The 288358-nt window shown below is 45.9% G+C and overlaps 1 protein-coding gene across 2 annotated transcripts; it reads left to right on the forward strand.

The window, feature by feature from the left end:
- The first annotated feature begins 75048 nt into the window (after window positions 1-75048).
- SDHC (succinate dehydrogenase complex subunit C) lies at window positions 75049-200344 on the forward strand. Of its 2 annotated transcripts, none has more exons than XM_078670912.1 (6): window positions 75049-75173; window positions 117214-117270; window positions 120684-120785; window positions 142638-142699; window positions 154796-154959; window positions 199641-200344. In XM_078670912.1, exons 3-6 carry the CDS (start codon window positions 120694-120696, stop codon window positions 199743-199745), a joined length of 423 nt encoding a protein of 140 aa, XP_078527038.1. In that variant the 5' UTR covers window positions 75049-75173; window positions 117214-117270; window positions 120684-120693; the 3' UTR covers window positions 199746-200344. The 2 variants fall into 2 exon arrangements, with proteins under 2 accessions (XP_078527038.1, XP_078527037.1); XM_078670911.1 differs by lacking the exon at window positions 75049-75173 and adding an exon at window positions 75423-75498.
- The last annotated feature ends 88014 nt before the right edge of the window (window positions 200345-288358 follow it).

A 288358-nucleotide genomic window follows, 5' to 3' on the forward strand; every position in this document is an offset into this window, starting at 1 on the left:
GATCGAGTGCAATGCCTTTTAATTTTCACACTCTTAATTGGCTTGGTTTTGGTCCCAAAAATATTATTATTATATTGAAAAGAACACATAGTCTAGCAAATCCAGCGGACCACGTCGGTACGGGCCCAACACAAATGTCGACAGACTCAGTCACTGTACCTTTCATTTGGGGCGGCCGGCACGGATGTGCGAGCCAGTTCCGGTGTTCGTCGTGGTGCAGAAAGGAAGCATTGCAGGACGCCTTGTCACTCGATGCAGTGCAGGCAGCGGCCAATTGACAGAGTCGGTGGATCCAAGGCTTGCGTTGCAGGGCAAGACGGTGCTTCGTTGCTGTGCTTGCAGCTTGCGGTGCGGCGAACGAGCCAGAGTTCGGGAGCTGGCGTCGATCAGTCCATACAGCGGTGCAAGTCGGGCAGTGCGTCGCAAAGCGTGCGAGGCGGTGCCCAACTTCGGTGCGGTCACAGGCCTCGAAGTCAGCAGCAGTGACCATGTCGGTCAGACCAGTTCGATTTGGTGTAGCGAGGCGTTACACGTCGCGGTGTCCTTCCAGTCGCGGTGCAGGCTGCGGCTCGGTAACGGCGTCAGGACGGAGTCGGTGAGCACAGAGCTTGCGTTGTTCAAGGCAGACGTTGATTGATGCGGTGCCTACAGGACACCGGGCCGGTCGTGAGAGTCGGTCACAGCTCCCTGCCTCAGTAGCCACTGAAACAGCATTTCCAGCAGCAATTCACAAAGGCTGGTGAAGTCCACTGGCCCTGGGACTTCGATCAGGGGGCAAGCTCTCTTCCAAGCCCTTGAAGATCTTTGCACAAGTTGAAAGTAAAGTCCACAAAGTCCCTTCTACTCTCTTTGGCAGTCAGGCAACCACTGCAGGCCAATCCCCCAAGCAGCACTTCAGCTTGGGAATAGTCTCTTCTCAGTTTCTTCAGGTTCCTTCTCCTCAGCAGAGGTTTCGTCTTGTAAGTCCAGAAGTGATCTAATTTCATGGGATCAGGGTCCCAATACTTATACCGCAAAATCCTTTGTTCCCTGAGGGGAGAGGGGCCTGTGCCCAGTCCAAACCAGTGCGGAAGCACTCTGTTTACCAGACTTCTCCTTTTCTTTCACAGTGCACGGCAGGAACATCAGATGCCCCCCAGGAGGTGGAGCCAGCATTGTGGAAGGCAAGTACAGCCCTGGAGCACTTTGTTGACAGTCTTCCTTCTCTTCTTTCAGTGTGCAGGGTAGAGACATCAGATGCAACACAGGGGGTGGAGCCAGCACCGTGGGGGGTGGGCACAGTCCTATTCAGGTCCCAGGTGCAACTCCTCCCTCCCATCTAGATGCAGATCTCTCTATTCACCACTGGGCTGACTCCTCCTGTCTCTTGGAATCCCCCAGCCCTGCCACTCACAAACCCAGACAAAGGAATACACAACCTAGCAGAGGCAGGCGTGAAAGGTTAGGCAAGCAAATACCTACTTTCTAAAAGTGGTATTTGCAAACACAGAATATTAAAATAAACTTCACCAAAAGATGTATTTTATTATTCTGAGTCCAGGCATACTAAACTCGAATTTCTACCATGTTCTCAGAGTCGGTTAGGATTATAAAATGTAATAATTCTAACAACCCATTCTGGCCTATGGAGAAGAGGTTGCCTTGCAATAGTGAAAAACGAAAATGGCTGTAATTCACTATTAGGACATGCCACACACATCAGGGCTTGTCCTACCTTATACTTACAATGCACCCTGCCCTTGGGCCTACCATAGGGGTGACTAATATGAAGAAAAGGGAAGGTTTAGGGACTGGCAAGTGGGTGCACTTGCCCAGTCAGCATGACAGTACCAGACTGCACGCAGGCTATGCAATGGCAGACCTTAGACACATTTTACAAGGCCGCTTTTGTGGGTGGCACAACCAGTGCTGCAAGCCCACTAGCAGCATTTGGATGTACACACCCTGGGCACATCCAGTGCACTGTACTATGGTCTGACAAGTAAACCAAATATCCAATCATGGAACCACTAATCAATACATCAATTTTACAGTTGGGAGAGCATATGCACTTTAGCACTGATCAGCAGTGATAAAGTGCCCAGAGTCATAAAATAGTCAACAACAGGTCAGAAAAATATAGGAGGGAGGCAAAAAGTTCAGGGATGACCCTGCAAAAAGGGCCAAGTCCAACAATGCTGACTTATGCTTTCATGTCTGGTTATAAATTAAATAATGCCAAATGAGAGATATGACCTCTAAAACAATTCACCCTTAAGCATGATTTTTTATCCTCCAACTTTATTTGGAATTCAAAACAAAACAAATATTTTGGCCTATGATTCACCCAATCTATTAAGACTACCATAACCTTAAACAAAGGGAATTGTGTACACAAGGTTACATCATTAATCAGTCGATTACACCGTTTACACCTGCTGTTGTAGAGTGGTCTAGATAATATTAAGATGATTTTAGTACCTATTATTCTTTATACTATTTCTAACATCCCATTAACCATGCCTCTCATATTTAAAAAAAGCTATACTCTCTTAGTTCCTTTGGAATAATAAAAACTAAAGTGCCATGAATCTGAGGGTGGTTTTAAGTACACAGACTGCTCAAAATATTACAAGGATTTTGTGTTGAAACAATCTGCACATTGGGTTTCGGAGTCCCCAAGGTATCACCCATTCTGCGCCAATTTAGAAAAAAGTTCTTTATCTTCCTTCCAAGAATATTTTACTTTCTCACAAAGACCTCAAACTCTTTCCACTCCCATTCCTAAATTCTCTTGCAAACTACTTGACCCTTTTCTACCGTGCTCTACCACAGATATTCATACTTTTGTTAACTCTCCTAACAGGCACAATACTTTTGTACAAGTTAATAACAAACCTATTTACTGGAAAACATGGGGAGCAAAGGGCTTAAAATAGGTCAGACAACTTTTCTATCACAACTTTCTTATATCTTTTACGCACGCCCATGTTTATTTGGTCTTCCATATTTTTGGGGCAAAACATTTCAAATCCTATAGGACTCCATATCAACCTAACATACTCACTTCCATTCAAACATTCAGACTATTTTCCCATCCAGTAAATGCTTACTCTCAATTCCAAAAACCTCTGCTCTATCTTCATTTACATTTTATTCCCACTGATAGAACCAAAACGGAAACAGGGTTATCTTGGGACACTGATTTAGGAACGACATGGCCTTTTTTATTGTGGAGGAAAATATGGACAAAACTTAGAAAATCCTCTTGGACAGCAAACATTATGCAAACACTTTTTTATATATACAATAGACTCTTACTCCCTCCCTTAATTTTACACAGAATCTACTCCCACCTTCCCCATAGTTGCTGGTCATGTTCCTCACACCGCACAAATCTCAAACGCTTATTCTTTAGAAGCCCTCTCAATTAAACCTTTTGGTTAAAGGTATGAAATCAAATGAACTTAATTTTTCAATTTAAGATACCTTTCTCCATCACTAACATTTTCTTAGATAGCTTATCTGCTGACTGGATGAATATTTCAATAGATATGCAAATATTGGATGTGCTGTTGGTAGTAGCATTTCAACAAATAAGGAAAAAATGGTGGTATGCTGTATATCACAATCATGATGCCTAAATGCAGCATATTGCATTGGTTTTAATACCTTCCATGCTCATGAGAGCTGAGCTCGTCATGAGGCACGGTGCTCCGGTGCTCATGACGAGCTCAGCTCGTCATGAGCCCTGGAATGCTCACACGCGGGGATAATTCCCCTGCTGTGCTAAGTGTTCCACGGGAACGGGTGCAGCTGTGACGAGCTCAGCTCGTCATGAGCACAGGAGCGCTGTGGCTCATGACGAGCTGAGCTCGTCATGAGTATGGGGGCGCTGTGCGCGCCCCCGAGCACAGCGGGGGAATTACCCCCTGCAGCGAAGGGGTTAAACCGTATCGCCTTTTGGTCATTACTTTTTTGGTTAACTCTACATAGTTTTCTTTTGCCTGTCAACCTCATGAAGTAGAAGTTCTACAACCTTATTGACTCCCCCCCCTTGATGGCAGTATCAATTCTTTTTTCAATGATTCACTCATAATTTTTACACTTACTTATGTAATTATTACAATACTTTTTGTCATTAACCATGTATATACTCAAACCTATTTTTCAGGTGCCATATATTCCATTCTACTTGTATTTCTATTCTGGATTATAATATACTCTCTAACTGTATACTGTTCAAATTTAATAAACTTATTTTCAAAACTTAACAAATACCATGTCCTCTGGTGAAGGCAAGGGGAAGTAGTTCTTTATCACGTTTGAGTGGGGTGAGACTCAGGGGATGAGTGAGGATGGTTGTATGTGGAGAACTGACAAACACAACAGTCAGGAGGGATGTGGCTTTGAATAAACAAATGGAGGGAGTTCAGGTTGACTGGAGGCAGGTCAGTTCTTTGTGATGGTCAGCCTGGGGCTCCTGGAGGGACGCCAACCCTCACCTAACACCCCAGAGCCTTTCTTTGCTCAGCAAGGGCCCCTCAGAGCTACTGCAACCCAGCCAAGATATGTATCCAGACAGCCATAGCTATCTTTCAGACCTGCATGGGTTGAGCTTGTCCAGGAGGTACACATACCGGAGCTCAAGAGTGCCATGTTCTCAGCAGCTTTTCTTCTGTGACAGGCACTGCTCTTGGGAAGAGGAGTGACAGAAGAGATCACAGCAGGATGAGGGGATGTCTTGCCTACGTTCGGCAAGGCCATCTGTTGTTCCTTACCAGGGGCTCTCCCTCCTCAAGTTTTCCTTGATGTCGGGGACCACCACCTCCCCTTCGAGCCCTCTTCCTGGAATTGTCTGGTAGAGGATCTGGTTGCCCTTTGGGAAACACAAGATTATCTTCTGTTTCGTATATCTCTTCCTATGTGGTTGTTGTAGATGCCTACAGAAAAGGTCCTATCTTGCTGGGCTCTGTCTGCTAGAATTCCCTTGCCTAGTTGCTGACTGCTATATGTAAACAAATAGAAAGATCCATCAATTGAGTTGTGAGGGACAATATGTGATGCAACAAAATCAAAATCTACAGCAACAAAAATCATGTACAACACAACATGTACATATGTAAAACAGATTACACCTCAAAGATGCTATACATAGCCTGCTGTCACAGGGGTGTGTTATTGTCCTTCTGACAACACCACAAGAAATTATATCAGGTGCAGCCTGTATCCACCGTCGGCAGAAAGATCTTACCAAATCTCTGAAGAAATACATATGTGTACTAGTTTATTCTGATAACACCAAAGACTCCAATGCTGCTGTTACTATATTCTGATCCTGACACCTGCCAGCAAGCATCAGTTAGAATCATAATCACGAAGTAGGTGATGACCCCAAGAGGCAATACGAGCATATAAGACCATACATGAATAAAGCATGTGCCATGTAAAGACAAAAAAATACAGTTACAATGTGTAAAAGCGATTTAATATTAATAATAATAATAATGATACTATTAATATGCAAACCTAAAAATGTAAATTAGGGATTATGCTATTGTGTCTGCAGTATCTCCATCTCTTAGCAAGTTGAAAGGTTGTACGTGTACATCTGGAAAGAAGGACATGAGCCAAGTGATTGCTGCACTTAACCAAGCAATGTGTAACAACAATGAAGCATTTGCACATATACATTTATGTAAGGCCTACAGTAAACAAGTGATTTCTGAAGACAGCTAGGTGCATACCTTAATTGGTTCATTTTCCCCCAAAGGGGTAACATGGTTGTTTCTATCAAACCACTTGTAATGATGAAAATGTATGTATAATAATGGTATTTTTAGCATTACATGATTACTGGATGTACAGACCCACATAGTGTCGAGTTTAAAGCTGACATGTTTTTTTGAAAGGACATTGTAGAACGTCTCATGAGAAGAAATGCTAAAGCGAGTCTATCTGTGGACACATTCAGGTACATGCATCATTGAATGGCTTTGCGATTCCTTATTAGCGATTTTTAAGGAATCGCAAATAAGGAATCGCAAAACGGAATGCATGATAAAATTAGCGATATTTTACGGAATCGGTAAAAATTGCAGAAAAAATTGCGATATCCTTTTTTTGCAAACTCGCAAATTGCGAGGTCGCGCATTGATGCATGTTGATGACATCACAACCAGGAAATGTGCTGTCCAAGCCTTATTTTCATTTCTGAGGCTCAGGGGGAGGAGGGAGCTGGCTCTGGGAGCAGAGGAGAGTGAGAGGGAGAGAGACTGTGTACACCTGGAAAGAACAGCAAAACGGAAGCTGACAATCAAGCACGGGACAGCCAAAGTGCAAGGAAGAGAAAACTTAAATTCTCTGAAAAAGAATTAGAGACTCTAATTGAGGGTGTAGTGCACAGCAATGACAAGCTGTTTGGGAAAGCCTCACTGAAGGTTCCTGAGCAGGAAAAACGAAAAATATGGATCCGGATTCAGAACCAAGTAAATGCCATTGGGGTCACTTACCATTCATCAGAGGAACTTAAAAAGAGATGGTACGATTTACGCAGTCGTGCCAAGGCACGCATTGCAGACCGTATGAAGGAGGCACACAAGACAGGAGGGGGCACGCCACCAGACACAGGAAACACTCCCATGGAGGAATTGGTGGAGTCAACCATCCAGCCTGAAGCAGTTGTTGGAGTCACGCAGCTGGACTCCTCTGGAGCTGCACACACGTCTGAAGGTAAGAGAAATGCATGTTTAAATTGCCCCAAGTACATAAGTCAGGATGTCAGCAGAGCACAGCATGAGCACACACTGTAAAGCCTGTATACTATTACATTACTGAGGGAAGTGTATCATGGGAGTTGTAGTCAGGCTAAGTACTGACAATGACACATAGACAGATAGGCAAAAAACTGTTTGAAATAGTGTAGCAGATGTCCAAAAGAAAATGAAATGTATTAATTGTGAACTGTGACATGACCTCACAAGCATGCATTGATGCAGTTTTGCACTGTTTAACCTCACAGATGCAGAACTTAATGAGGCCGAGGACAGTGATGGTCTGGAAATGCACCACAGCAGCGCATCAGAACATGAGGACACACCAGCTCTGCCAACTACCCAGTCACGTGTGCCTCATTCCCGTAGGTCACCTGTCCCAACACTGCGTCCCATGGCTTCCAATGATGAGGCCAATGCTGCACCTGCAGTCAGTGTATGGCAAACAGTCATCGCAACACCCACACCAACACAGATCCAGAGAGGCAATTGTAGATCGCAAAGGAGAAGACGCAGAGCACGCAGACCACAGCAGGTGGAGGCGACAAATCCAGTCTGGGGTGGCTTGGAGGGACAGATTCTCCGTTCACATCGCCTGCAGAGCAAGAACACTCGGTTAGTGAAGGAGGACATTGCTAAGATGTCAGGCAACATTGCAGTACTGGCCAGTAGTGTCCAGGAACTCACAAAGGTCATGCAGGAGGGGCATGCATCACGCAACAGACAGCACCGCCAACTGATGCAGCAACTCAAACACCAAGGAAAGACCAACAATAGGCTGGCCACAGCCACGACACTGCTGGCGCGTAGATCAGTGACTATGCAGACGGAAATGTGTCACTGGAGTGGAGATGTTGCCAAAGCACTACATCAAGTGACAAATGCAGTAGACATGATGAATGCATCCGGTAGTCAAGTGCACATGACTGCACAGGATGACAGTAGTGAGTGTGCCTCAAGCATGAGCAGTACAACAGTGCCTGTTGCAAGTGCAGTGAGACGCACTACTCGCAGCGCTACCCCATCCACTACCAACGAAAGGCAAGAAGATGCTGCGGCAGACAGACGTCTGGGTGTTCGAGGGAAAAAACGCTAGTCTCCCATCCAGGCATTTTGTTTCAAATGGTGATTTAACCATTGACACGCTGTGACCTAATCCGATGTATGACGTTACAACGCAGGCTATTACAACGCCTGTCTTTACAACTCGGTTTTTACATCGCATACCATTACAACGCATAGTGCTTTTAGGCGCTGGATAGTGATTTATTTAATTTACTATTCCAACTCCAGTCCCCGTGGATGGTAGGGAAGTTGTTGGATAGTAAATTAAATATATTCCCTATCCTAGAGCGCCCCCCAGCGCAATGCGTTGTAATGGTTTGCGTTGTAATGACCGTGTTGTAATGGTAGTGCGTTGTAAAAGTTTCGTTGTAAAGGTTGTTCACCATCTTATCACTGACTCTCAAGTACATTTGATTTAACTTTTGATTTTATTTTTTTTATTCCAATGAGTATTGTGACATTAGTCACTTTGGCTGTTTGATTCTGTTCCCTGGTCACAATACATTTACATAAAGTATACTTTGCATTCCATTTAATGTGTTTGTGTCTTCATTTCTCACCTCAGAAGTAATTCTGTGTAATCTCCAATCTGCCCCTGCGGCCTTCTGCTGCGCCTGTGCCTTGTTGGGCAGGGTGGTGTGGCACTTGTTGGTTTCCATCCTCCGAGTCACTGTCAGACAGCTCCAGTTCCAAACCTCCCTTTGTCACTATGTTGTGCAGCATGGCACATGCTGCCACTATCTTGCAGCATTTGACGGGACTGTATTTCATTGCGCCTCCGGTCTTATGAAGGCGTCTGAATCGGCTCTTGAGTAGGCCAAATGTGCGCTCAATAACGTTCCTTGTAGAGATATGTGCTGCATTGTATCTCCTTTGTGTGGCTGTGGCTGGATTTAGATATGGTGTCAGCAGGTAATTTCGCAAGGCGTATGCGCTGTCACCTACATGTGAGGGAAGAAAGGCTGTCAGTGGTTGTTTGAGTTTTACATTTGTACAAGGAATGGAAAGATGTATTGCACATAATTACCTAGCAAATGTCCCTCTCCAAGCTCTCCCCTTGCTAGACGGGTCTGAATGCCACTTTGCCTGAAGATATACGAATCATGTGCACTGCCAGGGAATTGTGACACAACGTCCGTTATAATGTTCTTTGCGTTACACTCCACCTGAATATTCAGGGAATGATAACTTTTCCTATTGCGATACATATATTCATGAGCTGCAGGGGGACATATCGCCACATGGGTGCAATCAATACAACCCAGTACTTGGGGGAAGCCAGCAATTTGATAAAACTCCTGCTTGGTCCTAGCCATTTCATGGGCTGTGGTAGGAAAACTTATGTGGTTGTGTATCCGGACCATCATAGCATCAAGGAAATCTGCCAATATTCGTGACATTGCACTTTGAGACACACCTCCTGCTACTGCTATGACTTCCTGAAAAGTGCCTGACGCTAGTAGATGTAGGCAACATAATACCTGAACATGCGTTGAGATTGCATTGGTCCTATGAGTCTGTCGTTGCAGGATAAGGTCCAATTCATGGATTAAATCATGTATCATTTGGCCATTCAGCCTATACTTATCATATATTTCATCATCCTCCTGACCAAGCAAAGTTATGCGGATTCTGAAGATGCGCTCATTAATTTGCCTCCCTCTCTGTTGAGCAGCTTGCAGCCTCATCCTCCTTGCCATCAGGTACAGACCAGCCATTTTGGAAACTGGGACCTCATTGTGGGTGTGTTTATATAAGTTTCTGTTGGTCTTCAGCTGTTTGTGATTTGCTCTCATTTTTACCACCTGGTTGTGTCCCTTCTTAAATTGCGATTGCAATTTAGCGATTTTTCTGACAATCGCTAATAGCGATTTTTCATGCATTTGGATAGCGATTCCTTATTTGCGATTCTTTGTTTGTGAATCGCAAACGTGAAATCGCAAAGGTTTTCGCAGAATTTGTTTGCGATTCCTTAATTTTGCGAAAATTTACAAATGTTCGCAAAATTAAGGTTCATGCATTTCTACATCTCATATTGCGATCGCAAATGCGATATTTTTGCGATTCGCAATTTTACCGACTTCCTAAACGCTTGATGCATGTGCCTGATTGTCTTGACAGCGTGTGACAAAAAATCAACAACAACCTTATGCTACATTACTTAGATGCAATACTAGCAGCCCGTCCCGACGTTGTCCCGGTATGAATTGCTGCCGGCCAGTAGTATATTGTTTTGTAGGATTTCGTTTTGATAGCATTTCTTATCTGTGACAGGCCTGTGAAACACTCCGATTCACAGTGCACTGCTGATGCACTTAAGAGTGCACATTCAGTAGTGTGTGTTTCCCTACTTTATTTTTCCTTGCAATATTATATAGCGCGAACTCGACAAAATGGCATGAGCACAATTTACATTACAGAAGTACACATTCATTTGTGGTAGGCACGGGGTGACAAAGCGATTTGCCTGGAATCACAGGATGTTGAGCTGATGCCGAGATTCGAACGTAGCTCCCCAGCTCTAAAGTTCGCAATTCTAGAACTTGTGGCGGGAGGTGTGTCTAAAAGTGTATGTCGGTGCTGGCCATCAATGAGAGAGACCTGTGCATTTTATCAAATGGGTGGTGAAAAAATATGAGTATGTTGCTGGAGATGTGGGCCGGCGTGCCACCAATGTACTTACCGGGGGAGGGTAAACACCCATTATTCCGCAACTTTCTTTCCGCATACCATCACTCCGCATACTTTCATTACGAAAGTACCATGACTCCGCAATGCCATTATAACGCATGGCATTACATTTTATATGCTTTTACCAAGCATACATTTACAACGAAATTTGTTGTAAATGCATGAATGGTAAAAGCATGTTTTTTCAAATGTTTGGATAAGGTAAGTATGGGTATAGGGGTATATGTTTTGAGGTACTGAGGTATATGTTTTGGGGTGTTTGGGTATTTTAAGGGGTCAGATATAGTTTGGGGTTATGGGGTACAGGGGTAGTTTTAGGGTTTAGGGATAGGTATGGGTTTTGGGGGTACAGGGGTATTTTTAGGGTTCAGGGCTAGGTTTGGGTTTTGGGGTGTAGGGGTATTTTTAGGGTTCAGGGCTAGGTTTGGGTTTTGGGGTGTAGGGGTATTTTTAGGGTTCAGGGGTAGGTTTGGGTTTTGGGGTACAGAGTTATTTTTAGGGTTCAGGGGTAGGTTTGGGTTTTGGGGTACAGGGGTATTTTTAGGGTTCAGGGGTAGGTTTTGGTTTTGGGGTACAGGGGTATTTTAAGGGTTCAGGGCTAGGTTTGAGTTTTGGGGTACAGGGGTATGTTGGGGTTCATGGGTGGTTTTGGGGTACAGTGGTATTTTTAGGGTTCAGGGCTAGGTTTGGGTTTTGGGGTACAGGGGTATTTTTAGGGTTCAGGGGTAGGTTTGGGTTTTGAGGTACAGGGGTATTTATAGGGTTCAGTGCTAGGTTTGGGTTTTGGGGTACAGGGGTATTTTTATGGTTTAGGGATAGGTTTGAGTTTTGGGGTACAGGGTATATTATAGGGTTAAGATGGGTTAGTGTTTAAGGGTGTTGGGGTATTTTAAGGAGTACGGGTGGGTTATGATTATGGGGTGCAGGGGTATTAAAGGGAGCAGGGTGGGATTAGCACACAATATGAGACATGGCATGAAGGGTGGAACGTACCACACGCCCCCAGCGTTTGTCACGCCCCCAGCACACGCCCACAGCACAACGCAGACACGCCCACAAGGGCCTTTTTTGCTGCCACGGTTCTTTTACCTTTTAAATGTATATGGTGGGTGTCTGCATAGCCTATGTCCTTCTGCTGCAACTGCCCTTTCCAACGCTGTATTGGGTGTTGTGATTGGTGCTGTGGTTCCTAAGATTACCCGCCTCAAAGGTTTGGGATCTCTCTTTATTATATTAGTATAGATAGCAATCAGCTTTCCATAAGACATAATAATATTCAACACATAAACTACCTGTGTATTACAGAAAGTTTTGTGAAAACAGCATGAGTTTGTTCTTTGAATCGTAATCCTGCAGTTGACTTTTAGGTCTGGTCGGGTCATCACCAGGACAGCCCACTGCAGGATAGTAGGCCTTGATAGGGTCTTCCCAATCAGTCAGGAGATCTCCCAAAAATGCCTATTACGTTCACTTTGGCCCAGCACCAGGGATCCTTAAAGCACTTATGTACACATCAACCCTTTTGCTGTTAATTTCCAGGTGCTAGATTTCCTGGAGATTACCTGCCGGATAGCCACAGCGGCTTTCTGAAGATTCTTTTGGAGCAGGTCTTCACCCACATCTCCACTTCCTTTGTGGTGACATAGTCCTTCTCTGTCATCTTCTCAGCCATTCTGGGGGCCAAAGTAAACCACTGTGAAGGGGATATAGATAAATGGTGTCCTGACTCTCCAGGATGGCTCAGGATTGGTCACTTTACACTGGTATAGTCCAAAAAGGGGGGAATGAGAAGTGACCTAGAGTTTACTCTCCTTTCCAGACATCTAATCATTCACTAACAACAAGAGAGAACCCCTACCTTATTTAACCTATCACTCTGTACCTGCCCAAGGGCTCACCCTATGGTGTTAAAAAGGCTCTCACCCACTGGGATTCCCAGTGGCATGCTTCATCATAGAGAACTCGTTCAGATACTTTGCGTATCTGGACAGATTCAACTTTGGGAAACAAGGAAGCTCTTTGGTGATTGGGTGGAATTCTAGATTTTAAAATAGTCTAAGGTGTCCTGAGGGGTAATTGTATTTTCAGGGCACCCTGACAAGTGTAAAAACAAATGTGTACACACTAAGAAAATTAGTGTCCTCCGTATCCCTGGATTAACATGTTTCAACTATCACACCAGTGCCTCATGGGGCTAGCTGGCTTTCGGCAGGACCTCATAAGGATCGCATTAGTATACTATTTGGGTGCATTCAGTTGTGAAAAATGTCCAATCACCATATACGCGTACATGCCATATATACCAACCAATTTGGTCTCTAAGTTCACATTCCTCTGTTGGTATGAGAGATAGAGATAATTAATCAAGCACAACCTCATTACATATCTCTGTATGTGTCCTTATACAAATCTTCAAGTGATTGCTGTGCTCAGCTCAAATAAAGCAGGACCACTGTGTAAGAAATGCAAAGTGTGAGTCTCCTTCACAGGTATTTTAAATTGTGCACATATTCTGCAATTTTCCACTACCTCATTGTTCACTTACAGTTATGTATGGATAACAAGATACCCTTGTACACTGAGAAATTATACCTCACATTTGTTCTAAAAAAACAGCTAAAATATTTTATACAAGGGAGGGAATGGTACATTGACGTGAGTCATGATTCAAGAGTTCAGTTTGCTTATGGTTTCACATGCAAACATTTGAAACCTATGAAGGCTACGATGATAATGCATTCAGAATATTACTCCATGTAGATCAAAATGTATGTGCTTTATGAGGAATATTCCTTTCTCTCAAAATGCTGGAAATGTATCTATCATACAGCTACATACCTGAGTTAAACAATATTGTGGCCAAGTATGATCAATATATATGTGTAGTCGGAACACATGGAAAAGTTACATTACCATGCCTTGACAATGCATTATGGAATACGGAAAATGGTGTCTCAGTGTGGTATGATGCACTGATGTATGTTCCACATTTCATTATTGATTCAACACTGCTCGCTCAGCATCATTCAACCACAGACATTTTGTCCAGGTGTAGTACAAGGCGTGAGTTGGTTGTAAACATGCAAATGACCTCTGTGGAAAGGATCTGGTTGTGGAAAAAGACTGGGTCCTTCTCTGCAGCAGGACCAGAGGGGTACAGAATGTTCTTTTCCAATGAAGTATTTAGGCAATGTATTGTCAACATCAATATTGTAAGGTGGCAGGCGCTGATCTGCATTTGAGTCATCATCCGCTGTACCACCATACTTCTTATCCTCCCTAGCAAAAGCATCCAAATCTAAACTGAAAATCTCTTGGAATCTAGCAATCATTTGGGCCTTGGGAAGGAGTTGACAATATGATTCATCATTAAAATGTGCCTTGATCTTCTCCTTCGTCACATGGCTGATTCTCTCCCCTATTGACCCCTTGACTGGTGTCAGAGTTGGCCGCATGAGTGGCATAATTTTCAACTTTGAAAAAGAAGCTAAAGAAGGGCTAAAATGAATAGAGGCAATGCCCTAACCATTTTTGGCTTTGCCTTAGAAAAAGGCGCCTAGGGAAATGTGGTGTTTGAAGACATCAAGGTCAGAGCCATTGGACTCATTAAGCCTGCAGGAATGTCTCCCCCACTTTAGGGAGTAGCCCAATGGGTTGCTAAGTAGTCCTAAACATATCCATCAGTACTTGTTGGAAGGCATTGCTATAGCTGGGTTGGTAGATGTACTGGGACATTCAGGGCCCGACTTCTTAGTTGCAAGGTGTTCAACCGATATTAAGGAAGGGTCTGGCATGGGGGAACATCAAGACTCTGAACTGACCCTAGAACAGGACCGCATTTTAAGGAAGAGAACTTTCTTGTGCTTTTTGTGCTTCTTATGAGAAGATCTCTTAAGCATGCATTCCCTGGAAGGTGACTTAACTTTGGGAGAGGTAGGCCACTTGCAATCTACCTGTGGACCTATGCCAATAAAGGCTTGTCCTCTTGCTTCCTGAAGACCTTCAGGAGCATGGAGGTGGATGATGCAGATGCACCATGACCCGACCGAAGACACCAGATACAGTAGGCAAGGGGGTCCAAACAAATATTTCTTGTCCACCATCTGCAAGGCTTAGTGCCTGAAGTCCTTTGACAAGGCACTTGATATAGTTGCTGTCAAAAAGCTGAGGAACATTTTACTGAAACACCAAGAGCAGTTCCCAACCTCATCGCTGAGGTTGGGAAACAAATGGAACAAACGCAAGCACAAAGGATGAAGCCTAATGTACCGCACTAGGATGATGTCCGAAGGCAGAATCACCTTGAGATACCTGGAAGCCAACAAATGGTGCTGGAGAGCCAATGCTGGTAAAAACGTTTTCCGGACAAATCTGAAGCCTGCAAAGAGTGTTCATAAGGCAAAGAATCTGCTGGAATGCATATTCATCACAAGTCAACAGCAAAAGGCTTTTGTAATGATCTCTGTTAATCCCAATTACATGCTTTGATGGACTGCCTCATCGGTCTGAGAAGAGGAAAACTAGGAAAATCATCATTTAGTGAGTTGTAAATATTATGGATAAAGATCTTGCTAGAATTACATTTTGACTGAATGTGGCTCAGAGCTATGGTAGAGGTGACATCAGAAGTTACTGTTGGATATGTGTGTGAGTTGAGTCTTTTGCTCAGAAGAATCTATTGAGGGAGGACAGAGAGCCTATTGTCGCGGATCCAACAATTCCACGGGAGCGAAGGTGAACAATCCACACCCTTCTAGAAAATAATACTTGGAGGACCAATACTAAGAAGTGCTCGCAAGTAATTATTCCACAAAAGTGTGGGGAAAAACCAAAGAGTGACCACCACTCTTCCCGAGATGATGTTCTTGAGGGTTTTCAGAAATGAACGGGTCAGGAAGGTCTTGTACTGTAGGGAAAAAAGGGGTACCATAACATGTATTACATCCACTATATATAGACTTCTAAGCACACTGATAGCAATCAAAATAGGGTCTCACTCACCTCAACCCTCCTCACAGCGTCCTCTAAATTGAACCTTCTCCTGTAGCACCCCCCAACACGCAGGGGATCCAACCATGAGCGAAGGCAAAGGGATATATATATATATATATATAGCGAGTCAGAGTTCATTCAGAACGTGAAGGTTGGAAAAATGAATTTAGGGAATGAAGACAGACAACAACACATAAGGTATTCAGGAGCGTAAGTTATGAGGTAGGAGTGTTCTACGCTCGGGGAATTAACGATGTGACCCCAATAGTGTGCAGGAAAGCATAAGGAAGTAATAATTCTGTCCGGCTCCGAGGGCTAGAGAGCGGAACAGTGGAGACGTGTTGTCCGGCATCCAGGCTCTAGCGGAACAACCACGTACTCCTCAGGGCAAAAATAAACAATGAGACTGTCCGGCTTTGGGGGGCGAGAAAGCGGAACAATGGAGACGTGTTGTCCGGCTCCCATGCTTGAGCGGAACAACCACGCACTCCTCAGGGCGAAAATAAACAATGGGACTGTCCGGCTTTGGGGGGCGAGAAAGCGGAACAGTGGAGACATGTTGTCCGGCTCCCAGGCTCGAGCGGAACAACCACGTACTCCTCAGGGCAAAAAATAACCAGGCTCTCGGGCAGTAACGGGCTGACCAGGGGCGTACCTGCCAAGAGCGAACCAAAACAAATGCCGCGAACGCGGCATGTCACCCCGCAGCCAGGCGGAGCAACCACACGAAGAGCACGTACCGGGATACGGGAGCAGCACCGGAAAAAAGGAATATGGGCTCGATAGAACAAGGCAGGACACCCGCAACGCCAGAACAGAAACAGGAAATGTTTTTAGGAAGGGGGCGTGGTCTTCACCGAGGGATCAGTAAACCAAGCAAAGGCGTCATGGTGTAGGCGGGTATTTCAAGGATTCTCAGGGAGCGTCTCCAAATTACTACAAGGAAAGGTCTAATGGTCATAAGGCAATGTCTCAGAATTACGGGTTCAATGAAGAGGAGGAGACGCTATTTTGCAATATCAGGGCTGGTCTCTATGACACTAAATCCGTGTCCTAACACCTATTACATGTCTGTAGTGCATGGACAAGAATATGACTGGTGTCTCAAATTTAACAAGCATTAGGTAAATATCGTATCCCTGTGAAGGAGGCCGGTGGGGAGGATTTTTTCTGGATTAAACTTTCTGTACACCTTTTGTCCATGCTAAGAATCAATATGTAGCCTCTCCTGCATCTGACCCAGACACCCCCCTTGCAAAATGAAGCCATGGGAAAATTCTTAGGGGTGGGGGCAATGTATGATTAGCAGAAGCAGAAATCAACAGGATGCTCATACAGCAAACAAGGCTCTACTGGTGCACAGGGATAGGGAGATGTAAGGGGTTTAGAGTGCAGGAGGAAGCCACAAGGAGATTACAATGTCAGCTAGACTATGGAAATGTTCACAGTGCAGAAGGGAGATGTAGGGTGATTGGTGCAGGAAGGAGAAAGAGGATACAGGAGGTACTTGCATGCTGCACAAAAGTAAACTACTGTGCTTTGTAAACCTACAAGAGGTTGGGGATGCAGGAGGTAGCTGCGTGGAACAAATCGGAGCCACAGGATGCTGCAAGTGCAGCTGTGAGACCCATCATGTGCAATGAGTTGGATTCACAACATGATCAGCTAAACAATTTGATGTTTGAGGTCACATTTAGGAGTGAAATGGGTTCTTGAATGATCAGACAAACATTTTGGCTTTCAACAATATCGGGGATGTTGAGGCTACAAGGAAAGACCAAAATTGAATGTATGATTTGCTGCACATGTGGATCTTAAGAGCAACTCAGTCATCCCTTAAGATTCTAAGTTATCCATTTCTCCTAACAACTAGAATATTTGTGAAAAGATTTTGGTGGACTTGACCAAGAATATGATTTCCTCAGGAAAGGCAGGATTATATCTTGGTTTGCAGTATGATATTGTGAGAAAGAAAGAAGAGAGAGGGCCTGCAAAAGGGTGGGTTGTTAGGGCGTGCTATTAAATGCTGGAAGGAGGTCTGTCTTGAACCAAAAATCTACAAACTAGTTAAGAATTCATGATAGTTGAGTTTGACGCTTCTGCCTCAGCCTATAGATCTGTTCATCAGTAGGATTTTTGAGTTAGGGATGAGAAGGCTGTTCAGGAGGGTTGAAGCACCAGAAATAAACCTGGCTAGGATAATCCACTACTGAGTCTTCAATTTCCAGTGCATGTTTGGATATAGAATGATGGGTGGGAGAGAGAGCACATGCCCAAGGTGCTTTTCGTAAAGTATGTTATCTAGTTAAGGTAACTGGTTGAAGATTATGGATCCAATGGACCGGGATTTGTGAGTGGCGTGGAGAGCTCAAAGTTACATGGTGCAATATGAAGTACAGTCTATTGAGGGTTCAGAACTTCCGACCCTTGTCAGGAAGGCTTGGGCCTCCTTTGCATTGCTTTATAATTTCGGATTCTCATTAGTTGGAGGAAAGAGTTATCTCGTGTCGTAAACATCCTTACAATGCATTGCCACAGGTAAAACTTCGCACAAACAAACTCAACTACAAAAAGTCCAAGACAGTGGTGAAGCAAGGGTATAAGCCATCATGCAAGGAGGAAATTGAGTCCCTGTATCATAGATTTGTATAAAAAGCATTAACTAAAATTAAATGGGGGTTAAGTGGGCCCGGTGCCACTGCTCCTGCTGCACTTTTGATTTCTATGCTCCTGGTAAAAGGCAGTAAAGTTTATATGTGGGATGCTTACATGCAGGAATGTGCGTGCCAATCTATCCTGTTATATATTAAGTATAGATAATAAATTGAATGCACTGTGTGGAACAGAGTGTGTGAACTGTGAAAGGCAAGGAGCCATGTTGCAAAAAATCGAGGAAAAGTGCAGCTGTGAGTAGAGTGTGTGTGTGTGTGGGGCAGGGAATATATTGGCCACACGCACATTGTAGAGCGAAGACTCCTTATCAAGGCCAATCTCTTGCTGGTAGCCGTTCACATTGAAACACACACACGTTTCACACAGCACGGATATTTCCCCTTTCCTTTGTCTGCGCTGTACTGTGCAGTCTGCGTTATTCTGTAAACACATGCACTGGCTTTACAAGCTCCCACACACTCGTTCCACACAGACACTTCATTGTGAAGCAAAACTGCAATCGCTCTGAGTTTTGTAGATTTTTATAATTGTGCGCTCCTACGCTCGGGCATACCGACCGACACAGTGCAGTCTAGAGATGGGACCCTGCCCAAGGGCAAAGCGTAGGATCGCCTTGAAAAATGGAGGCAAACATGGTATGATCGAGTCGGGCGTCTTATCCAGAAAACTGACAAATGTCTGGATAAAAAGTTTCTTTTTAAATACAAAAGACATACAGACTTTCTGTTAGAGGTCTACTGCATCCTGCGGTGTGACAATCATGGCATAGCATGAAAAGGGAAGATGCAATGTAACAATTGATACTGTTCCACCTCAAAAACCATAAAGCGTGGAGTCAACCTGATAGCCTTATACAGGATATAAAGTATAGCTCTCGATTTCTGCCCCTGGTTTTCACCTAGGGAGCATATTTCCAAGCAGCCTGCGCTACCTCTGCATCACTTTTTTTGAAGCAGCGGCAGTACAGTGTGCAGTTACTTATATACAATGCCACGCAAAGCCACTTTACGTGGCTTTACATGGCCTCGTAGATATGGACTAAGGTAAAGCAGGACAAGTCCCGCGTTGCCTTACTCTGCGTCAAAGAGGCGTTCAATGGGAATTTCAGTAGGTGTTCCCACGCAACACCCATAGATTTTGACGCATTTCCAGATCTACAAGGGCTTGTAAACATGGGAATGCGTCAAAAGCCTAGGACTCCCCGGGGAAGGCATAGCGAGGAGATTTATCCTTTTTTTTCCCTCGTTTTTTCCTCAATCCATGTATGCTGCATGCACACATAGCAGGAGGAAAACGCCTCCATTTATTGTTTTTGTGCAGGAGGGTGTTCCTTCTTGCACAAAAACACTAATTCCTACAACGCAGAAGCTCATACACCATGATGCAAGGGTGTCTGCATTGGCGCTAGGCAGTCAATGGTGCTCCAGCGCAAAGGAAAGGACAGGGATACATTGTACTGCTGTGCGCAGCAATCTGGCTTGCGCTGCTGCGTTGCATCTGTTTGTTGTAAATGTGCCCCAAGATCTTTAGTGGCGCCTCAAAATCTGTGGAAACCGAGAACGGGATAGATGTGTGCGACACATTCTGAACACCACACAAAGATCAGGAGCACATACTAAGTAATCCTGAGGCACCAATGATGACTTAAGTATTTATATTGATTCTTGTCCTTTACAGACAACATTGACTTACATAAAGCCTCATTATGTCACAATGAAGTCAATCCACTCCGGGGCCACCATGGACCCCTACCCCACCACTTCTTAAACAGAGCCGCCGACACCATTGCACCCATGCTCCGCCACACCATCAACCCCCTCCTGAAGAAGCCCTCGGCGGACCCCACCGACCTCAAGAACTACAGACCCATCTCCCTGCTCCCGTTTCCAGCAAAAGTCATTAAGAAAGCCATCAACAGCCAACTCGCCATCTTCACCGAAGAGCACAACATCTTCGACTCCTCCCAATCCGGCTTTGGAAAAAACCACAGCACAGAAACCTCCCTCCTCGCCTCAACCGACGACATCCGTTCTCTACTGGACAGAGGAGAAACAGTAGCCCTCATCCTCCTCGACCACTCATCAGCGTTCCACACAGTTTCTCACTGCATCTTAATACGCAGACTCCACGATGCAGGAATCCGGGACAAGGCCCTCAACTGGATCCACTCCTTCCTCTCCAGCAGAATGCAAAGGGTCAGACTCCCCCCATTTCTCTCAGACCCCACACCAACCACCTGTGGAGTCCCCCAGGGGTCCTCCCTCAGCCCCACGCTCTTCAACGTCTACATGGCTCCGCTCGCCCCCATCATCAGACTCTACGGACTCAACATTGTGTCATAGGCAGACGACACCCAACTCATCCTCTCCTTATCCAATGAACCCAACACTGCCAGACACAATTTTCAAGAAGGCAAGGAAGCCATTGCTAAATGGATGAAGAGCAGCTGCCTACAACTCAACACTGACAAAACAGAAGTACATGGGCCCAAACCCCAACGCCTGCAACGACACCTGGTGGACCCCGCCCGCGGAAGCCCACCCATCCCCACGGACCACGCACGCAACCTTGGAATCATCCTGGACTCCGAGCTCAAAATGGACCACCAGATCAACTCCTTTGCATCCACCTGCTTTCACATCCTCCATCTCCTACGTAAGACTTTCAAATGGATCTCCCTTGAACACAGAAAGACTCTCACTCACGCCCTCATCACCAGCAGACTCTACTACGGCAACGCACTCTACGCCAGAATAAACAAAAACCTCCCCATGCAAGCTAGAAAACATCCAGAACGCCACCGCAAGACTGGTCCTCAACCTGCCAAGACACTGCCACATCTCCCAGCACCTGCGCACACTCCACTGGCTCCCCATCGAGGCTAGAATTACCTTCAGGATTCTCACCCACGCCCACAAGGCCCTACACGACACCGGGCCAGCATAGCTGAACAGCCGACTCAAGTTCCACGCACCCCAAAGGACCCTACGATAAGCCCAGCTCTCCTACGCCGTGGTCCCTGCGCCAAAAAGACGAGATCGGGAGGCTGCTCCTTCTCCTTCCTTGCGGCCAGAGCCTGGAAAGCTCTTCTGCTCCACCTCAGGCAGACAACATCGCTCTCCATCTTCGCAAAAAATCTCAAGACCTGACTCTTCGACAGACCTCCTCTTTGATGGACTGGAACTTTCACTCCCCCTAGCGCCTTGAGACCCTTACGGGTGAGTAGCCGCGCTTATCAAACACCTGATTGATTGATGAAGATGTGTCCCAGTGAATGCCGGAGCCCCAACAGAGCTCGTTTGAATGCAGAAATATGTCAAAACCCACTGTGGAAGGGGGGACTCTAATAAAAAAAAGTTCTCACTCACCCTCTAGCAATTTTAGGTTTATATGTAATAAAGTTTGTGGTTTGTGGGGCCTGGAATAAGTCTTTACAAACAATGGCATGGTTTGAGAACAAACAACAGTGAATATGCCAGAACAGCTGCGACTGGTTAGACTTACTAGCTTTCTGCTGACTATCAACTTCTCAGACACACACACACAAACACACACCACAACTCTGAGTGAAAGGGGTTTCCCAAACAAGAGCAGACTCAGTTCCACTAACTAGTGGCCGAGGGGATTGACATTATTTTAAATAAAGGCTTTTACTCTCCTCGGCCAGGATATTCACAATATTCAGGAAGGGTTAAGAGGTTGCCCCCTACATTAAGTTTTTTTTTCTTACATCATATCTTTATTAAGTTTCGACATCGTGACCCCTACATTAGGGTTTGTGAGAGGTGACAGCATTAGTTGATTGTTGTACTAATATAATCAGAGACGTACAGAATCCCTCTTTAAATATTCCCCCCTTAGGTAGTAAAAGGGCGATATATAGACCAGCAGGCTACATCTAGCAAATATGACTGAAGAAGAAGACTGTGGGTTCAGTTCACAAATGCGGACATCCACCTATAATTTGTAAAGGTTTTATTTATTGCATTCATGTAGAACTTCAAAATTCCCGGATTTACTCCCTACAGATGATTTTCACTAGCTATACTCCTGCAGTCATGTGAAATATGCAATTCATTCTCCACATGACAAACATTTTCTGTATGGTTTCATTCTTTCCTATGCACTTCCTGACAATATAGGGATGCTTGAGGCACTTTCAACACACAGAATGTACACTTACTCCAATGTTCTCTTTGTCCATTCATGATAGGAAATTCAATTGGGAATGTGTGTGGAGATCCACAAAGTTTTCAATTGTGAGTGCCCCATCATTCCAAAGGCCAGTCCTGAACATTGCCTTGGAATTTGTCCTTTCCATCCCTTCTCTATAGTTAAGAACGTGGAAAATGCAACAATCGGATCTGGCATAATATCCACACTTTTAATAGCAACATGCACCTATATATATCCAAAAGCACTGATTTTGGGGACACAATATCATTTAAATTCCAATTCCACAAGCCTCCGCTCATCTATTCTTACGTTGCAATAAATGATTCAATCACACACATTTTCAAATCTTCTCCTCCATCTAGGGAGGCATCAGTGTGTTATGTATTTAACCTTCCTGTTTTGAACTTTTAACCCGTGTTTATAGTGGCTCTTCATAATAGCAAGACTCCACTAAACATTCTTGTTTCTCTGAATTGTCTTCAATACATAAGGTTGTACTCAGGTCGCACACTGATACGAAACCAGGAATCTGTGAGTAGGCACATGGTAGTCTGTGCATGCTTGAGTGGCACTTAATGTGTGCCTGTGGCCTCCACTACAGCTGAATAATTGCCTGGTTTATGAAGGTCTGACCATTCAAAATTGTCCAGCACAGAAGTAGTGTCAAATGCAAGACAGCTGGCATCCCCTTAGACAAGTATTTAATGAAAAAAGCATGAATTGGATGAGGCACTTACTCAGACAGGTAAAAGGTTCGTACCCCCTCCAGGGTGATAACTTATCTACCACCGTAATGCAGAGGAAACACACATGGATAGAAAGACCGGCAGAAGTCACCCACAGTCTGAATGAAGATCCAGAATGCGTAATTATATAAAATGGTTGGTCACATAGACGGTTTAATCCTGCTGGGCACAATCTGAGTCACTGGTTTGGGGTCCTTACCTTAACTCCCACAACAGCATCTCAGACTTTGCCAGAGTGTTGCATAGTAGTGATTAGATGTTTTTCATGCTCGTCCACATTAGATTCAATTCACTCTAAATCTACTTTATGAAGATTAGAATATGACATCGGAGATTCAGCAATTATTGAATCCACTTCAGGAGCTGAATCCCCCCTCCAAAACAAAAAATAATAGTTAATTCTTATATAGATGCTCATAAACTAATTCATGTTGTCCTGATGACGACCTCGGATTCATTACCTAAATGTCAAAACACCAAGTGGCACAATAATCTACAGCATATCTACTGTCCCAGAGTACCCCGAAATGACCCATTTGTCTGCTCATTACCCTTATCTATTGTATGTCAGTCTATTTTAGCACATTATGTTCTTCATTATATTTTAGCACCACTTGCACTTTTGACCACTACTACAAACTCATTCTTCTTTCCAATTTCTGATTAAACCTTCTACTGAATTGACAAGATCACAATAAACTTTCAAAGTACCACCTCACTCTAATTTTTTCCTTTTCTGCTTAATTCATGCCAACATATCCTTTTGGACTGTGTTGTAAAACAATGAAAATGTTCCTCATGCGGGAATAAGGCATGCCTACTGTTGAGATGTATGATTTCAAAATTGAAATATTCTTCATTTGAATCAGTTTTACTTGCTTAAACTACACACCCCAAGACCAGTGCATTTATAGATCAATTGTACATTGACCTCAAGGAATCTTTAACATAACCACCTATTCTATCGGGGAAACAGTCTTGTCACATAATGCCTTGACCACAGGTAAGCATCATGCAGGCATGTATTTGTACCTTTACCATCCTGTACTGTGCCATGCAGGTAAGTATTTCTTTCAAATAACATATCTTTAGGTATCCTATCGTGAGCATAAAGACAAGTATATCCGAGGGAATTGCCCTTTGTCACTAAAGAGCTGATCAAGAATACAATGACTCAGTATGTGGATCAGTAAAAAATTACCCAATAAACAAAGTAATTAAACCTTCCGGGTGTAGTGACATTTTGCTATCTCAGGTGATAGCCCATCATCCTAATTCATTTGTATCGCCATCTTTGAATATTAAATCTTGGGCCATATGTATGAAGCATTTTTCCGGTTGCAAATGGGCTGATTCATAGAATTGACCCTTCGGAGACCAGAAAAATCCTTTTTGGGATGTACAAAACCCAAATTGTGATTCAGTTACTTGGAATTTGGAAGAGGTGTGTTTAAGGCGTACCTTCCAAATACCAAATCATATTGGTATGTATGAATGTTTTGTGACCGAAATGCTGTCGCAATATATTCGCACTGTACCAACACAAAGTTGGTGGTAATGCATTTGAAAATTGGAAGGGGTTCCCTCACAAAGGGGACTCCTTCCCCTTTGTGAATGTTGGGAAAACATTTTTCAAGTGCAGGCAGCAGTCCCACAGACCACTACCCACTCTTAAAAAATGAGAACCGCGCATTTCAATTTTTATTGTTGAAATGCATCTCGTTTTCCTTAATGGAAAATGGGCTGCATTTCAACAACAACAAAAAAATCTTTATTCAAAGGCAATCACAGACATGGTGGTCTGCTGACCTCAGTAGGCCAACATCCTTGTGATGGTTGAGATTCCTAATGGGTCGCAAACTGCGACCTACGTCATTAATATTCTTGAGGTAGGCCGATTTGCGACCCACTAGGAATCGCAAGTATGAAATAAAAAGTTTCATACATAAGGAATAGTAATTTCAGATAAAATCGCTATTTAGAAATCGCTATTCCTATTCTTCGTAAGGTGGCCCATACTCTCTGATCCATTTGTGCCATTCCTCATGCAAGAACATCCAGGCATCATATCGGGTCCTGTTCGCAACATCTGGGTTAACGGTGTAGAGTAAATCAATTTCTGTATATATCCATTTCCTAATATCCCACAGCCAGTATCATGGTTATGCAGTGCTTCACCAGGACCATAGCAAGATATAAAAAAAAAACACGTCTTTAGTATTTTTTCGTACAGGTTGACAAGCCCAGCAAATACAGTGTGGGCTCCTAAGATACCAACCTGCCCGAGATGTCAGTCAGGTTTTGCAACACCAGATCTCAGTATCTGGACACCCCTGTACATCGCCAAACCATGTGGAGGAAGTCTGTGTCTATATCAAAACAGAGTGGGCGTTCAGAAGATGCTTCCTGATACTTATGCCCCATGCGCAATGACATCAAATACGTGTGATGTAGATAATTACACTGAGTATATTTCAGTCTCATATTTTTGAACATATAGTTAATGCCACTAAGACATTTCAACAATTTATCATCCTTCAACTCCAGGTACAGGAGGTCTACCCACCACCATTTCAGGTGAGACATTGCTATGTCGTTTCTCATTCAATACGTTTATTTTGGGATCCAAAGATCCAATACAACATGCATAATCACAAAAACAGTGCATACTATATCAGGTAAGATCAGTAGCATACATTTAAAAGAAACAGAATATTGTGCGATATACATTTTCTCTTTTAGCATATCATAGATAAAAAGTTGAAAAATTGCAGAAGACAGAGTGCAGCATGCAATAGCAAGTCAAATGAGTGCCAGAGGAAACTACTAAAAAGATACAAATTGAAAAATGTGATCAATTAAAAAGTAACAATCTACATAAGTGGGAGACGTGCCTAATTTCACAGTCATAGCAGCAATGTAACTAATACATGTCACAGAGATCACCCAAATATATCTGTTCCCAATTGAGATAATCTAAGAAATGTCTAAAAAGAAATTAGTTCCAAAGAACTTCCTAGTCTTTTTCTTATCAACCAGACTGCATAAAGGTACCTTCTCAGGATGTACCTTGTTACAACGCATGCTTTTACTACGCATGCCTTTACAATGCAGGTTTTTCAACGCAAGTCGTTATAACGACTTGCGTTGGGGGGTGCTGGATGGTGAATAGTTTAATTTACTATTCCAACTCCAGTCCCCGTGGATAGTAGGGAAGGTGTTGGATAGTAAATTAAACTATTACCTATCCTAGAGCGTCCCCCAGCGCAATTCGTTGTAATGACTTGCGTTGAAAAACCTGCATTGTAAAGGCACTGCGTGGTAAAAGTTGCGTCGTAAAGGATGTTTCCCACCTTCTCACAACAAATACTATATGAGGGTCTTTATTCGACCTTAATACCCTGGAAGCAACTGAGTAATATCTAAATCCTAAATTAAGGCAAAGTGATAACAGCCACTTTTTTCAATTTTTTCTCTGGCTCCACAAGAACAATAAGGGCCTGATTATGATTTTTGGCTGTGTGGGGGCAGGGCGAAGGGGGCAGGCGGCATGCCACTGCCACGAACCCCCCCCCGCACCGCCAAGAGTCACAGCTGCCCGCCAGATCACAACTTAAAAGTGGTCTGGCAGGCAGACGGCCCCCACTGCGGTGCCTCTTTCAAAGGCAGTGATGAGTTTAAAAAAGTTACAGCAATGGAAACACAACACAAGGGTACTGCATGGCATGGACTCAGAAGTTCATGCCGTGCAGGAACTGGTGTGCATGCACACGTGGGGGACATGTTATGCACCCAGTGTGCATACACATGTGGAGGAGGCACAGGGGGCCCTGGAGGAGCCCCTTTGTTTCTTCTCCGCCACGGTTGACATGGATCAGGAACTGCCTTGTCACCGCTGGCAGAGAGAAAACTCGTAATAATGCATCCTCATGACCGCCGAACCACCTCCAGAGAACGGCTGTTCCCTGGCAATGGCGGCGGTCCCAGGACAGTCCCACCCCCTAATGCTTAATGATGCGCATTCATGAGTCTGGCAGTCCTCGGACAACTGGACTTGTAATCAGTCCTTAAGTGTTCCACATCTTCTCTAATAGCCCCACAGAAGACACAAAAGGAATGAGCTACTGTTTTTCCCCAGTTACATATATATTGCTCATTCTGAAGAATACCCAACATAAACTTAATGTATAAAATTTGGCTAAAAATGGAGTTATGTAATCGAGATAAGGTTCAAAGGCCAAATATCATTTAAACGAAAAGAAGTTTGTCATAAGACAGCCAGATCTACTATTACATTGATATATCTCTCGTCTGCAGCTGGATGTCATATAATAAAGTTATGGCTTTCTTGATTGCACCAGCGCGTAATCAGGACCCCCAACCCCATGGAAGCTGCAGGTACTTTTTATACGGTATCCCATATCATATTTAGTTGGCCCTGTAGTACGCCGTGTAGCAGGAATGAGCCAGGCCCATTTCAAACCTTTCCCTCAGTTCCTCAAAGGAAGTCAATGCCCTGTCGCTAATCAGGTTCCCCCTATTTGTGGATCCCCGTCTCCCACCAGGGCCGAGGGTTGTTTTGTCGTATGAGCTGGTAACAATCAGGGAGGGCCAACAGCAGCCGTTCTGGTGTGTAACGGGTTGTCCTGGTTCTCGGTTGAACATATGTATCGCAACACCATTTTACTACTATCATCAGTATGTTTCCTGAGGGTGGTCTTCCTCCCCCAGTCATACGCTTCTGTAATAGGTTGGAGCTACTTCTTTGTGTGCAGTTGTCATCTTAGTCCAGACCATAAGCTGTATTCGCGTAGTCTTTATGAGCTAAAGTAATTTATTATGCAGATAACACCTAGATTCTATGGCAGGACCAGAGGCTTCAGATTAGGCTGCATCTTGCTCCATTTATTAAGCTCCAGCAAATTTATAAAAAACCGCAATCCACATTAAAACTACATTTCCCATGAACACAGGGAAAATGGAAACAGAGAAAAAAGTCCAACTGAGGCAGCTAATCCCGTGCGAAGACGTCTCATAACATCCCCCACGGACGCTCTATCTTCCTCTTTCTTTGCTGCTCCAGCAGCATCAAGATGAGTGACTTCTGTTTTTCCTCATACTGATGGTTACATTTGTATACTTTGCCTGTATTGCCTACATGGGGTTGCAGTAAATTGTGGGGTTATTGCCTCATATATTTTTCTTAGCGTGTTAATGCCGTTCTTTTTCCAGGATCAGCCGGGGGAGCGTTGTTCGTTCCTTCGCGGCCGCAGGTGTTTCCTCAGGCTCTCTTCACAGTGTGGCCTCCTGCCACTAGGAGACCGCGAGCCCTCTTGCTCCGCACACTTCCAATGTGTTTACCCCCGCGCAGCAACGAGTCGTCTAGTTCCGCTTTTCAAATCAGCGCGGTTCAGATGGTCTCGCTGTATTCGCGGGGGAAGATTCCTATTGGGCTGATTGTTCAAATAGAGAACCCCTGCCTGGAGCCTGAACACCCGCATCGCAGGTAAGACCATTGATTGTTAAAAAGTGACTAGCCCAGGCAGGTTTTACTACCCTCAGAATAAGGAGGGTGATTTGGGTCCTAGGGCTGCGCCCACTCTGTAGGTTCACGTTCTGTGCTTTATTGCTTAGGGGTTTTTCCCTATATTGATCTCCTTTTCTGTCCTTGAGCTTGGGTGGGAGTGCCACACCATTATGGAATATGAGGACTATGATGAGGAGGAGGAGGAGGAGATCATGTACCTACCCGTAGATGACCATTTCTGTCAGGTCATGAAATCCTCCATCCTCAAGGCGTTGTCCCAAGTGGTTGCGCCATTGGAGAAAAGAAATGTACCTATTACAAGCGCAATGTCAACAACCCCTTGACCAGAGGGAAGATTTATTGGGGCCTAACTCCCCTACCTCCAGGCCAATCCTCCACTAGCGCGGTGGAACCCAAAAGTAAGTGTTCAGAAGACACAGGAGTGGCCACGGACACCTTTGCGTGCCTCAAAAAGGCATTCATGGATGCCAAGAACTCCTCACCAACCAGCAAACCAGAGGAGGCTCTGACGGGACCCTCTGGTATTCCTGATGATGTGGCTGCAGTGGACCCAGATGGGTCAGAGCGGCCATGGCGCCCATCTAACCTAGACCAGTCAGCGTCCCTAGACCTAGGCACAGACATGCTTAATCCCGATGTCTTATTACACCCACGATCATCGGAGTGGGTCCCTGCCCCCAAGGTGGCAGTCTACCTGGCGGCCAGACTGCGCAAACCCTTAGATCAAGAGGTAAGGAGTTGCCTTCGCGCAGAGTGCCCGAGACCTACCCTAGAGGGTAAGGTCGTAATTACACCTGAAGTGGACCCTAAGATGTCCACCTTTTTGGCAAAATCCATCCGCGATCCCAAGAAAGGTATCAACCGCTCGTGGAGAGTGTGCCAAGATAAGCTCTTGGACACGGCAGGTACCTTGGGAAAATTCTGGATATGGCCGAAGACGCCGAGGCTTCGGGCACCCTGATCTCCCCGGACACCCCCGCTAGTTGGGCGCAGAGGGCGATCATTTCCTTAGAGAACGCCAATGTGGCAATATCGACCGAACGTCGCAGGTCCCTTCTCATAAAAATAGATCCTAAACTAGGGGAGTTGGCTACCTCAGAAGCAGGTCCAGTTGTGGAGGGCAATCTCTTCGGAGACCCCTTCGTGAAGGAATTGGGAACATTTGTTAATATGTTTAACTCTCTGGACAAAGCCCAAACGTCGATTAAACAAATCTTCACTCAGTCATTGCAGGGGGCGCTCGGCCGGGTGCCCCTACAAAAGAGCCTCCTACAAGTAGGGCGAGTCTCATAGAGGACAGTATCAGGACCCGGAAAAATTCGGGAACTTCTACCCGACCAGGAATTTCCCCCGCCGCAGGGGTGGTAGAGGGCGAGGAGACGGTGCCTATAACAACCAACGAGGTAAGAGCCCAGAGTTTGCGGGAGGTGAAGTTGGGAGGCAGACTACAGTTTTTTCTTCACAATTGGTCTTTGCTCACCTCTGACGCTTGGGTTTTACAAACTGTCAAAGGGTTTCAAATAGAGTATTTCAACCTACCTACTCAGCACCTTCGCCCCAGATCCATAGTTTTCATGCGGGAGCAGAGGGAACTAATAGACAGAGAGATCTCAGAGTTATTGCGGAAAGGAGCAATCGGGGGGTTCCTCAGCAACATCTTCTTGGTGGAGAAACAGGACAGGAGCTACCATCCAGTAATAAACCTCAGTGAGTTCAACGGGTGGCTCATTTACCACAATTTCAAAATGGAGGGCATTCACCTCCTGAGGGATCTGCTGCAGGAACGGGACTGGATGGTCCGCCTGGACCTCAAGGACACTTACTTTGCAATCCCGGTTTTCCCTCCTCAGACGTTTTCTGCAGTTCCAGTGGGGTTCTCATATTTTCGAGTTCGCCTCCCTTCCTTTCAGGCTGTCTTCCGCTCCGTGGTGTTCCACCAAGGTGATGAAGCCTGTGGTGGAGCGTCTTAGATTGGAGGGCGCCCGGCTGATCATTTATCTGGATGACATTATCATTATGAGTCAGTGTCACCAACGTCTGGTGGCCCAGCTGCAACAAGCAGTGTCCCTCCTGGAGTCTTTGGGATTTGTAATCAATGAGACCAAGTCGGACCTGACGCCTTCCCGGAAGATGCAGTTTCTGGGCTTCATGATAGACTCAGTAGCGGCTACCTTGTCCCTGACCTCTCGGAAGTTATCCAAGAACAGATACAAACTGAAGCGTACTTTAGCAAGGCCCACAATATCACTACGCCACTTAGCCAGAGTGGTGGGCCTTCTATCGTCCTCGATCCAAGCTATTTTTCCGGGTCCCCTGCACTACAAGGCCCTTCAGCGCCTCAAAGCTCATCACTTGCGCAAAGGCCTCACCTACTGTCAGATCGTGCCCCTCACAGAGGAGGCCAAGACGGAACTGCAATGGTTGGTCGAACATATGGAGGCCTGGAATGGCCGGGCGATTTTGGGTTCACAACCTGATCTGGTAATAGAATCGGATGTCTGTGGTTTCGGTTGGGGTGCCCGTTGCAGAGAAGTGTCTACCGGCAGAAGATGGTCCTCTTCCAAACAGGCCCTTCACATCAATTGCCTGGAGTTGATGGCAGGCTCGTTTGTGGTAAAGTGTTGGACAAAGGACAAGATCCAAAGCTGTGTCTTGCTCAAGATGGACAATGTGGCAGCGGTTCGCTACATCAACTATCTCGGAGGGACACAGTCCAAGGCATTGTCAAATCTAGCCCACGATCTCTGGGAATATTGCCTATCCAACCAGATATCCTTGTCAGTGGAACATCTGCCGGGTTCATCCAACCAAGTGGCGGACTGTTGCTCTCATCACTGGAAGGACACCAGCTTATGGCAACTACACCCCAGTGTTTTCAGGGAAATCTAGTCTCGCTGGGGCCCTTTCTTGCTGGACCTCTTTGCCTCCCGTCTGGACGCCCAGCTGGAACGTCACCACAGTTGGCACCCCGATTCCGAGGCGTTGGCAGTGGATGCCTACCTGCAGGATTGGAGCAAGGAACAGAGCTAAGAGTTTCCCCCCTTCGTTATGATCATGAGGTTATCAACTCAGGTGAGGATACAACAGGTGGGCCTAGTGTCAATCACTCCGATATGGAGATCACAATCTGGTTTCCGGTTCGGATGGAACTTTCCTGGGATTTTCCAATCCCTCTACCCCTCGCTCAAGATCTCCGCAAAGATCCTCAGCGAAATCCCCATCACCTTCTGACCACAGGAGGCCTGCGCTTGTTGGCCTGGCGTGTTACAGGCAACACTGTAAAGTCCCAGGCCCTACGGAGGAGGCTGCCATGTTGCTCACTAAGTCCTGGGCTGAGAGCACCAATAAGAGATACTGACCGCATGGTCACAGTGGGGGAGTTGGTGTCTGCGGCAATAGGTGGATCCGATGGGGGCGGACATTGTCTACGTCCTTAACTTCTTCGCCTCGTGAGCAAAGGAGGGACTGGCTTGTAGGTCAATCAACTACGTTAGGAGTTACTTTTCACATTTCCAGATGAACTAAGTGTAATTCACGGTCTGTGTCCTATACTGCTTTCCCTGATGTCCCTAAATTGTGTGTGGTCAGAGCGCTCAAAGCCTATGAAGTGGCGACAGTAGATATACGCCCACAGGGCATCAAACAATTGTTTATTGCTCTTACCAAACAGGGCGGTTTTGTCCCCTACGATTGTGAGATGGGACCGCTGGATGATGCAGGAAGCAGGTATAGATACCAGAGGCTGGCAATTAACCAGTTAAAATGCAACCCAGATAAGACCGAGATTATGAACTTTGGTTCATCTTCACCAGACTTATGTAAATCCTTCTGGCCAAAGGACGCTCCACTCCTAAGCCCTAAACAAATAGTGCCCGTTCCTTTCCCCTCTGACAGATTCTTGCCTCGGGATGCTTCAGATGTTGAAAACATTCCAGCCCCTTATATCAGAGTGTTCCAAGAGAATGGTAATCCAAGCACTAATAACTTATAAATTAGATTATGGGAATGCTCTCTGTATAGGTCTTCTAGAGTACATCCTAGGCAGACTTCAGATGGTACAGAACTCATCCGCCTGGTTGCATCTTAATCTTCTCCTGAGAACACATATGTCCTCTCATCTGGAGGCCCTCCACTGCTTCCCATAAAAAAGGTTTCTGTTTAAATCCATGGTCCTGGTACATACAGCTCTGCATGGCTCAGGTGACGGCTATTTTAGGTAGAGGATCCATGACTACATTCCTTCCAGAACTTTACGTTTTTCTTCTGAACACTTGGCTAGAGTTGCTATAATCTTCCATCTTAGAACATCCAGTAGATCCTTCTCCTATCTGGGGCCAGTTATATGGAACAAACTCCCTTTGGAGATACGCTCTAAGCTTGATCTATTCATCTTCAAAAAAATTAAAGTCTTGGCTTTACGGGTGCCATTATGTCTGTTTAGCGCCGAGACACTCTTTGAGTAGCTGCGGGCTGAATAAATCTCAATAGTATAACAACAAAGACCAATGGTGAAATCGGGCACCCCATCTGGCCCCCCTTTCAACTGGAAAGCAATTTCAAATACTTCAATCAACCAACTTTATTCGGTCCTAAGACCATAAAAGTGCAATGTACAATTTAGTCATACGTTTCAGGATCAGGAATTGGATAAAAAATAAAAATGCATGACAAGTTCAGGAAAATACATTATTCAGTTAATTACGTCCAAAAAGTTCAAAAGTTAAAATTTCAAATACCTTGCCAGCACGTACCCATGCCTGTGGCTTCATATACAACAGATGTACCCAGCCCAAAAACACCGGGCCTAACCCCATTCTGCACAGAACCCCCATTAGGTAAGGCTAGCCTAATGTATTGAAGGTTTTTCAATATCTAACGAGGATACCCGGTGGTAAACTCCTTCGTTTCATGATCATGAAGAGCTTCAGGAAGATGAGAAACGTGTTTTGCCACAGTATAAAGTCGTCTGGTCATCTTCTACCACTAAGTGCATATCGGGCATCAGTCGATTTGCCAGGATTTTCCCCAGCACCTTGCAGTCAAGGTTAGTGTTTAGCTCCCCACTATTGGAATCAACTCCCGTTTTATCTTCGTAAATGCTCAGAATATCTTTCTTTTAGAAAACTTCTTAAGACTGAGCTCTTCTGAGTTGCCCTATCTGGTCTGCAGTGACAGCTATATCTCCTACAGCATGGAGATACCCCTATGGGGATTATTCGAGCTGTTGACTTTATCCGCCACGACCTGCTCACCGGTTTTTAATTGTCATGTTGTAGACATTTGGAAAAGGTGTGATACCCCGCCTTCTCTCATTTCTTGGTAATACTATTTTGCAGGTATAAGCCTACTACACCACATTCTTTTAAGGGCATCGAGAGATGAATTAAAGGATCGGATATTCTTCTTGAAGTTGCAAAAATCTTTTAGTTATTACATGCGAGAATTATGCCTAGAGAGCTTGAGTAGTTTGGAATCTTTAAAAACGCTGGTAGGTGAACTCCATATTCAACCAGCATTTGCTGTAGATCATAGGAGTTAGAGGAGTGGCTTTCAACAGCTGCGCAATTCAGTCAATCTGAAAAGGAGGCTTGGTGATATTTTCACATACAGGGAAGAAACAGCCCACCATCTTCCACAGATAGCTATAGCATTGTCAAAAGCCTTCCCTTGCAACTAACATGCGTATTGGTGTTTCTACCTTGTTATTACAATAATAGTCTTTAGCCTGCAAAGGCAAGTTTGTCTTATCTGATAGGGTTCTGCCCGGTAAAACACGATTTTGTTCGCCATGCGCCACTGAGGATGCAGCGAGCCTTAATATAACAATTTTAGAGAGAATTGTGTAGTCAGAATTTAAAAGACTTATGTGTCGATATGAACTTAGCTGTTTTGAGGGCTTATCTTTCTTAAGAAAGCTAACAATTTCCGCCTCTGTAAACTCATTTGGAACTTTGTTACCATTTAAAAACATATTGTATAGTGCAACCAAAAATTCTACAAGCTGCGTGGCAAATGTTTTGTAAAACTCAGATGGTAATCCATCACTACCACATTCTTTGGCACTGGGGAGAAGTTTTATGGCTTCAATATTGTATCCCCCGTTATGGGAGCTTTAATCTTCAGCGTAGGTCTTCTTCTACGACACGGAGTTTAATCAAGTGTAGAAAAGTCTCAATTTCTCTACATGAGGGGCTTCTGCCGGAAGTGTATAGACTAGTATAATGTTCTAAAAATGTCTTTGATTGTTTCCTAATTACTCTTTTTTCTTTAATGACCATGCTAGAAGGTGTCCCAAAGGCTCATTCTTCTCATGAAAGTTTTGAAAGCACGTCTTCTGATTTATAACATCTCTTGAAATAAAATAGTCTCTAAGGTGCTGGCCTGCTGCTGCCACATTGCTATTGCACTCTTCTGTGTCTGGGATTAAATCTACTCTTTTAGCTTGCTCTAATTCGTGTTGCAAAATAGAGATTTCCCCACAACTAGCTTGAATTATTTGAGCAGTGTAGGAAATAGCCTGCCCCTGTACAAAAGATTTGCATGCCCCTCCAAGACAGAGTGGTAACGGAATGGAATGGTAACGTTTATTGTTTGTACATGGTTAATTAAAACCTTTACAAAATTGTTAACACCAATATATACATTTTAAAAGACGTGTGTACTTAGGCGTGTCAGGTTAAATTAGATTAAAAATGAAGAGTTAATTGAGATCAGTTCATGCTTGTCCTCGGAGCTGTTGTAGTGTAGCTCCTATTTTCCCAATAGGCTCTGCGCATTGGAATAATACCTACAGCAGTAAAGGCCTAGACCAGACGTTAACTAGGTCTACTACTGTCGATACTAGACTTAATTTTTGGGTTTGCCAGCGTAGCTCAGAGTTCGCTAGAAACTTTCTCGAATGTTCAAGGAGGAATTAACTTCCCTGATTAGACAAGAAGGGATTTAGTTTCTGACAACCATAGAACATGACAACTTTGCTCTCCCCTAATCAAGAGTCAATCTCGAGAGTCGTGTGAGCACAAGGCAATTATTTTACTCAGTCAGTACGTGCATTCCGGCCACGTTGCTCCTGGTCTTCCTAAAGGACCGGGCCTTGTAATGTGATTGTTATGTATTAGGGCGCCATCAAATAAGAGCAAATGCTCTTGGAATTTGAGTGGTACTTCCACCTCCTCGAAAGGAGTGTACGTTTCAGGAGGTTCCTCTACTTTGTAATAGTGGAAGTACTTTGTTACAGCATTTGCTGCTGGAAAATGTATCCATGAATAGTATACCTCTGTCTGCCGATATTCGTGTGCCTCGATTACGAATATGACTGTGCCACCTCTAGGTGTCAGTCCATTTTCTATAAGTTTTAAGGTTATAGATCTCCTTTTAATGACCGGAATGAGTGTTATATTCGGGTCTGCTGCTTGCATGGTAGCATCAGCATCTGCGAGTTCAGTTGCTAATCTAACTGCCTCTCTTTCATCATCACTCTCTGCCATTTTACAGACAGGATGGTATTATGTTTGTTTGCAGATCAGGTTTCTTTATGGAAACAGAGATTAGATGCACAATATTTTGGGAATGTTTTTATCCTTCAACGTTGACTATACCAAGAACCATACATAGGAGTTCCCTCCTGCGAGGTTTTGGAGGATATTACCTTTCACCCACTCCAGACGTCTTTGGAGTATAATGGAAAAAGGGGTCTGAGTGAGAAAGCACGACTGAGTTACTCTAAATGTCTTACGTTAGTTTTATCGCCCTTTCCAAACGCGTTGGGCGCCATGTAGTGTAGCTCCTATTTTCCCAATAGGCTCTGCGCATTGGAATAATACCTACAGCAGTAAAGGCCTAGACCAGACGTTAACTAGGTCTACTACTGTCGATACTAGACTTAATTTTTGGGTTTGCCAGCGTAGCTCAGAGTTCGCTAGAAACTTTCTCGAATGTTCAAGGAGGAATTAACTTCCCTGATTAGACAAGAAGGGATTTAGTTTCTGACAACCATAGAACATGACAACTTTGCTCTCCCCTAATCAAGAGTCAATCTCGAGAGTTGTGTGAGCACAAGGCAATTATTTTACTCAGTCAGTACGTGCATTCTTAGTCTCATCAGATTGTAGAGAAAAGGAAGAGACGGGCGTGTTCAATAAAAAGATGTTATTTATTGATCAGTCTCTTTTCTCATACATGAGAAATGGATCGATATTATTGCAATACTTATAGTTAAGTAAAGTGCATACATTAAAAGCAATAGTATAAAATAATACTGTAAAAACATTGATATGGTTTCTGAGCCATATGATGTTTAAAATGATTAAAATATATTTACATACACATATACATTTGACTAAACGTACTCAACTGGTGTTTCTAAATACGCCTACCCCGTGTACCTGACCTAGGTCTAATGCGTGGGCGGGAATAGAAAGTTACAGTTTAAGTTAAGTTTGTTTTTGCCAAGTGAATAACTAAAGAATTCTCTGTGAGGGGTTATTCAGTTCTGTACCTGGAAGTTAGGATGAATGAGGAATGGTATCTCTTTCTCTGCTCTCGATATTCCAGGCTGCCTGCGAGGGCTGCCCAGAAACGCCGGTGCTGGGTCTCTCGGCTTGAGATAGCAGCGCGTCTCTCAGCGCGTCAGGAAGGCGGGGCTGCTGCCAGCGGGGTCTGCTTCTGCTCTCGGCTTCGGCAAGTATGGCTGCTCCGTCTTGTCACCACGCGTGTGTTTGCATAGGGCAAGATCGGCAATATTTATACCTTAAAGGTGCCGAGATTGACGTAAGGATGGACATAGATACGTCAATAAAGATGTCATACGACTTGCTCGTTAGCACATTCTTTACTAAAGTTCTCTGTGAAATCAAAACAATGGCCGCACGGATTTTCCAGGTTGTCATAGGTTTGATTTGTTATGAGAACGTCATATGCCTTATCAGGGGCTGGAGGAATGTCGCTTGTCTAATTAGATCTCAAGCGTTATGACCTAATCAGATAACACGTTCCTGTGCCGTAGTGTGACTGCGTCAGATAACGGTATCTGCATCATGGGGGCTGTTCTTGCCTCATGGGCTGACTGTTAGTTAACTTGATAGTTAGTTTAACCAGAATAGGGTCAGGAATAGGGGGATCGATTCAGAACCTATAGGAATACATGACACCCACTCCACGCTAACTATGGACATATTTACTAATCTATGCATAGTATAACATAGTACAACATACTATAGAGTATAGTGTATACCTTACCACCCCAAAATACATAAATGCATTTTGAAATTTTCAAATATACTGAAAAATTGCAGTCATATATATTGTATGCACTTAAGCTATGAATTAAATGCAAAAGTAAACACGCATTTGTATGCATTTGTATGCATTATTGCTAATTTGGTATTTGAAAAATACACATGAAATGGCTCTTAATATAGCTATACAGAAAGGAAGTTCGAGACCATCTCATCACATAATAAAATATTTGTGAACATCCCAGCAGGCAACTAAAGTTTATAAAGTATCTAAAAATAGAAATCTTAGTTCTCTAGGAATAGTTTCTTACTTTAAGCAGAAGATAAGTGTCCCGAAAAATTTGTGAAAAATAATTTGGGGCTGCTAAAAAATTGTTGTCCGTGAACTGGTGGGAAGAATTGTTCATGTGACTTTATTTTTAAAGTTGAAGGCCGAATTCAGGGAACGCCGTGTGCGAGCTTGCTCAAAAGTCTCTATTTCTGTTCTGGAGAGAACATCATATCATTCAGGCTTTCGAAAAAACTGTCAACAGCTTCATGGGAAAGTTCCACTAAGTCGGAAATAGGGGTAACCATGCATTCATGCGCATGATTGTCTGCATTGACATTCTGATTCGCATTGCTGACAGAAGGTCGTACCTGTTCGATGCTGCTTTCATCTTGAACTTCACTACTCTTCAATCGCAGTGGTGAAGATTCCAGGAATGCCGTCATCAGGATTGGCAGCCTTTGAGGGCAGCACAAAGCGTGAACCTTGGTAGGAACCAACAGTGTATCTGCATCCACTGGCGCATCCGATTGTAGCGTCAGACAGGTGTCTAACACGCATTCTTCTCCGCATAGCAGACACCTTAGTACAGGTAAAACACACCTTTGCCACATTGGTCGAAATGATAGAAACCAAGTCATGTTTAGGTCTCTAAGCCGGGAGAGTCCCAGGATTTTTGATATCCGGTCCCGGTATCCAATGGCTAGGATCGTATCTTCCATTGTCGCGAGAGTTTGATCTGTGACATGGGTTGCCATAACGAAAAATAAGGACTAAGAATAGGATTCCTGCAATTAGTCCCAGGATCAGGGGAAGTCCGCCAAAAATCGAATGGACGAAATCTGGAAAAATACCCAGTATGGCTTTGAATGGTGTTAATGCCATCGAAAATACTGTCTTAAATACCCCTGAGATCCCATTGGTATCAGAAATATTTAAGATTTCGCTCAGGATTTCCGCGAAATGTACGGGGGAATTAGTTGATAATAATGTATGTATCTCTGCAGTCGTCCTTGCGACTTGTAGATCATACGTTTCTTTTGATGACGTGAGCCTTGTAGGCGTCTGAAGAAGCACTGTTTTCATTCTGCTTAAAGTATCTATTCGAATAGAAGTAATTTTCAAACTGGGCCATGCCCTTGCCTCCCTGTCTGGAAAGGAGCTGGGGAATAAAGAACGTCCACAGCACTTGACCTTCGCCGTCGTAGTGACTAGATAAGGAGTCCCGGGCATAAGACTACAACATCTGCGGTCTACAATAAGAATGTAACTCCCATTATAGAGTCTTTGAAAGAATGGTTCTATTTCAGTTGCAGGTGCGCCTTGCTGGTGACATGAAAGGTTGTATGAATTCCCTTCACAGGCTCCGTGCAAACTAATACCGTTACACAGAAGCGTGCCGCTTAGTGACATAGCACAATTGTTGCCACTAAGAAACACTTTCTGTCCTTTATTACTGACACATGCATGTGAATAGGGCAGGTTCCAAGTTGTTTTAAGGTACCCCTTTCCCAATTTCTCGTACATGCCAGCCTGTATATATTTTTGGCAGTATTGAAACCTGAAGGTTGAGATTGGAATATTTATGATTCCGTGTATTATCCATTCACTGACAGGTCGTTCTGACATTGTCATTGGTAATCTTTCTAGTTTTTCAATGCTCAAGATTGTATAATCAGCACCCTTTTGCGCCATACCGATTTGTCTATCAGTAAGGTTAAAGATTTGGAATAGTGACGTTGTGTTGATTAAACGCCACGGCACATAGCCTGAACGCAGATTTTGTAACGTCCAGCCAAGCTGTACAATAGAACGCAATTGTGACTGACCATGTTGTAATAACAGTAAGTCTTGCGATAATATATCGATTGCTGAAGACACAATGCTGTCCAATGAAAAAATTCTGGAGGACAGAGTCATTAACCCATTGTCCACTACAGATAGTGATTTTTCCAAATTAATACGGTCAATTTCCCGTATTCTTTCTGCTGTCTCAATTTGAGTAACCTTCCAGGCCTCATTGTATGCTGCATATACAGAGGCTGCTATGAAACGCTTTTGACGCTGTTTGCGTGGTCCCATTATGAAATCACGCAAGTCAGCACCATCAGTAAGTAAAGTTAGGTGTTGCTTAATTTCAGGCAGTGTGGAAGTTTGTAGCCATTGAAGGCATAATTTGCCCACACTGTAGGTTGTTATTATCCCTGGGTGATGTCTTTGGGGATATCTAGGGTCTGGCCTGGTCATTTTGAAACCCTGTGTTTTATTCAGGAATCTATCTTGACAGTTATTTGTATCTGTGGGCCAGATCAACCATTGTTTCCAATCAGGATGTGTTCTGTTTTGGTGTAGTATATGGTTTACGTCTATCTCTTCATCTGTATCAGAGCTATTGCTAAACATTGTTGGCTTTGGAATAGACGGTTTAATTAAATCTTTGATTTTGGCTAAGCCAAGACAGGTGGTTTGTTGAACAGTGTCATTTAAAAATATCATTTGTTCTGGGATCATGCAGGCTCTAAACAAAGCTTCTATACCCTGTACTTGCCATTCTTTTGTACCCCAAACACTTTTCAAATCAACATTTTTGTCCCAATAATCAAATCCAAATGTATTCATTTTTTCAAAGAATGAATCTGAATATATCAATTTTGTGTTGGTTATCATGGTTTTCATCCCTGTCTTGTTTGACAAATTAAAATAAAATATTTCAGCATTACTTATGTTAAAACCTGAAAAATATGAATATTTGTCATATACGGTTCTAGAGCTTCCTTTTGGAGGTGTAGCACAATGTTCCCATTGATTATAATTTAAAACATTTCTAGGTTGTGCAGATTTTATGTAAAAAATGGTTACCATAATGGTTATAGCAATACATACTATCATAATTTGTAGAACCTTGCAAATAATCATGTTTTGTAAATTTAGCAGACATTACTAAGTCAGACATCATGTTGTTAATACTTTCGAAGTCCCAATCATCAGCAAATGAGTTTGGTTTTGCAAAGTCACTCAAGGAGATCTTGATTTGGTGTGGATATTTCAGGATCTCGACCGGACCATAAATTTCATAGTCAGTGTTGTCCCAGGCTACCCCACCAGGTATAGGATTGGCTGTGAAGTTGGCTGAAGAAAGTTCTCTTTTCTCGACGTGTGAAGATGTGTGTGGTTTGAGGACCAAGTTGATGTTCTGACTTGCTGTGTCCATTTTAGCATATTTTCCCTCAATGAAGCGTCCCAAAGTAAATACCATGATGAGCCAAAGTATGAGGATAAATGCACCAAAACCCACCCAAAATTCAATCCATGGAGAAACCAGATATGTTTCTTTCAGATGTTTCAAAAGTTCCTTAGCTTTGTCTTTAAAGGATTTTGATGATGGCTGTGTCTTTGATTCACTGAAGCCGTCAGAGGAATCATCGAAGTTGATGAAGTAACCGGATGCAGTTCTGTCAATTGTTCCAATTGGTTCAGGATTTCTGTTTTTTGCATTTTCACTTGGTACTTCAGTATAGATTGGTGTGTCTCTGCTAAATGTCTTTATTTGGGTTTTAAGAGGTCTGAGTTCTATTGCATTGTTGCATAGTCCTTCTTGTTCTTCTTTAGGCGTTTCGAATGTGATGAGCCTTTTTGTTAGGACCTCTGTGCTGGTAGCAAACCTTGGTGTTCTGCTACTTATTGGGAGTCCACTTGGCCTACTGTTTGTTATCGGCCACATGTTGTGGTTTTACCAGGTCGATGGATACAACTCGGTTCTCCTTTTTACCAGCAAGTGGCAGTAGTACAACTGATCTTGTCCCGTTGACAGACAAGACAGGAACTGCTTTTCTGTAGGAAGGCCCAAATTCCTTCTTTACCGCGATCTTTTCCCTGACTAGATCCCCGACTTTTGGAATCCAGACAGGTCTTGCTGGGACAGGTGGTGATTCTTCAGTGGTCGTTGGCTGTTGTTTCAACTGTATGTTGCTCAGGTCTTTTCTTGTTTTGTTTAAGTCCTGCAAAATAGCCAAACGGTCTTTGACATCAAAGCTTTTTTCTTTAACCACTGAAGTCTGACTATCAAGGTCAGAGATCAACATCCTAGTTCCAAATAATAATTCGTACGGACTGAATCCCTTCAGAGAATTTCTTGGCAAGTTATTTAGACTACGTTGGACACTTATTAGATGTTTGACCCACCCAGCTCCCGAACCTAATATCCTTTCCATTATAGATTGCTTTCTGCCTTGGTTTTTTCTTTACACCATCCAGTACCCTCAGGAAGGAAGTGAGAAGATTCCCGCTGGGCTGTGCTCATTTGGCCATGTTTCCCCCCAGGCTGGTGTGCCAGAGTGAAAACAATGGTCGAACGTAACATGCTCTTAGCGTATATGCCATTTAGACTCGCAAATCTTGTATAAATAGTCCGGACGTCAGCCGAGTGCTGGTGATCTACATTATAAGTGGAAACTAGCCTGTATATGTTAATCGCAAGCCATTCTTTTTGCTGGTAATATTATCTGCCTTGATACGACGAGGTATTAAACTGTTTCTCTCCCCACTGCGATCTCTGTTGCAGTTTGGGCAGTTTTTTACAAACATGGTGTAGTGCAGGCTCATGCCTGGCCACCAGTACCGTGATTGTAATTCTTCCAGAGAATCTTTTAATTTAAGGTGTCTGAGACCCTCGCCCATGTGTGCGTCTGCGATTAACAAGTTTCTCCTGTCCATGTTTGGCATTACTCTATCCCCCACTCCAGGGATTCGAGCAAAAGGGACGGAGTTCGCATCGATTATGTATGTATAATTGAGTGGATAGTTGATCGGTAACGCTGAGCAGTCGCCTTTTGATGACGTTTTCACCGCCAGCATTGTTTCACCGTCAATGTATTTTAATGTACGCTTTTTTCGATCTCCGGGAGCCGGTTTAGTGGCTGCCGCTGCGGCTGCTTCAGCCAATGAATTCCCCACAACGTGAACGCCATCACGCTGATGACTCAGTGAGTGTGTCACGTGAGTCTTTGGTAGTTCTTTTTGTAAAAGAGCTACTTGTTCCCAGAGCAGTTTCTGCTTTATTGGTGCATCTGTGTCATCTTTGTAACCGTTCTGAATCCATGTCTGCAAATCCTTGTTATATGCTTTGACGCAGTAATATGAATCTGACACTATAAGTGTCGGGAATTCGCGATCCGCATTATATAGCGCCATTTTCAAAGCTATTATTTCAGTTTGTAGTTCTGAATTAGTTTCTACTGAGTGTGATTTTGTTAATATAGGTCTTAGTTTACCTCCCCGCCACACTTCTTTTGTAATCTCACATGTGGGGTTGTATGCTTGTTCTCCCCAAACGGAGGGTTGAGCATGTCCGTCTGTATAGATTACACAGGCGTAATGTCGTAGAGGCAGAATGTCGATTGGCAGAGGATACGTCTTTTCATATTTTAGATTTTTTAATTCTTCTAGTTCTTAGAAAATTGTCAACCAGGCTATACTTGATAATTCATATCCTACGTACAAGACTGTCAGATGGGCAATTCTGGATTTTTTAAAGTTGAATTTGTAACCCTCTGCAGCGAACCCAAGTATTATGGTGTTCACCCTTTTCAAGTGAGTCTCCAAGTCATCATCTGTTAAGTAAATGTCATCGACATAAGATAATGCTTCATCATCATATAGTTGTAGTAATTCTGTTACTCTCGCTGAGAATACCCCCGGGCTGTTCTTGTACCCCTGGGCTAACCGACAGAATTGCTTTTGAGTGCCATTTACTGAGAATGCAGTTAAAGATCTGCTCTCTGGTGCTATGTTTTGACAAAAGAATCCATTGGAGATGTCCAAGGTTGTTTTGTATTTTTTGCGCACTATGTTATTCATTAGTGCAGCACTGTGTGAGTTGTTGCACTGCAAAGGTTTTGCAACATGTGTTAAGGTGTCGGTAATCCAAAACTAGACGATATGAATTGTCTGGTTTGGAGACCGGAAACAAAGGATTGTTCATTTGTGAGGTGCAAGTTTCAATCACCCCCTGGTATTCTAGCTGATCTAGTATTTCATTTACCTGTTTTTTAGCTTCTTGCTTAATTGGGTACTGCCTTTGTGCAGTAGGTTGTGATTTTAACTGGATTTTGTGAGGAGGGGAGTCCTCATCCCATCCTACATGATTTTTATATAAAGCAGGTGCTAAGGCCACTGCCCACTTTCTAGCAAGTGTGTATTTTTTATGAATCGGGATTTGATTCGAGAAGGCAGGCATAATTACTTCTTCGCCATGAGGGCAATCCCTGACAAACTCTGGTGGCCAGTCTTTTTCAGCTAGAAGGATGTCATAACCCTTTGAGAGGTTATCCCAAAATAGTCCCCTTATTTTCCTAGTCTTATCTCCCTCTATACGTAATGTTATCTCGTATATCTTGTGGGGCTTGCTAACTCTGGTGTCTGCAGTTTCCACTTGAAGGTATTCATTCGTGTCCACTGTCTCCAGATGATTCATAAGGACTTTGCGAGCTATGCTCACCTCTGCTGCGCTGTCTAGCATTGTCTGAGCCCATTCTCCGTTTTTCAGTTGTGTCCTCAGTATTCTCGGCATTTTTAACTACCTTGATACTGGCTACCTTCTTTTTTGGAAATTGTAATTTCTTTTTTAGCTGAGCAGGTTCCTTGTCTTTGGACTTGGCGTGCTCTTCTGATCGTCCTCTTCTTTCCGATTTCTGCGAGGAAGTCTGAAAAGATTGAGAGGGACGTGTATCAATGTCTTGATATCTATCAGGTTTTTTAATATTATCCCTATTTCTAAGGTTATATCTATTCCCAGAGGGGTCACTCTGGGGTGACCTGTGTCTCTGGTTCGGAGATTTCTCCCTTCGCCTAGGAGACCTTCCTCGGGACTGGAATTTCTTTTCTTTAGGATTGGATTGTTTGTTTCCATCCCAGTTCTTTTTTGGTGAATTATTATTAAAAAATATTTTTTCTGGACTTGTAGTCAGTTGCGGTTTTACTGGTATTCCACCTAGACTATCTCTGCCTAGTTCTTCATAGGATTTTTCTATGATTCTGGCAATTTCAGCTGGTTGGTCTGCTATATCTGTCTCTTTTAACCTCTGGCGGATCGCCACGTTTGCTGCCTCACCTTTTATGTTGGCTAATAATATAGCCGAGACCTGCTTGAAGTCTTTTAGTAATTTCATACCAAGGGTTAAAGCAGGTTCTGGACCGTATTCATCTTGAATTTGTTTTAGCACATCTGGTATTACCGAAATGGATGGAACACCGTGCGTTTTTGTGTAGATGGAAGCAAAGACTGTACCCCAAGTGTCACAGTCCTCAATGTGTGGTGCGATTCCCATTGGGAGACATATAGTCAGAATCCTGTGTTTTTCTAATGGGGTGGTGTCAGGAAACACCGCCTCTATTTGGGTAATTTTCTGTGCCAACCAGAATGGTATCTGTTCCCGTTTAGCTGGAACTTTACCTAGGCAGGATTGGATGTTCTGTGGTGTAATTTTATTTGTGTTCCCCTGGTGAGGGGTCAGCTGTGGAAGTTTAATCGCTGGCTGAATTGTTGAAGTCCGCATTACATACTGAACTAATTGTCTATGAATTTTTAGTAGTTGTTTTAGCTGTATTAACAGCTCTGCTGCAGGCATTCTTTCGATGTCTGGATGTGGTGTGTATCCGGCTAAGACCGGCCACGTTGCTCCTGGTCTTCCTAAAGGACCGGGCCTTGTAATGTGATTGTTATGTATTAGGGCGCCATCAAATAAGAGCAAATGCTCTTGGAATTTGAGTGGTACTTCCACCTCCTCGAAAGGAGTGTACGTTTCAGGAGGTTCCTCTACTTTGTAATAGTGGAAGTACTTTGTTACAGCATTTGCTGCTGGAAAATGTATCCATGAATAGTATACCTCTGTCTGCCGATATTCGTGTGCCTCGATTACGAATATGACTGTGCCACCTCTAGGTGTCAGTCCATTTTCTATAAGTTTTAAGGTTATAGATCTCCTTTTAATGACCGGAATGAGTGTTATATTCGGGTCTGCTGCTTGCATGGTAGCATCAGCATCTGCGAGTTCAGTTGCTAATCTAACTGCCTCTCTTTCATCATCACTCTCTGCCATTTTACAGACAGGATGGTATTATGTTTGTTTGCAGATCAGGTTTCTTTATGGAAACAGAGAATAGATGCACAATATTTTGGGAATGTTTTTATCCTTCAACGTTGACTATACCAAGAACCATACATAGGAGTTCCCTCCTGCGAGGTTTTGGAGGATATTACCTTTCACCCACTCCAGACGTCTTTGGAGTATAATGGAAAAAGGGGTCTGAGTGAGAAAGCACGACTGAGTTACTCTAAATGTCTTACGTTAGTTTAATCGCCCTTTCCAAACGCGTTGGGCGCCATGTAGTGTAGCTCCTATTTTCCCAATAGGCTCTGCGCATTGGAATAATACCTACAGCAGTAAAGGCCTAGACCAGACGTTAACTAGGTCTACTACTGTCGATACTAGACTTAATTTTTGGGTTTGCCAGCGTAGCTCAGAGTTCGCTAGAAACTTTCTCGAATGTTCAAGGAGGAATTAACTTCCCTGATTAGACAAGAAGGGATTTAGTTTCTGACAACCATAGAACATGACAACTTTGCTCTCCCCTAATCAAGAGTCAATCTCGAGAGTCGTGTGAGCACAAGGCAATTATTTTACTCAGTCAGTACGTGCATTCTTAGTCTCATCAGATTGTAGAGAAAAGGAAGAGACGGGCGTGTTCAATAAAAAGATGTTATTTATTGATCAGTCTCTTTTCTCATACATGAGAAATGGATCGATATTATTGCGATACTTATAGTTAAGTAAAGTGCATACATTAAAAGCAATAGTATAAAATAATACTGTAAAAACATTGATATGGTTTCTGAGCCATATGATGTTTAAAATGATTAAAATATATTTACATACACATATACATTTGACTAAACGTACTCAACTGGTGTTTCTAAATACGCCTACCCCGTGTACCTGACCTAGGTCTAATGCGTGGGCGGGAATAGAAAGTTACAGTTTAAGTTAAGTTTGTTTTTGCCAAGTGAATAACTAAAGAATTCTCTGTGAGGGGTTATTCAGTTCTGTACCTGGAAGTTAGGATGAATGAGGAATGGTATCTCTTTCTCTGCTCTCGATATTCCAGGCTGCCTGCGAGGGCTGCCCAGAAACGCCGGTGCTGGGTCTCTCGGCTTGAGATAGCAGCGCGTCTCTCAGCGCGTCAGGAAGGCGGGGCTGCTGCCAGCGGGGTCTGCTTCTGCTCTCGGCTTCGGCAAGTATGGCTGCTCCGTCTTGTCACCACGCGTGTGTTTGCATAGGGCAAGATCGGCAATATTTATACCTTAAAGGTGCCGAGATTGACGTAAGGATGGACATAGATACGTCAATAAAGATGTCATACGACTTGCTCGTTAGCACATTCTTTACTAAAGTTCTCTGTGAAATCAAAACAATGGCCGCACGGATTTTCCAGGTTGTCATAGGTTTGATTTGTTATGAGAACGTCGTATGCCTTATCAGGGGCTGGAGGAATGTCGCTTGTCTAATTAGATCTCAAGCGTTATGACCTAATCAGATAACACGTTCCTGTGCCGTAGTGTGACTGCGTCAGATAACGGTATCTGCATCATGGGGGCTGTTCTTGCCTCATGGGCTGACTGTTAGTTAACTTGATAGTTAGTTTAACCAGAATAGGGTCAGGAATAGGGGGATCGATTCAGAACCTATAGGAATACATGACACTGTGTAATGTTCGTCAAGCACTGTTTAGTCTTTTCTTTGTCGAATCAAAGAACCTCACGACCTGGCAGTTCAATTTAGTGTTGTTGGTGTTAAAACACAGTTTGACTGCCTGCCTGCAAGACCGAACGGCATGTAGTTTAAAGAATGGTTGTAAAAAGTTATGCCTCAGGTCCTTTAGTCTAGGACAGATGCAGATCACATGAACGATGTCCTCCTTGGCGGTTTTACACAGGCGACACTGCTGTGAAGAGTTATTTCTTTCCCAGGGTGGGAGGTGGGGGAGTATGGGCATCACGCCTAGGCGTAGTTTTAGCAGCTTTTCTTTGAGTTCCCTTTTCATACCGATGTTAAGTATTTTCCCATAGTCACCCAACGTTATCCAGCCGTGCGCCCTGTTTGCTAGATCCTGCTTGTCTTCGATCACTGAGACAATGAGCGCCGATTTTTGGCCGATTTTTTTTACGGACAAAAGGCCTATTGATGTTTCTCAGATGTCGGTCAGGCCAAGAACTTGGAGTGATTCAAATAGACAGAGTGATATGCAGCCATGCCAACATTGCGCTGAAAAAACTCAGAGCAGCGTGCATGATTGTGTCCTAGCCCTCTTGCATAAGTAAGGATTTGTCTAGAGACCAATGTAGCCTTTCCTTCATGGGGCCATCGGTATAAGGTAAATATATGGCACTGAGTGATCAGAGAACGAATTTGAGAGTATACTTGAGCCAGCTTTCTTCCAGCTACGTGATATTAAAAAACAATCAATATATGATGCTGAATTGACGCGCTTAGAGAGACAAGTAAACTTGCACTCCCTAGGCTCTTCAATTCTCCAAGGATCAATCAAAGCGAAGTCCTATACAAGATTTGCCAAGGTGCAGTTTTTGGTTTATTCTGTTGTTTGTTTACACAAGAGCAATCGCACCCTACTTGCTGAATAGGATTAAAATTTCCCCTAATAAGTTCATGACTGTAAGAGAAGTTAAAAAACTATAAGCTCTTCAACTGCGGTCGCCTCTACTTTTGTAGGCCCATAGAAGCTAATTATATGCATAACATGTTTAGAGGTCTTTAGACTCACCAAAATCCACCTTGCACCATGGTCGCGCGTCACCTGAATCACCTCCCCGTCAAACTAATTATGAAATAGTATAATGACCCCTCTAACAGTTGCATTTGCTGGTGCAAAAAAGCCTCTAATATGAATTTGAGCATTTTCAGTGGTTTAGCTGATGATTTTAGATGTGTCTCTTGGAGCAAGAGTACCTGGGCTCTAGACGCCTTGTGCCAAGATAGAATAGATGTAAATTGATTTTGATCATTGATGCCATTGGTACTAAATGAGGCAATTCTATAATCTTCCAATAGAAGATCTGGACATAGTAATGGGGGCCCTCCCCTTGACTTCCTTCTCATACAAAGTTCTCAGAGCAATAATAATGGTGACCCCGAAGCTAACCCCGGAGCTTCTGGAACACACCCACAGATATACACAATATACTTCCTCGATATTTCCAATCCTGATCATCTTTTTTTAGATCACCGTAGGACTCATTGATACATACTCTGATACATCCATGGACACACTTGATGCATTCACTAACACCTTCAGAAACTCGCTCAACACACCTTGAGACACCGTAGGATTGACTGACACATACACTGATACAGCATGGATATTCTGATGCATTCACAAACATAATTACCCACTTACACACACAGTGAGACACTCTGGGACTCCCTGATACATATACTGAGACATCAATGTACACACTGATGCAGTCACTAACACATCCACCCACTCACTGTTAAACACATTGCAACAGTCTAGTATTTGCTAATACATATACTGACACACCCATGGACTCGACAATGTATTCACGACCACATTTATATACTCTCCATTACACACACTGACACAGCATGGATATACTGATTCATTCAATTACATATTTACCCACTTACTTGTACACACAGTGAGACAGTCACACTCTGTGACTCACTGATACATAGTGAGACATCCATGCACACACTGATGCAGACACTAACACATTCACCCACTCACTGATGCACACACTGCAACAGTCTGGGATTCTGTAATACATAATACACACCCATGCACACACCAATTCATTCACTAACACATTTGTACACTCACTGAAACAGACACTGACACACTGTATGACTTACTAATACATACACTGATACATCCATGGACACACTTGATGCATCCAGTAACACATTCAGACAATCACTCAACAAACCCTGAGACACCCTAGGACTGACTGACACATACACCGATACAGCATTGATTTTCTGATGCATTCACTAACATATTTACCCACTTACTCACAAACACAGTGAGACACTCTGGGACTCCCCGATACATATACTGAGACATCAATGTACACACTGATGCAGCCACTAACACATTCACCCACTCACAGATAAACACATTGCAACAGTCCAGGATTTGCTAATACAAATACTGACACACCCATGGACTCAACAGTTCATTCACTGCCACATTTATATACTCTCTAATACACACACTGAAACACTCTAGGACTCAATGATACATCAATGGACACACTGTGCATTCACTAACACATTCAGAAACTGACTCAACACACCCTGAGATACCCTAGGATTGCTGATACATACTCTGACACAGCAGTGATATACTGATGCAGCCACTAACATATTTACCCACTTACTCTCACACACAATGAAACACTCTGGGACTCACTGATACATATAGTGAGACATCCATGCATGCACTGATGCAGCCACTAACACATTCACCCACTCACTGATACACACGCTGTGTCAGTCTGGGATTCTCTAACACATACACTGACACACCCATAGACACACCAATTCCTACACTAACACATTCATACACTCACAGATACAAACAGTGAAACACCCTATGACTCACTGATACATCCACTGACACACATATTCATTCACTAAAATACTCACACATTCACTAATACATACTCACGAACATCCTAGGAATTACTTATACATAGACTAACAGACTTATAGATACACTCATCTTTTCACTAAAATAGTCACTCATTGACTGATACACCAACTAAGACACTCTGGGCTCACTTACACAAATACTAACACAGCCATGGGCACACCAATTCATTTAGTAACACACTCACACACCTACATATACATATCTTAACACACCAAAGGAGTCTGTGATAGGTACAGTTATACACCAATGGACACTCTAGAAACAAAGATCCAACGGCGGACTCCAAGTGCCGCACAAGCCTCAGTGTATTCACCCAAAGTATAGTCTAAGTAGTAGGATTATGACTGTATCATCTCAGATTTCATGTTTCTAAGTCCTAGGGGGAGTACCACTGTACCACCATAGAGTTAATGTGCCGTTATCCGCTTTCAATCCAAGTTGGTTATTATCTACGCTCTTTAGAAATCAAGATGAAGTACACATATACTGCATGTAGTTAAAGGAAACGCTGTGGCTCACCCCATTCTACCAGGTACATTGTACAAGTCCTAAGATAGCTATATATGTTTAGATATGTTGCCTTATTGCACAGATTTAATCAGCACCTGGGATCGTTACGCTCCCCGCTGGTGACTGTTAGGATTTTATTTATTGTTGTTTATGTGTGTTTAATGGAATGTTACGTATGTGTGGTCCTGATCCCACTTTGTAAATAGTACCCTTTTGGTTGTATGTGCCCTTTGTCATTTATTGTCAGTATTGCAATATGGTCTTTCACTGTAAACTTTGCATAACACGTATGTATGTTATTTATGTTCTTTTTCCAGCCTTGACGAAGTTCACCTCTAGAACGAAACACGTTGGCTGATGTTTGTTTGCATTTGGATATATTTAAATAAAGACCGTACCTATGAAGGAACTGATTATGCTTCATTATTAAGTGCTACCATACCCGCGTAGTGCATCGCTCCATTGCTTTACCAAAAGACACTCTGATGCATTCAGTGATACAAATATATACTCACTCAGAAATACAATCATGCACCCTGGGAATCACTGATACATATACTAACACACCAAAGACACTTATCAAGATACACGAAAAGTAGTCAAAAAATGAAACATGCTCTTCTAAGTTTTAGAGAGTTACAAATTGACTTTTAGACTCATATGCTCGCTTATATATGCAGTGTCATACCCATACTGAAACTGATATAGCTAATAATAAAATGGAATAGTGACTGTCACAGACACTGAGGGGCATATATACAAGGGTATTGCACCTCTGGAACGTCACTTTTTTCGATGTTTCAGTGGCACATTGCCCTGCACCATATTTCAAAACCGGTGTTGAGCCACTTTGCATGGCTTAACGCCGCTTTGTAAACATGGTACCCTTTCACACAATTGTCTGAGTGAAAGGGGACTGCAATGGGTGTTGCTGTGGGCGTTTCAAACGCAACGCCCATTGCTTTTTAACGCTGCCCCAGATTTACAAGAATCTGACATTTGAGGCAGCGCTAAAAACTAAAATACTATTATTTTTCCTCGATTTTGCTCTTTTTTGTGTGCTGTATTCTGCAGCACACATAGAAAGAGAAAATTGCCTTTAACGAGTGTTTATGTGTAGGACCATTTTCCTTCCTGCACATAAACAATAATTCCCGGCAACACAGACACCCTTGCAAGAAAGTGCAAGGGTGCCTGCGTTGCAGGTATCATTCCCAGCAACACAGACACCCTTGCACAATGGTGCAAGGGTGCCTGCCCTGCAAAGCAGACACTCTTGAACTATGGCACTATGAAAGTTTTTTTAGTACCAGCACATGGGAAAACACAGGGGTGCACCATATTCTTGTAAATACGGTGCATCCCTGAGTTTTTTTAATGGTGCAGCGCTGAAAAACTCCTCACAGCACTGCACTGTGCCATTTCCTAGTAAATATACCCCTGAGACACTAACAGGGCCTCTTGTATATTCTTGTACATAGCTAGACTGCATTTATGTTTTCAGCAGTATTGGATGCAGTTCCACACATAGGGCCCTATTAGGATGGCGGACGGACCTGCGTCCATCCGCCACCCCAGAGGTGGAGGGAACGTCCGCAGGGGCTGAGGCGTTCCCTCCATGCAGATTAGGATGTGACCGCCACCCTGGCGGTCACATACCCTATGTTTAACATTGCGGCGGGTGCTGCTTGAAGCAGCGCCCGCCGCAAGGTTAAAAGTATATGCTTTGCATATGCATGCACAAAGCGGCAGGCACCGCGCGGTGCCTGCCGCTTTGTGCATGCATATGCAGGGGGTACCATAGTTACCCCCCATGTGCACCCCCAACACCCTGGGGGCTCGCTACGAGCCCCCAAAAATGACAGACCGCATGCCTTTCCACGGCGGAAAAGCCGCCGCGGAAATGCATGTCTTCTGCCCCATCCTAATATGGCTGGCGGTGTCTGATAGACACCGCCACCATATCAGAGCTTTTCCGCCGCGGTCGGAATGCGACCGCGGCGGAAAAGCGGCAGTCGGTCTTCCTGACCCACCAGCCATCCTAATCTGGCGGTGGGTCTTTGGAGCCTCCGCAGCGGGTAATCCGCATCCTCCGGGCCGGCGGTGGCTTCCGCCGGCCCGGAGGATGCGGATTAACCACGATCATAATCGGCCACATAGTTCCATACTTCACTACTTACCATATTTACATAAATATGCAGTGGAACGCTGATACAGGTAGTGATACAATTAGTCAGATATATAGTCAAATATTAACACAACCTACTCACCTATGCATAAATGTACAAGTTTAAATAGTGATCAGGGCTACTACTACAGAGTATTAGTATGTAGTTTTACTGCTAGCTCAACCTCTCTTTCAAACTGTGTTTGCCAAATGTTAATCTCTACTTTAAGTAAAAATAAGTCAGCTGCTACCCAGACAGTTATTGACACAGGTAGTGAACACACTCAAACACCTAATTCTTTGTACAATGTAATTTAATAGTATTTTCTGTAGAGCTAAATCTATTTTGTATTTGATTTTTAGATATCTGCTTGTATTCAGAAAAAAAATCAGAATGCCTGATAAGAAAATAAAGAAACAGAGGAACCAACACTACCTAATTCAATCTGAAAGTAAAAACACAGATAAGGTGGAGGATGGGGACAAGAAAAAACAGAACAGATGATAAGACCACTAAGAACTTTTTGAAAAAAGTATGTCTAAAATTGCAAACGTGAAGGACATTTGTTCAGTAAAAAGAGGAGTTTAAAATCAAATGATAATCAGGAAATGCTTCTAAAAGTGGAAAGTGTAATAAGGAAAGACAGAGTTCAACTTGGAAACAGAAATTAGGAGATAAGAGTAAAAATGTTTCGAAGTTGAGTAATACAAAATTTTAAAAACTGGATGAAGAAGTATAAGAGGATAAGTGCTATAGTTAAATAAAAGCAACCTATTGGGAATATAGTGGACAAAGCATTTACTCTGAAGAGAAAAGTTGTTATCTTAATATTGAACAGAATGAAGGCACTAGAGAAAACAGTACTATGCATGAAGCAAAATAAATTAAGGAAAATGCTTCTAAACAAAAGCAATTTTTGTAATGTTTTTAGAGGTGAATGGATGCACACATCTAGAATATAACTGTTTTTTTAACAAAGAGAGCTACTTGCAAGAGAACACATTAGTGCATGCAGTTGACACAAGGGGTTGTTAGGAAGTAAAATATGGTACTCCAATAGAAAAAGAACAGATAGTTCCTAGGAATGTAGAATAAGTGATAGCTGAAGAAGTACAAGGAAGGTGTAAACAGGCTCTTGTGTACAAGTGGAAGTGCAGCAGTATTTGTACTGGCCATCAGGAATCAATTGATAAATTGAAAACTTTCCTCAGAGAATTGTCATGGAGAAGTCTGAAACTGAAAAATTAAAATGCTGCAAGGATTAGGTCCATGCAAAGTTAGGAAATACACTAACCTACAAGGCCATTCACTGGCAAGAAAGTGTGTAACATGCTTTTCATCACTATAGAATGTTGGCTGTGCATCATTCAAAAATGTGAAATTTAGTAGGGAGACTTAATTACGTGAAAACTTCAGCCTTTGGTTTAGAAGATATGAATGGAGCTCTATTACATGGTACTGTGGCAGAGGTTGAGAAAGTTTGTGAAGAAATTCAGTTCAGTTTCTTTGGTCTTGAAGAAAAGTATAGGTAAACTGAGGATGTAGTGACTAGAGGTGTAGAGCAACAGGACACAGAGATTAGTATTGAAACATTTATAAAATAGATAGTCATGTTCAATGCACTATCTTCTGAAAAACATTAGTATGTTTGTATTTGTTGTTGCCGCACTCACTACAAGAACCAAACTGGTAATGCAGTAGTAGTGTCAAAATCTGAGCAAGACAACACAGATGAGTGGCAGAAATTTGGTACATATGCATTTGTAGAAACATGGTTTGATTTGGCCACAAAGCAAACAATATGGAAGTATTCTTATGATAAATTTGAGGATAAGAAAATGCCAGCTGGAGTAATTCATAATAGATTAGAGCTGGTGCCAATCCCACAAGTACGTGAGCAATTAAATGTGTATGAATCAATTCAAAAACAAACTGTCCATCCATTTCAAGGAATAATTTGAATTGAACCTAAAGCAGAGAGACTACACCAACCAAACTACAGAACTATAGTAAGGACCTAAAGGAAGAGTTATCTATTTACCTGTAGATTTGAGAAAAATAATGTTGACACTGTGGGTATTGATAGAGACATAGATAAACCACTGATTTTTCTTGTAAACTAAGTGCCCAGGTAAAGTTAAAAAATCTGGCAGGAGTTAGTGGAGGTGAATAAAGTTAAAAAAGCCACTTTATACTGGAAAGAAAATAGGGCCATATGTATCATGCATTTTACCGGTCGCAAACAGCCTGATGTGGAGAATCGGGCCGTTTGCGACCACTAAAATGCATTTTGTTATGTATGAATTCCAATTATTTGCATTTTGGTAGCATGTTACAGAAGCGCAATTTGGAATTGCAAATATATACCGTTTCGGTATTAGGAATGGGCGTGTTTAGGGGAACCCTTCCTAATACCGAATGGCAGCGGTATAAAAGACTGTTTTGTGACTGAAATGTGGTTGCAAAACATTTGCATTTTACCACCTTCTTCAAGTAGGCAGTAACCCATTCACAAATGAGAAGGGGTCCCCAAGTGACCCCTTCCCCTTTGGGAATGGTAGCGAAAACCATTTTTCAGCACAGGCAGATAACTTTTCATTTTTCTTTTTTAAATGCAACCCATTGTCCTTTAAGGAAAACGAGCTGCATTAAAAAAAAATCTTTATTTAAAAGCAATCACAGACATGGTGGTCTGCTGACCAAAGGAGGCCACAATCCCCATGATTTTAGCAATTTCTAATGGGTCAGAAAATTGCAACCTATTTCTATAAATTCGTGAGGTAGGTTGATTTGCGACCCACTAGAAATCAATAAATGAAACTCATGGATTTTTATACATAAGGAATACAGATTACATAAACGCGATTCACAAAGAATCGCAATTAGGTAATCACTATTTTTAATAATGATACATATGGTCCATAATGTTTTTTTACAGAAATATTGATATTATCGAAGATGTAAGTTGCAGTGATAATGAACCACTACAATCAAGTGGACAAATAGAAAAAGTGGATAAGGAAAAGTCTGAAGAAATATATGAGCACTAGAGTATCCATCCACTTCATTCAAAAGAACTTAGTTGCCTGTATTGTTTAAAACAATTAAATTGCCATTTTTTAAATTCATGTAGTTTAAAATTGTTAGGAATGTCAGAAATCCTACCTGCAGATGTCTTCTTTATTCAATGTTTGGTAATGTTTTAATTCATCCTGTCGCCAAAAGTCTTCTGTACTCCATTAATCCACAGGGTTTAACCATATATCATGAATTTCCAAATTTCTCGATCAAAAAATTGAAACACAGAGTGGAGTAAACACCAGTACCAACAACATATTAGTTGCTTTGAAAATCTGTGTTCTAATTTAAAAAAGCAAACCCTAAAACACAATATGTAAAACCTGAAAAACAAAACATTTTCCCAAAAAAGTAAACAGCAAATCTAATCCATAATTCCGATCCACATTCCATATTCCATATTGAATAAAAAATTGACCAAATCCATACTTATTCATCTAGTTCCAAAACTCACTAATCCATAAAAGAATCTGTTCCAAAATAAACCTTCTTCACCCTTTTGAAAGTCTAGCATCCAAACCCACAAATTGTTTTCCTTCTTTTAAACATGTGGTGTGTAATGCGGAAAAGCCCCGAACAGTACTAAAGAAAAGATGGAGCAAAAAAAAAAAAGTGCTATTATTTCAAATAAGTTTTAAAAAACAATTGATGTACAGAATGCTGAACACTGTCCAGTATAGAGATCTGGGCCATATTCCATCGTTTTTTTGCTTCCCATGGCAGTCCAGTTTAGACCCAGCCATATGCAAATCACTCTTGACCCTGTTCCCCAGAGATCAGTCCAGCCCGACCTGCCAAGCCTTGTCCTACCTGGAGTGGAAACAAGCATCCTACGACTGGCTTCGGGGTTTCACCCCTCATCAGCAAGGGTAGATTGACTCCAGTAGTATCGAGAGCCACGGCACCCACGTCTGGGCATACCCCCTTCTTTATTTGCTGTGATTAATAGATTCCCTTCTGTACTTGGTGGAATTCTAATTCCCTCTTTGGTGACCCTTAAGATGGAACTGGTTGTGGGCCTGAAATTGTTATTATCCCCCTTCGCTTAGCACAAGTCTTCATTTGATTCAGTCAGTCAATAACTTTATTTCGGCCATATAAGTGTCACATACATACAATACAATACAATCATAGCAAACAATCAATTATAAAAACAGACCATGATAGCAAAGGCTTTTCCTCTTGGGGTCCAGATTTCCAAAGACACCAGGCAGGAAGGTGTCACAAAAATGCATGTGCATAGGGTATATAGATTTATGACCAACTTGCCGAGGGCGAACCTATGATTAGTGAAGTCAGACCATCCCCCAATAGGAACCTTGAAAGTGCCAGTGCCTACATTGAATAGGGGGTTCAGTGCAAAATTTCAAGAGCTAGTACGGTTCAATTATCTAGTACAATAATAAGTAAAAAAAGGAAAAGGATAAAACCAAATAAAATCAGAACCAGGAGATATAACTGCAAAAGTCTATGCCGCAAGAGATGGTGGCATGACCCGCCATGCAGTGCAATTCCATGATTAATACAATACTTATTTAATAAATAAATACATAATTAAGATCAGTTAAGAAATGGTAAAAGACAAGAGAATTACATCTGATGGATGGTCAAAGCATACCTTCCACTAATCCACATTTTCCCTAGGAATTGTGCAACTGCACATACAATTAACATGCAGGAGTCAGATTTTAGAATACGTACTGCGTCACTATGACGAGTACCTACCTTTTTGCAGATGAGTGCTAACCTCCTGGATCTCAAATTGTGGTACCAAGGACAAGCAAAGAGTATGTGACTGATGCACTAGGCTGCAAGTGAGCAGCCGGGGCAAGTCACGGATACAGAGGGGTGCTTGGACCAGGAGGCAACAAAAGTGTTAAGAGGTAGGGAACCAAATCTAAATTGCATGAAAAGTTTCCTATCCTGGGCATTTGTGACAACCTCCAAATATTGTTCAAAAGCGGCTTCCAGTTTGAACTCCATAAAATCGAGAGTCAATCAGCCCTGATTGGATGGGAGATAAGGGAGTGCGCCGCCTAGTCCCCGTACCGTTTCTTAAGTTGGGCCTTAGTTGGTAAAGATTCTGGGGTGTGGTTATCCCAAATGCCTTTCATCCCTAGATTCGACAAAAATTATTTCACCCTGTTTATCCAGCCAATTGTCTTGTGGCGATCTAGCATATTGACTTTGTCCAGAGCAGCAGCATATTGATATCGCTCGGGGATGGTTTTTATACGTAGCAAAAAGAGCAGGGGACGTAGCTGAGCTTTTTGCACAATCGTAAACCTGCACAAATGAAATCTCAGTGGGTGCAAAGGGGTGCTCTGCGGGAGGGAGCAGAGTGATCTCAGGAATTTATTTTCAGTCACTAAAAGTGCATCCAATTTTTCAATCCCCCAGAGCTCCATCCCATATAGAGCTGCTCCCAAGGCTTTGTGGGCATAAATACAGACGGGAAAGCTATTGGCTTGCTTATGGAGATTTTGTGCTCCTTGATCAGAGCCCCCGAGATACGCCCTAGCTGAAGATTCTGCCGCTTTACATGAGATCTTCAGGAGAGGTAATCAGAGAGAGTGATATGCAAGTAATCAAAGGTATTCACTCTCTCTATCAGTTGCCCCTCTAAGAAGAGCTTACCCTTTAAAGATCGGTGAGGGTTGATCATTAGGAGCTTCCTCTATGTAGTGTTTATCTCAATCCCACTCAGTGTGCAAAATGACTTGAAGCGTTTCAGAAGGATTCTATGCCACTCGGTGTCTTTGAGACTAACAAGGTGTTGTCTGAAAAAAGGTAGGTTGTCACTTGAACTCCCCCCTCCCCCCCCCAAGGGTCGGTGCATCAGCTGGGCTTTCACTGAGGAACTGGAAAACTCCATTAATGAAGAGAGAGAAAAGAGTAGGGGCCATCACGCACCTTTGGCGGACCCCTCTGTCTACTCTGATTGGGTCTGATAATTGACTCATGAGTACCCTAGCGTACCCTTGCATACTTGTTCTCAGGCAGGCGAATGGTCAGTGATAAAATTTCAGGTGGGTTGCCCATTTCCTACAGGGCACACCAAAGTGTATGTCTAGGGATAAGGTCAAAAAGCAGACTGTAAATCAATGAAAGCTACATATAGGCTTCCCTTGGAGATTATCACTGTCTTCCATGTTAGTAGTAAAAAGCTAAAAACCTTATCAACAGTGCTAACTTTCTGTCTGAACCCGGCTTGAAAAGGGGTCAGAATGTTATCTTCTATCCATGTTTGTAATTTCATCAAAAGTGCTCGGGCAAAGTCTTTTTAGGCATTGTTGATCAGGCTGATAGGCCTATTGTTCAAGGACACTGAACGATCACCCTTCTTAAACACTGAAAATACCTCAGCCCGTTTCCATGAGGATGGAATTGCTGAGCCGGCGGCTATTCCATTTGCCAGTACCAGAATATACTGGGACCAATTCTCGATGTTACCAAGGAATAGGTCGCCCGGAATAGAGTCCGGCCCAGGGGCTTTGGAGCTGATGATTGCATTAATACTAGATTGTATTTCCGCTATACTGAAGAACCCGTCAGTCTCAAAGCTGTCATAAGCAGCTGCTAGGTCTGCATTACCGTCAACAGGATCTCTGGTGTACAGAGACAAAAAATGTGAGTACCATTCTTCGACAGCAATGTTAATATCAGGTATCTGGGACCTATTTTCCTCTCCCCTGGTTACTAGGAGCCAGAACCGTTGTGTGTCTTTCTTTGCGCAAGTATCGCTGATCAGTGCCATCGCTCCTCTTCCCAGTCCTTTTTGGCCTTAAGAGTCGTTTTTTATATGCCTTCCTAATTTCCCTCACGAGATTAACATTATTTGAACAAATTGTAGAGGTCCGCTGGGTTTTAAGGACCCGGACTCAGGCATAAACCAGGCAAACTGTGATTTAGAGCATTTTTCCCTTTTTCCGTTGGGTTTTATAATAAGTAGCTAACAAGCTAAAAAAGTTAGTATGGCAGTCAGCAATCCTGCCAAGATCACCTAAGGGTTCCATAAGCTATGCATCAGTTTAGTACTGACTTCCAAGTTAGTGTTAATGAGAGCTAGCTTCCCTGGGTCCATTGCAACACATACCCATTTGAGGCGCGTGTTATTATTGGTGGAATGGACCACCCTGGTAGCGAGGGTAGCATCACAGGAGTTGGGGCGTCTGGCCCAAGGAGAAATTAAGGTTAGCTCGAAAGGGTTGTGGTCGCTATCCGTGGTAGACCCTACAATCATGTCAACAACTTTTGGCCACAGTCTTAAATCTAATAAAAAATAGTCATTTCGACTCAAATTAGTGGTCTGATTAAAAGTGTTTGCTTCTTCCTTGTCGGAATTATTATGTCCATTTGCAGCCTTCAAACCAAATTCAAGTGTTAAAGCATTTAGCTGTAGTGCGGTTTGAGACCACTTTTTGATGGGAGTATGATCCAAGGGGGAAATGTGGCATAGCTCCTCCTCTTCTTTACCTCCACACAAATCCTCCAGCCCCAAAGGTTCGAAGGTGACATTAAAGTCTCCTGCGACTATTACTGGTAATAAGGTATCTCTAGCGTCTAAAAGATGCTCAAACTTGTGGAGTGTAGAAGATGTACTACCCGCTTTCGTCCCTCTGGCATACACGTTAAAAAGATCCATCCCCAGCCTGTCTTCTGCCCTTATCTGGATCGCTAGTATGTCCGGGCTGTTGGTTGAGAGTTCTTTAACAGAGCAGTGGAGATCAATTTGAATTTGAATTAGTAAACCACCACTTGGGCGCACAGATTTACTAGTGGTGGTGTTACGATGAAATGAGAGATACCCAGGGATAAAGATGGGAAAAGGGCACCATGTTTCTTGTATAATACAGATATCATACTTTTCTACGTATTGGATCCAGTGGGGAAGCGCGGATTTCGGTCTCACCCCAGCAACATTCCATGAAAGTAATGAAAGTTTGGACACACAGTCTGTGTTGCCTAAGAATACAGGAATATCGCCCTCTCTCATATCTCCTTCCTGTGATCCCAGCCCAAGTTCCTTGGGGCTACCCCCCTCTATATGGCAACTGGTTTCAGTAAAAAAAAACATCACCAGTTGGAGCAACTAGGGCCTTTGTTGAGTGTGGCGTAGGACCATCTTCTGGGCTAATTAGCACATGCTTGGATGGAGCTGGGGGGGAAAGGGAGTGATATAGAACCTGATGGTGGAGTTAAGTCAGTAGGGTAGATTGGCACAGGAATGAGTGGGATTGAAACGAGAGGGGGCAACATAGGACCTGATGGGATGGTTGAATGTTCAGGTCAATCATTGGCATCCAGACTTGAACTATGGGTCAGCTGATGAGCTAAACCATGAGTGTTTGATAGTAATGGATGCATTACAGGGCGATATTTAATCTGTATCCCCGTACAAGTTGATTGATTAAACCTAGCTTTTAGTGCAATTAGATCATGTGCAAAGTTATCATTGCCAAGAAGCAGTTGTATACAATCTGTCACGGAGTTAGGTCCATTGACCCTTTTGGCCCCACATATGTCCTCCCTCATTATTGAAAGGCAACCCCTCACATGGCGTATCCAATGTATACTTTTATTAATGAGGGAGTCTTTGTTTTCATGTCTTGTGGTCAGCGGCAACTTAGGGACATTGATTAAAAAGATACTCTTCGGGGGTCCTTGTGATAAGGCTCTCCTACTAAGCAAATCTCGACAAAAGTGAGTATCATTGGGGGAAGAATTGGTGGGGCACTAGATGGTGACTGGGCTGAGATTCGACTAATATCTGGTTTAATATAGGGCGCTGTACGCCTAGCCATGAGGTCAGAGGGCTTCTTGGAAATTGTGTTAGCAACAACAACTGGGGATGAAACAGTGGGACTATTAAGGGTAGTTGTGCGGATAAGGGTTTTCTTAGGGAGCTGCTTGGACAGTTGAGCCTCAGGGTCGCCTTTTTTTTTATTACCAATATAATTTGGTCCGTTAGCTCTTGAACTGCCTTTTTCAAACTATCTACCTCTGTTCTCAATTCAGTTATGGTCTTAAATGGATCCTGGCCCCTACCAACCTGGTGGATAATAGCAGTCTCATCTATTGCCCAAGTCGGAGTATCTCTGGTCCCTTGGTCTGCTCTTGATTCCTGATTCCCATCATCTGGGCTATGATAATCGTCTGTCCCCAATGCCACTGTCACTGGGGGCTCATGGGTAGCCTGTAGCGGGAGAAACCTATTGGAGAGGGTGAGGTTGGTGGCTACATTATTAATAGGGCTCCCGGTTTTCCGTTTAAACTGATTTTTACTTATAAATACAGACGGAAAACAGGTTTTCCTTTGTTTGTATTTATATTTAAAAACGGGTAAATACTAGCACATTTTGCGGCGCTGCCGTGCTCCAGCAGAGTTTTGCAATACAGGATGGTATGGTGATTGCTCACAGAGTAATTCTTCCAGCCATAGGCAGAGTGGAGATGCAGGGGCTCTAAGAAGGGGTGAAAAACAACAAAGGCTCGTTAACAAGTGAATGGTCTTTTAAATACCTGTGAAGTACTCGGGTGTGGCTGGCAGCACAAAAACTGTCAGTGTGTGTGCCTGGGGAATCTGTCTCAGCCCGGCTCACACACACGACGTGGGGGGGGCGTCTGAAATATCAGATAAAATACATCCATGGATTAAGGAAATGCTACAGAAGTTTCCGTATAACTTTAAGGTCACACACTTGAATCCTTGTAGGGCCAACTCAGCCTTCCTTCCTTCCTTCCGATGTTGATGAAATGATATAATTGAAACAGGCATGGTTTAGAGTCCAAAACACTGTCTGTTCCGTTGGTATGTTCCATTCATTGTATTAAATCAAATGCAGATATATTTCTACGGTGCTCCACGCGTGCCTCTCATCTGGAGCAGCAAGGGTTAATAGATTGTATTGTATTGATATAGCGCTTACTACCCCTGAAGAGGCATCAAAGCGCTTTTTCGGCGAGTAGCACGCTACTCCGGGACCCATAGAGGATTAGTTCTGAATTAGTATAGTGAAACATGCAAGTACATTTTAAGTGGTGGATAGGTTAGTCAGTTATTTGGATTTGGAATGATAGCAGAAGGATAGAGGAGGACAACGTTTTTTATTTATATAGTGCTTGTTGACGCAGGCTATTCAGGAAGCCTACAAAGGATTATGGTGAAATATGAAGTAATTTCACAGGTGGATATTAGTCAGTTACTTGGAGTGAGAAGGATAGCGAAGGGATAAAAGGGGAAGAAAGATTTGCATTCATATAGCACTTGTTACCCCTGATGGGTGTTGAATCGCTTTTTTGGCGAGTAGCACGCCACTCCGGAACCCATAAAGGATTACTGTTGAAAATTAGTATAGTAAAAAAAAAAATTAAGTCATTTGAGTAGTGGATATGTTATTCAGTTATTTTGGTAGTATATTAGTATAGTTTAATACGGAATTTGAGAAGTGAACATGTTAGTCTGTTAATTTCGATTGAAAAGGATAGTGGAAGGATAATGTTTTTTTTGTGTGTTTTGCGTTAGTGTTATTATGGTAGAAGGGAGAGGAGGGTGTTTGTTGGACAACTGATGGAAGGATGATTATATGTTTGTTAGTGATAAAAGGTGGTCTGTTAGGTGTAATTACAGCAGGGAGAGTGTGTCTGAATGGGATGTAGTTATGTATGGTGTTGATTGGCGTTATGTTAGTGATGAGTGTATTGGTTAGTGGTATAGGATAGAGTTGTGTACTGTTTGTAGGTGATGGTGGATATGTGTGGTAGTTGGGATAGTAGGGTGTGTAGATGTGGTTTGGTTGGGTTTGTAGTGCAGGCTGGTACATTAATCTGTGCATAGTGTTGTGCATGGTGTACATTTGGTGAGTGTGTTGCTCTGTTTGTGGATGTGGATGGTGTTGGCTGGGTATTGCTAAATGAGAAAAAGGGCAGCATTTCTGGCCCTAGTCCCGACCAGTCTCGAACAGGCTCAAACAGGAAACTGCCCTTGTCCTCTCTGCCCTTAACAGGCTCAAGCAGGCAACTGCCCTTGTCCTCTCTGCCCATAACAGGCTCAAACAGGCAACTGCCCTTGTCCTCGACGCCCAAGCTGAGACGCCCTAAGCCTGGCCTTTTTTATAGCCTTGTAATCAGGTGACCCCTTCCGCCAATGGGAACATTAGCCCTAACACTATCCAATCACAACACTAGCCCTAAAATCTAGAACCAATAGGAGACCAGGACCTTACAGCTAATCTTAGCCCTAGTCCAAGCACCCAATCAGTTCAAAAACCCTGATCTCTACGTCCAATAAAGGCCCTAGCCCTACCAGTAGTCCCAAAACAACTCCATGCAAGCAATGGCACAGGTAGCCCTAGTCCCTACTTCCAATAGAAAGCCTGTCCCTACTCTAAGTCCCACACCTAGTCCAGCAACCAAACACACCAGAAGCCCTAATCGCTACTTCCAATTAAAGGTCTAACCCTAGCCCTAGTCCCACTCTACTCCCAACAACCAATAACATAGGAAGCCCTAGTCCCTACTTCCAATAGAAATCCTAACCCTAGTCCCAACCCTACAATGATTGAATCACAGGCCCACAAACCAATCAGAACCCTCAAATACCCAAACAATGAGGACATTAACCCTAATCCAATAGAAACACCAGATACAACCACTAATCAGTGTAGACATGTACCAACCACTAGCAGACCATATAAGGTCCCAGCGACCTCAGACAAGGTTTGCTGGCCAGGGAATCGGAAGCTGCTTCTCCTGTTCAGAATCTCCTAGGAGACAGACAGGCTCAATCCACACTTTGGACTTCAGCAGGTAAGGGCCTCACTAACTTGAAATTTAACAATACTGTTTGAATATACTCCCCCCGCTGGCCAAAAAACGAAGTGCACAGGCCCTAGTGAAACAGCTCAAAGAAGCACCTTCTGGTGTAGAAAAATCCCTGTTGCTGGGGGGGGAGGCAGGGGGTTGGTTTCACTGGCTTGTGAACACAAAATGGTAGCTGGGAGTGCACTGTTTTAACATACAGGTCTTAGCACAGAGCATTGTCACCAAGGAATGAGAGGGACAAACTACAGAGGTTGGACTGCAAATCCCACAATTCAACACACTAAATGGAGGCAATCATGGGCAGGGAAAACCACACATTTAAAACACAACACAGGTGAAAAAATATGCAATTACAGGCAGTATTCTGTTATTAACAGGTCTTTATCTGTCCAAGGGATCTTGTATCGAGGAATAAATGGTAGCAGGAAGCAGATTCTTGTATTTAAAAGAAGAGACTTTATTAAGTCTTAAAAAGTATAAGCAAGTAACGGACCCAGGGCAGAGCGGCTGTTAGATGTCAGAAGCAGAGAGAAAGAATGAATCCAGCTTGGAGCTCGCGCTAGGAGACGATCTTAACACAGGTGATTTAAAGTTAAAGTTGAAGCGCTGAAAGTCAAACGCGCTATTGAGCGGACAAATAAGCCGCCAATAAGTAAAATAAAACAGACCTGCTGTGACAGGAAGAATCGGGATCTTTTGAACGCCGTGGGTCTGTTGCAACAAAGTATCACGTTGTACCTGCTTGCCAGAAAAGCAATGAAGCGTCCTTTAGAGCGCGTCCAAAGAGACGAAGCTTTCCGACGTCAGCAGGGCAATAAATCATAAAAATGAAATTCCTCTGAGATCTGAAAGTGGGACCGGGAAGAGGAAAGGTTTCTCCTCTTGCCCCACTCCTGGTACCAAAATATGTACCGAGGAATAAATGGTAGCAGGAAGCAGACTCTTGTATTTAAAGGAAGAGACTTTATTAAGTCTTAAATAGTATAAGCAAGTAACGGACCCAGGGCAGAGCGGCTGTTAGATGTCAGAAGCAGAGAGAAAGAATGAATCCAGCTTGGATTCTAGAATGAAAGGCAGAGTGAAGACAAAAATAGAAATAGAAGAAAGATGAAGACATTACAGATCTCTGCACTTTTGGAGCACCCCGGGTCACCGCCTGCTTAAAGTGAGCAAATTCAACAATGGTGTGCAGAGGAGGGCTAAGTTTGTGGGGATAAGAGAGCACCCAGAGACTAAACCACCATCAAAACCATCTTAGGCGTATTGCCTGACTCACAGCCACAACCAGAATATTTATAAGACATGTAATAACCATAAAAAAAAGATCAATATTCGGACAAAAACTTTCTAAAACTGACAAACACCAGAAGCCAGTCTGCAATAAAATCCGTGAAAGCAGAGGTCTAAAATCAAATGATAGCAGAAAATGGTAGAATGTGTGCCATGTAGATAAAACATAACATATAAGTTATATTTGGGACATTCTGCGAATGGCAAAGTTTTCAGATTAATGTATTGACCAATAACAAACAAGTGTATCTGTGCATTGTCAATTTAAATAAATGTGGAAAAATACTACCTGCAGCGACGTCTTTTACTTGTGGGAAAAATAAATATGGATAAATACAGATAAAATGTCCCAAAAATAAATATTGAGGTGGCCAAGATGGTGACGGAGTGAGACGTCTTTCAGAGTCCCTCCGGCGCCAAACTCAGCTTAGCATTGTTAAGCCCCTGGAGCAGCGAGCTATCGGCGCCCCCACTGCCTGCTGTGACCCCCGAGGCGGAGGGGCTGGGTCCGGTGCCACAAATTCGTCCAGAGGAGGCCCGGAGGTGGACTCAGGCACAGCGGCGGTCTGCGGCCCTGCGATCCCCGGCCTCGAGTGGCGTCTGAGGCCGGACATCCTACGCCACGTAAGAGAGGAGCAGACGCGGGCGGCGGCCCGCGCACAGGAGTAACTTCGGCCTACTCGGCTTTCGGCTTGCCGCCTATCGGGGGTGCGACGCCAGGCTCCGGAGGGATGCGCCCTCATCGAGAGACTCCGCTACAGACGGTAGGAGGGTGCCGAAGGTGGCGGCCGGCAGGGGACGGCGAACGCCGCGGCTGCTCTGCCTCGCCCCCCCGTCCCTGATCTGTCCTGGTGGCTGGGGCTGCCTTGCCTGGGCGAATCTCCCCGGGACACTGACCATATGAGGAGAACGCCCTGAAGTGCCACCACACCACCTTGTCTGTGCCTCGCCTGGGGAGCTGCGTTGCTGCGGCGGTGAGCCGCCATTGAAAAACCTGGCCTGCGTGCGTCTGTAACATTGAAGGTGCGGAGAGAGACTCTGCCTGGCGTTGCGCAGCGGCGGCGACCCCCCGCGGCACTGGACAGACCCCTTGGGACCTGGCTTGCGGGTGGACCTGATTGGCGCATGCCTAAGGGACGACGGCCGCGGAGGTACTGCCGTTGCCTGCTGAAGCACGAGTCCTGGTAGCGGATGATTGCAGTGGGAGGTGAGCCCGAATCTTTGGAGATCTGGTTAGCAGGGAGCCCTGCTTTGAACACTACCATTCGTACTAGCGGCGCCTGTGCGGAAGGGACCTGCACAGGCACCCGGGCTGAGTGTGTGGTGGCAAGCGGCCTACGCCACGTGGTGCTAGGCGGACCGCAAGGCGCTTGAGTCCGGTATCGGCACCTGAGGCTGCTTTGGACAAACGCAGTGTTCACTTCTTGGAGAAGGGCCTGGGAGTCCCGGAGCTGAAGTGGTGGTTCGACTGGTCCCTGGGCTGGAGCCGGCTGTTCTTGCGAAGGGCTGACGCTATCTACAGTGGGACTTGCGATGTGTCCTCACAGCGGACCGGAGCCACGATGTCCGCGTCACAGCGTAAAGGGAAACCTGGTAAGGACGCACCACAGAAGGGGTCCCAACAGCCGGCATCTCCTGGACCCAGCGCGTCTCCCAAGCAGAACGACGATGAGGCTCCTGCCACCAAGGCCTTTATGATGGAGCTTTTCGCCGCCATAAAGGAAGACATCTCGGAGTTCCGCTCTCAACTAGCCTCGGACCTTCGCGAAGTGCGGAGAGATGTGGACGGCATTGGGGAACGAGTGGCCACCCTGGAGGATCATGACCTCAGTGTAGCGAACGATGTGCATCAGCTACAACAAGATGTTCTCCGACTCACAGAACAGAACCTGGATCTCCAGGCGCATGCGGAGGACTTGGAGAACTGTTCCCGCCGGAACAACATCCGCATCCGGGCGGTGCCATGGGACGGAGAAGCTGGTGACTTGCGGGGATATGTGGAAGCGCTCTTCCTACAGGTTCTTGATGACGAGGAGGTGACTGCTGTCGGGTTGGACAGGGTGCACAGGGTCGGCTTGCCCAGACGCGGAGGGGGGCCTCCCCCCGATATTTTAGTTTGCGTCCACGACTTCCAACTGAAGGAGAGCATTCTCCGAAAGGCTCGGGACACCCCATCCTTGCAATTCCGAGACCATCGCCCCCAACTGTTCCAGGACTTGGCGGCTTCGACACTCCAGAAGAGACGGGAGTTTCGTCCTATAACCTCCTACCTCAGGGAACAATCTATTTCCTACACCTGGGGCCAACCCTTTCGTCTCATCTTCAGGTGGCAGAACAGACTGGTGCAGGTCCGGTCTCTTCAGGCGGCCAGGGACATCTTAGGCCTTGCTGATGCATCCCCTGCTTCCGATGACGGGGGCTCCCCTTCGAGGCAGAGACGCCGGTCGCCATCTTGGCAGAGAGTGGGCCGTGAAAGGAACCGGAGACGGCCTGATCGCATGACCAGCTTGCAGGAACGGGGGGCAGCGGTTGCCTCCGTTGCATCTGTGACGGTGCCATCGTCACAGGCTAGCTCTGGGGCGGCTTGAGCCTTGCAGCGAAGACCTATGGCGCCGGAGGGGCCCTTCGTCTTCAGGTACTGTGGGTAACGTGTACTTTTGGGAAGACACCACAGTCCGGCCCTCGGAGGGCACACACACTGGTGCCCCTTCCCCCACCACAAGGGGGCGACTACACTTGCCCTTGCATGGGAGCTGTTGTTACCCGTTTTGTATCCTTCCTTTGTTCTGCTGGGTTTTGGGTGGGAGGGATCCGGGATGGTGTGTTGAGGGAGTAGGGAGGGGGAGTTGTAGGAGAGTTGGTGGGGTTGCACAGGGGGGTGGTGGTGACCGGAATGTGTGGTTGGGTATGACTGTTGCTTTTGGTTTGGTACTACTTCTGGGGTTTGTTGGCGCGAGCCTTGACTATTGTGCCAATTATACTCCTTGTTTAGATGCTGTCGAGCTGGTGCAGACAATGGCAGGACCTTTGGTACAGCTTGGGGATTGGCTCTGGGGGTTGCTTAGGGAGGGGGAGTGGCAGCCTAGCGAGAGGGGAGGTGAGGATGGAGTGCAGAGGGGGTACAGACGTGGGAGGTATGTCGTGGTTCTTCGACAAGGTGATAGCTGTGCGGCTGGATTTAATGTTTTACGATGCCAGTTAGTATTGGTACTTGGAATGTGAAAGGTCTGAACTCTCCGCAGAAACGCCAGAAAATTTGGAAATACTTAAATGATCACCAGCTGGATGTGGTGGGCCTCCAGGAGACTCATTTAGCGCGCAGAGATGAGCTACGCCTTAAGCACAGGCATTTCCCCCTCATTTACAGATCCTCCGCCTCCACTAAACATAGGGGGGTGGCCCTTTTATTTTGCGCGTCCCTCCACTTCCAGCCACTGGGGGTGAACTGTGATAGGGAGGGCCGCTGGCTGATGGTCAAGGGGCTATTGCATGGTAGGCTCTGCACTTTTGTGGTAGTATATGTCCCCAAAGCAGGTCAAAATAGCTTTATCCAAGATCTGCTGTGTAGGGTGGGGGACTTTGTAGAGGGGCACTTGTTTCTGCTCGGTGACTTTAATATGGTTTGGGACAGGGACCTAGATAGCTCTGGCACTCAGAGGTCTGACGCTGGCCTGTTTTCTACTGAAACGCAGCGACTGGTGGGTGAATTGGGCCTGATTGACGGCTGGCGCTCCCTGCATCTCCAGTCCCGAGATTACACCTTCTTTTCGCATGTCCACCATTCCTATTCCCGCCTAGACCATATCTTTTTGAGCCAAGCGCTGAGGGGAGATGTCCGCGACTCCAGCATTTTTCCACTATCTGTGTCTGATCATAGCTTGCTGGTCCTTGGGATACACTGGGCGGCGAAGGGTGACAACCTTCGCAAGTGGTACTTTCCGGCCACGCTGATACGGGACGACACCTCATGCAGGGAACTACGAAAGGCCATTCGGGACTTCCTGTCCCTTAATCCCGTCTCGGACACGTCTGTATTCACCACTTGGGATGCTTGCAAGGCCTCGCTGCGGGGCACTTGCCTGGCCCTCAATGCTCAACTTAACAAACTGAGGAGGGAAGAGCGGGAAGGGCTGGAGGCGGAACTCGCTGCCTGGGAACAAGCGCACAAACTCTGCCCGTCTCGACTGACCCTTCGCCCCTTGACAGCGGTTAGGGGGAAATTAAAGGCCCATTACAATAATCGGGCGGAATTCACCCTCCTACGGCTCCGGCACCTCTCGTACACTCAGGGGAACAAGGTGGGACGACACTTGGCCCGCCAACTTTGGGATAAGAGGGAGAGGGAATACATTGGAGGTCTCCGGGACTCGTCAGGTGACCTGCACCACCGAGACGAGGACAAGGCGGCCCTTTTTGGCCGCTTTTATGCAGATCTCTACGCGGGGGATGTCCTCGATTCTGAGGAGCAGACGAGTTATCTGGCAGAGCTCCCTATACCCCAGGTTTCTGCGGAACGGAATGACTTCTTGACTGCCCCATCTCAAGAACAGAGGTGCTGGACGCCATCAGGGCTTTGAAACTCCACAAGGCGCCGGGTCCCGATGGCTACACCGCCCTTTTCTAACAGACGTTCCCATCGGAGGTGTGTGACTACCTAGTCTCCCTCTTTAACGAAATGGCGTAGACTGGGAGAACTTCGGGATCTATGGCTGAGGCGGTGATCTCCGTTATCCCTAAGATGGGGAAAGACCCGTCCAAATGCTCTTCATATCGCCCGATAGCCCTCCTCAATATTGACGCTAAGTTATACTCTTCTATCCTTGCACGTAGGCTCCAGGACTTAATGCCGGTCCTCGTCCACCCGGACCAGTCCGGATTCATCAAGGGCCGACAGACCCATGATAATATGAGGCGAGTGGTCCACCTGATAGAAAAAGCCAATAGGTTTCATATCCCAGCCGTGCTGGTGGGCCTTGACGCCGAGAAGGCCTTCGACCGCGTGGACTGGGGGTTTCTATTCCGCACCCTGGCCGCCTTTGGCTTTTCGGATAAGTTTATAACCATGATACGGGATAACTACAGCGATCCCCGCTCTAGAGTGATGGTCAATGGACACCTGTCCACCTTCTTTTCACACTCCCGTGGTACCCGACAGGGCTGTCCCCTCTCCCCCCTGCTCTTCGCGCTGAGCATTGAGCCGTTGGCGCTAGCAGTGAGGGAGCATGAGGGAATCCAAGGTCTCCCCTTTACCGGTGAGCAACACAAAATCTCCCTGTTTGCGGATGATGTTTTGTTGTCCGTGGGGGACCCAACGCACTCACTCCCACACGTCCACACAGTCCTCCGTCGCTTCGAGGGGGTGGCCGGTTTCAAGGTCAATTTTGATAAATCGTATATCCTCAATCTCACACTGCCTCCTACAGAGATGGAGCGAGTGCGGCTATTGACCCCTCTGTCTTGGGCGACCACCTCCCTACTGTACCTGGGAGTTCATCTGACGCCTACCATAGGGAAGTTGTTCTCGGCGAACTACCCACCGCTGCTGGCTTCGGTGCGAGCAGACTTAGATCGTTGGAAACCGAAGTACATCTCGTGGCTGGGTAGAATCCACGCTCTAAAGATGGTCCTCCTCCCCAAATTTCTGTACCTCTTCCAGGCCCTTCCCATTCCGATGGATCTGGACTTCTTCCGGCGCCTTAAGACCTTTATGCTGCGCTTCACCTGGCAGGGGGGCCGAGCGCGTTTCTCCTTCGCTACTCTGCGGCGACCGCGGAAGGAGGGGGGGGTGGGTTTCCCCGATATGCACCTCTATTACAAGGCTGCGCAATTGCGAGTGCTGGTGGAATGGTCTCAACAACTCTCAGAAAAACACTGGCTGCACATGGACAGGAGTGTCGCAGGGAGGTCCATCTGGGACCTGGCTTGGAAGCCTAAGGTGGACAGGCCCAGGAACGCTTACATCAGTACGCCCACGAGCACGGTACTGAAAGTATGGGACACAGTCTCTGGTGATGACCGCTGGACTACGTTTCCCTCCCCCTTTACACCGATCCACTTCAATCGGCTTTCCCGCCGGCATTGCAAGAGGGCCTCTTTCAACTGTGGAGGGAGGGGGGCTGTAGGGCTCTTACACACCTGTTCCACGGATCTGCCCCACTCACCTTTGCTAATTGCATGAGGGACTATGGCGTCCCGGCCTCGGAGCGGTATCAACACCTCCAGCTTCTCCACTGGGCTACCTCCTCGGGGATAGGCGACGCAGCCACTAGACCCCTGTCCCCATTCGAGGCCTTTTTTCTCCGAACCAACACTATGAGAGGCGCTATCTCCTTCTTTATAATCTGCTGCTTACCACTGCTGTGGCACCCCGTCCCCGCTATATGGGGCACTGGGAGGAACTTCTTGGGAGAGATATTACGGATGAGAAATGGTCGGGTCTTTGGCGCGACATTACGACGCACAACCACTCCGTAGACCTACGTGAAGCCCATCTCAAGACCCTTATGGATTGGTACTTGTACCCGTCCAAGTTACATCGCATATTTCCGGCCTCCTCAGACCGGTGTTGGAGGGGCTGTGGTCTCTTAGGTGACTTCCGCCACATCTGGTGGGACTGCCCGATCATCCGCCCATATTGGGAAGAGATTCTGTCCCACATCAAAGACATTCTCGGATATCCGGTGGCTGATTCCATAGCCCACGTCCTGCTGGGTCTCCGGGACCCAGCTCTCGAACATCAAACCAGACCTGACAAACAAATCTTGTGGCTTTGCCTTGGCGCTGCCAAACTCACCCTGGCGGCAGCCTGGAAGAAGCCAGAGGCCCCGGCGATATCCTTGTGGCACGCGAGACTGTGGAGACTATTGAGTGTGGAACGAGTAGCGGACATCTTCCTAGGAGCCTTCAAAAACTTCATGTTTCGATGGGGTCCCCTGGTCCGCTTTCTCTCACGGGGGCTATTATCAGCAGTTTGGCCGTCCTCACTACGCACACTCCACCTCTTCCAGATATAACCATGGCCGTATGAATGAAGGGATGCATGTGTACAAGAGTCACCACCACCTGGGGGGTAGGTAGGGAGGGGGGTGGGGAGGGGTATGGTAGTTCTGTTCACTGTTGCGACGCCCTCAAGGCATCTGGAGGCTTCAAACTTCTTCTGCACTGTATCAATCGCCTTGCTTCGGTACCCCTACTTGGCAGAACCCCTACCCCTCCGGGCTTCGGAGGAGGGATGGACTTTGATTGACATCAGAGACTGATCTTTCCAATTGCACTGTGGTACCTTATTTATGCATTTTTTATGCATTTTTATATAGCGCGGACTTTACCCGAAGGCGTCAGAGCGCTTCACAATAGGAACAGAAATGAAACATAATGAGAAACATTACACATTAAAAGATTGCAAACGTTATGTTACATAAGGTAAAGTGACAATTGTGAGCAAACAAAATACATGAGGTAGTAAAAATTATGAGCAACCAAAAATACATGAGGTAGTGAAAAGTGCACAAGAGGAAAAAGTGACAAGTGTGCGGTTACAAGAGAAAACAAAGTATCATTTGAGGTATAATACTGCAAAAGGTGCTAGACACTCATGCACAAAAAGCGTTACGTAGGCAGAGGTGGCACTTGTGCAGGTAACAAAGGTAGAACATGTGAGAGGTAGCAAACCGTGTGTTACCAGGGCAAAGTGGTGTGTGCATGTTACAAAAGGGCACCAAACACAAGTACATGGAGAACACTACAAAGAGGCAGCCACACCTGATATGATGATTACAATGTGCTGTTTGCCTCTTCTTTACTCCCTGTGTGAGGAACACTACGGGGCTGTCGCTTGTATTATTTTCTATGTTCTTCAAAACAAACACAAATAAGAATTTTACAAAAAAAAATATATATATATTGATAAATACAGACGGAAATGGCAAAAAAAAATACCATAAAACCGGGAGCCCTAACTATTAACTACTGAAACGTTGTCTAAGATCCTGCCTGAAAGCTCAGTGGTTGGCGCCCCCTCTGCTGCAACTGCCTCTTCTACGTCAATGTTAGAATACTGGCTACGAGTGGTCCAGAGAATAGTGCTTTGTGCTGCGGGGTTAAATGTTTGATTTTCAGCAAGCAGCAGAGTTGAGTAAACATTTGATTTTTCGAAATCCGGTAGTGGTTAAATTCATCCTCATGGGAAACGACGTGACTTCTTTTGGATTATTTCAATCAACATGTTAGCATTCTAGCTGTTAGACAATATTCCTTTTCAAACACTTCCGACCCTGTCTTCAGACCCTGTCCAAAATGGCCGTCCTTTACTGGTACACACGCAGCTGCCTTGTCAGCTATATACCGTATAAGTGGAATAGTCGCTGCTGACGTGAAATGGCAATGCTCATTGTCTTTCCAGTTATAGAAGGTAGCGCAGCAAAAATATACTCTATTTTCATCCACGGGGGTATTTGTGAAAGATATAGCTTGATTGAGAAGTATACTAAAATAATATACGTAGTTAAATTATATTTCGCTTTTTATATAGCAGCACTTAAATAGTACATTTATTTCAAAACAAAAATATTGTACTTCGCTGTAAGAATTAATGTTGTTCTAAGATGAACGCCTGAAAACGTACGAGTGGCGCATTAAAATTGCGTCACGTCATACAATCCTCTGGCTATAGGTCAAAAGTCTGGCTGACATCACTTCCTGTCTTTGAGTTGGAAGATGGCGGCTTTATTATTGAGGTGACTTTAGTAGTATTTGAGAGAGTATGCGTAATTTGAAGTAACAACGACGGGGAGGAGCAGGGCATTAATGCGATTATTTTCAGAGGGTTACGGGAGAGATCACAGGGGTACTATGCGACGTTGTCATAGTCTGCACTGCCTGAACCATATGGTCTTAGATTAATCACGCAAGCTATGCAATAAAGTTTACTGTGTGATCGACCGAGTTTAGGTTGTTTATTCAACATGGGGATGATAGAAGTGGTATGGGAGAGTCTGTTGTGGACCGTGAAACCTCCTGATGTCCAGGCGATGCGCAGTGCAATAGTACTTATTAGTCATATAGTGGTGCACCAGATCATAAAAGTCATGTCGTGTGTCAGTCATCTCTGTTTCTTAGCATTTTAGTAATTGCGGTTCTGCTTTCTCGTTAAAAATATACAACTTCTAGTACCGTATTGCACAGACACATGCTAGAAATTAACTGGTATGATACAACTTGACCTTACGAAGGTCATTGTCGTAGTTGCAACTTTAGGTAGGGCTTTAGTCCAATGACGGGCAGCGCATTTGGGTAATACGCCACTACGTGGAAATGCCATGGATGGACCTCCCGTGCTGGAAATTAAAGGGGATCCAGCAGCTGTCCTTGAAAATGATCGGCCGGTCCATTGAAATCATCTGACATGTCTTGATGACAACACCAGGGCGTATTCAGCATTGAGGCACTTTGTGTACTTTACATCCCTCAAATCTACCTGCATTTCAGTTCCAGCTGAGCCCAACATTACTCAGTTTAAAGGGTCATCAGCACTTCTTTTATTTGAGTTTCGCCCAGGCTATGGGCTAGCTGGAGCTTTAACAAGAATCGCAGTCAACTTGATACTTAAGCACTCAAGATAAGCTGAATTTGAGGGAGGGTTTTGATTTTTCTATGTTTTTTATGGTAGGTATACATATCCTGTAAGTGACAGCCATTTATAAAGTACTTACTAACAAGTAGTTTTAACAGCCCAAAGCAACCTTTTAAGCAATGTTGGAATATCAAAACGTTGTTTTGTTATAGGTCATTGATGCCAGCTCATAAATCGATAATCCTATATTAAAAGGATTGTAATTTGTGCCAGAACGAATTTCTACAAAAGAGGAAGTAACCCACTGAGCTGTCTGCATAACATAGAAATCTGTGATTTGCATGCTATGCTTTGCAGTAGGCATATAAATTCACTCTTTGATTTTATTATCTCAAAGCTGCTGCTAGACTGCCAACTAATCTCACCGGCAATTGCATTTAACCCCAGAGTTATCTCGCCCCTCTTGACCACACAACTCTATGGACACCCACAGATCTCTGTAGCAGATGCCTTAACCCTGCGTGCTGTTTTAAAATGCAGTGCGTTTGCAGGAGATACCTTACCCCACATGCTATTTTAAAATGCAGTGCTGCGTTTGTGAATATTAAGTAAGCGAACAGAGTTGCTGTTACATTTGTCCTTGTTGCCAGTTTCTGTGTGGCGGACCTTTTAAGATACCAACCCTGGAGTGTCCTCCAGTCTCTTATGATAGCCTTTAGCCTCTAGTTTTTGGGTGCCTGCAGTAGATTTGTTTCGTGTTCCAGCCCTGTGAACTAGTATATGTCATATAATCTATATGTGTAGTGTATGGCTGTTGTTTGTGAGGACCAGAATCATACTTTTATTGTGTTATGTTGCTTTGCTAGACCCTGAATTTGAAGCTAGAAGAACTCAAACCTCAAGATATCTACTCGCCATGGCGAGCGGGATTTTAGCATTCCAGCTATATTTAGGCTCCACTCGCCTATTCTGGCGATCTGACAAAAACAGGTATTCTGATCACTCAGAAAGTGATGGAGCTTTAAAGATTACTTTGAATCTTGTTTTTATCTCATCACATCTGCTCTGTCTCTGAGACAGAGGTCAGAAGTCAGTTTACATCTTCTTACAATTACTTTTCTTTCTCAGAATGCAAACTTTCAGGATTTTTTAAAGTGAACTGTCTGAAGTGATGCCCAGAGTGGGAAATGAAAGGCTGTAGGGTGTTGTCCTTTTTGTTTCATAACTACACAACAATTAACTGCCTAGTAAGTGAAGTATACCAGCATTTCAAAATATATTTCGGTAGGTATGAAAGCCCATTTTGGGGGGTTCTGTGTGCTGAACAAATATTTTAATGGAATGAAAATAAATCTGAACACTTTACTTGATGTGCAAATGATAAATACGTTTGCTGAAACCCAATTTTCACAGATTATTTTTATACACTATATCATTTTATCTCTAAAACCATGTTAATTGGGAAGTTTTTGGACATTTCAATGGTCAATTTATTGTCTGTAAATAACAGAAGCGCTACCACATCATGATTTATTAATACATTTATTAAAAGTGAGTTTTTGAACATGAACTGAGAAACACTTTTGCCCTGATGGCAGTGCTGTTAGGGAACTAAGAGGCAAGTCAGGGATCATTTGTACCCTATATGTTGGCTAGATTCTTATTACACATGTAGCAAACGTAATGTCTATTTAATCAATCAAGACTTTTTTATATACAGTAGAAATGCTGAGCCCACATATTTTGAAGGTGCTGTCAAACGTAATAGTGAAGAAAAAGGTGGCTCTGTAAAATAAAATTTTTGCCTAGAATCACACAATTTGAGACCAGTTTACAGGTCAGGTACATTATAGTTAGGTCGAGTAGATTATTCATGTTACTAGACCTGTAGGTCTAGTAAAAATTGTATGACTTCGATGCCTAGAAGTGAGTGAAGGAACGCTTAAGCATTAGAAAGAATATAGCTTTTGAATTAATAGAATTGTGTGAGTGCGCTGTGGCCTTTGTGGGAATTTTTTTGTTATTAATGTATACACAGGCTGTTAATCTAGTGTTTCAGCAAGCCTGTAGCTGCATCTTTGCATGGGTGTAGAAGAAAGTGTGAGAAAAGACTGTTTAACATGCAGATATCCATTATCATTGGAATAGTTTCCATCATTTTGTTAAACCACATTAAATATGTGGCAAAGCCAAGCAGCTCACCTGAACTTCTTGCCGACGGGCATTGCCGTGAGGGAAACGGCGGGACGACAACACGCCGGGAGGCGGAGGGAGGCGTCCAGTGCTACCGGACTTCACTCCCCAGCACTCCCTGTGCCTGCAGCGCGCCCGTGACGCGCAAAGAGCGCCCGGAGGCGCCAGATAAAGCCTGACCCCCCGGGAGCTTAGTGGGGGAACACCAAGCAGCTCACCTGAACTTCTTGCCGACGGGCATTGCCGTGAGGGAAACGGCGGGACGACAACACGCCGGGAGGCGTCCAGTGCTACCGGACTTCACTCCCCAGCACTCCCTGTGCCTGCAGCGCGCCCGTGACGCGCAAAGAGCGCCCGGAGGCGCCAGATAAAGCCTGACCCCCCGGGAGCCTAGTGGGGGAACACCAAGCAGCTCACCTGAACTTCTTGCCGACGGGCATTGCCGTGAGGGAAACGGCGGGATGACAACACGCCGGGAGGCGGAGGGAGGCGTCCAGTGCTACCGGACTTCACTCCCCAGCACTCCCTGTGCCTGCAGCGCGCCCGTGACGCGCAAAGAGCGCCCGGAGGCGCCAGATAAAGCCTGACCCCCCGGGAGCCTAGTGGGGGAACACCAAGCAGCTCACCTGAACTTCTTGCCGACGGGCATTGCCGTGAGGGAAACGGCGGGATGACAACACGCTGGGAGGCGGAGGGAGGCGTCCAGTGCTACCGGACTTCACTCCCCAGCACTCCCTGTGCCTGCAGCGCGCCCGTGACGCGCAAAGAGCGCCCGGAGGCGCCAGATAAAGCCTGACCCCCCCGGGAGCCTAGTGGGGGAACACCAAGCAGCTCACCTGAACTTCTTGCCGACGGGCATTGCCGTGAGGGAAACGGCAGGACGACAACACGCCGGGAGGCGGAGGGAGGCGTCCAGTGCTACCGGACTTCACTCCCCAGCACTCCCTGTGCCTGCAGCGCGCCCGTGACGCGCAAAGAGCGCCCGGAGGCGCCAGATAAAGCCTGACCCCCCGGGAGCCTAGTGGGGGAACACCAAGCAGCTCACCTGAACTTCTTGCCGACGGGCATTGCCGTGAGGGAAACGGCGGGACGACAACACGCCGGGAGGCGGAGGGAGGCGTCCAGTGCTACCGGACTTCACTCCCCAGCACTCCCTGTGCCTGCAGCGCGCCCGTGACGCGCAAAGAGCGCCCGGAGGCGCCAGATAAAGCCTGACACCCCCTATCGACCCCGCGAGTCGCGCGCGGGAGCGTCCGGGAGAAGCCCGGGACAAGGGCGGGGCCGTCTGTGGCCGGAGGAGGCCGGGCAGGGCCACCCCCCTTGGCTCCAACAGTGAGTACAATTGACCTACACATCGTGGAAACTTCATTTGGTCCCCCTGTTTTTAAGTAATATTTATTAAGACTTCAGACCAAGCCCTGAAAATGTCAGTCCAAAGTACATTACCGGATAATTACCTATTGAAAGTGGTCTCCAGAATTAACTGTGATAGAAGGAAATCACTGGGAAAAAGTACTATTGCAGACCATCCATCGAACTCATCTGTAGATGTAACCAACTATATCAACTCAGACAATTTTGTTAATGAGATGAATGTCCCAGCAGAGTTTGATAATAGTACTAATGTTGATCTAACTATGGTTCCAGATACGTCGATAAGGGGGGAAGATGACTCATGTGATAATGCTAGGGGAACCCCTCAGCAATCTGGTAGGGCTTCCAAATTTATGCGAGCCTGTAGAAAAACGGCCCCTAAGCGAGGTAGTCTTATCACAAGAAAGAAAAAAGACACCAAACATTTGGAGTATACTGAGGACATAGGAACTCCGAGCCAAGATAAATATGTTTCCATCAAGCCTGACCAAATTGATTTACTAATGAGTGATATTCTAAGTAAACTTAATATGGTGGTAGAGCCCCTGTTAAATAAAATAGGAGATCTTCAGGAGGAAATAGCTAGGCTAAGGGGTGTGGTAGATAAGCATGCTGATAACCTAGAAAAGTCTTTAGCCGATATTAAAAAGACAACTTGCTCAGCCACTGCCCCCACAAGAGATAAGGAGCAGCCTAAAGCTTCAACTAGTGCGCCCTCTATTACTACCAGGAAATACCCCTCCAAAGTACCACTGCAGCCAATATCCACATCGACTCAGGAGGCAGATAGAACATTAAAACAATCTAATACTGGGGTATCAAGTACATTGTCGGGTGCCATACTATCAGCCCCCATGCAAGTGTCGGCACCAGTGGTGTCAGCCCCACCCAATACGACAAGGGGACCTAATGGGGTACCTACTAGGATATGCAGACGCCCAGTTGATCTCCCACCCGACTGTGTACCTTACGTTGTGGTATTAACTAATGTCCCAATCCTTTCCCAGCCCTCAAATGATCATGAGACTGCTGATTCTTTGAGGAATAAAACTATTTCTTGGTTAAACCTACATTGTGGTTATCCAGTTGGCTATTCCGATCAAATCATCTCTATCAGAAGAGTCAACTGGATAGGTAATACCAAAACAGTCTGTGAGGGGGATTGTGTGATAATTAATTTTAAATATCCGCAACATGTTGCGACCGTCTTGCTTAGAGCGGCCGCAATTACACAGTCGGAGACAGAAGTAGTTGCTAGACCACTGGGCTACTTTTACAACCATCTAAGTAGGCAACCCCATGTTAATTGTAAGGAGAGGGTATCGAGTAATGTTACCTATTCATCTATGGCAAATAGACCAATGATGCCTAACTCTTCCTTTGGTCCACAAAATAGTCTATCTACCCCTTCGATGCATATGGGGAATCCTATGTTAGGGGGAAATGTTCCTTCTTTAATGCATACCCCCAACTCATTTGCACCTCCTGGTCTATTTACCCATCCAATGCACAAGGGGAATCCTATGTTAGGGGGGAATGTTCCATCTTTAATGCATACCCCCAACTTATTTGCACCACCAGGTAGTTCCCCTTTGTTCGATAATGGAATGGTTTACCAGGTCCCAACCCAGAATAGGTTTCAGAGCCTGAGTTTTCTAGATCAGAACGATTGACATGAGATCGACCTACTAAGGGATGTAGGAAATAGTACCCTTAATGAAAATGTAATTTTGTCTATAGATATAACGGGCAATGATGTGCGTTTGAACTGTATGCTGACAGGGGGTGACGTCTCAAATTTTATATCTAACATAGAGCCTTTTATTATGGAGAACAACATGTCCATATCTAGCGTTGAACTGCCAAATGTTAGCCAAGAGAGAGGGAAGTTACCTTGTTACATTGCTAGCTGGAATATTGCCGGAATTGCAGCCAAGGAGGTTGCGTTAGGATGGAAGGATTTTGTGCATTTATATACCATTCTGTGCCTACAGGAAACATGGTGCAAAAATTTCAAAGGCATTGATGGGTATGTGTCCTATGAGCTTCCAGCATTGCCCTCAACCCATGGTAGAGCTAAAGGAGGGTTGATGGTGCTAATTTCAGTTAAACTACCCATCTCAGTGAAAAAGTTTGTCAATGTGGGGGCGCATTCACAAATTCTATGGCTTACACAAGAAGCCGGCAGAAATATTCTACTGATTAATTTTTATAACAATATTTTCGACAGCACTAGACATATTGCAATTAACGAATTAGATGCGGCATTGAACAATTTCATGAAGAATTTTAATGGTGTATTTGAATTTATTTTTGTGGGGGATTTTAACGTTTGTGTGTGCCCATTATCCGCCCAGAAGGTTTGCGGTGTGTATAACCGACTGGGGGAAGCTGAAGTCCATTTTCCCCATCACACCTATGGGGAAACCTTGAACAATTTTCTGATTCAATATGACATGGAAATTATGGACAATGCTAAAAACGACATGGGCGAAAATATACCTACTTTTAAAGGAAGGGGCGCTAATACCAGTATTGATTTTATGTGTATGTCTTCAACCATTGCTCCGCTATGTCCAATGCCCAAGGTGATCGATATTATGTTGAGTGATCATAATTGTTTGTCCACTGAATTAACCTTCTGGAAAGATGATTATGTCTGTGAACAGGGTATCATTGCCAATATCGAACCTCATAGACAGAATGGATATAGACTGAGGTGGAAGGGGGAAAAAGCGGACATAACATCAGATTCCATTATTTCTAGTTGTCTAACAGAGATTGTGGCAATTTTAGAACAGGATGATATCTCGCCCGACAGTATCGACCACTTTAATAGGATCATTTTAAGCATCAATAAGAAATTTCACAAAGAGGCAGGGTTTAAGGCCAGGTGTAAAAGGGGCTGGTTTGATCATGCTTGCTCTACTGCCCGGAATGATCTTAAAGAGGCTCTTGCAGCGAAACCAAGAGATAAGAGTTTGGTGGGCCAACTTAGACAGGGATATAATATGACCCTGAAAAATAGAAAAGCTGAATTACAGCAGGAAGCCTGGGATAACCTTACCCAAGCTGCGGACACGAATAATTGTACCCTGTTCTGGTCCACGGTGAATAGCCCATTCCTAAAAGACGACAAGGTCCCTGAACTCACATCCAATGTGAGTATGGAACTGTGGATCCAGCATTTTTCTAACATCTTCGACTCAAGTAACCAAATAGTTCCCCATGGAGAAGGCTGGCCCATCTTAGCCTTAGATATTACTATTGCAGAAACCATGGCTAGCATAAGAACCAGTAAGGGAGGCAAGGCCCAGGGGCCGGATGGCGTCCCCATAGACGTGTATAAAACTGCACCAGAGATTTGGGGTCCATTGCTTACCAAAATCTTTAACACAGCTATTTGTTGTAAAATACCGTCTACCTGGGAAGAGTCAATAATCGTCCCCATTTATAAAAAAGGTGACCGAGGGGACGCTAAAAATTATCGACCTATATCCTTACTGGACTCATCGGTAAAAATCATGAGTAGGGTCCTCCTTGTAAGACTAGAGGAGTGGGCAGAAACCAACGATATCTTAAGTAACTGTCAGTTTGGCTTTAGGAAAGGCCGCGGTACTATTGAACAGTGCCTGAACTTAGAGCTACTGGTAGGGAAATATACCAAGGCAAAAAAAGGGTCTCTTTATTTATGTTTCGCTGACCTTAGTAGCGCTTTTGATTTGGTAGATCATACAATATTATGGGCCAAATTATTGGAAATGGGAGCTCCTGAGGGTATTATATATTTCTTAGCCCGCCTGTACGAAAAGCTCCGCACCAGTGTCCGTTATGGACCCAATGGGGAATGTACGACCAAGTTCGGGATTGGAAGAGGTATTAGACAGGGGTGCGTTTTAGCACCCCTACTCTTTACTCTCTTTATTAATGAGGTCGAATCCGTCCTGCAGGCAGTTGCTGCGGATGTCCCTAGAGTTAATAATCTTAATATACCTGTATTACTCTATGCGGACGACGCAGTGTTACTGTCCAGGACACCCTTGGGTCTCCAACGTTTGATGGACTGTTTTTCATCTTTTATTAAGAGTAGGAAACTGGTGATTAACAAGTCTAAGACATATGTAATGGAGTGCAGGTCGGGAAAAGCAAAAATTAAAGGCAATACCCATTATTTAATTGATGGTGACCCGGTTAAAAAAGTCGAACATTTTTGCTATTTGGGAATTACCTTCTCCAATAATGGAAGCTGGGCCACTGAACATAAAGTAGTCAGAACTAAGATGATTAGGAGTTCCAACGGGGTCTTTTTGTTCGCCAAGAAGCTGGGGAATAGACGTATTAAAGACATGTTAAAAATATATCAAGCTAAATGTCTTTCTGCGGCCCTATATGGGGCAGGCGTTTGGGGTGTTTCATCTGCTAAGAGCCTTCAGGTAGAGGAGAATCTCTTCCTGAAAAAGCTCTTGTGTTTACCTAAGTCTACCTCCAACTCCTTGGTTCATAAGGAAACAGGGATTCAAGCCCTAAGTGATTTGATTATGTTAAGGCCCCTATTACTGTGGCGCTCTATCTGGCTCAGTGATGGTACCTCCTTGAATAGAGCTATTATCAAGGACTGTCTTTTATTGGACCAGCACCTGAAGATCCCCAGGCTCAAATATGTTATTGAATGTTCACAAAAATTATTTGGGATTAATGTGCTGATGGACCCTCACAGTCTCTCGGACATCCCCAAATCTAATGTGAAAACAATCTTTTTAAATCACTGCAATGAAAGGCACATCCTAGAGGATTCTAAGTTAACCACATGTGTACTGTACAATAGCATGAATGAATTTATTGGTTTTAGCCCATATTTGTCACATGTAACCAGAGGCTCGCACCAGTATGTACTAACTAGAATGAGGATGGGTGTTGTACATTATCTGGTTGCGTGCCCTAACATCAAAAAGCGCCCTATCGGCCCATGTGTATGTGATAATAAAACCGAACAAAGTACCAAGCATTTTTTATTGACATGCGAATTGTATAGGGAGTTACGGAAATTCTACCTGAAGCCTTTGTTAAATAGATTTGGAGTGAGAAATATCGCGGATGCTATGAGTTTGCTTTTTAACCTGAATCACCCGGACATCTGCTTTTTTACTGCTTCTTTCTTGCTCAAAGCCATTAGCGCCAGGAAAAGCATGTGTTTTTAAATATTTGTACACTGTACATTTTACATATTTATTCCTTCCCCCTCTGGATATATTGTATTATGTGTTTCTTTTTATGGAGATATGTATTGTATAATGAATTGTTCGTAATTAATAACTGTCTATTTTTATATTATGTGTTTTCATTAATGAAATATGTATGAATTGTCTGTATCTGTAACTATATGTGCTTTCATGGACATGTTTTTTAAATGCTCCGAATAAAGCTTTATGAAATTGAATTGATGTGGCAAAGCAAGTTCTCAGAGTTGAAGGATGCTTAAATTTGGAAGTGCAGTCTTGCTATAGTTGAGCAACCAGCCATGGTATGTCATCTGATGGGACCGTGTTGGAACAACTGCATAGGCTGCCTTCCCTCAGCAAAATTATTAGAAGCAATCAGGATTAAGCATAGCATCTCTGTGGCAGTTGGTGAGATCTTGATAACCACAAAGAAGTGTTAAAGCAATTACAGGGTAAAGTGTGTTTGTCAAGGAGCTTGAGCGCTGCTGAAATGCTAGCGTGGTACTGGACAAAAAGCCTTGCTTTTTCATGTATTTGAAAAGATTGTGAGAATGTAAAGGCATGGCCTTTGTGCTTTCAAAATATAAATGTGTGAAGTACTAGTGCACCTTTCTAGATTTCATTATGCATGCCCAACTTAATTCCTGTTTTTAGATTAGCACATTCATCTATATCCCAACATGTCATGCACCACAATTATGCTATTGGGAAATCAAAAAAGCCTTCTATGTCTAGCACTGGCATTGCTTGGCAGCCAACATTATATACCTATTGAGTCACCCAAAAAACTCTTGCAGCGCACTTCCAATTTTCGCTTTCAGATGCAGTTATTCCAGCACAAAGACTTGAACAGTGCCCTCACACTGAAATTCTGTCCTGACTCTATTTTGGTCATTCCAATTACAAAACATCAGTCAGTCCCTCAGAATACATATCCACTCTGGTAACCAAAAATGCACTTGCATCACAGCACATGTATCTTGATTTTCAGTATTGACCAGTTCCAAAATGAGGAGGTATAGCCAGAGCTCCTGAACCACCCATAGCTCATACAATGGACATCTATACTGACAAACACAACATACAGAGGGAGGAGGGTCATAGGGAAACAGAGTTTAAAGACCTACTACTGGTTCACTTCCCCAGCTACACAATATGAACAACAAAAATAACCTAGGAGGTCTATAGGCCAAATCTTTTGGGCCGACTGACTTGTAATTATACTATGTCAGCTGGTGCCTCAGTCACCATGGGCTATATTCTAAAGGACAGGGAAAAAGGAGCAAAAGTGTAGTAAACTGGGAATACAAAACAAGGGGCTGATTAGGAAACTGGTCAACATGATCCAGATCATCTCATCATAGATTACCATCAAAAAGACCAGGTGATCAGTCATATCATTTGGCAGTCCAAACGGTGACCTGGCAAGTCCCTTGATCATCGAGACCTTCTGCCACACAGTAGGTTGCTGATACTGGATCAGGTACCCAGTAGGCTATGAGCCACCAATTCTTAACCAGTTAATGATGGTAGACACAGATAGTGAAAACACAGTGCAACTGACCGAAAGTGGTGAAGTAAAATAGGGTGATATGACTAACCACTAACTTTAATGAAAAACTAGGCACATCCCCTAATTAAAAAACGAGAACAGCGCAAAAGACAGTGTCAAACAAATAACTGTCGCTATATGGGCCAACATGTTTCTGCCTATCGGGTGATGCTTTTCCATCCAATGAAAATGAAAGATCCATCTTCTGATTCGCACTCGTATTATCACACCTGTTTAATCATCTGCTTTGGGAAAACTTCACATTCATTTGCCATCCACTCATCTGTCTAAAGCACAGCTTTGCGACACGGTAATGTGAGTGCGCGAGGCCGAACCACCTCAGGTGGGGTTCGGGGGGTTCCTCCCCAAGAAAATTCTATTAAAATAGTGGGCAAAAGGTGCATTTTCAAGCAAATTTGAGAAAGCAGGAAGGTTAATAAAGCAATTGTGAATCTGTTCTAACACAGACAGTGACTGGCAAAACTGGGTGTAAGGTTAGGTTTGTGCCTGAAACAAGAGTATAATCATGCACACATTGACACATGCCCCAGTGATTTACGGCACAAAAAGGGCGGGTGCACGCACTGCCAACCCTTTCAGCCATGCACAAAGTCTGCCTGCTGCCTTGCTGAATACGAGTTTTTCCAGTGAGCGGTAACATGAATAGCGAGATTTTCCATAACTTTTCATCTATTTGAGCTAGGAAATGTTTTTTGTTAAGAAAGCATGCCTCTATTTTATAAAAACGTCGCCAAAGTAGTGTTTTGCGGAAAGGCAATATGCAAATGAGGGCCACTTTTTTAGCGTGCCCGGGCCAATTTTTAATCCCACTCCAACCCTGGGCATACGAGAGAAACGCAGACCTCCAGTCTCACACATTAAGAGTGAGACTCAAGTATTTGGAGTGTGTGTTCAGCTCTCAATATCGTTGAGGAACTTTGTGCAGCAAATTGCTAATGACTTATCAATAGTTCACAGGGAGGATTTTATACAAGTTCTAAATGAGAGAACAATGGTATTCAAGTCATGAGTGCAGCTGCAGACTCATCCATACTGGCTGCACATGGATATTGCAACAGAAAAAGATGATGGACTGAATGCTGAACATTGTCAAACATTCACCACCAGTCACATATCTGAGTTTTTAATTTAAAGACATTTAGTATTGTTTACTGTTGAGCAAAACAGCAACACAAGTGAAAATGATACAAGACTCACAGCCATCCCACAACATTTGACATGTAGTAATAAGTTATTGTAGATCAAACCCAATAGAAATAAATCATCTACATTGTCTCAATACACCACAGCACCTGTAACAGGAGCAACCTAACTGTGTCCTCAGAAGAAAAGTCTTGTTTCCCCCATGCTACAAATTTAGTCACAGCACCCCCCAAACCTGCAGATCATCTTCCACTTTATCATCATGTCTACATTTTATGGCGGCGTACTTGCTCCGCCACTCTACTCACACACATCCCTCTCCCAAATGTCGAGACTAGGCCAACCCTGCTCCCTCCAGGTAAATGTGACTCTCTTCTTTGCCAACAACGATAGCAAATGCATACATTTTAATTCCATCCTTCTGCCTTTATGCTTTTTAATAGCGCCCAACAGGCAAGCAACCGGGTACAGCTCCATCTCAGCACCAATGATCGTGGCCATCTACCTCACTACAGATTCCCAGGCAAGGTGCAGGAACGACGTCACCTGTGCCTGACACCGGTAACAACTTTTAGGCCTACTGGGGTCAATCTGTGAGGCAGCACCGGAGTGATATACGTATGGTGTAAGAAATTAAAACAGATCAACTTAACACACTATGGAAGCAATCCCACACGGGGGATGAGGGAACCCTCCCTCAGGCCTCTTCATTCATGCCCTTTTAGATTCCTCGTAGTGCTGCTCCACTGCTTTTGGAAGCTAAACGTTTACTTTACTTTATTGAAGCTTATGTCATTTTATTTTAATTTGCTATCTTTCTCTGATGTTTTTCCATGTTTCTTATTTCCGTGCGCATTTATTTATGTGCTTCACCATACTAAAGGATTATCGCGTCATTTGCCAATCTCGGTGGTGCTGCCAAGGGAGGTTACAAAATGAGCCCTACAGGTTCATACAACATCTTAAGCGCTGCCCAGGATCGACCTAAAAAGGTGAAAATTAAAGGTTTGAGAACATGAGTGTTAGCATCCATGCAGTTGCTTAAAAAGGGTCTACTCTACATCTGGCCTTTTTGCTGTCACTCCCATGACGATTTTACACTTAAGGTAAAGTTGTTTTTAGATGTTTACTGATTTGATGTAACAGGCTTCTGTTCAAGTTGAAGGGCTGAGGGGTTCCAAAGTCCCAGCCCCTTGGGCCCAAAATATCTTTCATCATACAGTGGTCTCATAAAGTAAGTTCATGGGGTTAGATGAGACCGGGAGGGTCTCTGGTTCATGGGTAGAAATAGTGGCCTGCTGGAATTTATAACCCAGCGTGTTTTGTGCAGAATGCACAACCGGGAGTCAGTTATGAACTGATGGCCAGCCCACACGCAATGTCCAGAGAGGCATTATTTGAACCCGCACCAGTCACACTGGTCACTCTTACAAAAAATAGCACTTTCTATTCCTACGTTTCTCGGCGCTGTAAAGGTCCGCTTTTTTCTCTTAACCAACTCAGTGGTGCTGTTTTTCTCGACATTGTATGTACGACAGAGACAAGTTGTTAATCTGCTGAAAATCAAACCTGTGCACCTTCTGTCAACAAACTGATCACTTCAGCAGGTGTATTTGCTCACTAACATTCACCGGTTGATACCCGGAGCCGGGGAGTGACACGACGATGCTGAATAAGTTGAATTCTTAAAGCGCACCCTCAGCCCTCCTAGACTGGGAACAACATCATATTCCAACAGGGCAAAGGTCGTGCATCTGGTAGGAGGGGTAACGGCCTTGGAGGGCAGAACTCTCAACATAGCCGGCTCTGTTCTGCAGACTTTATGTATGTAATTAAAACAAGACATCGGGCAGAAAGGCGCACACTATGCCCTACCTCAGAACTTGAACACCCGCTGTTTCACACTCCTGCCAAGAAAGGCTCTGCAGGCCAAACTGCGCATGTGCAGCGCACGCATGCTCGCCTAACGATCTCCTCCTTTCTCCACGTACGTCTGGTGTACGATTGCAGTACCTGCGTCATCCCAGGACACACCCACCATTTGCAGGCGACACAGTACCGTGTCGCGACACAGAGTTTGGAAAGCTCTAGTCTAAACACTAAACCCTGTTTAATGTAAAAATGTCTCTTTTATTTCTTTTAACGAATACTCAAAACCTAAAAATATACTGTATTCAGTAATTTCTTTATATAATTCAATATTGTATCATTAAGGAAAGTTTATAAAAACATTCAAAATGTATGCAACATTACATCACTAAAATCTCACTAACACAGTAATCTGTTATTTTATTTTAAAAAAACGATTTCAATTGGTCTCAGCCGTCACAAAGCTAAAAGATACCATAATATACAAAGACAAACGGATTTCATCACAAGTTGTCACCATACGGTGCAGAGAAAAACAAATGACATCCCTAGTTGTCGACGCTATGTTGCGGTGGTATACCGTTGGTTCACCCCACCTTTTCAGGACAAAGCATTAAAAAAATAAAATAGCTGTGGGATAAAATAGGCGTTTACTTCGTTTTCATATGTAGTTTGATTCTCGCCAATTAAGTCTATTAGAAAAATGGTCTTTTTAATTAGTTTTATTTTGGGGGGAGTAAACTTATGAATGATCTGGACGGAGAGTCACATCCTATTCTTTACCTGCCCACTTTTCATCAAACCAATTTTCTCAAATGTCTCTGATTAAATTAATGAGAGGCAAGTTCCATCTATGTTGCCCTTGGTGCTCCTAGCCTCACTCCAAATTTCGAACTTTCCACTTTGTACTGTACTTGCTTCCGCCTTCGTATTCTTATGTATATAGTGCTCCTGTCTCCTCGATCGGGTCTTCCTGACCCTGTCTCTTTTGTTAGAAGGGTATCTATCCCATACTTGTTGCTTTTCCATCCAAGACATTTGCCGTGCTGTTACCTGGGCAGTCCCTTCAACCTTTGTAAATCATTACTGCCTGGATCTAATGATTCCAAACCTTTTGGACTTCAGAGATAAAGTCCTGAAGGCTGCTCTGTAATTTTATCTCCTTGTAATGCCTTTTCATTTTTGAATTACATTTGGCGTGCTGCTATTAACATTAGAGTGTAAAGTCTTATTTCAGGTCTTGATGTGTTGTATATGTATATTCATATTCAAGTAAGGACAGGGACGAGGTAGGGTTGATGAGGTTATGTGCCAGTTACTTGCCAGGAATCGTTATTACTCCTATTAACCCTTTCTCATCTCCGTACCAACAGATCACGCTCCAGCCTGTTATACATCTATTCTTTTGGCTTTATAATTGCAGGAAGTTGTGAGTTTACGCCCTTTTTAACTCTAGGATTCCCACCTCCTTAAGTAAGTATTGGGATGATGAAGGATAGTCTGAGCAATTAGGATTACCTGTAAGTAAACAGCACATCTGCTAAAGTAATCCTAGAGGAATGGGGGCCATACAAAACATGAGGGAATCTGCTCTGGAAATATATTGTAATTTGAGAAGTAAAAGGTGACTTAACTATACAGTGGCACTAATGAATCATGTTAAATGCCTTTATCTAGTATTAAAGTTGCTTTTGGAAGCCAAAGATGACTTGAGAATTTGAACAATGTTGCAGCAGTGATACTGATTGAGGTCAGGACTGTACTGTGAGAACATTAGCAGCTTGGGCAACGTATCATTTGTGCTAAGTTTTGAAACATATACTTCAACACGGGCAATTCTGTGTCTTGGTGATTTAGCTCAAAAAAAGATTTTGTGTATATATATATATATATATATATATATATATATATATATATATATATATGTGTATATATGCAAAAAAGAAGGAGAGAACTCTGGGTAGGTCTCAGTTTAGGTGGAAAGCAGCTCCTGTTAGAGCACTCTCAACACCAGCGACACTCTAGATCTGCTCACCTCAAATGTCTGTTTTTCTATCAAAGTTTTTAAGCATAGGATTAGCAAAGTGCTATCCACGCCGAGATAGAAAATGACAAAGTCTTTTGCCATTTAAACAGCAAAATCTTTAAGCATAGGACTAGTACAGTGCAGTCCTTGCCGAGCTGTAAAATAACAAAAGCCATTTATCACTCCAGGCACAATATTACAACTTTGAATTGGTAAAATACCAACTCAAGCCAACCTGAAATGAGTAAAAGCTTTTACTCATTTCAGGTTGGCTTGAGTTAGTATTTTATCAATTCAAAGCTGTAATATTGTGCCTGGAGTGATAAATGGCTTTTGTTATTTTACAGCTTGGCAAGGACTGCACTGTACTAGTCCTATGCTGAAAGATTTTGCTGTTTAAATGGCAAAAGACTTTGTCATTTTCTATCTCGGCGTGGATAGCACTTTGCTAATCCTATGCTTAAAAACTTTGATAGAAAAACAGACATTTGAGGTGAGCAGATCTAGAGTGTCGCTGGTGTTGAGAGTGCTCTAACAGGAGCTGCTTTCCACCTAAACTGAGACCTACCCAGAGTTCTCTCCTTTTTTTTTTTTGCATAATTTATGTGTCACTCTATGCCTGAAAGGGTTTTGTTTTGATATATATACATTTTTAATTATTTTTATTGAACATAAAAACAAGCTTCAGATCATCATCAATTACATGTTAGTAGTACAGGATAAACATTACTACAGGCGTCCCAAAACATGGCAAATAACATTTACACTTACTCGCTGATATAATTCGTGCAATCTATGTACATAGAAACATCTCAGCTCTTGACAATTGCAAGCGCACCCCCTATGGCACTGTCCACTGGCCTTTATATTTCGCCCACGCCCCCCCATATCTTTTCACCTTTACGTGGGTAGTCCGACTGATATATCACCCGCTCTGCACCATGACACCAAACCAGATCTTTTTTCCAGGCTGCCAGTGTCGGGGTCGTTGACCCCCACCCACGCCTGAGCAATATTTCTCTTGGCCACCCCACCCCCCTGCCAAGGCCCACCAAGTCTTAGCCCATTGTGGCCAGGTCGTATCTCCTGTGACTCCTAGGATATGCCACCTCGGTTCAAGCGGGACAACCTCTCCTACCATCTCTGTCATCACTCGAGTAATAGCCTCCCAGTATCTTTGGATTTTGGGGCAGGCCCACAACATATGAAAGAAGGACCCAGATTCGCCACAGCCCCTTACACATTAATCTGTTGTACATTTACCCATGTGTATGTAAACCATGCGTGAGGCATGTGATCTGTGCAGAATACGGAGCTGGACAAGCCTAAAGCGTGCCCGAAAGGCTATTTCTCTGGGGCTCTGTGAAGCTTCGGCCCTGTCATCGTCCTCGAGCAGGCCCACGTCCGACCCACGTCCGACTCCCAGGCCTCATGTAGGGGGCCCAAGCAGTCTGGGGAGTTGTACACAAGCTTCTTATATTTGAGAGATATGGCCTTGTCAATCATGGGATCTAAAAGGAGGCGGTCCTCCAGGGGCGAATACTCCAGTATCAGAGTGCCCTCCTTCAAATGATGGTGAAGTGCGATTCTAAGCTGTCGGTATCGGAGGAACTCCTCCCCCCCACCCCTAATTTGGAACTCCTCCCTCAATGTGTCACAATCTGGCATTTTGCCTTTCTTCCAGACATCGCCCAATAAATCAATCCCAATAAGGCTCCATTTCCAAAAGCCCTTTAGTTGCCGCAGCTCGCCCCAGCAGTCTCCATTCCATAGACAGACCCTCCAGGATTTCGCAATTTGCAAAAAATCACGAAATCGGCAGTTTTGAAAAAAGTCAGCGATTTTTACTAAACTGCCCACGAAATTTGGAAAACTCAATCCTTTTTTTTTAACAAGGCATTCCAGCTCATTATTTCTGTGCCCTCTATACAAACATCTGTACTCCTTTCATCAAGACAAGGTTCAAGTATTAGAACTCGCACCGACCTCTGAACTTAACTAACAAAAAGTTGGAAAGTTGTATTATTTCCATCTGACAAATGTTAATTAAACACAGCCGTTGCGCGCTGGCCTGGGGTTCAGACTTACACCAGCGTGTGCTGCTGATGTTGTGACCATTCAGCCTGGATGTGTTTGCATTGTGACCTTTCTGACCTCCTTGCATTACTTTACAATCAGTGGTCATTTTTTGAGGGACGGTCCATGGTGGCTGTCTAAGCCCCCTGAAACAAACGCGAATAGAAAGAGTTTTCCAGTAGGAACTCCCGTTCTTTGCTAAGGGGCAAATCCCCATTCGGGCGCAAACGGTTGTTTCAGGTCCAGATTCTGAGTCCAGCAGTTGAGGCAATCGTGCCCCCGGAGGGAAGTTGCCCTTGTGGTTGGTGCCAGATAAAACCCGATGCACCCTCTCCAATATTCTGCACCTGGGAGCGGGGCAGCGAGAGGCATTAACGCCTTATCTCTATTCTAATTCGAATTTTGGAATAGTGTTTAATTGCGCACCTGGTTCTTTTGGCTCTCCGAGGTATCTTTAGTTACTGGTGCCAGTTACCATCGGGATTGCTCGCGCCCTGGACGAGGATCAATGCGCTCTGACCTTTAGAAATAGAGGCTTGCACATTACCTATCAATATGTGCTCAAACTTCTGTTTAGGTCGAGCTGACCTAGCTTTCAATGCAGCATTGAAAGCTGTCAGCAAGACAACTAATGTCGCCCGTATTTGGGAATGTGGACAAGAAATATGCACGAGCGCAGATTGCACCTCGTGGGCGCGCACGGCGCCGTGCCTATCTCCTGCCTCGAAGCTCCACCACCACACACGCATGCGCATACACAGAGACACACAAGCGCCCATGCACGCACCCATACATACAGAGAACCTATCCCCGCCGTCGCATACACACACACACTGCATACACAGCCGCATACACAGAGACACACACACACAAGCGCCCATGCACGCATGCACCCATACATACATACAGAGAACCCACCCCCGCCGTCGCATACACACACATGCGTGCGCGCGCACACACACACAGCACACACACACAAGCGCACCAAGACCCCCGCCGCCCCACCAGACCCGCCCCACTCACCATGTTCTTCGTTCGTGTCCCTCGGCAGCCATCCGGTCATTCTGAGCAACAGGCGGGTGCCGCGCTGAGATGTAGTCACGCAAATCTTCCGGCGGGCACAGGAGCGCGGGGTAGACTCCCGTCTGCTTCCTGTATTTGTCTGGCCCCGCCCCCGTCCCAATAAAGGTTGCCTGGCTTCCTGTTGAAGCCGGGCTGCGGGGTTTCATTATTTTTTATGTGGGACAGCATGTTTTTATATTTGTAGGCACTTTGTTAACAAAATGTTTTAACGTTTAATGTAGAATTTTAACTTGTTTTTGCTGCGTGCGGTTTTCGGCATGTCTGGTGAATAACCACTACACGCATTCGTACATCTAATGGCAGGCGCATGTATGGCTCTTAGCACGTATGCCTCTTACACTACTGGGCCCACACAAACAAACATGTACACATTTTACGGGTGTGTTGTGCGCACTAGCATTGAATGCCCTCCACTGACGAGCGGGGACGGGGGCGGCCGGGCCTGGGGGTAGGGAGCGGACACGACACGCAGAGCCCCCTCTGCAGACGCGCATGCATATGAACCTGCCTGTAACAAAGTTAGCGCGGAAAGGTCTAGTGCTCACATGACCGGGGTCCCGCGGCAGGCACCCGGACTGGTGTGCAGCAGCAGGCAGCGCCCGCAGGCAGCAGAGGCTAACTTGGGAGGCTGTGATGAAAGGCGCGAGCCTGCCTCTGACACAGGTGTGGTGTCTGCACATTAAGGCTGCCTGCACGTAGAGGCCTCTGATTGAATTATGGGATCGGTGCTTGATACCCAAAAGCCGCGGATTCAGCAGCCAGCGAGGGGAGCTGCTGGGGGGCCTCCCTCCCCTCTGCTTATAGCTGCATTATTTTACCTCGTTAATTGTCAACGTTGCCTTTCGCAGGTCTTGGACAGACTCTTTGTTTTGCAGATGTGTGTATACCTCTCACTGTTTCACTCTTGCTGGTAGCGAGTGTGCCTAGCGCAGCACATCATATATTCATAGCAGGTCCGATTCTTTATCATTATTTGATAGTGCTCGTGGTCCGGCGCGCAGAAAGAGCAGCTGCAGTGGACATGATATTGAGAAACCCTTTCTTAAGTAGCACTCACCAGTTTCCGTGTGATTATTCAGAAGTGGGTTTCGCATTTTCCTCGAATTACGTTAAAATTAAATTTGTGCTCCCAAATTTGTTTCTAGAGATGGCAGCCATTTGGTCTATTAACATTCAACATACTGTGGTAACAAGGGCCAAGAGCCGAACATTGCATTTTTATAAAGATGCATAAATACCACAACATGTGTCAAAAGTCATATGTGTAGCCTTTGATATCTGGCTTTGTGGAGTCGGGCAGTGCAGTAACATGGAGGAAGGATTCACCTGCAGAAGGTAATGTCTCTCTAGCAAAGTGAGCAGGACGCCCCTTTTGATGCTCATGTATCTACCTGTCCACGTTAAAGATGGAGAGAACAATCCTTTTGCTTCGTGGGCTCTCGGTTGTGCATTGAGTGGGCACCGCAGATCCTTCTGAAAACCGTGAGCCAGGTGCCAGGGGAGCTAGCTGCTGGTGTTCTCTCGTTGTGAGCCAAGCTAGCCTTTGTCTTGCAGGCACATCTATACTTGCATGTCACAGGTCTGATGATAGGATGCCACAGTGGACTGATCCGTAAGGGATGCCTTGGTGGCGTTGAGTGCATGTGGACCGGCTTGGGTCTTAGTCGTGTTATCCATGTTTTAGGGAGGCAGCAGAAGGGCTGTGATGATGATGACGAGTCGCTAGTGCGCTAGTAGTGATGGTATTGAGTTCTTGATATCATTTCTTTGCAGGGTCACTGCTGAGGTGTCAGTTTTGCTTTAGTATTAGACCAGCATCACTGGAAGAAGGTTGTTAAACGAACCTGGTCTGCTGCAGTAGTTACATACTACAGTATGTAGCTATAGGTGTTTATTTCCCCTGAAAGACTAAAGAGCATTCTATCTTTTCTTTCCTTCTTGTTTTTTTTTCCTTTTTCATTTCTTTCTTTTAATTTGACATTTGTAAACACTCAAAACGTACTTTGTATGCAAAGTTACAAAAACAGAACTTGTAGATTAGTCAAGTCAAGTCAAAACCACTTTATTCGATTTTGTTAAAAATCATAAAAGCATACTACAGACAGTTAAAAACCATTCCAAAATTCATATAAAAATATTCATACAATACAATTTCAGTAAAAAATTATTAAAAATTACAAGATTAAAAATCATCATGTACAAATAGGTAAGGCAAAACAACAATCATCACAAACCCCAATATTACACTTGTAAATTCCTCTTCCTAATTCTAACAGCAGCGACAAGATAATTTCCTCGGCTGAACATCACCAAGGGGGATTCAAGCATTTGTAAATACAGGAGTGCTGGTTTTGCCTGTAAAAAAGCTTTCTCTTTCAGTAAGGGTACCAAATACTTCTGTCTTGGAACATTATAAAAAGGACAGAACAGCATTAAGTGCATGTTGTTTTGCAGGGAAAAGTCATCACATTTACATACAGGTGCATCCTCGGGCTTAAACCAACCTTCACTAACACAAAGTACCGTATAAATCTGGTTAAATCGAAATTTAACCAGAAGCCACCTGTGAAATGGGATATTAACTAAAGTGAGGTACGGTTGAATAGCTATACATGTTATTGTCATAAAATGAGCTCTAACAGTGGGTTTTATTAATTGATGTTCCTCTCTCTCCAGGGTCTTAAGTTTGAGGAAATTGAGCTTAACCCAATCTAGGTCTGCTTTTATCAAGCTAAACGGGGCGTAAAATATCTCGGGCGGCCTAGTTCCACTGAACACTTATAAATGTAAGACAGCCAAGCAATATCTTTATACTTATCAAGTTTTAAACAATCCATCAGTATTTTGTGATTAAGACCCAAGTTGTTATTGGTCCAAACCCTAATCCATAGTAGGATAGGTGCCATAGCGAGGATGTCAGTAATATAATCTGCTCCAAGCTCCTGATGGACTGAGAAAGTGGCTGTCGACGGAGGGAGCCCTAACATCGAACGAAGAAACTTGTTAACCTCCTTTTGTATAGTTTCAGTTTTCACATAACCCCACAGACCTGCTCCATACCGTGCAATAGCCAATGTTTTTGCCCTGTACAAAGCTAATAATGCACCACTTGGTTTCCCCCCAAGTCTCCTTGAGAAGCTCAGGATCGCATTTACAGAGCTCCTCACTGCTTTAGTTTTAGCTGTTATTTGTGGGGTCCAGTTGCCCTTGGAGTCAAAAACTACACCTAGGTAAGTGAAAACTTTAACATTAGTAATCACTTCCCCTTTACAGTAAAAGGATTTAATATTATTTTTAGCAGTCCCAAAAACCATTACGTGTGATTTAGCATTATTCACCACTAGGTCAAGAGAGGACATGAAATCACTAAATGTATTTAAAAGTCTCTGTAAACCTAAATGTGTCCTAGTATCAATGCGGCATCATCCGCGTACAGAAGCACCGGAATATGAGTGTCTCCTGCACGCGGTGTATCCGCAGAGACTGCCAGGAGGTTATTTTCCAGAGCATTTATGTATAAAGTGAACAGCATGGGGGCAAGGATGCAGCCTTGCCGCACACCCCTGCCTGATTTGAACCATGCTGTACGATGTCCTACCTGATCCATTCTAATGGAAGCCTTTAAATCTTTGTGGAGTTCAGCTAAAAAATGGACCAGAGGAGGGTCCAATCCCAAACTTAACAACAAGGCCCACAGCTTTGCTCTATTGACTAGATCAAAGGCTGTTGATAAATCCATGTAAGCGACAAAGATTGCCCCCTTTTTAGCCTTTGTATATTTTGAGATGATCATATGGAGATTTAAGCATTGGTCCTCTGTCCCTCTTCCTGAGCGAAATCCATATTGGGCATTGGACAAAATGTCATTTTCTAATGTCCACTTATTAATTTTAGCCAACAGAACTTTTCCCAGGATCTTCATAGAAGAGTCCAACAAGGATATAGGGCGATAGCATTTAGGATCACTTCTTTGCCCTTTTTTAAAAATTGGGACTATGATTGAACATGCCCATGTTTTTGGAAAACCCCCTATGAGTACATGGTTAAAAACATTCACTAATAACGTTGCCCACATCTCAGGATTTGATTTATATAAATCCAGGGGAACCCCATCAGGTCCTGGAGCTTTATTCTTCGCGGAACCAATTATTGCAACCTTAACTTCAGTTTCACTAAAATTTAGATTTTGCTGGGTAGCAGAATAACAAGGGATTTGAAATGTTTCATAGGAATCATTACTCCCATAAATTGCAGAAAAATGATTTAGCCACTCTGCTTCTGGAATATTTGTAGATTACGACAGAATGTATCCAAATACATAAGTACAGTAATTACAACCTCGTTAACATTGTGCCAAAAGCTCACCGTCGCAAACCATACTTAATTATTACTTGCTTTATTCTGGCTTTTTTTTTACTACATTTGTTTTCAGTTTACAGTGCATCAAAACAGTCACCACGGACCTCAAAACCTCTATACTCACCTTAGTGAGCACAATATGTTCAATTGATACAGTCCCAGTCCACAAACTCTACAAACCCAGTCTTCTGTGAGAGCCGGATACAAACACTCTCTATGGTAACATAACCACCTGTATTTGTAAAGAGTATGCGCACCCGGGGATTCTTGGCACTATATGTTATTGTTACCCAACTCATTTTAGAGACCTCAGTAGAATGGTTTTATTTAGTTGGCTTAATTGTAACTATCCTACGTGACCTGGAATTAAACAGGAGTCATTGCTTTCCAGTACAGTAGCCCTGACTGAACCCATCTTCTAGGGTGAGCCTTGAGCAGCTCATTTAGCAACACCTGGTTTTTTAGGTCGAGCCTGGAATTAGCATCCGAAGGATGCGTAGACGTGGAGACTTATACCTGGCTGACTCGGGGGAATAAAGGACAAGAAAGTGCCACGCGCTTCTCTTTTGCTGGATTTCACTGCGTGCACGCACACCCACACACGCATGCGCACATACACAGCCACACGCATACACAGCCACACTCATACACAGGCACACCCCCCCCCCCGTCGCCGCTGCACCTACACACACACTAGCGCACCTACACGCACACACAGAGACCCCCCACACACACACCAGCGCACCTACACACACGCACGCACACATACAAAGACCCCCCTCCCCCCGCCGCCGCGGCCATTGCACACATACACACACACAAGCGCACCCCCCTCCCCCCTAGAACTAAGCGCCCCCTTACCGCCATTCGGGACTTCGGTAGCCGGGGCTCTCCCTCGGGCATGGGAGCCCCGCTCTCAGGCACTCCGTGGCGCGTGCGCAAAGGAACTGGCTCAAACGCGCATGCGCAGTGACCAGACGCTCCAGCCAAAGCAGCTCTGCGCCTCCTCGCACCTGGCCCATACGAAACTTGTTATGGCTGTATTTGCGAGTCTTTGATAACAACAAAGCAAACGCTGAATATCTCAGAGATATATGCTAAAAAGATAGAGTGATTTTGCGAATCGTCTTTCCTGGAAATGTGCCTCGCGAGCTCCTGTAGCCGCGGCTCACGCCCGCCCCCCCCCCCCCCCCCCCCCCCCTTGCTCTGCCTGCCTTTTGATTCACAAGAGTTCGGCAGAGCAGGGACTCGCCAGCTCCCGGGAGCGCTCTGCACGGGCGATCCGACCGTTCATTCAGGGACCAGCATGAAGTGAGCACGTCGCCCTCTAATGTCACCTCCAGCGCAGCTCCTCGTCGTCTTTCCCTGCATCTTTCAGCCGCCTCCTGCACCGGAGGGATTATCACCATGGTGACGACCACCACCGGGTCCACGCTCCTGCAGCTCATCAGCAACGCCGTGCAGCTGCCCATAGACCAGGTAAAGACCCCCTCATTGTGGGGCTACGAGGCTCAGCCTAAGTCGATTGTTCTGCAGGTCTCTCGGATAGGGTGCGGGCTAGGGGCAGACAGCGAAGGGCGACCGACCTAAGCGAAGGAGGGAGTTGGCTCTATGGAATGTCATCAGGGAATGTGACTGGGACATGAGTGTACATACATCAGGCGGTATGCATACCTCGAAGCTTCTCTTCCCGAACATTATTAGTATGCAGGGGCATATGTGGGCCGAGCCATTCAAATCTCTGCAGATCTGTTGTCAGTCACTAATAATCTATACTCTGATTCGTGCTGTGGGATGAGTGTGTTACAAATCACATGCGAACATAACAATAACGGGTGCATTTGAAAACAAACAAGGACATCAGCACACACCCTTTTGCATTATTCAGCTGCATGCGCTTTCTAGTCTTGAGTGTGTTACTGCTGCCTATAAGGGCATCCGAGTTGCTTCTAAGCTTATGAATTGTTCGGCCATTGCACAGTCTCTTTTACCAGTCAAGTAAATAGTTTGACTACCTGTAGCATTTGTGTTCACAGTGCAAGGATTGAATAACTTATTATTGTAAACAAACAGGAGTTACCACGGAAACGCATATATATCCCACAACCCAGAAAATGGCTTTCACATTCTCTTGTCATTTTTTTGGCATTCTGTGTGGCAGTTGCGACTTCCTCACTAATCCCTTTGTTCGTTTCCGAGTAGTAAGTGAAAGGGCGAGTTGTGTGGGCCCGCAGCGTGGCCTCCAAACCTTCAAATCGACCAGTCAATCCATCCCTTACAGCCACGTGCTGATTTGGCCATTATTAATTTTTTATTTTAAGTGACAGTGCCTGGAGAGAGCGCGAACATGCCCCCCCTGGGAGCCCTATTGGAGCACTGCAAACCCGAGACATACGGGTTTGTGTCACCAAAACACAAACAAAGACATTTCACATTCTTGGCGATGCTTTTCCTGTCACAATACTGTGGAATGGAAAGCAAGAAACTGCACAGGAATTTGATCTAATTCTGGCATTAAGGGTTAGAGGGGCAAGTTACTTCTTATATTTTTGTAATTTAGGAGCTTTAAGTATGCTCAGGAATATGTCCTGCGCTATCAGTACTAATAAAATGGAGGTGCACTTCACTGACATTGTGAGAGGATAGGTGATGGGGCTACGTGATATGAGGCAGTTTGACAGGTACAGTTAAGTTTAAGAAGCTATCTTAGCACAGCCATCTTGCAGTCGGCTCGTTTCAAGAAGCCTGGTATACTTTTGATTAACAGTACTAACATTTCTTAACAAGAACGCAGTACTTTTAATGGTACAGTGCCATTTCTCATCATTTGGCAGATTTAGGCCATTATATTTTAAAGTGATTCCCTAGCAAATAAGTAACCATGACGATTAGTCATCAATTGAAATGATTTTAAAGATTGAGTGGTATTAAGTCCCTCCTCCTGTAGAACCAATGACGTGTCAGAAGGACAATGACACCAAAGGATGAAAGGCAGAGGCTGCCCAGCAGAGATGTGAACCTATAATCTGCAGAGAAAAACACACACACACACACACACACAAATACATAAATAAATACACACACACACATACAAACACACCCACACACAAACACACACGCACACATACATACATACAAACACACACAAACAAACCCAAACACATAAACACGCACGCACACATACATACACACGCATGCACACAAAGTCACTGAAAAAAAGGACCACTTAACACTAGGTATCCATTACATTAAACAATGTACCATGTGTAGCGCTTAACATAAAAGCCCTTTATAACTGACACCTATTACATTTTTTAGGAGCAGAAAAGAATGTTCTTTATCCTCTAAAAGGCAACAAATGAATAGCCCCTGACAACTATCCAACACTGCCTGAACATTCTAGCCATCCTAGCTGCAGAATCGGCTCTTCCCTGTATACCCGACCATATTGTATAATGCTATTAAAACAGAGACTTTTAACCACTACGACGCTAATGACAAAGCCAGCTCTTCATGGGCATTACCTGCGCTACACGGATGACGAGCTGGCTTTGTCATGAAGAGTGGGATCTCAATATTTCAGCACCGGAGGGGGAAAATCCCTAGCACCCAAGGTGTTAAGGTCGTTCCTGAGCAGCGCATGTGCTGCTCTTCGAAGCACGATGTATTCAGGTATGGACTTGTTAAAATAAGCTTGCAGTTTTGTCCTATAGCTGAAGGTTGGTAGGTTGGGGAAGTAGTGTCTGGGGTGTCCTTTAAACAAGCATTTGCAATGCAATAGGTCTCATTTTTGCGAGAGTTTAACCTTTTCCATGCTCATGACGAGCTGAGCTCGTCATGAGGCACGGTGCTCCGGTGCTCATGACGAGCTCAGCTCGTCATGGGCCATGGAACGCTCAGGTGCAGGGAGAATTCCCCTGCTGTGCTGAGCGTTCCACGGGAACCAATGCACCTGTGACGAGCTGAACTCGTCATGAGCACAGGAGCACTGTAGCTCATGACGAGCTCAGCTCGTCATGAGCATGGGAGCGCTGTGCGCGCCCCCCTCTCCCCCAGCACAGCGGGGGAATTACCCCTGCAGCGAAGGGGCTAAGCTATTAGCATTGTCAATGTTTAAAAACAAAAACATAAATAAAAGGCATTGCCATTTACAATGCCATTAGCTCTAACTTTAATAATGCGAGACCTATTGCATTGCAAATGCTTGTTGTTTATTGACGGTATGCCAAGCCCTGGGACAGTTAAGAGCGTTCACTGGGCAGTGCCAGGGGTTGCAGATTATTTCAGGGCATCTGCTAAACTAGTCGAGCTCAAAGGCATGCAGTTGCCACCCTTGATGAAAAAGTCCCTGTCTTCAGAAGGACAAACTGCCGAGAAATGCGCCACAATATTAATTTGCTCCTCACACGCTAGTAACCAGTGTTGTTACTCAGCCCTAGTGCAGTTTTTGCTGCCAGCTTCTGAAATGAATCAGTTTTCCTCGATAAGCTAGGAACCCACTGAGCTGGCTCGGCAGAAATCACATGGGGATTTTTTCACCTGAATTTAATATTGAAGAATCTGCAGCAGCTGTCTCTCGGCAGATCATAAGTTACACAACAAGGCTGCTGCCCGCTTCTGTGAAAGCCTAAGCTGGTAGATGCGCACATACACTGTAAGGGTTTATTAAACTTACACTTGTGTGAGACTCCTAAACGCCAAATACTTTTGAAATGACTCAAATTACATTCAAAACCTGAAAGGGGGAAGGCTCAGACCCTTGATTACAGTGACTGTAATCAAGGGAAACCATTGCTTGCATACTTCGCAGCTCGTGGTGAGTGAGCCAAGGTGACAGGATGTGGCATACTGCTGACTCTGGAACTGGAGAACTCGGTTCGAGTCTCAACGTTGGTTCTTCGTCCTGTGATTCTGCGCAAATCACTTAAACACTAAAAACATGAATATGTCCTTGTGTAAAGTAACTGGCACTCAGGTAAAGCTCCAATCAATACCTTCGGTTGAGTTTGCGTTATAGATATAAATATGAAAAGGTGAAGAGTCCAAAAAGACCACTACTAACCTACCCCAGATACTCTGTGGAAACTCTGAAGAGCTTATGATGTGAGAGGGTAAGTCTGAGGTGACTAGCAGGGTGAGAGGCGTAGGTTTAGCCCACGAGGAAGAAGATTTCTAGTTTGAAGTCGTAACACATGTTCTATGAATAGTCAATTTCTACATTTTGCATAGAAATCTAGTTGAACTTACATGCCTGTAACAGATAAAATACAGAAGGTAGGCTGAAGACAAATTCACATATGATGGACCCCTTTTTTGCGGCAAACGTGTGACTCTTGGGGAACAACCCATGCAAGGTAGGATTCCTTACATTTTTTTAATCCCATCACAACATGCATGGCAGAATTCCTTACATTTTTTACTCCCATCACAACACTCCTCCTGATGAGTTAATGATTATGTCTTCACCTTCAAAGGGGGATCTGAAACCAGCTTGCTTTGCAGCTCACGTTTCTACAGATCTTTCAATTCGCTCCTCTAGTCAGACCCCCCAGGATATTGCGGCATGGATTAGCACGTTTAGCGGCACAAGGAATAGTACCAGGGTGTTAGGTGCATGCTCAAGTCGACTTATGAGGACTGAGCCAGGTAAGCAGGTGGTGACCTCCCTATGCAGTCTGTCTAACTTATTTGGATCAGCCACTACGATTCTGCGCCCTAGAGTACCTGAGGAAGAGGTGTCCTGCCTCACGGATCCAGGAGGCAGCGGTGCCCCGGCAGAGGTGCACACATTGGCACTAGAACATCCTAGGGAGAAATACAGCTCCCTCCCATGAGGTTAGGACTTGAGCTGTGCTTCCGTAGAGCTGCAGACACTTTAAACATGCCTATGCAAAGTAGAATACTCTGCTAAAACAGTTTCCATTGGTTTCAGGCTAAAAAGAAAGGATTATGAGTAAAATAAAGTGCCGCAAAAATGCTGCTAAATTTCCATATTTGTACCACTAAATTTCCATATTTGTGCAGCTAAATTTCCATATTTGTGCCGCTAAATTTGCTAAACCATGCCGCAATATCCTGGGGGTCTGCATAGAGGGGTCTGTTCCGTGAGCTTAGCCTCCCACCCGGTCATTTTATTCGCCTTATGCCATACTTCAATAAATGTATGAGTGTGTACCGGAAGAAGTGGGTTACTTCTACGTATCCGATACCGTTCCGCCCAATAGTTATCATTGGCCATTGCTAGCCGGTCCACTCTGTACACCGGCTCCTCAAGCGGCGAGAAGGCCCAACCATTAATATTAATGAGTTGGGAGGCCCAGTAATAGTGTTTAATATTAGGAACGGCGAAGCCTCCATCATATATCCCTCGCTGGAGTTTCTTGAGCGCAGTCCTGGGGCTGCCACCCCCCCCCCAGCAATGTGCGTTGTTCGGAATCAACAGTGTGAAAGAATGTCTCCGGTATCCAAAATACACCATTTCGAACTACATACAATAGTCGGGGAGGGACATCGTTTTAAAGAGAACCGCTCAGCCCACCAGGGAAACGGGCAGTTCTCTCCAGTGAGTCTCGTTATCCCGAAGACGATCTAGTTGTGCCTGGATATTTAGACGCAGGAACTCGGTCTCCAAGTTTGTTATCCATATGCCCAAGTATTTGAACGTCTCTTTCGGCACCAGTTCGGAGCATACAGATGTCAAGGGAGGGAGCTTTCCCGCTAACGTAAACACTAGGGATTTGTCCCAATAACACAGTATCCAGAGTATTTTCCGAACGATTGTATGATTATGGATAAGCCGATGAATGTTTGGCGCGGTCTGTGGGCATATAGTACGATATCATCGGCGTATAATGATATATGCTCCTCCCAGCCTCCCCGAGGTCCATTCCTCTGACCAATGGATCTCTCCGTATCCATACCGCTAACGGTTCCAATGCTAACGCGAATTGCATCGGTGACAGTGGGCAGCCCTGCGCCGTGCCCCGATGCAGCCAGAATGCTTGGGAAATAGTCCGATTTACTCAAACTCGCGCCATTGGGGTGGTGTATAGGAAGCGTATCCACTGTTGCAGCTTTGGACCCATACCGATTTTATCCAGGACAGTGAATAAGTATGTCCATTCTAACTGTCGAGTGCCATTGTGGCATTGAGTGACAGGAGGGCAGCAGTCCTATCTCTATTGCCTTGAGTCATCTGCATAACACCATAGAGACGTCTTACATTAAACCTGGTATTCCTGTGTGGCATAAAGCCGGATTGGCCTGGGTGAATATGGGATTGAATAACCGAGCTCAAACGAGTCTCAACGATGTTGGCTAGCACTTTGGCTTCAAAGTTGAGAAGAGAGTTAAGTCTGTAGTAACTACAGAGGTGAGGAGGTTTACCTTTTTTCAGGATGATCACAATGGTCGTCATCCTCAGGTCCTCTGGGAGCAGCCCTTCGTGTCTTGCGCCAAGAAACATATTAAACATATGTGGAAGCAATTTACTCGCCACGCATTTGTACAGTTCCGTGGGGAGTCCATTTGGGCTTGCTGCTTTCCCGGACTGTAAGTCGCGTATGGCGTTTTCTACTTCCTCTACGGTAAAGTCTGAGTCAAGTGCCTCTCTGTCCTCGTACTTGTGCGTTTGCAGAGCCATGTCTTTGAGTAACTCATTTGATTCTGCCTCCCCTGCGCGGACTGTGATTGATATATGTTCTCGTAATAGCCTGCAAAGACTTACGACAATTCTGCAGCTGTACCTCCCTGTAAGCCGTGCTCAGTTCTTATTGCGGATACCCAGTTGCGACTCGTATCCTTCTTTTCAAGCCAGGCAATTAGTTTGTTCGTTTTATCTCCCATGTCATAGGTCTTTCTCTGTGTGGCTAGCGCATGCGTGCACGCAGCGTTTTCCTCTAGATCTTTAAGTTTGTCCCAGTTTTCCCCTCCTGATGCAGAGCTCAGTGCCAGCTCAAGAGCCCATATCTCACGCTCCAAGGCATCAAATTGATCGCAGTTTTTTTTTGCGCTTGGTGCCACTCGTCGCTTGCACAAAGTCCCTGGTTACCACCTTATATGCCTCCCAGAGAGTAAAATTGGAACGCACCGTGCCTACTTTCTCGGTAAAATATTGATCAGTGCGCGCCGCAAACAAATCATGGGTCTAGCCTCGTGGGAGAGACCAATCCCGCCCGGTTCCACACAGCTGAACCTCTACTGGCGAATGATCTGATATTCCGTGTGCCTTGTGCACCTGCCCCCCAAAAGTCCCACTGGTATTGTGTGTGTGAAAATATAGTCGAGGCGTGATCCGCAGCCATGGGCTGAGGAGATATGCTATAAGTGTCTCAGGGTGGTGTTGTGGCTCCTCCAAATATCCGTCAGTCCCATAGCTCTTGCAAATGTATGCAATGTCGGGATTCTCGAATCCCCCCCCCCCCCCCCCCCAAATAAAATAAATCAGGGTCCTCTGCGGTAGATCGAGCAAAAGCTTACAAAGGTCAGGGAGTGTAATCTCATGTAGGCGTGGGGGGGATGTAGACCGAGCAGATATTCATCACTTGACCCTCTCATTTCCCACTCCAGGTGTGATGTACAACAAAGGGTACTGTGTTGGCTGTGCCCCTGGAGGATGTTTAAAGCCGGCATGTGCCAGAAGTGTGTATCCAAAACGATTGAGTGCTAAGTAATCGTGCCCCAGAGATGCGTCTCTTGTAGGAGTACTATGTCCGGGGAGTGCCTACACAGGTTTTGTTGAACCATAGTGTGTTTTATCTTGGCTCCCAGACCATTCACATTCCATGAGAGAACTGACAATTTAACAGTCAGATGTGCCGTCATTTGGAAACCATAGGCATTACCTCCCGCCCGACCCCCAGCAGGGCCCTTCCTCTTTCGGATAACATGTAAAATGTAAGAACGCAGGTTGCAGCCCGCTATTGACAGAGCATTGTGTCTGAAGCATAAACAGTCAAACAACAACAAAAGACCCCAAACAAAGCACCCCCCACCCTGCTATGGAGGCCGAAAACTACCCACATCCCCAACAGCAGAGCGGCTGTCGCCCTAAAGAACAAGAAAGTGTCAGAAGGCTGCCTGGCACCACCGCCCAAGAGTGCCAACCCACAGGCCAGCAAGCCCACCTCAACACAGTTCGGACAGCTGGCATACAGGCAGCCCCAACCCTACCAGCCGTGTACTGGTGCATCAATGCAGTTGAGTATCAACAGCAGCCTTCCCCCACGACTGTAAAGGAGATATCTATACTTGAAGTCCAGTTCTACCCATGTAACAAACCATGGACTGGAGTTCGGTCCATCATTCTCCTGGGTATTTCGCTTCACTCATGGGACTCCCAAACCGGGAGCTCCTGTATCTGGAGTCCGACCTCGCCCCTTTGCGTCGGTCTGGGGATTCAAGATTGCGGTAGCGACTCCCACGCCAATTCGTCTCCTCCCTCAGTCGATGGGCCATGGGAGGACCCCCGTTCAGCCACTGTTGGACCTCTACAGGCGATGTGAAGAGCCAAGATTTATCACCCTCTATGACCTTGAGCTTTGCTGGGAAGAACATCATATATTTGATCACTTTCTCCCTGAGGGGCCATTCGACCCCATCGAACGTGCGCCTCTCCTGTTGTACTTTTAGGCTGAGGTCCGAGAAGAACCGCACTGTTGCGTTTTCGTATGGGAGGTCGCCTCTCACTCTGGCAGTTTGCAAAATTGTGTCCTGATCATGAAAGTTCAGTATGCGCACAATGATCGTGCGTGGGGCCCTCGGTTTCGGGATTGGAGCTCTGTGTGCCCTTTGAGATGGAAAATAGAGGGCACAACCTCTTCGGCTTGAGGTGATTTATGATAAGATCTTCAATGAAGAGGTTCATACTAGACCCCTCCGCTCCCTCAAGCACTCTCACCACACGGATGTTATTGTGGCGGGCCCTCCCTTCTTGTTCATCCAGATGTAGAGCCATCAGTTTAGGTTGGTGTGTCAATTTCTGCACTCGTTCCTCCTGTTCACTCACTGCAGATTGAAGCTCCCCTATGCTCTCCTCAGTCGCTGTAACCCTCTCAGAGGTTTTTCGCATGTCCGCCCTCATGAGGTTCATTTCTATTATGACCTTATCGATTTTAGTTTCCAATTTCGTACCCACAGATTGGATTGCTGCCATAATTGAGCTAAGTGAGGGTTAATCTCTGAGCCGGTGGGTCAACGGGAGCCCCCTCCTCGGAGTGTTGGTGCTGCGGGGCATTGTATTTGTCAATTTCTTTTGGTTTGTGACGTAGCCGGGATCCCTTTCGGTTTCGTCATGACGTCCTCCACTTCGGATGGGGATGCTGCCCAGTCTTCCAAACGTCACCACTTCTGCTTGGCGTTATCTTCCAGGGACCCCGGGCCTATCTGACTGAGGATATGGGCCCTCACCCGGCGTATTGCCCCCCGCAATCTGTCTGCAGTGCCCCCAGTCTGGATGTTGCAGCGGGCGCACCAACGGAGTCCAACCACTCCGAACTATCACTCTGATGAGCAATTGCGGCTGTCTGGCCTATACTGGATCTAAAGCGTCCCCAGCAGGCAGTATCCCGGCTAATCTCTGTCGAGGCTGCAGCTGGCTAGGGGAACCACAGGGTTGCCGGCATTTCTCCGTTGTCCAGGCATGTAGGGTGTCCCCCCCCCCCGGCTGCTACGCGATAGTCCACCCTGGCAGCAGTGTGTTGCTGATATCCCGGTGCACACGCTACGCATTTCCAGACAACAGCGTCCCAGGCCGGGAGCCCGATGCCAATTCCAGGCCACTCTCAATAGTCCGGGGCCCCCGCAGATCAAGGCCAATATCGCATGCATCGGCTCAGCTGTATTGAGTAAGGAGGGGTGCCTGCAATCTATGCTCCCCAGCACCGTACTGCACCGGCGTCTCCGACACTGGTCCACCGGCGCCGCTCAGCAATTATTTGCCGCAGGGAAATACACTGTTTTCAGGCCACGGAGGCACACCGAAAACAGGATTTGGGCAGCGCCACACTCTGGGGGGGGGGGGCTCCACAGCGCCGTCGTCCTGCTAAGGCCGCAGGCATAGGCCTCAGACGCGGGAGCTCGATTTGCACGGCACCCGGGCACCGCGTCCTGCATGCAGGGTGGCAAACAACGTGATTCCGCCCCCTGTCGGGCCAGGGTACCTCGCAAGGATCGAGGATGGTCCTTCTTCCTCGCAGTCAGGATTCCGCACCAACGCAGGCTCAAGACACCCCCTCGGACTCCAGATTGCCCCGGGAAGGCAGCAATAGCCGGATAGCACAGGCTTTATCGTAGGCCCAGGTGGAGCAGCAGAGTTACGCCACCATCACGGCCGATGCCAAGACACGCGGCCCAAAAAAGATTTTTAGTCCAGATAGTAGGATTTCTTATGCCACCAATTAATTACTTCATTACTTTTACAAACATAATTTTGCTTAACACGGTTACTCCAATATATTAATTCCCCCATATATTTTTTGAGTGTTAGAGATGAAGTAGGGAAATGGAAACAGCATTTGCGATTTTCTTGCCCCTTCCTACACCTCTCTTCTTGATTATTACTGTGCATAACCCTCGGCTTCTCAGTTGAACTTAAATTAGCAGAGTATCACTGCTCCCGTATTTAAGCATTCAACAGTATCACTTCTCTTTAAAAAGCATCTAAGACCCAACTTAGATCACATGCACCATGCTAGTCTACAAAGCAGCTGACAATAAAGAAATCTTCCTGGCAGGAGCTGGAAAGAAGATGGCGTGAGACAAAAAAAACAAGAAGACAAAGACTCGTACAAATACCCCCTTTCCAGGTCATGCAAAAAATAAATTAGCTCGGAAAACCCATATTTTCACACTAATTAATAAAGCGGGTAATTCAACCAAATAATTATTAAAATCCCTCAATGAATATGTTAAGCCTCAGACCTGCTCCCATGACATCCCGACATCTCTAGAACTATGCAACTCCCTTGCGAACTTCTTTGACGAAAAACTAAAATTAATAAATCTGAATTTCCTGGTATATTTCTATCTAGTCTGAAGATTTATCAAACTACGCCCGCCCCCCTGTTTAAAAAATTGTTTCTGCAGTCTGGAAAATGTTGAACCTTTTACTACTGAGCAAATCTGGGGCACACTGGAGAAAGATAAAACAGACTCTCTCCTTCAGACCCCTGCCCTTCCAGGAGTTATATAACCTTTCTAACCTGATTGCACCCACCAATTTGTCACCGTTAAATCTGTCTGCAGACACCGGGAAAACCCTCAAGCATGGAAAGCTCCTCATTACAAAAGAAAGCTAAAGTTAACTCTAAGAATGTATCCAACTAACGTCCCATTTCGTTACTTTCACTTCTGAGCAAGATGCTGGAAGGCCTCATTAATCAACAACTCTCAGCTTATTTAGAGGAACATAAGATCCTGGACCCTTGGCAATCGGGTTTCATTGCCTTTCACAGCAGAGACCACCTTGGTTGAGGTCACAGACTCCATTAGACTTTCACTGGATGCGGGTACCCCATCCATGCTGGTGCCGCTTGACCTGTCAGGTTTTCACACATTGTCCCATACCAGGCTGATTCAGATGCTTTGATATAGGCCTCTTTGGGAAAGCTCTACAAAGGTTCAGGAACTTCATGAAAAATCAGACACAAACTATTTCTCTTAAGTCACGCACTATGCTGATTGACAAGGGTGTTCCGCAGGGCTTTCGTTTAAGCCCTACTTTATTTAACATCTTTGTGGGCCCCTTTGCAAAACATATGGATTTGAAATATTATCATACGCCGATGACACCAAGCGTGTCATCTCATTTGGTAAAGTTCTGGATGAAGTAAAAACTTGCTTTTCAAAATGCATGCAAGAGATTGCGGCCTGGATGACGAACTGTTTACAATTAAAGTGGCTAAACTGAGATTATGCTGTTCGGTATGGCCCAATAGCTGTGGTCTCCTGAATGGTGGCCCCCTGAACTAGATCAAGCATTCATTCAGGCAAGCGGGCACCCTGGCACGAAAACTTTTCACAGCACAAGAGACTCAATTGATGGAACTTCAGCTAATACCGATCTAAATTAGCCATCCCAGGACTGCTATCTTTTTCCAAAACAAAATCATACATTTTGGAATGCAGGCACAAGTGAAGCTGGGGAATGCGCAACCCCTGCCCAGGACTCCAAGGCCCCCCTGGGGATTTTGCCCCACAGATTGTAGACCTCTGGCGTAGAGTGCAGTGGTTTAGTCGCAAGTAGTTTAGAGGACAGTGGCACAGATTTCAGTGTTGCAGAGTAGAGTGCCATAGAGTGCGTTGGCGTGGTGTGCAGTGGCTTAGAGAGCAGCGGCATAGATTACAATGGTGCAGAGGAGAATAGAGTGGCGTAGAGTGCAGTGATGTGGAGTACATTGGTGTAAAGTGAATTGGTGCATAGTAGAGTGGCCTAGAGTGTTGGCGTGGAATGCAGTGGCATAGAGCACAATGCTGCAGAGTAGAATAGTGGTGCAGAGTGCAGTGGCATAGAGTGCTGTGGTGCATAGTAGAGTGGTGCAGAGTGCGTTGACATGGAGTGCAGTAGCGTAGAGTGATGCAAAGTAGAGTGGCATAGAGTGCAAGGATGTAGAGTGCAGTGCCATAAAGTGTAGTGGAGTTTAGTTGCGAAGAGTGCAGTGGTGCATAGTACAGTGGAATAAAGGGTGTTGGCTTGGCGTGCGGTGGCATGGAGCACAATGGTGCTGAGTAGAAAAAACTGGCTCAGAGTGCAGTGTCATAAGGTATTGTAGAGTATAGTGGCGTAGATTGCTGTGATGCATAGTAGAGTGCAGTGGCGTAGAGTGATGCAAAGTAGTGTGGTGTAGATGGCAGTGGTATAGAGTACAGTGGTGCAGACCAAAATAGAGTGACGTAGAGGGCAGTGATGTAGAGTGCAATGGTGTAGAGTGCAGTGGCATAAAGTGTAGTAGAGGTTAGTGACTTATAGTGCAGTGGTGCGGAGTGGATTGGGGTAGAGTGCATTGGCGTAGAGTGTAGTGGCGCAAAGTAGATTGTTTCACAGTAGAGTGGCAAAGAGTGCAGAGTAGATTAGAGGGGCATAAAGTGGAGTGGTACAGAGTAGAGTGCATTGGCGCAGAGTGGAGTACAGTGACGTAGTGTGGTATGGCATAGAGAGGAATATGCATGGTGTGGTATCAAACTGCCATTGCAGACAACACATCTTCAATTGAAATGATCATTACATTTGCACTGACATACAGTTTTACTGATAAGTGTACAGTGCACATACAATAATGTTTGAAACTGTCATCATCTAGTATATTGATTTGTTTTGATCATTAAAACATTTATTTGCACTACACTTCAGAATTACCCAAAATGTGCTTCATTTGTGCTTTTATAATTCTGATGTATTCTGAAATATCTACTCCGTTCAGTTACAGACATTTAAAATTTGTTGTGTGCTAGAAAAAACCTAACATTGTACAGCCTTCCTCAAGCACTCCCACAGTAGCCAGCATGCTTGTCACATAAATCCTCTCACTTAGGGTCAGAGGAAGAAAAGTAAACACCAAGCTCCCTGGAAGACTGAGCCTGCCATTTGACCTCCGTCTTTGAATTCACAGCAAATGTGACAAGATAACAAGATGTAAAGGCTTGTTTACAGAAATCTAGTACTGGTGGAAGACTACAGTAAATAGGGTTTGTGATGAACTCAAGCTGGACAGCCTTAAACAAATAGGCAAGCAAATAGAAAGCAAACAAATGTCAGTTACATACCACAAAGCCAATGTTAAGCAATGTGTGGAATGCATTCTCAGGGAAGCTTTTCGATTGTCCCCAAAACGTCGTTAGCAAGCCATAGCTTCTTCTGTCTGGTAGGCTTTGACCATGTGACAGGCCATACCTTACCATACTCTACAGTGACAGGTCGTACATTATCATGCTATTCAAAATTGAGCCACCCTCGCCTCACTTTACCTCTACCCACCCCTGAAGTCACACTCACCTCCTTTTAACTCTACACACTTCTCAGCCCCCACCCCTGAGCCATCAAGTCAGTATAACCTCCCTTTACCTCTGAAACATCTGGCTATTTCTTTTGACAAATTGCTGCTTATTCAGAAACCATTTTTTTTTTATTTCTCCGACTGGAATTGAGAGGACCTTGTAAAAATGATCCAGCTGGCAATCTTGCTGGGGTACAGAAGTGAAAGGAAAGGCCGACAGTTGTTTTTTTTTGTTGTTTTTTTTACAACACACAACAGAATTTAAGTACCTGAATACACATTTCAAAATTTAATCTATTAGGAAATCACAAATAAAGCAATTTCTTTGCACCTCTGAAGTATGATAGAAACAAAAATGTTGATGGCATCAAAACAAATCAAGACACTTTACTTGGTGATGCGCAAAAGATAAATATTGCCTGAAATCAGATTTCAACCGGTTATTTCTTGATCACTATATCGATTTACCAGTAAAACTGCAAGTCTATGCAAATTTAGCGCCAATTCAGCGGAAAACGTGCTGCCTGCAAATGACAGTGAGCTTCCTCACCAGTGCTCCTAAATGCATCATTGGCTACTACATACCACACCTTTACCACTCTCCTGCTGATTGTGCGTGGATCATTTACTAAACATGTTCTTTGTGTGACCTGGATTTTACACAAACCCTATGACTTCAGTGCATGCATATCACTTGACAGTCACAAGTACTATTATTAGCCCTGCAGAAAAGTCTTTTTTTTTTTGTGCACACATAAACTACATTTCTATCTGGCCTTTTCCTATCTTGGGCAGATCATTGTTATACTGTTAAATGGAACGCTGTGCATCGAGTTTCTCAACAATACAGTCATCAACTTAGCATTGTAATTACTTTTTGCTTCTATCCATTTTGTGTAATCAACTAAGTGCTGGCGTAGTAAAAACAAGCATTGTCAAGGTCAATAGGTCTAGCGATATTTGCCATATTTTGTTGTTTTTTTGCTTTGTCCGTGCTTGTTTTTTTATGGTTTTTGCAAAATGTTATTGTAGGAGAAGCTTCCAGGCCTCATCAATCTAAAAAACAAATTAACTAAAAACAAAGATGGTTCTTTGTTCTCAAAAAACACAATATTGCCATAGCAGCCCCTGGCATTTAAAAGAACTACTTAATGTGTGGATGGGCTCCTTGTGAAAGGGTAGAATGACTTCATGAACAGTGGAGTTAGCCAGTGGCTTAAGTAGGCTGGCGTATTGCACTAATGGTGAATGCTTTAGTGGGCAGGCGAAAAATGTTAGTGAGACAATACCAAACTAATGGATGAAGAGATCTGGCTGAAAGCCCTTTTATTTAAGTATATTTTTTATTTAAGTATATATATAAGTATATATAAAGGGACTTCCCAGGCCCTTGTGCTTCTGGATCTGTCGGCTGCTTTCGACACGGTGGACCATGACATCCTTCTCCACCGTGTCGGACAGGCCGGCATCCAGGGTCCTGCCCTCGAGTGGATTGAGTCTTTCCTCGTCGGCAGAGCACAAGCCGTGCGTTTGGGCCCTTATACGGCAGCCAAGACACCTACGACTTGTGGAGTCCCTCAGGGCTCATCCCTCTCTCCCCTCCTGTTCAACCTGTACCTCCGGCCACTGATTCATTCGCTCAAGAGGTGGGATATCACAGTGTTTAATTATGCTGATGATTTGCAGATCATCTTCCCTCTCGACTCTCCTGACGCTAATAGCTTCCAAACGGTCATGATCCACATCCAGCAGTGGATGAACCACAACCAATTGAAATTAAATCCCGGAAAAACTGAGCTTATTCTTCCTGGGAACAGCCCAGTATACTGGGGCCCTCAGTTCTGGCCCAAGGAGCTGGGCTCCCCCGCCCCTGCAAGCTCGGTGAAGAGCCTAGGGGTGGTCATTGACGCGGAGCTCTCTCTTAAGGCTCAAGTAGGGGCTGTGATCTCCGCCTGCATGTTCCAGCTTCGTAAAATAGTCCATCTACTACCGCATGCGGCACTGGTCCAGGTTGTCATCTCCCTGGTACTATCCCGCCTCAATTTCTCTAACTCTTTATACCATGGACTCCCACAAATAACTGCTTCGCCGTCTTCAAATTGTGCAGAACCAGGCGGCCAGACTTATCCACAACGCCAAAGTGGCAGTCTGCGAAACCCCTGCTGCGCAAACTGCATTGGCTACCAGTTGAACAAAGGGAGGACTTTAAGATCGGCTGCCTGACTTTCAAGTCTCTTCACTGCACCTGCCCCGACTTCCTCAAAACACTGATCATGCAGCACCGACCGGCGCGCAATCTCCGGTCGGCTCATCTGCACTTGCTGGTCGCCCCCAAAGTTAAAACTAAAAAGTTCGGCGGCCGCAGATTTGCCCACCTGGCCCCCAAACTATGGAATCCCCTTCCCCTGTCAGTTAAGTCCAGCTGTTCCCTACTTAATTTTAGGAAGCTTCTGAAAACCCGTCTTTTCACCCAAACCGGTTAGCCTGTCTCCTCACAATCCCTGCACTCTTTCTTCTAGCGCCAGGAAACTTATGGTGTCAGTGCGCTTTATAAATGTCACATAAGATAAGATATTCTACATGAAATTTAGTAAAATCAAAAGGTCATGGCTAACACCAGGTCCAAAAAAGGCAAATTTTTCAACTATGTAAAATTTACATGGTTTGACAATAAGCCTCGCTTTGAACTGTTTAACATTAAACAGGAAGTGCTTTTTGTATCAACTGTACCCTGCAGTATTTTTTGGAGACCTCCCTAGACATCTTTAGTGTTTGATGAGAAGTCGATCTTCTGCCCCAGGGCATTCATCGGGAACCTGCTTGGCTGTTGGGATAGTAATCTGGTTGTCAACCTGAGCGGACTGGTTTTTGCAGCTAGCTTACAAATTGTGTCTTCAGCTAATTTGTGAAGTCTTTTTTTGTGTGCTTTCATTGCTATATGATATTCTTAATTTCTTTTGCTTTCCTTTTTCAGATACGCTGGACGGCAGGGCTTACGATCTCAATTTTCCCCAGTTTTCTCACTCAGAAAGTAAGTTTTTGAGTTTAAATACTTTCCTTTACCTGTTGAAAATGCATGTAATTGGATTTATGCAGTACATACTCAACTAGGGCCCATTGTACATACCACTTGGGAAGTAGGAGGCCCAGGGATTAAGTCGGATCCATATTTATCTGCATTGAGGACGTTTGAGGAATTTTGGTCTGTGGGATAGAGGAGCTAGATGTCCTTAAAGGGGTCAACATGGTAGGTTTCAAATCCTTTCTGATATTCACTTGTGACGGGGCAAGACAGAATGCAAGGGGCATTTTGTTCTGGATCTTTAGCACGTAGAGAAAAAAACTGATTGGTGGGGTTATGGTGGCCCAGCACTGTGAGCCTAAGATGTTATTTTGAAAGATGACATTCATTGCTTGCCATCACTTCAGTGCCCACATATTTTGAGGAATGTTGTATGTTGTACCTGCAGGTTAACTGCATGGCAATACGTTTACTTCATGCTCTCGCTGATGCAAGTTTTTTATTTGGTCTTCCCAGAATTTCATATTTGCTACTTTCCTTTTTTTTGGTTTGCTGCCCTCATCAAAGTAAACCACCAAGCTATGTTATTGAAACTCCCCAACCCCCCACACACGCAAACATATCTGGCTCGGCTGTCAGCATTAAAAAGGTCCCCAAAGTCTCTGTCCAACCCCTCGTTCTCCAGTTGATGGTACTCTTCACTCTCATCACAAAACGGGCATACAGTTTTGATCTCAACACTCTTCTAGCAATGTTTCATTTCTTGAACCCTTCCTGTTGTCCATCTTGATCACCATTGACATGATCTCCTCTTGCGGTTTCTCAGACAGTCTGTATGTTGGCATGCCCAAGTTCATGACCCAACTCGAAACCAAGATTCCCTTAGACCTTGGATATCCTTTGCCTCCCTGCTTTATCAACTCTCATTATTTTCCTCTCACCTGCTACTTTATCACAGTGCACCTAACAAAGCACATTAAAGTCCATTTGTATTTTCTTTGTTTTTTTCCTTTATTCTGACAGTAATGTATGATCATAGAAAACAGCCAACGCATTTCGCTCCTCGAAGTTCCAAAGGCTTGTACTTTAAACAAGGCTTCATGGTCAAAATACAAATCATTTGTTCTTAATCCTATGTCTGAGAATTAATAACTCTTAGTGACGAAGTAGCGATCCCAATATGTCAGACAAACTCCCACTTTACAATCGGTGCGTACATGTGAACCGTCTTGGTTGGGATCATAGGGGGGATGTACTTCCAGTGGTGGATATGTATTTAATTAAATAGCGAGATGTACCACCGTGATATGTGGCTTTATGTCCTCTGCACCCTCTCCCTCAAAAATCCCCCCTATGATCCCAACCAAGAGGGTTCACATGTACGCACCAATTATAAGGTGGGAGATTGTTTGAAATATTGGGATCGCTACTTCATCACTAAAGAGTTATTACTTCTCAGACATAGGATTAAAAACAAACGATTTGTATTTTGACCTGAAGTCCTGATGAAGTTCCAAAGGCTTGTACTTGAGAGGAACAAAACTGTTGGCTGTTTTCTATGATCATATATTGCTGTCAGAATAAAATAAGAAAATAAAGATAATACAAATGGACTTTTATGTGCTTTGTTTGGGGCACCTCCTTTTGTGAAAGCTGTTGAAAGAATCTGGAACCAGGGGCATCAAAGGGTGACAGGTGCCAAAGTTTTGTGTACAACAACTATCTTGACTATACCAGCAGTGAGAGAGTAAGGTGCTAGCTAGCAGGTCCGTCACCCCACATTTTTGAATTTAGAGTTTTCGGAACTAAGAATAGAGTTTTGTCCCTCAGGTTACATATGGTACCCTTCATGCCATGTTCCACTATTGGTAACCGTTTTATGATGCTCAACATAGAAAAGCCCTCAAGGACGTCCTCTTCCAGGCTCCTAGTTTCCTGATGACCGCCCTAGTCTTGAGTAGGTCGGACTGTTTTAACAGTCCGCAAGTGGCACTTTTCCTACCTTGCCGCTGCAATGCACTAAGTATTCTCTTCTTGTGACAAGATCACAAACCTTGACATGTTCATTCTATATGACATGCCCATACACAGTCCTACCTCATTTCCCTGTACCAATATCTATCTATTAAGTGCAGTGTCCGTTGCAGATTACCCTAGTGATCAAGACTGTTCACTAGTCTGGATGATGCACCTGCGCCCAGCGAGTGGTACTGAGACCTGAGAAGACTTTGGGCAGCATCTCCAGCACCCCCAAAAAAGTGTTGCTCTCTACTGAAGAAGGACAATTATTCTGAAACACGTGTCTAGAGATACACAGCACTGGCTGCACCACCAAGGGTGAAAAACTAAAGCCTGACACCGAAGAAAGTGTTATCATGCACTGCATTTATTATGATGCATCTGGGCAAACTGAGTGCTGGAGTGAGGCAGTGTGTGCCCACCCCCCTCCTAACGTCTCAGACACACTCTGAGGCTGATCTAAAACTATTAAGTTGCAATGCACATTAAAGATGCCTTACCTAGGTTTGCAAAATGTGTCCCACTATGCTGCAAGATTGTAGACCAACTCCAACATTTTGAAACAAAATTAGTTCATTTAAAATAATTTGCAAAATTGTTGTATTTCAAGCACAAACCTCCAACCATTTAAGACTGTTCAAATAACTTAAATATTCAGTATACTTTTGCTTTCAGCTTATGCTCCATGTTTTTCCAGTGACTATTCTAAACATGAATCATTCTGTATTAAATGTGCACTATTATTTATTTAAAAAAATAAGAATATTTATCTTTACTCTAATTTTCCTTCATGGTTTTAATCAAAAATATATTTTACACTGTGTTGCACATTAAGCATGGAATGTCACACATAAGCGCTAAGGCAATGTCCCACATAAGCAACCTGAAACTTGGCAGCTATGTCACACGCTTGGTACTCTTTTCCGAAACGGTCTATCTTTTACAGATTTTTGAAGAAACAACAAATACTCTTCTTCCATATGTATCAGCTGATATCTTCGAGTCTTTCTCTCACTAGCCCTTGGAGTTTTAAGTGATGTAACTGTGCTTAGTTGAGGGCACTGTCTGTTTAAATTTTTTTTATATATTGTGGGGAAAGTGGTCTTGAAATATACTTCATGGAGAAATCGTCTCAAATCTAAAGAAGGTACCCTGTTTAGACAACTATTGTTAGAGGGAATGGAGTTTTCTATCTTCATCAGCATACTGATTCCTTTCTCATTGGAATACAGTCAGTATTTTCTGGCACTCTAGGTGCTTATTTCTTGTCATGCATTGTTCCTTTGTAAGCCAGCCCTCATGGCTTTCACAATCAGTAACCTAAATTCTGGCTCCTTGTTTCTTTGCATTCGCATGTAGATTGTATTTTCCATAAATGTGTTTTCTCTTAACATTTCACGCAGTGCTGTCCCCATGACGACGGCAACAAACCAGCGACTGGAGCAATTTGAGGAGAAAAACACACGACTGAACCGTCCCATGTCTCCCCACATAACAGTATACAGGTTTGGAATGCTTACCGTTTCTATTAAAGTGAACTTATTAAAGATTTCATCTCGTTTCCAAGCCCCATTCACCACTTTTGCATGTTGTGCCATCTTGTATCATACCTCATTCACCACTTTTGCATGTTGTGTCATTTGTATCGTACCTCATCATTTTCAGTCACTGTTCTGCACAGTTGCATTGCCACATTATATGTGAAAGTGTCACTGTACATTGCAGCTATTCTTTTTTCCTTGATCATTGGCTCCATTTACTTTATAGGCATCTCATTTTTTGACTATATAAAGCCTCATAATGGACCCCTGGCCGTCACTTAACTGTAAACCTAGTTTGTATTGCTTTCACAGTAACATCTGTGTCAGTGATTAAGTAAAAAGTGGTAAACAAATTTGTCCATGGTCACTGGGTGAAACGAAGAGGGATATTATCTGCTGCAGAAGTCTGGCCCAATGTGGAATATGATATGGGCGATTCTGTGCAAGCCACCCATTTTCTGAAACTCTCTCCTCATCCCACTGAACACAACTAACGTCTCTAAACACCTTCTTAAACAGCCCCTCGTGAAGGAGTTTGGAAACACTTTCATAGTAACCATACTCGTCATCTGTGAGCTGTAATCTGCGAAAAGGCTTTGGCAAATAAGATGTTCTGCATGAGTATTCAGTCAGATGCTAAAAAGAGAGAGAACGGACAGACTCGATTATTACATGTGTGTCTGTTCTCATAATGAAAGTGCCTGTCAGCGATCTATTTTTAGTCGGAATTTTTTTTTTTTTTAAATGATGGACGGAATGCTTGAATTATTCTCCGGAACTGGTAATCACTGTTGAACGCATCCTAGTCCATCGTTATTTTGCACACTGTCACCTCAATTTGGACACAGCCATAAGCAAATCCGCCTTGACCCTACTCTAGTAGGAACTGTCCAGCCCGGGCTGCCATGTTAGGTCGTCCATTAACCACAAAACATGCTACCCACGACAGGTTTTACCCTGGTTGGGGCTCCTCAGTCTGGTATAGCTTGGGTCTAGTGGCACAGTGAGCACTGGAACCCACCTCAAGGTGTATCTATTACAGAATAATGCACTGAGGTAAACAAACAATTCTAGTTTCAGGCTTGCAATACTAGTGATTTTTTCTGTTGCATATTGTATGATCCACTGATGCATTTTGAGAAGACTGGCTTCTGTCACAGTTGTCTACCACATTTTTTTACCACTGACTATCAACACCATCAAGTCCTCTGCTAAGAAAAATATGGCACATCCTTAAAGTGCACACCTAACAAGACTGGGAAATGGCCCATTGTATCCACCGAGCAGCAAGATGACTCTGTTTGACACCATAGTTACAGAGATCAAAGCCATAAAACATTTCAGGGCCATCCCTTGCTTAATGTATCGAAATGTCAAATTTTCCTAACCTTTTGTACTAAAGTAGCCTAACACCACGACTAGAAAGATTGGAACAAATCCAACTTAAGGGGTGAAATACTAAAATTCATGGTCCAGAAGGCTATCAAGACTCGGAACACAAAAATTGATACAATAATCTAAAAGCTTACAAGAGGGATACTAGAAAGAAGACCTGCAATTTCACAAAGAGATGTCTTCCAAAACCTCTTGACCTAGAAGCAGATTTCCTTGTTATATAGAGAACATACAGATTGTCCCCACAAGTGGGACACTGGGCCAGTGCAGATTCTAGAGGGATTTGCCTGTATTTCCTAAGGCACTCTCTATTTAGTTCTCTGCACAACCAGGGTGACAGAGAAAGTCCTAAAGAACTGACACCAAGTATACATCTAAATTGCTTCGCAAGGTAATTGCAACTCGCGCAGCAGGAAATTCCTAGAACTGAGACCAGCATTTAAAACATGCAAGCATTAGATGTGACATTCTTCTTATTAGGAAATGCAAGGTAACTTGCTATGACAAAACATGTTTTTTGCTGAACCCGATCGTCTGCTAATTTCCTTTGAAGATAAAGAAGTGTTCAGACCAAAAGTATCACTTCACCTAATCACTTATTGCTGGACAATCACCTCTATGATATGATCATCTCTTACCACCTTCGTTTTCGCATTAGGGATTGTAACTCGGGCATAATGTGATCCTGTTGTAAACACTTTTATTTGTGTTTCCTGGGCTAGAAAACCTCTCTTGAAACTCTTCTCTCAGCCTGATAGCCTTTTCTCTGTATGTTCCTCAATTACAGCAATGCAGGCTAGCTTTTTTATAGCATTTCTTGCAGTTTCTGCCACCCTGCAATTATAAAAGGCTGCAATTTTTGTTATTTTGCCATTACTCTGGGTTGAAAGAAGAGAAGAATATGCATATCGCCCACACCTGTCCTACCTACAATGCCTTCAGCCTTTTCAAATGTTCCACTAGACAGAGGAATCGTCTTAAAAATTGTATAGGGAAAAATGTTTCCAGAAGAAACAAGTTGTATATCGTTTCTAAAAATGTGTGTCTTTAAATGTAAGAAGCAGAACATTCTCACTAGTGTCAAGATGCTATGGCTTTAATCCGTCAGACTTATCTGGATGTTAGATAAGTAAGCAAAGGACAAAATGGGGTTGGGGAGGATTTGTGGGTGGCAGCAAGCAGTAAAACGTACGGTGGTATGATCTTGAAATATACTGTTCTTTCCATGTAAGGTGATGGCCCTGAAAGGTGTCTGTGGGTGACCGTTTGGTTTAAAGATCAGAACATCACCTTTCCTGAACATTGTACGTCCTGACCCAAAGTGACCCTGCCTTTTGGATTTTGATTGGTTGTGACCAAATTGCCACGAGAAAAGCTAATACTGGATGGTTATTGCAGTACTTAATGCGATTCCACAGTGGAAAGGATGCCTTAGTCCCGTTTTGTTAAGGACGTCATGCAGAGATACTTTATATGAACAAAACTATATTTGATTGACCTTTTAATAATCCTGACCGCTCGGAGTGTTCATTTTGTTAATATCTGCATCAATAACACTCAAAAGTTGATTCTTTCACTTTGTAAATGTATAAATTAACAATATGTTTGTAAAGGTCTAAATCGACCATGTAAGGCATTGTGGTGCTGGATATACAAGACCTGCAAGAGAAGAAGGCTTATACTCAGATGTGTGATGGAAGTAGTTGCAGCATCCTAAAATAGAGCAGAGAAGAGAACCATGATTCCTTTGATTTGAGAAATATGTAGACACAGGATTTCCTTAAATAGCCTTTAACATCTACAATACTCGTTTTGGAAAAGAACAGAAGTTTTACATTTGCCATTGGTAAGAGGCATACCAGCCAACGAAGGAGATTAATTTTTGGGAAATGGTCTAGCTTTAGCCACCCTAAAATGGTTGTATAGCTTTTTTTTTTATTAAGCCAGCTATATTGTTTCTGACAAATATACTTACATGCTCATCTTTTTTTTTTGTTTGTTTCCATATTAAGACTTTCATTGACCTAAGGCGAAATGTTTACTTCCTGGCTACTCCTGTAAGTTAGAAGTCTCTATGTTGCAGTTGCACAAGTCTTATCCAAAGAGATGGTAGAAAGGACACTGAATAGCCAGTTTCAGACGTGACCTGAGCTAAACAGTATGTATTTAGAACAGTCCGATGATCGTGCTTGTTGTTTGAGTCTTTCTGCACTTTAGAGACCAAATGAAGAAAATGAGAAACCAATTAAAGTAATTAATGTTTTCAGCCAGTGCAAAAAAGTGTGGATTGGTTGGAAATAATAAAGTCTAAAACTTCCCCACCCTATGACTGGGTCTCACGATCAACTTTAATATTATTGATGGACGAGTATGAGATGAGCTGCTGATGACTTAACAGTCAAAAGGGATACAGTAGAGACCATCCTAAACGTAGAAGAGGAATAATTCCTAGGAAAGAAAAAACACAGCACTTGTAAGACTGCTATTGGGGAACCAGACCAGCCAGCAGACATGGGGACCATGCAGAATGGAGTACTTACCATCACAGAGGAGGGTGATTCATCCAGTTCGCTAGATGCCTCTAATGATCATAAAGTCACAAGGGACACTAATGCCTGCCAGCTCATGTAATCTCCTGTGACTGGCTTAAATAACAAAAGAAAAGATTGACTGGTTATTATATTTAAGATCATTTGCCATAATATGCTTCCAAGAGACTTGGGGAAATAGAAGGTTCTTTTTTCTTGGAAGGGTATAAATCATATTCCAACCCCTGCCATGCCATCGTTAAGGGGACATCCAAGGAGAGGAATGTTGATTCTGGTCTCTCTTTCCCTGAACTGTAGAATCAAGGAACTGGTAAGTGCCCCAAACATACAGGCAGTATGTATTAGCTCCCTTGCACTTGGCAACGTTGTTTTGATAAACTTTTATAACGCCACCTCAGATTACACATTTTGTGACACACTTTCCACTCTTGGCAATCAAGTCTCGTATTGAAACCTGTAACCACACAGGAGCCAGATTTATTTTAGGTCGGGATTTTAACATGCATCTGTGCCCAAGTGGCCCGCAATCTCTTAACTTACGTGATCATGTGAGCCTGATTGTATACACATGGAACATACCCAAGCTGGCTCCTTTCTAAATCATCTTCTTTCTGAATTTAACGTGGAGTGTGTCATGACTAGACCCTCTCAATGCCCTGATGGAAGTTTCCCTCCCAGATTCACTGGCAGAGGGCAATTCTCAACAATATTCCTGCTGAACCTTTTGAAATACTTTAAGTTAAATGTCTCTGGTTACAGTGCCCATAACTGCATGAGCATTAATATTGCAGACCTCTTTGCACGGACCCCGGATCGGTGTAGGTCGTTTCATTCTTGTGGTGCGGTGACCGATTAGGGTAGAAGATTAAGGTTGACATGGGTAATACCAGAGGACTTTTTAAGATCCCTCATGATTATCAAATGGGCAGATTTTGAAACCTGTTTCGGGGCTCCTGCACAGACACCACTTTCTTGAATGAATGTTTAAAGATAGGGAAGGAAATGAAGTTAAAATTATTGCTTTCTCCTGAACCAACAAAGATTAGTGCACCATAATGGTTTAATAAGGATTGTTCAAGATCCCACAAATTGTTAGTGAATGCCTTCAAAGCAACGCCTAAAGATTGCTGCTAAATTGCTAGCAGACAAATTGCATTATAAGAAGGCGCTAGATATGAGAAAAAGGGAACTTAGGAAGCTTGGGAGGAGCTGATTGAGGGATCAGCTGTAAATTTTGGGAGATGGTTAATCGTCTTCTATTTAATGACCTAGGCAATTGTACTATTTTATCACATATTCTCCCTGAGAAATGGATAGAATATTTCAAGGGTGTTTCTAACGCCCCACTAATCGCTAATGTAACTTAACTTTTACTGTTAGGGAGATACAACTAGCCATAGGTCAATTGACAACACACAAGGCCCCTGGTCTCGACGGGATCCCTGCAGATTTATTTAAGGCAATTAATTTCCACGTGAGGCTGTTATTTTGCCTCACGACTAGCTGAACTGAACAGTAAGTCGACGGACAGTGTTTTAGTCCTGAATAAATCAATTACTTTAATTCTTATTTCAATAGAACATTTTAAGAAGATTCACATAATTAGAAACATTGCTTACTTCACTCCACACTAACTCATACCCAAAATGTTTTAGCATACATTACTAACACTCATTCAAACATCCATACCAAACAATACATACAATAGAAATTTACATCAGATAATACAAATCATTATTTACAACAAACATTTCAGAAAAACAGCATTGGGAAACATTTAAATTTCAAGCCGTTTATAGTTGAACAATAGAACTCCTAACGCTGTAAGAAACACATTGTTTCTTACAGCGTTAGGAGTTCTATTGAGTACGTACAATTATTATACTTCAAGTTCAGTCAACTACCCTTGATGCACGGACAACCTTTGAAGAAAGTGAAAAGCATGTACCCTCACCCTCACCCTCACTCACCCTCAACCCCTCACCCTCACTCACCCTCAACCCCTCACCCTCACTCACCCTCACCCTCACTCACCCTCAACCCCTCACCCTCAACCCCTCGCCCTCCCTCTCACTCACCCTCAACCCCTCACCCTCACTCACCCTCAACCCCTCACCCACCCTCACCCTCACTCACCCTCACTCACCCTCACTCACCCTCACCCACCCTCACCCTCACTCACCCTCACTCACCCCCAACCCCTCACCCTCACTCACCCTCACCCACCCTCACTCACCCTCAACCCCTCACCCTCACCCTCACTCACCCTCAACCCCTCACCCTCACTCACCCTCAACCCCTCACCCTCAACCCCTCACTCACCCTCACTCACCCTCAACCCCTCACCCTCACTCACCCTCACTCACCCTCAACCCCTCACCCTCACTCACCCTCAACCCCTCACCCTCACTCACCCTCAACCCCTCACCCTCACTCACCCTCAACCCCTCACCCTCACTCACCCTCACTCACCCTCACCCTCACTCACCCTCACTCACCCTCACTCACCCTCCCTCACCCTCCCTCACCCTCCCTCACCCTCCCTCACCCTCCCTCACCCTCCCTCACCCTCCCTCACCCTCCCTCACCCTCCCTCCCTCACCCTCCCTCACCCTCCCTCACCCTCCCTCACCCTCCCTCACCCTCCCTCACCCTCCCTCACCCTCACTCACCCTCCCTCACCCTCCCTCACCCTCAACCCCTCACCCTCACTCACCCTCACTCACCCTCAACCCCTCCCCCTCACTCACCCTCAACCGCTCCCCCTCACTCACCCTCAACCCCTCACCCTCACTCACCCTCAACCCCTCACCCTTACTCACCCTCAACCCCTCACCCTCACTCACCCTCTACCCCTCACCCTCACTCACCCTCTACCCCTCACCCTCAACCCCTCACTCACCCTCACTCTCACTCACCCTCTACCCCTCACCCTCAACCCCTCACTCACCCTCACTCTCACTCACCCTCACTCACCCTCAACCCCTCACCCTCACTCACCCTCACTCACCCTCAACCCCTCACTCACCCTCACCCTCACTCACCCTCAACCCCTCACCCTCACTCACCCTCAACCCCTCACCCTCACTCACCCTCAACCCCTCACCCTCACCCTCACTCACCCTCACCCACCCTCACTCACCCTCAACCCCTCACCCTCACTCACCCTCAACCCCTCACCCTCACTCACCCTCAACCCCTCACCCTCACTCACCCTCAACCCCTCACCCTCACTCACCCTCAACCCCTCACTCACCCTCACCCTCACTCACCCTCACCCTCACTCACCCTCACCCTCACTCACCCTCAACCCCTCACCCTCACTCACCCTCAACCCCTCACCCTCACTCACCCTCAACCCCTCACCCTCACTCACCCTCAACCCCTCACCCTCACTCACCCTCAACCCCTCACCCTCACTCACCCTCAACCCCTCACCCTCACTCACCCTCACTCACCCTCACTCACCCTCAACCCCTCACCCTCACTCACCCTCACTCACCCTCACTCACCCTCACTCACCCTCAACCCCTCACTCACCCTCACTCACCCTCACTCACCCTCACTCACCCTCAACCCCTCACCCGCACTCACCCTCAACCCCTCACCCTCACTCACCCTCAACCCCTCACTCACCCTCACTCACCCTCAACCCCTCACCCGCACTCACCCTCAACCCCTCACCCTCACTCACCCTCAACCCCTCACTCACCCTCACTCACCCTCACCCACCCTCAACCCCTCACCCTCAACCCCTCACCCTCACTCACCCTCAACCCCTCACCCTCAACCCCTCACCCTCACCCTCACTCACCCTCAACCCCTCACCCTCACTCACCCTCAACCCCTCACCCTCACCCCCCCTCACCCTCACTCACCCTCAACCCCTCACCCTCACTCCCTCACCCTCACTCACCCTCAACCCCTCACTCACCCTCAACCCCTCACTCACCCTCACCCACCCTCACCCTCTCTCACCCTCTCTCACCCTCACTCACCCTCTCTCACCCTCTCTCACCCTCTCTCACCCTCTCTCACCCTCTCTCACCCTCTCTCACCCTCTCTCACCCTCTCTCACCCTCTCTCACCCTCTCTCACCCTCTCTCACCCTCTCTCACCCTCTCTCACCCTCACTCACCCTCACTCACCCTCACTCACCCTCACTCACCCTCACTCACCCTCACTCACCCTCACTCACCCTCAACCCCTCACCCTCAACCCCTCACTCACCCACCCTCACTCACCCTCAACCCCTCACCCTCACTCACCCTCAACCCCTCACCCCCAACCCCTCACCCTCAACCCCTCACCCTCAACCCCTCACCCTCAACCCCTCACCCTCACTCACCCTCAACCCCTCACCCCCAACCCCTCACCCTCAACCCCTCACCCTCAACCCCTCACCCTCAACCCCTCACCCCCAACCCCTCACCCCCAACCCCTCACCCCCAACCCCTCACCCCCAACCCCTCACCCTCAACCCCTCACCCTCACTCACCCTCAACCCCTCACCCCCAACCCCTCACCCTCAACCCCTCACCCTCAACCCCTCACCCTCAACCCCTCACCCTCAACCCCTCACCCCCTCACCCTCAACCCCTCACCCTCAACCCCTCACCCTCAACCCCTCACCCTCAACCCCTCACCCTCAACCCCTCACCCTCAACCCCTCACCCTCACTCACCCTCACTCACCCTCACCCTCACTCACTAACCCTCAACCACTCACTCACCCTCACCCTCACTCACTAACCCTCAACCACTCACTCACCCTCACCCTCACCCTCACTCACCCTCAACCCCTCACCCTCAACCCCTCACCCTCACCCACCCTCAACCCCGCACCCTCAACCCCTCGCTCACCCTCAAGCTCTCTCACCCTCAACCCCTCAGCCTCACCCTCAACCCCTCACCCACCCTCAACCCCTCACCCTCACTCACCCTCAACCCCTCACCCTCACTCACCCTCAACCCCTCACCCTCACTCAGCCTCACCCTCACTCACCCTCAACCCCTCACCCTCACTCACCCTCAACCCCTCACCCTCACCCTCACCCTCACCCTCAACCCCTCACCCTCACTCACCCTCACCCTCACTCACCCTCAACCCCTCACCCTCAACCCCTCACCCACCCTCAACCCCTCACCCTCACTCACCCTCACCCTCAACCCCTCACCCTCACAACACATATTGTGTTACAATAGGTGTCACATTTGCGAAAGATAAAAATATTGGCATTGTAAATAACAAAGCTATTAATTCGCTATTTTCAAAACAAGCACATAAATAAAAAATGTGTCCTTTACAATACCAATAGCTCAAACTTTCCTAATGAGAGACCTATTGCATTGCTGTGCTTCTCTCCCCTGCTGCACTCTCCTGCTCTCTAGAGATGTGGCCTAACGACCAGAGCTGCCATCTAAGTCACGTAAATACAAAACATGTTGCATTCCAAATGCTATAGGTGTCACATTCGCGAAAGTTATAACTATTGGCATTGTAAATGACAAAGCCATCAATTTAGCAATTTTAAAAACCAACAAATAAATAAAATGTCATTTACAAGACCAATAACTCCAACTTTTCTAATGCGAGACCTATTGCATTTCCAATGCTTGTTTATTAAAGATGTTATTTTGTTGCATTTTAACATACAGTACATTTCAAATTCTGTACTATGAATTTAAAGTAAGAACACCACCATCCCTCCACAAGTTATATAACCATAGGAATTCCGTACAAAGGAATCAATAAGGACAAGAAAGAACATTACTTTAATAAGTACCGTCCAAGCTATCTCTCCCCGACTAAGCATCCCATCACCCACGGGTAAAAAAAATTATTTTGTTGTCAAGCGACAGTCCTGTGAGTGGTCTTCGTGGTCTTTCCTCAAACCATGCCAGGCCTAAAACCCAAGTTTGCAAGTCATCTATCACATTTTCATCCCGTTTACACTGACTAAGACTGATTTCCTCTGCCGCCCCCATTCTTTACCATCCTTTGTCCATCCCTGTTCAATAGGACCTAAAAGACCCATCCACAAGATGGCAAATTGTAGTTTTGCCAGTAGCAGGGCCGATTGAATACATTTCCACTCCATTTTCCTGCTCTTGTGTTACTTAATGTTTCCCAAAAGACATTTGGTTGGTTCCTTATCAGTTACCAGAGCCTCAATATATCCCAATCCTGGGACGACTAGGTTCCAGAAATTATGTATGTGGGGATAGTGCCATGCCAAGTAGAGGAAGGTAGCTGGGCTACCCTGACATCTGGGACATCCATCCATCTTTGTAGGGTCTATTCTGTGTAACAGGACCTGAGAAATATATGTACGATGGTACATTTCAAATACATACAACTTAAACTGCGCGTTACAGGCCCCTTCTTTAATCAGCGCAAATACTCTTTCATTGTGCTTCCTCTAGTGGAGTACCAACTTCATCCTCCCAGGCCTGTTTAGCCCGAAATGCATTCCTCGGCCTATCAGCAATCATGACCCTGTACAAGTGGGATATCCAAATGTCTGCCCCCACCAAACTCCAGTAGTGTCCTAAACATGTTGGAGGAGATGGTGACTTCCGGATACGTAGGCCAGATATCCTGGACTATATCCACAATGCTTCAGTATAATAAGAACTGGCCCTGACCGACCTCAAAGGCTTTCTGAACTGCTTCAAAAGTAATGAATGTTTCATTGGGGTACAAATATCTCATCGTGATAACTGACCTAGAACCCTTTGACTGAGTCACTCATGCTCTCTTGTTCTCATAGAAACATACAGATAATACACAATGGGACGTTTTCGATATATATTTTTTAAACCAACATTATTCTTGTATAGAATATATGTTCTGCGATAATCAGTAGACAGGAGCAAATTACAGTGATTACAAGCACCAAAATAGTAAATAACAGGTATAGTTCCACCATGGTGCTAAAACAGTGTATATATGCAGGCATGTGATACAAGGTAATAATCAGGCGTACTCCTACAATGCAATCACTACTCTGTGTGCCTAGAATGTATTTTGGTGTATTGCCAAGAATCTCCCCCCACGGGATGATTCAACCCCATTACCTGGCGAGAAAGAATGTAGAACCCCGTCCTGTTCACAAACTAGACACCCCTCACTAAGATAGCAGGCAGATGTTTGGTGAAGCCTCCGTATGCAGGGACCTTCGATGTCAGCAGAAGTGTCTCCTCTGGCTAACCCCCCGAAAATGCTTATTTATTTATAATAAAAAGGATCCTGCGATCTATATGCAGATAAGCATTGTTATGGAAATGCTGATAAGAATTGATTGAAGAGCTTAGTATTTTATCCCCACTGCAAGTAGGGTTCCGGGCTTTTACAAGGACCATTGACCAGGTGTTTTGGTTCGTTTTGCTTTATTGGAAAACGGTGACTTTGGCCAAGCGCAGCTTATATGCTGCTCTTATTGACCTCAAGTCAGCGTTTGATCCTGTACCTCGTGCCAAACTATGGGTGATATTGCAAGAAATGGGGATGCCATCTGAACTATTGACTCTTATCACCAGATTTCTCAAGAACAATAATGCTAAAATTCAATGGGGCTTGCAGGGCGATGTCACTAACCCTTTCTCAGTTGAAAGATATGTGCGCCAAGGCTGCGTGATGGAACCAACGCTATTTTCTTTATATATTAATAATGGAATTGTGGGGGGGCGTGGCCAGGCGCCAGCGACGATGGCCGCTTAGCCCCGTAGCTCCCCGGAGCCGCAGCCCTTCATCCCGGCGATATCCGTTAATTGATGTTGCTGCCGCACTCCCCGCACACCGCCACTTTGCTGAAAGGGAGCGGAGGGCAGCGATCCTGGTCCGGTCCCGCTGCGAGTCTGTGGAGCGGCGCTACGACCGTGGGACCTTCTGCCGAGAGCCTGTCTGCGCCTACGGCCGCCTCCATGCGGCCGCAAAATCACTAGAGTGCCCGGCTTTGGGGCCTAGTCGGAGCCCATCGTCCGGGAGGAACCTGCGGCACCTCACTTGATCGGCCGCCCCGGGACTTGTATTTACTGGTCGGGGGCCTTCCTCCTGACTCTCGGAGGCCCCCCCGGTGCTTTCCGTGCTGTAGGGTGGCTTCCCGACGGCCGGCGCTGCGGGGAGCACCCTAATTGGATGGAGGCCCGAGCCGCCATTTTACATCGGGCCGCGGTGGCCTTGGCTATAAGAGGGCCCGTGTGAGGGCGCCCCACCGCTCACCATTTCGCCCTGCCTGCTTCTTCCTGGGTGGCCTTTGTAGGGGCCTGAGTGGAGTTTACTGCGCGTGGCACTCCCTGGAGACCTCCCCACGCCTGGTATGGCCTGCTCTTTCATTATGGACCTGCTAGGTGACCCACCCTGTGCCTGGAGCGGTGTGGGATTGTACTGCACCCCACTGTATGTTTAGGGGCCCATTCCTTGTGCCTGAGGAACTACGGCGGTGGCGGCACTGACGCTACCTGAGACTCCACCTTCTCTATCATTGGGGGCCCTCCTGGCTGACGCCTATGGCCCCGAGACCTTGACCCGGACGGGTGCTATTGCTGGAACTGACGGGAGACGCTTGGAGGTGGTTTGGTGGCCCTTGGGTTCGACTGGTGCTACGCAGTGCCTGCGGGGCGCTTTACTTGGCCAAAGTAACCGGACTCTCCCAGTCCAACAAGCTGGACAAATATACGGTCCAGAAGACAACGCCGCGGCCCGAGGGTGTGACTGGGGGGACTCCCTCCAAGGGGGAACCCTCTCTGGCGTCCATTATGGCTGCCATTCAGACACTTGGCGCCACCCTTGAAACCAAGATCGACAAGGTCTCCATAGAGGTCAACCTCCTCCGGACAGATCTTAACAAAACCTCAGAGAAGGCTAAATCTAATGAAGTTGGGATCCGTGAACTCCAAACCTCGACGAATGACCTGGTCCATCAACATCACCAAATGTCCCTGCGGCTGTACGATCAGGAAGGGAGGGCCCGCAGAAACAACATTCGCGTGGTGGGTGTTCCGGAGGACCTTGAGGGGCCCAGTGTTGAACTATTCTTGGAAGAGCTGATCCTCACCCACCTCAAACTTAAACGGCTGTCCAATTTTTTTCCCCATCGAACGCGCCCATCGGGCACCAATCCCTAAACCTAAGCCAGGGGTGCCGCCCCGGACAATAATTGCGAAAATCTTAAACTTCAGGGACAGGGACGCAATCCTGCAGACGGCGAGACAGGCTGGGGACCTACAATATGAGAATGCCATTATCAGGTTTTTTCCGGACTTCACTCTTCAGGTACAAAGGGAGCGGCGCTCATTCACGGGAGTCAAGGCAACGTTGCGAGAACGTGGGGTCAAGTACATGATGTTCTTCCCGGCCAAGTTGAAGGTCATCTTTGGTGGCAAGTCTTTGTTCTTCACTTCCCCAGCGGATGTACAAGACTGGATTGATCGGGAGTTTTCACGTGCTCGAGATCGAGCGGGTGGTGAGAACTGGAGAGACACTCAGGCCGGGTCCCCGGCGTCCATGGTCGAGAGGCCGGAAGTCGATGCACAGAGCCAGCGCTTCTGGAGGTCGAGATCTGCTAGTCCTTGATGGGGGACATCGCGAGAGACGGCGGAGCACTGAACAGTATCGGTCGTATGATGAGGACTTCCTTGAACCGTAAAGTACTTTGCGCGGTGGGGCCTGGGGATTGGATGCGTATGTTTTCTTTTTACAGCCTATACTGGGGAGGAGGAGGGCATCTGCTCCCTGATTATTTGAGGAGCGTCATTGGTGGGCTTGCAGCTGGTGGTATAGTCTCCTCCTCCCGTTGCTGATCCTTTGCCGCACGGCTCCTTGAGGGCTACTACTGGAGACTCCTGTCGCTAAACTGCCCCTTTGCCGCAAGGCCCCTTGAGGGCTACTACTGGAGACTCCTGTCGCTAAACTGCCCCTTGTCTAATATCATTATTACAATGAGGAGTGGCGGGGTGGTGCTATTATACTGTGCCATTCTTTTTGCACTTTGTAGGGATGGGGGTGAGGGGGGCGGCGGCTTGAGTTGGAGCTGGTTCAAGCACCCTACAGGGAAGGTACTGATAGAAGGGAGTGCAGGGGTTGTTCTCTGCTAGTTTAGTTTCTCCTTTCTAGTTGGGTCGAAAGGCACCTTGCTAATTGGGGATGTGGGTCGTTCTGAGCCTACAGAGCAGGGCAGCAGGGAGGGGGGTAGGGGGGGACGGTTGCGTAAGTGGGGAGTGCGGAGACTGGGAGTTGAGGGGAGGGAGCGGGTGGGAGTACCTGGGGGATGTTTGGTTTGGGTGGTTGGGATCGGGGGGAGGGAGGAGGGGGTAGGGGTTGTTTGGTGTTGTCACAGCTGATTGAAATGATTATTTTACAGTGTGGTGCCAGGAGCATCGGGGCTTTGAGCGCAGTTCGAAATGTCTACCACTATGAAGTGGGATAAAAGCCTTAGGATTCTGAGTTGGAACATCAACGGGCTGGGGGACAAACTTAAGAGAACTATAGTGTTGCAATTCCTTAAAAGACGCATGCCAGACGTTGTACTCCTACAGGAGACCCATCTCCTTGGCAACACCTGTCATGCGCTTAGCAGATTTGGTTATTCCCTTGTTATTCATGCAGGCTTTACTTCTGGCTCCCGTGGGGTTGGTATTATGATACGTCGGGCCTTCCTTTCGTCATAGATCACACCTCTACAGATCCATTGGGTCGACATGCCGCCTCTGCTAGATGGGAGGGTCGTAGGATAAACCTCGTGACCAGCTACATCCCGCCTGGGCTTCAGACCCAGTCTTTTCAGGCCTTGGGGAAATTGCTCCTCTCCCTACCGGAGGGTCCGCTCTATGTGGGGGGCGACTTTAATGCTGTAGTCTCAGGACACTGTGATAGATATCCTCCAAGAGACATACCCTCCAGCCAGACGTGGTTCCAGATTTCATTGACACATTCGGCCTCACCGACCTTTGGCGCTTCAAACATCCTACCGACAGGCAATACACCTTCTTTTCAGGTCCACAGCGCTCTTTCTCCCGTTTAGATTATATCTTTATGCCTTTACATTATGACATGGTTGTTCAAGAGGCTACTCACTTGGCGCGGGGTATATCAGACCATTCCCCTCTATTAATCCACCTTACTATCAGAGACAAGCGAGAGGGCAGTATAGCTCCGATTTGCGCCTGGTATCTCCATAACCCAGACACGGGTAAGGCCCTCACGGTAGCGATTGACCGTTACTTTGAGGACAACGTTGGTACAGTGGACTCCTCAGTGGTATTGTGGGAGGCGTTCAAAACGGTGCTGAGAGGGGAGGCCCTGTCAGTAATAGCGGGCCGTCGCAAGGAGCGAGAGGCGCAGATGCTCAAAGTGGAAGGAGATTTGCATGACTTAGAGGCAGCTGTGCTTGCTGGGGGAGATCCGGAGGGAACCCACCAGCTGCACCTCAAACTGGCTGAGTATAAGGCGTTGGCCACTGATGCAGCCAAGACTACCCTTAGGGATAGGGAAGGCAGGCTGTACGACCAGGGAGATAAGGCAGGCAAGCTCATTGCATGGCTGGATAAGAAGCAGTAGACACAGAAGGTGGTAGCGGAACTTCTGACCGAGACGGGTACAGTCATCACCGAACCCCGTGAAGTGGTTCAGGAGTTTGAGCGCCACTACCGGAAGGTGTATAGTAGAGGGTCGGACCGGCCTGAAGAGGACTCGGTTGACTTGTTGGCCGGCATCCGCATGCCTGCCCTCACTGAAGCGGAGAGGGAAACTCTGGAGGCCCCGCTTTCTATAGAGGGGCCATTTGTGATCACCGTTCTGGAAAGGCCATGGGACCCAATGGGCTCCCGGTCGAACTTTATAAGCTCAATCTGACGGCATCAGCCCATATCTTAAGCGGATGTTTGAGGAAAGCAAGGAGCAGGGATTGTTACCTAGAGATCAGCGGATAGCCACCATCGTTGCCATCCCAAAATAAGGCAAAGCCCAAACTCGTGTGCCTCCTATAGGCCTATCTCTCTGCTTAATGCAGAACCCAAGATCCTGGCTAAGGTTCTTGCTAACAGGCTCCGGCCGGTCCTATCGACGCTGGTTCATCCGGACCAGTCGGGCTTTATGCCACATCGTAACACTGCTCTTAATCTCCGACGGGTCCATGGCGTGTTGGGGCGCTGTCACACCATTCGGGAGGACGCTGTGCTGGTGTCACTAGACGCCGCCATGGAGTTTGATACTCTAGAATGGCCATATATGGTAGCGGTCCTCTGGAAAATGGGTTTTGGCCCCGAATTCATAGGCTGGGTTTGCCTCCTTTATTTTGAGCCACTGGCCCAGGTTATTGTCAACAACAAGCTTTCCGAGGTCTTTGCTCTGGAGAGAGGGACGCGACAAGGGTGTCCCCTCTCGCCGTTGCTTTTTGCTTTGTCCTTGGAGCCATTAGCTGCCTGAATCCGACAAGACTTCTCTATAAAAGGGCTCCGCTGGGCAGACGGTTGGGAGGACAGGATTTCGCTTTACGTGGACGACATCCTTCTATACCTCACTAACCCCAGCAAATCACTTATGGAAGCCATGGACATTTTCACTAGTTTCGGAAGAAACTCCAGCTACAGTATAAATTGGGGCAAGTCCATATTATATGTACTTCACGGCGGCCCCCCGGTGGTGCCCCGTGATTGCACGATCAAGATAGCTACGGAGGGGTTTAAGTACCTAGGGGTTTATATATCCAAGACTGCGAGCGTTCGGTATGAGAGGAATCTCCTGCCGCCTTTGCAGCAGTTTAAGAAGGACTCGTGGTGGAAACTCCAGCTGTCCCTGTTGGGCAGGGCGTCGCTCTTTACAATGATGGCACTGCCAAGATTCATTTATGCTTTACAGAACCACCCTGACTTGGTGCCCCAGTCATACTTTGCCTCACTTGAAGCCTCACTCAGGGAGCTTCTATGGGACGGGGCGCACCGTATCTCCCTTCAGAAGCTGCCGCTTGGCTGGTTTGATGGGGGCATTACTCTTCCCGATATCCGCAAATATTATTGGGCTGCTCACCTCGCGGGCATCAACCAGGGCATGTACTGTGATGGTAACGACCCAGGGTACGGCATGGACCGTTGGCTTTTGCCGGGGGGGGGGACTACAAGGCTGCGCTATATTCCAGGCCTGGCAGGTTCCCGCTGACCGGGCCCACCAAACACTCAGTGCAAATCTGGCACATGGTCCAAAGGAAACTTGGTTGGGCTGACACTCTCACCATGGCCACCCCGCTTTGGGCTTCCGAACGACTGGGTAATTTAAATCACACCAAGGGGTTCCATAACTGGGACCTAATTGGGATCTCTCGCATTCAAGATCTCTGGGGCCCTGAGGGGGTGGCGCCTTTCGCCTCCCTCCAGCGGACGTATGAGCTTGCCCAAACAGAATATTACCGCTATTTACAGGTCCGTCACTCCCTCCAATCTAACATCCCCCCAGGAACCCTCCCCCCCCAGCTTCCTCCCCCTTGGACGGCAGATTACTGGATGGCCACCTTCCCGACCACGCCATTTCTCTCACATACAAAAAAATTATTAACAATTCCCCTGATTTATTGCATACCCTGAAAGGGGAAATGGGAGTGGGACGGGTTAGAAATAGACGAGGAAGAGGGGAACAGTGCGCTGGCGTCCCCTAAGGAGGTGGCCATATCAGCCAGATTTCGTCTGATTCAATTGAAAATACTCCATCGAGTCTATATTTCGGGGACAAGATTGCAACTCATGGGACGTAGTTCTGACGGGCTTTGTCGTAGGGGCTGTGGTGAGGTAGGGACATTTTTTTCACATTTTATGGGAATGTCCACTGTTACAGGTCTACTGGCAACGAATACACCAGTGCATGCGGGGGGGGTGGGAGGTGGAGCTACGGGTGGAGGCGAAAAGATGTCTGTTGAATATATGGGAGCCTACTGATTAGTCGGCTCGGGGTAGAACCTGGGCCACGCTTGGGTTTGTCATTGCAAAACGGAATATTGCTAGAATGTGGGGGGCGGTGGGGCCTCCAAAGATTGATTCATGGAAAACAGACATGGACTAGTGCATGCTCCAGGAAAAGACAGTTTACGTGGCATGGGGCTGCCCACAGAAATTGGTTGGTATTTGGTCTAGTTGGAATGAATATAGGGGTCACATCTGCGAACCCCCCACGACTGCCAGGGTTGACAAACCACTCGCAATGTTGAATGTATGATGTTATCTTGTATTTCGTAAGGCTTAAGATCTGCAACTTTCTGTGCTTTGCCTCGGCTCCCTTCTGGTACAACTGTAAATCCTGTACTGTATGCTTGTGATGTACACCACGGTTTTCTTGCAAAGTTAATAAAACATTTTTTTTTTTTAATAATGGAATTGTGAATTGCATTTGGTCTGTTCCTACGGATGCCCCAGCATTAGCAGCTGAAAAAATCCCCATATTAATGTTCGCAGATGACACATTGATAATTTCCAAGTCCCTAAGTGGTCTCCAGAGAGCCCTGACAATCTTTGAGGAGTTCTGCTTGAATCGGGGCTTGGAGGTTAATGTGTTGAAAACGAAACTCATGGTCTTTAACCCGCACACGGCTTTTAAGGGGGGTTATTCAAATTAATGATCATCTGCTAGAGCAAGTTAAATAGTTTACTTATTTAGGGGGTTAACATCCAGGACGACCTGAAATGGAACAACCAAATTGATTTGGCATCCTTAAAACACCGGCAATTGTCGGGAGTGTTGCTCACGGAATTTAATAACTCATTCTCAAAGCCAATCAGTCCGGTACTTGAGATTTATAATATGAAAGTTATCAGCTCAGCCCTCTATGGATCAGGGCTTTGGGGTTGTGAGAACTTATCCAAGCTCATTTTATCAGAAAATAGTTTTTTGAGAAAAAATACTAGTTTACCACAGAGTACCACAACGTTTGTTTTATTGTATGATCTAGGGAGAAAATCAATTGCAGATATAGCTAAACTGCGTCCTCTTTTATACTGGCAGAGACTCTGGACTACTCCAGAACTGGCAGTATATGCGGCTGGTTTCCAAGATATAATAAGGGCAGATACTTTTCATCATATAACATGGCTACGGGAGTTTAAAGATACTATATCAAGTATTGGCATGAAATCACTGTGGGAGGATCCAATAAGCGCCACCTTTCCCACTAAAAAGATTTTGAAAGATAAATATTGGGAAATGGTACAGTACAATATGCTTAGAAATAGTGAGTCGTCCTCTCGAACTGGAGCTTTCCTGGAAAGTAAATTGATCCCCAGATTGGAATTATATTGGGACCTAATCACAAAACCGCATGCCTGGAAGCTATATTTTCAGTTTAGGGTGGGCTCACTGCCATAAAGAGTATTTACTACTAGATGGGCTAAACCCAGTGATAATTTGTGCCCGGTATGTCAGTTTAGTAATGAATTGCTGACCCACTTATTGTTTGTTTGTTTTGGTTATGCTGTCCCATGCCTGGTCTGGTTGGCATCAATCTGCAAGCTCTTAGGAACAAGAAGGTCTAGCAAAGCAGAAAGAATTCTACGAACTGACACATCAACACTGATGGCAAAATATCTGGGGTGGTCATGGGCAATAAGATCACGTTCCCTCCATCCAGTATAAGGTTAAAAAAGGCAGTATATATAACAGCAGCCAAACTAGCTAACGTAGTAGATATTTGATTGATTTGAGTCCCTGTCCTAATCAACTGTGCTCTGTCAACTGTAAACTGTATTCTTCTTTTTTTTAAATGTTTTTATTATATGAGCTTCATACTGGTTTTTAAATGTGTTATTTAACAATTTTAAGATCTTATTTATACTCCAGTTCAGGCTTTGTATCACAATCAAGTTGGTGTTTTATGATTTTTTTATATGCGTTTGTATGTGCTTTTATGACTACATATAGCTTGTTTGGATTGAATTGGAAATGCTGATAGCCCTCTTTCCCTGTGGATAAAGCTAGGAAGACACAGCCTTGTACTTAGTGTCCGGGGCATCATTATAATGTTGCGCAAAGCCAGTTTTGTAAGCAAAGCAGTTTCAGAGAAACTAATCCGACATTGTCACGCATGCTAAAATGTGCGAAAGGTTATAGTAAAATGTTATTGTGCAGAAATAGGACAATTTAAGAAAAATGTGCAACATTGCTACATCGGCCAAACTCGAGCACATAACAATCCCTCAAGTGTTACTGTGTGATAACGGTTGTCTCTGAAATTGTGAACATGAACTTAAAACTCGGAAAATATGTTTTATTTTAGTTCTATTAGTGCATACCTGTAGAAGACAGAATTTAGTTTCAACCTTTATGCAGTCAATATTTTTGAGTCCAAACACTGTATAAAGGATGTCTCTACATAAAGGCAAGTAACTTATTTGATGTGGATATACTATTTATTGGTAAAATTACAACTCTAGATTCATGTCTCCTTCATTGTAGGATATATAAAGGCACGCTAGTGTTCCTTGCATTCTCTTAATAATATGGGTTCCTGAAGCCATAGTAGCGGAAAGATTTTGTTAAAGAGCTAGATTACAACAGATTGCTCTATTGAATTAGGTGGGATAGAGTGAAGGGAAAGAAAACTTTTATAGTTGGAATGTTCCTAATTTAGCAAAACTTTATTTCTAATAGATCCTTCTAATCTCATGTTCCTTACCTTTTGAATGTTCCCTAGGTGTCACACTGTATACAGAAAAATCTCCAGCAGTACCCAGACCACCAACAGGCTGCGTCGTGAGGTTCTGTACCGACCTTGTACCGGTCTGGAAGTGACATGTGTAGACGCATGTAAGAGCCACCCATGCGTGCTGACTTCAGTTGCTTTCGATGCTGTCTGCACCCCAGGCACAGATCCCAATAACAGATTGGTTTGAACCAGTTTGCAGGTCTCTGGACATGGGACCTTTTTAGGTGGAAAAGAGTCCAGTTCACAGAACAGGGAGAAAAGAGTATTACCAGGAAGAGTGTTACAGAAGATAACTAACTTGTTCTTCTGATTGATACTTGTACCACAGATTCCTCACCTTTTGAATAGGTACCCTAGCAGTACCTTACAGTTGGTGGGTCTGGGATCCTGCTCAAACCAAATTGTCCAGCAGGACAGAGCAAGAAAAATGGCATTGTGATGGACCTGCCTGTTCAGACAATAGTGCTTTGTGATCGTATGGAGTGACTCATGCAGCAGCCTGGATAATATCAAAAACAGGTTCTCCACATGCCAAAGGACAGTGGTAGCAATCTGGCTCTTGTGGGATGAACCTGCAAACCTTTCAGGGTTTGTTTCTTGGGCAATCTGTAGCAGATTTTAATGCAGAGCCCGATCCACTGAGAAATGGTCCTCTTCTGCACTGCTTTGCCTTCTTTGCGCCTGCGAATACCACAAAGAGCTGATCACCTACACCATGTTCTCTGGTAGAAACAACGTAAAGCTAAGCGCTCTTTTAGGATCCAACTATTGGAGTCTACTCTGCTCCTGACCTAAGATTGGTGAGGTGGAGCAAAACATAATGGTAGAGTGAATGGAAAATATTAAAAAAGGGAGAAATCTGCAGTTAGAGTACCTATCAGAAAGAGCGTTACCCAAGGTAAGTAACTTGTTGTTCTGAAACTATGCTTTTCCCAAACTAGCAGTTTCATGTTGTTCACGTTTTTGTCAACTATCCTCTGCTTTCGTCATTTGCTCTGTATTTCTTTTTAGCACAGGTTTAGATTCTTGGCAGTTGTCACTGTTTGTTTTGTGTTGCTTCTTTTCCCAATTGTTTTGTGTGGTCTATTTTGCATTTACATAGAAAAACTGTGACTATAAAACGCTATATAGTTCTGAAGTGAAAGGAAAAGGGGACAGGTTACTAATTGATAATGATGCCCTTTCTTTCAGATGGTCTCTTCCTATGATGATGTCCATCTCGCACCGTGGAACTGGTATTGCAATGAGTGCAGGTCTGTAATGACTCCATTTCACATCATATGCATTCTAAGAAATTTTGCAATTTGCCCAGTCAGTTTTTGCATGTTTGGTCTCTATGGCATTCAGGGCCAGATGTCGGTAATTTCTATTTACCGATTCCTAAATACTTAATTTAACCGATTCGGTAATATTCGTTATTACCGATTCGGTATTTACCGAATCGGTAATAAGGAATACCTTCCCATTCATTCCTATGGGCCTGGAAGCCCATAGGAATGAATGAGAAGCCATTCACTATTACTGATTTGGTAAATACCGAATCAGTAATAGGGGGAGCATATTCAATGGTGGCAGAGTGTCACATTGACACCCTGTTGTACCCCTGAATCGTGCATGTGTGTACATGTGGCGCACATACATGCCCTAAGGGCATGTATGTCTGCCACATGGCATTTTTAAAAGAGCACAAAATTGCTTTCATAAAGGTATTCTGTATTTAACACCAACTTGTAGTTGGTGGTAAATAACGAATCTTTAAACCAAAAATGCACTCACTTGAGTGCTCCCTACATAGGATTTAAGGATTCTGTAATTTACCGATTCCTTACATTAAGGAATCAGTATTTTACCGATTCCTTAAAATAACGATTCGGTAAATTACCGAATCCTTAAATCAGACTTCTGCATCGCAAAGGGTTAAATACCGGTCGGTAATGGAAAATTTACAGATTTTCGTCCGTTACCGACCGATATTAGCCCACCTACATATGGCCCTCAGTACGCTTGTTATTGTTTGCAATGAGCTAGAAATTAAGGGGTTATGCTTGCTGTAGTTTTCCAGTTTTATTTAGGTAGAAATCAACCCCACCAGGCATTGATTTGGTAACCTACTGCAGGATTTTGGTTTAGCACAGCAAACTGCTTGTGTTTTTTGGGAACCTGATCAAATGCATTACTGATTGAAAAGGATGAAGGCAATGGAGAAATGGTTAGTGAGGGAGCTTGATCCCTACCTCAGTGGTATGATCTGTCAGGAGGTAGTTAGCAGTTCTCTTCCAGGGGATCCTCATCAGTAGTCATAAGCACATGAATATTCCCGCCCACGCACGGGCGTACCCCGGAATTTTTTTATATATATAGTGCCAGTTTTTATGTGTATATTATATTTATATATATATATATATTTTCCCAAAAAAATTGCTCTGCAATTGAGAACACCCACACAACTTTCGCTTTAACCTTCTTTATTCTCGGAGCCGCTGCAGACTCAGAAAGGAACCCACAGCGTAGTATGACACCATCTGCCTACACGTTTCGAGAAAACTCCCTTCTTCATGGCATGGCGTTAGTGGGGAAAACAGCAGCGTGCACAGTGTTTCTCTCAAGTGAAATATTAAGTTCAAGTCCCGCCCTAATTGGTGGATCTCTCGCAAAGCACCCTGGTTCAGGTAGTCCAGGGCAATATATAAAATCCATAGTGGGTGCAGCTTACGTTGTTCCTCATAGTAATTGCCCGTTGGGTCGCTGGCGATCCCCCTTCTGGATCTGTTGCGTGACTTGCGCTCCGTAGAACAGGTAAGTTGTCCCGTATCCTGTGTCCCATGCATGAGACACCCGGGTCTGCAGGCGCAGAGGGGTTGTTCTTGTGACCCTAGCTGGCCACTATATAATCCAAAAATAATTGCTCCGCCATTGAGAACACCCACACAACTTTCGCTTTCACCTTCTTTATTCTCGGAGCCGGGTGTTCTCAATTGCGGAGCAATTATTTTTGGAATATATATATATATATTACACATAAAAACTGGCTATATATATATATATATTTTATGTGTATTTCTAAGGGTTAGCTTTTATACACTAAGTTTTCTACAATACAGCCTGTGAGCTGGCATTGCTTTCATTCCTCTTTGCAGGATTATGGTTTCTACTGTGCATTAAAGCAGTTTCAAATGTGCTTTGTTTTTCTCTTCTTTTTTGGTTCATGTATATGTGCAAAGAGAATTCTTACAGCATTACTCCGCTTTTAACAAAAGCATCCATCCATAAACTAAGAGCTGAGTAATGCTATAAGAACAGAAATTTACCTAGCATAGTAACGGTAAGTTCCAATTCTATTAAGGCCACGGAGGCGAGGATTATGCCATATTCTTGCTTTGCTTTATTCTTACATAAAAAACACAGCAGCCAGAAAAAACATATCAACTTGATCTTTTCCAAACAACCAGAAAAAACGATAATTTGTGCCAAACAACGAACACAAGTCCACGGTATGCAACTTCAAGTCCCATCAGGCCATACAGGGTTGCCACAGTGTCCATGCCGTGTAGATAGAACCTCCATCTTGTCTGACCCTCCTCTTTCTTCGCGCGAGTCATGCCAAAGTTACTGATCCTGTTTTGAACCGCCATTTCCTGAAAGATAAAGATACGGGTAATACCACACAGTAAAGTGAGTAATCCGAAACAGAAGCCATCACGTATGACAGGGCAATACTGCATTTACATTGCTTAATCTACCAAGAAAAACATGTACATAATTTAATTACTTAAACCATTACGGGAGGGTTCGCACTAACGTGCAACAGGAGGGATAATCCTCGCCTCCGTGTCCTTAATAGAATTGAAACTTACCATTACTATGCTAGGCAAATTTCGATTTTATGTTCAGACCGGAGGCTCAGATTATGCTAGTTCAAAGCTTACTTGCCACTAACTGAGCCATGTCCACTACCGGTTTGTAATAAAACCGCTTAAAAGTGGAATCCGATGACCAATCTGCCGCACGCATGAGATCCTCTAAACAGGCCCCCGGGAAAAAGGCTTTGGAAGCCATCGCACCCCTGGCTGAATGAGCTCCGAACTGTTTCGTATCAATCCCCGCTTCTTGCATGGTCCACCACACCCACCTGGCTATGGTGGAGGAGGATACCGCTTTTTGGGGTTTCCTTAAAGCAATTAACAGTTGCTGCGTGCCCGGGGGGCGCAATTCAAGTGTCATATCCTCGTATACCTTTAAGCACTTCACCACATACAGTTTTTGCATGTCAGTAAAAGCTGGGTAAGAGATTGTTCTTGACAATGACTTAGTACGACGACCTATAGTAAAGGTAACCCCTTCCGGGGGGAAAAACCCTGGCAGAAATGTCCAGTGCCTGAACATCCGACACTCTGCAGCAGGAGACAAGGCAAAGTAACATTGCTAGCTTGGCAGAAATTTCCTTCAAAGACAGGTACTTATTGGGTTGCCAAGACAGGAAGTGATTTAACTCTTGATTGACGTCCCACAATACTGAATACCGCGGCTCCGGAGGTAACGACAGACAAATACCCCTAAGGAGCCTGCAAACGAAAGGGTGCTCCCCGATCGGGGTGCCTTAAATGGGACAGTGGTTCGCTGAAATCTCAGATCGTATTGCATTAATAGACCGGTATGCTAGGCCCTCAGTTGCCAATTCCGCAAAAAAATTTAAAAATGGTACGACTCCTGCGACCATGGGATCCAAATCCTGTTGAAGACACCAACGCATCCATTTAGACCAGGCTAACCGGTAGCGCTTTGAGGTACTGTCTACCCAGGATTTTGAGAGGTGCATCTCAGCCGATCCTGAAAGGCCTGGGAGCGACCAGCGACGCCTGAAAGCCGCCATGCCATGAGGCGGAAAGACCCCTCGGTAATGAGATGGTGACATTCTCCGTTCGGATTCAGGAGGAGGTGAGGAAACGGGGGAGTAGGATTGGAAAATCCCAGGAAAGTTGCAGAAGAACTGGAAACCACACTTGAGACCGCCAAAACGGGGTAACCACCTCCGCCCTCTGTTGGCGGATCTGGGCCGCTGTCCGCACCACCATGGAGAATGGGGGGAAACGTGTAACCCGTTTGCTGACTCCAGTCCTGCAGGAAAGCATCTGTTGCCTCCGCTAGAGGGTCCGGCCTCCAACTGAAAAAACGCAGGAGTTGGTCGTCCAGCGCAAGCGAACAGATCCACCGTGAACTGGCCCCAAAGACCGTGCAACCACTGGAAGGTTTGCGTGTCCAACTTCCACAGACTGGAATACCTCAGATGTTTGGAGTGCCAGTCTGCCACTTGGTTGGCTTGGCCCAGCAGGTACCCCGCCGAAACGGACACATGATGACTCGGACAGTAGTCACAAAACTTCTTCACCAAGTTCGCTAGGGCCCGGGAGCTAGGGCCTCCCAGATGATTCACATAGCGAACTGCCGAGACATTGTCCATTTTTAAAAGGACGCAAGAGGTCACTCTGTTTCTGGTTCAGCATCGTACTGCGAACGATCCTGCCAGAAGTTCTAAGCAGTTGATGTGTAACTGCTGCTCTTCTGATGACCAGACGCCTCCGGTGGTGGAGAAATCTCCACAACGGGCGCCCCATCCGATCTTTCTGGCGTCTGACTCGATGACCAGGTCCGGAACCGATCCAAAGATCGCTCGGCCGTTCCACGCCTCCATAGGAGTGAGCCACCAAGACATCTCCTCCTTCACTTCCATCAAGAGGGGCACCGATTGATCGTACGATAAACCTCTCCTGAGGTGGTGCGCCTTTAAGCGTTGCAGCGCCCAATAATGCAGGGGCCCGGGGAAGATTGCCTGGATAGAGGAGGCGAGAAGGCCCATTACCCGGGCAATCTGCCGGAGCGAGGTGTGTGTCTTTGTGATGGTCTGCCTCAGCATATGTCGTATCTTGGCCACCTTCCGGGGTGGGAGACTCAAAGAGGAGCGGACAGAATCCACCACGAACCCGAGAAACACTATACTCTGTGTTGGGGAGAGAACTGACTTGTCCCCGTTAATGACAAACCAGAGTCCCTGCAGAAGGGAGACCATCTGCCGTAGTTGCCGTGTTAGCTCTGTGGGGCATTGCGCCATCAGCAAGATGTTGTCCAGATAGACGATCATCCGAATACCCTGGCTCCTGAGGAGTTCCACTGCAGGATGAAGCACCTTGGTGAAGCACCAAGGCGCTGATGAAAGACCGAACGGAAGGGCGGTAAACTCGTACACCTGGCCCTGCCAGCAAAACTGGAGGAACCGCTGATGTGGAGGATGAATGGGAATTACCAAATAGGCATCCTAGAGTAGATGGATCCCCTCCGTCTTGAAGTGTTGATATACGAGCCACCCGTTGAATTCTTTGAGGTTTATCACCGGTCGTTTCCCCCCATTGTTTTTGTCCACTAGAAAAATATTGCTGAGGAAATCGTTGGGGTGCAAAACCGTCCGACAAATGGGCCCCTTGCGCAACAACGCGGCCACCTCGTCGTCGACCAGCTGCGCATCTGCTTCTGAAAAGGCGATGGGGCGTGGGTAACTGGTTTGACGGGGAAAATCGTAAAACGTGATGTGGAAACCCCGCACCGTTCTCAAAACCGAAGCATCTGATGTGATCTGAGCCCACGCACCCTGAAAACGCCCCTGGCGGCCCCCAACAGACACCTGTTCTGCAGGTATAACACTTACCGGTGGTTCCGTTGCCGCCTGCATTGTGCTTGAAGCCTCCGCATCCTCTCACACACTGACCTCTGGTAGGATAAAAGTTGTTATAGTTTGCGGTGGTATGATATTGCCCCCGCTCTGAGCCTTGTCCCTTGCCAGGGTTCTGGTGACCACTGCGTCCGGTCGCGCGGCCCCTATTGCGTCCGGTCGCGCGGCCCCTATTGCGACCGGTCGCGCGGCCCCTATTGCGACCAGCCCCTTGGGAGAAACGTGACTGAAAAACCCTTTTAATGCTAGACTGGGCCTTATCTAGAGAGGTGAAGGTTGCCACAAACTTCCCCAACTCCTTGACGAATGGATCGCCAAAGAGGCCCCCTTGCGCCACTGCTCCCGCCTCCGAAGAGGCCAAGTCGCCCAATTTCGGGTCGAGCTTAATTAACAGGGAGCGCCAACGCTCTGTGGATAGGACACAATTGGCATTCCCCAAAAATGTGACAGCCTGTTGTGCCCAATTCGACAGAATTTCAGGGGATATGGTGGAGCCTGTCCCTTTTGCCTCCTCCGCCATATCTAGGATCTTTGTCAGTGGCCCTATCATGTCAAGGAGCTTATCCTGACAGGAGCACCAGGAACGATCGATACCCTTGCGGAGGTATTTCATGTACTTGGCCAAGAAAGTGGCCATCTTGGAGTCTAGTTCTGGAGTCAGTCCTACTTTTCCCTCAAGCATGGGGCGTGGGCACTCTGCTCTCAAGCATCCCCTGGCCTCCTTTTCCAAGGGCTTGCGGTGGTGACCTGCCACTACCTTGGCCACCTTGTCCCCAGGCGCCCAGGCTGCCGACCGTGGATGAATGATCTCATCTGGGTCTAGCATGCCCGTGCTGCCCTGCGGCAACGTGGTTGGAGAGGTGGACGGGCGACAAGACTGCACAGACCTGTCTTCCTCATCCGTGTCCGCTGGCGTATCCCCATCAGGAGATGGCGGGGGCAACGGAGGAGATGCCACGGACTCCGAGGCCGGAAGGGGAGCAGGAACAGGCGTGACTGTTTTCCCCAAAAAATCGCTTTTTAGTCGCTCAAATGCGTCCTTGTCCACCCCCTGTGCCCCTTCCAGACCCCCTCCATGCAGGGCTTCTTCGGGCCTGGGAGTTCTCCCCAGGCGATGGGGCAACAGTAGAGGCTGGGGTCCCTAGGTGTCCCTGCGCAAGCTTGGCACAATCTGCAATAATGCGATTGGAAAGACGCTCTTCCATAGGGCCAACAACCTCATTCACACACCTGTAAATGGTGTCGTCCACAGCGTCGAAAAAAGTATCATCTAAAGGTAGGTACTGTTGAACCTCCTCCTCCTCATAATATTCCCCCCCGATCCATGACAGACACTAACAAAGAAGGAATCAGGGCAACTAAGATACAGGTGGGTAACCTACAGTTATAACCTGTCTGCTGTGACAGAGCAAAGTATGGGCAGGCCAGAGGTCTGCAGGCTTTTCAGGCGATTCCAAGAAGCGCTAATTGAGGTGGCACTAACCTCCTGTGAACGTAGTCCCTCTAAATAGACCGGGACTCGTCTCGCCACCCAGCACGGACTCAAAGAAAAAACAGCCATAAAGGCCTGTCAGCAGAAACTGTGCCCAACATGCCCGCAGGCGATTAGAGCGGCAGAGCCGCGATACGGACCCCCAGCGGGGCGTACAAATTGCAGGTAATAGGCCAATACTGCCCCGTAGGGCGTCGAGGTGTGGCGGCAAAGGGAACAAGGCTTGTGGTCCAACTGTGTCTCACAGTGCAACGCCTCAACTGAGGAGACCGCGCCGCAAGACGCGCGAGCTCCCTCTAGCGGCGAAACGCTGCATCAAATTTGGGAAACCGCAGCGGAAGGAGCAAAAACTCTCCTGCGGCCAAAGGGAATCTGTTGGAAAAAAGTAATGCCAATCAAAGATAACAAACAATAACCCGGAGCGTAGAAAACCGCTCCGGTCCCCTAACATGCATAAAAATACAATCTTTGAAGAGAAACAAAGAGAGTCACTTAACTGGCTGCGAAGCAGCGAAGAAAGAGGGGGGTCAGACAAGATGGAGGGACTATCTACACGGCATGGACACTGCTGTAGGACTAAGGATGTGGCAACCCTCTATGGCCTGATGGAACTTGAAGTTGCATAACGTGGACTTGTGTTCATTCTTTGGCACAAATGATCGTTTTTCCTGGTTGTTTGGAAAAGATCAAGTTGATATGTTTTTTCTGGCTGCTGTGTTTTTTATGTAAGAATAAAGCAAAGCAAGAATAGGGCATAATCGGAGCCTCCGGTCCGTACACAGAATTCTCTTTGCACATATACATAAACCAAAAAAGCAGGGAAAAACAAAGTACATTTGAAACTGCTTAAATGGACATCATCCCCTTCCTTTTCCTCATGCAGGCCCATAGGAATGTTGCTACAGAGTAGCAAACCAAAGGGTCGGGCAATGTTTTTAGAAAGAATAGTGCTACCCGACACTGCTGAAAGCCCATTTTCTTTAAAATTGGTTTCAGATGGGCTTTCCTTTCCCTCTCATAGAGCCCGCAGAATAAAACCAAGTGCAGTTCAGTTTGGGGTGATAGGTTATCACACGGGCACATGCTTAGATTGGAGTGGTTCTGTCTTTTCAGGATAACCAAGCATTAGAGTAATCCAATTAGTGCGGAATGTTAACGATATAAATCTATGTTGCGCACTGTTTATGTTGGCTAGGTAGGAGAAATCTCCCTCCATTAGTGGTGGGTTAAGGTAATAAACATGTGCTGCGTGTTTCTCTTTATAATGTTCCCTACGCTTGTGTTCAGCCATCAACATAAACATGGAAATAACTTTCTGCTTTGACACATTCTTACAAACCAGAGGATCTTTAAACAGTTCGTGGAGGCCTATCTCTTTTAAAACTGTCTCCACGTAACTTAGCCACTTAGATCTTTTCCAATTATCCATCTCTAGGCAGCTCTTAATTACCATTTGGGTCAGTAGTACTGTCTCTCTCTTCCAAATAGAATGCCATAGGAGGAGTGGGGCTAGTTGTATATGATCTGATATGTAAGAAAGGGCCAATTCCGTGTGTAAGATCCCATTCGTGAAGGACAAAGGGAGGCCCACTACAGATTTAAAAAATGTGTTTTCGATAATTTGTAGTGGAGTAGATGCGATCGTGCCCCAGACCCTGGCTCCATAGGTCACAGCTGCTTTTACTCTAGCCTGGTATATGTTTTTTATTGGCAATAGGGGTTTGGCACCCGATTTCTTTACAAAAGATTTTACGGCAGTGATAACCCTCTCCATCACCAGCCTCCTTCCTTCCATCGGTTTTGCCCATGACAGATCTTTGTCAAAAAGAATACCTAAATAGGGGAAAGAGTCTACGACCTCAATTTTTCCTGCGTCCGCGCTAAAATATGGGACTTTGTCTCTTTTAGTACCCCCAGCTATAATTATAAAAGACTTCGATTGATTTACTTTTAGCTATAATGAGTCCATAAAAGAGACATACGCTGTTAATAGCCTTTTTAGCCCGATCCGCGTCATCTGCGTAGGACAGTATCAGTAGCATTTGGTTTTCGTAGAGGAGAACATCCCTAGTAGCCACTGTGAGCGCCTTCTCCACTCCATTTGTATATAGGGAGAAGAGAAATGGGGCTAGTACACAGCCCTGTCTTACTCCTTTGGAAATTTTAAAAGGACGTGTACAATCTCCCGATTTAGTGTAACGCACTGAAGCCGTTGCATTTACGTACTATTGCCTAATAACATTTTAAATAGCGAGTTCAACCCCCATTATGGACCACGCTGTCGAACGCCACGCTCAGGTCCATGAACGCCCTGTATAATTTGCCATCTTTCATGCTGGTGTATTTGTCAATGGTCAATGCTAAATGCAAGCATTAGTCCACAGTACCCCTCCCCTGCTGGAAGCCATACTGAGCCAGAATCAAGATCCTATTTCCTGTGCCCCAGCTCTCTAATCTAGAGAGGAGGAGGCGGCCCATAAGCTACAGACTCGACGCAGGTAGTCGAGCAAAGAGCAAACCTATCATATAAACATGTTAGAACTGCGGGCAGCTCATCTAGCTCTCAAGGCATTCCATCCATCGATTCAGTTCGAGTGTATACTGATACAAACAGACAACACAGCCACCTTGTATTACTTCAACAAACCAGGTGGAACACGTTCTCACCCACTGTCACTGGAATCCCAAGTGGTTTGGCACTGGCTCCTGGCCAGGAATCTCTCGATCACAGCGGTGCATCTGCCAGGAGAACAGAACGTGCAGGCAGACGCTCTCAGTCGACACTTCGAAGAACAAGAAGACTGGGTGCTCAACGACGAGGTGGTGGCAGACCTTTTATCAATGGGGTCGTCCATCCATCGACGTCTTTGCAGACGATCTAAACAGAAAATGCCACGCCTTCGCGTCCAGATTTTACCAGCCAGGAACGAGAGGAATCCTCTTTTGATAGACCGGTCCGGGACATTTGCATACGTTTTTCCGCCCCTTCCGCTCATCCCGAAGTTGGTGACTAAGCTCATCCGATCCAGTATGAAGATGATCCTAATAGCACCGGACTTGCCTTGCTAATGGTGGTATATGGACCTATTCCAGCTCTCGATCTGTCCGCACAGGAAGCTTCCGTGCAGACCGGACCTTCTGACCAAAGTGGGTGGGAAGATTCTGCACCCCAGGCTTCCGTCACTGAGCTAGGCAGCATGGCTCCTGAAGTCCTGCAACACTGACACTTGAATCTCCGCCAGGACTGTATGAACGTTTTGAGGGAGTCAAAGAGACCGTCCAAGAGACCAAGGAGTTCTTACTCTTTTAAATGGAAGAGGTTTTACTTGTGGTATATGCGTAATGATTTTAATCCTACTAGCGGGCAAGAGGAGAGAATCTTGCTGTATCTTCTTTATTTAGCCAAATCAGGTTTGAAGTACACCTCTATAAAAGTTAATTTGGTGGCCATTACAGCCTACAGAAAGTCACCTAACGAACCTTCTGTCTTTCAGCTTCAGGTGGTCAAGGATTTCCTTCAGGTGTTGCAGAAGGTTTTTCCCCCCTGTCCGACCTCCTCCTCCTCCTTGGGAGTTGAATCTATTCTTATCCAAATTAAAGGGTCCTCCTTTCGAACTCATTAATAAGGCCACATTACAGCACCTAACATGGAAAGTTGCCTTTCTAGTGGCTATTACATCAGCACGCAGAGTAAGTGAAATCCAGGCACTCTGATCTAAGGAATCCTACATGGTTTTCCATCACAACAGGGTGGTTTTGAGGAGGACTCCTTCTTTCCTACCAAAAGTGGTATCTGACGAGCGTGTCAACTAGACAATTTCTCTTCCCTCTTTTTTTCCCAATCCAGCTACACCAACAGAAAGGTCTCTTCACTCACTAGACCTTAAGAGGGTTCTTAAATTCTATTTGGAAGGAACAAAATACATTAGAAAGTCTGACCAATTGTTTATAAACTATGGTGCAGTTAGGGCAGGTTTTCCAGCCTCCAAACGATCCATTTCGAAGTGGATAGTGTCCTGCATTAAACTGGCTTATCAATTGGCGAACAAGCCTCTATTGGTTTCCCCTTAAGCTCACTCCACTAGGGGAACAGCGGCTACAATAACCTTCTTACATAATATACCAATGGCCGCGATTTGCAAGACAGCAACTTGGAAGTCGGGATACACGTTTACTAGACACTACTATCTTAATTCTGAATCCAGAGCAGATACCCAAGGAGGCCAAGCCTCTTTGAGGAATTTGTTCCAATGCTAGCTTGATTGGAGTTATGGTGTTTTTTCAATGTCTGCTTGATTTTATGTTTATCGTTGGCCTGCAGGAATAGGGGATGGGCTTGCTACTCGATTCATGTGCTTATGACTATTGATGAGGATCCCCTGGAAGAGAAGGATGAATTACTTACCTGTAATCCTAGCCCTCTTCCAGGGGTATCCTCATCAGTCATAAGCAGGCCTCTTGCCTCCCCGGGCAAATGATCAAGGTAAATGTCATCTTTTTGTGCCCTGGCCTTCGGGTCTCAGCAAAGAACAACTGACCTAACTGTCACCCCTGAGGCATGATGGGAAGCTAGGAGTCATGGCTGCCTTAAAGGTACAGTGCCAGTTTTTCTGTGTATTTCTATGGGTTAGCTTTTCAGCTTTTCTACACTAAGTTTTCTACAATGCAGCCTGAGAGCTGGCAATGCTTTCATTCCTCTTTGCAGGATTAAGTTTTCTACTGTGCATTAAAGCAGTTTCAAATGTACTTTGTTTTTCCCTGCTTTTTTGGTTTATGTATATGTGCAAAGTGAATTCTTATAGCATTACTCAGCTCTTAATTTATGGAAGGCTGCATTTGTTTTTTGTTTTGTTATAGTATATATATGTAACTTCATATTATAGTATATATATGTAACTTCATATACGTGTATTTTTTTACGGGGTCCCTGCGCATGGGCGGGAATATTCATGTGCTTATGACTTTGATGAGGATACCCCTGGAAGAGAACTAGGATTGCAGGTAAGTAATTTATCCTTATAAATCAATGCGGTTTTCTCAGCGGTATCCTACATTTTAAGGGTTGGGGAGAGGAGTACTGCAATGGTGAATTGATTTGTAAATGTTTGTGTTTAACTTACTTTATTTTCTTCACAGGAGTATCCCTCTTTGGTGTAGCTGCCTTGCTGTTACCAGGAGACTTTGCCTCTCATTTGGATCTAGTTAAGTCCCTTAGCCTGGGTCCAGCTCTCATCTATTCTGCAAAATTTGCCTTGGCTTTCCCCCTAATGTACCATTCATGGAATGGAGTACGACATTTGGTAAGTCAAAGGCGGTATATTTTCGGTTCTCTATAAAGAATATCCCTCCCCCCCTCCCCCCCCCCCACTCAACGTTTGGTTGTATGTCTTTAATACCTGTTCGTCCTCCACACTTAGATCGTTTGTTTGTGTGTGTGTTAGGTTTTGCGGCTTAAGACTTGAAATCTCTCTGTACACTGAGTCTGTGTCTTCTTTGTACAATTCAGCTAAGGATTTCCTATCCAAATGTTTGGAAAGAGGCATTTTTTAGGCATGTGTCAAATGCAGCTTGTTTTCATAGTAGGCATGCCATTAAACATTTGTATGACATCTTATTTCCTCCTGCAAGATTCAATGCAAAGCTGTATATTGATTCTAATCGGTTTGCTTAAAACCGTGTTAACTTGTTAAATAAAGGATTCCTGCTCTATATTATGCTTGCCATACACTTTTTTTTTTTTACTTGTAGAACCAAGTAGTGAAAACCAGACAATACCCAGTGAATTTCAGTTTTTAACAAAAATCTCCCTTTATATGCATAACTGTATTTTCAGATCTCGTTTGAATAAAGTTGGATCATTGTTATTGGCAGGTGCTGAGAATAGTCAAAAGGTGTAATCCTTTATTAACCACATTCCTAGACTGTAAGCAGTAGATGATGAACATGATAATTATGTTCAACTGTCTGTTTTTTGTTTAGCGCTGCTTTCACCTTGGCTCTCTTGTACGCCCCGGTTTCACATCTAATCTGTGGGGTTTGCCCATTGAAGCAGAATTTAGAGACCTGAATCCTACTCCAGCATCTCCTGTCGACAAATTTAGATATGTGTGTGGTCATTTGTGTGTTTTGGGTGGTCCCACTAGTCGATGCTCCGAAAAATGGGTGGTTTGTCTTGTGAACGTAAGTTGAACCTGTGGATACTGTGGTTGCATTTTACAGTTGATCTGCATGTTAATAACCTGTGTGATGTGGTTTATGCTTCTATATGTTTTTGAGAAGTGTCCATTGTTTTGCTCCGAGATTCGGATGCAAGACGCCATGAGACTTTCCTCCAAATTTAAAGTCTGTGATAGGTGCCTTGAAGTTGTGGTATAACTGACACGAACTGGTTTGAAAGAAGGACTTTAAGTAACATGGGAACTAAAGGTATCCTATGGAGTAAGGTCTATTATTTTCAGCACCCGTAACTTGCTGCACTGCCATAATGCTAAATAATGTTGTTTATAAGGTTCTAGAGGGTCTATAAGGTTTGGGGACATGCAATGTTGCAGTAAACAAGCCTAGATTGTAGTAAAACTCCCAGCAAAACTGTAATACCTGTCCATCAATGTTGTAAATGTTTAAGCTTTCTTGATTACTAGTGTTACTGCTTGGTTGTCGTACCATATAAGGTGTATGAGCACTTCCTGATTCTGAATGACCTAGCAAGCAGTGTCTCTTTATTGTCCTTTGTCTTTGCTTGTGGTTTGCCTTTTGTGAAGGAGGGTGGTCCCCCTTGATTTTTTTGATTGTGAGACATGGAGGAAAGAGTTTTATGTCCTGTGTGGATGGCACTTTCTAATTGTACTTGATGATGTGTTCCTGTGCTCATAGGCTTCATTGTCTCCATTAATTCTCTATTTTGTTTGTTGCATTGATGATCCAGGCCCATTAGTGAATAAGATGTAAAAAGCATCTGGTCGGGTGTAATCCTCCAAATCCTTTTTTAAGTCAAGCGTTTAGTATATAATTATTTGTAGGCTTACAGAATCGCACACTGAATTTCATTTATTTGTTTGTGTCCTTTAAAAATCCTTGCTTGCAAATAATCAATCCTTCCTCTTTGTCCCTCTGTTTCTTCAGTTTTTCACTCCCACAGAGCAGTGCCTCAGTACTTGTATCCTTCCATTTGTCCCATTGTAGCATCTGTTTAGGGATTCGATTCATTTTCACTTTCCTTAACGGCATTTGACCAGAGCACTCAATGTTTTAAGTGTTCCAATGTCATTTTCTGTAAGCAGGGCTGTCGGGGCTGTAAATCATATTCTTATCTCATTACTTTTGCTGATCTTTGAAAGACCAAGGTCAAACTTAAAGGCTGTTTTCATAGGCCCCCGCTACTGCTGCTTTCAAGTACTCAAGCTGCCCCTGTTATGTGCCGTACGCACTGCCTGCTGGGACATGCAGTTTCTCGTGACATGCGGGAGACTGCTACTCGCAAGTGCAAACTTGCAGCGTAGAAGTCAACAGTAAATGTGTGAGGCGATGTGCGCATGCGCAGAGCAGATGGCTTGACGTTTTTGCGTATGTTTGGACAAGATTGGGGAACTGGAGCACACGCATATTGAGAATTGCTGCAGGGTCGATGCGCCAGTCTCTTCATACACAGAGCCTGTTTCCTGACACGTATGCGGTTCGCCTCTCCTTTCTCGGTCTCCCCATGCGCACTGCGCCTGCTCTTCACGCACAAATCTGTCCTACTTTGCCCCCTAACAAAGCTGGTCTTTTCACACGCGGACCTGTCACCCTCTCCTTCACATGCTGAACCTATTTCTTTGTGCACCGACCTGTTTTCTGCTCTTCTTCCTCGCGCATTGAGCCTGTTTCTTCACAGACCTGTCTTCAGCTCATTACCACCGAGAGCCTGTCGCTTCCACCCTCACCCATCGCGTTTGTCCCCCCACATGAACACGCCTCGTGTCTCCAACACTCTGCACCTGCTTTTCGCTCACACACACAGCCAGCCCCACTCCCCTCTCTGGCACCCCAAGAAGTGCCGTCTGATCTCCCTGCGTTAGTTAACATCTACCCTTTAACATTACTTTGTGCCAAGTAGGAGGCGGGAGGAAGCGCTTGGAAGAATGAGTTCTTCCACTAGGGCAGAGGTGTTCAAACTTTTTGATGCCGAGACCCCCTTGTAAAACCTTTTTAGGCGTAAGGACCCCCTTCCGACAAACGTTTCTAGAAACTGGTACTCCTCATCATCAGCAACTATCGACAACCATAAATGCGCCTGTTAGACCTCATCACATCCATCATTCGTCCACCCACACTTTCACACATCCATCCATCCACCCTTTCATCCTTCCATCCATACATCCATCCTTCATCCCTCCACCCTTTCTTCCTTCCATTCATCTATCCTTTACCCATTCACCCTTTCATCCTTCCATCCATACATCAATCCTTCATCCATCCACCCTTTCATCCATCCACTCATCATTCATCCACCCACCTTTTCACACATCCATCCTTCATACATGCAACCTTTTATCCACCCTTTCATCCATCCTTCATCCATCCACCCTTTCATCCATCCTTCATCCATCTACCCTTTCATCCATCCATCCACTCATCATTCATCCACCCACCTTTTCACACATCCATCCTTCATCATCCACCCTTACATCATCCATCCTTCATCCGTCCACCCTTTCATTCTTCCATCCATCTGGCCAGCCATCCACCCTTTCATCCATCCATTTATCCTTCATCCATCCACCCTTTCATCCATCCACCCTTTCATCCATCCACTCATCATTCATCCACCCATCATTCATCCACCCACCTTTTCACACATCCATCCTTCATACATGCAACCTTTTATCCACCCTTTCATCCATCCTTCATCCATCCACCCTTTCATCCATCCTTCATCCATCTAACCTTTCATCCATCCATCCACTCATCATTCATCCACCCACCTTTTCACACATCCATCCTTCATCATCCACCCTTACATCATCCATCCTTCATCCGTCCACCCTTTCATTCTTCCATCCATCTGTCCAGCCATCCACCCTTTCATCCATCCATTTATCCTTCATCCATCCACCCTTTCATCCATCCACCCTTTCATCCATCCATCATTCATTCACCCACCTTTTCTGTGCCTCTCTCATGGGGGGTGGGGGGGGTCAGTATCTCTGTGTCTTCTTACTACTTCTTCCTCTCTCATGGGAGGGCATCTCTGTGCCTCCCTGCTGGGGGCGGGGGGTGAGGGGGTGGCAGACAGGCTGTAACATCTCACCATGAAGAACAGACTCTCACGCACATTTCTCCCGCACAGGCACCAGGTATGAGGGCTCGTGGCACTTGAACCAATGAGGACCTTTCACGTGCTTTACTGGCGGGACCCACAGCTCCAGGCGCGCAACGCCCATTGAACTCAAAGGGCTACAGCCTCCTTCCCCAGCCACCCCACCCCTCCCCTCCCCTCGTGTATGTGAGCCCGGCTGAAACAGCTTCACTGGACACACACAAAGCCACACCTGAGTACTTCGCAGGTCTTTAAAAGACCTTTTACTTGTTAATGAGGCTTTGATGTTTTTCACCCCTTGGTGTGAATTAGGCCTCCGCCATGAGCACCCTCAATCAGCCCAACGCCACTAAGGCAAACTGACAAAATCTGTTCTGCGACCCCATTCCCAGGACTCCACGACCCCCCTGGGGGTCGCGCCCCACAGATTGAAGACCTCTGCCCTAGGGTGACAGGAGAGGAGAGCTGGCAGTAGGACCTGATCTGGTCCTGTCCAGAACCTGCCGTCTTGTCCCCGGTCGGAACATTGCTCCAGCACTCCTTCCTTGGACCTCCACACGCCCAAAACCTATCAAGGACCTACACTCTGCAAAGGAACTACCCACAGCTGTGACTCTGCTCCCAATGCCCAAGCTGTCCCTGTTGCACACTCTACCCCAAACCTACTCAAGATCTGCACCCTACCGAAGATGTGCATTTGCCTAGTACCGGCGGTCTGCTGCCGACACAGCCTACACTCCACCCCTGCACCACAATCCTGCGCCTTGCAATTAGTCTTGTCCCATCCATGCGCTCTGTCCCATCCTCCACCAGCTCCAGTCCTGCAATATGCCATATGCCGTTCGTTCACTCCCAGTCAAGTTCTATTCTGTGCTAGTACCCAACTGTTCCAATCATTCACTGTCACTGCCCTGGCTAGTACCGCCACAGCCTCCTTCCCAGAACTGCACTCTATCCTAGTCTTTCCTGCTCAGCATCCCATCCTGCCTGGGATCTGCCACACTTTCCCGCACTGCCCTCAGTGTCTTGCCCGTGCCCTAGCCCTGGACGCTGTCGCCAGCCATAGCTTCTGCCCTAACCCTGCTCTGTGCTCCTACTCATTGACTCTGCCTTCATTCATCGTTCTCCAGTCTTTTAGTCTGCCCACAGTGCTGCCCCAGCCTGGCACTTTGACATCAGTCTTTTATTCTGCCCCCAAGCCGCCCCGCCCTTTACCCTCTACCGTGGGCACAGTGGGAAGTGAAAATAATAAAGCCACCTCGCCGTCTTTGGGTTGCTGCTCTCATGCCGCCTCTCCCTTTACCCCTTCATTCGCCCTTGGCCAGCCCTTCATTGCGCCCACAGTCCTGGACAGCAATTCACACTTCCCCGAACATGTCCCTCCCTGCCTTTACACCTTCACTTTCCCTTTCCCAGCGCTTAACTCTGACCACAGTCCTACCCTGCGTTACTCGGCCCCCAACCCGCTCCTCTCAATTCCCCATCTTCATTCACCCATGTCCGTGATTTCCTCAGCCAACAGTCCAGCCACAGCCCAGTGCTGTAACCAAAGGTCTCTGGAAAAAGAAGGCTGGAGTATTTAAAGGCAGTACTGACCAGTTGTTTATTTTCACACTACAGTTGTCAGTCTTACTGCTAAATATTTTGGAGCAGGGCCAACGCTGGGTAAAACGTGTGCTGAATTCTTGGGCGTAATTTAGCAACTGGTTTTTGCAGTAAGTGGGATATACAGCTTTCGCAAGCTGGGCATATACTGGAAGTGCTCCCAGGTTGACCGCCCACTGCTTCCCCTGCCCCCTTCACCCACAAACAGGTTGCAGTTTTCCCGATAAAGACTATGCTCTCATCGTCTTTAGATATTCATTGTTAAATTCACGAAGAAGGCTTGATGAGTGACGCTCTGTTGGCAAGCAGGAAGGAGGGACTGTAAGTCCCAGTATGTACAGGGCTCCAGGAGGCGGCCCCTTGAACCTGTATCATCTGTATTGGGCGCTACAAAGTGCGTTCACAACACCTGTGCAAGATGTGCCCGGGCCAAGGTCGCACCGGTCAGAGCCCATCGGAGGCTGATCTGGGCCACCCCCATTTAATTTAGTCTCATGTGGATTAATGCAGTAAGATTTGCCATAAAGGATCACTACATCAGAATTGTACCCTTTGAAACCTGTATCTTTATTATATTTGTGTTTGACAGGACAAAGGGGAAAATGAAAATGCAGTATCCCGTTATCGCAAAGATCGCTCCACTGGCTTCAACAAAATCTCTATTGGTTACAAATTATCCGCCCACAGTTAAGGGGGCTCTCAATTTGGAAATTGGCCGGGTGAGGGATAAAATTGATGCAGTAAGGTGGCATTCATCACTGGCAGCTACCAGTGCAGGCATAGTGCAACAGTTCAAACTCTCCGGTTACCGAGCCTCCCGTCTGTAGCTCAAAGAAAGACATGGTCTCAAGTGAGAATATACACCCAATTATTGGAGCACATGCGGATTCACAAGAATACGCAGGAGAACAATTGCCTTTTGGCCAGCAGGGGAAGACATGTGAAGGGCTCTCTATTAATCTAGACCCCCTCAATAGCCAGTATAGACATTACCTCTCTTTTTAACTCGCCTCTGTAAAAGCATCCAGCATCAATCTATTTCAACAGAAGGGCCTGATGGTTTCTCACCAGTAAAGACGTAACAAAAAGAAAGTACCACCTCTTGTATAGTGGCTCAATTAGATGCTTAGTTAAAAGCTCATAATGATATTTTACTTAATTGTTAGAATCCCTGGTGAGATCTTTAAGAGAGGATTTAATGGCAAAAATTAAAGCAGGGTAGAAGGAGGCGGTAACTTCCTGTGGCCAGTATATGCAGCATAATCTGGAAAAGGCGCACTTGACAAACAACCAGCTGGCCGCAGGCTCCCAAATAACTTTTATGCTTGGTGCCTCATCCACCCACCTTCCTCCTAGTCTGCCCCAGAATCTATTTGCTCCATTGAAAGCCATCCACTTACCGCTAGCAAATGAAAGTAATCCCACTAACAATATGGGGAGACAAATCTTCATTTGCCCAGCAAGAGAAGCTCTCTCTGATGGGTCAGGAGAGTTAATTAACCCTACTAATGATAGATCTATGCAAAATCTTCCCCATCTGCCAAGTCTTTGTTTGCCACCTGAATCAACATCGCAATGGTTTTAGGTACGGGGAAGAAGGAAATGGAGTAAGACTTAAACTAAAACTATGCACTGAATTTAATGCTCACTGGGTGAACGATCTCTGTTACGAGATATTAACAGTCAGAAGGGTCACTGGAGTAGGCAATCACCCTCAATCTCCGTCTGGGGAGTGTGTAGTTATAAATTTCAGATCCCCTTGAGTGGTGAGAAATTTACTAGTAGCATTAAACCACCTGGTGAACTACCCCTCCGGAAGTAAAGCTTCACCCGTAGATTAATTTTATAGACATTCATGGGTTTTGAACAGGGGTCAACCTGTAAATTTTATGGGACCGGGTCATTTTGGTGGCCTGGACAGAGCTGCCTACATTAACACTCGCCAATCGTTTCTCGTTATTAAATCGCCTACAAGAGCATGGTTGACGTCCACAGGAGAATAGTCAGCTTGACCCTATATCGCAACATCAAGACCTGGCTGTTCGAGCAGTAGCGGACCCCCCTCCCCTAGCGCCTTGAGACCCTCTGGGTGAGTAGTGCGCTATATAAATGCATTGATTGATTGATTGATTGATTGATTGAACATATAACTATTATGCTCCTTAGGGTTGGGGAAGGGGATCAAGGTCAAAACGTAATTATCCCTTCTTGTCAAATTGACGCAGATTTTAACTTCTCTGTTATCCTGGAATATCCCTGGGATTCACTCGAAATTAACAAGTGAGGATTAGCTGAGCTTTATCCCAAAGTTTGAGCTGATTTGTTTGCAAGAGACATGGGCACTGGAATACTGTTTTGTAAATGGTTTTCTTTTGTATTTTGTCCCTGCTGTTTCTGCGGTCTCGGGGAGGAAGAGATGCGGAATAACTATTTTCATTTAGGTGAAATGTAACAAGGCCAAAGTGAAGTTACTAGATTCCAACCCTTGGTATCACATGATATTGCTTTCCGGATTGGAAGTGATGATTGTGCACTTCTATCACAACATTTTTGACCATCAAAACACAAGTGTTTTAACTATGCTAAATGAGTTGATTCTGAAGGCAAGTGATGCCATTCACCCGTTAAGCATTTTATGGGTAGGCGACTAAGTGCCCAGCGTGTTGATTAACGATTAGAGAGTGTGTGGTATAGAAAATAGCAGGTTGGGGTGGGGTCAAGCATTATCGCACTTCAAACTCTCCAAGTATGGGGACGCAGTGAATAATAATTTGATTACAAATTAGTTCGTTTTTTAACCGTCTGTATGAAGGCTACCGGTAATTGCCACTTGAGTTTTGCAGGAGGAAATAATACTAGTACCATCGATTTTATGTTAATTGCTATTGATTATCCTTGTTAATAACTGATATTAAGGTTATTCCACATCCTGACAGTGACCATAACCCTTTATAGCTTTAAAAAATATGATCATATTACAGCTGACCCTAAGACAATTACCGCCCCCATTGCTTTTAATGCAAATAAAGGGTTCAGAATACAATTTGGAGGAAAAAATTGTGTCTGAAAATTATGAGATAATTAACAGGTGTTTATCGGATGAGGCCTCCTCGGTGTGATTAGTCGGGATTTTGAGAGCTTATGTTCTGCCATTTCCCAAGCCTTAACGACTTCATACCCCACATCCAGTTCCCCCATCCCTCGGTGGTTTAATAGTGCCTGCTCAAAAGAACATAGGCAGCTAAAATTGTTCCTCAAGGCTGCCCCAAAAGATAGGGAAGCAATTATGACTGCCCGGGAGGTCTATAAGGACACAATCGCAGCAAGAAGGGTTGAGCTCTGAAGTGAAGTTTGGGAGGATTTGTTGGTTGCAAGACGTTCAAGGAATAAGAAAAAATGTTGAGAGGTTATAAACGCCCGATGTTCAGCCCCCCCCCCTTGCTACATAGAATGTTTAATCTCTGAAACGTCTTGAGTCACTTTTTTTCTTCTGCATTTTAAACCCTTTTAATAAAATGTTAGCTGCTCTGGAAGATGAACCAAATATGGGGAAAGGAAGAGAATTAGCCTTTCACCTAACCTAATATATTTAAATAAAGGAAGTTCAGGTAACAATTAGGCAAGGTAAATGTAGAAAAGCTCCAGGACCTGATGGATTTGTTCAAAGAAGATCCTGACTTACGGGCTCCATTACTTGCCAATATTTTTATAGCTGTCATTATTGGTGCACTCCCTACATTTTGGAAAGGAGCCACGGTTTCCCCATCTTTAAAAAAGGTGATAGAGCTGACCCCTCGTGCTACAGGCCGATTTCCCTGATAGATTCTACAGCAAAGATCTTGGGGAGGTTTTGTTTGTGCCCCCAGAGGGGTGGGCTATTTCAAATAATTTATTCTCGAAGCCCAATCTTGCTTTAGACGGGGAATAGGCATGTCTTAACTTATCGCTCATTGTTGGCAAATACACCAAAACCATAAAGGAATCTTTACAACTAGCATTCAGGGATTTGTTGTGTGCTTTCAACACTGTCAACCGTGCCAAGTGTGGGGCATGCTGGTTAATATGGGGGTGGTTTAACCTCTGGTCACTCTCCTTCGAAGATTGCATTGGAATACCATGGTCAATATTCGTTACTTCCCAGGTGGAGAATGTACGCGTTCTGTAGTTTCAACTGAGGGCATTCGCCAGGGATGTATTCTGGTCCCATTTTTATTTATCATTTAAATAAATGGACTAGAAGCCCATCTTCTCCAAAAGAAGTAAAATTTTCTGAGAGTGGGTACTCCCTCTATTACTATGACCCTAATTTATGCAGATCATGCTGCCGTTCTAGCAAGGACATCAAACAGCCTGCAAAAAGCCTGTGATGCCTTTGTTGTATTAATATCTTCTTTGGATCTTAAGATTAATCCTCGGATGTCCTTTATAACGGTATGCAGGTCAAAAAGGACTAAATCTAAACCTTTTTGGCCATGGTAACGTGGTAGAGAAGGTACCCAACTTTTGTTATTTAGAGCTCCTTTTTAATTCACAATTATCCTGGGACCCATTGTTGGTCCTAAAGTCCCAATAGAAAAGCAGAGCTGTAAAAGCAATTTTCCGTTTTGGAGTTAAATTGGGCTATAGACCCATGAAAGAATTGACAGCCCTTTTTAATGCTAAGTGCTTTTCAGTTGCTACTTATGGGGTTGGAGTCTGGAGGTACCAAAGTTGTACCAGACTCCAAACTATAGAAAATGTTTTTCTATCTAGACTTTTGATGGTCCCCCAGGCAGCCTCAACAAATGTTTTACCATGCCAAGGTGAGTCTGACATTTTTAGAGGATTGTGTGGGTTTGGCCTCCAAGATGTTGTGGCTAAAAATCAGGCTAATGCCGGAACTGGAATTCTTTAAACAGATCATCCACGACTGCCTGGCCCCCTAGACAATGCTGAGTATCAATTGGCTTGGTTACATACATCGCAATTTTAGAGAGCTGGGTGTTGTAATGTATTTTTTACGCATCCAGCCAAAATAATTCAAACAGCTAAAGCTTCAGTTAAGACCACCTATAATGAACAGGCTCAGTTTAAGCATGGGTGCAATTCCTGCAGACTACCTCAGTGACAAATTTGGAAGTTAAAATATTCAACCAGAAGACCAAATCTTATCTTTCTCTTATAGAAAACTCACAATATATAGACACTGTACATTTTCTAATGGCATTTCCTGTTCAAGGAGGATGGTCTGTTAACTTGCCACCGTGTCCATATGATAGTATTTGTAGGCAAGGTACATTTTCTCCTATTTTGTGCACTTTCTAAAATAGCAAGAGTGATGTTTATAGCTTCTTTCCAGCGCAGTTTTAATTCATATCAAGAAGGTTTTCGTTTTTTAATTCTTCTTGAAACCCCTGAAAACTGTTATGCTGTTATAAGTTTTATTAGAAAAACATGTTATATTAGAAAATGTTAAGGCTAAGCATTCCCTCTATGCTGCTCGGGCCTGGGGTTATTTTAACATGATGAATTATGACACTGTATTAACTGGAGAATTGCATGTTATGTACTGTAAATCATTTTAGTTTTTGATCTTGTATGGCTTTGTAAGCCGAATAAATATTTTGAATGAGTGTTTTTTTGTTGTTTTTTTTTAAACACATGAGCATGTTGGCATTGTCCCGTCAGTAGTCCTCTCTGGGGCTGGCTTACATTCCTAATGTGGCTCGGCACTAACTAATAGCTCGGATGCGTCTCCCTCTATTCCAGTACTGAGGGTGAACCAGTCCCACCATAATCCGAATTTTTGACTAGCAGGTACCTCACTGGTAACTGCAACAGGCGCATTAACCCTGGAGCTAAGTTACCTGCTCAGTCAGTCTCTGCAGTGCCTTGCATCGGTCATGATTTCGCAGAATTCTGGACGAGGATTCTTTGTGATGTAGTCTGAAGCCTCCGGGCACCTTACTCTTAGCTGTCCTGAAAAGGATGCATGGAGGAAGAGTGACGGGTGCCTGCCGCTTCCACGGTCATCGCTGGACAATGCTCTCAGGCGCACCAGCGCTGCAGGGACTGCATGCACCATCGTGCCAAGGAATGACTTGCTTCTGTGCTGATGTCACTAGCTGACTGCACTGGGGTCTGTTTTCTTCAGCACAGTGCTTTCACTTGGGGATGTCTGAGCTCAGGTTGACACTGGCATCGCGACAGGTCTGTCTTTTGTCAGATAAGTAAGGGTGCAAAGAGCAAAGCCGATCCTTTCTCAGCAGTTTTTCATACCCACACGAGTTTTACATTAGTCACAACTCGAGCGGGATGTCTCACTTAATTTTTACACCCCCCAGTGGTGAATCCTAAGGTCAAGAAATATCCAGTTTGTTTGGTAAAATTACAATTATAGTAGCCCAACTCATCCTGACCATTTCATTGAAATCACCAGGGCTTTAAAGCTTGTGTGCTCCAGCCTGGGGAAGTCAGTCAAGCAGGTTTACACCTTCTTTTTAAGAAGTCGGGGGTGCTGTTGCAGAGTTACTCACATCAAGCTTGTGCCTTTGGAAAGCTAGTTGGACTGGGAGAGTCACATGTCGAACAATGCCTATGGAAAAGTAGGGGGGAGTTCATCACATGTCCGGCTTAGAGCCCCCAAAAGACTGGGAGGGCTGGGGCAGATATTTCAGTTGCTAGCCTTTGGAAAGCCGGTAGGGCTAGGGAAGGCCAGTAGTATTCCACTTTCCCACCACATAAAGGCTATTAGGGCTCTGATAAAGTAGACTACCAGTCAGGCTTTTATCTTAGAAAGTCAATAGTTTGAGGGCATTTCCAGTCACATGGCAGTCTAATGCCAAATTATGTGACTGATTCAGTACCCATCCCTTGGCTTTTTGAAGCACTAGTATCTTAGGAAACCGCACACATGCCCCTGTCCGCTATTACAGTCCAGCTTGATTTGATGTTCTAATGCAAATTTGTCTGTCCTCTTGGCATTTTACTGTGATCTTTCGTCCCTCACTGCACCTGCCCACCATCACACTAGCACATGCCCTCCTTCTCGGAGAGGAAAGCCGCTTTCCAGCATCAGTGCTCTCTGTGGTTCCTTAGAGTGGATGTTTGGTTTCTGCCCCCAACCCAGAGTACCAAAGCCTTTAATCTCTTCGAATTACTATGGACTGCAGTTTAACCATTTCCTCAAAGCAGGCAGCTGCTTAGTTCCTTTGCGCAGCTGCAAAACACAGTCTAGCCCTTTATGGCCCAAAGACCCTTGCTCGACAAAGGTTGGGGTTCCCAGCTGCTGTACACACTGTCCATAAGTTGTTTGTTTGGGTCAGTGGCAAGCAGGAGAGCTGGAACCATGAGCATTGGGGTGTTCCAGCACCCAGTACACAACAGTACTTGAAAGTTGTGAATACAGGCCTATGTTGTGGTTTGAAGCCACCACTGTAAGGACATTTGATTGAAAAACCACCTATATAGCTGACTTTACTCTTTCTTGTGCATTTTGAATAGGTTTTTGAGGCGTTTGATTTGCTGATAATTTTTTGTAAGGGCATACTCAATGTGATCGTTTAGTTTTTAATGCTTTAGGGTCTTGGGTATTTAACATGGCGTGGTTTAACGTGCCTCGGTTATATCTTATTTCTCTAAAACTCTTTTTTCCCCCCATTCATTATTGCATTTAAAAAGCACTTCCAAAATATATGTTGAGACTACGAGTTGTACAAAAAACACTTTAATAAGTGAACTTCTCAATGCAGTGCTCTAATGTGCCTATTTGTGTCAAAGCTTCTTTGTTAAAGAAATACACTTTTCTAATTTTGAAGAGACTTTATCATATTTTTCTTAAATAGCACAGAAGCCCATCCTTGGCTGTGTGTGGCTGTTCACCAGTGGCACATAAAATAACAGTAGATGTTGTAGCACCCAGGATAATATGCTGCATGGTTAAATACTCATAAGGTCCCAAAAAGCGATATGCCAATGCTTGTTCATATCTTGTGGACAGATGCCTGTATATTTGTCTTGCATTTCCCTGCTTCTGTATAAATGACACATTCTTCGCCTGGAGTATAACCTACAGCTACTCAAACAAGTATTGCCTGACGCAGATACAACCTTTAGTGTGTACTAGCAGGTGACAGTCTATGAAAAGTACATGTATGAATGTGTTCCCCCTTCATGTGAGCAAACGTCCATGCAAGCATAGGGATACTTTAAAAGCAGGCATGGGAAGATGCCAGTGTGCTCCATATTCTAGCACATTGCGTGCAAAGAGCATTTCACTCCTGTGTCATTTAAATAGTAAAATGAGTGACTGATATTTAGGGGTACCCACTGTGCTGTCACCTATATTAAATTATATCGCTGAGTGATTTATTGAAGTTAGATTGAGTATCAGATTAAAAAAGTCAAGTAATTTAGGAATATATTTGTTTATTTTAAAATGCATTAATCCACATTTATTTGGATAAGAGGGTGTTCTTAAAGAGTTAAAATTCTGCTCTATTTTTGCAATCCTGTGTTACACACACTTCTTTCTAGGGAAGGGATGGAGAGGCTAATGTACAAATATCAATTAACCTCTCTAAGATCTTAATGAATGAAATTTTAACCCAGACATGCCCATAATAATTATTCTGGTTAACTCAAGAATTTCTCGTAGAGAGATTGACTCATTTGCAAATGCAGTGGGGGGTACCTCCACTTGTCTCAGACAGCCAGTTGGCTGTACGTTTTGAAATAACCAAGCCAGTAAATGAAGCTCCTAGCAGGAAGTAAATACCTGAGACAACTTTGAAATGAGAGACAATTTAAAATGTGACTGGCTTCAGAATGCTCCACTGTATTAAAAGGTGGGTAGGCCAAGCTGTAGGGAAGCCTAGAATCAGTGGTTTACTTATACTGATAGGCGTAGGGATATCGCTTATAAAATGGTACTCTGCACCCTTCATCCTTGTTAATTCTGATTCTTAAGGCTTCCCAACACTCGCGATGTAGAAGCAGAGCTGTTCTCACCTAATCAAAGTCCTCAAACTTCTGTACTTGGGTGCCAGTGCTTCGAAAGCCATCTCTCTTTTTGAACCCTAGGAATATTGGGTTAGTTGGCCTTCTCCTGATGCCAAACGTACCTCCTTTAAGAACTCTGGGTACTGAAAAGGCTCAGTCTGATAGTAAGTTGCATAGCTCTTAATGCAAGCTATGAAACGTGTGTTTAATTGGCGCAAGTATGTTTACATACTTTTCCAAAAAAGTGTTGAATTTTTTTAAGTGTGTTGACATGGATTTCAAGCATTAGGTTCTCTAGGGAAAAGCCTTTGAACAATATGAAGGTTTTTTTCCGTTGACTTTGGTTTATTGATAGGATATTGAGCAGGGAAATAAAGATGGCAAAGTAGTAGGTCCAGTCCAGGGGTATGGGTGGTTTTCTTTGGATTGTGGGTGGTGTTGGGAAGACAAGATCAAGTATGTGGCCTTCGTAGTGTGTGTGTGACATTCTGTACTACATTGAGTGTATCCATGATGTTGTGGACAGTGTCTCCTATTTTCTTTGAACTTTCGTTTCTCGGAAGTTGAAGTCACCCAAGAGAGTGGAGTTGACATAACTCATGGGGAGAAGGTAAGGATGTCTGAAAATTCATCGGTTGAGTCCTGGTTCTGCCCGGGAAGCCTGTAGATGAAATGAAAGGTGGCGGTTTGAGTTGCGGACGGATAATATTATGAAAATCCTGTGTTTTTTGGCCTCCTTCCAAAAAGAAGACTACATTGCTCAAGGTGCTGCTGGGACACAGCAGCTGCTGGGGATGTGTTGCAAAATTAGACGCACTCTCCTGCAGTGCAGGCTAATGTTCTGGTTTTTGTCCACATTCTGAAAGGAAGACTACCTCTCCCAAGGTGCTGCAGGACCACAGTAGTTCCTGGGAGACGCTACAAAAGGAAATGCGCTCTCCCGTAGAGCTTGATAATCTTCTAGATTTTGGCCACATTCTGTAGGGAGGACTACATTGCCCAAGGTGCTACAGAGCCACAATATCTGCTGGGAGGCAGCGTGGGACGTGTCCAGACGAAGACTGGGTGTGAGAACGTGCCTTCTTTCTTGCATTGGCATGCCCCTACTTTTTGCTGAATTACTGATGTGCTTTGACTGAGTGTGCCCTGGGCTCCTGCCAACCAGGTGCCCAGGGCCTGTGTTCCTTCCCTAAAACTGTGTTGAAACTAAAACCCAATTGGCATCTCTGGCCACCTGTCAGCCCCTAGTAAATGGTACCCTAGGTACCCAGGGCATGGTGACCAGAGAAGACCCCTAAGGACTGCAGCACTTATTGTGCCACCCTTAGGGGCCCTGTACCCTGACACCCACACACTGCCTTCTCAGTGTCTAAGTACAGAACTAAACAGAGTCGACATGGCACACACACCTGTGTGCCATGCCCACAAGCTCACTGCCCTGGCATCCATCAGTCACCCCTCTAGTTTAGTGCCCTATGCCAGTGGTGTGGGCACAGGTGCATGAGCCATGTGCCCCTACAGTACCCAGGGCCATTCCTGGGCACTGTAGGTGCAGTGCTGAGAGGTCGTCATTACGAACTCCACAGCACCATGATGGCTTCACTGAAGACTAAGAAGCTTGATATCAAACTTCTCAGCACATTAAACCCGCACTGATGCCAGTGTGGGATTTAATGTAGAATGCACGACAGAGGGCATCTTAGAGATGCCCCCTGAAACCTAACCAACTCCCAGTGTCCTGATTGTGTGGCTACTGAAGCTGCCACTACCAGACATGTCTCTGGACCCCTGGTGCTCTCGGTAGCCTGAAACAAAGCACATCCTGGGACGAGGTACCACGCCTCTTCCCCCTGGATGGGCAGGGGAAGATTCAAAGGCCTTTGTGAGCTTCTCCAGGCCACTTGATGTACTCAGCAATGGGCCCCCACCGGTTCTGACCCAGACTCTGGCGGGAAGAACGGTGGGAAACCCTAAGTGAGGAAAGGGGGTGTGCCAGCCTATGCCACCCCACTCCTCAGGTGGGAGAGGCGAGTTAAAGCACGACTCCGGCCATCTTGGAGATGGGGAGCCCTGCCCAATCACAGCTAAGCTCCTGCCCCCCTACCACAGGAGAGGTGCAGGCTAGGGCGTGTACCCACCCCAGGACAGGGTCCCTGCCCTTGCCCTACCTGTAACACCCCTAAAATTTGTATTATGGGGCACCCTGAACCTTCCTTCTTCAGATCCCGATTGCAACAAGAAGAAGAACAAGAAGACCTGCTGTGCAGCTGCTAACAAAAGGACGACGCCCACTGACTTTGTCCCAGAACCCTACAGGCCTGTTGATCCTTGAACCTGCTCCTGCTAAACTCCGGCGTCTCCTGCGGACAGCAACCTCGAAAACCCCAGAGGACCTGCCTGCCTTGAACCTTCCAAAAGACTGGGATTCCCACGAGCAGTGGCTCTGCTCAAACAGCAATGCCCCTGGTGCCAGCCAGGAACCGCAAATCCAGCCCACTCTGCGCCCGCCAAGCCCGGCCTGTGCCTGAGGACGTCCCCCCGGCGACTGAGACCCGAAGTCCAGTGCCCAAAGACCCTCCTCGACGAACCAGACGATGCCTGATGCCTGCAGCCTCAGAACCAGGGACCCCTCCAACCGCGACCAGCTGAGGGTAAGATTTCCCGACACCAAAAGACACCCCTGCAATCGGAGCCCTGCGGCCCCCTGTGCCTTTCTTTGAGGTACCTACCTCTTCTCCAAGATCCCAACTTACCTCTCGAAGTGGTGGTCGCACCTGAAGAATCTCCGTGCCGAGACTGCAGCCTTTGTCCACTTTTTAACGTACCCATTGGATAACATTGAGCGCCCGGCGGCTCAAAAGCAACCTGCACCCAGCAGCCCGAGTGCCGCTGGAAGAGCAACTACTACTCTACTCTACTTCCCCACTTGCCCTGAGTAAGTGACCAGGAGCTCAGCTCCCACAGCCGCATGGCCTGCTTGCTTGCAGCCACCAACCAACGGCCCCCTACCCTCAATTGGATTGCAATGGGCCTACTCTCTCTGCACCCGGCTGCCCCTGGGCCGCTGAGGGTGTAACAACTGTACCTTTCCGACCCTGGGAGACCCATGAGTCTATGCCCAGAACCGTACTGAACCTAGGAGTCCAGTACTGGATTATAAAAGTAACGAGAACCTACTTTACCTGTGACTTGAATTTCCTCCCGAAGGATAACATTGCTTGGTTTTCACTGAAAAGTTTTGAAGTAGCAACTTTGAAAATACATTTCTATTCTTTCAAAATCACTACTGTAACCAAAACACTTTTACTTAACTGTTTACAGTACATGTCCCGGGACTGAATCTAGGATCCAGTCCTGGGGTTCGAAAAGTAATCCATAAGGTAATCAATTGCATTTATCTAGCAAAACCCATTGAGCTCAATGTTAAATTGTGTTTGAAATTGTGTTGCCTATTGCAACCACTGTAGCTATTGTACTTACAAAGTCTATTGCCTTTTTGCAAAGTAATTTCCTAAAGTCACTCCTATTGAGAAAAGTGTATTTTGATACCTGTTGGTTCGAAAATAAAACAACTATATATCTTGATATAAAACAATTGGCCTACAGTTCAGTTCTTGAGTGTGTGAAACCTTTTGCTGACTAAGTGTGTACAACAAATGCTTTACACTGTCCTCTGATACTGCCTTACTGCTCGACCAAGCTACCACTTTAGAGAGTCAGGTCATATCGGACTTTAATCTCTGTCATACCTCTGGAGACTGGGGACTCTATACACACTGTACCTTACTTTGGTCCAGTATATATAGAGCCACTTTCTTACACCGGGCCAAGATGGGCTCATCTGTTCCTGTTCGAGGCTGGGCTGAGCCACCCCCTAGAAAACAGTTTGGGGGATGTGAATTTATTCTCATCTTGCAAACTCTCCTCATCTTGCTAACTCTCTAGTTTAATCAAGCCTCTCTAACTCACATTGCCACCTACATGAGAAACAGTGGGGAAAAGGAAAACACATTGATGTAATGGTAAGGTGAGAGTTTCCTCCAGTTTTATTATAAAGTATCTTCCAGAGGTCATTTGCTTGATTATTGAAGAGATTGTTAATTTGGAGGTAAGACTAGAAGAGGTACAACGAAGTTCACTGAGGTACTGACTGCGATGGGGGGGGGGGGGGGGGGCCAAGGCGGGCACATGTGAGCGCCCACTTTGGAAATGCCTACCCTACCCGCAAACATAACCTGTGTATTTCAAGCACCTCCTTGTCTCCCATTACAAACTCTTCCCCACCTATTGCCCTTCCTCCACCAGCCAAAAAGAAAAGGGCACAGGCTAAACAGCTGTGCAAATGACGAAAGTAAAACCAGTAGTGGATATTGGATCCCATATACAAAGTTTGGGCTCTCAGTTGAGTGATTTGAAGAACCTCGTGAAGTCTGTTTCGGAGGGATAAATAGTAAACAAGTGAAGCTTGAAGCAGCTGCAACAAATGTACTGGAGCTTTTAAATAAACTCATCAATAGTCCAAGTATAAATAGCATGCAGAGTCCAGATATTACTAACAACGGAAATACACAAAAGGACATGTCCAACTCTCCTAAGGGATAAATCTGAGCGACCAGAGCCGAGTCCCACTATGCCAAATAACCTGTCTGGCTGATTACCACCAGCCTACAGGAGGGAAGACCTCTAGGTAAATGATGGCTCACTCCTCTTCTTAAAAGGATGAATTGCAAGGAAGTGAACTACAGGGAAGGGTTCTTAACCAGGCCTGACTGGGAACACAAAGTAGGCCTGGCAATTTGTCGGACCGGCCCCGCAGGGGGTGGGTGCTAGTATGAAGCACTGCTGCTTCATTAACCCGGCCCCAGCACTTCCAGCTGCTTTTGTTAGTGGGGACTGATATTGCAGCACTGCTGCAAAACCGGCCCACCGTAACAAAAAATGTCCAGTACTGCTCCAAAACTGGCCCCACCATTCCAGCCCACCGGGAAAACACTCTATGCCCGCTATGGCCAGTCCAGCCCTGGTTCTTAATAAATGGTGTGATGTATTCATGGAGTATAACTGCTTCCCACACCCTAACCTGCAACTTCTACCGGAAACGCTATATATGTGCTGATTTTGAAGGGGGTCCCTGTCTTGACCCCACATTAAGTGAGTCTTGGTGGGATCTCAAAATAAAACAGTTCATTGGTTATCATAAAGGGTTTGACCAACTGTATCATGAAATTATGACTGCAAGAAGAGTTAAGTAGATAGGTAGCACCAGGAAATCCAATGAGGGGTGTAGGAAGTGCTCCTTTTTGGCATGGTTACCCTCCACTTTTTTCCAGACTCTGCAACTTTGACTGAATGTGCATTGGGTCCCTGACAATCGGGTTTCCAATGCCTGCATTATATCCCAGAATTGTACCTTTGTTTCCACTGTTGACGCACCTCTGCCCCATATGTACACCCCTTGTAAAAAAAGAGGGTCTCTAAGGCCTGCAGCATGTATTATGCCACTCTTAGAGACCCCTCACCAAACACATGCACACTGCCACTGCAACCTGCGTGTTTTGGTGCAACAAAAAGTGAAGAGTCAACCTCGCAAACATCCCTGTGTGCTAGGCCTGCCAGCACAGCCGGAGGCATAGGCAAGTCACCCCTACAGCAGGTCTTAAAGCCCTAAAGGCAGGATACACTATACCTCTGGTGAGGGCATAACTGCATGAGCGGATCTTCCCTTATAGTGTCTAAGTCTGTTCTTAGACATTATAAGTTCATGGTAAAGCCATACTGAATACACAAGTTCTACAGCTCCATGATGGCTTCACCGAATCCCAAGACGCATGGTACCCAACATCTCAGATCAATGAGCCCACACTGATGCCAGTGAAATTGACTCCAAGGGCGCCTGAGAGGTGCACCTTGAAAACCTATCCAACCGCTAGTGTGAAGCGTACTGGTCTGCACCAGCCTGCTACTTCCAGATGGTCTGACTCCCTAAGGCTGTGCTCTTGTGGTTGAGAAACAAAGCCTGCTACGGGTGGAGGTGCTTCACACCTACCCCCAAGCAGGAACAGCATTTAAGGAAGGTGAGCCTAAAAAACGCTTTCTTCCCTTTGTTATTCTAGCCTGGGCCTCTCCAGCTAGTGAAGATACATGCCCCCTGACCAAGCCGCACTTTTGGTGGAAAGGTCGGTTGGAAAATTAGTAAGTAGGAGAGGTGTGTCTCCTCTCAGCCAGGACCACACCTAAGGTGTCCTAAGCTTACGTGACCCACCTCCTTTGAATATCCTCCAAATTGGTTGTGAGAATTTTAGCCAATAGGATCATGGGTTTGCCCCCTCCCCAAAGGGAGGGGACATACAAAGGGTGTGGTCACCCTAAAAGTAAGTAGTCTATTGATTGCTACCTCTAGTCCCTGAAATTCCTCTAAATTGAGTATATAGGGGAACACCTGATCCTTGATCCTTAGATTCCTGACGACCTAAACAAGGAGGAGGACTGAAGAGCCGTATAGTAGTGAAGACTCCGGATGACACTGACTTTGCCTCAGCCCTACCAGCCTATCTGCAGTCCTCGAAGGAACCTGCTTCAAAAAGCGACTCGTCCTGGAGGCCCTGTGAGCTCTGCAACCCTGGGAGGACTGCCTGCCTTCCCTAAAGACCAAGAACTCCTGAGGAAAGTGGCCCATAATTCTATTTCGAAGCACAAACATATCACCCCTTAAGGGTTTCAGAGCGCTGGAGCCGTTTGGGAGATTAAGTGAGCTATTGCCCAGTGTCATTTGATGCTGAGCTGCCGCAAATCATCAAACCGTGAGCCCAGCGCGCCATAGTAAGCCGCTCTGTCCACTGTGCCACACCTTTCCCTCCCTGTCCACAGAGAAATCAACAAGAAGAGTTGAACCACAGAACCAACCCCCGGACTCTCCTCTCCACCAGATGCCTTCGGCCATAGTCCAGGTAGCCCTGCTGTCATGCACACAAGTCCATCCTAGAGTGACCCCCCCTGGACTCCAGAATGACTCCTGCAACCTCAGCACAAAGAGATCCCCAACCGCAACCAGCAAGATTTCTCTGACTTCCAAAGACACCACTGTGCGCGCAACCCCCAACCTTGGAGAGCTCGACCGACGGTGTCTCCCGAGTTCCTCAGCACCCTAACTTACTGCCAGAGCCACCGGTTTCCTTCATCCAGCCTGCTGGTCTGAGCCTGAAGCCTTTGTTCAAGATCTTCAGTTTCTATTGCTATGTTTTGGGCGCCCGTCGCTGTGTTGGCACTCTGCATCCGGCCGCCTCTGTGCCGCTGAGGGTGTGTCTTTGGTGCTGCCTCATGGCCCCCTAGTGCTGGTCATAACCCCCGGATATTGACCCCCGACTCCGATTTTACCTACCTACAACTGGCACCACTTTGCGTGCCTCCAGTTTCCATTGACTAACATTGGGCTCAGTGACCGAATTTGACCTTATTACACAACATACTAATCCAGTGTTCGGGTTTTAGGGCCAACACTGGGCAAGGGCCAGGTAAGTGTAAAGACTGCACCATCAGCTGCACTGGAGCGGCCAGGTGCAGAGGTCATATTCGGTCGCTGGGCCCAGTTGCATGTTTGCTTTCCGACCCTAGGATAACATTGAACTGCTCGAAAAATGCACTGGGTTACCTTTTTATGCTTGAAAATTGTGATAGTGCAAAACTTATTTTACTGCAACCTAGTATCTTTGGTTCTACTTAATAAACATGTAAAAAGTAATATTTTACAAACAATTGGTCTCGGATTAAGTCACTGAGTGTGTGTAATCATTTCTTGCCTGAATGTGTACAAGAAATGCTTAACACAGCCCTCTGATAAGCCTAGCTGCTGGACCACGCTACTACAAAAGAGCATTTACTATTATTTACTTTAGCCTCTGTGAAGCCTCTGACTATACACTGGAATCTGTGCACACTATACCTTACTTTGTTATAGTATATACAGAGCAGGTTCCCTACAAGAGGGGCTTCTGTTTTGATTTTTCAATACACTCAAATGGTTAAATACGTACTATTGACTCCATCGAACATGCAATTTAGTGGTGTCTGCTCAGGAGGCAATCTTGAAGTCGTACAGCTTTTTTTTGTTGTTTTTGTTATAAACCCGAACAATTTTTTTATGCGGAATACACACCCTAATTATAAGAGAAGAGCTATGAGCTCAAAGGTACAATGTGGACTTCGACAATAGGTTTGCCACCCTTGAGTCAGTAAAGGAAACAGACCAAGTCATTCTAAATAGGGGAATACTTAACTCCCCAAAGAAGGAAGAAATATCCCCAGGTTCAACATTGTGTAACGTTGCTCAATGGTATTCAGCTACAGATAAGCTGCTAATTGCTAATCCCCGGGTACTTTTGAATGTACAGCAATATCTTGGCATGTTGCAAGCTTGGCAAACAAGTTTTCCTCCAAGAACTGGCATAATTGTACTAAGCTATCTCAGATTTCTTTTTTTACAAGAGACATTGCAAGTAGAGAAGATTGTCTTTGATTGATTTTTTATCTTTTTCTAGGACTACATCCCTGTCTGACGCTGGGAGCTCGAGGGGGAGGGGGGGGGGGTGGACTTGTTCTAGTATTGACTATGTCACTATTGAAATATTGATAATTTTATAATAATACATTTTATGTTTTTCGATTTGGTGTAGTCGTCGCACTGAATAAATAATTTGGATACCTTTCTCCAGAGCAGTTCAAATGATATCTTCCTAAACTGATCTGGGGACTTAAACATCATCAGATACCCTCTTCTTCTAAAGAGGTGTGTGGTTTAACTAACACGCAGAACGAGAGATTAAAGCTCTTTCATCACATGCAGAGCAAGAGGTTAAAGCTCTTTCATCATTGCCCTCATGGCTAAGCTTTGAGTACAACTTAATTACTCCAGTATTGGAACTTTCATAGATGCACTTGTTTGAATTATTCCCCATCATGATAGGAGTCCCTGGTATTTAAAATAGTAGTAGTAGTAGACTTAGTATAAGTAATAATACACTGATAGGTATAGACAAGAAAGGCCTAGGCCTCTCAGTTTATTAACCTATCATGGCCATTATTAAAAAAGAAACAAAGTTCTGCTTCGACCAATCCGCATCAGTCACCCTCTAGAACCCTCCAGAGAGAAGGTCAGCACCTCAGATTATCTACTCCCCGTTGTGCTAAGGGAGTCTCCTCCTGAGCTCTGCTTAGTTTTCTCTTCTAAAGGACATTGTAACCTTGGAGGTGTACAAGGAGGGAAGGAGCCACTTGTGATGTTTCTTAACTCAGTTTTATTTAAGGTTTAAACAACAATTATGGTTCCAGGACGTTCTGGGTGGTTTCCGTTTTGGGGACGTCGGAGGTCTTCCTTGTTCTGCTCTCTCCGTCGAGCCCGGGTCCACAATAAAAAAAAAAAGAAAAGGTGGCAATTACTTCACTGCCGGGTTTTTTAACGATCTACAGGGGAGGGAGTGAGGGTAACTTATAGTGAGGAGGGGAACACAGAGATTCCGTCACCAGCACTTGCACGAGCAATTAAGAAGACCACTGTGAATGTGAGGTGCTCAAAAGTAAAGGTGCCCCGGTCCCTCCCGCTCCTTCAGCTACCCTGTCCCCCCCCCCCCTTATTAAAGCGTAGCAGGTTATGTAGACGACCCCGTACCTGCCTGAGCCACGCTTCTTCCTTCGCGTGGCTGGGCGAAGCGTGGGTTCGGTGGCCTCCTGGCTTCTCCCTCGGCGGGGCTTCCGAATTCCCTTCTCGCTTCGGTGTTCCGTTTTCGGGTGGCTTGGTCTCGAGTCCGCGAAGTCTCCAGTCTGCTTCGGCGTCCTCCGTCGCTCCTGCTCCACGTCTGCTTCTCGTCCAGGTATCCAACTCTCCACGGCACAACAGCTACTCAGCGTCTTCCGGGTCCTCTTTTTCTCTGACGCCGGGCTCAAGGGATAGGTTGGCGTCCTCTGACGTCAGTGGGTTGTCCTCCGAACCAGGGAAATCCAGGCTTCCCTTAAAGGGACAGGACCAGTCCTGCAGGGGAGACGGCAAGTCAGTCACGGGGGACGATAGTGGTGTATTCGTGACCCGGTGACAGACATTTTCCTGATTTCCTGTCAGGAAAGTACTTTAACTTCATTATATTGACATTAATGGAGTGGATTTACTTATTTGTTGGTGGATTGCTAAATCTGTCTGAACTATGGCTGATAAGACTAAGAAGGCTCTATTTAGAGAATGTGCCACTAGTTTGAAGAGAAGGCTATGTAGAGGACCCTCATAAAAACTACACCTATTTTTTTATACCCTTCTCATAAGGCTACAGACTGCAGAATTTGTCGTACATTCTCAATCAAAACCCTGGGGGATCTTTTAATTTGGCTTCAAAAATTAAAAACTAGGTCTGATCCTGGTTCAGATTCAGAAAGTGAGCAGTCAACCTCCTCTAAAACTTCTAAAGTCCCTTGAAAAAGAGCCAGGGATCCTTCACAGTCCGATAAGGAACCTGTCAAAAAATGTGCCAAGCAGTCCTCTCACGAATCTTCCTCTGAGTGCCGTAAAGGCTCTCACAAAAAAGAGCAGGTACCTAAGACTGTTTCTGAGCCAGATACACCTCCAGCTCAACTTAAATTGACATTCAAAAAACCCTCTTCTGACAAGCAATCAGAGAGTTCTCATGTGAAGGAGAGTGTTTCAACCATTTCGTCGACGAGAGGCTGCACTGAAGGCACGTCGACAACTTGTTCTATGGCTTTCATTGTCAACGACATCGTTGACACAGGGTCCAATTTCGTTGACCGACCCTCTGATACCTAAGGAGAAAGCATTGTCTACGGAGCACTCGTCATCGACGACAAAACCGATGTTGGCACCGTCATCATTGAGGATTGACGAAGATGTCGACGAAACTACAGCGGTCGACGAGGCAGTCATCGTCGTCAAGCATGCCACCGTCGACGATATCCTCGTTGAAGAAGCCATCCACGAAGGAGCAATCACCGGCGTCGACGAGATCTCTACCGTCGACGAAACCGCAACTGTCGACGTAGTCACAACAGTCTACAAAGTCATCATCGTCGACGACCGAGGCAAAATCTTTGGAACTGAAGACCTCGTAGTCGACACAGTCATCGGCGATAGTTGTGTCTATGAAGAAAAATCACTGGAAAAGACACAGGATGTGGAAATTACACAATAGCACACTTCACCCAGTAGAATTACACCTCTATTACCACCTCCTCTACTGGAAGGGGATGATGAAGATTTCGAGCCAGATAGTGGTCTGTTTGGAGACGCTTATAGTCCATCAGAATTACACGTTAAGTGTCAGCCATGTGATGATGAGGAGGATGATCAACAATGCTATGCTCAAGCCTATTTTATGCAGCCTGCACAAGGACATCAGCAGTCTCATGAAGAAATAGTTCCTATGCCCTCTGCATTATCTGATTTACAGTTCATGCTACAAGATTACAGGCAACGCTCCACCGCCCGGCCAGCCAATAGACCTCCGCCATCCCAGGTCACATCACCTATACGACTAAATACTCCTGCTGTGTTATCGGTCCCTAGTACTCCACAAGCTGTTCCTCTCCAGGAACCAGCCTATTCAAATGAGGAATGGGAATTGCATGAATTGCATGACACAGCCTCAGATTGGGTTGTACAGAATGTCATCGCCTGTCTCTCCACCATAAGACATTGGGGGATTTCACAACTTGTTGGAGCGTGCAGCGAAAAGATTTGCTATACCTATGCCATCCAAACAAGCTGACTGCTTTTTATACTATTTTAAAGAGCCTTTTCGAAAGTCAGTCCGTGCTAGTCCCATAATAGTTTATATTTGGGATAAAGGTATTGGGATCATGAAGAACCCAGCCCGTGCCAGCGGTATTGCCATGTCTTGATAATAATAATAATAATAAGGAAGCTTATAAAGCGCCTGGTTATGCCCATCGGCGTGTACCCGCGATGTAGTCAGTGAGATCCTAGAGCCCCATGCCCAGATTAAGACGTCCAGGCCTATCAATGAAGGAACAAGTATGTTTTAAGCTCCCTTCTAAACCTGGTCTCAGAGGGTTCCAACCGAAGCTCGAGAGGGAGTTTATTCCAGCTCCTGGCCGCCAAGAGCCGGCAGGATCTACCACCCATCCTAGCCCTCTTGACTAGGGACAACCAACAGGCCAGTCCCAGTAGATCTAAGGGACCGTACGGGCCTGTAGACAATGATGAGATTCTGCAAGTACCTAGGACCAATGCCTTGGGTGATGCGGTGGCAAGTACAAAGGGCCATAAACACAATTCTCTTTCTGACAGGGAGCCAGTGAAGAGCATCCAAGGCCCTTTTGGAAGCAGCCCTTCTCGGTAGCCTAAGGACCAGCGGAGCCGCCGCATTTTGCATCACCTGAAGCCGGTTAAGACTTTTGACCGTGGCACCCAGATACAGTATATTGTCATAATCTAACAAGTGCATGCACTAGCGTCAGGACACCAAAGCAAGTCCCCACCACACGTCTGATATGAGGTTCAAATGTCAGATCAGAGTCCACCCATACGCCCAGGTTCTTAGCTTGGGCGCACGGCATAGGGGCTGGACCTAAGCTGGATTGCCACCATGCCGATGACCACACAGACGCCCCCCCCCCACCACCACGAGCACCTCTGTCTTGCTACCGTTCAACTTCAGGCAGTTGTTGGACATCCAGGAGGCAAGCTCCTGCATGCACACTCTGAAGTTGGAAGCCGCCAGACCCGGTGCCCGCGATAGCGAGATAACCAGCTGCGTGTCATCGGCATATGACACAATCCTGATTCCAAAACCCTCCACTATACTCGCCACTGGAGATACATATAGGTTAAATAGGGTGGGGCTCAGGGCAGAGCCCTGAGGCACACCCTGATCCAGTTTCATAGCTTTGGAGTAGTTGGAGCCCTGCCTGATCTGAAAGCTCCGTTCCGTTGGAAATGATTGTATCCATTTTAGCGCCGCGCCTGAGACACCGCCCTTGTTCAGACACTGCAGCAAGGTGTAGTGTGCTACAGTGTCAAAAGCGGCACTCCGGTCCAGAAGGATGAGAGCCATTATTTGCCCCTCATCTGCTCCCTGCCTAATGGCCTCCGTGGCCATTAGTAGAGCTGACTCCGTAGAGTGAAGTGACCGAAATCCAAATTGCGTGGGGTGGAGAAGATTAGCTTCTTCCACATGGGCCATGAGCTTTAGATTTACAGCCTTCTCTGCCACTTTCGCCAGATACGGTAACAGCGAGATAGGGCGGAGATTATCCAATTTCGCAGCGCTAATATTGGGTTTCTTCTGAAGTGGAAGAACCACAGCCATTTTCCAGTTATCGGGCACCATGTGCATACTAAATGATACATCTAAAAGATGCCTGATATAAGGCTCAAGAATGGCAATACTCTCCCCAAGCAATTGTGGTGAGGCAGGATCCCTGGGTGAGCCAGACTTTATAGAACTGCAGATTATGCAGAGCGACTCAGGGGGAGGGCTGATAAAACTATCCAGCCTCTGATTTTCCCCAACACCTCCGATTGGTTCCACAAATTCTGCACCCGTTTTTTTTGGCTCCCGGAAAGGAAGAGTATATTTTCTCCACTTTCTCTGAGAAGAAAACTGCGATACGTTTGCAAGATTACACTGAGCCTTCCGTGGGAATAGCAGACGCTGTTAGTGAGGAAATCTCCTTAAATATCTTGAATAATTCCTTAGTGGAGTTTCCTGCTGCACCAATTCTCTCTGCATAGTAAGCGGCCTTGGCCCGTCTGATAAGCCCATGGTACTTTCTCCGCTTTTTGGGGATATTCCAACTTGGCTTGACTAAGAAAGCCTTATCATCCATTATCTCTCCAGATGTTTACACTCTGTCCTAGCCAGGCGCAAATCGTCATTGTACCAAGGTGCAGATTTCTGTGGTCTATTCAACTTTTTATTCTGACGTAGCGGTGCTACACTGTCTAGGGCTTCTCTTATGCATCTTTCTAGACTGAAGTAGACCTTTTCGACGTCGGTACCCCCCGGAGACCCTCCTCGGACCAGGGCTTCATTAAACTTCATCTGTGAGAAGCCTGCCCATTTGCGACACGGGTGGTTTAGCACAGGTTGCTCGGGGGCTCTAGGTTCTGGGATCTTTACCACAAATGGAACAAAGAAGTGGTCGGACCAGGGGATAGGGATGGGACCACAGATGACGCCTCAGTGTGCCTCACAGGTCACCCAAAACCAGACTCTGTGGTAATGCAGGCCGCCCAACGACGCTCCAAAAATCCTGTGGCGCCTTTATCTGCACCCCCAGTCAGAGAAGGCAGACGTCTGGATTTAATTGGCAAAAGGTTCTCTGCAATGTCTCCACTAATGGTTAAGCCTGCAAATTCCCTGGCGATTCTAGGGCCCTATGATCGCCAAATGTGGTCGGACATTGCCTCATATATCGACCAGCTGCCGGAAGATGTGAAGGAAGAAGCAAAAAAGATTCAACATGAAGGAGAGAGGGCTTCCAATGAGATAATTGATTCAGCTATGGATGTTGCTGTGACTGGATTCAGGCAACTGGCTGGATCTGCAGTTTTGCGCAGACAGGGATGGCTCAAAGCCTCCTCTGTTCGTCCAGAGGTACAAAACTAGATATGACGGGGAAGATCTTTTCGGTAGGCATGAAAACCATCAAGGCAAGTCATTGGGGACGCTGCAATTCAGAAAAGTTTTTTCGAGGTTCTAGAGGATGAGGACAGCCATCCTACAGAGGAGGTATCAGCAATACCGCTACCCAGCATACTCTTCGACATCTCAGAAATACCCGCCTCAGTACCAACACGGGCAGCCACCTCAATAATCCTACATCAGACCAAATAGGGGGAAAACACCACGAGCTGGCAAGGATACTAGCCGTTGGCAATGATACACCACAGGCTTCGGCTCCATCTTTTCCTTCCTCACATTTATGTCTAACTCCTCATACCTGCCTAGGAGGCAAAATCTCTCACTACCTCAACCAATGGCAGTCCATTAGTACGGACCAGTGGAGCTTTCGTCTAGTACAATTCGGGGACACACAGGAGTTTATCCAGAAACCAGCTACACACTTCCTCAAATCTCCGCCCACAGTCATCTCAAAGCACTTCAGCAGGAGGTCAGAAACATGCTTCAAAAAGGAGCAATAAAAAAGGTCCCATTATCCAGCAGGGGCACAGGTTTCTTCTCCCATTTCTTCTTGGTCAGAAAGAAGTTAAAGCAGTGGAGACCGATTTTGGACCTTTCGAAACCTAAATCTATTTTTGAAGAATCAATTGTTCCGAATGATGGCATTGCAAGAGGTGCTGAAGCTCCTACATCAGCAAGATTTTGAGACAACCTTAGACCTCCAGGATGCCTACTTTCACATCTCTATTTATCCAAAACACAGAAAATACCTGAGATTTGTGGTAGCCGGATGCCACTACCAATTCAGAGTACTTCCTTTTGGTCTGAAGTCGGCTTCCAGGATTTTTACCAAGTGCCTGGCTCCAGTCTCCGCATTCCTCAGACAATAGCAACATCAAGTCTTTCCATATTTGGACAACTGGCTGATCAAGGCTCCGTCCCTAGGAGCAGCAATAAAGTCCACAAACGTTTGCACACTCTCTTCAAGAGATTGGGTCTTACCATCAACCTACAAAAATCCAATCCAAATCCGTCCCAAATATCGTCTTCCGAGGAGCTCATTTAGACATAGTCTCCTTCAAGGCGAGTACTGTGGACGAACGTCAACAGCGACTTCTCAATCTGGCAAATTCCATCAGAATATAAGTCTCTTTCGGCCTGATTTTACAAATCCCTTTTGGGAATGATGCCGTCTCAAGATGCGCCCAATTCAAGAAGAACTGGACAAGCAGTGGGTCCAATCAAGAGGATCCTTTGACGACAACATCCACGTAACCCCACGCCTGGTGAAAGGCCTAGGGTAGTTGATAGACAAAAATCATCTGTCCATGGGGCTTTTCTTGCAACAAGTACCTGCTCTGCTAGTGGTGACAACAAATGCGTCCTTGGAGGGATGGGAGGCTTATCTCCAGAAACTTTAAGTAAGTGGCAAGTGTAATCAAACTCAATCCCACATAAATGTGCTAGAACTGAAAGCGGTGCATCTAGGCTTACAGGCATTTCATCCCAGAGTTCACAACTCATCTGTGTTACTCCGGACGGCCAATACCACTACGATGCAAGGCGGCACAAAGTCTCGCCAACTCTCCGGAGAGGCTCAGTTCTTATGGGAATGGACCCTAGCTCATGGAATCCGCTTCTGAGCAGAGCAACATCCCGGGACGTCAGAACACGATTGCAGACACTCTACGCAGGTTGACAACATTGTGTCACGAATAGGAGATCCACTAACAAACGCTACAGGACATATTTCGTATCTGGGGCAGGCCAGAATTGGACCTGTTTGCAACTCACCAGAACCGCAAATGCCGGTACTATGCAAGTTGGCATCCTCAACAGGGGTCATGGGGGAATGCCTTTTCAATTGCATGGTCTGGCATCTTTGCCTATGCCTTTTCTCCCATTCCTCTTCTCCCAAGAATTCTGAGGAAGATGAGAACCTAACCATGCAAGTTGATACTCCTCCCTCCGGCGTGGTCACATCGGCACTGGTATACAGAACTGCTTCTTTTATTGCAGGTTCCACACCTTCGACTTCCAGATTTCCCCAATCTTCTGACCATGAACCAGGGCCAGATCCTTCACCCAGATCTCAAGAACTTGCATTTGTCCGCATGGCTCCTGAATACAATGAGTTCCAACACCTGAACATTTCTAGTGAGTGTGGAGATGTACTAGCCAAGGCGCGGGCGTAGAGTACCAACAAGACTTACCGCCTCAAATGGAAGTGCTTCTGAATCCGGTGTCATCAAGAGAACATACACCCACTGTCCTCCTCTTAGGAACACGTCTTACCATACCTCTTATAACTAGCAACGTCAGGCTTGTCTCACAATTCGATAAAGGTTCATTTAGCGGCCATTTCCCGATATAGAAGATCACCACCTTCTCCACCTCTGTGGTCCTCTAGAGTTATAAGAGAACTTCTCACAGGACTGTTTCGAATGTTTCCTCCGGTAAGACCTCCAATGTGGCAATTGAACACTGCCCTCTCGTAGTTAATGAAACCCCCGTTCAAACCAATTCACACAGCGTATATAAAGTTCCTGACTTGGAAATTGGCTTTGCTCCTTGCCTTGACATCTGCCAGAAGGGTCAATGAGATTCAGGCCTTTGTAATAGAGGAACCCTTTTTGCAATTTAAAATATATGGAGTTCTGCTATGCACAAATCCGAAGTTCATTCCCAAGGCCCCTCTGATTTCCACCTAAACAAACTGGTGGTACTTAAAACTTTCTTCTCGAATCCAACGACATGCAGAGTGGGCTCGATATTTACTGGATGTCAGGCGTTGCTTACAATGTTATCTACATAACACTCGGCCTTTCCGCGAAAGATCTCAATTGTTTGTCGCATTCCGTGCACCAAGAAAAGGTTTCCCGTTCTCCAAACAGAGTATATTTAGATGGATTACAAGTGGCATAACATTTTGTCCTCACAAAGCAGGAAGACATCTATCTGCAAAAGGCCGAGCCCATTCCACGAGGGAGGTGTCGACATCTGCAGCTTAATTTGCGGTAGTGCGCTTCCAGACATCTGCAGGGCTGCAACGTGAAAGAATAGACACCTATTCACCCGGCACTACTACCTGGACTCAGCAATACTAAATGGTACGGCAGTGGGTCAAGCAGTACTTTGCCATATGTTACACTAAGGTGAGCCACCCCTGTATGCCCTCCTACCGCTTCTCTGTATCACATTTCCACATGATTAACCGTTTACCAGGCTGCAGTTTACAGGACTTTTTGTATTAATGAGTTCTATTATTGTCATCTCGTATATTATTTGATGACTGCTTGCAAGTCTTACAGATACATATTTCAGTTAAGCTCTAAGATTATGGTAAATGTGCTACCATCTGCTTGCTATTCTGATTCAAGCATGTGAATCTATGAAAGTTCCAATACTGGAGTAAGAAACAAGTTACTTACCTGGAACTATAGTTCTCCCGTATTGGAAGCTTTCATAGATTCACATGCAACCCATATTCCTCCCCGGGGGCGTTGCACCACATTTTGTGGGCATAATTGTGTTAGCTCTTGTGCTTGAAAATCTGAGGTGCTGACCTTCTCTCTGGAGGGTTCTAGAGGGTGACTGATGCTGATTGTTTGAAGCAGAACTTTGGTTCTTTTTTAATAATGACCATGATAGGTTAATGAACTGAGAGGCCTGTGCCTTTCTAGTCTATACCCATCAGTGTACTATTATTTATACTAAGTCTACTACCACTATTTTAAATACCGGGGACTCCCATCATGACGATGGGGAATGATTCAAGCACATGACTCCATGAAAGCTGCCAGTACTGGAGAACTATAGTTACAGGTAAGTAACCTGTTTCTTATGGCCGATGTTTATTGTATAGCAGCGATATGCTGCTACCCACTTCTATTGGACAAGGTGCTAAGAGTACTATTGATCATATATTAGTCTCAGTTAAACCTAAGACTCTCCCTATTTACTTTAGTGTTGAGGAAAACTGTGTAAGCAACCATAACCCAGTAGTGTTTACTGTATCAATGCACTTACAACACCAGTTGGAGCTACCTAGGATATTAAATATCGTAGCAGATAGGCAGAACGGGGATCCATCTAGCTTTATAACATCCCAAATTGTTAACGGATATCATTTTATGACCTGCTTAGACCTGGAAGTGGATCGTGATCGTATTAAGTCTCATGAAGGTATCTTAAACGCAATAAATGTACTCTTAACAAGGAGTAAAGGGTACCGGATCTTCAAGCAAGGGATTGTTTGATTTAAAGAGTGCACTAGTGCAAAAATTCACTTGCACCCTAGGGACAGACTCTTCATTCAGGCTTGTAGAGACAGATACAAAAAGGTCTTACTCATTAGGAAAAGTGTGCTACAGGGAAAGGCATAGGCAAACTGGAAACAGACATGTCCCACTTTTGGAAATCTAGAAATATGCCTTTTCTTAAGGACAATCTGGCCCCTAAAATAGACTGCTCTAATCCGGCTAACGTATGGGTTTATCACTTCACATCTACCCTCAACCTCCCAAGAATCAGTGGTTCTGGACCCAATGTAAATCAAATCTAGCAGCTAGATCCCATTTGTATCAGACTTGAAGCGGTAATTAGAGCTCCAGATAAAAGTTCAAAGAACAAGGCCCGGGCCTGATAGTGTTCTTCCGGACATATGCAAATACTTATCTCTGTGGGCTTCTTTGCTCACCATGGTCTTAAATGCGGCAGGTGCTGGGCACATCTCTCCTTTTTGGTCAGACACAACTATTGTTCCCATTTTTAAGAAGAGATCTAAAAGTGACCTGAAATGTTATCGACCTGTAGCTCTCCTAGACTCACCGTAAAACTGCTTGGAAGGGTTATTCTGGAGAGATTGGAACAATGGGCAGAAGGAAAACGCAATTCTGACCAAAGTTTATTTTGAATTTAGGAAAGAGTTGGGCACAGTGGAGCAGTGCCTCAATCTGAATCATTTGGTGGCGAAGTATACAAGGGCGAAGGAGAGGAGTCTACACGTGGGCTTCATGGATCTGAGCAGTGCTTTTGATCCAGTAAATCATCATAAATTATGGCACTTTATGCACTTGCTTGGCGCACAAAAGGACGTAATTTCCCTACTGGCTCACATATACAACTTACCTGCCAGGATGCATTTTAGACCATCTGGGTAACTAACACTGCCCTTCAAATTAAGGGTTTTGTGTTTGTCCCCTTCCGCTTTCTCTATACATAAATGGTGTAGACATGAAGCTCCAATCCGTAGGTACAGATGCTCCGAGAGTTTACCCACGCACTGTTTCCATATTGTATGCGGACATTGCAGTAATACTATTGTAAACCCCAGGTGCTCTGCAACATCTCTTACATTCCTTAGGATGTTTTTATCTTTTATCCTTCCAAAATGTGAATATTGCAATATCATGTTGTAATATCCTGTATAATTTGTATGCCTTTTTAGGTTTTGCCTGGCGATCCGCTGCGCAGCAGCGTTCGCGCAGGCGAAAACTTTTGTTTACCAGTATGGGGCTTTGTCCCGCCCCTCTGTTACATTGGCTAGCTCCATAAATGGAGGCTAGCCATTGGAACAGAGATATGTCCGTCATTGTCAGAGGCGATTCGTGGGCGTTCCGTAGAATTTTTCTCTTTTTGCCCACGTCATGCGGCGGTGGGCGGGGGTTTTTTTTTTTTTACTTCGGCATCCTTCGTCACACCAGCCGGACGGCTCTCCCTGTGAGGACGCAGACCCGACCCGCTCCCTAGTCCGAGCCGACTCCCGGAGGTAAGTTTTTTAATTTTCCTACACGTTACGTACCGGCCCCACTTGTAAATGCTTGTTTAATGATACTGTGCAACGTTCACGCCCCTTTTGGGAATACCGCCACTGTCTAAAGATAGCGCCACTTTAAAGTGACTTTGCCCCTCACACACACCGTCATCTGTGAAAGACATCAAACAATCACAGACGCTTATCTCGGGCCATCTGCAGAGCCCGCGTCCTCGGAATGCAGCTCCTGTGTGGCATCCGTGAACTTCCTGCTTTTTTGCTCGCACTGCAGCAGCTTTCCGAAGCTGCCTTCACTCGCTGCTAGTTGGTCCAAACAGTTGGCAGACGTGGCTTTTGTCTTAATATTTGCACAAGTTCCTCAGAAGCATGTTTGCGTCTCCGTCGCTGCCGCAGCCGATTACCCTGATCCAGGCGAGCTGTTAACTGAAGCTGGGATCTCTCTCCGTGCATAAATGTGTATAACTTGTGACTCGACTCGCCTCGCCTAAACTGTAGCTCCGCCGCAGCGTCACTCGCCACAGTGCGCAGGCAAAAAGTGCACCCTGGTGCTGAATGTGTCCGAAGGCTGCGAAATGTTGCAGTAGCTCGACGATGAACAGAAAAAAAACAGCTATCGTCCTTAGTACACGTGAAGGCTCACGACTCCGCTTTAAAGCCAGAGTAGGAGCACTGTTAGTGATATAATCACCCATTGTGCTATGAGAACATGACCCAAATCACGCGCTCACGCGCCCCAAGTTCTTTTCCACACTTTTTTCTTTTCTATTTTTATGGAAGCGGGCTTCTCCCACCTAAGCAGAATATGCCTCCGCACCCACCCCCCCTGGCAATTAGCATGTTAATTCATTTCACCAAATTGCCTTTAGACTGCTATTAGGTGTGGGCTGGTTGCCAGATTTCTTTTGTAATCCCTCACTCTTATGCATTCCTGATACATCAAACACACAGTCCTGAATGACATTTAAAGAACTGTCTGTCTTCCCTCTCTTTGTGCTGATAGTTAAAACAAAGCCGCCGTCTGTCCTCTCGATGGGATTGATAGCAGCGCGCGGCTCTAACAGCGTGCAAGCGTATTCTCTCGTATGTAGCGCTGACTTACAAAAAGGACAACACAAATGCAGAGAACTACACCATTTTGCCAAAAAACACGCACACTGAACATCAGCCTATTTTGCCTCGACATCTCAAGCAAAAAGCCTGTGCCCATTAAATGAATACACGGTTGAGACAAAATATTTTAAACGGGTTTGTAGCGCTGTAGTTTAGTTTGCCCTTGATTTAACACGTTAACTATTGCCAGACACTTATGGCCCTGCTCGTGAGGCTGAATAAGCGTGTGTTGATGGCCACGGAAGGCTGATGCATCAGCGTTTCAGGGGGCAGAGGGGCCATTGTTTGGTACTTCCTGCCCCAGGGCTTGGGGCTGGTCATGCTTCCTGCCCCAGGGTAGGAGGCTGCATCCGTGGATTGTCTCTGTCACAGACCCTCCCACCTCGTGACGCAGGAGCTAATGTGATGTCTGCAGAACAGCACGAGCCATGAATTCCAACCATTTATATAGTACAGCCAACAGCACATTCATTCACTATCCAGGGGTAGGCGTGGTTAGGTTACATAGAGTGGCTCAGAGGCTTAGCCAGTGTGTAATGGGCCCTCTGTTGAATACAGCAATAATAAGGGATCAGTGGGCCTCTCAGCCCTTTGGGCTCCGGTGCCGCTGCACCTGCCGCACCAATGGAAGCTACGCCACTGGGCTCGCTCCTTTCATGTCTTTACATTTTAACTAAATGGCAATAGATGTCCAGCACGGAAAGGGGAGAAGGCTAAGCCCGGTAGTTACATGTGCATAGCGCCAAACCGCAGTAGGAATGGAAGCTTAGCGCATTATGTAGCTGGTCGCCTTCCGGACCATGCGCACCTGTGAAGCTGCCAATCGAATTGGTTTGAACACTTAGTATGTTTTGGAAAATTGTATTAAGTGCATATGTCAAAATAACAGGGAAGACAGACATTTTGTTTGGCTTTAATTTGTAAATCTTTGTTAATTTGCTTTCGGGTGTGCTCCTCGCCTGCATGTTCCCTGCTTCCAGTTACTGTTGTCTTTCAGGACCTCCTAGTGCCAGTCCTGTGTTGGGCCGAGTCATGGCACTTTGCCTCAGCGAAGGATCCTCCTGTGTAAATGTTTGACCTTCCACTGAAGGATGCGTGCCAGGCCTTGCTAGGGTTCTGAGCTAGAACCGTTCTAGGTCTTGCTTTGACTGTTCCACCGATCTCAGAGTCTCTGGGGTCGCAGGATTGGGGTGTTCTGGTGTGTGAATGGGTCATGTGTATGGGGGGGCGCAAAGATGCCAGCGGGCCAATCATGTGCGACACCTTCAGGAGTGCTTAGATTCTTGTATTAGCGGAGGAAGCGAAACTACAACTCCCAGAATGCAGTTTGAGTTCAGTGAAAGGAAGCACTTCCTGACGGTGTCACGCCAAATGTAGGCATTTGGAAGGCGTGTACGTGAACTTCGCATGCTCAAGTGGCCAGTTCTCTTTAATGCATTTCACATTATTTTCTAGAATTAATGTTGGGGGGGATGAGGAGGCGCGGTTCGCCTATGTCCTTCTGCTCAGTATATGTAATTGTGAACATTCCTGACTAGTGTATTTTAAACTTAAACTGTGGTATGTAAGTATCTGTAAGCGAGCAGATGAGCAGACATAGCAAGGTGCGTGTGATTTCGAAGCACGCGTGCAGCAGTCTGGGGTACATAATGCTAAGTGGAGATTTGTGGTCCAAAAGTTCCATTAGAGCTGCAGATGGCCCGAGATTCTTCTTTCCAGATGTGCCTCGCACTTGAGCATCAGGCGGAGGCGCTGACGTCAAGGCCCGTCCATTGTGGGATTAATGCTGGATATTGTTGCCAGGCTCCTCCGGCTCCTAATCTCAGGCCACGGGTCCCGGCAGGAGTCATTACAGTAATGGATGTTTATTGCCGTTTTTAATTTGTGGAAAGTGTGGGATTGACTCTCTTTTGGATAACAGTCAAATTCCAGCACAACGAAAACATCTAACAAAGAGAGTCTGATGGGCTGTATTTTAATGTTCTGTCCGGTACAATAGGTCTCACATTTGCGAGAGATTAAGCTATTGGCAATGTAAATGACAATGCCATTTATTTATCTGTTTTCAAAACCAACACATAAATAAAAATGTTGTCATTTACAATGCCAATAGCTCTAACTTTTCCAAAGGCGAAACCGTTGTTGTAATTACAATGGTTTTTACCAATATGCATCAATAAACGTACTTGCCTAAGGATATTCTTTTATGGTTTATTAAGCACATAAACCCAATAAAGATTCGATGATGAGTTGCAGAGAGTGGGAAGTGGCATGTCTGCAACTGCATTTGAGTATTACTTCCTTGCCTAGGGTACAGGACAAGGAGGATTTATGGTCCTCCTGATGCACAATATGAATGCTGCAGCCTGTTGCTTGAAGGACATCTAGTATGTGGGGGTGAACCATGTTTCTGTGAAGAAGAGCATCATGCTTGTGGTAGGTGACAAGGTCTTTGATGTCTGGTGTGTGCAGTACAGTAGATCGAATGTTAATAAGCACGAGCTGGAGGTCAGTTCTGTTTGGTGGTGTATGGTAGTTGGTGGCATGTACATGAAACTGGGTTGGTGTGCGAGTGCTATGTGAGAGTCTCTTTTGTCTAGATCTGGGAGTGATTGGGGGGATTGGTAGTGTGCGGTGCTGGGTGAGACTCATGATTTATGTAATAAAGTAGACTGACATAGTTGGGTTGCAGTGGGCAGACACTCCCCTTGGCCTTGATATCACTGCACCTGCTGAGCAAATAGCTACATTCCTGTCTGGTACCTATGGAATCGATGATGAGAGAGGACCTACTGATCCCAGCAGAAGTAACTCCTTGGAGCAAATAGCATGCCTGCTGTAAGCTCTGTACCAGCATGTTCACTAGAGGTTTGAGAGAAACCCTTGCACACAGTTGACCAGTAATGAGCCAGACCTGGTCATAAAAATCCTTTCTGATTTGCAGGAGCCCACGTCTGAACTCGGACTGTATTTCGACAAGTGGTGCACAGTACTACCACCGGTAGAGCTCTACCAATCAAGAACGAACTCTTTCTGAAAACCAGGGCAAAGCGCCATTGTGGAAATGATTCCTTTCCCCCGCATTCATTAACACAGCCAGCTCTCTAAGCTAGTTAATATCTACTAACTGCTGCAAGCATAGCCGCGTTTTACTCTTCAGCTCTGACCTGCAACCTTCTAGAGAATGAAAATATTTAGGACATTTACAAAAGAAGAACCTACCAATGGAAGCTACCTTCCACATTAAGCAAACCTTTCCTGCATAGAGCTTTTCTATATATTGTTTGGTCTCTTTAGCAGCCTACATGAACGTGTGGAGCCCTCTTTGGGTTTAGCTTTTGAACACCCACTGCTGTAGGGAAATGAAGTTTATCAAAATAGTCTAGCCTTACTTACCAGCACTAACTTTCAAGTACTAGTCGACCCCATGAACAATGGCAAGTTCACCTGATATTTATTTGCCAGTTTCCTACTTTGAAAACAACCGTCCCAACACACAGAGCGCTATCCAACACTTTTACCGTTTCCCTGTTCAAATTGGTTTTCATAGTTTTCCAAAACTATTTTGTATGGATGTGTAGTTAATTTTGCTTGAACATTTTAGTGGTAATTGCTAATGTGCGTTTTTGTGAACTTGATTAGAAGTATGCGCTTTTTATATGCCTTTTGATTTGTCCATTCTTACACCTTTCTAAAAGTAAGTCTGAATCTTGTCCAGCCCTTCCACATGCGCCGCTGATGTTCTAGATACTTCTGCCCTCTTCTACTGCTTCAGACTATTATCTTGTTTGGAATCTTTATTTAGTACCCTTGCGTTTTTAGGTCTCGCCTGTCGATGCGCATGCGCATCGAGCAAGGCGAGAGTATTGGGACTTATCCGCTCTTTATCCACACTGCAAGGAATCGTGGCGATTCCTTGCAGTGCCCGTGACTTTTAAGCTCAATGCGCATGCGCATTGAGCTTAAAAGCGCGTGCACGTCCGTCTTTGTTTACCCGCTCCGCCCCCTCCCCGCCGTCTCGCATTTCCCCCTGCCGCATCAAAGGCTTTCACGGCCGGCCGGCCATGCTTTCAGTTTCACGACCGGCCGGCCGTGTCAATTACATTCCAAAGCCCGCTCTCCCTGCTCCGCCCCCTGCTCCGGCCGAGACGCATTTCTCCTCCCTCCTCCCCCCTCCTGGGTCAGTTTCACTTGCCACCCCTACAGCCTGTCCTTTACACATTGACATTTCTTTATAAACACTTTCCTTTAAAAGACTAACTCAAATTATGCCTGAAGAAACATCTCATTGTAACACATTGAAATACTTTATAACACAGTCATAAAAGCAAAAACCTGCTTTTACTTTAGCTTATGAACAAACTCCTACTCTTCCATTAACAATGCCTTTCACACAGGCACACGCACATGGCATATTAGGTGGCAGAGAAGCAGAGATTTCGAGGGTGTACTTTAGGCCGATTTTGTTTTTATGTTGCCATCTCTCTGTATTTTGGGAAGTTGGGAAATGTGTGAAATGTTTACGGCAAACACTTGGATGGCACAGAGGCCCATATTTAAAAACAAGAGATCTCTGAAGGTCCACCCACAAAATCAGTGCCCCTAGTTTAACCTCACATACATTCTCTCTCATTCGCCCCCTCCCTCCTCTTGCACGCGGGGTCTCTACTTCTGCTCGGCTTGATTGTAAATCTTTTTCTGCGGACTGCGCGCCGCCCGCAGGTACTCAATGATGTCTCGCTTCACCACGGACACGGGTGCCAGCGTCTGACGGGCTTCCCATCCGGGTCAACCAGAAACTTCTCGAAGTTCCACTTGATGTCATTCACCTTGAGGTTATCCCAGAAGAGACGATTGGTGGGATTCCCGAAGCTGTAGCCAACAGGCGGGCAGGCGTTCTGCAAGGAAGACAACGTAGGAATGTTTATGAATATATTCATTGTGGGCCGACCAGAAATAGTGTTTCCTTCTGGTTAAACCATTGCAGTGTTGCATTTACTGATGGCTTTGCTGGGTCAAAGTGTGACCAGGAACGCTGCTGCTCCATGTTGTACACTGCATATTTTAGTAAGTACAACCTTGTTTTTAAACCTAGCAAAAGGAAGCAGTGTTTTGTGAGGAGATTCTTGTATTTGTGGGCATGGATGCTAGCTTCCTTTCAATGCCTTTCTGCGCCTCCTTGGAGGAAAAGATTCAGCTACCTGCATATTACATTCGTTCTGCTGCTGAGGCTAATTGCTGTCTCATAATCTCTCTGCATTGATGTGTTTTAGCAGGAAATGTATATATGCCGGACCAAACTGTACATTATGTAAGCATGCTGCTCCACCTGGCCATTTTCTAGCATCAGCCGGGGTTCATTTAAATGACAATAGACTTTTGATAGTTTTGCTTGGCTACCTGCTATTTTGTATTACACGCTCGTTGGGCTTGGACCTCCTTATGTGTTGTGTTCGATTTTTAACATCATTATTCTCCTTTTAAAATACACCTTTCCTTGCATTGGTTCTGTTTTAAACCTAATGGCTGTTAATTATATATATTTTTTTCTACTTATTTGATTTTAAAATTAAATCGCACTTTCCTTTGGCTTTGACGTTTTTAAACATGAGCATTTGCACTATTTTTATGATAGAACACGTAGCCATGAACCGGCCCACTATGGCATTGTTGAACACCCGATTGCGCTTGTACAAGAGAACATGGCATGCCGGTATCTCACTCACGTTTTCACAGGTCACACGTAATTTTAATATGAGACATCCCATACCGTAGCCATCCTCACTCACCCTCACCCTCACTCACCCTCACCCCCTCACCCTCAACCCCTCACCCTCAACCCCTCACTCTCACTCATCCTCACTCACCCTCAACCACTCACCCTCAACCCCTCCCCCCTCACCCTCACCCTCACCCCCTCACCCTCCACCCTCACTCACTTTCAACCCCTCACCCACCCTCAACCTCAACCTCAACCCCTCACCCTCACTCACCCTCACCATCACTCACCCTCACCCTCACCATCACTCACCCTCACTCACCCTCACCCTCACTCACCCTCACTCACCCTCACTCACCCTCACTCACTCACCCTCAACCCCTCACCCTCACTCACCCTCACTCACTCACCCTCAACCCCTCACCCTCACTCACCCTCACTCACCCTCAACCCCTCACCCTCACTCACCCTCACTCACCCTAACTCACTCACCCTCAACTCCTCACCCTCACTCACCCTCACTCACCCTCAACCCCTCACCCTCACTCACCCTCACTCACCCTCACTCACTCACCCTCAACCCCTCACCCTCACTCACCCTCACTCACTCACCCTCAACCCCTCACCCTCACTCACCCTCACTCACCCTCAACCCCTCACCCACCCTCACTCACCCTCACCGTCACTCACCCTCACCGTCACTCACCCTCACCCTCACTCACCCTCACCATCACTCACCCTCACTCACCCTCACTCACCCTCACTCACCCTCACTCACCCTCACTCACTCACCCTCAACCCCTCACCCTCACTCACCCTCACTCACTCACCCTCAACCCCTCACCCTCACTCACCCTCACTCACCCTCAACCCCTCACCCTCACTCACCCTCACTCACTCACCCTCAACCCCTCACCCTCACTCACCCTCACTCACCCTCAACCCCTCACCCTCACTCACCCTCACTCACCCTCACTCACTCACTCACCCTCAACCCCTCACCCTCACTCACCCTCAACCCCTCACCCTCACTCACCCTCAACCCCTCACCCTCACTCACCCTCAATCCCTCACCCTCACTCACCCTCAACCCCTCACCCTCACTCACCCTCAATCCCTCACCCTCACTCACCCTCAACCCCTCACCCTCACTCACCCTCAACCCCTCAGCATCACCCTCACTCACCCTCAACCCCTCACCTACCCTCACCCTCAACCCCTCACCCTCACCCTCACTCACCCTCAACACCTCACTCGCCCTCACCCTCACTCACCCTCAACCCCTCACCCTCACTTACCCTCACCCACCCTCACTCTCACTCACCCTCACTCTCACTCACCCTCAACCCCTCACCCTCACTCACCCTCACTCACCCTCAACCCCTCACCCTCACCCACCCTCAACCCCTCACCCTAACTCACACTCACCCTCACTCACCCTCACTCACCCTCACTCACCCTCACCCTCACTCACCCTCACTCACCCTCACTCACCCTCACTCTCACTCACCCTCACTCTCACTCACCCTCACTCTCCCTCAACCCCTCACTCACCCTCACTCACCCTCACTCACTCACCCTCACTCACCCTCACCCACCTTCACCCTCACTCACCCTCACTCTCACTCACCCTCACTCACCCTCACCCTCACTCACCCTCACCCTCACTCACCCTCAACCCCTCACCCTCACACAGTGCAATAGGTCTCGGAGCATTTGAGTTAGAGCTTTTAGATTTGTTTATGGCTTTTTTTATTTGTAATTCTTTAGCATTGGCTACAGGAAACAAAAATGCTAAAGATTTACAAAAAAAACCCATAAACAATTCTAAAAGCACTAACTCTAATGCTGCGAGACCTATTGCATTTCCAATGCTTGTTTTTAAATGGGTTTGGTATGAATTATTGTGTATGTGTGTGTGTGTGTGTCTGTCTGATACTTTGTGTGTGTACAGGATTTAACACCTAGCCTTTTTTGCTGGCCAGAATTTGTAACATTGCATGTTTAATGCTTTTGCTCTTTCCGGTTTGGTGTTCCCCTTTGGGCAAGTATCTTTTGGCTTGTGTTCCCGAGAGTGAGAGTTCAACAATGAGCAGGTTTAGAGGTGCCAGTCTTTATGTGCTTCCTTTTTTTTATTTTTTTATTCTGGTTTTTATTTTCATTAACAACTTCGGCAAAAAAGTCAGGTTGTATACAATGACATCTTACAGTTAGCATACATAACCACAACAACAAATCACATTTGGCGCCTGTATAAATTTGGCTGATTGCGGTCATTACATCGGACAATCTCTTTAAACCAATCCCTGTACATACATTATTATTCATCTTCAGAGCTGTCTTCATCACAGTCTGGTGGTGGCTCACATACATTCCCCCGGTATTTATTCCACGCTCCCCATATTTTGATCCATTTCTGGGGGCATCTCCGGCTTCTGCATTTTCTGAGAAATCTTAGTGAGCAATTTTGGCCGCCAATTTGCTTTGAAATATTGATAAAAGATTGTATTTATTGACTTTTTTAATGCTGCAATATGCAAATTTCATATATATTAAATTTAAGTGGGCACAATTTATACAACTCTCCAATACTATCTATGCTTCTGTGGTCACAGTATTGTTCAAAGGAATGCATATATCATTGAATATCCACATTACAGAATAATGTGCATCGGGCTAGGGGTGATACTTTGAACACCAAATCTTGACATATATTACATAATAGGAACTAGAATGTACTGGCGGCTTGTGTTAAGGTTTTACGATTTTAGAGCAATACAGATTCATGTGCGATAGTGTTTATATTTTCCACCCTGTATTAATTTTCTTCCATTTTCTTGTGTTTTCCCCAGGCATGGGATCTTGGAAAGGGTTTCAAGATACCCCAGGTGTACCAGTCGGGAATCATTGTCTTGGCTCTCACCCTCCTGTCAACTGCTGGCCTTGCCTCGTTATAATGAGGCGAATTCCTCAAAAGCAGCACCTTGCATATCAGAGAGCAGAACCCTTTAAGAATGAGTCCACTTGAAAGGAAATACAGCGATAAAGAGTTTTCATTGAATTTGAATGAGTAATTTATCTTATTTTAATCTGCGACCTGGCTTTCCGTCCCAGCTATAGGTAAACGCTTGTGATTGTTAGGAAGTTGAAAATGAGAGATTCAGGGATGGCCTACAGCAGTCCGAATGCCTAGGCCAACCACCGTCAAACAGTTTAGTGATGGTGCTTAGCCGTAAAATAGTGGGAAATTTATATAACATAGCATGTGCTGTCACATAACTGTTCTAAAGCCTAATTCATGGTTAAGCCATTGCTTTCAAACTTATTAGGATCTGTGTACATCCTTGTCCCACTGGGCTTGGGTTTTGCTCTACTAGTATCTAAACTCTGTTGGGCATAGGGGGGTACAAACTTGTTATAGATCTTACTCTTTTTACAGTTTACATCATCATTTTTCTAAGGACTCCACCTGCTGTGACATAGTGCACTTGTACATACACACTAGAACACTGCTGTCTTATGTAAATGCTCCAAGAGATTAAAATGACAAAATAGATTTAATGCAGTTGCTGGTTTTTACTATTTATAGTTTGCTAAAAGTGGCTATGGATTTTGTTTCTTTAATGATTTCAGAGCAAATGGTTTACAATGATAATCGCATGTAACCTGCTGAATTTCACTACTATATGGGAGTGCCACTGGGTCTCACCTTCAGGCTTCCTTTACTGTGTAGCCACAAGGTGCTAAATATTTGATTCTCTTCCTTCAGGTGGTTCATACCATGGTTTGCTGGACTGGGTGAAGATGTCCCGCTCATCGAATATGCCTAGTTAGAGTTGGCTTGTAGAATGTAATGGCCAGTAGATTCTGTTGTTAACAGAAAGAAATGCACTCTTTTTTTTCTTTGCCCTTGAGGTTACTGTTTCTTTACCCCATAGATCGAAAACGTTGGACCTCGGGTTTTGTTGTCGCTTCAGTGCATATGTGACAATTTGTATTGCATTGTATACCAGGTGATTATTACTAATAGAAACACTTAAGGATACTTTGTTTGCAGCACACAATAGAAACATTGTCACATGCATCACTTCAGAAACATAAAAATATTGTTGCATTTAGCATCCAAGTCCTCCAATAAATATCTTTCTACTTTGCTTCCCGTTCACTGTTTGCATGGAAGTCTGTCTGATAATCAAGGTGATGCAATGGAACATTAATTGACTGTGACTAGTACTAGTGACTGTAGGATACACCCAGGTCTCCCTCAGTTTATGCCTGATTAACATCATCATACGGACAGAAAGGTTTCACAGAACGTTCATTGTCTGCTTAGAACTGCACCATTGAACTGGTGATTGTACTTCAGGCACCGATAGAAACAATGGGTACACTGTTGGCTCTACTTCCTGGGTGTTGGAGGATTTAGGAATGTCCTCAGATCACTGTATGTGTGGGCATATTCGGAGGACAAATTAACTCTAGTAAGTTTGGTGCAGAAGTTGCAGAAGCACCAGTGCTCGGAGTGATGTGTACTTCACAGAATTAGTTGGTGGCACTAGTTAAGTTACAAGAGTTCTGTTTCCTGTGCCGATCCCCACGTTTTTTGATCTAGTCAAAGTCTCTTGAGAGCAAGACAGTTGTTTTTCTAATTCTGCTGATTGAAAGGTCCTTCTGGACTAATAAATCATTTACTACAACTCATTTTTTTTTTTTTTTTTTTTTTTTTTTTTTTTTAGTTCAAGAAAATTTTATTTGATAATAACAAGAGAGAAAACCAGGTGTCAAAACAAAGTACAATGTGATATCAAGGCAAAGATTCTGAGCAGAATAATACGATCATACAAATGTAAGCATTATAATAAAAGAAATCTGGGTAAAAAAGAAAACACGGTAAGCAGAAAATATGAAAGGCATAAAAACATTGGAAAGAATTAAAACAAAATGGTACAATGAAGGATAAGTGGAATGCATCGAGCGACTAAGGAGGTTTAGGAACTTCCTGTTGTGGAGGCAGAGGGTGAAACAAACGTTTACTACATGAATCCAGATAAAGTGTGACGGGAGTCCATAAGTCCATGCGTTTAGTAGCCATACATAACGGGAAAACATGAGCAGTATCAAGTCTATGGTTATGGCATACATTAAACCACCATGCCTTGAAGGAAATTTTGGAGAAGTCTTTCCAGTTGACCGTTATTTGTTGGAAGGCAGCGGCAAGTAATAGATCAACAATCTGAGGCTTCAGATCAATGTCATCCCAGCAGGGGGAAAGGCTACCCATAAAAACATGTGTGTGGGAAAAAGGGATAGTAGTATGGAAAATTAAATTAATTTGGGCCCAAACCTGTAGCCAAAAATTACGAACATGAATGCATAAAAATAACATATGAAATAAATCAGCTTGTGGTGACGAACAAGACCAGCACGTGTGGGGAGTGTTAGGAAAGCGTTTGTGAAGGTCAGAGGGTGTGAAGAGAAGTCTATTGTAAATAAAAAACAAAGTTTGAATGAGGGTTGCTGCTCTGGAGGATTTGAAAAGTTTGGTCCATATCTTGTCCCAGAAGGAAACCGACCAAGAGATAGATAAGTCATGCTCCCAGGACTCTTCCACTTTAGATTTGGGTCTTGGAATCGCACCAGCGTGAAGGTACTTGTAAATAGCAGCAGCCTTTGGTGTAGTGCGTAAGAAGGAATGAAGTGTGGAAGTGGGAGTAGATGATGAAGGAGGAGGAGGGCAAGGCAGAGAGAGGTCATTGTATTTCGTTAGGACTGTGTCTTTAAGCAATTGGTATTTGCGTGCAAAGGAAGTGGGTAGGTCATAGAGGGAGCGAAGGGTGTCAAAAGATAAGAAACAGGAGTGAGAAAAAAGTTGGGAAATCCACTGAAGACCTCGAGTATGCCAAGTTTTCCAAAAAAAGGGTCTGGCACGTATGAGTAAGGACGTGTTATGCCATATGGGGGAAGAGAGGAAAGCAGCAACGGTAAGAGGAGGTGAGTGGGTGGAAGAGAGGAGTAATTTAGTGGTAAACTTATGGATCGGAGTAGAGATAGAAGTGGGTTTACGAGAGAAGGAGAGGTATTCAGCAAAGGAGAAGGGAGAAAGAAGGAGGCGCTCAAATTTGGCCCATAGAGGGCATGAGGTGTCAGGGTCCTGTAGCCAAAAAGAGGCTTGCCTCAATTGGAACGCCTTGTGGTAGGCTGGGAAGTCAGGAAAGTTAACCCCGCCTTCTGATTTAGTACGAATCAGACGTACTAGAGACATTCTTGGCTTCTTTTTATTCCAAAGAAAGGACATTAGAATGGAGTTGATTTTCTTGAAAAATTTGGAGGGAACAGGGACCGGAATATTGGAGAGGGTGTAGAGAACAATGGGAGACAACATCATTTTTATAGTGTCAAGGCGACCCCACCAGGATAGGTAAAGGGGATGCCACTTGGATGTGAGATCCGTTAATTTTTGAATGCATTTGGACATGCACAGAGAAACAGTGTCTGGGATGGTAGGGGTAATATGCATTCCCAGGTATTTGATACTGGAAGGTTTCCACGTGAAATTAGAGGCGGCAAAGTCGGGTTTGAAGGTGAATTTAGTCAAGGGGAGGATCTCGCATTTATCGTTATTGAGTTTATAGCCAGATATTTGAGAATAAGCACGGACTTCACTGAGAAAGGCAGGAATGGAAACGGAGGGATTGGAGACAAATAGCAAAATGTCATCTGCATAAGCAGCTAGTTTGACATGGGAATCGGACAGTTGAAAACCATGGATGGAGGGATGTTGACGGAGTTTGGAGAGGAAGGGTTCTAAGGCTAGATTAAAGAGAAAGGGAGATAGGGGACAACCTTGGCGGACACCTCTTTGTAAATCAAAAAAGGAGGATATTTGGCCATTGGCACAAACCGCTGCGCGTGGGTGAGAATAAAGTAGTGAAATTAAGGATATAAAAATAGGACCGAAACCAAACCAGCGGAGGGTGTGAAAGAGATAAGTCCATTCAACCCTATCAAACGCCTTTTCGGCATCCAGGGCAATGGCCGCTAGGGGATGGGGTAAAAGGCGAGATTGAGAAAGAATATTGAAGAGGAGTCTGGTGTGTGTATATATATATATATATATATATATATATATATATATATATATATATATATATATATATATATATATATATATATATATATATATATATATATATACCCATGATGAGTATTCTTTACCCCCCGATTTAAGGATAAACCCGATTCCTGAAAAAACGGGAATGCACAGGTCCACAGAGATCAGAATTATGCGTTTTGGGATAATGTCCACATTCATGCAGTTTTTGCTTGATAAATTATAAAGTCATTTGTTTGCCTCGTTCCTTAATATTGCGGTTCTCCTTGAATGGAATCTCACAATGTCAGAATGATTAAAGAGAATTTGATGCAGTCTTCCAGTACCTTTGCTTGATTTTCAAAATTGTGAGCTGCTTGTGGTCCATCTGGAGTTATAAATTTGGCAAGGACTATCACAGGACAATCCTTTTAGCAGAATCGATAGTTTTGGATGCCCACTTCAAATATGAAGATGTATCTTGTCCTCAATTCCATACTTAAGGGCAGTGATTGAGTGCAGTTTACCTGACCGTAAATGTGGCAGAATTTTAATGGCACACCATACACCTATTTTAGGCATATTATAGGCAAGCCTGGACAGACCTTGTGGGCCCCACACTGAATGAACTGCGAAAATATAGAATTCTTTGCTGCAACGTGTTGCTTTTTTTTTTTAGTTCTTTTTTTTATTAGCACTGCCTTTCTGTTTTGAAGGTCATGTGAACAGAGCTCACAGGTATTCATCTTAAAGTTGTATTATTGCCATATTCAGTAAATCATTAGGTGCTTTTTTTCAGGCAATCAAAATTTATTTTTCTGGTTAATTGAAAATATATTCTATACAAATTTTGCAATCCTAGTTTTTCATTGTTTGAGTGGTGGATAATTGTTATTTATTCAAAGTATTGTTTTAGTGGAATAAAAGATGGTTATACCCGTCCCACTCGGGGTGACCAATGTAAAAACAACAATTGATGTACAGAATGCAGAACAATGTCATACATTCACCCCAGTACAGAGATCTGGGCCTAAATCCATCGTTTTTGTGCTCACCATGCCATTCCAGTTTAGACCCATCCATATGCAATCATTCTTGACCCTGCGCCCAATGGGAACAGTCCAGCCCGAACTGCCATGCCAGGTCCTCCCTGGTTGGCAACGAGCATCCTAGGACCGGTTTCGGGCTTTCAGCCCTCATCAGCCAGGATAGCTTGACTCCAGTGGCATGGAGAGCACTGGACCCATGTCTGGGCATACCCGTCCCATTTGGGGTGACAAATGCAAAAACAACAATTGATGGACAGAATGCAGAACAATGTCATACATTCACCCCAGTACAGAGATCTGGACCTTAATCCATCCTCTCCATGCCACTGGACTCAAGCTATCCTGGCTGAAGAGTGGTGAAACCCCGAAACCGGTCCTAGGATGCTTGTTTCCAGTACAGGGAGGACCTGACTTGGCAGTTCGGGCTGGACTGTTACCATTGGGCGCAGGGTCAAGACTGATTTGCATTTGGCTGCGTCGAAACTGGAATGGCATGGTGAGCAAAAAAACAATGGACTTAGACCCAGATCTCTGTACTCGGGTGAATGTATGACATTGTTCTGCATTCTGTCCATCAATTGTTGTTTTTGTACTGGAGAAGGTGGCTGAAGTGCTTGAGCTCCCTCTCCCCTAAGTAGAATACTCGCTTATCATTCCAACTGATGTGCTACTGTTGGTTTTCTCTACTGAAGTCACAGTAGTTTGTCAGTTGGATGAGGGTATTTTCTTTTCTGCTAGCCTTTAAGGCCATATCTTCAGACTAGCTGCTCCTGCAGACTGTGGAAAAGGAATATATCCTACCCTTTAAGTAGCACACCCTGTAGTCCTCCTCAGTATTTCATTCCATACAATGACCTTCTACGGTTTCAGCAGCAGGATATGGTAGTCTTGCTGCAGAAGGGAACAGTTGAATTGATGCCACAGCAAGCAACTGAACACGGGGGCTGTTCCCTATACGTTGGGGTTCTTAAGAAGTACGGTGGACTTCGGACCATCCTGTACCTTGAGCTCCTGAACTTTTACCTGCACCAAAAAAGTACACAGAGATCTCCCTGGATCCGGCCCTTGTGGAGCAGAATGCAGAAGAGTGTGCCCCTCGACCTGCAGGGCACATATTGGGGTCTATTCCATAAGTTTATAAGTGCCAAGGAAGCCAGATAGAGTACATGGGTGGGACCTCAGCAACTCTAGTTCCACTGCACCATGATGGCTTCAATGAACACAGGGGTGTTTGGTACCAAACTATTCCTTCCAATAAATCCACACTTATGCCAGTGTGGGATTTATTGTACCCTGGTGTGGTCTTTGACCAGCTGCAGGCAGCCAGCCACCACCAGACATGTTTCTGGACTCCCTAGTAGAGAGCCCCTGCTCTCTGCCTAGGATGTGCATTGTTTCTGGTCCCAGAGGTGTCACACCTCTTCCCCCAGGATGAACCAGTGCTCTAAAAGAGAAGCTTCAAAGACCTATTGCCTTTGTAAAGGACCCCCAGCCTCTGGTGCTACCAGCAGATGGCAGTCCCTGGTATACACCCACACTTTGGCCGGGAAAACCTGTGGGAAAACTCCACCCTTAAGGTGGGGGTGGTGAGGTGTAGCACATCTTTCATCTTGAAGATGGGGAGGCCCCTCCAATCGGGGCTGTGTCTGTCCCCCCCCTCCCACGGGAGGGTGGAATGATAGAGGGCATCTTCACCCCAGATAAGGTGCCCATTGTCCTTACCTGCTACTACTCTAAAATACGGCTCAATATATTATTTAGGTGGCTTCGCCAGACCTGGAAACTAAATCTGTGTTAGAAACAAGAAGACAACGCTGCAGAGAAGACTGAAGATGACAACTGCCTTGGTCCCAGCCCTACTGGCCTGTCTCCAGCTTTTGCGACCAGCCTTGTAGCCAGCGACCGCTGAACATCCTAGGAGAACTACTGTGTTAAAAAAAACTCCAATCTTCAGTGGGCAGTGGACCTGTCCAAGAAGAAATGAGCTCCAAGGACCCCGGATCTGTGTCTCCAGCCCACTCTGCACCTGACGCCCACGGCCAGAACCTGAGTGGCTCACCTGTGCAGTGAATTCTCCCCAGCAATCCTGACCTCGGGTCCAGAGTTGGCTGACCTCTCTACTTACCTCTGCTGTCTTTGGTCTTCCTGCAACCTCTGGTGCCACACCTGCAGCCTCTTTGCAGAATGTTAGATGTTGCATCTTTTGGTGTGTTTCCCCAGAGTGTTTGCTTTCTGACCTCCCGGTTGTGACTGGCGTAGTGTTTCTATGCACATTTCTCACTGCCGATCAGTGGTAAAGTGCAAGTGCTCTTGTAGTAAATTGTGTTATGGATTGGTGTTTCCATGAATGGATTTTTTATTTACTTTTTAGTCCCTAGTAAAGTGCAGGGTGTACAAGGGCCTGTGAATCAAATGCTACTAGTGGGCCTGCAGCACTGATTGTGCCACCCACGTGAGTAGCCCTGAAAAGGTAACTCAGACCCGTCATTGCAGAGTCTGCGCGCAGTTTGTAACTGACATGTCCACTTGGCCAGTGCACACACTTGCCAGTCCCTCACCTTCCCTTTTCTTACATGTCAGCCACCCCTAAGGTAGGCCCAAGTTACCCCTGTGGGCCGGGTGCAGTGTTTGTGAAAGGTAGGACATGCCCTGGTGTGTGTGGCATGTCCTGATAGCGAATGATGGACAATTTCGTTTTTTGCTATTGCAAGGCTACCTTTTTCCCATAGGACAGAATGGGGAGTTTGTTTATAACCTCTTATAAACCTAACTGGCCCGGGGGAATTAGGTAGGAAAATAAAGGTTAGTATGCATTCACTAAAGATGCATCTTTTAGTGAAGGTGATTTTTGTATTCGGTGTTTGAAAATACCACTTTTAGAAAGTAGATATTTTCTTGCTCAGTCATCCCGTGTTCCTCTGCTGGAACGCGGATTGCCTGTCTGGGTTTTGGATGACAGAAGGCTGGGGAGCAGGAGTGGCTCCAGATAGTCTAGGTGGGTCAGGAAAGGGCTGAATAGACCTGGGCTGTAATTAGGGAAAGGGGAGGAGATTTCCTTGCACCTCAAAGGGCCTGGTCTGCCTCGGACCATACCATCGCCACTTCCTGCCAGGAAGTCACACCAGAGAAGGTAGAACTGGTTCTGGCTGGGCACAGACACTCTGGCTAAGAGATCAAAGGAGTTTGGGATGTAAATATTGGGGGCCAGACCCCTGAACTTTAGAACTCTTTTGGACCAAGAAGACTGCAAAGAAGAAGAGCTGGAGAAGCTGTGAGGAGGTACTACCACGTTGCTGTGTGCTTTGCTGTGTTGGCCTGCAGTAGCTGCTACTGTCTTGAGCAGTGAAAGGACTGAACTGGACTTTCTGCAGTCTACTTTTGTGAGTTTCTCCAAGGCCTTGAGGTAGAGCTTGCCCCCCTGTTCAAGAAGTCTCAGGAACAGCAAAGACTTCAAGCTCTTCTGCCCTCAGCACTGGGAACTGTGTGTTTTGTGCTGCAACAGAAGAAAAGCAACCCGACGACGTCTACGAAGCAGCTGCCAACTCTGTGTCCTGGAGGCACAGCAGAGGGCACAGTCACAACGCTGCACCGCGACCCTGGTCTCACCGACGACGCCTGTTGACGCAGCCACCGAGACTCTGCTCGCACCGCAAACCTGTGGGCACCGCACTCAGCCTTGCTTCACAGCGACGCCTTGTTATCCCCGACGACGCTCCATGCCGAAATCGACGCCGCTGCTTGCACCGTGGTTCGAGGGCACCGCTCGTAAAGTTACACGACGCACCGCTCTCATCCCACACCACAGCCTTGGCCTACCGACGCTGGTGCCTTAGACTCCGGTTCGTCAGCCGACCACAGTGCTTCAGCAACGAAGACGCTGCTTGCACCGTGACCTTCCAACACCGCGACGAGCCCTGCCTTCACCTCGTACCACGACCCTGGTCTCGCCGACAACGCCATCTGACGCACACGACCCTGGTCTCGCCGACAACGCCATCTGCCGCTGAGCCGCTGCTCGCACCGCGACCTAATGGGACTGCACTCTGCACCGCTACCCTTCTCATCGCAGCACCCGACGCCTGCCGACACCAGCGCCCCTGACTCCAACAGAGAGGAGATCGAGAGGCGATCGATCTGCAACCCGTGTGACTTCAAGGGCCCCAACGACTCCTCCACCAACCTCCGGAACTGACGCCTGCGGCCGCCGTGCTTTTGGATGCTCAACAAGAGGTCGCCGAAGCCCTGCATTTCTAAAAGGTACTGTTTGCAGGTCTTCCGACACCGTAGCTGACCCGCGACACCACGGTCAGCCAGAATTGTTTGGATCTGTTTGCTCACGATGCCATGATAGCCCCGGACGAGGCTATCGACATCAAGGAACTGTTTTTCAAGCATATTTAGATAACCAAAGATTTTCTTAAGTACTGTATACTGGATTTTTATTGTTTTTGATCTTGTCTTAAGTATATAAAAATATTGGATATTTTTCTAAACTGGTGTGGTGTCCTTTTGTAGTGCTTACACTGTATTACTGTTGGTTATGTGCAAATGCTTCTAAGGTAAGCCTGACTGCTCGTGCCAAGCTACCAAGGGGGTCAGCAGGGGTTATTTTAGGAGTATAACTCCCTTATCCTGCCTAGAGTGGTGGTTTCTGCCTGGCTTTGGCACATGCCCTAGCCTACCAAAAATCCCATTTCTAACACCGAAACAAGAATCCCTGTTGAAAAGCATTGAGTGTCCGACATCGGAATCGCACCAGGAATCCGTGTACCACTAGTGGGGATTTTTTTGGTGCTGGTTTGTAGCCCCTACCCCTCCCCCCCCGTGACCCCCCTACCCCCCACCCCTCGTGCTGCTTCTAACCCCCAAAGGCAGGCCCCTGCCACCGATACTTGACTGCAAGCAGTGTGCCTCCAGGCACCCACAATCTACATTGGAAAGCGTTGGGCAGAAATTTGATTTTGACCTCCGCACCTGGACGCCCCTGTGCCTCTTGGCCCTTGCTGACGTTTGGTTCTGACGACTGGGATTGTAAGTGCCTTACTTACCTGTTTTAACTGCAATATTATTTCCCTACACGATAACATTGAACTGTGCTGAAAAGTTTCTAGGTGTTGATTTTTCCAAGTTAAAAGTATTTCTAATAATAAATGTACTTACCTTATTGCGGAGATTTTGGTCAAAATAAAATACAAATAAAGTTTTCTAAAATTGGTCTGGATCTCCTTCTTGAGAAATTTGGATTGAGAAGGATAGTGGAGGGACAGAAAAGGGAAAGATTTGCATTTATATAGTGCTTGCTACCCCTGATGAGGTGGTGAATCACTTTTTGACGGTTAGCATGCTACTCCAGATCCCAAACAGGATTAGTGGGGAATTAGTATATGGAAATGTGAAATTAATTTGTGCGGTGGACATGTTAGTCTGTTGTTTGGATGGGGTTTGGGATTTATCGGAGTGGAGGTAGAGGATGTATTTATAGCAGTATAGGGTAGTGCATTGGAGAGAGTAGTAGAGTGAGGTTTGAGATGAGTCACATTGAAGGAAGAGGATATATATGAGAACTCCCTTCATAAACGCTTGTGGAATTTGTAGGATAGTCTGAGCAAACAAGGGACAGGCAATCATTTTAGAGAGCACACAAAAGCAGAAAACAGAGCTGGAGGAAGCAGTATGGGGGACTCAATCCTTGCATGTCAGAATAACTACAACCCAACACAGAGTACATCCGAGTTCTATACACCCCTGTTGCAGGGATTCTGCTCAGACACAGAACTGTGCACAGAGACTCAGGACCTCAGTGAATTAGGGTGTGCCAAAAATTCACCTAGTACCCAAAATCCCCTACCAGACTAGCATCAGTGTCTCATTAGCTCTCAGTCCTATAGGAAAGAAACCAATGATTAGACAACCCATCCGAGTTCTATACACCCCTGTTGCAGGGATTCTGCTCAGACACAGAACTGTGCACAGAGACTCAGGACCTCAGTGAATTAGGGTGTGCCAAAAATTCACCTAGTACCCAAAATCCCCTACCAGACTAGCATCAGTGTCTCATTAGCTCTCAGTCCTATAGGAAAGAAACCAATGATTAGACAACCCAGAACATGCAACTTAGGTTTTGCAGCGTGAATCTTTCTGGATTCACTATGCTGTGCATATTCCGCAATCTGGTGGTTGGGTCCGGAATCGTAGTCTTTTTTTCTCTTTTTTTTTTTTTTTTTTTTGTCGTAGCCCAGGTGGGCGTCGACGTCCCACCATTTGGTGTACCTTCGGTGACGTTGGCGTGCTTCCGGCGGAAACTACCACCCTTGGGCGCCATCTTCAGATTCTTTTTTCCACCGTTGGGTCTGGATCGTCGCTTGAAGCTCCAGAAGTTTTTGGAGGAGAAAATACAGCAAATCTTCAACGGTAAAGACCTGAGAACATCGAGAGAAGAAGACCTTTAGGACTGAGACGACGAAGAAAGGAGAAAACTTCGAAATCTTAAATTCTGCAAGAACTGCCACCACAAGTTCGCACAGAAGGACCAGCATCCAGTCTACAACCTCTGCCTGCCAATAGACCACAAGAGCAGGGACTGCAACGCCTGCTCCGTCTTCAAGCCGAAGACACTCCGAATTCAAGAAAAACAGAGGACGGCTCACCACACGATGCAGGACAAGCGCCGACGCTTTACGAACTTGGCCTCTCCACCGACGATGAGGACAACATCGCCGAAGGACCAGATGACTTCACGGTCGCTGAGACCGATAAGAATACGCCTGATAAGGTAGGAGAGTCTACGACCCCGAAAACTCCCACAGGGCCTCGAAAACCTGAGGCAGACTCTCGAAAGTCAGAGCACAGAGCCTCGAAAGGAGCACCGGCACCGAGCAAATCGACGACCGAAGCTGCATCCTCCGAAAAAGAGCCCAGCGGATCCTCCGAGAAGGACTCCCGGAGGCACAAGACCAGCGAAAAGCAAAGGTCATCGAAGAAAGCCCCCGAAAAAGGGCCTTCGACGTCGAAAGAAAAAGAGCCAAAGAAAGCTTCGACGTCGAAAAGAGCGGCCGAAACGCTCGACGACTAACAGGCCGCAGAAATGCAGAGAAAGAAGAGAAGGCTCAAGGCCGAAATGGAGAACATCCTTCAGAGAAAGAAGGGCTTCGATGAAAAAATGAAAAGTTACAAGATTCCCCATAAGCCGGCATCGACCGTCGCTGAGGTACAGGAGCTCGAGGAGTTCGACGTCGAAGAGCCGCCGAAAACTCCGGAACCTTCGGACCACGAAGAGGAGGAGGACCTCTACTACACAGAAGGGGATTACGGGGAACAGCAGTCAAGCTACGGTTCAGGTTCCTCGACGGCCCAAGACCATGAATGGCAGGACATCGAGGCCGAAAACCCAGAGGAGGCTGTGGAAACATACCCCTCAAGGCCTTCGCCACCGGATGACATTGGGGCATACAATGAGGTGGTAAGAAAGGCGGCAACATCTTATGGAATTAAGCTGAAAGAGGAGAAGCCAAAAGCAGACTTCCTGCTCGAGACATTGCTCCCCATACAGACAAGGAGCCAGTTCCTGCCCATGCTCAAGAGTATCACAGACCAGGGAAAGGAGGCCTTCAAGGACCCGGCTACATGCAGATCTGTAACGCCGAGGACCGAGAAGAAATACAAATTCTCCTCCCAAGACCCAGCTTACATCAAGGGATCCGTCACAGCAGATTCTATCAGCGCTGCAACGGCCAGAAAAAGGGCAAACGTCCCAACAACGTCCGGACCCCCACCTGACAAAGAAAGCAGGAGGATGGATCTGACTGGCAGGAAGATTGAGAGGAACGCTGCAACGCACTGGCGGATGGCGAATTCCAACGCCCTCCTGAATAGGCATCAATACCAGCACTGGGATGAGATGGGACAGTTGCTCAAGCACTTCCCGGAACAATACTGTGAGAGGGCAGCACACCTGGTGGAGGAAGGGAAGAGCATCGCCAATTCATGCCTCAAGACAGCCTTGGATGGGGCAGAAACATCCAGCAGACTGATGGCTAACGGCATCACAGAAAGAAGGCAAGCCTGGCTCAGGATCTCAGGATTCAAGGCTGAGGTCCAGAACAACATCCTGAACACACCCTTCAACGGCGAAACACTGTTCGGAGCCCCAGTTGATGATAAGCTCACCCAACTGAAGAAGGACAACGAGACGGCAAGGTCCATGGGAGCCCTGCAGTTCAGAGGGATGAGAAGGGGCACTCCTTCACGGAGACCGAACAGCAGAGGTGGAAGCCATTGAGGAGATTCTCACCAGAGTTTCCACCAGGGGCAACAGAGTGACAACCAAGGCCACCAGGGCCAGCAGAGGCAAAACTGGAACTACCAAGGCAGGGGCCAGTCCTTTCGGTCGAGAGGAAATGGACGGGGCCAGAGAAGGAGAGGCGGTGAACAACCCCCCTCTAAGTGACTTCACACGAGAGAAGGTGCTCCACCACCCACACCCTCCGGGGAGGAGCATGGAAAAACAAAGAGGAGAGGGCTACACGGACAAGACACAAAAGAACATGCAACGCCGGTAGGAGGAAGATTGAGATTTTTTCTCCAGGAGTGAAGAAAAATAACAACAGACAAGTGGATACTCAATATTATGCAGTTCGGGTACTGCATAGAGTTGGAAAAAAGGCCACCAAACAGAAAACCAAAGAAAAGACCGCACTCAGGAAGAGAGCTGCAACTACTGCAAGAGGAAGCCCAAGAACTCCTCCTCAAAGCGGCCATAGAACGGGTCCCCTTCAAAGAAAGGAACATGGGAGTGTACTCAAACTACTTCCTAGTGCCAAAGGTGGACGAAAGCCTAAGACCCATCCTGGACCTACGGTTCCTAAACAAATACGTCAAAACCCAAAAATTCAAAATGACATCCCTACAAGAGGTCATTCCTCAGATAAAAGCAGGGGACTTCTTGTCCACCATAGACCTCAAAGATGCATACCTGCACATCCCCATGAACAGGCAGCACAAGCACATGCTAAGGTTCACAGTAAACAAGGATCACTACCAATTCACGACCCTAGCTTTCGGCCTAAAGTCCGCACCAAGGGTGTTTACCAAATGCATCGCGGCCGTGGCCGCACACCTAAGGAGAAAGGGGATACACGTGTACCCCTACCTCGACGACTGGCTGGTGAAGGCAAACTGCTACAGGACATGCAAGGAGCATGCGGAACAGGTGACAAGAACGCTAGCAAACCTGGGTTTCTCCATACACTGGGGCAAAAGCTTGATGGAACCAGAGCAAGTAAAGATCTTCCTGGGAGCCCAGATCGACACCATCCAATGCAGAGTCTTACCGAGCGAAAAGAGAACGCTCAGTCTACTGAGGGAGAAACGTCACTACCAGAAGGGGCGAGCTCTGACAGTGAGGACTGTGAGCAAGATCTTGGGGATGATGGCATCATGCATTCACCTGGTCCCCAATGTACGCCTACAAATGAGACCACTCCAAGAGTGGCTGCAACAACAATGGTCACAAGCTACAGGAAGTTGGGAGGATCTAGTGGTTGTAACGCACAGGGTGCAGGAAGAGATAAGGTGGTGGACCAAGGAGAGAATAACAGAAGGGAAACCTCTAACACCACGGACCCAACAGTGACCATCACCACAGACGCATCCCAGAAGGGGTGGGGCGCACACATGAACAGGCTCAGAGTGAGGGGTCTGTGGAGCCCTACAGATGCAGTCAGGCACATCAACTACGTGGAACTGAAAACTGTGTTGCTAGCCCTCAAGGCTTTTCAGAAACACCTACACAACCAGAAGGTGCTAATACAAACAGACAACACCACAACGATGTTTTACATAAACAAACAGGGGGGAACTCAATCGTTCCCGCTGTCAAACTTGGCACAGGAGATCTGGAAATGGGCCATACCACTAAAAATAGACCTGCTAGCCATACACCTGCCAGGGAAGGACAATGTAGAAGCGGATTGGCTCAGCAGGCAGACTTCAGCATCCCACGAGTGGGAACTCAACAGTCAGGAAACAGAGAGTCTATTCAGGAAATGGGGCACCCCAACAATAGACCTATTTGCAACACACCGGAATGCAAAATGCCAATACTTTGCATCCAGGCAACCAGAGGCACTGTCCCAGGGGAATGCCCTATAGATAAGCTGGTCAAAAACATTTGCCTACGCTTTTCCCCCGATACCACTGATCCCCAGGGTTCTCAACAAATGCATGAAGAGCAACATGACGCTCATCCTTGTGGCACCACAACGGGCCAGACAGACGTGGTATTCTCAGATAATGGAGATGGCGCAGGGGCCCCCCCACAAGTTTTCAAAAAGAAGAGACCTACTCTCCATGGAAAACTGAGGAATTCTACACCCAGAGCCAGAGAGCCTCAACCTCTCAGCCTGGCTCCTGAGGACTTAGAATTTGCACACCTAAAACTACCAGAGAGCACCCTGCGGGTGCTGCGAGAGGCAAGAAGGCCCAGCACACGCAAGTGCTATGGGGAAAAATGGATAAGATTCACTCAATGGTGTTGCAAGAAACAGCTCCAAAGGAGACTGACCAAGGAGTCCACGGTGCTAAGGTACCTCACACACCTAATTAAGGCAAAGCTAAGCTCATCCTCACTGAGAGTGCACCTGGCAGCGATTGTGGCATACACAAGAGGAGAAACGGGGAGAAGCTTCTTCACATCCCAAGTCGTGAATAGATTCCTGGAAGGGGCTAAAAGAATAGCGCCGCCAAAGAGAATGCCGCCACTGGCCTGGAACTTAAATGTGGTACTGACAGAGCTCATGAAAGCACCTTTCGAACCCATCCACAAAGCATCACTGCAAATGTTGACAATGAAGATGGCCTTCCTGGTGGCAATCACCTCACTACGAAGGGTGAGCGAACTGCAGGCACTCACACTGCAGGAACCCTACATCCAGATACACAGTGACAGGGTCGTGATGAGAACTGACCCACACTTCATGCCAAAGGTGGTGTCAAGGTTCCACATGAATCAGAGTATTCAGATCCCTAGCTTCTTCCAAAACCCCACTACAAGCTCTGAGAGGTCGCTCCACACCCTAGACGCAAGAAGGGCTGTGATGCACTACATTGAAAGAACGAAGGAACACAGGAAAACGAAACAGTTCATCGTGTCCTTCGCTAACAGTTACATGGGCAAACCAGTTACTAAAAACACCATAGCCCGATGGATCGCACAGACAATTCAGTTCTGCCACAAGCAAGCTGGCCAGGAGCTAACAGGAGGGGCACAAGCCCACTCCACCATGAAGAAAGGAGCAACAATTGCCTTTCTGGCCAACACACCGATTCAGGACATATGCCTGGCGGCAACATGGGCTTCAGTGCACACTTTCACGAAGCACCACTGCGTGGATGTACAGATGAACAAAGAAGCACAAGTAGGACAAAAAGTGCTTCAACATATTTTTAACAACGAACGCTCCTCTTCCACCCAACCGCCACAAAAGTAACGAAAACTGCTACAAAATCTATGCACAGCATAGTGAATCCAGAAAGATTCACGCTGCAAAACGAATAGTTTCTTACCTGTCGGTGTAGTTTTGCAGCTTGAAGATCTTTCTGGATTCACTAGCGAACCCACCCGCCTCCGCCAGAAAGATAAGGCTGGAGAAGAGGGTGGAAACACATAGAAAAGAAAGCAAATTGGAACGATTACAAGATACGTGGAAAGAATAAAGTTGAAAAAACGATTAACAAACATAGCCATGGATTCACTACAAAGACAAAAAGAAAAAGAGACAGAAAAAAGAATCCGAAGATGGCGCCCACGGGTGGAAGCTTCCGCTGGAAGCACGCCGACGTCACCGAAGGTACACCAAATGGTGGGACGTCAAAGCCCACCTGGGCTACGACAAAATAAAAAAATAAAAAAGACTACGATTCCGGACCCAACCATCAGATTGCGGAATATGCACAGCATAGTGAATCCAGAAAGATCTTCAAGCTGCAAAACTACACCGACAGGTAAAAAACTATTCGTTACCTCAGGTAAAGTGGGAAACAAGAACACTTTTGTTACACTCTCATACCAGTCGAAAACATGGAGTAAAGGGAGAGACGAGCAAGTTTAAAATATTTATTTTAATGCCGTGATCTCAGGTGCAGGATCTTAGCTAATACAACCGGACATATGATTAGAAATAAGATTGTCAGCATTGATACTATTCCATAAAATACAAAGGGAGAAAGCATGTTATAATGCTAAATGGAAACAGGTTTAAATATATACCTATATTTCACCCTCCCTTGCTAGTAGGTTATTTTATAACTAAAGAAGGTCTCTTAGGCTTGCATAGGTGACCCCATACCTCTGGTATTAGCAGGAGTGAATCACATCAAGTTCTGCACTAGCTCTCAACATACGAATGTTCTCCAAGTGCCTTCAATCACGCTTACACAGTGCATTATTAAACGCGCCAGTATCAGAGGTGCCCACAGCTGCATATATGTTATAGCTAGGACGTGCGCTGATCAGTTCGAACAGCAGCCCAATATTGATATACCCTTGACAGCCTCTGCACTCACTGTACAGACTAAGCTAACGAAGCGAGTCTAGTAATGCAGAAAAACAAGTTATTCTCATGTGAAGCAAACACTCAGCTTTCTCTAAACAATAGCTAGAGTGTGTGCCGTGTGCAAAGGACATCAAAAAGTTAAAATGGTGTTTAAACTTCTAATAAGCTCATGCTAACCAAACACTGTGTGAATGCAAGGCTCAGCCCCACTACACCCTCCCTTGATCGGAGCACGTACAAGAAGGGGGCTAATTTGGAACGTAGAATTTATTTATTTATTTTTTGTCTTAAAAAAAAAAAAAATGTATTAAACCTTTTCAGTATACAGTCGACAGTGCAACATACATCAAGCAATCACATGCATCGCGAGCAACATATGTATAACCCAGGAATCAGCCATTACAGCGATAGTGTGCTTCCGCACACATGCCAGCAGTTACATTAATACCCCAACTCCTCCCATCCCTCCCCCAAACATCCATCCAGGCGATAACAGTACATGAAAGCCCCACATCAAGGCAATCCCATGAAAAAGGAAAAGAAACGTGTTGCAGAGCGGTCAGCAATAAACAGGAGACATCTCCTCAGAAATACTACAACCTAGCACTCGAGTAAGAGAGTGAAACAATTCCCGGTTAGTGATAGCACAGTAGGAGTGACAATCATGAGGGCACCGCCCCACCGCATAGATCAGGATGTGACGGCAATTGGGGGTCAAAGTTTGGAGAACGCTGTAACGAGCGAGTGAGAATTGTTGGAAGAACTACGGAGTATTACTGCAACAAATGAGAATTAGTACGGCCGCATATCATCTCAATTGGGTTGGGGGATTTTTTTAGCCCCTGAAATCAAAACCGGCTTTCGAACGGTGCACCACAGATAGGTGCCCAAAAACGTTGTTGAACTGCTAACCATCGGAACAAACATTGAATACCAAGGATCAGTTTTGTTACCAAAGTTTTACTCCCCTGAAGAAGGGTCATACATGACCCGAAATGCATTGGGAAATGTCGCAATTTACATCCTTTTCACATTTTTTTCATATTTGAAAATGTTGATACATGAATTAAGTACAATGTATTAAGATGATTTGATTTTGATGTTTAATCTGAATCGTGTAATGAACAAATGTTTTGATTGAACCAGTAAAACTGTAAGCATTATTAAAATTAAGAGCATCATTGTTTTCGAATGTAAAAATTGGGATTCTGGTTATTATAAAATTGAAGAATTATTTTGAAACCCTAGGGACATAGGTAGAGCTCCCAGATAGACCTGGACAGTTCCAGGTCCTTACAGGGCTAGTCTCCAGAAGCGACATCTGGGCCACCGCTCCCCCCGGACTACCCTGCAGGGGCATAGCCGATGAATGGTCCCAGCTTAGCTCACCTTGAGAGTGCTCTCGAACTTTATGTGATTTCACTGTCGTCACCGGTAAGTCCAGCTCATGATCACTTTCCGAGTCCAAATCTGATCCCCGGTTGGAGCTATCCTCCTCCTCTGACCATTCGCCCCCCTCCGACAGGGGGGCAAAGGGGGATGATAAACCCAGAGCAATTCTTATCTTTGTGAGTAACTTCTTGCTCAGGCAGGCAATTTCGGAGAAAGCAAGACCAGACGCCAAGAGGAATGTGGACGGGGTATGTTTCTTTGTTCGCCCGGACTTTTGCCACGCCACAGTGGAGAGACGCTGGCGACTCAGACAATTGATTAAACCGTTCATTGAGAAGAAGATGCAAGCTTACCTGATAAACCCGGCGCAACTTAAAATTATCAATGAGGGGAGAACGATTTATTTCTCATCCGAAATTAAAGCTAAAGAGTTTCTGGACTCTCAAGGGAAGTAAATCAGCAGACTCTGGGTCCTAAGAATGCCGGTTGGTCATGGTAGTAGCTCTGAAGTATAAATATAAGCAAAGGGTCACCGGTTGGTAGGGTATAGCAATGTAGAGGGTGGTAAGGGGAGTTAGGATTGGCAAAGGATTGTTTTTTTGTTTTTTTTTGGAAGGGCTTCACTGTTCTCACTGTACCCATCACACGCACAGACCAGGTCTGAGCGCCTCACGAGTAAGGGTGGAGGTGTGTTGGGGTAGGGGGGTGGGGGGAAATAGAAGGGGGGGAGGGGGAGGGACGGTAGGGGAGAAAGCAAAAAAAATGGAGATAAGGAGTTTTGAAGAAGATAGTATCAGAGCTAGTAGTTTTTTGCAGAAGATAATCGCAACCCAGGATCTACAGGGTGAACTTGATCAAAAGTATGGTAAACATAGCAAGCATGGCAAGCATTAATATTTGTACAGCTAATGTAGGCGGCCTGAACGATTTAAGAAAACGACATAATGTGGAGTATTTTGTAAAGTATAATAACATTGATAGCCTCTGTATGCAGGAGACTCATCTCCCTTGGGCTAAACGAAATATGATGAAAATGAGGGTGTATGAAATTCTATCCTGCTCCACACAAACCTCAAACATAAGAGGGGTCGCCATATTGGCTAAACCTTATCTGGGGGGGGCTAAAAGACATAAAGCCGACAGCTCCGGTAGATGGGCGATAGTAGAACTCAACCTTGGGTACACTCTTTGTGTGGTCTATGGGTCAAACCAAGACGACCCAGAAGTTTTTGATTTTCTGGAGGGAGAGCTAGCTAATTGGCAAACACCTATAATAGTCTGTGGGGACTTAAATGTATCGGTGGATTGGAACGATCCGGTGGGCTATTCGGGGCGGAAACCAAGGGTGTTCCGAGCCCTAGACTCCCTTAGGAATTCCCATGGGCTTATGGACGTCTGGGGGTATAAGGAGCCTCTCGATCCAGGCTACACCTATTTCTCTTTCCCTAATGCAAAATACACCAAGCTAGATTACTTTTTGATCTCCTCCGTGGAAACGAGTAAGGTTGACATCAGGAAACTCCCTAAATCAATCTCAGACCACAATCCTCTGATTATGACCTGTAAAATACCCAGTATAGAGAGGAAACAAACCATCTGGTCTTTTGAGCGCAAATTATTGTTAGATACCAGATTTGTAGAACACCTCAGAAAATGGGCAGAGGAGTTTTATGATGCCAACCGGTATAGTTCATCTAGGAATTTGGTGTGGGAGGCCTTCAAGGCCTCGCTGAGGGGAGAAACAATTAGCTGTTCAGCTAGGCTAAGGAGGGAGGGTAGGAGAGAGGTTGAGAAGTTGATGGATGGGCTTGCTATGGCTGAAAAACAACATATTAGGGAAATCAGTTTAGGGCAGGAGGGTCATGGAAGCCTTACAAAAATCACAAACATCAAAGCTAACCTCCAGAAAATAGTTATGGAGAAGGAGGCTAGAAGTTATCAGGTATCAAGGGCTAGACGCTACGAGACAGGGGAGCAGGCAGGAAGAGCTTTGGCCATGCAGATAAGACAGGAAAGGACAAAAAATCTAATCCCGTGCATACAGGAAGAGGGTATCGAGTTTACAGAGCCTAAAGAGATATTGAGAGTATTTCATGATTTCTATCAAAAACTATACGACGAAGAGGAGCGGACAGGCGAGCAAAGCTCGGGTAATGCGGACAGCGGTCCAAGATTAAATGTGCAGTATCGGGAAGTATTGGAAAAAGATCTACAGATTACAGAGGTAATAAAGGCCCTTCATGAGTTAGCTGCGGGTAAGGCTGCAGGTCCCGATGGGATTCCCCTCGAGGTATATGTGTGCTTAGAAAAACAGATTGCCCCTATTTTGCTTGATCTATTTAACGGGATTTTACACACAGGGAGTGTACCAGAATCTTGGAAAGAGACGAAAATCATTATCTTCCATAAGAAGGGGAAACCCAAGGAATTACCAGGATCATACCGACCCATATCACTCATTAATTCAGATACAAAGCTATATTCAAAGATATGGGCGAGTAGGTTGGGGGGGATCATTGGCCAGCTCGTATCCCCGTGGCAGCATGGGTTCGTGCCAGGGAGGGGCACCACGGACCATATCGGAAGGGCAACAGCTTTGTTTGATGCTCAGGGTGCCGCGGGGGAGGAGATGGCTATGATCCTCCTCGACGCGGAGAAAGCCTTCGACCGCGTGGTCTGGGACTATCTTTGGGGCATTTTGGTAGGCAGAGGGTTCGGTAGCAATTTTCTGAGAGCAGTTAAAGCTATGTACCTTAATCCGGTGGCTAAAGTTTCAGTTATGGGGCATCAATCAGACAAAATAACAATTAAGAGGGGGACGCGCCAGGGGTGCCCCTGTTCCCCGATTTTGTTCTCTATGTACATTGACCCCTTTATACAAAGAATCCTGGCCTCACGACAAATAAGCCCGGTGGTGGTTAACGGATTCACCACTAAACTGTTAGCCTACGCAGACGATCTGGCAATAACAACTGTGGACCCCCATCAAGCAATGTCGGAGATAGTACAATTGGCTAATGAATTTGGCAGCTGCTCCGGGTATAAGCTGAATGAGGGGAAAACCCAGATCATTTGTACTAAAAACATCAGGAAGAGTGACCAAAGGTTTGTAGAGTGTGCCGTATATCTCTGGGTCAAAATGAATTCATCCGTCGAGAAGATGGTTGAAGAGAACTACCTTCCACTGCTGGGCTCAATTGAAACAGAGCTAAGAAGAATAGATGTGCAGCATTTATCCTTGATAGGTAGGGTGAATGCCCTAAAAATGACCATGTTCCCCAAAATACTATATCTGTTCAGGGCTATTCCCCTATTTTTAGGGGAAACAATGGTCAAGAAAATAGAATCCACATTTGTTAGGTTTGTGTGGCAGTATGGTAGAATTAGGCGCTCTATTAACTATCTATCACTACCGGCGGATAGAGGCGGTCAGTCGCTGCCGAATCTAAAATTCTACCATCTGGCATGCCTTCTTACACAAATGAATATATTGTTCCAGTCCGAACTTCTGCCAGCGGCAGGACCCAATGAGGATGAAGATCCCCCCTCCATTTTTAAGCTACTGCTGGGCAGAAAGGCATTTGGATTATTGCAGTGCGAAGTGGAACGGAGATTCTACAGTAGGACAAGATATAAGATTATTGAAGGGGTTTGGGGGACGTGGAAAACCATTTGTAAAACCTTGGGAATCCCTAAAATAAATGCTAACACTAGCCTGTGGAAATCGAGCCTATTCACTCACCTAGGCCAGAATGAGAATTGCTCTATATGGAGGATACAGGGAATAAGATGTTTGGGTGATATTATGCTGGGCAAGGATATAATCAGCTTCAATGAACTACAGCGGAGGTTTGGGATCCCTGGAAATCATTGGCTGTTATATTGGCAAGTCACTCAAACCATATCTGCAATAAGACCAAAATTAGTGCTGACACCAGATAGTCAACTGATTGATTATTTAAAAAGAAGGGGAAGGAAGATCGGTACTGCCTATAACTTTTTGGTGTGTGGGCTCCCAGATGATTTAGATAAAACTGAGGTGGCGTGGTCGCATAAGTTGGGGGACCCGGATGTAGATATAGACCTTGCCCTACTCTTAAGTAATAAAATATTTCGAGCTGCAAATTTGAGGGCCCAACACTACAAGACGGTATTTAACCTTTATTATACACCCGCGAAACTGTATGGATGGGGGCTAAGGGAAGATGATAAGTGCCCAAGATGTAACACAGGTCCAACAGATTTGGTGCATATGTTTTATGGTTGCCCCAGTCTGGCCCTAATTCGTATTGAGATAATTACGTTTTTGAGGGGGCTGCTAGGTAATAACATCAACCTATCCCCCACCCTGGTCCTTTTAGGTTCAGACGCCAAACTTAAGGTTGGAAAACATGCACAAGCATTGTTATTTATTGCTGTCGCAGTACTTCGAATGCTGATATCTGCTGGGTGGAAAGATCCTAATGCCCCTACGTTTCAGATGTGGTTGTCTAGGTTGTTGGCTATTCATAATCTGGAAGCATGCCTATATGAATTTAAGAGAAGAAAGAAGCAGGAGTTTGGTAGGAATATATGGGCACCAGTGAAGAACTGGAGGAATTCAGATTCATGAGCCATGCTGGGATGACACATTTTTATAAACCATGAATGTATGTTATTAACTTTTGTACAGCTCTGATTGATTTTACTGAATACTATGTGTTGGATTCTCTACATTTATATTTCTAAATATGTATGGTATTATCCATGAATAATGATTATTAATTTATTGCATATTATGAATGATATATTAATATATGTCTGGATATGTATAACTGCCTTATCTCTTAATAAAAAAAAATAACAAAAAAAGGAGTCGTCCCAGGCGGAGGGCGATGGTCCTAGGATGAGGACTTCCGTCTTGTCTGAGTTCAGTTTCAGGCGGCTGTTCTTCATCCATTCGGTGACGTTTTTCATCCCTTCGTGCAGGCTCGTACTGGCGGTGAGGGAGAGGATCAGTTGGGTGTCGTCGGCGTATGAGATGATGTTGAGGGTTTTACATACCCCAACAGGCATAGTTCAGGCGCACAGGCTACATGTTCAAGTACCACTTCCGATAATATACGAGCCACTTCCGTCCAGAATGCAAAGACCTTCCCACACAACCAGGCTACTTGGGAGAAGTCCGCATCATCCATACCGCAGCGCACACATCTCGCAGTCTCCCTCAAGCCGTACCTATGGAGCTGCATGGGAGAATAATATATTTGGTGCAGAAACTTAAAGTGGATGATCCTAAGATTGCAGTTGGCCGTGAGCCGTCCCGTGAGTTGACAACAGGCCGACCTGACCTCCATCGATACCGGACCATTTATCGCCTCCTGCCAGCGCTGGCGGGACTGGTGATCTTCGAACGCGTGCTCCCGCTGAGAAGCAGAATAGAGCGTAGTGATAAGGCCTTTAAGGCTCTCCACCGTCAGCATTGCCTGCAATGCACGAAGAGTCGTGGGCTCCTCAGGAAAGTCTGGGTACAATTCCCGAACAGCCTGCTGGACTCTAACATACATGAATCAAAACATAAAGGGGCGATTGCTCCCATTTTGGGCTTCCGCAAGGGTTTGAAAGCGACCCTCCTTGTAGAGATCGCCCATCCTAACCACCCCTGCAGCCGCAAGTTCCTTTAACGCAGCTGGTTCCCGGGCAGCCGATATCCCAGGGTGAGACGCTATGGGCAAAAGAGGCAAAAAACACAGTTGATGGACAGAATAGAGAACAATGTCATACATTCACCCCAGTACAAGGATCTGGGCCTAAATACATCGGTTTTTTTGCACTCCACACCACCCTGGGTTAGACACTGGCTATATGCAAATCAGCTCTGACCCTGTGCCTCATGGGAACAGTCCAGTCCGAACTACCAAGCCATGTCTTTCCCAGACCGGAAGCAAGCATCCAAGGACCGGTTTCTGGCTATCAGCCTTCATCAGCCTGGATAGCTTGACTCCAGTGGTGTGGAGAGCCTGGGACTCACGATACAGAAAAGGGGGTGGTGATGAACAGAGTGTCTGAATTAAGCAGACCACTCTTACCCAGTCCAAAGATCAGGGCTTGATCCATCACCGTTATTTATCTCACTGCCCCATCCCAGCTCAGAACCTGGCTATATGCAAATTAGTCTGTCCCTGGCCCAGTGCATCATGGGAACAGGGCAGACCAAACTACCAAGCCAATTCTTCACCAGAAAGGAGACAAGCTACCGGGGACCGGTTTCTGGCATTTCAGCCTCTTCGGCCCGGCTTGCTTGAATCCTGATGGAGCAGTGAGAAAGGGACTCATGTCTGAGTATACCCTGCCACACCTATAGTGGCCAAAAACGATACAGAAAAGGGGGTGGTGATGAACAGAGTGTCTGAATTAAGCAGACCACTCTTACCCAGTCCAAAGATCAGGGCTTGATCCATCACCGTTATTTATCTCACTGCCCCATCCCAGCTCAGAACCTGGCTATATGCAAATTAGTCTGTCCCTGGCCCAGTGCATCATGGGAACAGGGCAGACCAAACTACCAAGCCAATTCTTCACCAGAAAGGAGACAAGCTACCGGGGACCGGTTTCTGGCATTTCAGCCTCTTCGGCCCGGCTTGCTTGAATCCTGATGGAGCAGTGAGAAAGGGACTCATGTCTGAGTATACCCTGCCACACCTATAGTGGCCAAAAACGATACAGAAAAGGGGGTGGTGATGAACAGAGTGTCTGAATTAAGCAGACCACTCTTACCCAGTCCAAAGATCAGGGCTTGATCCATCACCGTTATTTATCTCACTGCCCCATCCCAGCTCAGAACCTGGCTATATGCAAATTAGTCTGTCCCTGGCCCAGTGCATCATGGGAACAGGGCAGACCAAACTACCAAGCCAATTCTTCACCAGAAAGGAGACAAGCTACCGGGGACCGGTTTCTGGCATTTCAGCCTCTTCGGCCCGGCTTGCTTGAATCCTGATGGAGCAGTGAGAAAGGGACTCATGTCTGAGTATACCCTGCCACACCTATAGTGGCCAAAAACGATACAGAAAAGGGGGTGGTGATGAACAGAGTGTCTGAATTAAGCAGACCACTCTTACCCAGTCCAAAGATCAGGGCTTGATCCATCACCGTTATTTATCTCACTGCCCCATCCCAGCTCAGAACCTGGCTATATGCAAATTAGTCTGTCCCTGGCCCAGTGCATCATGGGAACAGGGCAGACCAAACTACCAAGCCAATTCTTCACCAGAAAGGAGACAAGCTACCGGGGACCGGTTTCTGGCATTTCAGCCTCTTCGGCCCGGCTTGCTTGAATCCTGATGGAGCAGTGAGAAAGGGACTCATGTCTGAGTATACCCTGCCACACCTATAGTGGCCAAAAACGATACAGAAAAGGGGGTGGTGATGAACAGAGTGTCTGAATTAAGCAGACCACTCTTACCCAGTCCAAAGATCAGGGCTTGATCCATCACCGTTATTTATCTCACTGCCCCATCCCAGCTCAGAACCTGGCTATATGCAAATTAGTCTGTCCCTGGCCCAGTGCATCATGGGAACAGGGCAGACCAAACTACCAAGCCAATTCTTCACCAGAAAGGAGACAAGCTACCGGGGACCGGTTTCTGGCATTTCAGCCTCTTCGGCCCGGCTTGCTTGAATCCTGATGGAGCAGTGAGAAAGGGACTCATGTCTGAGTATACCCTGCCACACCTATAGTGGCCAAAAACGATACAGAAAAGGGGGTGGTGATGAACAGAGTGTCTGAATTAAGCAGACCACTCTTACCCAGTCCAAAGATCAGGGCTTGATCCATCACCGTTATTTATCTCACTGCCCCATCCCAGCTCAGAACCTGGCTATATGCAAATTAGTCTGTCCCTGGCCCAGTGCATCATGGGAACAGGGCAGACCAAACTACCAAGCCAATTCTTCACCAGAAAGGAGACAAGCTACCGGGGACCGGTTTCTGGCATTTCAGCCTCTTCGGCCCGGCTTGCTTGAATCCTGATGGAGCAGTGAGAAAGGGACTCATGTCTGAGTATACCCTGCCACACCTATAGTGGCCAAAAACGATACAGAAAAGGGGGTGGTGATGAACAGAGTGTCTGAATTAAGCAGACCACTCTTACCCAGTCCAAAGATCAGGGCTTGATCCATCACCGTTATTTATCTCACTGCCCCATCCCAGCTCAGAACCTGGCTATATGCAAATTAGTCTGTCCCTGGCCCAGTGCATCATGGGAACAGGGCAGACCAAACTACCAAGCCAATTCTTCACCAGAAAGGAGACAAGCTACCGGGGACCGGTTTCTGGCATTTCAGCCTCTTCGGCCCGGCTTGCTTGAATCCTGATGGAGCAGTGAGAAAGGGACTCATGTCTGAGTATACCCTGCCACACCTATAGTGGCCAAAAACGATACAGAAAAGGGGGTGGTGATGAACAGAGTGTCTGAATTAAGCAGACCACTCTTACCCAGTCCAAAGATCAGGGCTTGATCCATCACCGTTATTTATCTCACTGCCCCATCCCAGCTCAGAACCTGGCTATATGCAAATTAGTCTGTCCCTGGCCCAGTGCATCATGGGAACAGGGCAGACCAAACTACCAAGCCAATTCTTCACCAGAAAGGAGACAAGCTACCGGGGACCGGTTTCTGGCATTTCAGCCTCTTCGGCCCGGCTTGCTTGAATCCTGATGGAGCAGTGAGAAAGGGACTCATGTCTGAGTATACCCTGCCACACCTATAGTGGCCAAAAACGATACAGAAAAGGGGGTGGTGATGAACAGAGTGTCTGAATTAAGCAGACCACTCTTACCCAGTCCAAAGATCAGGGCTTGATCCATCACCGTTATTTATCTCACTGCCCCATCCCAGCTCAGAACCTGGCTATATGCAAATTAGTCTGTCCCTGGCCCAGTGCATCATGGGAACAGGGCAGACCAAACTACCAAGCCAATTCTTCACCAGAAAGGAGACAAGCTACCGGGGACCGGTTTCTGGCATTTCAGCCTCTTCGGCCCGGCTTGCTTGAATCCTGATGGAGCAGTGAGAAAGGGACTCATGTCTGAGTATACCCTGCCACACCTATAGTGGCCAAAAACGATACAGAAAAGGGGGTGGTGATGAACAGAGTGTCTGAATTAAGCAGACCACTCTTACCCAGTCCAAAGATCAGGGCTTGATCCATCACCGTTATTTATCTCACTGCCCCATCCCAGCTCAGAACCTGGCTATATGCAAATTAGTCTGTCCCTGGCCCAGTGCATCATGGGAACAGGGCAGACCAAACTACCAAGCCAATTCTTCACCAGAAAGGAGACAAGCTACCGGGGACCGGTTTCTGGCATTTCAGCCTCTTCGGCCCGGCTTGCTTGAATCCTGATGGAGCAGTGAGAAAGGGACTCATGTCTGAGTATACCCTGCCACACCTATAGTGGCCAAAAACGATACAGAAAAGGGGGTGGTGATGAACAGAGTGTCTGAATTAAGCAGACCACTCTTACCCAGTCCAAAGATCAGGGCTTGATCCATCACCGTTATTTATCTCACTGCCCCATCCCAGCTCAGAACCTGGCTATATGCAAATTAGTCTGTCCCTGGCCCAGTGCATCATGGGAACAGGGCAGACCAAACTACCAAGCCAATTCTTCACCAGAAAGGAGACAAGCTACCGGGGACCGGTTTCTGGCATTTCAGCCTCTTCGGCCCGGCTTGCTTGAATCCTGATGGAGCAGTGAGAAAGGGACTCATGTCTGAGTATACCCTGCCACACCTATAGTGGCCAAAAACGATACAGAAAAGGGGGTGGTGATGAACAGAGTGTCTGAATTAAGCAGACCACTCTTACCCAGTCCAAAGATCAGGGCTTGATCCATCACCGTTATTTATCTCACTGCCCCATCCCAGCTCAGAACCTGGCTATATGCAAATTAGTCTGTCCCTGGCCCAGTGCATCATGGGAACAGGGCAGACCAAACTACCAAGCCAATTCTTCACCAGAAAGGAGACAAGCTACCGGGGACCGGTTTCTGGCATTTCAGCCTCTTCGGCCCGGCTTGCTTGAATCCTGATGGAGCAGTGAGAAAGGGACTCATGTCTGAGTATACCCTGCCACACCTATAGTGGCCAAAAACGATACAGAAAAGGGGGTGGTGATGAACAGAGTGTCTGAATTAAGCAGACCACTCTTACCCAGTCCAAAGATCAGGGCTTGATCCATCACCGTTATTTATCTCACTGCCCCATCCCAGCTCAGAACCTGGCTATATGCAAATTAGTCTGTCCCTGGCCCAGTGCATCATGGGAACAGGGCAGACCAAACTACCAAGCCAATTCTTCACCAGAAAGGAGACAAGCTACCGGGGACCGGTTTCTGGCATTTCAGCCTCTTCGGCCCGGCTTGCTTGAATCCTGATGGAGCAGTGAGAAAGGGACTCATGTCTGAGTATACCCTGCCACACCTATAGTGGCCAAAAACGATACAGAAAAGGGGGTGGTGATGAACAGAGTGTCTGAATTAAGCAGACCACTCTTACCCAGTCCAAAGATCAGGGCTTGATCCATCACCGTTATTTATCTCACTGCCCCATCCCAGCTCAGAACCTGGCTATATGCAAATTAGTCTGTCCCTGGCCCAGTGCATCATGGGAACAGGGCAGACCAAACTACCAAGCCAATTCTTCACCAGAAAGGAGACAAGCTACCGGGGACCGGTTTCTGGCATTTCAGCCTCTTCGGCCCGGCTTGCTTGAATCCTGATGGAGCAGTGAGAAAGGGACTCATGTCTGAGTATACCCTGCCACACCTATAGTGGCCAAAAACGATACAGAAAAGGGGGTGGTGATGAACAGAGTGTCTGAATTAAGCAGACCACTCTTACCCAGTCCAAAGATCAGGGCTTGATCCATCACCGTTATTTATCTCACTGCCCCATCCCAGCTCAGAACCTGGCTATATGCAAATTAGTCTGTCCCTGGCCCAGTGCATCATGGGAACAGGGCAGACCAAACTACCAAGCCAATTCTTCACCAGAAAGGAGACAAGCTACCGGGGACCGGTTTCTGGCATTTCAGCCTCTTCGGCCCGGCTTGCTTGAATCCTGATGGAGCAGTGAGAAAGGGACTCATGTCTGAGTATACCCTGCCACACCTATAGTGGCCAAAAACGATACAGAAAAGGGGGTGGTGATGAACAGAGTGTCTGAATTAAGCAGACCACTCTTACCCAGTCCAAAGATCAGGGCTTGATCCATCACCGTTATTTATCTCACTGCCCCATCCCAGCTCAGAACCTGGCTATATGCAAATTAGTCTGTCCCTGGCCCAGTGCATCATGGGAACAGGGCAGACCAAACTACCAAGCCAATTCTTCACCAGAAAGGAGACAAGCTACCGGGGACCGGTTTCTGGCATTTCAGCCTCTTCGGCCCGGCTTGCTTGAATCCTGATGGAGCAGTGAGAAAGGGACTCATGTCTGAGTATACCCTGCCACACCTATAGTGGCCAAAAACGATACAGAAAAGGGGGTGGTGATGAACAGAGTGTCTGAATTAAGCAGACCACTCTTACCCAGTCCAAAGATCAGGGCTTGATCCATCACCGTTATTTATCTCACTGCCCCATCCCAGCTCAGAACCTGGCTATATGCAAATTAGTCTGTCCCTGGCCCAGTGCATCATGGGAACAGGGCAGACCAAACTACCAAGCCAATTCTTCACCAGAAAGGAGACAAGCTACCGGGGACCGGTTTCTGGCATTTCAGCCTCTTCGGCCCGGCTTGCTTGAATCCTGATGGAGCAGTGAGAAAGGGACTCATGTCTGAGTATACCCTGCCACACCTATAGTGGCCAAAAACGATACAGAAAAGGGGGTGGTGATGAACAGAGTGTCTGAATTAAGCAGACCACTCTTACCCAGTCCAAAGATCAGGGCTTGATCCATCACCGTTATTTATCACGTCTGAGCATACCCAGCCCACTTGGGGTGAAAATTGCAAAAAACACAGTTGATGGACAGAATATAGAACAATGTCATACATTCACCCCAGTACAAGGATCGGGGCCTAAATCCATGGGTTTTTTTGCACTCCACACCACCCTGGGTTAGACACTGGCTATATGCAAATCAGCTCTGACCCTGTGCCTCATGGGAACAGTCCAGTCCAAACTACCAAGCCATGTCTTTCCCGGAATCAAGCATCCAAGGACCGGTTTCTGGCTATCAGCCTTCATCAGCCTGGATAGGTTGACTCCAGTGGTGTGGAAAGCCTGGGACTCACGTCTGAGCATACCCAGCCCACTCGGGGTGAAAATTGCAAAAAACACAGTTGATGGACAGAATGTAGAACAATGTCATACATTCACCCCAGTACACGGATCTGGGCCTAAATCCATTGTTTTGTTGCACTCCACACAACCCTGGGTTAGACACTGGCTATATGCAAATCAGCTCTGACCCTGTGCCTCATGGGAACAGTCCAGTCCGAACTACCAAGCCATGTCTTTCCCAGACTGGAATCAAGCATCCAAGGACCGGTTTCTGGCTATCAGCCTGGATAGATTGACTCCAGTGGTGTGGAGAGCCTGGGACTCACGTCTGAGCATACCCAGCCCACTCGGGGTGAAAATTGCAAAAAACACAGTTGATGGACAGAATATAAAACAATGTCATACATTCACCCCAGGACAAGGATCTGGGCCTAAATCCATCCATCGCAAAAGAGGGACATATAAATATGAGAGCTGGGTTCTGAAGGCTAGCGCCCTCCACGCCCAGGATGTGCACTAAGGTGGGCTGATTTCGTGTCTGGGTCTGCCCGTTCCGCCCGAGAGAACCATAGCCTGCACCGGAGTGGGATGGACCGCGTCCGCTCCAATGGCTGCATGTGATTGAAAGCGCTGTGGGAAGTGCCAGTAATGCGCAAAGTGCGCCTGCGCACAGATGTAGTACAGGCGTAGATCAGGAGCCTCAAAGCCGCTCCTGTCAAAAGGCTGCGTCAGGAGGTCCCAGCGGCATCGAGAATTCTTACCACCCCAAACAAATGTAAGCTGTGCTGATTGCAGCATTTGGAATAACGCCACATTCAGTTTAATTGGGATATTAATAAAAAAAGACAGCATTTTTGGTAAGAACACCATTTTGACGATGGCAATCCTGTCTGTCCAACGACCAGGGAAGGCGTGCCTACCCTTCTGCCTGCTCCATAATAGCATAATGGCTCCCCCCTAATTCTCGGTGACCACAACAGCCGGGTCTCTATGGATCATCACCCCAAGATACTTTACAGGCTCGGAAGTCCAGGACAGCAGAAAGCCCAGCTCAACAACCTCTGTGCGCTCTGTTATGGGGAACACCACGGATTTGGACCAGTTGATGCCCAGACCTGAAAACCTTTCAAATTGGACATACTCCCTCAATACCGCGGAGAGATAAGTTGAGGGTTCACGGACGAAGAGCAGCATATCGTCCGCATATAGCGAGACAATTAGCGGGCACCCCTGTCTCGTGCCCCGTTCTATCGGAAACAAGGATGAGACCCTACCATTCACCCGGACCCTAGCGACAGGTTCACTGTAAAGAACCCGGTTCCACTGTACGAAGAAGGGGGTGAATCCCATCCTGCTCAAGACCGTAAACAAATAGGACCAATGCACAGAATCAAACGCCTTTGCTGAGTCTAGCAACACAGCCACGGCTTGGAAGTCAGGTTCAAAATAATGTAGCGTGGAAAATAAAGTACGGAGATTGTGTGTGGTGGATCTCCATCACAAAACCAGACTGATCCAGTAGGACCAGTAGAGGTACAAGGGGCTGAAGTCTAGTGGCTCTCATTTTTGCCAATATTTTGGTATCAATATTTATGATGGAGAGTGGCCTATACGACCCGCATTGGTTTGGAGGCTTGTCCGGTTTTAGCAGGGTGATTAACAAGGCCTCCCTAAGCGACTGTGGCAGGCTCCCGGTATCGTAGGCCTCTGCATACATCTCCAATAACCGCGGAGCAAGAGCTGTCGCAAATGCCTTATAAAATTCAGTGGGCAGACCATCCGGTCCAGCAGCTTTACACGTGGGCAGTGCCATTATAGCATCCCGCACATCCTCCTCGCCGAACGGCTGACCCAGGTATTACCAATGCACTTTAGATAGCCAGCCTAATGCCACATCGTCTAGATAATCATGCGTTTCTCCTGCTGGAGGGGGTTCCCTAGCTGCATATAGATCCTTATAGAATTTCAATACGACATCGCAAAGCTCTTCCGTCGAATGATATGCCGTCCCAGTGTCGTCTATTAGTTCAGTTATATGCTCCTGGCTACAGGGCTCCCGCAGCTTCTGGGCGAGAGAGCGGCTAGACCGCCCACCCTCCCCATAATACCGAGCAGTCTGCCGCCGAGAGCAGTGTTGCAACTCCTGATCTACAGTGTCATTGTGTTCAGAGACAAGGTCACGTATCTGTGCAAGTTTGTCAGCAGTTGGGGCCACATCAAAGGAGCGTTCCAGGACCTGAAGGTCTGCAGCCAGCTGCCTAATCTGGCGCCGAACATCTTGCAGAACACCAGTCTGTGAACCTATACAGGTTCCTCTGATAGTGACCTTAAAGGCCTCCCAGAGGACCCCTGCGCTGTCGACGGTGCCCTCGTTTTCCTTAAAATAATTCTCAATCGCGTCCTCTATAGTTTGCCTGAATACTGGGTCTTTAAGCTCCGACGGTTGGAGCAAACTGTGGCGCCCTATACTCCGGTAGTGACAAATGCAAAAACAATAATTGATGGACAGAATGCAGAACAATGTCATACATTCACCCCAGTACAGAGATCTGGGCCTAAATCCATCGTTTTTTTGCACTCCACAACACCCCAGTTCAGACATGGCCATATGCAAATCAGCCTTGACCCTGTGCCTCATGGGAACAGTCCAGCCCGAACTGTCAAGCCATGTCTTCCCTGGACCGGAATCAAGAATCCTAGGACCGGTTTCTGGCTATCAGCCGTCTTCAGCCAGGATAGCTTGACTACAGGGGTTGTGGAGAGCACAGGACTCACGTCTGAGCATACACTTCTCACTCGGGGTGACAAATGCAAAAACAACAATTGATGGACTGAATGCAGAACAATGTCATACATTCACCCCAGTACAGAGATCTGGGCCTAAATCCATCGTTTTTTTTGCACTCCACACCACTCCAGTTCAGACATGGCCATATGCAAATCAGCCTTGGCCCTGTGCCTCATGGGAACAGTCCAGCCCGAACTGACAAGGCATGTCTTCCCTGGACCGGAATCAAGCATCCTAGGACCGGATTCTGGCTATCAGCCGTCTTCAGCCAGGATAGCTTGACTCCAGTGGTGTGGAGAGCACAGGACTCACGTCTGAGCATACCCTTCCCACTCGGGGTGACAAATGCAAAAACAACAATTGATGGACAGAATGCAGAACAATGTCATACATTCACCCCAGTACAGAGATCTGGGCCTAAATCCATCGTTTTTTTGCACTCCACACCACCCCAGTCCAGACATGGCCATATGCAAATCAGCCTTGGCCCTGTGCCTCATGGGAACAGTCCAGCCCGAACTGCCAAGGCATGTCTTCCCTGGACCGGAATCAAGCATCCTAGGACCGGTTTCTGGCTATCAGCCGTCTTCAGCCAGGATAGCTTGACTCCAGTGGTGTGGAGAGCACAGGACTCACGTCTGAGCATACCCTTCCCACTCGGGGTGACAAATGCAAAAACAACAATTGATGGACAGAATGCAGAACAATGTCATACATTCACCCCAGTACAGAGATCTGGGCCTAAATCCATCGTTTTTTTGCACTCCACACCACCCCAGTTCAGACATGGCCATATGCAAATCAGCCTTGGCCCTGTGCCTCATGGGAACAGTCCAGCCCGAACTGCCAAGGCATGTCTTCCCTGGACCGGAATCAAGCATCCTAGGACCGGTTTCTGGCTATCAGCCGTCTTCAGCCAGGATAGCTTGACTCCAGTGGTGTGGAGAGCACAGGACTCACGTCTGAGCATACCCTTCCCACTCGGGGTGACAAATGCAAAAACAACAATTGATGGACAGAATGCAGAACAATGTCATACATTCACCCCAGTACAGAGATCTGGGCCTAAATCCATCGTTTTTTTGCACTCCACACCACCCCAGTTCAGACATGGCCATATGCAAATCAGCCTTGGCCCTGTGCCTCATGGGAACAGTCCAGCCCGAACTGCCAAGGCATGTCTTCCCTGGACCGGAATCAAGCATCCTAGGACCGGATTCTGGCTATCAGCCGTCTTCAGCCAGGATAGCTTGACTCCAGTGGTGTGGAGAGCACAGGACTCACGTCTGAGCATACCCTTCCCACTCGGGGTGACAAATGCAAAAACAACAATTGATGGACAGAATGCAGAACAATGTCATACATTCACCCCAGTACAGAGATCTGGGCCTAAATCCATCGTTTTTTTTGCACTCCACACCACCCCAGTTCAGACATGGCATATGCAAATCAGCCTTGACCCTGTGCCTCATGGGAACTTGACAGTTTGGGCTGGACTGTTCCCATGAGGCACAGGGTCAAGGCTGATTTGCATATGGCCATGTCTGAACTTGGGTGGTGTGGAGTGCAAAAAAACGATGGATTTAGGCCCAGATCTCTGTACTGGGGTGAATATATGACATTGGTCTGCATTCTGTCCACCAATTATTGTTTTTACATTGTCACCCCGAGTGGGATGGGTATGCTCAGACGTGAGTCCCATGCTCTCCACACCACTGGAGTCAAGCTATCCTGGCTGAAGACGGCTGATAGCCAGAAACCGGTCCTAGGATGCTTGATTCCGGTCCAGGGAAGACATGGCTTGGCAGTTCGGGCTGGACTGTTCCCATGAGGCACAGGGTCAAGGCTGATTTGCATATGGCCATGTCTGAACTGGGGTGGTGTGGAGTGCAAAAAAACGATGGATTTAGGCCCAGATCTCTGTACTGGGGTGAATGTTTGACATTGTTCTGCATTCTGTCCATCAATTGTTGTTTTTGCTATACTCCAGTAGTGTCAGCTCCATAAGTACGGGGGAGTGGTTCGAAAGTGTTCTGGCTGCATGTGTAACACTCTTGACCCAATGACCTACCGCTACAGAAATTAGCCAATAGTCTTTTTGTGACCATGAACCATGCCCAGAAGACACACACATACTCTCACAAGCCATTGGATGCCTCAAGCGCCAAATATCATGTACATGCCCCGCATCGATAAGACCCCACAGCACATCTGATGCCTTCCTCTGCCTGGCCTCCCCAGCACCGCACCGATCGCGGATCGTATCCAAATACACATTAAAATCCCCACCCCAGATAATTTCGGCAGGAGGGAACAACAGGATCCTGCGCCACACATCCGAGAAAAAAGCAAGGTCGTCCACATTCGGTCCATATATGTTCACCAAGAGCACACTTTCTCCCCCCCCAACCTACCATGCAACAGCACAAAACATCCGCCTCAGTTCTAATTGCTGTGAAGGGCACACCTTTCTTCACCAGCGTGAGTACTCTGGCATACGAGGAATATGAGGAGGCCGCACGCACACTCGCCCAGCGCGACCCAACATTCCACACCGACTCAGCAGTTAAATGTGTTTCCTGGAGGAATGCGACACTCACACCATTCGATCCAAGCCCGCAAACACCATCCTAATTTTCCGTGGCAAATTCAAACCCCGGACGTTCCATGTGACAAATGTAATAGGGCTACCCATTAGCCGTTTGCAGGAAAATCAAATAGCATTCCCCATATTGAAAGTAATAGGACCGCAAACCACAACCCTCATTGCACATTGTCACTGTATGCCTGGTAGAAAGTAACGAACAGGTCCCCCTCCCCATTCCCAGCCCAACCCACCCACCACCCACTTCAGCACTCCAACCATGTCAAAGTCATCCCAAAACCAAACCAACCCCCCCCCCCCACGACAAGGTTCAAATTCTGGGGTACACCCATATGGAGGGGCGCAGATGCGTAGTCCTCCCGCGTAACAGGAGTTGACCAAGCAAACAGTATTACAACAGCCCAGTTCAACAAAAATAACCCATATGCCTATTGGCGAAGCAAGACAGCTTATATAGGCCAGCAAGGTAGGTTTGCAGATCCCAGACACCGTGTTAGGAGACAGCAGGGGTCAAATTAGGACAAGCTAATATCGCACATAGACAGACACTACAAATAGCAGACAAAGAGCGATATATGCAAACCACTTAGCAGGTGATCTGAAACAGTCCACAGCTCCCCCAGCCATAAAGTCAGGATATTGGAACGCAGAGTTCAAGTTCGAGAGTTAGAATCAAGTTCAAATTGCCACAATGGAAAAACAGGAGCAAACTCCGAATTTAAAAACCACTCACAAATTTAGGGCCCACCTATGGACAGGTGAAAGTCAACCAAAAAGGCATTGGGGTTGAGTCATATTCATGTAGCGTAGGGGAGAAAAAAATCTGCTGTTCAACATATGACGTTGATCATGAAAGAGAGAGAGAAATAACTACCTCACTCCAACAGCTTATATGCACAGTACGTTGCAACAGCCTCCAATAGGAAGACACTGTTCTCATCCAAAAACATTTCAGCCTTCCAATTCAGTAATGGGAATGAACATACATGTTCTTCAATAACCGGAGCCTCTAGTACCATTAGAGGACAACTCTGGTTTTCTTCAATGTAACTGCATGCCAAGAAGTCATGCGCCGCTGCAAAAATATTCCAACGTCCCAGGACTCCATGCATCGCTGCAAAGGCCATAATCCCGCCGCCAGAACAAAGCAATTCATGAGCAACTAAGGGGCTCATCAGTTGATCATAATCCGCGTTGGGAGACTCCGTACTGCAGAGACAAATCCAGGGCCCAGTCGAAATCGCAGCTCAGGCAATGAAAGACAGGCTGGATGCATGTGAAATAGGAAAATCGAAACGATAATCCATAAGTTGCACTCAATGTAGCCAGAGGCAGCGCTCCACAGTAATCAAGCATTCGGTTGTGCATCAGCAACAGTCGGGGCAGATTGTCGTGTATCACAGGCTGCGCATCCATTTTTAAATAAACAAATCAATAGAAGCACACCGGCCACTAGCGCGAGCATCAAGAGAAATCCACCAAAGAGTCTGGAAAAAATCGAATGGATAGTTTGGAAGGAAGTCACAAGGCCACTACTGACAACTTTAAAAAAGTGTGCTAAGCCTGTGGTCGAGGAGGTATTAAAGATAATAGGAATTAACTACCCAAAATGCATGGGAAGATCCGTATCTAATAACACATGCACTTCTGTGCGGGTGTTTGCCACGTGAAGGACAAATGTTTCTCGAGCAGATGTGAGGGCGACTTCTCTCTGGGACAAAAGAGCTCTTATTTGACTCATCTTGGTGAACTCTGCTTTCAAGGTCAGAATCGACGGCCAGATGGAAACATCCAGCTTCCCATGTGGAGGAGGAAACGGGACGTTTTTACAGCAAACTACACATTGGGAGACCGTAACGACGTAAGGAATTCCAGCCAGCATCCCACAATAATCTTCATTATTTAAAAGTAAATAACTACCATTTGCTAGTAATGTGAAAGTCGGTGTGATAGCAGGTGTGGGAGTACCTTTTAAAACACAGGCTAAATTGGGTGCATTTTGATTACACAAGCCATGCAATTGTATATTCCTACACACTAAAGAGTGATCAGCTGTTGTTGTGCATTCTTCACCGTTCAAATAAACCTCTTTACCCTCCCTCAGGCATCTATATGTAAATGGTAGCGACCAAGCTTCATGGAGATAAACACTGCCTAAAGATTCATACCTGCCTATAGCATACTTCATGCAAGCCTCGAATTTAAATAAAGGAAACAGCAATGTTATTAACCCATGGACGAGCCACACAGCAGAATTCATTTCGCCACAGAAAATGGTAACGGTTCTAACTTTTCAATATGTAACATAGAAAAAGTGTCATCTTTCATTGACATAAATTGTTGCTTTTCAGTCAAACTAAATGGTGCAAATAACGAGGATGTGTTCATGTAGTCCGAAGGCACCCTGCCAGCTTTTAACGTTTGTAAAGTCCATGCAAACTGCATAATGGAACGCAATTGATTTTGACCATGGAACAAAACAGAGACATCTCCTTGCACAATATCAACAACAGATGAAACAATATTATCTAATGTGTAAATGCGGTAAGAGAGTGTGTTAATGCTATTGTCTACAACTGCAAGCACTTTTTCTAAATTAGCTTGATCAATAGCTCTTAACCGGGAAGCAGCCTCAATCTGAGACAGTTTCCAAACGGTATTATACATAGCATATATCCACCTTTTGGATCTTCCAGTTGCAGGACCTTTCTCGAAGTCATTCAAACCAACATCGTCAGTCAATTTGGACAAATGCAGCTTAACTTACGCTAAAGTGGAGTGTTTGAGCCAATTCTGACACAGCTTGCCTATGGAATAGGTAGTGGCAGAATGGTCACTCTCAAAACGGGGATCCACCCTAACCTGCGCGTAGCCAGAGGCCAAACACAGAAAACGATGTTGGCAGGAATCTACACTTTTGTGCCACAGCAACCAACTCTCAGGATCCAAACTGGAAATGTTAAAAGAAGAATTCAGTAACAGGGTCTGTAATTCTCTAATGGACATACCGGTATTATCCCAACCGGGGTATTCTCCCAACTCCGGAAAAGAAGGAGCATTACATTTTTTAGTAGTAGCCAATTCAAAGCAGGTGGTTTGTGAAATAGTCGAATTAAAAAACAACATATGGTTCGGGATAAGACATGCACGATACAAAGCCTCAGTGCCTTGCACTTGCCAACTTTTAGAACCCCAAACAGATTTAAGATCAATAGTATCTTTCCACAGTTCATAGCCCCCAATAGCCAATTGGTCAATAAAGGACTTGGAATATGACAATTTAGTGTGGGTAAGTCTAACTTTGAAAGAGGACTTTTCGGTCATCTTAAAATAAAATGATTTAGAATTTGACTGATTAAAATCAGTAAAATAAGTGAATCTCTTTAGAAGATAACTCGAGCTGCCTTCAACAGGAGCGGGACAATGTTCCCATTGCGTATAATTAACTATATTCCTCCTTGTGTTCACCTTATGTAGGTAGTGATTTCCATAGTGTTGAAAACAGAACAAATGACCATAATTAGCCGAATCTAAATATAAATCCTCAGCATCAAGAGCAGATTAATACTTCAAATCAGAAAACAAAGCCTCTACGGCCTGAACGTCCCAATCATCAGAGCGTATATTTTGTTTAATCACATCCCCCATAGAAACTCTTGGTACGTTTGGGACATTTATAACCTCTGTGGGACCGTGAATCTGAAATTTAACAGTATCCCATACAATCCCATCTAAGACGGGCCAAGCAGTAATATTCACAAAAGCCAGGTCCCTCTTCATTCTCTGTGATGAGGAATGGGGTGCCAATGTTCCATTGATTAATCGAATAACAGTTCTTTCTTCAACGAAGTGTCCATTCACAAGACGGAAAAAATACACCACAAATCCAATTGACATAAACAAAAAAATTGAAAAAAAGCACCTACCAGATGTAAGTCCAAGGGGGAATCAAAAAATGTTTTTTAAACCATGTTGCAAAAACAGACATTTTTGAAGGGGACTTCGATGTGGTAGAGTTAGTGTCAAATGAAAACCTGGACTCAGTTGCCAAACAGGTCTGTAAATCGGGCATCGACAAGTCTGTGGGGTAAGTATACTCAGTTTCATTTAGAGAATCATCAGGCGGGGTATTCAATAAAGGACTTGATACTGCGGGCACCTCGAATGCATGTCAGGCCTGGTGTTAGAAGCCGGAGCCAAAACAGAATTTCTCAGCATTGCTATACAGGAGACCGCAGGTGTCATGCTAAGAAGAATCGGCCGCTCTGTGTAGTTTGACATTGTCGATGGAGATATACCTTTTTTCTCTACGACCTGGAAGTGGTGGTAAAACGACTATTCTTGTGCCATGCACGCCAAGCACAGGAACTGGAGCTCGATACGAGGGACCAAACTCTTTCTTGTTCTCGATCTTCTTTCTAACCAGTTCTCCGACTCTGGGTAGCCAGCCAACTACCGGAATCTGCAACGCAGCTTCAGATGTGGAGGGCAAGTGTTCCTTTGCAAGACTGTCTCTTGTAGATTCTGTAAAACATTACAATGTTCATCTACGTCAAAGGGGGCATCTTCCGCCACTGGATCTAGACCTTCAAGGTCCGGGACAAACATTTTGATACCAAAGAGCATTTCATATGGGGTCCGCCCACCCAGAGACCTTCTAGGGAGATTATTAAGTGCACGCTGTACGCTATTGAGATGGGCTAGCAAGTTCCGGCCTGTACCTATAACCCTGGCTGTCAAGGACTGCTTTAAGTCACGGTTCATCCGCTCCACAACACTGTTGCCCTCAGGCCGGTATGGAGATGAAAATTTGACCTGGACCCCCCAATGAACTCATGGCATCCTGGTACGCCATAGAGGCGAACGCTGGACCCTGGTCCGAATGGAAGGTACCACACGCAAAAATTCCCACAAAGACACTCAAATCCCTTATGACAGTTCGTGAATCAGCACTTCGGTGGGGCCACACCCAAGCAAAGCGCGTGCAAGAATCAACTGCAACTAAGATGTACTTATACGCAGTATCAGAAGAAAAAGGACCGCAGTGATCTAAATAAACACAACCAAGTGGTTTATTAGAAATGTACAGCTGTGTCTGGGACGGACGCGCAGCAGTCGAAGGCTTGATCTGCTGACAAATGTCACATTGAAGGACATAGTCACTCCTCTGTACAGTCCCCGCCACCAGAAACATTGTTGTAGCTGAGATACAGTAGCTGAAACACCCGCATGCGCGGATGCAACACCCTCGTGGGCAGCTGTAATCAGTGTGGACCTGCGGTCCGCATTGGGAATCAATCTGTCACCAACGTCTGTTATTTTCACATAAGGAACTTTATCAGGACTTAAATGATAAGAATACTTTGAAGGAAATCCAGTAGGATATTTACTTCCCTTCTCAGTAGCGGCAATTGCTGCCAAGATGTCAACATCAATCTAACTTTTGGAACGTGTAACTGCTGCAAACAGATATGTCGCTACTGCTGTCTTCGCGGCCTCATCGGCCAGACTATTGCCAACAGCGTGAACTCCCACACGCTGATGACCAAGAGTATGCATTACAAACACGAGTGGCAGTCGCTCCTTAAGTTCAGCCACTCGAACCCAAATCATTTTATATTTTATTGTGCTACCTTTGGAGTCGCGATATTCATTTTGAGTCCAAAAGAACAGATTGTCATTGTAAGACTGCACACCGTAGTAAGAGTCACTCACAATAAGAGTAGTCACACTAGGATCTGCGTACTCCAATGCAAGCAGTAGAGCACGGAGCTCTGCCAATTGGGCTGTACAGTCCCCTAATGTCTGTGTATGCACGACATCGGACTTGAACTCTCCATTCACCATAGTACTGACCACAACTGCGCAGGCTGAGACATATGCGTGCTTAGACCCATGCGCAACTTGCGCAGAACCGTCAGTGTAATTGATACAATGGAAATCCTCCAAAGGACGCATAGTCAAAGGAGCAGGATGAACAAATTCATACTGTAGGAACTCCTGCGACTGCAAGGAGGCGTAAAAAATTAACGTGACATCCGGAGACGTCAATGATGTGGCCCATTGTACCCACAGTGGGTGCAAAGCTTTAGAATTTGGTACACTGGCTTTCGTCACTGCCTCCAGGGCAGGATACGGGGTAACAACTAACAAACGTTTCTCCTGCGACAGTGCGCGTTCCTTCAGAATCGCCATTTGCACTGCTGTCAAAACTTTTTCCACAGTGGAAAACCGCAATTCAGCCGAAGTGTACAAGTGTGACTTGTAAGCTATAGGTACTGTGTCACCTTCAATAAAAGTGAGGTAAGTGAAACCCACCGCCCCAGGGACGATTCTTATCACCAGGTTGGTGTGGTTATCACGAGTCAGTAAGACTTTAGATTCTAGAAGATCAGCCTGCAAAGATTGCAAAATGGCCGAATGTTCAGGCAGCCAGCATGATTTGGTAAAAGTAGGTTGTATCAAAGCATACAGTAGTTTGATGCGCTGGGCATTTTCGGGAATGTAAGTAAGCCCGAAATTCAATAATCTCAGCAAAGATTGTAATTTTTTTAGAGTTGTCGGAGCGCGCAGTTGTGCGCATTTCTCCAAGAAGTGAGTAGCCAAACCTCTACCTTCATTATTGAGCTCATAGCCCAGGAACAACACTGTATACTCTGCAATGTGAGACTTTGCAAAGTTGAATTTGTAACCGAAATCTGCAAAACTACAAATTATGCGATCAACGCGACACAGATATGCCCATATTTCGTCGTCTGTCAGATAAATGTCATCCACATAGGAACACGCATCTGGATCAACTCTCTCTAAAAGAGAGACTATACGGGCAGCAAACACACCTGGACTATGCTTATAGCCCATAGCCAAGTGTTTAAATTGGCATTGTTTGCCACCGCTGGTAAAACTGGTCCATTGACCACTTAAACCAGACAGGTTGTGGGAAAAAAAACCATTGGATATGTTAAGTGTTGTTTTAAACCTTTTACGCACAAGACCATCCACCAAGGCAGAGCCGTGAGTATTCTGTACTGCACAGGTACGGCAATGCGAGTTTAAATGCCGGTAATCCAATACCAACCGGTAAGAACCATCAGGTTTGGTCACAGTAAAAAGTGGGTTATTCATCGGAGACACACAAGTTTCAATTACTCCTTGATATTCCAATTGTTCAAGGATGTCTGCTACGGAAGCCTTGGCTTCATGCCGCATGGGATACTGGGGTTGAGGCTGCGGCATAGACCGTAAGGGAATCTTATGTTGGGGGGAGAATTTATCCCTACCACAGGTAGTACGGTACAAAGCCGGCGCAAGCGCCTTAGCCCACTCTTCTGCAAAATTCAGCGCATGCTCTTTCAACACTGTGTGCGTGAAACTAGGGAGGATTACCTCCTCCCCTCTCGGAGCCGCGAGAACAAAAGGCAGGGGCCAGTCAGCCTCTGCTAACAAAATGTCATACGTGGTAGTCAGATTTTCCCAAAATACCCTTTTTATAGTACGTTGTATGTCACCTTCAATTAAAAGGTCCATCTCAAAAATTCTTTCAGGGAGAACTTCTCAAGTGTCGGCTGTCTCAACAACAACAAATCTGTCAGTCGCTGTCACCTTCAGTAGTGGACGTAGTGCCTCTCGTACTATGGTAATCTCCGCCGCGCTGTCCAACAACGTCAGCGCCCATGTCAGATTCCGAAGCTGCGTTCTCACTATCTGTGGCATATCTCGCTGTTAAAGAGGCAACTTTCTTTTTCTGAAACTTGGATCTTTTCTGCGAAGAATCATCCTGCTTGCCTTCTCTGTCTTTCGGGCGGGGCTGGTCGCGACTCTGCTGGCCACCCCTTCCTCTGCTGCCGTTCCCACGACCGGACGATGAGGCCGATGTGTCCTGTAAAGAACGAGGAGAACGTTGATCAGGAATTTGAAAACGATCAAGCGTTTTAATCAGCGCTCGGTCACGCAAGTCATAATTGCGTTCTGTAGACGCAGGCACAGGTGATGCGGGATGTGACTCCTGTTTCTGTTGATGTTTACCCTGTTTTTTTATTCTTATTCCAATTTTGCTTTTGAAATTTAGGCTGCTCGTCTTGATCAGACTTCGCACTCGAGTCTGTTTTTTCTCTTTTTTTAGAAAAAGGTTTGACAACTAAACTATTTAAACTATTGCGGCCTATAGTCTTATAAGCTGCCATAATAATCCTCGGTAACTGACGAGGTTTGTCGGCATCAGGGACATCGCGCAAGATATTAGACACCTGAAAATTTACCGCATCTCCCTTTATATTAGAAAGGACGAGATCGGAAACTACGTCAAATGTGCCGACGAGTCTCATTCCCAATTCAACCACAGCCTCAGGTCTGTGCTCATCTTGAACACGCTTAATGACCGAGGGAAGGACAGCCATTGACTGAGTGCCGAAGCACCTTGTGTACACTGCCGCAAAAATCCTACCCCATGACTCATAATCACCGGCTTCGGTACCAAGTCCTTGGGCAAACTAATTGTAAGAATCCTGTGTTTTTCTACAGGACTCGAATTAGGAAAGACAGCTTCCAGTTGGTCAGATTTTTCGGCAAGCCAGAAAGGCATACCATTCCTATCCTGGGGACACTTGCCCATAACCGCATTAACCATGACGGGACTAAGCTTCATCCCGCTGGGTCCAGCTGGAAGCGCCGCAACACCAGGGGCCCCGCCCTGTAAGTTGCGGGTAATATATTGAACTAGGGCCCTAATGACCCCTGTTGCGGAGGTATATAGGAGCCTCAGGTCAGCAACGGGGACTGCTCCCGCACGAGGATGCAGGGTAAATCCAGCCAACACAGGCCAAGAAGCGCCTGGAATGGACAAAGGACCTAATCTAATCGCCGTTAAACTTTGGGGAAGGGCGCCATTAAACCAAACACGTTGCTGCCAAGCAGAAATCGGAACTTCCTGTGTCCTATAAGAAACACACTCCACGGGCACGACTGTGTGAGTGTAAGTGTGAAACACCTGAGTAGCCGCATCCACTGGAGGAAACATCACCCATGAGTAGAAAATCTCAAAAGGGTATGCTACTTCAGCACTCACCACCAAAATAACCGCCATGCCCTCCAAGGTGACGTTATAAGTTTGCAAATGATTGCGGACCGCAATGCGACTGTGCTGCGGCATGTCAATGTCACCCATAATGACACAGAAAGGAAGAGGTACAATGCAAAACAATGTAGCACAACTGGGTAGTAATTAAAAAAGAAACCGTTTTTGAAATATTCAAGCTTGAAAAGACTTATGTAAATATAGGTAGGTTTATCCATCACTAATGTTATCCGGAAACAATAGTGAGGGGGTCATGGACTGATATAAGCACTACTCAAGTGTCATGTAATAAGACCACCATCGGTTGGGCGCCATGTTGCAGGGATTCTGCTCAGACACAGAACTGTGCACAGAGACTCAGGACCTCAGTGAATTAGGGTGTGCCAAAAATTCACCTTAGTACCCAAAATCCCCTACCAGACTAGCATCAGTGTCTCATTAGCTCTCAGTCCTATAATAAAGAAACCAATGATTAGACAACCCAGAACATGCGACTTAGGTTACCTCAGGTAAAGTGGGAAACAAGAACACTCTTTCGTTACACTCTCATACCAGTCCAAAATATGGAGTAAAGGGAGACACGAGCAAGTTTAAAATATTTATTTTAACGCCGTGATCTCAGGTGCGGTACAAAAGGGGGTGGTGATGGACGGAGCATCTGAATCAATCAAACACTCAGACCCAGTCAAAAGATCTGGGTTTAATCCATCACCGTTCTTTAGCCCACTCTGCCACCCCAGTTCAGACAAGGCTATATGCAAATCAGTCTGACCCTGTGCCTCATGGGAACAGTCCAGCCCGAACTGCCAAGCCATGTCTTCCCTGGACCGGAAACAAGCTTCCGAGGACCGGTTTCTGGCATTCCTGCCATCTTCAGCCTGGCTGAGCAAGGGACCCCCGTCTGAGCATACCCTGCCACACTTATGGCGGCCAAAAGCAGTACAAAAGGGGGTGGTGATGGACGGAGCATCTGAATCAATCAAACACTCACACCCAGTCAAAAGATCTGTGTTTAATCCATCACCGTTCTTTAGCCCACTCTGCCACCCCAGTTCAGACATGGCTGATCTCAGGTGCAGCATCTTAGCTAATACAAGCAGACATATGATTAGAAATAAGATTGTCAGCATAGTTATTCCATAAAATACAAAGGGAGAAAGCATGTTATAATGCTAAATGGAAACAGGTTTAAATATATACCTATATTTCGCCCTCCCTTGCTGGTAGGTTATCTATACTAATATAATAAAGAGAGAGCCCAAACTTTTGAGGCAGGTAATCTCAGGAACCACAGCACCAATCACAACACCCAATACAGCGTTGGAAAGGGCAGTTGCAGCAGAAGGACATAGGCTAAGCAGACGTCCACCATATACATTTAAAAGGTAAAAGAACCGTGCCAGTAAAGTAGTCCCTTGGGCGTGTCTGCGTTGTGCTGTGGGAGTGTGCTGGGGGCGTGACAAACGCTGGGGGCGTGTGGTACGTTCCACCCTTCATGCCATGTCTCATATCGTGTGCTGTGGGCATGTGCGGGGCGCGGGATTGCGGGGGAAAAAAAGCGAGCGTTGTGCCCAATATTTCATTGTTTTTTCTTCCCAGGTTCTGTACATTCCAGCTCCGGGTGTCCACCCTTCTCCCTTTAAATACCCCTGCACCCCATAATCATAACCCACCCTTACACCTTAAAATACCCTAACACCCTTAAACACTAACCCATCTTAACCCTATAAATATACCCTGTACCCCAAAACCCAAACCTATCCCTAAACCCTAAAAATACACCTGTACCCCTAAATCTAACCCTGAACCCTATAAATACCCTTGTACCTCAAAACCCAAACCTACCCCTGAACCCTAAAAATACCTCTGTACCCCAAACCTAGCCCTGAACCCTAAAAATACTCCTGTACCCCAAAACCCAAACCTACCCCTGAACCCTGAAATACCCCTGTACCCAAAAACCCAAACCTAGCCCTGAACCCTTAAAATACCCCTGTACCCCAAAACCCAAACCTACCCCTGAACCCTAACAATACCCCTGTACCCCAAAACCCATAACCCTGTACCCCAAAACCCAAACCTACCCCTGAACCCTAAAATACCTCTGTACCCCAAAACCCAAACCTAGCCCTGAACGCTAAAAATAGCCCTGTACCCCAAAACCCAAACCTAGCCCTGAACCCTTAAAATACCCCTGTACCCCAAAACACAAACCTACCCGTGAACCCTAAAAATACCCCTGTACCCCAAAACCCATACCTATCCGTAAACCCTAAAACTACCCCTGTACCCCATAACCCAAAACTATATCTGAACCCTTAAAATTATCAAACACCCTAAAACATATACCTCAGTACCCCAAAACATATACCCCTATACCCATACTTACCTTATCCAAACATAAAAAAAATGCTTTTACCATTCATGCATTTACAACGAATTTTGTTGTAAATGTATGCGTGGTAAAGCATATAAAATGTAATGCCATGTGTTATAATGGCATTGCGGAGTCATGGTACTTTCGTAATGAAAGTATGCGGAGTGTTGGTATGCGGGAAGAAAGTTGCGGAATAATGGGTGCTTACCCTCCCCCGGTAAGTACATTGGTGGCATGGCGGCCCACATCTCCAGCAACATACTCATATTTTTTCACCACCGATTTGAAAAATGCACAGGTGTCTCTCATTGATGGCCAGTACCGACATACACTTTTAGACACACCTCCTGCCACAAGTTGTAGAATTGCGAACTTTAGAGCTGGGGAGCTACGTTCGAATCTCGGCATCAGCTCAACATCCTGTGATTCCAGGCAAATCGCTTTGTCTCCCCGTGCCTACCACAAATGAATGTGTTCTTCTGTAATGTAAATTGTGCTCATGCCATGTTGTCGAGTTCGCGCTATATAATATTGCAAGGAAAAATAAAGTAGGCAAACTCGACTTCACACACTACAGAACGCACACTCTTAAGTGCATCAGCAGTGCACTGTGAATCGGAGTGTTTCACAGGCCTGTCACAGATAAGAAATGCTATCAAAACGAAATCCTACAAAACAATATACTACTGGCCGGCAGCAATTCATACCCGGACAACGTCGGGACGGGCTGCTAGTTTTATAACTAAAGAAGGTCTCTTAGGCTTGCAATACCTCTGGTATTAGCAGGAGTGAATCACATCAAGTTCTGCACAAGCTCTCAGCATACGAATGTTCTCCAAGTGCCTTCAATCATGCTTACACAGTGCATTATTAAATGTGCCACTATCAGAGGTGCCCACAGCTGTATATAGGTTATGGCTAGAACGTGCGCTGATCATTTCGAACAACAGCCCACTGTTGATATAACCTTGACAGCCTCAGCACTCACTGTACAGACTAAGCTAACAAAGCGAGTCTAGTAATGCAGGAAAACAAGTTATTCTCATGTGACGCAAACACTCAGCTTTCTCTAAACAATAGCTAGAGTGTGTGCCATGTGCAAAGGACAGCAAAAAGGTAAAATGGTGTTTAAACTTCTAATAAGTTCATGCTAACCTAACACTGTGTGAATGCAAGGCTCAGCCCCACTACACCCCCTGTCGGGACCTGCGCACGTTAACAGATTAGCTACACTCTGAAAAGCGCAAATACTAAGGCCACACCAGCAAAGTCACCTTTTCACAAACCTAAACCACCAGGGTGCTTTCATTTAAATCCCTATCCACCTAACGCTGCTTGTCACCCTGCGATGCTGTGTATAATAAGTGACCCCAACACCGTCACTCGTACTAATATCTATACAACACCTGATCCTAGAAAGTCTCATAACTGTTCCTAAAGGCTACAGTTTTGTTGTGGTTTTAAAAATATTAAACCCTAAACCCTAAACTTAACAATGACCTAGTAGTATAAACGCCCCAGTATAGTTAGGAGAAATACCCTGCCTACCCTGTGCTATGAACACAAGCCTCAGTGCACGCGAATCTGCTCACCATTTGAGTAACAAAAATGCATATTCAGGTTAGTGCATACTGGCCCCAAATAGTTGGTCCCAACAACTACCAGATACCATATATGCACAAACAACCAACTGATAGCGTGCTTGAAGGACCATCCCCTTGATGACCATGACCCCCATACATACCTGGTAAATGATTTTTAAGTTACTCCTGGATTCTCAACTACTGCCTGTCCTTTCGTTAAAATCAGTACCCTATTCCAAGAATAGGACCCCATTCAAGCCCAACCCCTTACCAGATACCGGTGACTTCTTGTCCCATTGTTCCATACCCCCTCCCACTCTCCTCACCAGTTATACCTTCCCTTGGAGACAAACAGCTCTGTAATCACATTTTCTTTGTAGTTTTGCCTCATTACTCCAGCCCCCTTATCTGCGGAGTCCTCTCGCATCTTCGCATCTCTCCTTTTTATATATATGTCCTTACTGTTTGCAACAAAAGAATGCGAGTAAAAGGTTTTTGTATCTTGTATCTTGTTTACACAGTAATTTTTTCGTTATATGTTGAATGTTGTTAGTCCTTGTCACATATAAGTCTTTTGTACACTGCATCATTCACTGTCTCTTTTCCTTTGGACACGTTTACGTTAAGCTAGGTGGCACCGATGATGAGAACAGGGCCATCCTGGTGAGTACCAACCAGGGGTCCCATTGGTGGTGCGCCCGTGAGGTGCCATCTAGCTATTCACATTTTTTCAAATGTTGTCCCTCTAGTGAATATATGTCCTGTGTTGTTGTGTAGTGTGTTGATCAGAGTATGGCTATCTTTTAACATAGCAATTGACTGGAACACGGTAACAATCTCTAGAGTTAGAGGTACGGATGGAATGATCATTTGACAAGCCATATTTGTCCACAGGTCTGGAAGAAAAATTGCTTAAAGAATTAGGTCTTTTTGTTTTGTTGATTTACTGAGTGGAGGGCGACCTAGTTCTGCACTTCCCTCTTGACTCCTAGTATTTGTAAGAAAAGTAACAAGCCTACGACAAGCAAAGTAAACACACAGCCCAAACAACACAAGAACCCCCCACAAGTGATGCCCAGAGACTGATAGAGAACCACCTGCTGGCAGGTGGCTACTCCCAAGGAGAAGGGAACAAATGAAAGGCAACACTATCACAGCCTGTGACTGAAGGACACCTACTACCAGGGGAAAGGAAAGAAAGACAATGTTGAGCGCGTGAAGAGTGCGCAAGGACACTGCCACACCGGAACACCTTCAAGTTCAGCACACAGCCTGAGAAGATAAAAGGCGACGGCGCGGGAGCGAGCCAGAAGCGCAAAGAACACCCCAGGAACAGGAGTGCAGGAACTCCTCAGAAGACACGCAAAAGTATACAGCAAGTGCGCCCATAGAAGTTCACAAGGATCGCAACCAGCAACGCACAGAAGAAGTAAGACCAGAAGAAGGTCAACGGAGTGGTGACGCAACCCTCCAACAGCAACACTCCAGAAGCACTTACGCCACGCCGGACGAAGGTACAGCGATGCCTGATGGCTACAGGCCATCGCTGCAGCAGTATGGCGAAGACTGGAGCACCACCACATGAACCGACAGTGATTCTGGAACCCGGCAACAGAAAGTGTGAAGAAGCATGACACAAATACGCAACAGTGCAGACAGCACTAGCTCAAGGCAGCAAGCCACAAAGAACACCCGGAGAGCAGACCCAGATGCGCCCCAAAGCAGTCGAACTGCGATGAAAGGAAAATGGTTGTGCAGACAACTCGCGGCATTGAAGACTCAACACAAGAGCATCCTGACCACTCAGCCTGATCACAAAGCACGAAGCCGACCAGCCAGATGGTCACACCAAGAAGTCGACCAGCCAGATGGTTGCACCACGAAGCCTACCTGCCAGAGATCGGCAGAAGGGACCAGCACGAGGTCCAAGAAGTTCAGCCAAGGAACATCTGAGTGCATTGAAGGACAAGGCCTGGTGAGAGCACCGGCAGCGCAGATCAAAGACGTCTACCTACGAGCCATCCATCCACATGGCGATCGCAGAAGAGAGCAAACTAGACTGGCGACATCTACCTCTGGGGTTGAGTGGAAGATTGGATTGCGAGAGTGCTCAGGCATCCCGAAGCTGAGGAACTGACCACCTCACACCAGCCCGTGGCAACCCAAGAATTAGAGGCCTCAAGGGACTCTGGTGGCAGCAAGTCCCGCACGGGAGACGGATCCACAGCTGCGCGTCTGCAGGACCCACAGGGATGAAAGCCTCGCGAGCAAGGAAAAGAGTCAACAACCCAACCTTCAGGTGGAACTAGGACACAACGGTGAGGCTCGTGGAGCGCCTTGCTCACAGCCCGAAGGCCATGGTGGAGCAACACGACCGAAAGCACCAGTCCAGTGGAAGCCTGGCAAAGAGGTCCTCCCGGACATCTTGTGAGAGAAGAATACTGGCGAGAGGGGCATCCTAATGAGAAGGATGTTTGCACCAACTCTCTTCACCTGCCAAGCGACACATTGAAGCCTGCCCGGAAACATCACGAAACCAGAATGGAGAAAAGAAACCAGAAGACAAACAACACCCATATCATCTATCTCCCTGTCCAACTACTCATCGTCACCAATTGAGCGAAGCAAAGGCAGGGCTGAGAACAACGTCCAGACGGCGCAGACAAAGAATGAACCCGCCGAACAACTGCGAACCGTACAACAGAGAACTGTTGGTCCTGGATGCAGAAACTACACTGCCTGCGGCTTGCAAGCAGTCAAAGAGACTCGTTTGAAATTATGAGTCCAATGTTATATTTTGGTATCTTTTCTTTCCCACAGGGCTTTGGGAGGGATGTAGTGACCCTGTGTCACAGTCAGCATTCTAGTGTTCAGTATTTAATCACACTAAACACCCACCCACCACAGGCGTCATCGGTCAGATGACCCGGTTTAATAAAAAGGGCTGAGCACACGTGCTCAGGGCCAGTTGCATCCAGTAACCAGAGTGTCTGTGTCCTAATTACTCTCTCCAGCATGTGGGCCTAGCGCCCGACTTTAAAGGCCTTGCCAGCCGAGACACAGCTTTGCCGGTCTCAGATAAGGGCCCCAAGATCGGGCGCTGCTTTTTGGTGTCCAGTTCAGATGACGGGGGCCCTTGGTGATCCAGGGGGCACCCACACCTGCGAGAGCACCATCTGCTCATGCACAGCGGTCTTCAGCTCACCACACTGTTTCTTGATGCTGTTGGCCTTCGAAGGTAGCACCTCACTCAGGGCCCAGGATGTAGAATGATATGCTAGTTGTGATTGTTTTTAAATAATCAAAGAAAGCTTATTTAATGATGATGATGCATCAACCTCCGATTAAGAGGTCTTCAATATTCAGCGCATCCTTACAGAATCAATGAATATTGCCAAAGGCCTTTCCTCTGGGCTATAGACATTGTGGACCCAGAGAAATAGCAGGTCTCCTCTGAGGAACCTTTTCTAAGGTGGAGTCTCTCCACTGGTCTTCACTGACCTGCAATATTAGTGAAGAGACCAGATACATTCCAAGGTGTAAAACACCCAAGTCCAGCAATGGTTGTATACATTTCCCCATCACAGATTGCAGCTTTATCCTAGAAGACCCCTTTTCTCCAAGCCTGTCACTTTTGCCAGAAAAGATCACGTCTGCAAAGAAGGAGAGGGGGAAAACCAGGGTGTTTGTAACATACCTCACAAATATTTGAGTGAAACAGAAGAGACAGAGCTCTGTACGCCGGGATCCTATTCACTGTGTTGGAAAAATAGATTGAAAGCTGTCACTGTCTTTCATGCTGTTATTGCAAAAGTTTGATCAGCATTACAGTGACAGTACGCTTTCCCCTTTGTGTGAGGCTGCATGCCAGAGGAAACCCAACATGCAGAAAGCAAGTCAATCATTGGAACCTGCTGCTGAAGGATCAGCTTGCTCTTAAACCAAAGGTACATCCTATGACCTTGGTTATCAAGACTTCAAATGATGCCTCTCCAATGTAAAGCAATACATGATGAGCACTTTGACATAGCAAAAGGGGCCTCTGGTGTCAGTAACAGGAGCGATCCCTACTCTTTGGATAATTGCTTAAGTACGTTGATGGATTGCTACTTGATTGATTTCACCCACTTGGCAACTATGATCGCTTCAAGGACTCCGCTGCCCCATTCCTGGTTGTAATCTCAGGTTCTGTTAGACTCCCAACGGCTATAGTAGGTTTAGAGGTCTACTATGAAAATGCAACTTGCAGTCCGCAATCTGACCAAACATACAAAAAAACACTGGCAAAGGTCACAACCTCGGAAACTAAGGTTGCTGAGATTGCGAAGGCACAGACTCCTGTTCATCTTTAAGTTGAAACTCTGGCTGATCAGTTTCTCCAATGTTCACAGTAGGCTTAAGGCCTTTTTAACTCATCTTCGAACAAACTTACCTCTAAGTGCTTGGGGAACCCATGAAAACCACTCAAGGAGATGACATGCAACAGTTTATTGTGGCCCTCTTCTCCAGAGGTTTCCCTGCAGCATCACAGTGGGATCTTATGAAACAAGCTCTCAGAATGGTTAGTTTCCTGTCACTGACAAACTAATTGCAACATAACTTATTGATCTATCTTGTGCATCAAAACTGGCGCACTCGGGTCGTCACAAGGCATTAGACTGTCGGTTTATGGACTGCCCCAAGAGGTAGGTACCCAGGTCCATCTCTAATAGACTACAAAGGAACAGTTAAAATATCGAAGTAAAACTCCCTTCTGTACTTCTTGTAACCATAGTATGAATATGGGTTTGCATGTTTTAGGGGAAATTGATCAGCACATGGGAGCTGAAGAGATGGGTGATAGCAGTAGTTTGAGCACAATCACAATGGTACTTCACATGGTAATATTGACTCGATTATTAAAAATCTTGTTCACTGCCAAACAACCTCAATATAATAAAACCAGAGATGGATAAATGTAATGTCTGTATATCAATTACAGTGGGAGTGCAAGTTCAATGTTCACATTTTCTTGAAGATGGAAGAAAGTTTAAAAGAAAATGGAAATCTTAACTAATCTAGTGCTGCATCATTGAAGCAGTGAGTGTAGAATACTCCCACCTAAATACTGGGTACCTGGGCCCTTCGAATTGAAATCCTCCTATGAACATTTAAGAGGTGATATCTGAGGGAAATAAGGTAGCCTGATGAATAGAATGCAGAGCGAAGCTGAAAGCATGAACTGCTCTTTCAAGTTCCATCAGCTTCCATATCAGCATGCTATGTGCTGAGGCTGTGAGGTAACTACTACTTCGTTTTGAGGAGCATATGCTTGGGTAGCATGGGTGGAAGATAGTGTTGAACTTCTAATTGTAATTATACTTACTACTCGATATGAGGCGTTAGTGTGCTTTATGCCAGGCAGCACACTTCTGTGGAAATCAAGGTTAGTGTTTAATCCAGTGGTTATTGGGATTATCTTGTGCTGCAAAGGAAACATTTGCATGTGTTTCCCCAGTTTCTTTAGGATAGATTAAATTGGTAGGATTCATCTGTGATCATTTGTGGGGGGAGGGCCTGTGGGAATGTGTGGGTTTAGCAGATAATTGGCAGAATTGTTAGATGACCTAGAGGAGATTACATATTGTTCTGATAAGACTTTTAAGGAAGAATGTTGTGATCTTTGAAATGAAGTGTGGGCAATTTGCCCAAATACAAGAATTTATGGAGAACGAGGATGGAAAGGAAGTAGAGGGTCACTGGAAAGAGCAGGAGACAAAGCATTCGAAACCTTTACGGCCAGATTAGTTTTTGGGATATCTAGGTATAGAGGTGGTTCCAAACAGAGAAGATTCCTAGAGTAAATCTGAGCCGAATAATTGGAGAAATATTCAAATGACCAAGTGGGAAAACCTGCATTTAACGATCTAGGATGTGGTGAAGATTGTTATTTTACTCTCGCTGACTTTCCTTTTTGATAATATCCCTTTACTTTTCCCATAGGACTTGATAGATAGGATCCAGGGAAGACTAGTATCTTTTATTTGGGCCTTGAATATTCAGAGGCTGGCCTGGAGGGATTAAAGGAGGAAATTGGAGAAGGGAGGACTAGCTTTTTTCAGACATACTGGTGTATTGCTATGTATTTCAGTGTATGTATAGTAGATTATTACTGGCAGCTCTCCATGACAATTGGAGGGGGAAAATATACTCATGCATAGTAGGCGTCCTGGTTGGGAAGGTTGTGTATACTTATTTGGGATCCCCCACTATTTTGAGAAAGTATGGCTAAAGGTTCTTAGAGCTTGTTTAATAGTGTGGTGCAATACAAGGAGACTGTTAGGTATCGAAAAGTACTCAGCGTTTGCCCCCATCTGGAAGTCACCCAAGACTTACACTCTGTGTTAGGTCTGAGGTTGCTCACCCACACTACCACTAATAGAGCACTTTGGGTTTTACATTGAGCCCTGTATACTTTTGGGGAACCTCTGGACTCTGTGCACGGTATAACCACGTAGTGGTGATACCATATGCAGAACCAGCTTCCTACTCAATCAGTTTACTGAAACCTCACTTGGAGCTCTTCAGGCTCCTCCTGCTTATAAGGCAGGTACAAGATATGATCATACTCTAGGCCTTCGCTCCATAGAGGATCGGGACATACAAGAGATGATCCCTATGTTTGGGACTGGAGCTTCTAGTTTTGACTGCTCTACAGCTGTTGGGTCTGTTAGTTTCTTGCATCCTTTAGGTCACACACAGTACTTTGCATGAGGACCTTCCAGTGGTGACTCCATATAGTGTGATTCCAGCATTAGGGAGATCTAACAGACTCCATCAGGATCTCCAGGGACGCTGCAACGGTGTTGAGCTGATTGAGAAACTGTCTCGAGGTAGGTCATTCTGTCCCCCCCGGTCCTCCCCCCCATCCACCCCCCCTCCACAGCAGTTACCATGAAGCTGAGAGAAGTGTCCATGTTTTGGGTGGGATGCTCATCTGGAGTATCAGGAGATCAGAGTCCAGGTCTCCAGGGGTAAGAGACTGCACATCACTGCTGGAACTCCTGACAATCTGGCGTTGTTAAAGGCATTCTTTCCGTCACTTTGTGGTCAGTCGGCTCAGATATTGACAGGAAATACAACCATGATGTAGTATGTTAACAAGCATGGGGGAGTGGAGTCTTGCCTTCTCTGTTGGGAAACACTGATGCTATTGATTTGGGTGCTCCAACAAGGGCTGTGGCAGGTAGCTAATCACCTCACATGTTCACTATGCATCAGTGCGGACCGCCTCAGTCAGTATTTTCTTGCTTACCACAAGTGGTGTCTCCACCGGAGGTGGCTCAATAATGCCCTGTGGATCCCACCTCGTGTATCTTTTTGCCACTCATACCAACGCCCATTGCTCGACATTCTGTTCTACAGAATCCTTTGCAGGGAGCCTTGAGGGACACATTTCAGTTGAAGTTTTTGCATTATTATGCATTTCCTCTCACACCATTGGTTCCTTGGGTTTGGAGGAAGGTTCCCTGGGACCAGCCCAATCCCATTCTCTTTGCTCGGAACTGGCTGAGAAGGGTGTGGTGCACAGGTCCTCTGCAGCCTTCCCTGTTTGTTTCTCTTTGTCTCACCCTCCGAGTGGAACTCCTCATCCAATTGGGGGGGAGGGGGTCCAAATCCTGCACCCCAATAGGGATTACACCTTCATGCGTGAGGAGGGTAATCTGAGTCCTTTTCACTTTCCACCAGAGGTAGTTAACGTGATCTTGTCAGCTTATCTCCTCTCTATGAAATTTGTCTATTCAGGGAGATGGAATACATTTGTAACTTGGTGTTCAGGCAAATAAATTGATCTTTTGAAACATCATTAGCCAACTTTAATCAGTTCACACTGTCCGTAGCCCTGCAAGGATGTGCAGTAGATACGGTCAGTTGAACCTTCCTTGTGCCACAGTGGGGCTTGATTTTAGTTTTGACTTTCTTGATGGGTGCTCAGTTTGAGCCCCTGTACCATTGTTAGTTGCGACTAATCACTTTAAAAAACGTATTTCGTTGTGGTGACCTCGTCTCGTTGTACAAGTGAGCAGCTGGCTATGTCACCCACCACGCATTTCCTCCTAAATAAGCATGAGCTGTAAACAAAAGGGTTTCCTTCAGAAACGGTTTCTCCTTTCAATCATGCCCAATCTATCATTCTACCCATCTTTTGAACCCCCCCCCCCAACCATACTAAAGAGGAGTACCAGTTGCAACGGGTGGATCCACCGGTGTGAGGGGAACTATTACTTACATCAGTGGCACTTAGGCGTTGTTGAAAAAAACACAACTATCCCCAGGAACATAAGACTTGGAAGCCACCCAGATTAACTAGGGTCAGCCTCCCTGCACAGTGGTGGAAGCTGTTGAGCAAATATGAATCAATCTTAACATATATTGTTTGGGATGTGTAGTAAACCTTGCAAGACTGTTCCAATGGCATGCTTGTGGACAATCCATGGCATATAAAGGTCTATCAGTGGCATCGTATGTGTCCACTGCCGCCCCCTTCCCCTGCTTGATGACTGAAGCAAAGTGAAGGTCCAAAGGTCAGATCCAAATATAATTCCAGGCAAAGTACAACAAGACTCCCAGTAGGCCAATACAAATCTATTCAATAAAACTAAAAGTCCTGCAGCATGAGTTCATCATTGCAGCAGTAGATCCAGAGACACCTGCTAAAAAGAAAGATAGTTTTTGCAGCCACAGTTCTCCATTACAAATGTTATTTCAAGGTCCAGACATGGCTGGAAAAGGAATCGCAGAACTGCAGGTAGAATAGTTTCTTAGACAAGTGGCACTCGCAACAAGTTAACCTTGTTGAGCATGCTCCTTGCATGTGAGTGGTGGCACAGCTAGTACATGCCCATGGTGGTCAGGTGGGCTGGGAATTGTAGATTACCCAGTGTGTGGTCTTGGTCTGCCTCCTACCATGTCCAGTTATCGTCCACTACTTCCAGGCTTGCCACTGCAGAGTGTGGGTTTTATGGCTGAGACTGAAAGACTGCAGAACTATGCATACTGGTATGTGTTGTTTGCAACGTGGTGTTTACCATGATAAACATTTCAATGCAAACCTTTACAAAGGCAGGGAAGTACAGCAAGGAACATGTTTAAACATCTTATTACACAGGCTTTTACGATGCAGGTAACATTTGTTTTTAAATGACATTTGTGCTACTTAAAAAAAGGGAGGGGTTAAGGGAATAGGGTATTAAAGGTTTCGTGGGTGGAAGTAAGTGTTTTATAGGGGTCAGAGATGAATAAAGGGTTTTTATGGTTCAGAGGCAGCTTGAGGTAAAGGAAGGTAAGGGATTTTACGATTGTGGTAGGAGTTGAGGTGGCTAGGGAGTTTTTATGTTTCAGAAGCTGGTAGAGGTAAAAGAGAAGTAAGATTGTTCTCTTCACAATTAGTATATTTAAATACATTTTTTAAAAGGGGTTTTATGTGGGTTCCACTCCAATTCTTTTTTAAAGTGAGGGGGTTTGGAGAGTCCCAGCCCCCCAAATATGTACATATACGTATTTCTGGGTATATATTTTTGTGTGTGTGTGTATATATATATATATATATATATATATATATATATATATATATATATATATATATATATATATCCAACCTCAACTTCTCCTTAAGAAAAGATTGTCCGGGCCACTTGCAGTTACAAATGCAGTTTATTTGCAGATGGCTTCACACGACGCGATTCGCAGGAAGAACCCGCTTTCTAACGAGAAAAGGTTTTCATTACAATATATACAAATCACATGGTATTGACGTCATACCAGAGCAATGGATAACAGACTCGCTGGTCATGCTGCGGGCTAAGTTCATTTTTTAACTCGGCTATCAAAACACCAAAATACATATATTTTAACATTCGATTAATTCATAATGCGACTGTGGAACAAAAACAATAATCAAACTGTGTTTTCACATTAAATCATTCGATTCACTTCCTGTTTGTCATATTAATAAAGTTTTACCCTTCCAGCATTAAAGAAGGCACTTACAGCCTGATTCATGAAGAAAGGAAACAGCGACTCTCAACTAGCGAATCACAGCGAATCGCAAATGGAAAGGCGCAGATCGGAATTCATCATAGATAGCGAGTAATCTAAGCGATTCGCACACGGGCGCTAAAATCGATAGCGAGAAAATGAAATCGCCGAAAAAGTCGCAAAAACCCAGATATTCCGTCTCTATTTAGCGCCACGCAAATCCACATTTGCGACATCTCGCCAGTAGCGAGAACTCACCAACGGGAAGTCGCTTTACGAGCGCCGTGATGACGTCGCAACCAGGAAGCAGCCAGTTGCCACACCCATTCTGAACTGCGAGGCTGACTGCGAGTCTGCAGCGAAACTGAGAGCTCCTACCGGGACACCTCCAAAGTAGCGCTAGTCACCCTTTAGCGACAGTAGCAATGACAGAGGAGACTGCACCCGGGCCCAGTGACAGCGGGCGCAAGAGAAAGCTCAAGTTTACCGAGCCGGAGTTGGAGCACCTCATCGAGGGAGTGGTTGAAAACCACGCTAAACTCTTCGGAAAGGACTCCCGGAGGGTGCCAGAGATGGAGAGACGTCGCATCTGGCTGGGAATTGCTGCCAAAGTGAACGCTGTGGGCGTGACACACAGGTCACTGGACGAATTAAAGAAGAGGTGGTACGACCTCCGAGGTCGTGCCAAGGAAAGGGTGGCAGAGAGGCTGGGCGAGACATCTGGTACTGGGGGCGGAGACCCTACTGTCCCTCCCAATACCCCCATGGAGGACCGCGTGGAGGACACCCTCGAGACAGAGGCATGCATAGGTGTCACCAACCTGGACTCATCCCGACCCAGCCAAGACAGCCAAGGTAAGTGGCATGCGACTGCGACCCTGTCCCCTACCAATGGCCATGGCCCTATAGCCTCCCATATGCATTCCAAGTCATACAAACAATGCACATGAGATCATGGCCACAAGCAATGTCGGACATGTACACTGCCCATAATGTAAAATAAAAATGTAAAATAACCCCAAAGCAGCCAGACGTAACCCAAAATGAGCTATCGCTAAGCTGTACGTGTGACAGATACATGGCATTAATGTAAGTCCAATTCCCCTCACAGGTGGCGGCGACTACAGCAGCGACAGCGACATGCTGCAGATCGCTGAGTCAGAAGAGGATGCGGAGGAGGTGCCAACACCAACACCTCATGCACCATCAGGCGTAGCCCCACACACCGCAGCCAGGCCAACACCAACAGGTCCAGCACCATCATTGGCAGCACCAATCCCTGCAGCCAGGGCAAGACATACAGCGCCAGCAACATCCGGCGCTGCACCTAACCCTGCAGCCAGGGCCAGACCTACAGCGCCAGCAACATCCGGCGCTGCACCTAACCCTGCAGCCAGGGCCAGACCAACAGTGCCTGCAACATCCGGCGCTGCACCTAACCCTGCAGGCAGGGCCAGACCAACAGCTTCAGCACCATCAGGTGCTGCACCTTTGCCAAGCACAACTCCACCACCCGTGGCACCATCTACTCCTGGTGCATCAACTGCGGTGACTGTGCACACACCCACTGTGGACAGCCAGCAGAGCAGCCATGTCAGGGCTTCCCACCATGACACATCACACAGCAGCAGGAGGGGGATGGCTGTGCGCAAGCCAGGCATGAGCACTGAGCGCCGGATGCTACGCATTCACCAACAGCAGGCACGACGGCAAGCGGCCATCCAGCTGCAACTACATAAAATTGGCCGCAATGTGGCCAATGTGGGTGATAGTATTGAGCGCATGGCGGCGGCCATGGAGGCCAACACTGCTGCAGTTATATCGCAGCGCACCTCCGCCCGCCGACGCCACCGGCAGCTCCTAACGCGCCTGACAGCCTACACCCGCTCAAATTACATAATGGGGAATGCCACCTCCCAGCTATCACGACGGTGCCTGGCGCAGCAGCAGCAGCTGATACAATGTGTCGAGGATGTTGGACGGGTGCTGGAGCAGGTCACCACTGCCGTACTGGCACTCCATCCTACTGGTGAAGGCAATGTGGGGAGGGACGACACCAGTGAGTGCGCATCCAGTGCCAGCAGCTTGTCTGCCTCAATGGTTGGCGTGTTACGCCGCAGCACCAGGCCCACTGCAGGGACACGTGCCGTCCCAGAGGAAGAGCCAGAGCGTTGTTTGGGGGCTGCGCGGCGGAGGCGCAATTGAGTTCCTTGCAAGTAGCCTAGATAATGCTGATGATACAAGCATGTCCAGTGGCTAGTTAGGAGCAGTATGGCGCAATACTGCTGCAAGATTAGGAATGTATACTTTACGTTATTATTGTGGATTTAACAATAATATGTATTCATGCAACATACATGGGCCTCCTGTCATTTTTTACATTGCCATGCAGGAGTGAATGTTGGGTGAGTGGATTGTGGCCTTCAGAAACTGTTCATAGTGATGTGGTTGCGCCGTCTGTGTCCTTCAGCAGGGTTCTCCCCACGTGCATGCCGCACATGTGCTGGTGGACGGTCGTCCCCTTCAGACTCACTGCCAGAGATCTCGACTGGTATCCGGCGCTTGGTTGCAATGTTGTGTAACATTGCGCAGACAGCCACAATGCGGCAGCACACATCAGGACTGTAGTACATGGCCCCACCTGTCTTGTGCAGTATGCGGAACCGGCTCTTGAGTAGGCCGAATGTCCGTTCTATACAATTCCTTGTCCGTATGTGAGAAACATTGTACCGCCGTTGCTGTGGTGTAGCCGGGTTGAGGTATGGGGTGAGGAGGTATTCCCGGAGGGCGTAGCCGCTGTCACCTGCATGTGAGGAGCAGAGGGTGAGTGCCTGAGCTGCGCAGCTACATCATTGCAATGTGTAATTGTTGACAATGTGTACTTACCAAGTAGGTGTCCTTCCCCAAATTCTCCCCTGGCCAGTCGTGTGTGGAGGCCGCTGTGCCGGAATATAAAAGAGTCATGGGTACTCCCTGGGTACTGGGCCACGATGTCAGTTATGATAGTCTTGGCATTGCAGACCATCTGTATGTTGAGGGAGTGGTATGACTTCCGATTCCGGTACATGTACTCCGTCGCAGCTGGGGGGCAGATGGCAATGTGGGTGCAGTCTATGCATCCTATCACAGATGGGAAATGGGCCACATTGTAGAAGTTTAACTTTGTCAAGTCCAGTTCCTGTTGGCTGGTGGGGAATCTGATGTGTCGGTGTAGCTGGGTGAGCATTGCGTCAACAAAACTCCGGAGGCAGCGTGACATGGTGGGCTGGGATATCCCCCCTGCTGCGGCTACTATCCCCTGGAAGCTACCAGAGGCCAGGAGGTGCAGGCTACACAATACCTGTACATGTGTAGGCACAGCATTGGTCCGCCTTGTTGGGTGCTGCATCAGGGGGTCAAGGTCGTGTAGGAGTTGAATTATCATGGCCCCATTCAACCGGTACTTCGCATAGATCTGCTCCCTGGTTTGTCCCAGCAGGGTGATCCGCTGGCGGAATATCCTCTCCTGTATTCTGCGTCTCCTCCGTGCTGCTCGCTGTAGCCTTCGCCGCCTGACCACCATGTACATTCCTGGCATTGTGAGACACCAACTGCTGCTGCTGTGTCTCCTTATGTGTGTTTGGTCAGCCCTGTCCCTGTTCCTGATTGGCCAACAGTTTTTCAAAATTTTCGCAAATCACTTTTATGGTTACCACCTGCTTTGGGTTGTCCTTAATTTGCGCGGCGCTAATGGAGATTTTGAGGATTTTCGCTATTAGAGAATTTTCATGAATTCCGATTGCGCTAGTATAGCGAATTCGCTAACTTTTTTCTCTAATTCCGTGCTTTGGCGCAAATTATTAGCGAATTCGCAATCTGTGTTTTGCGCTTTGGTTATTTTCTTCATGAATGCCGATTTGGGTAATTGCGGGCGCAATGCCATTTTCGCAGCTATTGCGCCCGCAATTTAGCTTCATGAATCAGGCTGAAAGTGTTGTTCCGCAAGGGTCAAAGTAAACTCACGTAGTTCTCGAGAGATACGTTAAGTTCTTTAAATCCAGTGAAGATCCAGACGGATACGGCAAAATTAGTTACCGACCCTTTCAGTGACCTCTTGACTAAATAACGCCCAAGTGGGCAAACAAAAAGATAATCAGACAAATGTCTAAGGTAATTCAAAAACGGGTCACTGTTGACACATCCTGACAGTGAACTTCTAAGGTATTGAAAGTCCAGCCCAAGTGGGCAAAGAAAAATGTCAAACAGAAAGTTCTCTTGTTACGGCACGTTGTACCACATTATGAACTGTCTCAATTTCTCATCAGTAGATGTCTAGGTGTTGTCACAAACGTATATCTGGAACAAATTCCCACCAGCAATAATCCCGTAGTTCTGTACAAATAAAACAAATTATATCAAGATTTAAATGACACCCTTAGGGCTGTGATTAAAATATGCAGTATCCAATTTCTCATACAATTTTTTTTTTTAAAAAGACAACAATCATGAGTATAGCAAACTTTAGCAATGGGTAAACATTCTAGCCTAGATGAACCACTAAATCCTCGTGTAGATTGTGCCCATCCGGCTGTGTGGTTTTATATTTAATGATTAGTTTGGACTCTAGTCTTCTAAGCTCCTGGATTCTATTTCCTCCTCTTTCTCTAGCAGGTATCGTTTCTAAGACACAAAACGATAGGAGACGTGCATTGCTTTTGTGGTATGTCGCAAAGTGCCTTGCTATCGGGTACTGTTTGTCTCCATTAGTGATGGCCCACATGTGTTCAAGAACTCTCATTTTAGCCGGCTTTTTGGTGCTTCCAATGTAATAGAGATTGCACGGGCATTTGAGTGCATAAACTGCATGATCTGTTAGACAGGTAACGTGTTTAAGAATCTTGAATTTATCTCTGTCTTTAGAAAGTTTCACCTCTTTTTGGTTACTGCTATTAATAATAATAATAATACCGATATTTATATAGCGCGAACAGCTACCTCGCGTGGAGGTGTCCCGGCGCTGAAAAAGAAACCGCAGAACCCAAGAGGAAATGCAGGGAGAGGTACTAAGCTTTCTGCGCAAAGAGCCAGGTCTTTAGGAGTTTCCTAAAGATGGCTTCTGACGAGGCAGATTGGATGGCAGAGGGTAGGGAGTTCCAGAGCTTCGCAGTGCCTACCGAAAAAGATCTGCCTCCGAGTCTCGCCCTTCTCGCTCGTGGTACGGCCAGTAGGATCTGCGAGTTCGAGCGCAGGTGTCTCTCTTGGTGGTAGCGGGGGAGTCGGAGTTTAAGATAATTGGGACAGTTCCCTTTTTGTGCTCTGTACGCTAGGGTGAGCGCTTTGAATTTTACTCTGCTCGCCACTGGGAGCCAGTGCAGCTCGTGAAGATGCGGAGAGATGTGATGTTTAAAAGGAACGTGTTTTATCAATCTTGCAGCCGCATTCTGCACGCTCTGCAGGCGTTGTGTCAGATATTTCGGGAGGCCAAGATAGAGGCCGTTAGAATAATCCAGTCTGGATGTGACTGTCGCGTGGACCACCGATTTGCGACAGTCAGTTGGTAAAAGGGAGAGGAATTTTCGGAGGTTGCGGAGTTTATAGTGGCAGCTAGAGGTGATATGTTGTATGTGGGATGCTTTACATTTCCCGCAGATATAAAATCCCTGGATCGGCTTCCTTGTGCTTGCACTCCCTGGTAAAACAGTGCTACACAATAAATCCTTCAGGGATTTTGGTCTGCGATAGGTGATCTGGGGGTAATCTGAGACTTCTTGTGCCAAGTCTTTATCAAGTTTAAGCACATTCCAAAATTTGCCCATTATTTTCTTTACATCTTTGGACTGTGAATGATAGTCAGTGATCACTCTGCTAGTAACATTCGACAAGACCCTTTGATCAGCTTCTGGGCTAGCCACCTGCCTCACTTTCCCTGTTTCTTTGGTGTTTACTGTTTTTATAGCACTGGTAATGCACTTCTGGGTGTACTCCCTTTGTTTAAATCGCTCAGACATCACCAGAACCTCCTTCTGATAGTCTTCATCGGTGGAACAATTATTATATATATATATATATATATATATATATATATATATATATATATATATATATATATATATATATATATATATATATATATATATATATATATATATATATATTCACTGAAAAAACCATAGGTTATAGACCATATATAGTTAGGAATTAGCATTTATAAAACCTTATTTTACTCACACAAAACCATTGAAATTCCATATATAGTTAGTTGCACTAACTATATATCGCGCACCCGCAATCCACTGCTGATCATGTCACATATTACATCATTCATGACATGGTCAGTGACATCACTGATGACATCACTGATGACATCTCAAATGACATCACTGATGACATCACTGATGACTACATACAGTGACTGTATAATTCTGTAAAGTTAAAATATGTCTTACATATTGAAGAATGAGTGGATGTATAAGTGTCTTGATGAAGGATTTAGTAGGGGCATGGCTGACTGTATGAGTGACTGATTAAATGTGTCTCACTGAGTGCATGGGTTAGTGACTAAACTGTCTTAATTTGTGCATCATTATGTCTGTTGTTCTGTAAACTGCTGCATGTGTTGATCATTAGCTATATGATTAACTGTATGGGTTATTGATTGGTTGCCCAAGCATTTGTATGGGAGACTGAGTGTGTGTCTGGGTGGCTGGGAGGTGTATGACTCTCTGCATAGATGTGTAAGCAGTTGATTGACTAGATGTATGGGTTCAAAAGTGCATGTGGAAACAGCTGTATGGGCGGTTGACTGTGTGCATGAGTGTATTGGTGAGTGAATGGATATCTCAGTGCTACATGTCAAAGTAAATACATATGTAAAACACAGTACATGTGAGAGTTGACATATATAAATAACTGTGCATAAGAGCCAGTGAATGTGTGAGTGGCTGTATGGATCATTGTGAACTTGTATCCAGGATTGTATAAGTGAGTAAATATGTTTTAGTATATGTTTGAATAAGTAAGGTGTGTATAACTGTATAGTTGAGGAAATGGAGGTGTGATTGATTCTTTGCATGACTGACTAAGTGTCTGAGTAACTCCATGGATGAGTGACAGTCTATGAGTGTCTGTTTACACTGAGTGTATCTAAGGTTATATTAGAGTCTGAAGAGGTTCATCGTATTATCACATGAATGATGTCATCAGTGATGTGATCAGTAATGTCAAATGAGATGTCATCAGTGATGTCATTTGAGATGTCATCAGTGATGTCATCAGTGATGTCATTTGAGATGTCATCAGTGATGTCATCAGTGATGTCATTTGAGATGTCATCAGTGATGTCATCAGTGATGTCACTGACCATGTCATGAATGATGTAATATGTGACATGATCAGCAGTGGATTGCGGGTGCGCGATATATAGTTAGTGCAACTAACTATATATGGAATTTCAATGGTTTTGTGTGAGTAAAATAAGGTTTTTTAAATGCTAATTCCTAACTATATATGCTCTATAACCTATGGTTTTTTCAGTGAATTTTCAAGGTTTTGTAAATGCTAATTCCTAACTATATATGGTCTATAACCTATGGTTTTTTCAGTGAATTTCAATGGTTTTTTAATAGCAAATATCATAAGCTGTCGAATGTCAAGTACGTGGTAAGTGAAAACATTTTCGTGTTTATGCACACTGATCTGCTTTGAATGGTGCCCCCCCCCCCCTCATTTCTATTAGGAGTACTCTCTCTTTGCAGATAGTGAAAGGTAGTTAACGCAGGCCTTTGCCCCCGTTGTAATCCGTCGTGCCTGCTTCTCTCTCCATTTGATTGATTGTTATCCAAGTATTTACTGTTTTAGAATTAGTTCTCTTTGGTTCATTCTCTATTTACAAACAAACACAGAGTCGCAATACTCTGTTTAGTCTTTGAAGATAACGAAAAATTGTGTAAAAAAAAAGAAAAGGAATCGAGCAAAATCAGTAGGCCACTAATGGGATCTCTTTTTGACCTCGCTAAAATAGAAACATTAGGAACAACCCCTCATGACAAATACAAAACTAGTGAGATGAACTGAACTCCACATAATGATGGCTGCAAAACAGCTCGGCTCCGCCACCCACCCCGCCCAAAATAACGATAAAGAGCGGCTGCCATGATTGGTTACGGAATGGCCACGACGGAGCTACGAAATGGTGCTGCTCTCATGCTAACCCCAGCTTCAGTCTGAAACATCCAGAAACACTGTAAACTACCAATTCGATCAGTTCCGGTAGCGCCCCAATGTAACCCGGTAGAGAAGAACTAGCCCTCCCCTCTTTGACTGATGGTTCTTGTTGCCTGTCCCTTCTGTTGTCATTTAACAGAACTATTTAGCCTGCTGAAAGGGGTTGTGTTCCGACCGCTGGTTGGTGGAGACATTTTGACTATATTCTGGACCTGCGTTGTCGCGTAATGCGTCATATGACGCGCCGCGTTAGCGCATCCGGAAGTCATCCGGGGCGCGCAGCGCGTAACGTAAGCATAACAAGTCATGTGACTTGTTAATAAAACTTTTCATTGGTTCATTTTACTTTTCTTATTGTAATGATGAAAGGCTTGGTCATATGACCTAAAAATTACGCTTTTCATTACTTCCGAACATTATTTTTTCTTAAATATATGTTATAATGTTCCAGGCTAATGTACTTTCCCGGAAATTTTACAACTGTCCTGCAAGTAAAATATATTCTTTTTTCGAGAAAAAGAGCGTTTCTTCGTCCCATGACGGAGCCGTTGAGCAAAAGAGGGTCGACCTGCTGTCTTAGTTGCCGATACGCCTGAATATGAGATTCTTATCGATCACTTTATGTTGCAGGAATAGAAAACACAACAGCCCTTGACCATTTATCTTTACTGCGTTCCTTCGTATTATACCTTTTACCCTTCATGTAATTGGTCTGCTTTATTTCACTTGCCTTTTAATGATTCTAAAACAGTCACTATTATTAAAAACTTTACCAATGTATATACTACTACCATGTTTTCTTTTAAAAACCTTTATTGTGAAAATTTCATTATACAAATACGAGCCTATAACCACGTGGGCCTGCCACGGAGCAAACTGTAATCGTATATGATGAATAGACATTTACACTGTAGAGGAACGTAACGGGCGGGCCATTAGGTTGCAAGAACTAAGGTGTCTAACAGTTACGGAATCGGTGGACGTACATTTTATAATTAAAATACGACAGGGCCAGTTACAATAAAATTATTTAGATATACATTTGCGGGCAAGTACCATGGGTGACGTTAATTCGAACTTTCAACAGTACAGTAATCAATAACACATCAGAACTTAATATCAATAGGGATGTCGAAATATTCAATCAATTCTCGTCCCCGCCCGCCATGTGCTTCAAAACTGCATACGTATCTCGTGATTTCAAGGTTCTGCAACCAGTACACAACAAGGAGTTACGAGTCCCATTTATTCCGGCGCCATTTTGGGCGAGGACGGGCAGGTCCAGGATATAGTCAAAATGTCTCTACCAACCATCGACTATGATCATGTTCATATGCTGTATTTATTAGAGTAACACTCATCTGTCCACATGAAATTAATTTGCCACAATCTAAACATGTCATTTTAATCTTTCCAAAGTTCTTCTAAATATTTGGGACCGTTTCCCTTGCCTCTGAAGCTCTCAGTGCCACTTCTTTGATGAATGTACTAGCAGGTCAGGGGTTCTCCTCCAAATCTCTCTTTTATGCAGCACTATAATTAATTGGTGCCACCTCTCCATATGACGATGCATGGTATAGTTACCACAACTATATTTTTTTTCGGTTCCTCTGGAGAGTTCATCGTGGCAGATGAAGCGTGTAACGTACCGGGCATTTACCTTTTTTTGCATGTACAGGAAAGGAAAAAAAAATCGAGCGTCCGAGTTCTAAGGTGTCCCAGGGCCATTTTAGTAGACCAGGCCCAAATCCAAAGAACAGGCCGCCATTTTGAGAGTCCTCTTGCAGCCGCCTGTCGCTGTAGCATCAAGAGCAGCCGAAACTCAGCTGAATGGCAACTGAAACGGTAAAGGGGCGCCCCACTACAGCAGACGAGCCTCCACCTAGGAAGGCCCATTCACGCCGGCTCCCCCCCCCTTCAGGCACCCCACGCCGTTATTCGGAGCAGTATTGTAGGATGGCCACACCAGTGCGGCAACTTGCTAGACATCACCTCGGTGGTAACCGAATCTCAACGCCTTGTGGTGTCTTCTATTCAGAAAACATTGTTATGCTGCCTTCGACCTATTCGCCGCAAGTGCGCACACAACTCAACTGCATAGCTTGCTAGACACCACCTCGGTGCCATCCGGATCTTGGAATGTCAGCGCCTTTTGGTGTCTTCTCTTCAGAAAATATTGTTGCGCTGCCTTTGGCCCCATTCGCACATCAGTCCGCTACTGACGCCATCTCACAGGCTAATGGGGCGCCCCACGCCGACTTTCAGCATTGCAGAATGACCACACCAGTACAGCAACTTGCTAGACATCACCTCGGTGCCATCCGGATCTCGACGCCCCACTGCAGATGAAGTGCCTCTCAACTAGGAAACCACCACGGTGACATCCGGATCTTGGCGCGTTGTGCTGCCTTCGGCCTATTCGCACATCGGTCCGCTACTGACGCCATCTCACAGGCTAATGGGGCGACCCACGCCGAGTTTCAGCATTGTAGGATGACCACACCAGTACAGCAACTTGCTAGACATCACCTCGGTGCCATCCGAATCTTGGCATCTCAACGCCTAGTGGTATCTTCCATACAAAAAATATTGTTACGCTGCCTTTGGCCCCATTCGCACATCAGTCCGCAACTTAGACATCACCTCGGTGCCATCCGGATCTTGGCATCTCAGCGCCTTGTGGTGTCAGTCAGAAAATATTGTTGCGCTGCCTTTGGCCCCATTCGCACATCAGTCCGCTACTGACACCATCTCACAGGCCAACAGGGCGCCCCACGCCGACTTTTACCATTGTACGATGGCCACACCAGTGCCACAACTTGCTAGACACCACCCCGGTGCCATCCGGATCTTGGCATCTCAGCGCCTTGTGGTGTCTTCAAATCAGAAAATATTGTTGCGCTGCCTTTGGCCCCCTTCGCACATCGGTCCGCTACTGACGCCATCTCACAGGCCAACGGGGCGCCCCACGCCGACTTTCAACATTGTAGGATGGCCACAGAAGTGCGACAACTTACTAGACACCACCTGGGTGCCATCCGGATCTTGGCGCGTTGTGCTGCCTTCGGCCTATTCGCACATCGGTCCGCTACTGACGCAAACTCACAGGCCAACGGGGCGCCCCACGCCGACTTTCAGCATTGTAGGATGGCCACACCAGTACACCTTACTAGACACCACCTCGGTGCCATCCGGATCTTGACGCGTAGTGAAGCTGCAGCAGCTGCAAATAAGCTTCAGACAGTGGTACAACCGCTGCTCAGAACTCTCAACTATGACACCACCTCTGTGCCATCCGGATCTTGGCATCTCAGCGCCTTGTGGTGTCAGTCAGAAACTATTGTTGCGCTGCCTTTGGCCCCATTCGCACATCGGTCCGCTACTGACGCAAACTCACAGGCCAACGGGGCGCCCCACGCCGACTTTCAGCATTGTAGGATGGCCACACCAGTGCGGCAACTTGCTACACACCACCTCGGTGCCATCCGGATCTTGGCATCTCAGCGCCTAGTGGTGTCTTCTATTCCGAAAATATTGTTGCACTGCCTTCGGCCCCATTCACACATCGGTCCGCTACTGACGCCATCTCACAGGCCAACGGGGCGCCCCACGCCGACTTTCAGCATTGTAGGATGGCCACACCAGTGCGGCAACTTACTAGACACCACCTCGGTGCCATCCGGATCTTGGCGCGTTGTGCTGCCTTCGGCCTATTCGCACATCGGTCCGGTACTGACGCAAACTCACAGGCCAACGGGGCGCCCCACGCCGACTTTCAGCATTGTTGGATGGCCACACCAGTGCGGCAACTTACTAGACACCACCTCGCTGCCATCCGGATCTTGGCGCGTTGTGCTGCCTTCGGCCTATTCGCACATCGGTCCGCTACTGACGCGAACTCACAGGCCAACGGGGCGCCCCAAGCCGACTTTCAGCATTGTAGGATGGCCACACCAGTGCTGCAACTTGCTGGACACCACCTCGGTGCCATCCGGATCTTGGCGCGTTGTATTGCCTTCGGCCTATTCGCACATCGGTCCGCTACTGACGCCGCCTCACGTGCCAACGTATTTTCTCCGCATTTTATACCCTATGCCGCATAACAGGTCATGTGACTTGTTTATAAAACTTTTCATTGGTTCATTTTACTTTTGGTTTCCTAATGATGGAAGGCTTGATCATATGACCTAAAAACAACACTTTTCATTGGATGAAAACTTTTTTTTTTTCCCAAACGATGAAAGCCCCACCTTGTTTCTGGATGTTTCAGACTGAAGCTGGCGTCAGCATGAGAGCACCACCATCTCGTAGCTCCGTCGTGGTCATTCCGCGAGCAATCATGGCAGCCGCTCCCCACCAGAAGCCTGCAGGAGTCGGGGCCCCCAAAACCTTTGATGAATTCTCAAGGCGGAGGGGACGCTATCGACAATGGGGTCCAAGACCTAGCAGACAAGCGTCCGATTTCCAAGGTGTCCCAGGGCCATTTCAGTGGACCAGGCCCAAAAAGGAAAGAGCCTGCCGCCATTTTGAGAGTCCTGTGACAGCCGCCTATCGCTGCACCGCAAGAGTGGGCGCAACTCAGCTGAATTGCGGCTTTTGACACAGTGGACCAAAAACAGACGGAATGGCAACTGAAACGGTAAAGGGGCGCCCCACTACAACAGATGACACTCCACCTGGATAGGCCCGTTCACGCCGCCTCCCCCGGGGCGCCCCACGCCGTTATTCGGAGCAGCTATGTAGGATACCAAAACCAGTGCGGCAACTTACTGGACATCACCTTGGTGCCATCGTTCTGCTGCCTTGGAACTATTCGCACAACAGTTTGCTACTGATGACCCACCCCCCGCGACGCCCCACGCCGTTATTTGCTGGGTGGCAACTTACTAGACATCACTTTCGTGTCATCTAGATTTCGGCGCGTTCTGCTGCCTTGGAACTATTCTCACAACAGTTTGCTACTGATGACCCACCCCCCGCGACGCCCCACGCCGGAAATCTGGACGTTGTGCTGCGTTGGGACTATTCGCACAGCCGACCGCTACTTCGTTGTTTTTCCCTAAAATTTTTTATATGTTATTACTATTTTTGTTTTCTTGTATATATTTATAAATTATTAAAGTTTTATAATCTTACTACTTTGTCGGAGTGCTATATATTTTTAATGTGACACATAATTGTAAAAACTTTGATGTACAAAGAGTCATCCCTAGAATCTTCCGCTTCACGCTCGGTCCCCTCCCCAATCACAATACAGGATGGTTTTCAGATAATAGCAACGCTTCTGCTGTGACGGATCTCATCGAGTGTGGGCCTTGATCTACTATAACTCCTTTGAAGAGGGGTGATTCTTTACAGCTGTGGCCATAAACTACATCTGCAGGGCTAGCTGATACCCTAGGACCAGCCTGGACAATCGGACACAGAGGAAAAGGAGTGTCAGAGGGTGCGGTAGTGAATAGGGCGAAAGGGAGGTGTCGGGCGGGCACAGGGTGTGATTCTCAGGGAAGAGCAGCGCAGATGGGGGGAGGTTTATTACCCATGCATAAGACAGAGAGCGGGGGTGACCACTGCCTGGGTGAGATGCTTGCGAGGGTGGGGAGCCATGCTAAGGATCGACAGCGTGCACAGAGTGGGTCTGGTCAAGGCATCTAAAATGGCTGCCGTGCACGACAAAAGTGTGGCATTTGAAAAAAGACAAGATGGCGCAGACAATGTTTTTCAACACTTCCTGATTTCCTTCGAATCGAACGTTAACAGACGTTGGGGCATATTACCAAAGTTAAGCGATATTTATCCCTAACGATGCATTGCAAAGATTTTTTTACCGTCAGAAATTATCGCAGATAAACCTTGCTATTATCAAGGTTTATCGCAAATACGATAAAAAACGACCGCAATGCATTAATATCGCTGAAAACTCAGCGATATTCATGCATTACCGAGCTAATGCTCTTAGCCATGTTATCCACCTCCCATTGGATAACATGGCTAAGAACTGCTCAGGGCAGCTGTTACTTTTTGGAGATATTCGCGCTTATCTCGAATATTTCCAAAAGTTGATAATAGGAGATAGCGATGTTAGCGACTGTTTCCAGTCGCTAACATCTTGGCATGCCCACTTTGCATGTCATTAGTGATAAATATCACTCACATGCAAAGTGGGGCCCAAGATGGTCGCTATCTCCTACTAGCCGTCGCTAACTGGTGTTAGCAACAGCTAGGTAATACAGATATAATTTTATCTCCGCGAAGCGGATCGCTGTTACAGATATATATCTTGTTTTTGAACGTTAATTTCTCAAAATGCACTGAAGCACATATATTGAGACCTAGCAAAGGCACATCGGGCTACCAGTCCCTAATATTTTACCAAGTTTCGTGCAAATCCATTCAGCCGTTCGATTATTATTATTATTTTTTTTTTTTGCCCCGCGGGGCCCTTTTAAAACCTCCACATCAAACCTAGGGGGTCAGCGAGGATCTACTATGCCCCCTTATGGTCATTTGCCCCTTCGCTTTGGCCTCCTCTTGTCTCTCGATCCTACCGAGAGACAAGATGGCGGCCGCTACGGACTGTTTGGAATGTTTACAGACACCGGAGAGCCAATCAGCTTCGCTTCGCAAAGCTCCGTAACGCGAAAAGTACGCGAAGCGGTGCGCTGTTACAGATATATATCTTTTTTTGAACGTTAATTTCTCAAAATCCACTGAAGCACACATATTGAGACCTAGCAAAGGCACATCGGGCTACCAGTCCCTACAATTTTGCCAAGTTTCGTGCAAATCCATTCAGCCGTTCGATTATTATTATTATTTTTTTTTTTTGCCCCGCGGGGCCCTTTTAAAACCTCCACATCAAACCTAGGGGGTCAGCGAGGATCTACTATTCCCCCTTATGGTCATTTGCCCCTTCGCTTTGGCCTCCTCTTGTCTCTCGATCCTACCGAGAGACAAGATGGCGGCCGCTACGGACTGTTTGGAATGTTGACAGACGCCGGAGAACCAATCAGCTTCGCTTCACAAAGCTCCGTTGCGCGAAAAGTACGCGTCCTGGAGCGCTGCCCGGTCCGCTGTTACAGATATACATCTTGTTTTTGAACGTTAATTTCTCAAAATCCACTGTAGCACATATATTGAGACCTACAAAAGGCACATCGGGCTACCAGTCCCTACAATTTTGCCAAGTTTCGTGCAAATCCATTCAGCCGTTCGGGCTAAAAGTGAGGCCAACCGCCCTATGGAAAACTCAATGTTAAAAACACGTTTTGGGACCCCCCTTTTTTCTCAGCCCCCCCTTGACGAACCCCCCCCCAAATTTTCAAGGGCTGCTCAGAAACAAAATGTGCCATTTTCCTGAAAATTTCAGCCAATTCCGTCCACAAACGCCAAAGTTATTAGACATAGAATTTTCAAAAATCCCATAGAGAAAAAATCCTAACTATATATACCTACTGGCGACCGCCAGTAGGTAATATATATATATATATACAAACAATGGCGGTTGAAGCTAGAGCGCTCTTCGGCTGGTGCGTGCGTGGGACCAACCACAGGTCCAGTAAATCTTCTATAACAAAAAAGGGTACGCCACACTCAGGAACTGTATTAACTCTGTTTATTTGGCAAACTCCACAGCAAGATTAGTCTGTCACACCGACGCGTTTCGGGCACACGCCCTTTCTCACGGTGGGCGGCATTACTTTTCTCTTTGCTTAAAAAGGCTTTGCATTACAGCCCCCTGTCTTAGGATTTCTGGGACTTGTAGTTCATATATACATATGCAACAAAGTGACACCTTTTGTGACAGTGGTATATCTTTGTGTAAGGTTACATTTTTAATACTTTTTTTGGCACTTTTTTTACACATATAATGCGATTGCACACATTGTTTGTTAAATATGCTAGTATTAGAAAATGTAACCTTACACAAAGATATACAACTGTCACAAAAGGTGTCACTTTGTTGCATATGTATATATGAACTACAAGTCCCAGAAATCCTAAGACAGGGGGCTGTAATGCAAAGCCTTTTTAAGCAAAGAGAAAAGTAGTGCCGCCCACCGTGAGAAAGGGCGTGTGCCTGAAACGCGTCGGTGTGACAGACTAATCTTGCTGTGGAGTTTGCCAACTAGACAGAGTTAATACAGTTCCTGAGTGCGGCATACCCTTTTTTGTTACAGAATATATATATATACATATATATATATATATATATTTACATATATATATATATGTGTGTGTGTGTGTGTGTGTGTATGTGTGTGTGTCTGTGTGTGTTTTTTTCTTATTAGGATTATAGCAAACAGATTTGGGGCTGTCGAAAGGTGGACCCTTTTGAGCAATGACTCGATCCTGAGGAATTTTTCGGGCCAAGGCTGAGAGTACCAATATATCCTGCAAAATATTCTGCTTCCACTTTCTAATGCTTGGTCCAAAGAAGCTCAACTAGTTTGTTCGAACATTCCTTTGGGGAGCGCCGACTCAGGGCATCGCCTGGGATGCTCGCGTCAATCAACGTTCACTGGTGAGTTGAGGCTTGTGGACATCTGGCTATACTATATACGGCATTGTAGCTCCTGGTCACCAATGATTGGATGGGCGAGGGTCGGAGAGGACTTAGCCTAGATGGCAGAGTTGGCCTTGTTGAGCCTGGACAATGGCCTAGGTATCTTATATGATGGTCCCATCCCCACACACACACACACACACACACACTGGTGTGGAAAAGTCAGCCCATAATGCACCTGATGCCCAGGCTGCTGGCGTAAGACGCCTCTTGGTTCCCATCTTGAACAATTACCAAATAAAGAGACGGGCGCTGGAAACAGGGAAGCAAGAACAGAGCTTTATTTCTCATGAGGAGAGCCAGTCATTTCGGACACTCGCATAGTGTCTTCAGGAGGTGCTCTAACAAGTTTCTCTGAGGCTTCGTCTTTTATACACATGTTTATGATGCACAAACATTCCTTATTGCAATAAAGACGCTTTGAAGTAGGAGAAAGCATGCTTGGAATCCCAGCTTCAGGCCTATTCCCATACCAGTCGCTCAGATGTCATCCTCCCCTCCTGAATGTAACAAGAGATTGTGATCTCTCAGCCGGACATTCCTACAGGACACGAGGGCAGGAGGGGATGATCAGATCAAAGGTTGGGCAGGCGATAAGATCGGGCACTTCGACTGGTGTATCACGGTTTTGTTATGCTGGGCAGGAAAGGGGGGTGTACATCCATGAGGCTTGGTCTTAGGACTTGGGACCGGGTCAAAAGGTCTTGGGAGGGAATGGGGGTGTGTGGGTCGAGCTGGAGTGTTACTTCTAGAGCAGGGTCACGCAGAGGGAGAGGGTTTTATGGCTGATGCATGAGCAGTGCTCGCGGGGAGGGGTGCCGGGGGTTTAACAAAACTGGCAGAGAGGCCATGGTGCCCAAAATGGCTGTCGTGTACGTGTATGCAGGGGTCTACGCTGGCGGGATAACACAGTCAGTGATTCGCGATATCCGTTCTGCTTACAACAAGGGGCACAGTGAACGCAAATGAACGCCGCTTATGTGCATATACATTGTCTATTTTCAACAGTCGCCGCTTTTTCACATAAGCTAGATCATTTTTATACAGTCGATACGATTGGCGGAATGCTGTACATGTGAGTTTACATTTGTTGGGTTCTTCATACAAGTCTAGAGATCGGTATAATACTTAGTTGGGGTTAATAAAGAAAGAGGTTCCGACACATTATAGAATCAGGTTCTGACTTTCTCTCCGGTGACATCAACATACAGTAAAAAGTGCTCTGATACCTTCGGGTCTTGTCAGTGCTATAAGAGACTTTTGGAAAACTAAATACATGAGTGACCGATGAAACATTTTAGAAAGCAATACAAAATGGTTGAGGGAGGAATTTAGTTCGATACAAGCAATTAGTCAAGGGGGTGAGTAGAAAGTTCAGGAAGGGGGGGGTCTTCGTCACAATGTCTTTTCAACAGAGTCCGTCTTCTTTTGTTGGCGCTGTTGAGCACCGGCGGTGGAGCTATAGGTCCAGCTCAGATTCATCCTTACACGTTGCAGGGTGCGATCAGTCCTCTGCTGTTAGATCACAGTCCTGTTTCCTAACTGATTTTCTTAGGGGTGCCTCAAGCTGGGCACCTGCGTGTCTTTCTTTTTCCGTGGCAAAACCTCATTCTATAGTCAAAAGTTACGCGAAAAGGGTGATGTTGTTGAATAATCAAGGGAAGAGAGGGCGGAGTGGGATCAGATCTTTGAAAACACCAAGGGACCAAAGGAGCAAAGGACGACGAGCAGGCAGGCCCATCAGTCGGGCTCAAAAGGGACGGGGACTTCAGGCACGAGTGGGTCAGCAAATCGAGGGCTTCAAGGCAGCCCTTCATTCCTTAATCTGCCGAGTTTGAGAGTGGTGCCTCGTCCCGCGTCTCGTTGCTCTGTGGCTCCACCTTTGGCTGAGGTCACACGTGCTTCATGATCTGTGGCCAGGCTGTGCGTCACGTCCAGCTCCTCTCCTCCGGTGATTGTATCTTTGAATGGGTAAAAAAACAAGTTTTAGAGAAACTGGCAGGAGAAGACATTTATACATCTTAATTCCGTCCCCAATCCTAAGTAAGTGGGGGATAGGTTCATCGGTCACAGTCAGAAGTCATCACTTATGGAATATGTAGGAGGGCATTTCCACTGAATTCATAAGCCTAGTTGGCGTTCATTCGTGACGTACGTGGAGAGAAATCAGACTTCTATCAACAGTGTATTATATTAAACTCGAAATCGAGTCCTTAGGTAGAGACTCGCCCTTTTTCTTTTTAACCCAAGTACTGACAATCTTACATTTCCCTTCGGGGTCGGCTAACCCTTGCAAGCAGGGGCGTTATCGTCATGAAGAAGGGGGAGGGGGGGGGCAGATGTAAAACATGCTCTTCTTGGGGAGTGACCGTTAATCAAGGTCATCAATTACGCTTCGGGGGTAGCTGACATGAAGCTGGGGTTAATCGGGAGAAGCGGGAACGCTTTGGACAGGGAGCTGGGGTCAATCGGGAGAAGCGGGAACGCTTTGGACATCACAGTCCTTAAGTGCAGAGGGGTGAGGCAATCTGGGCATTGGGGATTGCATTTCTAACGAGCTGAAAAACAGAAGACCATTGACATTATAGTCCCCATATAAATGGCCAGATTAGGGGACATCAGTCGTCTTACCTGTCCTTTCTTTCGTTACCAACTCGGGTTCTGTCGTTTTGTAGAAAGGAGAGGTAGTAATATTGCAAGTTATAATCGTTTTAGTTCCTGTAAATTTTGCCGAACACCTTTGTGTTCGAAGAGACCCAATTAGGTTTGTGCCGGTGGGGCACATCGTTACCACACAAGGGAGGGGGGAACAGGGGGACTTTAGAGAGAGAGAGAGAGAGAGAGAGAGAGAGGGGGGGGGAGAGAGAGAGAGAGAGAGAGACAGAGAGAGAGAGAGAGAGAAAGAGAAAGAGAGAGAGAGAGAGAGAGAGAGGGAGAGAGAGAGAGAGAGAGAGTCCGCACTCTAAATGGTCCATTCGGTACACGTATGACATGGAGAGAGAGAGAGAGAGAGAGAGAAACGTGTACAATAATGGGCCATTCAGTGCGCACACAACACAGAACAGCAGGGGTTAAGTAATACAGAAACACAGGCAGAGGGATGCCGTAGATCCATACATTACGTACACACAAACTCATGCGGGGGAGACAGTACATGTATTATATACAAAAAGTCCAAGACAAAACATAGAACAGTTATTGGCCAAAATGATCTCTTCCGGTATGCTGCGCATCCTTAGCATCCTAAGCTCTTTTTACCTTTTTCTTCTCTTTTATCGTCGGCTGCCTTCACTGGTGGCTTTGGTTGCACACACTTACAATGGGGCAGCTTTGAGTTTTATGTCTATGAGGGTGCGAAAAGGAGGTAGTAGATTTTAAACTCTGGCAACATTCCTAGTCCTCCAAACAGAAGGTACTTGGGTAAACCTCACCTCGGAATATTCCTTAAACTTTCCCTTTTTAGTTAAACGTAGGAATTTATTTATTAGTGCACGTCATTCTTTGTTGTATTCGGCTTGCCGAGCGAAGTCATATTTGGTAGTTCCCGCTTCAAGCTGTCCTCCCAAGCGCTAAGTTCAGGGAGAGAAATAGTCATTTGTTGCTTGTCGTGTGTAGGTACCATAATCGAACCCCTTTTTCCGTTCTCGTCGTCCGCTAGATCACCATTTTTTCGTACTTTAATCGACGTTCCGATGTGACCTGCAGAAAGAGGGAAAAAGAAGGGGGACGGGGGCAGTATTTAAAAAAACACATTAGCGCGCATAAACTCGAAAAGGCTTTTACTTACTACATACTCGGCCTATCTCCACGGGATGCAGTCCCTGCCAACTTGGCGTTTGAGCCCAGGGGGACCGTTTAGTGTGGGAGAGATGATTTATCGGAAGCCTGGGGATAGCATAGGTCGCCCAAGTGTGGCACTACGGATCGTATGCAGGGAGGTCAGGTGGCACTCCTTCGGGGCGACTTAGGGGCATTTTTAGCACAATTTTCCTGATACAGGTAGCGTATAAAGTATGGGCTAAATACCAGGATCTTTTAGCGGTTGCTTTAGGTTGTACAAGAATATGCAAAGTACATACAACAAAAACCTGGACCATTCAGATTTGCAATATTTCTGCGTACTATACTTTTTAACCCTTAACTAATCGAGCTGAGCCATTTCACCTGTAATTCAGTTATATCGGAAACAGTGGTCATTTACTCGAAACTTACCAATTTACACGTGACAACTACGCACGATTTCTCCAAAAATCTTTAATAAAAAATGTCGGTGCATAAATACGGGCCTACAACCCCGTGGGCCGGCCAGAACTGTACATGTGGGGATACTTATTAGTGGAACACCTAATGGAGTCGGTGGTCGTTGATTTCATAATAAAAGTGCGACAAGTGCAATAAAATCATATCGAAACTTCAGTGTGAGCAAGTATCATAAGTGTTGAAATTCGAACTTTCAATAATCATGATGCGCCAAACTTAACAGCAATTCATTGTCCGAATGTTCAATCAGCACCCATCTCACTTCAATTCATTGTCCGAACACATAATCAGTACCCATCCCATATCAATTCATTGTTTTTAAAAACTGTATACATATTTCATGACACCAAGGTGGAGCAATCGGGGTACAACAAGGAGTTGAAAATTTCATTCGTACCAGCGCCATTTTGGGTGCAGCCAGGCAGATCCAGGCATAGTCAAAATCTCCACCAACTCGTGGTTGGCCCAGAGCCTCTTTCGGCAGTCCAAAAAGTTCCGTTAAAGGGCAACAGAAAGGGATCGGCAGTATGAACCATCAGTCAAAAAGGGAGGGGGGGAGGGAGGACACATTTTTTTTTTCCTACTGGGTTTTCACCGGAACTGATCCGAACTGTAGTCTGCAGGATTTTAGTCATTCAAATTGAGGCTGGCGTCAGCATGGGAGCGCCGACGTTCCGCGGACAATCATGGCAGTCATTCCCCATCGGGGGTATCTGCGGGGGTCGGGGACCCCCGTGGCTCCTATAGAATCTTCAAGGTCGAGGAGAACTTTTATGATGGTGGGACCCGCTTCTTAATCAACAAGCAGCCGGGCCATCTCTTCACCCCGGGCCCGCTCCAGCACGGTCGATCGCCATTTTACGAGTTTCAGCAGTCACTGCATCACAAGAGTCGGCGAACCCTTGTCGGGTGCGTGGAGCGCTGGGGGTGCCACTGGGGGCCTCCACCTGGGGAGGTGGGAGAGGCTCGTTCGCGCCGCCTCTCCCTCCCAGCGCACCCCACGCCGTTTTCCTCGGCGCTAATATACATGATGGCCGTACCAGGCGATGAGAGGGGGGGGGTCGGAGGCATAGGCAAGACATCCCCCCCCCCGGTGGCCTGCAAGGCGCCGCTTCAGGGCCGGACGGGGAGCTTCTATCAAGCCGTGGCTGGACCAGGAGATGCGAGGGGGGGGGGGGTCGGTGGCATGAGCAAGACATCCCCCCCCAGTGTTGTCGCAGCCATTATTGAAGAAGTGGGGACGGCCGGCCCCCATCGGCCTCGGCTCTTCTTCGGGCCCACCTTACTCGATGACCTCCGGCCGGCGGCTGGCAGCAGGACCCGCCCTACACGTGCCGAAGATCTCGTCTTCCGGATGGGCGTAGCCGTGAACCTGCTGCATTTCGGAAGTTTCCAGAATGGGGGTAGGTATCTGTTGACTTGTATCTTGTTACCGTTATTGGGGCGTGGCAGGCGGTGGGGCAGACATGTTTGGAGCAGTGAGGGGTGACGAAGCCTTGTCGCCTCGTGGCTGCCGCGATGTCAAGCTTGGCTTCTCTCACCATTGTCATGTTTCTTATTACGGGCTTTTTTCTAACGTTTCTTATTTCTAGCGAAATCAAAAAACTCATCAGTGGCCTACTGATTTTGCTTTCTTATTTCTTTCTTCCCTTTTTATTCCTATCGTGTTTCATGCTAAGTTTCTGTTAACAGGATACGGTGATTACTTCATTATTATTGCATATGTCCTTTTTATTAGGGGTGCCCTCTGATCAAGCCAGATGACCTACCTCTAATAAATGGTCCGGGAGGAACTAGTTTACCAATCAGTGGGGAGTAGATAGGCCCGAGAGATTACAACGGAGGACAAAGGTCCGCATTACCTACCCTTCACTATTTGCAAAGATCTAGACAGAATATTTCCTTTCTATGTTATTTGCGAACAGAAAATACCTCAAGAGAACTATTCCTTGAACAATAAATGTCCAGACAATCAATCAATCAATGGGGAGAAAAACAGGCATGACGGATTACAACGGGGACAAAAGTCTGCATTACCTATCCTTCACTATCTGCAAAAGGGGAGCAGAATATTTCTATTCTTCCCTGTTTGCAGACAGAGAATATCTCAAAGAGCAATAATCGATAAAAATCGATAACAAACAATCAGTGGGGCGAAAAAAATAGGCATGACGGATTACAATGGGGGACAAACGTCTGCATTACCTATCCTTTACTATTTGCAAAGAGAGAGGAACGTTCCTATTCATCGCTGTTTGCAAATAGAAAATGTCTCAAAGAGAACCAATACTTCAAATACAATCAATCAATCAATCAGATGGATAAAGCCATCCTACCAATCGGACGTAAAGACGTCCTACTTAATCTTACCCGGACCGGACCGTGTGGGCAATTCTTCGCCTTCCTTTCTCCAGCGCCCAATCGTTCTCTTTCTCCATGTTTTTACCGCAGCATTCCTGTGGGATTCCAGTCAGGACAGTAGGTCACTTGAGAGAGAGGTCCATTCGGAATCGGTGAAGTTCATTCAATCAGCAGCCGGACGAGGGCCCTCTCAAGGCAGGTATACTCCAATCGTTTAGATGTTCACCCCATCGTCTGGACCTCTCTTACCGAACCTTATGTCGCTGAAGGACCCCGCGTTGGGGCGCCAATTGTGGAAAAGTCAGCCCATAACGCACCTGATGCCCAGGCTGCTGGCGTAAGACGCCTCTTGGTTCCCATCTTGAACAATTACCAAATAAAGAGATGGGCGCTGGAAACAGGGAAGCAAGAACAGAGCTTTATTTCTCATGAGGAGAGCCAGTCATTTCGGACACTCGCATAGTGTCTTCAGGAGGTGCTCTAACAAGTTTCTCTGAGGCTTCGTCTTTTATACACATGTTTATGATGCACAAACATTCCTTATTGCAATAAAGACGCTTTGAAGTAGGAGAAAGCATGCTTGGAATCCCAGCTTCAGGCCTATTCCCATACCAGTCGCTCAGATGTCATCCTCCCCTCCTGAATGTAACAAGAGATTGTGATCTCTCAGCCGGACATTCCTACAGGACACGAGGGCAGGAGGGGATGATCAGATCAAAGGTTGGGCAGGCGATAAGATCGGGCACTTCGACTGGTGTATCACGGTTTTGTTATGCTGGGCAGGAAAGGGGGGTGTACATCCATGAGGCTTGGTCTTAGGACTTGGGACCGGGTCAAAAGGTCTTGGGAGGGAATGGGGGGGTGTGGGTCGAGCTGGAGTGTTACTTCTAGAGCAGGGTCACGCAGAGGGAGAGGGTTTTATGGCTGATGCATGAGCAGTGCTCGCGGGGAGGGGTGCCGGGGGTTTAACAAAACGGGCAGAGAGGCCATGGTGCCCAAAATGGCTGTCGTGTACGTGTATGCAGGGGTCTACGCTGGCGGGATAACACAGTCAGTGATTCGCGATATCCGTTCTGCTTACAACAAGGGGCACAGTGAACGCAAATGAACGCCGCTTATGTGCATATACATTGTCTATTTTCAACACTGGCACCTACAAAGGCGGTACTCCTGTGCTGGCGAGTCTCGCTCTTCTTCCCAGAATGAGACAAGAGGTTAACCCAATAAACATCACTGTGGGATGGGCAGTATCACGTCGGATTTTCTTACCCTCTCTGGTCGCGGTGGGGGGGCCTCTGCATTGCAGGCGACATCTGGAGGCTTGAGGCAGGTCAGAAGTCGCCGAATCTTGGGTCACGATCGCTGGGGGGACTTCTTCGTGGTGTTTGTTCACTCAAGCAGGAGCCGGGCTCGGCGGGTGCAGAGGGTGCTGGATTCGCGGTTTCTGGCTGGCACCAGAAGCTGCAGTTTAAACATGGCCGGTGTTCACGGGAGAAACAGCTTGGAAAGTGAATGCAGGCAGGCCTTCCAGGGTTTTTGAGGTTGCTCCCTAGACACGCCGGGGTTTCGCAGGAGCAGATTCGAGGGGAGACAGGCCTCTAGAACTGGGGTCAAGTCAGTGGACGTCATCCTCTTGTTAGCTCTGCACGGCTTCTCGTTTTTCTTCTTTTCTTGTGGTTGCTGGATCTGAGGAAGGAAGGTTCAGGGTGCCCCTAAATACTACATTTAGGGGTGTTACAGGTAGGTAAAGGGCAGGGACCAATGGGTCGCTTCCCTGGGGTGGGTGCACCCCCTATTCTGCAATTTTTCCAGTAGGAGGGGGGCAGGAGCCTGTTCCTGGTTGGCTGGGTCCCCCCATCCTCAAGATGGCGGGGACTCGAGGTTGTGCTTCACCTCACCTCCCCCACCTTAGGGGTGGAGTTGGCAGAGGTGGGCACACCTCTCTTCCTCTCTTGCTTTTCCCACCGGGTCTCCCACCCAAAGTGGGGGGTAGAACTAGTGGGAACCAGTTGCTGAGAGCAGCAAGTGGTCTGGAGAGGCTCACAAAGGCGATAAACCATTGAAGCTTCTCCTCCGTGAACCCCGCCCACCCTGGGGGAGGAGGCTTGGCACTTTGTCCCAGGATGTGCATTGTTTCAGACTCCCTAGAGCGGCAAGCTCTCGACCCGGGGGTCCAGAAACATGTCTCGTGGTGGCAGCCTAGGCAGCCATTCAGTCAGGTCACTGGAAGTTGGTCCAGTTTTAGGGGGCATCTCTAAGATGCCCTCTGTCATGCATTTTACATTAAATCCCACACTGGTATCTGTGTGGGTTTAATGTGCTGAGAAGTTTGATACCAAACTTCCCAGTCTTCAGTGCAGCCATTATGGTGCTGTGGAGTTCGTAATGACAACCTCCCAGCACCATATACTCTAATGGCAGTACTGCTATTACAGTGCCCAGGAATGGACCTGGGTACTGTAGGGGTACTGGGGTCATGCACCTGTACCCTCACCACTGGCATAGGGCACCCAGCTAGAGGGGTGACTGATGTATGCCAGGACAGTGTTTTGTGGGCATGGCACACCATGTGCCATGTCGACTCTTCACTTTGTTCTGCACCAAGACATGCAGCCTGCAAAGGCAGTGTGTGAGTGTCAGGGTGCAGGGCCTTTAAGTGTGGCACAATAAGTGCTGAAGCCTTTAGGGCCTTCTCTGGTCACAGTGCCCTGGGTACCTGTGGTACCATTTACCAGGGGCTGACATGTGGCCAGAGATGTCAATTGGGTTAGTTTGGGGGAAGGAACACAGGCCCTGGGCACCTGATTGGCAGAGACCCAGGGCACATCAAGGAAAAGTGCATCAGTAGTCTGGCAAAAAGTGGGGGGTTACTGCAACAGAAACCCACTTTCCTACACCTGGAGACTCACATATTTGACAATGAGTCTAGGATGACCTGGGCACCACTGAGACACTCACCCGCCAACTCAATATAGACAAGGTCACGCAACAGCAACTATTCCTATGTGAAGCACATCGTTGTTGGAGGGCAGCCATCCAACGTATCTACGAACACAGCAACAAAAATGGTGTGCTCCTGTATCAACTGGTGACTCAAGAAGAACAAGAACAAACCTCTCCTAGGTATCACATCAATATCTCGGTAATATATCCTTCATTGAATATATATTAACATTGTCCCACAGCAAAACATATTTGAAAAACATATTTTCTTTTTTATTGTTATAATTTTCTGACATGAAAAACATATTCATAGCACAGTAACGTTATCAACATACTTATTCTATATGTACAATATTTACAAAGCATACAAACATACTATATACAGTAATCCTCAAACACAATAGGCAAACAATATCATTCATTCATCTAATCACACCAAACATCCAAACATTCATCAAAAGCTTCCAAACACAATTAAGCCACAGTGAAACAATAACGACAAGACCTAACAGTGAAAGATTACATAGAATTTACTGTACTGTAGTGTAGGCATGGTTATGCAGCTACATCCCCAATGGAGGCACAACGATAGAGTTCAAAACAATGATTCAGGAGTTTCAGTTGCACATTTCAAATGTTTATTTTAGATATTTTTCATTTTGTCCATAGATATTCGGTTCATATCTAGTGCCGACTTAATGAAGCATGGTAGAAAGCGGGGAACGCCTCCGATGCATTTCGGGCGGATAGCCCTTTGTCAAGGAGCGCTGTAAGGAAGACGAAAGAGCGCTGTGAACTCAAGGGTATATGGCAGCTTGTGATTTTAAAATGCTTAATAGTGCCGATCAATGGGGTGAACTGTTTAAACGAGTGGGAGAAGGTGGAGGAGGTGAAACGTCTAGCGTCAGCGCGTGACCGGTCCGGTAGGTGGTGAAGGGTGGGGTTGTGCTGGGTTATCGGTATCAGCGGTACTTACTTCGTGGGTGGGTTCGAAAACCTCTAACGCTTCCAGTGTGGGTTCGGGCGAGGTGCCTAGTTGGAATGAGGACGCGGGAAGCTTTAAAGAGACGCGGGGTGACGGGAGTGAAAGAAGGACTAAGGTTGTGATCTGTATGCAGTGTGGGGGCCATCTTGGAAAGGTGTCAGAGCTTGGGCAAAGGTGAAACGCAAGCGCGAACAATGCAATAACATGTGTATGAAAAAACGGTACAACAATGCAAGTGAGGTATAAACATAGTAGATTACAGATGACAACTAAATTCAATCCGGTCGTTAAGACCGTGAGGCTTAAGGGTGTGCAAACGATATATCCAGTACAATTCTCTCTGGAGTAGGAATTTACGTGTGTCTGTTCCTTCTTTCTTCGAAGCTGTTTCCAAAACGATGAATCGCAATTGAGCGATAGAATGTCTGGCTTCTGCAAAATGCATGGCAACATTAGATTTCTCATGTTTCAATCGAATGTTCGATTTGTGCTCATTTAGGCGTATTTTGATTTTGCGTTCAGTCTTGCCTATATATAGTTTGCCACAAGGGCATTTAAGGGCATAAATAAGGTTCGAGGTGTCACATGTGGCGTTGACTTGAAGTTTTATAGGATTGCCTTGCATGGGATGTCTGATGGTGTTTCCTTTTATGATGGAATTACAATGACTGCAATTCAAGCACGGTAATGTGCCTTTATTAACAATAAGTTTGGGAGTCGGTTTATTGAGTATTTCTTGTATGTTCTTACTCCTAGAGTATGCAAATAAAGGAGGTTGTTGGAAGATGTCCCGAAGGTCTGGATCCACTTGTAAAATGGGCCAGTGCTTGAGAATTATTTTCTTGTACATCGTGCTAGATGTGGAAAATTTCGAGACAAGTACAGTCCTTTGATTGTCTGTTTTGGGTTGTTTAGATAGAGCTTGTTCTCTTGTGATGTTCGCCACTCTAGTTTGTGCCTCGATGAGGATGGATTCCGGATATCCTCGACTTAGGAAACGTTCTTGGGTTTCTTTTATGCGCTCAGAAGCGGTTAGTTCATCGGACACTATGCGTTTAACGCGTAGCATTTGTGAATATGGCATGTGTTTTTTGAGAGCTCCCTGGTGGAAGCTGGAAAAATGGAGGGTATTGTTGCGATCATGAAAAAAAGTTCATCAATGTACCTCCTTGGTGCGGTATGGAAGTATAGAGTGAACTGACATCAGCCGTGCATTGAAGCAATAGAAGCGGCCCTTCTCAACAGTGATATTGACCCCGAGATGCAAACATTCATTTTGGAACTCATGGGTTTCACCCTATATCACAGCTACTTTCAAAATGATAATCAATGGTACTTGCAGTTATCCGGAATGGCGATGGGAAACTGCGCAGCTCCCACATACGCTAATATCTTCATGGAAGATTTCGAAAAACGTCACATTTATGCCAATGCCACCTTCCAAGACAATACCATTAT

Source organism: Lissotriton helveticus, chromosome 12 (genome assembly GCF_964261635.1).
Source record: "Lissotriton helveticus chromosome 12, aLisHel1.1, whole genome shotgun sequence".
NCBI lineage: Eukaryota > Metazoa > Chordata > Amphibia > Caudata > Salamandridae > Lissotriton > Lissotriton helveticus.

Coding starts and splice junctions, on each gene's coding strand:
- SDHC (XM_078670911.1), top strand. CDS start 75,479: ATGGCGGCTTTATTATTGAG. Junction 117,271..120,683: donor CCAGTTTTCTCACTCAGAAA/GTAAGTTTTTGA, acceptor CATTTCACGCAG/TGCTGTCCCCATGACGACGG. Junction 142,700..154,795: donor TGGTATTGCAATGAGTGCAG/GTCTGTAATGAC, acceptor TTTTCTTCACAG/GAGTATCCCTCTTTGGTGTA.